Source organism: Argiope bruennichi, chromosome 7 (genome assembly GCF_947563725.1).
Source record: "Argiope bruennichi chromosome 7, qqArgBrue1.1, whole genome shotgun sequence".
NCBI classification, from domain to species: Eukaryota; Metazoa; Arthropoda; class Arachnida; order Araneae; family Araneidae; genus Argiope; species Argiope bruennichi.
In genome coordinates, this window is record NC_079157.1 from 17,652,173 (window position 1) to 17,926,220 (window position 274,048).

A 274,048-nucleotide genomic window follows, 5' to 3' on the forward strand; every position below is an offset into this window, starting at 1 on the left:
GAAAGAAAGAGGGAATCTTAGACATCGAAACTGAGTATTGAAAATCATATAAAAGATTTTAGATACATTCGTTCGCAAACACATTTAAACCTCTGTTATTCACTTCACAATTTTGTGATAGCTTGATTTAAAAGAAATTTTTAAATGGAATTTTTAAACTTTTGAAATTAGAATATCACTTTACTTGTCTATAAGTCCATGAAGAGCTTCAAACAAAATTTTAAGAAATATAATTTTTTAGAAATTCATTTTTTCTAGAAACACTTTAAAATTTTCTAGCCAAAATTATCGAACATTTATAAAAACGGATAAAAGTTACAAAATTTATTACATTTTTGAATTTTTTTCAAATAAATGATGTAAATTAGACATTTTACTAAATTTATTATTATAATCTTTCTTTAGGATTTTATATTAACCCATTTTTCGGCAAAAGGAAGAGAAATTACATAATTAGGTCCTCCAAATCAAATGCGTTACAATCAGTTATAAATGTTAAATCTTTGAAAATATCTTTTTAAGGGGAGGGAACATGGGTTGAAAAATAAAATGTGAAATGTATTCTAAAGCATTTAAATATTCCTACGAGGAATTTTTACGAGTAAATACAATTTATGGATGGACTGACTATGAATAATAAAGTTGCTGTGCCAAATAAATGAAGAATAAAATAATATTAAACATAATCTTTGTACTATTATATTCATCTGAAAGCTGATTAGAATTATCTATACTTATAATAAAGCTCAATGTGTGTGTGTGTGTGTGTGTGTGTTGGCGCTCTACAGGCCAGACTGTTTGACATACAGCTACCAAATTTGGTACATGTATACCTTGGAGGTTGGGAATGTGCACCTGGGGTTTCTTTTTTCGAATTTTTAATTAGAATTTTAATTATTAATTAAAAACTAACTTTCCCGCCAAAAAAATCTTCCATTTTCCCCATCGCCAACTTTTCCGCCAAAAAAATCTTCCATTATCCCCAGCGCCAAACGAGAAAGGCTTCAGTTTTTTTTTCTCCCAACAGTAATGAGGCTAGGGTTAAAATTTTTCGGCGGATTATTTCAATCGGTTCTGTTTATTTCCTTAATTTTTGATGCATTTAAAATTAAACATTGTTAATAAACAATCTTTCAGATTCATTCTGAAGTACTTTTGAATTAAAATAAAACAGAATAAAGGAAATTAAAAATTTCTAATCCGCATAGCGTTACCCCAACTGGCGTAGAAAAAATCACGTATTTGCGTTACGTAACCGGCGAAGAAAATTCACGCATGCGCATTCTGTTCTGATTGTTGTCATGACAACGTTATCAATGGATGATTTAAATTATTTTTGGGTTAGTTGCATGCTTTTGTAAGTAAATTGTATTTATGTTAGTTATATATTTTTTGTATATGCTTATAGTTTTAAGTACATCGTTTTTTAAGTAGTTTTTTTAAAATCTGTTTTCAACCTTTTATTTTAAACGATTCGTTTTATTTTCTTAGTGTTTGATGCATTTAAATTTAAACATTGTAAATTAATCGATCTGCTCATAATGAATCTAAGAAAATTTTGTTGACCAACTCTTGAGATATTACATAAATTTAAAAAGATATTCTTTAGTGCCCATAAAGTTTAAACGCTGAGTGACTCTATTTTCAGTAATCAGATTATAAAAAAATGCTTTGTTTCAGTAAAAAATATTATTATATTAATTGAAGATAAATTCTTTCCACTTTAATTTAAAGCATAAATTCTACGGGTGCTAACAGAAAATGAGAGAGATACATATTACGTTATGACTGAAGGCCTTTATAATATTATGAATGAATTATATGATAATCAAAATTTGAAGTTTTGAAATATTTTGATGAAGAAGCTATTAAAGTAGAAATTGCATAAAATATTTAATTATTAAAATTTTAACGAGCATTAAGATTGGCGAACCGGCTGGTCGTCAAAGGCGGCTAGTACCAAATATGTTAAACCGCCTCTTTTCGGAATATTTTTTTTCTTTTGCCTCTGGCTATTACCTCTACTCCTTTCTAGTTGTAGTATTAGACAGTAACTTTAAGAAAATTGAAAAAAGAATTCAAGAAATTTTAATCCTACCCACCACTTTTTAGTTTAGTACGTGCATCGCAAACTCAAAAAGGAATTCTTTTCTCTAAACTATTTGATATCTATAACATGGTTTTGAACTACGGAGAAAATAACTAATTTTGAAAAGCTTGATAACAGACGATGAAAAATGGATCGTCTGCAACACAGCTGAGTGAAAATGATAAGGAAGAAGTGTGATGAATCTGTTGGGGTAATGTTTTTCCCTTTTCAACAGCAATAGAACGATTTTTAAAAAATATTTTTCATTCTTCAGAATGCATTTGTTCAGTTAAACTTTTTTTTAACAAGTTCATATTCTTGGTATCGAAAAAAATGTTTTGCCAGAAATCATTATTTTTAATTTATTTCGTGCAAATAAGCAGACGATACCGAAATAATATTAGCAAATAAATAATTCATAACCGTTTCCACTTAAAATTGCGTAAATTTATTTATAAATTTTAATTATATTTTTTGTTCTTATTTTTAGTGTGTCTCAAGATATCCGAAATTTCAGTACATTTGTTGAAAGTAGTAGAAAAAGAATGAAATGTTTTCAACAAACCTGCTTGAAGGATTTCAAAACAAACAAATCGACTAAACAGAAGTTTTTGTTTTAAGTTTAGTTGAATTTCAAATTCAGTGTGCGTTTTGAATTGCTTCCAAGAATTCCGTCATTTATTTAGAGGTTATAACTATCAAATGGAAAAATTTAAGAATTCCATGTAGAAACCAAGACATATGGACAAATTTTAATTCGTAGTATTTTATGTTGAGTACTGATAAACATGTTCATTAGATGAAAATTATTGCGGCTTAAATGAAATGAACTATACAATATTAGTAAAATTTTCTTGACTAGGAAGATGCATGTGTTTTCAAAAGTTTTAGATGATTTCAGTTTGGAATAATTATTACTACTATTTTGTGGAATTTTACAGCTTAACATCAAAAATTGCATGTTTAAAAGTCTTACAAAAATAGGCTTTCGTTAAAAAAAATATTTGATTTATAGAATAAGAATATTTGATTTTTAGAATAATCTTTTTTAACAAAATTTGACTATAAAATCCATTATGTCTCTAATTTTGATGATTTTTTAAAAATATATACAGTGGTTCAAACAATTGAGAGTACAGCTTCCTTTTACTTGATAAAGCCGACTTTCAATATAAATAACACATTACTGAGAAGTGCAAACATGTTTTTATTTTTACACATAAAAAATGGTTTAATTTAAAATAAAAACAAAGAATAATCAACAAAAAATGTCTAAATTGAAAAATTTCAGAAGCATTTTGAATAAACATACGCAGATTTTTATCACAAAAAATTGAGAATACAGCAATGAAATTTTTGTAATATCTCGCATAGAAAGAGATTGTCAGTTTTAAGTTGCATGTCTTTTGTCTTTTATAAAGGCTTCTGAATGTCGTGGTACCGATTCGACCTATTTTTGGTGGTATCTGAAGATCTTTTACCCCATTCTTCTTGCAACACTTATTTCAAATGTGTTTTGCTTCTAATTTTGCGTTTTTGAACACTATTTCGAGTGTGACCCACAGATATTTAATGACATTGATGTCGGGGGACTGTGGTAGTGTATGTAACTGCTGTTTACAATGAAAAAAGACGCTACATTTTGGCGTTATGTGCTGTGTGTTTGGGTTTGCTGTCCTGCAGAAAAATGATATTTCTATCTAAACTCAAATTTTTTGCACTTTCCTTTAGATTGCTGTGACCATATGGCTCATCCAACTTGCTTCAGAAATTTCTCAAATCATATGCAGAAGTATAAGGGCTGAAATGTACGAAATGTAATTAGAAAATCTGGATATAAAAGTCGAATTATTAGAAAGAAACCGTTAATCAGCTTGCAAATTTAGAAAAAGCGTTTGAAGTTTGTAAAAACTCATCAACTGAAGACTAATAACTTTTGGGAGAAAGTTATATTTAGTGATGAAAGAAAACTCATTTTTGGCAGTGACAGTGACAGCCGTCTCACTGTATTGACAAAGCCTAATCCTGCTTTGGATCCAATAAATTTACGTCCTACAGTTAAACGTGGTAGTGATACCGTCATGATATGAGGTTGCCTGGCTTTATCCGGGGTAGGAAATTTAGTTCTTATAGAAGGCATTATAAATCATTTGGTTTATTTGGATATACTTCGCAGCAATCTAATGGAAAGTGCTGAAAATTTGAGTTTAGATAAAAATTTCCTTTTCCAGCAGGACAATGTCCCCAAACAGAATGCATGTAACGTCAAAATCTGGCATCTTTTTTCATTGTAAGCAGCAGTTACAAACACCACCATAGTTCCCCGAGTACATCAGTACCATTAAATATCTGTGGGCCACACTCGAAATAGCGGCTCAAAACGCAAAATTAAAAGCAAATCTTATTTAAAATAAGTATTGAAAGAAGAATGGAGTAAAAGATCTTCAGATTGAAAAATAGAAACAAAACTGATTTAAAACAAGTGTTGCAAAAAGAATGGGATAAAATATCTTCAAATACCACCAAAAATTAGACGAATCGGCACCATAACATTTAAAAGCCATTATAAAAGACAAAAGATATGCAATTTAAAACTAACACTTTCTTTCTATACGAGATATTACAAAAATTTCATTGCTGTATTCTCAATTTTTTGTGATTAAAATCTGCTTATGTTTATTCAAAATGCTTTTGAAACTTTTCAGTTTAGACATTTTTCGTTGATTATTCTTTGTTTTTACTCTAAATTGTACCATTTGTTATGTGTAAAAATAAAAACCTGTTTGCACTTCTCGGTAATGTGTTATTTATATTGAAAGTCGAATTTAATAAGTATAATGAAGGTGTACTCTCAATTGTTTGAGCCACTGTAAATGAATTTTTTTAAAAGTGCTTTACTGTCAAAGATAGTAAGATTAACGACGTTTTCAAGCAAGGCAGCGATTTCTGAATGATGACTTATTTAGGAAGGATTTTCAGAATTAATTTCAAGATTTAATAATATTTAAATTGTAAAAGATCTAAACTGAAAGCCAAAAAATAATTAAAAAAATGTCTCCTTTTTTGTGCAGTAATAAAAATGTATTTTTAATTAAATTTTGATTCATTTTTATTTTTGTCTCTCCTTTCTTTTTATTAGGATACTAGTCACTTTGACGACCAACTGGTTCGCCGGAGATACTGATTATACTTAATTTAATTTAAATTGTTTAGAAATAACTTCATATCTGTGGTACCTTGAAATTACTAGACATTAAGATGTGCTACCTTAATTGTCTTACATATGTTCCGCTTATTCTGTACATAAAACTTTCCACCAGAGATCACTTCCACGAGATCATGACATTATCAAAAATGTAAATGCGTGGTTTCACTATCTTATAAATTTTATAGCATTATAATTTCACTTTTTTATCCGTCTTGTAAACTACATATATATTAAACAAAGTCATTCTTTAATTTTCAACGATGGAAAAAAAAATCACGTGATCAAATCGTTGATGAAACAATGAAAACGGTTTGAACTTCATGCTAACGATGCAATTCCTTGAAAATTAGATTTTTAAAAAAATTATACCAAAACTCAGCAACTAATAAATTGGTATCATTAAAAAGGCAATTTTTTAGGTTTTAAAAAGGCTTAAAATTGATTTTTGTGCGTTAATATTTTCGGAAGTTATCACGGAAAAGTAGGACCATTCAGCTTAATTTTTAATTAATTGAAATTTCAGAAAAATCGGTCCAAGGTGCACATTCTTACCTTCCAAAGTATATATGGGCCAAATTTGGTAGTTGTAGGTAAGGTATCTGACCTGTAGAGAACTAATACACACATACACATGCTCATTCGTCTTTATTAGTGGTAGAGATTGATATGAAAACATAAATGTTGGTGTGTGCTCATATTCTTATAAATAATGCAAATATTTTAAAGAATTTCGGTTCATTTTATCATTAAAAATTCTTTTTTTTTTCCTTCTTTATTTTTTCAGTTTTCAAGAAAGTGATCGCAATAATTCAGAGAATGGTGAAAATCATCACATTGGAATTTCTTCTCTATCTCACTTGCATTTCTGCTAGCATTTTAATCTGTCTGCTGAACTGAACTTGCTTTAATAATGTATTCAAGAAGGTTCCAAGACAGCATTAAAAACAAGTAAATGTTCTTAGGCGCGGCAGAAAGGATTATTTCTTCACTTCAGTTACTCACGAAATGAAAGACAGACGATATCGAAATAATCTGCGGTGGCCATCTTATTTGCATTTTTATGATTCATTAAAAAGATATACGCGATCGGGTTTTGTATTCTCGAAGCTACGGAGAAATGTGCGAGTCTTCATTCTTTCAATTCATTAAAATTTCAGAAAGGAATAACCATGTATTATAAACTGAGAAATGTCAAGTTATAACTCGTTTAGATATTACATATTTTCATATTGTAACAAGTTAGTCGAGAATTTTCTTGTTTAATGTGTTTTAGATGGAAATGGGATGCGTTTAATCGATGGGAGTCCCAGATTACTTAGGTAATTATTTAAATTCATTTATAAAAATATAAAACAATGAATTTTTGAAATTCACTGCCTATTGTATCTATGATTTTAATAAAAAGTAAAGTTACAAAAAATTAATATTTTTCAAAAAAAAAAAAAAAAAAGGCGACAGATGTTTATTAATTTTTTTAAAGAAAGTTTAGTCTCTAGTGTCAAACATTGCATCATGATAACTCTTTAGACTTGATTTATCATTATTACTTTAAGATTTACTTTTAAATTATATGCAGCGATAACATGTGCACAAAATAGAATTTATTATCGTCATAATATAAATCCAATAACTGAAACAATATTATTGTTATTATTCATGCATAAAAAATATTTTTTATTGCATAAAAATTATTTTCTGGAAATCAATATGGTATTACTGAGAAACTTGTTTTTCAAATTAAAAATACTGTAAAAAGGGTTTTGGTTCCACAAATTTTGGGATCAAAAGTTATGAGATAAATTTATATATATATATATATATATATATATATATATATATATATATAAAATTTATTTGGGATCAAAAGTTATTGGATAATATTTTTATTAATTTTTAATTATTATGAAATAAGATAAGATAATATTTTAGTTAATTTTTGTTTATTATGACATAAGATTAAACAATTTAATTAATTTCCCATAATTATAAGATAAGAAAATATTTTAATTAATTTTTAATTATTATGAGATAAGATAGTATTTTAATTAATTTTAAATTAAAATTCTATTAAAAATTTAAAAAATACTTTAGTTAATACGAGTATATATCCAAAAAATAATTACGCGCTGCAGCTCTAACTACAATGTTCGGTCATGTAGAGCATTTTAAATACATTGTTTCATTAAGGAAGGTGCAATTTGCTGATAGTAATCTTGTCTGTAGACATTATCATGCTAAAATAAATGATAGCTAGAGGGAGTGGTGTCTCCGAAATTTTCTCACATATTCTTCAATAAAGGTCTCATCCTCTTCCCCCGCATAAAATTGTGGACCTTAAGTAACGCCACGATTATCTTGCATAGAATTGGCGAACAATATTATAAAATATTGATCTTTGGCGCGAATTTACAATATTTTTACTGAATCTGATCTGCTCCATGTTGCTTGGCGATTGTTTTGGCGATTAATTACTGGCGTCCTGCTAATTGTACCCGAAAACAGAATTCGTATTTTTTTTTTTTTTTTTTTTTTTTTTTACGAATGAAAGCAAATTTTGATGAAGAAATACAATTATAGTCATAAAATTACATACGAAATTTGATATATTTAAGTGATTGCATTTTTTAATTATTGCTTTTACATGCATGCTTCTGAAAGAACATCCCTAGTCAAACCCTAGTAAGATTTGGTTACGAATTTAATAGATATCTACACTTGAGATATTAAATCTGTGTATAGAATAATAAGATGCGCCATAATGTGCGAAACTGTAGAATAAAGACAGATCATGCATTTCACAATTAGTCACCTAGATGGCACTGATTATTTTCCCGCCAAAAGCCATTGTTTACTTAAGATTTATTCTATGAACGTAAGTTTGATTTGTTGACTATTGATAAGGATTGTACATTTTTAAATAAATGTTGATTAGATACTGTAGATATATAAATAAACGTTTATAGTAACTATGTACAGTACTCGATTCATTCATAAAAAGCATTTCCTCGAGTGTAATAATTGATTTTTAAGGTGCAACTTTTAAGCAAATTTTTTTAGAGTAAAACATTGGTTTTCTTTTGTAAATATATAAACAAACTTTTATAATAGCTAATAATAATCAAGTTTTATGTAATAAAAAGTATGGGACGATTGTGTCTCATGCTTTTCTGACATAAGACAATACGTATACAGTGATTATACATATTTTTTGGTTTTAAAAAATCAGAAAGGATTTTCAAAGAAAAATCTGTCTCATTTGGATTCTATTTTCTTTATTTTCATATAAAAAGGGTTGAAAAACATTTTTCTTTTAATTTATTTATCAAAAGGTTAAATAAGACATTCCAATAATTAAAATGTATTGGAATGTCTTTGAATAATTGTTAATTTTCTTTATTCATTCGCTTTTTCAAGGGTTTTAATTAATTGTAATGTGACTACTAGGCAAACTATTCCATATTTTTTGTAATTTTTTTTTCCAATATGACCCCTTTCTCTTCTTCAACAATATCCAGAGATTCCCTTTTGAAGTTGGGAAAAACTAGCCACTTATTCAGCATTCTTTTATTAACTGTTTACATAACTTTATCTCAGATATCAGACGGCCGCATGAGACTAAATGAAACACAGTATCTCAGTCGGTATCTGAAAATTTTTGATGAACATTACGTGCTGGTTTAGTAATTTTGACCGCTGTATTTATCTTTCTACTATGTCATCAAGTGTTTGGGGAAATTATTTAGTGAAAATATTTAGTCATTTGGCGATAAGATTGCTATTTCTTGTTATTCCAAATTGTTTAAACAAGTCTGTCATTTTCCCTAAATTGTTTGTGTACAAAAGGTCTGTGATTATCAGCCAACCCAAATATAGGTTTTGATTAGTCCCACCCACTTAAAGAACAGCCAATAAGATCCTGCTATTGATTCGCCAGAGACGAGATAATGCTGTAACAAGCGCTTTCTTAAATTATCAGTAAAAACATTTATTATTGGCGGATAAAAATTATCTTTACTTGAAAGAATTATTCCAATGAATGAATAACAGTTCTTAAGTAACTCAAGCAATTTAATTTGTGTTTAGTATTGATTTTTATTCTGTTTAGGAAAACGGTTTCACATGTTAGTTTTTAAAAATATTCAATTAGCAAAATTTATTTTATTTGAACTTGCTCTTTGGACCCACTTTTTTTTAAAAAAAGAGCTAGCTGATGATATGATATGAAACTATTATTATAAAATTTTGAAGTTGAAAATGTATGGATTTCACTTGATGAAAGAATTTGGATGTCATACGTCTTATAACTCATCTACACAAATAACACTGAACTTTAAAAATCACACATGAATAATGAAGTTATTTTCATAATATATTTTTAAAAAGTTTAAAAATATATTAAAGTTTGAATATATTTTAAATGAAAAAAAAAGGAAGAAAAAAAGTGGCAACATTACTGCCACCGAAAATTTCGAATACGGTTTATTGTCAAATCAAAACACGAATATTTTTAGCTGATACAACAAATAACTTTCAACCAAAAGATAAAACTTAAAATAAAATTAGTTTTTTTATAGCTATAAATCTTGAATTTTACGAAAAAAAATTCAAAAACTCTTCTTTATGATTTAAAATAATTTTGCATAACTCTAACAATTTAAAAAATTCATCCATATTGTTAGCTCATCTTCAACTAGGAAAATGGAGAAACTGTTATTAAATAAGAATAGCATTTTTCATCAAATCTTCATGCAATTAAAGACTACATTTGTTCTTTGTCACTTTGACCTGAATGAAATATTTATTGTTATAAGAATAAGAATATGCAGGCTACAATTCAATCGATTAAAAAAAGCTAAAATAGTTTTATAAAATAGATCAAAATTAAATAATTTACATAAAAAAAAAACTTAATTTTTTTCTTCAAAGATTCATGAAGATTTATTGAAAACGAGTTTGATTAATTAGCTGCTAGGGCCTCATTTAAAATTCCATTAAAGTTCCCGTGAATAATTTTCATTGTGTTGCTTTCTTCAGGGAATATTTATAATGTGAAACTCGTTTCATCAACAAGAATCTAGGGAGAAGATTAATTTACGTCAAGATCTACCAACGCCCTCAGAAGCAATGAAATACAAGTTTAATTAAAGCCAAAATAGAATTTATGAATGATTAAGTGCTTGAATTTGTAAAAGAACAAGAACGATTCCAGGAACAAAGAATGATAACTCATTCCTAATTAACGCTGTTTAAATATGTTATACATTATCCTCTAGATATGCGAATTGTGCGATGCTATCGAATTGCTACATTTGTTGATATTGCCAAACGATTAATTGGCAGCTTTTCCGTTGAATAAAATATGATGCTGTAATCGGTTTAAAAAAAAATTTGTAGCAGCCATCTTTCATTGGTCCGATCATTCATTCATGATTTGAGAACAAGACCACTATTGTTTGCACATTAAAAATAAAAATAACACTAAGGAAAATCTGTTGTTTCTGTCTGATGATTTCCTGTTTAGAAATCTGCAAACCTCAACAAATTTTTCTTAAAATCATGAGCAGATGTTTTATAGGAACTGAATCGGAACATAGCATATGTTTGAAATTGCCCGTATAGTCGTAATAATGTTTTTACAGCCATCTTTCTTGAGAACGGAAGTTAAACAAAAGTCCACTATGCGAACAATTTTCTTTGATGTCGAGTTTTGATATTGAATGCAAGTAATTCAATAGCAATGATTAATCTCAATCTTAAGTGTATCATTTGCTTTTGTTGAAAATGAAGCGCCAAATTAATCCATTTTAATAGAGCTGCAATAAATTTTAGACTTAAACTATAGCTTTTGTTAAGAATATAGATGTCCTTACATATAAATTGATTACGAACACGTAATTTTTACTTAATGAAACATATAAAATATGACCAATGATCTTACTTTAATTAATTGTAAGTGGAATCTCACAAATGTTTTAATTTAATGTATTTAAAGTTACACGAAGGCTATTTTGGAATGATTTTCATATTTCTGGTGGAGGTGAGGACATTGCTTAAGCCAGATTCGCACTTTACAAACTTTCACAAGTATATTTGACGTTTATAGCAGGTTATCTGGTCTCAAAACTGCATCACCCAAACTCGAAAGCAAAATTCAAGAACTAGATTACAGCAACTGCACTTTGTTCAACGAAGCTTGATTTTAAACACATTTTCCTATTGCCAACATTTTTCTTCTATGAAGTACTTTATTTATTTCAGATAAATATGATACAAATTTTTACTACGTATTATATTTATGATTCTAAATCAGATAGACTTTATTGGACACGTGCCAACTCATAAAAACTTCCTTATCTTAAAATTAGAAAATAAGTCAGATGGTGAAATATTTATCATTAATATTATTTTCAGAATACATTTTTGGCATCAGAAGACTTAAAAATCATATTTTTTAAGTCATTCAGAAAAAAAAAATTAAACAGCAAGAATGGTTTTGGCTCTTGCAAATTCTCAAATAAAAATACTACCCTCTCATCCCTCCAGAATAAAAATTATGCATCTTGAGCAAGGCCATAAACGACATCATCATGGCACAGATTTTAATCTTCAGTCCCGCATATGAACATTTTGTGCTTCTTATTATATTGAAGAAAATCGCGTCTTTACTAAGAACATTTTTTTGACTGGTTGAAACCAAAATTTGGCCCAGAACTACAATTTAGTAACAATTTCAAACTCAAATTTCATTTATCTAAGTTATCTAGATTTATTCAATTTCAATATCTATATTTTTGAGTTAGAGAGCTTACGTTCATGCAAATATATAGACGATCAATATGTAAACGAACATTTTGTTGCTATCGTATTCACTTGTATCGGACAGTCATAGCAAACGAACGTCCGGAGCATGGATTTCATTGAAAATTTAATATGTCCTGCAAATTTAGTGTTAAAATCACATACCAAAATTCGTCCGTTTAGCTCCAAGCAATTTTGACTTAATGTGTTCACAGTCAAACATAATTTTAAAAAAGTAATTTTGGGAAGCAGGGCTTTAGTCTGAAATGTAGTGATTCGTTACAATCTGAAGATCGTATTTTTAACGATTACATTACTTTCTCTTTGCATACATATTTCATTCGTAAAAAAGTTTTTTAAAAAAATGCATTTCTGTAGTAGAAATTATTTGAAAAAAATTTTAATTTATATTCTTTTTGAAGTGGAAGGTATGTAGTATTTAAAATTTTCTGCTCAATCCGCCATGTTGAAATCTTGAATTTAAAAAAATTCGTGATTTAATTGATGCCTTAACCGGAGGAAGTTGTCTCCCTAAAACATTCTCGCATACTCTCTAATAAACTTGCCATGCCAGATCATGCCTTTCATGGCATTGGTGTACGATAGTTACGAAATATTAACCTTCGGCGTGAATTTAGCATTTTTATTGGATCTATCGTGTCTTCCCGATTGAAACAGAAGTTTGGCACAAAGCTGCATTTGTAATTACAAGTTTTCATATCAAATTTTACATTAGTAAGTCATTGCGTTTTTAAACTATCGCCTTTCATTATTTCTGAAAATACATATCTACGGGCTGTCGTTTTTGAGTTAAACTTTGTCACAGACAGAAAAACGGACATTTTTCATAATTATGTTTTTTAAACTCAAGAAGGTCTAAAATGCGGAGATTCGTCAAAATCTCGCATTCGAATTTTTTGACGAACTTTATACTATACAACGTATAGTTTCTCTATCCTACGTATACGAGGAAATAAAAATATAGTAATTTAATTCACAAATTTAATGAAAAGAAATTTTAAAGTACAATTATATTAAAATTTTATCTAATTTAATTTTACGAACCTTATAACTTGTCCGAATTAATCTTAGGTTTACATAGCAAATAAGAGACTGCCATTAAATAAATCTCCCGAATCTTTTATTCCTTATCCGATTTTTGAGTGCTCTATAAAATCGCTTTCTTATTTTTCTTCAACTAGCAGACGATTATTTTTTCCTCCTCTTCATCTTTAAAAGCCATTTTGCTGTTTTCTTCAAGAAATAAATCTAATGTTATCTCTAAAACAACGCAAGATTAAAGTGCAGATCTTTTCAGTTCTTGAGAAATTACACGATAAGATAAAGCAGCGGGATTTCAGGAAAAAAACGTGCAGCGAAGTGAGGGTACTTTCATCTTTTCTCTTATTTATTTTATTTTTTTGGAATTTTTATGTATTGCTGCAATATGTATCTTTTAAATTACGTCTGTAAAGAACTTTCCGAAATACGTGAAACATCTTTTCTCGTAGATTCTGAAGTAGGATACTAAAAATAAACTGTAAAAATAAATGTTATTCGGTGGAATTCGGATTGGTAGTATTAAGGTTTCTAATGCTTTTCTTCATTATTTGTGTTACAAATTGAATTATCATTTAATGATTACTAGCCGCCTTCAACAGCCAATAGTTTGTCTACCATGTTAGTGGTATTAATTTAGTCATGCCAATCATCTTTGATGAATTACACCATATTACAACAACAAAAAATTATATTTTGAATTGTACTTCCATAACAGAAATACAGTAGACTCTTGAGTATCCATTCTAATATGGTGGATGGATAGGCCGGATAACAAAAAAAAGCCGAATTGGCCAGAGTTCTAAAAACTTTGGCCTATTTGTTACTCAATTTCTTTGGCCACCAATACCAGAATATAAAGTTTTTATACCAAAATTCATTATTATATTGTGTATTTTCTCACCTCTTATTGAGAACTAAGCCCTCCATTTATCTCACGTATAATGTGAACGCGGTAGCAGCCTGATAAATCATAGAAGCAGTTGCCGGTAATGTGCCGAGTTAAAGAAGGCTCTGTACTGGCAATTTATATATGTTTATATACTGCACTGTAGCCTTCAATAATTTATTAGAGAAAAAGTAAGTAAAAGAATATAAAATGCTTACATTTTAACATAAATTTTGTAATGTATAACTTAAATGCATGAAATATAAACAATGTTACCAATGCAACGCCTTGTCTTCCTAATTTTATCATGATGACAGAAAACTAGGTCGGATAATACGGAAGCCGAATAGTCGCGAACCAAATTTTCGGGAGTATAATATATGGCTTAGTATATAACACTGATTCACTGCGTTTGTAAATGGTTCAAATTAGTTAACGAAATTTATCGAATTGTTGAACCTGGAATCCATGTAATAATCTTGTTCTATATTTCGAAAACATTGGGTGATGGGTACGGTTGAATTAAGCCTTCTATTGACCATTAGGCAATGCATCTTCAGAAGACCCCTTTCCAAATTTCCTCCCACATCAAATATTTTTTTATTAATTTTAATTATTATACAAGCAGTTTTATGAAGAAAATTATGATAATCTTATCAAACATTTGATTAGAGGCCCTTCCGAGAATCCCGTTTCAGTATCTCTCATACAGAAAAGTTTAAAGTCTATATATAAAAAATACAGAAATCGCAATTATTACGTAATTGCAGAATGACAAAAGTCAAATATAAACAAATCGTTATACGAACGTTTTAGAATGCTTCACTGAACGCTTTTACAGCTGTTTTTAATTCAACGTTTCATAAAATAAAGGAACTGCAAATTACAATTAGAAAAACTTCGAAGACAGCATCTAAATTCCATTCCTTTAAAGGAAATATGATGTAAAAGAAGTCAAGAAATGAATGTCAAGCATGAAGTTTGATCAAGGGCAAAAATAGGCTTAACCGTAGCCAGATGAGAAATCGCAATGAATTTACCTGTGAAAATTAATGAACATATCTTCCAAAACTATTATCTCAGAAAAGTGACGTTTGCATTATCTTAAATCTCAAAATGTTATCATTTTTATGATATCAGTTTAATGTCTGTACAATTTTTTCTTTTATTTCTAATGCATTTTAAAAATTTAATTTAAATTAAAAACATGTAGTGAATGCCTAACATAAACCATATATACTTATTATAAATTATATATATCTATCATAAATCATATAATATATCTGTAAACTACAGGCTCCGTCGAGGCTGTGTGTGACGTCATTGCCGCGCCACTCATCATCCGGGTATGCTTCTAAAAAAGCTATTCTCTCTCCTTTCTTTTCGGAACACTCTCGCGCGCACTGCCTCGATGAAGCTCGTAGTAAAAATCAAATAATTAATTTCTTTAGCTAAAATGTGAATAAAATTATTTTTCTAAAACGTCCCAATAATTGGAGTCACAACAAATACAAGCAACCCTAATTACGGCAAACACTATCTAAGAAACCTTTTTAATATTGTGATTAAATTCAAACACATCCATCAAAACATTCAATCGCGTATTTGTTAAAATTAAGATTTAAAAATGATTTCCTTTGGCATTATTTCGAATTAGGATTTTTATTTCCGCCTTTATTTCGCAGGAGCGTGTAGGAGCATTTTTAATTTGCTCCTACATTAATTTGTAACATATTGATTGAATTAAATTCATATTTCCCCGCCATATCAAATAACAAGGAGAAAAAAATATATATTATTTAAAGCATAAAAAGTAACGTGGGCGAACAAACTGGTCGTCCCAAGCGAATAGTTCAAATTTAAAACAATTTTAAACGAAATAATTTTAAGAAACGTACTTTTGTGCCTAATCTGAATATTTTTTTAATTGTAGATGTGTTGTAGAACGGCATATTTTTTTATAAAAAATTAATTTTTAAATAAAATAATTTAAAATTTATAAAAGATAATTATGAATATTCGAATCATGGTTTATCTTATAATCGATAATTGATTTGAATTTGTATAAATTCAAATGCATAGCTTTCGTTATATAAAATGAAAGCATTAAATTAATATAATCAGAAAATATTGCCATATAATTGATCGAAATTCCGGGGTCCTCTAACTTTGCGGACCCGTAGGCAGTTGCCTATTTTGCCTACTTGACAATTGGGATGGGAGAACAGGCAACCATATATCTCTCTCTGTCATCAACTTTCGCCAACTTTTTCCTGTAGTGAATATAAAATGAAGTAATATTTTTGAAATTTGTACCGAAATCGGGATAAGGTACTTTTGCATTATTTTCTTCTACGAAGGATAAATTCGGAATAAAAGAAGAATATTTTCCTTCTGATTCGAGTAAAAATGTATTCCTCCGCCAAACGACTTAGATTCCCAATCCGGAAACCGAAATCAAAGAATGTTTTTGTATCTGAAAATGAACAGTGTATTATTTTTCCAAGAAGGAAAATAAATATATAATAGTTCATTTTGAAAAAAAAACTCCCTCATTTTCTAGTAGCAAAGAACAATAAGTATATATTGCTCATTTATTGCTGTATTAATAAAAAAATTCCAAATCTAGCATTGAATTCAGAATCCGGCTTTCTAAAAACTGGGTTTTTAAAAAAATAAAATCATTTACAACATTGAGTAGATGAACTGTCACTGTTTTCCAATTCTGATATGTTATCTCAATTTCCAATGACATTGCAACAGCACCTTTTCATGGCACTCACAATTATTTATTTATGATATAAAAACGTCTGAAAAGACATAATTTCGAATATCACCGAAAGAGATATAAAAAAAGGCGGGAAAAATTGTATCTACGTTCAACAACTCGTTTTCTGCCGAGTAAACAATTTCTACATTTTATTATCACACTTTATTGCTTTGCTTTGTGTGTGAATCATTCAAAGAATTTCAGAAATGAATAGTGGCAATAAACAAAATAAAGCTGTACATAGTTACAAGTGAAATGGAATTTTTTACGAGTGTTTTTAATGAGATTTTTGCTGAGTCAGAGTTTCCACACATTTGGTGTCATTTAGAGTAAAATATTTTTGTTGATTTTCAGTGGCACTGTGTCAGATAAGAGATCACCGCTTCAAAGCAATTTTTCAGGAAAACAGCCTTACTTCTGACTAGCTGTGGTGGCTTTAAGCAGTTCATTTATTATAAATATCTTCATTTAATAAACGTTATTCACATTTCAATACATTTTTAATATGTAGTTATAATAAACACGTTAAAAATTTATTTTAGTCTAACTTTTTACTTTATCGTACACATAGTATAGAGAAAATATAGTAATCGTCAAAAAATTCGCACTCGAGATTTTGACGAATTTCCATGTTTTAGATCTACCTCAGTTTTTGGAAACTGTCAAAACGTTTTGAGCTAGATGGTTGAAATTTGGTATACGGTTTTTACACAAATTTGCAGATTTTTATCAAATTTTGAGAAAAATATGTCGAGGAAATCTGTCTATCCGGTTGTTCGTATATAAATTAACACAATAATTGCAAAACGAAAAGAGCTGGATGGATAAAATTCGGTGCACACATTTAACATCTATAGTATATAGACTTTTGAGCCAAATCGAACGTTGTTGATTTGGCTGTCGGTTTATACTTTCAGAAACATGTAAAAGCAATAATTAAAAAACGCAGCTACTTAAATATATTATATTAGGTAAAGGTTTTTGTGACTACAAGTGCAGTTTTGAGATAAATTTTTTTTTCAAACGGTTGGGAAAAAATATGCCTAAAATTGAATTTTCGAATACTTTTAGTGGCATGCCATGAATTAATCGCCAAATAACTCGCCAAGAATGAATAGTAAATTCAGCAAAAATGCTAAATTCAAGTGAAAAGTTAATATTTCGTAACTATTGCGAAAATTTATTAGAGTGGAATTCTAGAAAAGTTAATATTTCTCTAGCATAATAAAATTTATTAGAATGTATGCGGGAAAGTTTTTGATAGACCACTCTGGCTAGTTTATCTTCGCAACTGCATAAAAATGAATATGCCACTGTTTACTTAGTATAACACAAGATTGTATAGCTTCTTCATTTGTATTTGCTGTTATTAAGGAGGAGTTTGGCACGTATAAATATTTGTTGGTTATTATGTTTAAGCATTTATAAAAACTAACTGAGTAATCCGACTATATAAAAACATGAATTTGGATGAAAACTCGGGTTTTTATTTATATAGTTATTTGCAGTTTCAAAAAAAAAGTAAGTTTTTGTTTCCAGTGATATCTTTATTTTATGTCTACGTCGATTAGAAACCAAGTCAGAAAACTATTGACATGTTAATGAAGCTTATTTATAAGCATTTAAAAACTTTAAATGCATTTTTTTGAAGAACGTGTTTTTTCATAATTCCACTGCATAAGTATCGTCATGTCTCAAAAAATAGTCAAGATATTTTAATGAAAATTATAATTAGTGCTCCTTATGTTATGCAGAATGTAATGAGCTGTGGATTTGATATTAAATACTCTAGAAGTGGATTTATGATTGTTTAATGTAAATACTGCAGAAAAAAATTCAAAATTTTATAAATAATTTCATGTATTACACATAAAAATTTTATTTTTGAATATAATTCTTAGATAATATGTAGTTACACTGTTACACGTGTAATGTTACAAAGAAAAATGAAAAAATGTAACTATATTTTTTTCAGAACAATCTTAGTTTTGGTAAATAAATGCTGAAATTTACGTCAAAATATGCTTTTCCTTCAAAACTTGCATATATATTTAAATAACTTCACTTTTATTTATCATTTTTATCCTTATATTAAAAAAAACAATATATAAACATTTTTTTTTTTTTGAAAAATTTCCTCCGAACCTAGTCGGACACCCTAATGTAATAAAGCAGATAAAGCCTTGATCAAAAATCCTTGAAAATTATAAGTATTATCTCAATATTTTGTAAATCATAGAAATTGTATTTTTTACAAATTTGTTCATTTGACATTTAGGCTAAACACATCTTGTTCATCGAACTGCTTATGGCTGCTCCGCAGTCAATCAATCATCTAGGCAGCTGCCTTGAGATCGCCATTAGACCTTGATACAGTACAAGGTATCCAAGACATGAACACTTCCATTTCAAACACAATCTTTTTCCAAACTTCATAGAATTAATTTATTTCCCTCAAGTATAACAGAATTCCAGTTATTCGAAATCCAATTACTTGTATCTAATCTGTGGCTTTTAAATCGGTTTTGTGGTTTCTTTTTTATACATAAGTTGCAACTTTTTTACTTTACATTTGTAAAACTTAGTTTCGAATTAAAGTTAAGATTTTGCTATTATGACGCTCTTCTTTCTTCATTTCTGAGATTCGTTCAATAATCCCAACCATCTAAATCTCCGTTTTATTCAGATAATTGGATACTTCTCGAAACCACATCATCATTTCCTCATGTACCACCAGCCCATTGGGAAATTTAATTTGGCACATGACACCTCGTTTACTCCCTTTTAACAGGTTGTGCAGAAAACCCATCCCTCCTAAATGGTGGTTACTTTCACCCCACAGGTTCTTCTCCCTCCCTTGGCAATGCCCGAGCTCACCTGTATGAAGGAGGGGGGGGGCACTTCTTGGGATGATTTGTTAAACCACCCGGGGAGGGAATCTGTTCCTTTTCTTCGAATACAGGTGTCTGTTTAGGGCTTTGTAGGTCCCCTTGTACTAGGGTCGGCTTATGTCCTTTGTGGTTGGGAACGCCCACAGAGACGGAAAGTCCGGACCGAGAAGTAAGCACTGCGAATGAGGAATTTTTTTAGGGGGAGGGATTCTTCTGTGTCCTTTTCTGATGCCGAAAATTCCAGAGTTTAAAATGTTCCAAGAATTAACGTGAAAGCTTTTGGGCTTCTTGCACACACGCTGTTTCGGCCGATGGATAAAATATTAGGTTATCAGAGTCCATTAGTGAAAAGAAAAAGATATAGTCCAATAACCCCTCCCCCTATTAAAACATCAAATTTCGGAAATATTTAGCGTATTGATGAATTTTGCTCCATAAAAAAACTACCAAAAAAATCACCAATCACTACCAAGGAAAATTTATGCAGAAGCTTTCAAAATCCGTTCTGTTGTTGATTCCTTTTTAGTTCTTAAAAGTTCCAAATATCGTGTACAATAGCCATTATTTCTGCATTTAAGACAGCATCATATTCAACTTTTGTTGTTTTGTTTATTATCAAACTAGCCGCCTTTAGAGACGAGCCGTTTCGCCAATCTTAATGCTCGTTAAAATTATAATAATTAAATATTTTATGTAATTCCCATTTTAATTGCTTCTTCTTTAAAATATTTTAAAACTGCAAATTTTGATAGTCATATAATTTACTCATAATATTATAAAGGCCTTCAGCCATAACATATGTATCTCTCTAATTTTCTGTTAGCTCCCGTAGAATTTATGCTTTAAATTAAAGTGGAAAGGATTAATCTGCAATTAATATAATAATATTTTTTACTGAAACAAAGCATTTCTTTTGTAATATGATTATTGAAAACAGTCACTGAGCGTTTAAACTTTATGGGCACTAAAGAATATCTTTCTTAATTTATGTAATATCTCAAGAATTTGTCAGCAAAATTTTCTCAGATTCATCATGAACAGATCGATTCATTAACAATGTTTCATTTTAAATGCATCAAACACTAAGAAAATAAAACGAATCGTTTAAAATAATTGGTCGAAAACAGGTTTAAAAAAACTACTTAAAAAAACGATGTACTTAAAACTATAAGCATATACAAAAAATATATAACTAATATAAATACAATTTAATTACAAAAGCATACAACTAACCTAAAAATAATTTAAATCAAAATCCGTTGAAAATAATTGTCAAAAATCAGAAAACAATGCGCATGTGTGAATTTTCAACGCCAGTGATAGTAACGAAAATGTGTTAATTTTCTACGCCAGTTGGGGTAACGCTATGCAGATTAGAAATTTTTATCTGAAAGATTGATTAATTAACAATGTTTAACTTTAAATGCTTCAAACATTAAGAAAATAAAACGAATCGTTTAAAATAATTGGTCGAAAACAGGTTTAAAAAAGCTACTTAAAAAAACGATGTACTTAAAACTATAAGCATATACAAAAAATATATAACTAATATAAATACAATTTAATTACAAAAGCATACAACTAACCTAAAAATAATTTAAATCAAGTCTGTATCCGTTGAAAATGATTGTCAAAAATCAGAAAACAATGCGCATGTGTGAATTTTCAACGCCAGTGATAGTAACGAAAATGTGTTAATTTTCTACGCCAGTTGGGGTAACGCTATGCAGATTAGAAATTTTTATCTGAAAGATCGATTAATTAACAATGTTTAACTTTAAATGCTTCAAACATTAAGAAAATAAACAGAATCGTTTGAAATAATTGGTTGAAAACATTTAAGCCTAACCTTATTAGCGTGGAGAAAGAAAACTGAAGCCGTACTCATTTGGCAGTGGATAAATGAAAAATTTTTGGTGGGAAAGTTAATTTTTAATTAATAATTAAAATTCTAATAAAAAATTCCACATTCCCGACTTCCAAGTTATACATGTACCAAATTTGGTAGCTGTAGGTCAAACGGTCTGGCCTGTAGAGCGCCAACACACACACACACACACACATTGAGCTTTATTATAAGTATAGATGGGTATTAAGGGGACGGTGGACTGTATTAGGTATTTTTACGAAATATTCATTTAAGGTTAGGAAATTTTTATGCATGTTTATTAAAATATAAATGCATTAAAGATGAAATACAGTATATTTTTACTTATTCAAAATATAATATATACTTATTTAAATAATTATATTTATTTAAAATATAATATACTAGCCGCCTTTGGCGACCAGCCGGTTAGCCAGTCTTAATGTTCGTTAAAATTTTAATAATTAAATATTTTATGCAATTCCTACTTTCATAGCTTCTTCATCAAAATATTTTAAAACTTCAAATTTTGATAGTCATATAATTCTCTCATAATATTATAAACGCCTTCAGTCATAACGTAATATGTATCTCTCTAATTTCCTGTTATTCCCGTAGAATTTATACTATAAATTGAAGTGGAAAGGATTAATCTGCAATTAATATAATAATATTTTTTACTGAAACAAAGCATTTTTTTGTAATTTGATTACTGAAAACAGTCCCTGAGCGTTTAAACTTTATGGGCACCAAAGAATATCTTTCCTAATTTATGTAATATTTCAAGAATTTGCCAACAAAATATTCTCAGATTCATTATGACCAGAACGATTAATTAACAATGTTTCATTTTAAATGCATCAAACACTAAAAAAATAAACAGAATCGTTTGAAATAATCTGTCGAAAACATATTAAACCCTCAAAACCAAGTCCGTATCCGTTGTCAACAATCAGAACACAATGCACATGCGTGAATTTTCAACGCCAATTATGGTAACGCAAATGCGTGAATTTTTCTACGCCAGTTGGGGTAACGCTATGCAGATTAGACATTTTTAATTTCCTTTATTCTGTGTTATTTTAATTCAAAAATACTTCAGAATGAATCTGAAAGATCGATTAATTAACAATGATTAATTTTAAATGCATAAAACATTAAAGAAATAAACAGAATCGTTTGAAATAATCGGCCGAAAAATGTTAACCCTAGCCTCATTACTGTTGAGAGAAAAAAAAAAACAACTGAAGCCTTACTCATTTGGCGATGGGGAAAACGGAAGATTTTTTTGGCGGGAAAGTTGGCGGTGGGGAAAAAGGGAAGATTTTTTTGGTGGAAAAGTTAGTTTTTAATTAATAATTAAAATTCTAATTAAAAATTCAAAAAAGGGCTATCCTATCTTTTAAGTTAGATCAAACTGCACACGGTGTGCAAATTTGATTAAAATCGGTTAAGTAGTTTAGGAGTCCATCGCGGACAAACAACGTGACACGTAATTTATATATATTAAGATTTATACTTATTTGACTTATATATAATCTAATACAAAATATATACATAAGTAAAATTTCTTTAAAAAGACTTTTTAAATAAAATGTATTATTTTTTAAAAAGAATTAAAATATATATAATTTTTTAAAAATTTAATATTTTCTAGGCAATTTCATTTTTTAATTTTTTTTATTATTTGTTCCTTATAACCCAATATTAATGTATTTGGAACAAAACTGTGTATAATTTTGTAATTCATAAACGTTCATTTTTCAAGAAATATTTTTATACACACTTACTGACTTTTCACATGAATTTTATATTTTTCAGAATTACAATTGACTTTTAACTATTCTAAAAATCCGATTTATAAAATGCATGCCATGTTTTCTTTTAAAGTTCAACCGAAATCTATATTAACCAATTCTGCTGCTTAATTTCTTCAAAACTTAAGATACCTGAAACATTTCAAGGGTATATAAATCAAATTACAATATCATTTTGTAAAAAGACATTTAGTTGGGCTTTTTTTTTTTTTTTTTTTTTTTTTTTTCTCTAGACCCTTCAGATATTTATTTTATTGAACACTACATTTTATAACTCTATTTTACCTGAATAATAACATATATTATAGTGATAAAACGATAAGAATAAAATTTCATGTTTTCGTATATTTTTTGCTTATTCCAAATTCCACTGTCCCTTTAAGAGAATCATGGTAAAAAAAAAATTATTTTTTCATTTCTTAAACATAACAATTATTTATACATTTTAGAAAATATGCAGGAAAGATAAATTTTCTTTATTTTTAAGTTGTTGAGTTTTTGGCTATATATTTTTCATTTGTCATATATATTACTAAGAAAATTTTCTGTAAAAATTATGGTATATATATATTTTGAATCAATTAGTACAAATATTTTATTATTTATATATAATGCTAAGGAGTGAAAAAAAACAAGAAAGAACATCGTGCAACGCAGTTGTCTACCAATTTGAATAATATGGTTTACAATACTAAGATTTGAATAATTCATTAAGTAATTTGCGAATTAAATAGATGTAACAAGCCGTCTTTAACGACCAATTTGTTCACCCAGATTATTGACTTTTTAGGCTGTTAAAAGACTTATGGAATGCATTAAAAAATATTTCACTTTGATATGTGATACAGATTTAAAAACATGAATTCAGTTTATTGAAAATTTAAAAGTGAAATTTTATTTCGTGAAATTAAAAAATTTCACGAAATAAAAACGGATATGAGAATACTAATATGGAATTAATGATCAGCAAAAATACGCGATGTTTTGATGTATAAGTTTGAATTCCGTCATACCATTAACAAACATTATTATATAGAGAGAATATTATTAAAATTAATGGGGAAATTCTATGAAAAAGAAACTAATATCATTAAAAATTATTTTTTGAACCTTAAGTTAAGACAAAAATTATTTCTTTTAAGATAACTGTTTTCGAAGATATGAACATTCATTTCGTAGACAAGTCATTACTATTTCTCATTTGGCGACGGTCCAATCTATTTTTGCTCTCGATTAATCTCTTGAATTTTTTATATCTTCTACCTTTTGACTGAATGTACTTTTTGGCGACTTGGCGAACTATAATCAGAACATTTCTAACAATATTTTTGATCTGCATTAATTAACTAAGCGAACCATCAAATTCAATGCAGCTGCAAAATTATTCTATGAAGCAGTCTGAAATTAGTATGACGGTCTGTTTACATTTGATTGTTGCCACTCGATAATAAGTAATACAATCTATTTATATTCCTCATTTATTAGCGTTTTATATATAGTTAAATGAAATTACCATCTACAACAAGTAGATGGTAAATTTTGGTAATTGAATATACGTCTTTCAATTGTGTTTACCAAAGTCGAAACATTATGATGTAAAACAACTTAAAATATAACTTTTTTACATAATATTTAATACTAGTTTTCGTTTGGAGGCTTTCTCTAATACTTTTCACTAAAAACCTTTCCATTATCCATCATCTATAGCTCCGACATGTCTCGGATCGCAAAATTAGCTACTGTTTAAAACCACCATGATACAGAGATAAGCATTTTACAATCATACGGATCACTCACCTGTTGTAGATTTAATCATTTTCTCATCATTTAGCTCTTTTATGTAAACACGTATATGTTACATAATAGAGCTACTTGCATGCATTATTGTTATAATGTATTAAATCGTTGCTATTCACATTACATAAAGCTTTACAGTAACGTTGCAAGGGGGAGAGTATACATGCCCAGTTTACCAGTCTTAAGCCCCTTTTGCATGATCAGTGCTTTTAGGGATATGGTCACAAATCTGCCATCTGACCCATTGTAGAACCACTTTGCCACCACAGCAAACTTTAGATAAAATGAACAAACAGCCCTGGATATCCACAAATGAAGGGAAAGAGGATAAAATACGAAAGGCGCACACGTGTCATGGGAACGGCGCTTTACGGACGCGAAAAGTTGACCATTAAAGCGATTATGCCAGTTTTTAAAGTTAAATGACATAAGGTATGGGAAAATAATATAAATAATCGATTGCCATTTATCCTTGCTAAATCAATGATGATGACAAGAGACAAAAAAATCATATTATACCAAGAGTTATTTATCTTCGATATGCTACTGAAGCTTTATTCCACAGCAGATGAACGCACACTATTTCCTTCGAAATAAATTGGTGAGTTGCTGCATAATAACAGAATACAATTCTCACATTTTGGAAAAGAAACAAAATTAACTTTGCTGATCCACAATTCTGCCACATTCTATCATCAGCAACCACTACTTCTTAAGGAATCATCCGAAGGCCTTATCACTCGCTTCTCTGTAGCACCCTAATAAGTCCAATATAGGACAGGATACCTTCAAAATGTCATGAAACGCTGTTATTTATCATATCTGAGAACATTTGGTGGAAATTTTGAACATCTTCTACCAAATTTCTATTTTCTGTTAACTTGAATCCGATTGTTATATTTACATATATTAAGTCATATTTAAATTCATTCATTTCATATCTTCCTTTTGCTGTTTTTTGTCCTAGTTCGTGAACAGAGCATTTCTAAGCTGTAATTCAATGTGGCTTCGAATTGCTTTTGTATTTGTCTCGCATTTGTTGCACTGAGTCCGAATCAACATGCATATATAAAATTCAATGTTGCAGGCGTTTTCGGTGAAATTTTAAATGTCTTTAACAATATGGACCGACTGAAAAGAAATTTGATGCATTTATATAAAGAGGACATAATAAGTCAGGACATTTATATAATGTATCGGATTGGTATGAGCGAGGATAGAACCTGGGACCTTATGGCTCGCAGCCCAGTAACATGACCACAAGACAAAAGCAATTGCTCCCGTAACGTAACTGTTAACTGGCTTATAAGCTTTCACCACAGACTCTCCCTCCAGTGAGTCGGAGGTGAGACGAACGATATGGCTGTTGAGTGGTGATGTATTTAGTTGTTGAGCCTAATGTGCCTGTACCCATTTGAATGGCGCCAAGAGTTATGGAGAGTGTGTGTGGGTGAGTGGTTGCTGTTGCGCCAAGTGAGTCTGGCGGCTTTGTGTTGCTGCGGCCTTTTTTTGTGTTGCTGCGTCAAGTGAATCTGACGACTTTGGTTTGCTGTGGGTAGATGGCGCCACAACAGCTGTTCGAAGATTGGAGTTTCATCGTCCGAGGTCACCAATGTAGCGGATTGTGATGCGCGAGAATAGAATCTGGGACCTTGTGGTTCGCAGCCGAGTAACAGGACCACAAAACAAAAGCAATTGCTCATGTAGCGTAGCTGTTAACTGGCTTATAAGCTTTCACCACAATAACATCACATAGGACATTTATATAACATCATATAGGACATTTATGTAACATAGGACATTTATATAAAGATACTAAGAATTTCTCCACTTTCAAAAATAATCACAAAAGAACCAATGCATGTAACATTGCTAAATTTTTGTGATTAAAGGGCTGTTTTCTAAAAATTTTTAGTGCTACGGGTAGATAACTAATGCAAAAATAATGATTTGATATTCGATTGTTATCAAAATGATGTTAACGAAGAGGAATGTTCGATATTTGTTTGGTTCCATGAATTCAATGCTAATTTAGGGTTACATAAAAAAAACGAAATGTTTGCAACGACAATAGAAGTTGATGATGTGCTGAAAGTCAGTATCACCGGTGCTGTATTTAGCCGAAATATTGGACAAAATTTAGCGATATTTGAAATACCGTTTTGATATTTTTCGCTCTAACAAGGGTGCTCACATTGAAACTTATTGATGCAAATGGTTTTATTAAAAACTTAATAGACATTCTTAAAATATGTCGAAAAAATCATATGTCAAATTATATTATTTTTACGATATTTTTTTAAAATCTAGGAAGGATTTTGTGACCACTCTATGCTTCAAATCATCGAACAAAACATATAATGCCGTTAAATCTTCACCAATTAAACTTTCAGGATGGTGGCGAATCCCAAGACATGTAAGGTTATTAAGGCTTATTAGAACTGATTTTCATGAATTTTGAAATATACCTAAAGAAATTGCTTAAATATCTTTAACAAAGGGACAGACTGATTAGAATTTTATTCACATGTTTCAATTCATCGAATGATTAAAAATAGGATGGAGATTAATCCTCTCTCTATAAATCTTCAGAATGATGACTACCATCAAGACATGTAGGGGTGTTTACTTAGAACGGTTGAAGCAACTTTGATGAAACCTAATAAATCCGTTTCACGTTGTTACTAAAATCTAAACTAAGAATACTGTTAATTGTAAAAGAGAAAAGGCTCAGTTACACATGCAAATTGCTGGTTCATTTCTTATTTTCTCTCTCTGCTTTCCACCGTAATTCTAGAACAAAACTTTTCCGATCATTTATTGCTTTGAGATTGATTCCGAATGACCTTTATTTATTGCATTAGTGCTGATTCACCCAGCATCGTCTTTGCTTTAGACCCACCTGTTAGCATCCAAAGGGTCATATGGAACTCACAAATCGATACTTAACTCTAGCACATTCGTTGTACCGAATGAAATCGCACAGAACACTGTAGACACTTGTTGGATTCAGAAGGCCAAAATGATGTTATAAAACATTAGTATGTATGTGGGAGGGTATTTTATGAAGTACCAGAATTCATGCTGGAAATATGGAAATTTTCAAAGCTTCAGAAATTAAATCGTTCTGTCATTCTGAATTTTATATCTATTGTGTTTGCGAAATATCTATTAATATGAGAAAAAGTAACTAATGAAAAGTCCCACCTGTTGCCTCTATGCGGGTCACGCACAACGGTTTTGTGTCTATTTGCTGGCCCAAACTCTATCCGAACATGGATCACGCAAACCTATTACACAATACCCGACTCGCAAAACAAAGACGACCTTGAGCGTGTTCTTGCAAGTCACACCGTTTGTCATCCCTTTCAGGTCAGGAACCATAAACAGCAATTATTGCTAATGACGCCAAATCATTCTACTTTGTGAACAACAATAACCCTCGACAACAAGTTCTCCTTCGCGGATTATCTTTGGTAGCGTTTTCATTATTCGTTCGGATCGATGATGACTAATGTGGTCGCTTTGCTGAACTCTCGAGGTTTGAAAATGTAACTGCAGATTTGTCTCTGGGTTGTCAATCTAAAACAAAAATGCAGGATGTTCTTTCTAATCATGGCATAATAGCTAATTCCGAATGCTAATTTATGCTTTGTTCTAAATTCCACGCTATATTACCTTTGACTAATCATTTCATTCTAAGTTCTTTGTTGTTCACCTCTGTTGCTTGTAATTTATTTTATTGTGAATTTTTCCTGCCATTTTCATGTGCCCACCTTTATATGAATTCGATGAAGGTTACAGAAATAAATAGTCTGATGTGCCAGACAATATCGCTAATATAAACTTTTGGCGTTTTATAAATGATAAGGAAAAAAAGGGATTAAAGTATATGACGTTGCAATCACATGACAAGCATAATTGCTCATCTCATTTAATATACATGGTGTCCTCTCTAATCCTGGCCCAATGGCTAATCATTCCTTACTGATTTATACTTTGTTTTGAATCCCATTCTATATTATCTTAAACTATATTCCAAATTCTATTCTATGTTCTTGGTTATTCACCATTGTTGTTCATAATCTATACTATTGCGAATCTTTCCTAATGTTTTTGCCGGCAACCTTGCATAGGGGTAGCGCATTTTCCCCGTGATCTGGGCGTCCCGGGTTCGAATTCCGATTCGGGGATGGTTGTTCTTCATCTGTGTTCTATCTGTGAGGTGTGTGAATGTGCTCCCCTGCTAAAAGGGAATATGCAAGCGAAAGTAGTTAGTTTCATTTTCATATGAGCTAGAAGTCAGACTTCTGCCCTCGGGTGCTCAGGGGTCTTTACCCTCAGAAGCTACTGCACCCCCTTTCCGTGGTAACGTGGACACGACATCATCATCATCCTAATGTTTTTCATGTACTCTGTATCTTCTTTTCCGCCAATTGAGTTCAAAATTTTATCTGTAATACTGGAGATAAGTCTACAAATCACCATTGACATATCTAAATCGCTGAGTTTCCATGTTGCCACATGTACAGATCCAGAAATGCATAAACCTACAGACAGACAGCGCTTTGAAATGCTGGATTCAAACTTTTATTTGGATCTACAAGTTACAATATAAATCTACATACATGCTTAATTTCGTACACCTAACTTTACTTATTGTTTTCCCAGACTCAGAAATGCACATATCTACAGAGGGGCAATGCTAGGTTCAACATTTTATTTGGATCTACAAATTAAAATATAAAATTTTTAAATTTAAACTCATACACCTAACTTGACGTATTGTGTTCACATGAACACAGACGAACTAATAAATAGATTTTACATTTTTTTGTGTGGTAGAAATCGGAAAGTTTGATGAAAAGGCCACATTTTAAATCTCTCTTACTGTAGCTCATTCTGTTTCGAGTAATAGAGATCACGTCCAAATCTAGACCAAATTTAACCGGTATTGATTGTATTATAAATTCTATTAGTGCTTGTAAAACCAACGAGAGTGATCTCTTCAAAACCTTCTCACATAGTCTCATATAAAGTTGTTATCCTAAAGCAGACCTTGCATAACATTGGCGTACAATAGTTACGAAACATTAACTTTTGACTTGAATTTAACATTTTTACTGAAACTATCGTACAGTCCTTGGCGAGTTATTTGGCGATTAATCCCTGGCATGCGGTTAATAAAATACGAAAATCGAATTTGTGTTTTAGACACGTTTTTTCCAAATGACTGAAATAAAAATTGACTCAGAATTACACTTGTAGTCAAACAACAGCATGCCAAATCTGATATATTTAAGTCATTGCAACTTTGAGTTATCAACTTTACATGTTTCTAAAATTCCAGACCGACAGACGATAGATTTCTTGTTGGATTTGGCTCAAAATTTGTCTAGATATAGATGTTAATTCTATATATATCGAATTGTATCTAATTAGATTTATTCATTTTGCAGTTATCATGTTAAATTATATTCGAACAGCCGGACAGATAGACTTCCTCTGCACGGATTTTGCTCAAAATTTGACAGAAATCTACAAATTTGGTATAAACACAGTATACCAAATCTCATCCATCTAGCTCAAATCATTTTTGAGTTATTTTTGTCACAGACAGATATTTTCCAAAAATGTGTTTTTCGAATTGAGGGAGGTCTAAACCGTGGAGATTCGTCAAAATCACGAGTTCGAATTTTTCGACGATTAATATACTTTCTCTATACTACGTATACAAGAAAGTAAAGATGTAAATATAAATGTGATATATTAAGTATTTTTTCGAAAAATCCTTACATGGTTACAGTTAGAGAAAATATTAATATTCGAATAAGATTATATAATAAGTATTTTAACAAAAGATAGGTATTCTCACGCTAACACGTATGTTATTATGTCCTCGAATGGAAAATTTGTTTGGATACAAGTTGTTATAATAGTTTTAGTAAAGTAATTTGAAATAGCTTAGATTGTTTTTTATTTTGTTGTTTAAAAATTTCCTAAATTTGGATGATTTATACCAATGAGATTATTATCTTGGATTAGGAGAATAGCTCATAAAGAAGTTATAATTACTAATAGTCATCATAAATTAGAAAGAGAGTTTTTAAAAAAAAACATCTGAAGGACAATAAAGCATTAAATACAAGTTCAAGAGGAATAAAATCTTAGGCAGGGGTTTTTATATCTTACGGGTGGAAATAAGGATAAAGAAATGATACAGTACATAAAATGTCCTACTTTGATCCATAATTCTATCCTGGTATGAATCTGAGAATCAAAAAATATTTTTATTTGAAGAATTTGGTGATCTAATTCGGAACGTCAGTGATCCAATCTGAGAGCCAGTTTCTTTAATTGGACAAATAACAGTTTTTAACAGTAACAACAATAAATTTTTTTAAAGCTATTTGTGTTTCTTTTTTAAAGAGTTTCCATAAAAAGTTAATTAAATACACTTTCATGTATGCACTGGAGCAGGCACTTCAGGAACTGCTCCAGTCTAGCATTTCAGAAGGTGAAAAAACTAATTACTTTACGTACACTTCACGGGGCCACTCTAATAATAAGACTTTAGGACGTATTGTGTCGTATTTTTGTAGTAAAGTCAAACCTCGATTAACGAGCATGACTCATAAATGATTGATTCACATAACGAGAAAAAAAATGTTAAAAAAAATGACTCGCCTAATCAGCGATGTTTCGCATAACCAAGAGCGAGGAGACAAGGAGACATCACTTCCTGGATAGACCTATGCTCACTTGTTAAGAAAAAACGCTTATATCGCAACATATCTACATGGCAGAAATTTTACCTAGATAGCAATTCCAAGTGTACTATTCCAAAGTCCCTATCCGGACAAAACTTTCCGGTGTTTTTCTGGATCAAAACTGTAACGAAACTGTATCTCTGCCAAAATCATGTGCTTAGAGGAGGATAGCATCAATGATAATGAGTTGATGGAAGAACATAGCAAAAACTATTGATAAACTTATGGAACTGTATTCTGTGTCACAGCAAAAAGCTGCAGAGGAGATTTGGTCAGGAAATAAGAATATAATACAGCAATCTTCCATAGAAATAACGGAAATACTGAAAGCATGGGAAATCATTGCATCGTACGTTGAGAAACATCACCCTAAGAAGTAAGTATAAGCCTTGCAATTCATTTTACGATAATGCTTTGTCTGATTATCTCCAAATTTTGAAGCGTAGCCAAAGACAAATGTCTAACAGACAATTTTTTTGTAAAAAGAAAATTATAATAATAAATTACATCATTATAAATTTGTTTGAAAATTTTTGTTCGGAATGGAACGCGTTGTTCTATTTTACATGGATTCCTATTGAAACTTAAACCAGCTACTCCGATCATCCCAAATGCAACACGGAAAATTCTGAATGACTGGATCGCAGCAACAGCAACACTGGTGGGAGCTGTGGTCGAGTCCTAATGACCATCACCGGTCACGGTACAACCCTTCCCTGGGGAAGTGCGTTGCATCATAGATGGGAAGAGCTGATCCTCACCTTTATCTGCACCCAACGGGGAGGCTAGAACCAACAACCATGCTGGAAGCAATTCATCCTCAATTACGAGGTGCCCTCAAAGTGGATCCCTACGGAAAAAAAAAAAAAAAATTGCATCATGAGTAATATGGGGAGTGAATTATGCTCGTTATCCCTTTGGTCCCCACTGGGACATATATGACCCGCTAATATTTTTTAATCATCCAAAGGGATAAGTAAGTGGGGAATTTATCGAAGTGCATTTTCTAATGGCTTTCTGTGATTGTATTCATATGTTAGTGCAATTTTCTCCCGTATCCACTGTATTTCATACGGTCAAATCAATCTGAATAGGATACATGTGTCCTATTTAAAAAAGATCTCTGAGACACATATGTCCCACCTCCAAAATTGCACCTATCGTTGATTTTTTTTTTTTTTTTTTTTTTTTTATTGTTGCAGGATATTGATATTTATACTTTATTTGACCCATTAGAGTCCTAAATTATCTTAATTTTGGAAAAGAAAAAATTGTTATTGAAAAGATTAAATGAGGATCCACTGTATTTAATATCGCAATATCAATTTCTGTATAATTTGGAATATTTTGCGTAATAAGCATAGACTTTGCTATGAAAATGCATTTACTGAGGAGTGCACGTCTTCCAGCAGTAGCTTGTCTGATATGCAGTACTCTACTCCGATCTATTACTCAGATCAGAGTAGCAACTGTAGCAACCAATACTGTACTGTAGCAAGTATATACTATACTGTAGCGGAGTTCTGTAGCAAGTAGAAGAGTAGCAACCGATTTTCTGCACATTGTTTTGAAAATTAATTGCAAAAAATTTTTACTTTCTATTTTTATTAAAATTATTTATCTATCATAATAAATTTTTTTAAAGTTCAGATTCGAGAACCAGCAGATATCAGATAGCCTTATAATTAGCTGGCAACCTTCGCCTATCTGTTACAGAACTCTCCACTTTGCATAGCCAAATCATAGACATTTTAATACCATATAAAGATTCTTCTAAACTTCAAAGATGGTGTTAAACCCCCCGATGCGAGACTTCACTTTAGCAGGGCGTTACCCTTTTCTGATGAGAAAAAGAGGTAGCTAATGAGACAAAGAGGGTGTCATCGAAGCCACATTTCTTTTCACTCCGAATCTCCCATGGCATCGGACGGTGATAGATCTGTTGTGTCCGTTAATAAGTTTGTCAGGGGAGGATGGACAGAGATGGATGGACTTGTATTCAGTCCATCGTCGAGTGGTAGCAGATGAGATGCATTCAGTGGTGAGTGTTAAGTCATTGGTATTCAAAGCATGCTGTACTGTGCAAAGAAATCAGAGGATTTTGCCCTCTTTTTTTCTCTTTTATTTCGATGAAAAATGCTATTTAATTTTTGTTGGTTGTATTTTGTGGTAAAGCAATTTTGCATTCCTCTTAATACTTCACGTATTAATGCCTTTTTAACAATTACAAAATTTAAATGTAACTCTACCATTAACTGGGACAGCGGTGGATTGGTGGTGAGGTCTCGACTTCGGAATCGGCTAGTTTGAGGTTCGAGACCCGATTCCACCGAAGAGCCCTCGTGTAAGCGGGTCTGGTGCACATTAAATCGTCGGACCAAACGTCCTCCCGCTGGTGTGGTGTGGAGGCTAGGAGAGGGGGTGCCAGCTAAGATGTCATCCTCATCATCTGACCGCGGCTCAAAATTGCGGCTCCATCCCGAAAAAACCCTAGTGTTGCTTTAAAACGGGACATTAATGTAACTAAACTAAACCATTGCCTGCGCCCTTCAAGGTATGCATAGAGAAAATTAAGCACTATTAAAAGTGTACAGTAATTTATGAGCTTAAGGGGAAATGCAAATTATGAAGAACGAAAATTATGCACTATTAAAAGTGTACAGTATTTTATGAGCTTAAGGGGAAATGCAAATTAGGAAGAACGAAAATTATGTGTTAGTTGCTTTTAGGAATTAAGTACAATTTTTTTAGTGAGAGACATGTATTGCAATATTTAACATTTTAGATATAAGCAGTAAAGCTATAAAATATGAATAAAATATTTAATGAGTTAACTTTAAAATCATTTAATGAATCAATTCCATTCACAGCAGTAAAAACAATTATATCACAATCGAAAATATCTAAAGACAACGTTGATAAAAGAATGAATTAATATTTGTAAATCTTTTTTTTTATTATGCAATTAAAAAAATCGACATCATCGTTTAGTTTTGTGTACACAATTAAGTAATGATTATGCATCTTCTAAAGTGGTGAACATAAAATGATGAACAAATGGAAAGAAGCAAAATCGAAACTTTAATAAACTGTATTGAGTATTACATATTTAATTTACTAATAAAAATTCATTTAAAAGTCGAAATTTCAGCGTTTCTGAAATGGTATTATAGTTTTATCACAAAGTTTTGCAAAGGATTATTAATTTTTAAATTAATTTTTTATCATAAAAGTAAGAAAAATCACACATCTTTATTGCATATTTTGAGTATATTGTACACTTTTGATTTCGTATGATTTATGTATATGTTGGTAGGCACTTAATTAAAAAGAATTTTTAATCATCTGTTCATGTGATGATTGTCTTTTAAGTACAGCAGTATGAATCAAATTAGGTTCACTGATTGTTTTTGCATTCTTGTATACAATGTATGTAAAAATAAAATATTTTAATGTTAGGTTCACTGATTGTTTTTGCATTCTTGTATACAATGTATGTAAAAATAAAGTATTTTAATGTTAGGTTCACTAATTGTTTTTGCTTTCTTGTATACAATGTATGTAAAAATAAAGTATTTTAATGTTAGGTTCACTGATTGTTTTTGCATTCTTGCATACAATGTATGTAAAAATAAAGTATTTTAATGTTACGTTCACTGATTGTTTTTGCTTTTTTGTATACAATGTATGTAAAAATAAAGTATTTTAATGTTAGGTTCACTGATTGTTTTTACATTCTTGTATACAATGTATGTAAAAATAAAATATTTTAATGTTAGGTTCACTGATTGTTTTTGCATTCTTGTATACAATGTATGTAAAAATAAAGTATTTTAATGTTAGGTTCACTAATTGTTTTTGCTTTCTTGTATACAATGTATGTAAAAATAAAGTATTTTAATGTTAGGTTCCCTGATTTTTTTTTTTTTTTTTTTTTTTGCTTTCTTGTATACAATGTATGTAAAAATAAAGTATTTTAATGTTAGGTTCACTGATTGTTTTTGCATTCTTGCATACAATGTATGTAAAAATAAAGTATTTTAATGTTAGGTTCACTGATTGTTTTTACATTCTTGTATACAATGTATGTAAAAATAAAATATTTTAATGTTAGGTTCCCTGATTTTTTTTGCTTTCTTGTATACAATGTATGTAAAAATATAGTATTTTAATGTTAGGTTCCCTGATTGTTTTCGCTTTCTTGTATACAATGTATGTAAAAATAAAGTATTTTAATTTTAAAAAGTTCGAAGTCGAGATTTTGTCGAATCGTCACGTTTCAGAACTTTCCTGCCTTTGAGAAAACGCATTTTAGAATGATATCTATTTGTCTGTAAACACGATTTGTCTGTAAACACGAAAAACCTTTGAGATATAAGGATGAAATGTGGTATGTGGTCTTTACATCAAATATGTAGATTTCTATCAAGTTTTGAAAGAAATCCAATCAGAGGAAATCTCTCTTCACGGTTGTCTGAGTAAAATTTAACATGATAACTACCTCTCGAAGAGTGCTTATATTTTGAAAATATAATCTAGAAAATCTGATACAGAGATTTGACATCTAATATGCAGATATGTGTCAAATTTGGAACCCATTCCATCAAGGAACTGACCATCCTTCGATTTGTATTTTCACAAGCTGGTAAAAGCGATAACCCAAAAATGGGAAAACCTAAACATTTCAATTTTGGTATGTGATTTTATAAGTACAATTAATCTGCTGTGCTCGATTTTGATTTGAATCGGTTCGGGAAAAAAAAGAGTACAAAATGCCCATTTGGTGCTCTGGTCATTGTGTATTAACCGCATTCCTCGATTAATCCCGAACAAAAAAACATCAAAAATCGCATGTTATTGGAATCTTTTGTGACTATTCGTCAATGGCATACGATTAATAATAAAAGTTTCCGCGAGACCACTCCCACTGGTGTCATTTTGTTCTGACATAAAAATTAAATTCGAAGTGTTTTTAATGTAGTCTATTGCTTCTTTACATGAAGATACAATAATGTCTTCATGCTCTTTTTTATTATCGCTTAAATTAATTAATTACAGGAAAGAAAAGTATGTTATCCTTCCTGCTTTTTACTTTCTCATTTACAGAATATTTAAAATGAAAGTACAACTTCGACCTTCAGACTTAAACGAATGTTGACACTTCAGGCCTTTCTGAAACCGAAAAACACAATTTTGGAATTATTTATGTCTATTGATGTGTCTATTGCATCTTCACATGAAGATGCAATAATGTCTCCATGCCCTTTTCTAATATCGCTTAAATTAATTAATTACTGGAGGGAAAAAGATGTTGTCTTTCCTGATTTATACTTTCTCATTTACGGAGTAATCAAAATGAAAGTACAACTTCGTCCTTCAGACTGACACTTGACTGCGAATGTTGACACTTCAGGCCTTTTTGAAACCGAAAAACACATTTTTGGAATTATGTATGTCTATTGATGTGTCTATTGCTTCTTTACATGAAGATGCAATAATGGCTTCATACTCTTTTTTATTATCGCTTAAATTAATTAATTACAGGAAGGAAAAGGATGTTGTCCTTCCTGATTTATACTTTCTCATTTACGGAGTACTCAAAATGAAAGCACAACTTCGTCCTTCAGACTGACACTTGACTGCGAATGTTGACACTTCAGGCCTTTTTGAAACCGAAAAACACATTTTTGGAATTATGTATGTCTATTGATGTGTCTATTGCTTCTTTACATGAAGATGCAATAATGGCTTCATACTCTTTTTTATTATCGCTTAAATTAATTAATTACAGGAAGGAAAAGTATGTTATCCTTCCTGCTTTTTACTTTCTCATTTACAGAATATTTAAAATGAAAGTACAACTTCGACCTTCAGACTTAAACGAATGTTGACACTTCAGGCCTTTCTGAAACCGAAAAACACAATTTTGGAATTATTTATGTCTATTGATGTGTCTATTGCATCTTCACATGAAGATGCAATAATGTCTCCATGCCCTTTTCTAATATCGCTTAAATTAATTAATTACTGGAGGGAAAAAGATGTTGTCTTTCCTGATTTATACTTTCTCATTTACGGAGTAATCAAAATGAAAGTACAACTTCGACCTTCAGACTTAAACGAATGTTGACACTTCAGGCCTTTCTGAAACCGAAAAACACAATTTTGGAATTATTTATGTCTATTGATGTGTCTATTGCATCTTCACATGAAGATGCAATAATGTCTCCATGCCCTTTTCTAATATCGCTTAAATTAATTAATTACTGGAGGGAAAAAGATGTTGTCTTTCCTGATTTATACTTTCTCATTTACGGAGTAATCAAAATGAAAGTACAACTTCGTCCTTCAGACTGACACTTGACTGCGAATGTTGACACTTCAGGCCTTTTTGAAACCGAAAAACACATTTTTGGAATTATGTATGTCTATTGATGTGTCTATTGCTTCTTTACATGAAGATGCAATAATGGCTTCATACTCTTTTTTATTATCGCTTAAATTAATTAATTACAGGAAGGAAAAGTATGTTATCCTTCCTGCTTTTTACTTTCTCATTTACAGAATATTTAAAATGAAAGTACAACTTCGACCTTCAGACTTAAACGAATGTTGACACTTCAGGCCTTTCTGAAACCGAAAAACACAATTTTGGAATTATTTATGTCTATTGATGTGTCTATTGCATCTTCACATGAAGATGCAATAATGTCTCCATGCCCTTTTCTAATATCGCTTAAATTAATTAATTACTGGAGGGAAAAAGATGTTGTCTTTCCTGATTTATACTTTCTCATTTACGGAGTAATCAAAATGAAAGTACAACTTCGACCTTCAGACTTAAACGAATGTTGACACTTCAGGCCTTTCTGAAACCGAAAAACACAATTTTGGAATTATTTATGTCTATTGATGTGTCTATTGCATCTTCACATGAAGATGCAATAATGTCTCCATGCCCTTTTCTAATATCGCTTAAATTAATTAATTACTGGAGGGAAAAAGATGTTGTCTTTCCTGATTTATACTTTCTCATTTACGGAGTAATCAAAATGAAAGTACAACTTCGTCCTTCAGACTGACACTTGACTGCGAATGTTGACACTTCAGGCCTTTTTGAAACCGAAAAACACATTTTTGGAATTATGTATGTCTATTGATGTGTCTATTGCTTCTTTACATGAAGATGCAATAATGGCTTCATACTCTTTTTTATTATCGCTTAAATTAATTAATTACAGGAAGGAAAAGGATGTTGTCCTTCCTGATTTATACTTTCTCATTTACGGAGTACTCAAAATGAAAGCACAACTTCGTCCTTCAGACTGACACTTGACTGCGAATGTTGACACTTCAGGCCTTTTTGAAACCGAAAAACACATTTTTGGAATTATGTATGTCTATTGATGTGTCTATTGCTTCTTTACATGAAGATGCAATAATGGCTTCATACTCTTTTTTATTATCGCTTAAATTAATTAATTACAGGAAGGAAAAGGATGTTGTCCTTCCTGATTTATACTTTCTCATTTACGGAGTACTCAAAATGAAAGCACAACTTCGATCTTCAGACTTTAACGAATGTTCATCCTTCAGGCCTTTCTGAAACCGAAACACACATTTTTGGAATTATGAATGTCTATTGATGTGTTTGTTTGTAAACAAGATAATTCAAAAGCGCTTTAAGATAACTAATTCAAAGAGCGTTTGATTAGCGTGTATGTATTGGACTAGATTATTGAACACCTGGTCGTGCCGGCGTCTTGGCATAGGGGTAGCGCGTCTTCCCCCTGATCTGGACTTCCCGGGTTCAGCTCCCGGTTCGGGCGTGGATGTTCTTCTGTATTCTATCGTTGAAGTATGTGAATGTACCCTCCTGTAAAAAGGGACTGTGCAAGCGAATGTGACGCATGAAGTAGCTCAGTCATACTCTTAGCCCTAGGTGGCGCTGCTGACAGAATAAGAGACGCTCACTCAGCTTAAATCGGGGTGAGATCTATCAATTTTGAACGAAATCCATTTAGAAAAAATCTGTCTGTCTGATTATCCGAATACAAGTGAACATAATAACTGCAAACCATAAAGAGCTAGATGAATAAGATTTATTTTCAGTTTTATCATCTAGAATGCAGATATTTATCAAGTTTTTTTCATCAAATCATTTAAAAGGTCAATAGTTTGTTGATCTAAGCTTTCCCATACACATAAATGCGGTAATTGAAAAAACTAACAGCAATTGAAATTGTCTTTAATATTGTAGTCACGTGCCAAATTTTACTTCCACTGAGTCGAGAAAAGACGTCCAAAATGCAAATTTAATTTTCTTTATTATACTGGGACAATAGCTCAAAAACATTTTGAGCCTGATAAATGAAATTTGGTATGCGGTCTTTACACCAAATTTGTAGATTTCTATCAAATATGGAATGAAATCTATTTCCCGCAAATCTGACTGTCTGAATACAAATGAACACGAAAAACTGCAAATCGTAAATAAATAAATATATAAAATTTGTACACAGATTTATCATGGAAGTACAAATTTGGCATGAAAATCACATACTAGATTTCATCTATCTAGCTCAAGGCTTTTTTTTTAATTATCGTGTTCAAACAAACAAACATAATTCGAAAAATGGGCTATTTCAGATTTAAAGAAATCAGAAATAAGATCGAATTTTTCGGTGATTACATGATTCATCTTTGTAAACTTCAAATACGAGAAAATAAAAAAAGGTCGAAATGTGAAAGCACGATGCAAGGTAACATGCGGTCAGTAGTTAGGTAACATGTGCAGGTACTTTTACCAAATACCAATTGTCTCATAATTAAACCTGGAGGTTGAAACATTCGCTATATCGAGCGGAACTTTATCGTGAGAGCTCTCAAGTTCACATTCTTATTTGCGTGGTGAAAATACGTAATGTGATTTTATTTTTAACATTCGTATAGAGATTTCTGTTCATTTTAAATGCTCCGAGGCAACTGAATACTTCTCCGAAATGCCTGAAATTCGAATTTAATAGTAAACCCCCAAAGGCAATGCGATTTTTTCGTTAGTCTAAATTAGGGATTGCAATACCGGACCAAAATTACAATACCGGTATTCGGTATTTTTTAGATCTTAATACCGGGATACCGGTTTTAATACCGGTATTAGAAATTTTAGAAAAAGAAAGAAAACACAGGTGTTTCTTTGTTTTATTTGCCAATTTTATTAGAAAGGGTAAATATCACAAAAAATAATTTTAACTTATAAATTATAACAGTATATAAAGAATCACAAAAAAGTAAGGGAACAACTTATTTATTTAAATCACAAAAAATTGTAAATATCACTATTCAGACTGTGGTACTACTGAAATGTGATTCTTAAAAAACATAATGCATCGATTATACTGTCATTAAGCCTGAAAAGTATTTTTGTGCAAAAAATATTAGCTGTCGAAAACGCTCTTTCGCCATCTACGATAGTTAGTGGTACTGTTAGCAAATGCGCGATATACTTTTTCCAAGTATTTACCTCTAAATCCCTCACCTTCAAATAAATCGATTTCTTATCGGATGGTTTTGGATATAGCTGATTTCTGTATTGTATTTTGGTTTGTTGAAATTTTCTTATTTATCGCTAATTCTAATTTTTGTTCAAGAGACAATTAATTTTCACTATCGACATTATTGTCATCATAATCTTCGATAACTGAACAGAATTCTTTTGAATGTAGATAGGTTTTTGGGTAAAAAATTTTAAGAAAATTTACTATAAACTTGATCAGATTTGAATTGGCTATTTTCTTATCTTCTTTTTCATTTTCATTTTTAAAATCATTATAATTATGTAAATTCCATAAGACATTTTCTATTTCGATATACCTTTCTTCTATGCGATTTTTCAATGTAATATATAATCTTCAGATAGCGATGTGTGCTGTTCTAGTGTGATGTGTGCTGTTGGGAGTAAACGGTTCCAACGTGTTTTAAAATCTAATATTAACATATATTCTGTTTTATTTTCAGTTAGTATGTATTTTAATAATATGTCATCTTTTATAGAGGAACGTTTAAATATCTTAACAATTTTTCGAACTTTATAAATTATAGGAAGCAATTCTTAATGGGTTAATATTTCATCTTCATTAGCAATAACTTCTTCAACAATTACATTGTTATTATCTTCATTGTCAATATTACTCTCACTCTTACTCTCTTCAAAGTTGGAATCCGAAGTGTCTATATCCACAGTATTTGAATTCTTCTGTTCTTTATTTTTTTGGTATAATACATCTATTATTCCTAACTGAATTCCATGAGCTTAGCACAATTGCTGATTTGCACCCATCAACTTTCCAACTTTTTTCATAACTGTTGCTCCATCAGTCATTATGGATACAATTTCTTCTTTCAGGGATAATCCATGTTTCGCTAATTTAGATTTAAGCAATTAATGAAGCCATTAATTAGTTAATTAATTTCGCCCGTTAGGGAGACATAAAAACAAAAACGTATACTATTTTGCTCTGTTGGTGATCCCTGAACATATAATGGAGACAATTTTAAAAATTTCTCGTAAATACCGAAAAACCGGTATTTAAACTTGTGAATACCGGTATTACAAAATTGTACAAATGGCTCAAAATACCGGTATTCGGTATCCCGGTATACCGGTATTGCAATCCCTAGTCTAAATGGCACGGATACGTTCTAAATTCGCAAAGATATTCGATTCTTAGCAGCTCCATAGCTTTCACCGAAAAAAATGAATGTCGAATTTTCTACAGTTACGATTATTTGAAGTTAAATAAAAAGCGATAATCTCCAAAATTAATACAAAAAAAAATGTGTCATATAAAATTATTCAATTTGCCTAAGAATTCTTCATTTATGTTAACAATAGAATATATCAAATAATTTATGAGGAAAAAAAAACCTCTCTCCGATAGAATTATTATAATCACTTACACAGGAATGCTTTCTGATACAATAGAGCTAATTCTTAACCTCTCAATACTGTTTTAACAATCAAGCCATCGAAAACATAACATTTTTATAGTCCTAAATTTAAAATGCATTAGAAAAAATCAAATTTAAGATTAATAAATATGATAAAGACTTTTCTTGAATTTTCCTAAAGAAAAAAAAATTTAGTTCCAAAGAAGAGTGTATTTATTCTTCGTTCCTATGCTTTAAAATACAATGAATAATATGAGAAGTATCATTAAATATTGCCATTGCTATATCAAAATATCATATATTAAAAAATTATACACAGCAAAACTAAACAAAAACATTTTTTGATGCAAGAACTAAACCACTAGCGATATACATTTTCAGACAATATACAACAATAAAATATGTTGTATATTGTAACACATAATAATTTAAGAGGAGATTTCTTAATCTATGCAAATTTTTGTTTACAAAATGCTTTGACAAATTTTATACGGCATTTGGATATAATAGTTACAAAATTACTAAGATATTTTTTTAAATAATTACTGTTATCGAAATTTTGCCTTATTAGGTGTAGTACCGGCTAACTCGCAGTTATTTTTGTTCTAATTTATAAAATGACATTTAAAAAAAATAATTTTTGAAAATTGAAACTAAACTTGAAGTTTGTAATTGAATTGAAAAACGGAACATTTTAAATTGTTTATTTTTCCAAATCTCAATGAAACTTGCATATTAATCTCACTTTTATTCATTGCAATAAACGGCAATTAGAGACAATCAATTTTCTCGAATTTTCCTTTAAAGGAGAGGCTTTGGAGACAACACTGACCGGAAGTTACGGCTAGTTCCTCTTCTGCTGAAAAGTATGGTTTGTCAAAATGATGATTCTTGTTTACCGGAAGTAAGTAACAGGAAAATAACGTTCAATGCTCGAAAAACATTTTCTAATGCTATTTTATTTTCTACATTTAAAGTTGGTTTTATGTTTCAATAAAAAAGATTTGCAATACGAAATTCTTGAGAAAAAGAAATAAAAAAGGAAAATAATTAAAGAATGAATAGAGAAAATGAAAATGATAATTAATAAGCTAAAAACTGCAAGAAAGATTAACATGTAAGAGTTTTAGTTAAATAGTAAGTAACTAATAAATAGTTAGTACGAAATGTTGACAAATAAAGTAAAAATAATTATAATTGAAAATTTTAAGAAATCAAATGTGATAATTTCAAAAAATAAGCGAATAATTTTAATAAACAGAGCAGTAATAATTGTAATTACAATTTATTATATTTTTAATTATATGCTATAATATATACTATTATAATGATTTCAATAAACGAAGTCATATAAATTACAATTCAAATATTTTAATTGAATAATTTCAATAGCAATACTTAGTTAAATAAGTATGTAATATTAATTAACGAGATTTAATTACTGTGAGTGCAAAAATTAACAGCATAATTTCAAAATAATCAGTAAAATTCTCATTTAACGTGTTCTAAATTTTTCAAACAAAGTCAGATATTTTTAATGCACATTAATAAAATTCTAAAATGCAATAAAAACCTCAAAAAATAAATCAGTTACTCTCTCAAAAGACACAAGGTATTAATATATTTAAATCATAGACAAAAACAAGTTTTTACAATTTTTTTTCCTTGTATTGAAATAAATTCAAATTGCAAACGATATTTTTTTTTATCTTAAAAAAAAATTATGAAAAAACAAAATTCAAATTAAAAATGTTTCTTTAGCAAATTCTATTGCATTACAATTTTGTAAAATGAAATACAGTTTATTTCATTATTTTAAAGAGAGAATCACATTTTTAAATTTTGAATGGGATAAAAAAATATTAAAAATTTACTACGGAAATAACAAAATTACAATACAATATTTAAATTTATTTTTTTACAATATTAATTTTTTAAATAGACTATTTTTAAATTTTTAAGAATAATTTGAATTATTATTACTGCTTTCTTTTATCATTTTCGCTGCTTTTTTTTTTTCTCCTAAGAGGAAATCGATTGAATTTGAATGGATTGGATCAAAATGTACGTTTTAATTACAGAATCTTGTTTGTTTGAATATCGTTTTCGTAAAAAAAATCTAAGTAGCTAGCTTATTAAAGGTGTGTTAAGATTGACTAAACGATTATAACTTCTATGTTTTATAGCATCTAATTTGGCATTCTTTGCATCTAATTTATGAGAAATAATCCTTTGGACCTACATGTACTAAATTTTGTACAGGTGTATTTGGATTGTAAAAAATTATATTTTGGGTCCAATTTTAATTTAGAATTTTCATCAGAATTTAATTAAATAATATTAATTTGCATGAAAATTAATTACTAAATTTTGAAAAAAATTTAATCTTATTTTGTCATTGTAACCATTGCAGTCTATGTCATTGTATCAATAGAATCCAGACTGTTTTCATCATTTCATCAAATATCCAATCGCGTGATGACCGTTAAAAAGGTTTTCTGTGATTGTAATAAAATTCTAATTTAACTGTTTCATGAAATTGCTTAATATTTTCCTTTCCTTTTTTAAATGATTAATAAATCTTGTCTTGTAATTAGACTTTCATTTTTTCTGTAATAGACATATAAACTTTTTTAAATATTTACTGCATATCAAATTCATTAAATGAAGAAATATTTATTCTATTCAATAAGTTTCAGAGTGAATTATTTTCTTGCATTTATACCAGATTGATAAATTTTATACTCTGATAACTGAAATTTTCTTTCAAATTTCAGAGTTTTAATTTCGCAATTATCATAGTTTAGATTTTTTTTTTTCGTGTTTCGATTAAAAAAATTGTATAAGAAAAAAACTTTCAATCTTCACCAAATTTAATATTTAAAAAATTCTGCCTTAGTTCCTAGTTCTTATTAAGAAAATTTGTAACATTTTTCTTAATGGCGTTTTTGGATATTTAATTTTATTTTCAGATTATTTTATTTTTCATGACATCATATTATCACATTTTCAGAGCCAAAATGGCCTCTTCCGATTTGAATTGAAATTTTTTTTATTATTTATTTAAAGGAAGGGTCCAATAACTGAGATAAAATACGAAATGATCGATACTATAAACATGCAAACTCATAACATAATATGTAAACACATAATTCAAAAACATGTAAACAAATAAACAACACGAAAAAACAAACAATAAAGTCAATAAGAAAATAAAAAATACATAATAGATCATAAATAAAATGAGAGAAATTTGGTTTGCTGGATTTGAAAATCAATTCAAATGGATTCGAGTTCTGTGACGGTCTTTTACAAGAAGATTCTTCTTCGGCAACGGCAACATCGTGGTGTTTCGGAGTTCCGCGGTGTGACAAAGTTGTCACGAGCACCTCCACATCATAATTTGGAATAGCAATTATTATTTGTAAGTTTAGGAAAAGATTTAAATTAATTGAAAATAGTTTAGACGAGTACAAAAAGCTCTAACGTCATGAAATTTGGTAAAATTGTTAAATTAATATTTTTATGATATAATTATTAATAAAAAATAATATTTTGATTATTTATCGGGGAAAGAGAACTTTAATGGAATTGCGTTGCACGTGACTTTTACTAAAGAGACTGATTGAGCTATTTTGATTAGTTATTTTTGAAAAATTCAAGAAATTTCACGCGTGTAACTCATCGTACCTATCTAAGGTCGAAACAAGAATAATTTTGAGAGATTTTAATCCACCAGGTTGATAATAGGTTAGAAAATTCTTGGTCTTTTTGACAGACGGAAAATTTATATAAATGTTGCCAGTTGCAGTCCTAGGTTTTTTCCTAGAGCTAGGTACAGCCGGATCATATGCTGGCAGTTGAAGAAATTCGTTACGAATCTGGGTTTCCGTCTAGGCAGACGCCAAGGGCTGCTGAGTGGAGAAAGGATTGCAAACAGATCGAATAAAAAGCTTTATTACCGTAATTAAATACACATGCGCGCTCACACACAATTCTATCTATTGGGAAATGTCAGGATAATTATATTAAAAATTAATATTATTAAATATTTATAAATGATCAAATTTCAAAAGAAATTCCATTCTGCAGAAAAAATACCTATTGCAAAGATACTCATGACAAGATTTCGGGAAAATTTCTTCAGTTCTTCACCGATAATGGTCCCTAAAACCCAATATATATATATATATGTATGTAACATTATTTGTTGTGAAGCATGATACAGTTTGAAGACAGTGAAGATACTTTTGATTTCGTGACGTCGTTTTATTTCATTTTGAAGAAGCAGGCATATGTACAAGCGATGAGCACACAGAACGACACAGAAAAAGAATGAGGAAAAAGCTCTTGGACATTTTATCCCTGGTCTTATATAACCTATGATTTTGATAGGGAGAATATTTCTTTACAGTTCTAATATATTACGAGATTTCGATAGGGATTTTTGTTACACACGCAGAGAAGGTAGGGGAAACACAGGGAGATTTTAAAAAAGAATTTGCCTCACAAGCGGTATTTTGCCTCTTCACGCGCAGTGTGGGAAAGTTAGATTTTAGCTGATTCAACAATTTAACAAAACTTCTCTTGAATTAATTAAGTAGAGACAGTGGAAATGGATCACGAAATAAGAGAATATTTTTAGAATGACGTTACTATGGGCTAAATTAAGATAAAATCTTGAAAATTAATTAAATTGAAATTAGTGTTAAAGTATCATTACACATATATATATAAAATATGTGTCTGTGTTGGAATGTTCGTAATGGCGGACGAGTTCGTAAATGGTCCATCTAGCTCAAAGGATGTGGAAATGGTGTGTGGGGGGTGTAAACCTTATTTCTCTATACCTTTCTTAAAATTGAAGATAGAAAAATAAATCCAATCGGCCAAATTAGCGTCTCATTAAGACGAACAATTTCTGCATTTGACGATTTTCGATAATTGCAATATCTTAGAGGTTAGAGTCTGTGAGTGAAAAGTGATTTTCAAACCCTTATATTGATTGTTTCTAACATCAACAATTTATTTTATCAAATAGTAAAGAAATCTACCTTTGCCTACCAGCTTGTTGAGAAAATTTTTTCATTCTCATGTGTGCATGCACGTTTTAGATGATCTAACGGCATTTTTTTTTTTTTTGGGAATTATTTGAAAATCCCAGGAGACAGCGTGTACTTTTTTAACATAGAGCATGGAATCACTTTTTATTTCACAGAAGCACCTTCTGAGAAGCCGCTTCTGCCCAAAACATTAAGAAATTGCAAGTTTTTAGATATAAACATCTGATGAAAATTTTTGATGCCCTATGGCACATTAGAAAGAAAATACTTCATGATGACCCCCAAATTGAATCTGTTTCAGAATTTATCAAAAGAACATCAATTTTCTTCGAAAAATTACCCCAGATTCACAACTAGGTGTTTCAACTGCTTGCATATGATCCCTCTGTGCCCAGCTCTAGAAAAATGCCCAGAGCTGCAATCGACAATTTTTATATAAATTTCCCGTCTGTAAAAGGATTAAGAATTTCCAGCACCATTGCCAATCTGAAGGATCAAAATTTTTCAAAATTATTGACCATTTTGTCACACCATGTAAATCCGAAACATCATGGCGTTGCCGTTATCGTTATTATTTGTTCGAAGATTGAAGGGAAGGGGCAACGTGTAGAAATGAAAATAATCTCCTCTCTACGCCATCCTGCGGACTTGTTTGAACCTCTGAATTTAATATGTGCTTCTGCAAGTTTCTTCGTCATTTTACTTCTTTTGCCAGGTGTTTAACGCAGCTGTTCTAATTAAAGTATCACATCATAATTTTTATTCAGGATGACGTAGATATTTTGCCATTTTTCACTTGACACCTGTCCTTTTTTGCCATAAAATTGTATCATTTATAAACATTCAATTTAATACACTTAATAATAAAGTTTTTCAGTTTGGAAAGCTTATTTAGAAATAAGTTATTCATTTCAGCATAAATTTCAATTGCTATTGCATTCTTTTTTTTTCCCTTCCCGATCTTTTCAGTTGCAAAAAAAAAAAAAAAAAAAGGTTTCTGCTAGGTAAAGTGGACATATAAGGCAACTACAACCGAATAAAAGATTAATAATCGTCAAAATGTTTCAATCTTATTCAGGGGGCAAAACTGAAATAGCTTTTAAATAGCTATGCATTTCGTTTCAATACTTTATAAGGCAATATTTCTGTCGATCAAACTAACCGCAAAAGGAAGATACCCTTCAATAAATTATTAATTATATTTCTTCACTATATTTCTATACGAAGAATATAATCACTTTAGTATGATCAATGCGGAATTCATCAGCTTAAAAGAAAAACAGAAAAGGCATTAACAAAATATTTTATTTTTCCTTTTTCTAACTGTTTTTGCATTTCTTTTATTGAAGGGAGAGATTTTCGTAAACATTTTTCTTTTTAATTTTATTTTTATATTCCTTTTAAATTCTGTTCAACACCATCTGCTTCCTTTCCCTACTTAAATAGAATGCTTTCCCCACAGAATTATACCTTTAATAATCATGTACGCAGTTGTAATAGTGGTAACGGGTTTTCTTCTTCTTCTTCTTCTTCTTCTTTTTTTTTTTTTTTTTTTGTGTGTGTGTGTGTAATGTGTGCTTAATTCTGTGCCTTCCTTTCATCTACACAGATCATATATCTGAATTTATTAAAATTAAAATCCGATATCCTCTAAATTTCAAAACATTATTCTTAAAATCTTGTATCTACTGATTAATGTGGACCAAAATTTTTCACAATTGACTAATTAAATCATAAATTAATAATTCGGAAAAATGTTTGAAAAAAGTTTTGGGTTTTTGTTTATATCAGAACTGTGCAGTCGTTTTCAGGGTACAGGCTACTTTTTAATTTTTTTCAAGGTGTTGCGGTTCACCCAGTGACGTAAATCTACAATATTTATTGTAACTTAATATTAAATACTGAATATGCACTTACTTACATGACTACAAGTATAATAATAATAGCAAGATACAAATAAAATAATAATAGGCACAAATATAATACCAAATGATGCATATAATATCAAACATTTCAAATTACATTAAAAAATAAATCATTTTCATCTGAAGTTAGTACTCGTAGTTATAGTTCGCAGAGGACTTAGGCTACATACTGTCCGTCAACCTTGAATATCTCTGTAATTACTAATTGCTAATCTTGCTCTGGATTCTAAGTGGTCGTCTGTGAGATGGGAACGATATGTTGTATTAATTATATTCCTCATTGAAAATGCAGATTCATACAAATAAGTACAGCCAAAGGACGATATTAAATAATATGCAACTTTTTTTAAGTGAGGATACTTTATTTCGTCCATTAGATTCAAAAAGTTATTCTTATGTTCTGAACTATGTGCTTTTAATATCATTTTAAAGGAGAAAAACTCAAAGAGATAAAGAGAATATAATGTTCCATAAATATGTTTCTTTTAGTATGCGAGACCTTCGCAAAGACGGTCACCCCAAAATGTCTTTGTGGTTCCCCGGTCGATCGCAATCGATTTAATGTCCACCCCTGATTTATATTATGTTAAAAGAATTTTATAATTTTTAAACTATTTTATTTAAAAATTTTTTTGAACCTAATTTTTAGAATCTGCTTTATATGCGATGCTGAAGCCAGCTCAGGTGTCGTCCTCGTCATCTCACAGCGGTTCAAGATTACGAATTCCGTCCCAAATAGCCCTAGTGTTGCTTTAAAACGGGGTATTAATGCAACTAAACTAAACCAACCAACCAACTCTCACACAATTTTAGAAGTAGTTGAAGAATTTAATTTGTCCCCTAATAATAACAGACAATAATAATAAATATTTAATGAAATTTTAATTATCAAGAAACTAGATTCAGTTGATCAAACAATGAATACTACTGTTTTATATTTTGAGTGTTCAGAGAGTTTTTGTGGATTTTTAAATAATATAGTCATAGCATTTTAAACTTGTAGGATGGATACTTTGAAACTTTGCTTTCTTATTATTTTTTAAGAGATGAATAGTTCTATGAATAGTTTTAGTTTGAATCTCATTATATAAAATTTTCTTTTTTCAAAACTCGGAATTATATGGATTTGAGAGCTTCAATGGCGTGAGCTATTGTTCATATGGTGCTTCTCTACTAAGAAGAATATGTCCTAAGTTTTTCCTTTTTTTTTTTTCCTTCGTTACCTTTGCATTTAAACCCCCGGGGGGCAGGCACATCAAAATAAGGATGAGATACTTCCGGCATGGTGGTTGGATCTCGCCACCATGGAGGGTACACAAATAGGTGGGGGATCTGACTCCTCCCAACGATGACGGGACGTACTTCCTTCGGGGAAGGTTGTACCATGGCCGGTGATGGGCCTTAGGACTCAACCACAGTTCCCGCCAGTGTTGCTGTTGCGGCGGTCCGGTCATTCAGCCTTATGGTTTAAATCCGTGTGTCTTCGTGGCGGATCGGTGAGTCAGTTGGTTGACTTAACTTTGCACTTATATTTATAGTTTTTTTTTTTCCCCTTCTAAATTTAACGTTAGCATAGGATTTACCTTGATAATTATTTTCAGGTGCAAGTTTCAAAATTCTTGATGGGATCATTTAGTTGCACTGAAATTGTTTTGCAGCTGATGTAACTCCACCTTTCTAAAATTTCTCGTTTTTCTTTTAATGCGTCAAGAAATGGGCAATCGCAATTCGATTTTTGAATAAAAGTTTTTTTTTTTACTCTTCCAGTTGGTTGATATTCAAGTGAAAAAAAAAAAGTTGATTTCTCTCAGCTGATGAAATAAGAAAAATGGTTATAATTCGTAATAATTAGATGAGTCTAAAAATTGAAAGATGAGTCAAAACAAGTGACAAACGGCATGGAGGATCAGATTTTGAATAAAGGCTTCGCAATTTAATAATTTCGCATTTAATAATTCTTCATTCGCAATAATTCTCGTTTAAATATTCATTTGCTACTAGCATCATGAGACAGCGGGAGTATTCCTTTATATTTACACAACAGATCATATGAATTTAACCTAACTCTTTGATCATTTTTATGTTTCTGTCAGTACCCCTGTCATATTTATTTCATTTGCAATAATAGTTGACTTATTTTTTAATTTGAGCTTTTGTCAATGTGATAGCAACTCGTTGATAAAAGCTAATTTTTTTCTCATGCACGCGTAACTTGCTCGTGCAGGTTAAATTTTATGTTTATTTTCTGAGAGCTAAATTGTTGATAAATATGGTTAAATTTTTTTTTTAAAAAAATCATTAAAAATAGAAATTTAATTTGTTGATTAAAACATTAGTATTCATTATGAAGATAATTTTTTGATTTTCAATATTGTTATATTTATGTTTGTATTTCAAAATTTTAAGTAAATGGCAATGTTGTTACAATTTTTTTTTTTTTTTTTTTTTTTTTTTAGTTTAGCGAAAGTGGCAACGTTGTTGTAATATTCCATAAAATAAAAGATGTCGATTTAAAAAAAAAAAAAAGTTGTTAGCTTCTTGCTTTTGTTAAGAATATCTACATTATTGCGAAGAATCTGGGATTCAAATTAAGTGAGTGACATTAGCAGTCAGATAATATAAAACATAAACTTTATTTTGAGATAAATAACATACGAGTTTTTTCTGATTGTTCAGTAAACGATGTTTCCGACTGTACGTTAAAACCCCTTTAGCACTATTTTTGTAACGAAATAGGATTTGTTTATAATTGGTGTTTTGTACTTACCACTATTTTTTATTATTTATTTTGCATTTATAAGTTTCGATTGTAGTTAGCTGGTTACCACTCAGACACGACAGGTTTAAGCTAGCTAATCTTATTTCCAATCGCAATTTATATATACAAACTAAATAATTAAAAATAGTGGCAAGTATAAAACACCAAATATAAACAAATACCATTTCGTTACAAAAATAATGGTAAGAATGTTTGCATTAAAAGTAGTGGTAAGGATATTGTGCAGCCACATCAACCTGTCGTGTCTGATTGGTAACCAGCTACCTACACTCCCATGGTACGTCCTTGCACGCCGATTCTAAAGCTTCCCTGAACGAACTTTACAAAATCTGGGTATATTAGCTTAATGTGCACCCGTTGAAGTACCTTTTACTCTCTAGCAGCGTGCTGAAACGCATGCGGCAGCTTAAATATCGCTTCTTTAAACGGCGAAGATATTTATGAACGAAAGGAAGAAAGAACCTGGCGTATCACAAGCCGAGAACAGAAACTTTATATTCACGAAATGTCAGCTCCCAGTGGCGGTTATAGCTGCGAAAGACAATGCTAGAGCTTTACCTGTACACGATCATTGAAAGTGATTTAAAGAGCCATTTGTTCTAAGACTCCTCTGCGCTACAAACACCACCAAAAAAAGAAGAAAAGAGCACTCTTCTCGGAGGAAGAAAAAATAAAAAGCGAAAACGAAATTTGCGGCCGAATTCCTGCCCAACAGGTCTATCCCTATGTCCGCTGACCCTAGCCAACAGGTCAGATGATAAAGTGGATGGAGGATGCGAGGGGGGGGGGAGAACGTGAAAAAAAGCAACTAAAAAAATAAAAAGTGGTAGAGTTAGTGATGCGGCTAAACATCGAGCTAGTAGTCTTATCTCTCGCCCTCCCCCCGTCCCCAACGGTGCAATGTTTTTTATTAGTACTTTCTTGCTTTCCCCAGTCATAAACCTATCCGAATAAGCCCTAGGCGGGCCCGGTCTCTTCCCATGATGCCATCTCGCAGGTAGAAACAGCCTTGCCTCTCGCTGAAGTTGAGGTGAAGTTCGGGCTTGCCACAATTGGCGCGCAATCGCCTGAATTGTAACGTTTCGCTGTGCTGTGAGGTGGAACTAGATAATTTCCCGGATGTACTTAGATACTTATTAATATTCGTAATTGATAGATGCAAATTCGGTTCTGAAGCTCTTTCGGGTAGAGCAGGTATTGCAAGGAGAAATATTTAACTTTTTTTGCTTCGTCGTGAGTCTCAAACTCGTCTGAAAAGTTGATGCAGTTTGTATGATCCTAAGCCCCTTAAAGATTTTTAAAAGGATTTGGGAGAAGAGAGCAAAGGAAAAAAAAAAAAAAAAGACATCTTTATCTTTACTCGAAAGAATTTTTTTTTTTTTTGTAATGATGTGTTAAGTTCCAAGGGTAATTTTAAATTTTTCATCGAAAATAGCAATTTCTATCTTTCTATGATTTATTAAGAAATAATAATAATAAATTCCAAATGAAGTCGCATAGTTGTAATTGAAGGCCGCGAAAGCATTCATAATTAAAAACTCCGTCAAATTTGGTAATGCCAAAGAGAGTAAGTAATACATAATTATATCTTGAAAACAAACACATTTACAGTTTAAAATTTCCTTATCTAATATTTTTTTAATGACTCATTTTTTTAAAAAATTCTTATAAATATTAGTAAGTGAAATTTTTCTCCCTTTCACTCGGAGGATCGTATGATATTTTTATAGCCACAATAGAGTCAAAAATAAAAATTTTTTTAAAAACTTTGGTATGGGGAAATATATTTCCTTAATAATATCATAATTTACTTCAAAATTCATGCACCAAATTACATGGAAAATTACCGAAAATTTCAGATTACAAATAATGTAAAATTCAATTCAAATTTTACATTCTTTTGACCATATAAATAATTAGTAGCTGAAAGACCAGCCTTTTTTTTTTTTTTTTGTAAACTTGTAAATAAAATTCTATGCTAAGGCTCATTTAAAGTTATAAACGAAATCAAAGGGAATTGCCAAAGCGGAATCAAACATGAGAACAATGCATGGAAGTATGAAAACCCAATCACTACTTCATCCTATATATGCTTACACTAGACATGTATAGCCCACATGTCAATATTTAGTTATAAAAAAAATGCATGTAAAATCGCATTTTTACAGGAAAGACATCAGGGTCGTTTTTATGCTGTTATATTTTAGGAAGCTTTTGCGGAAAAACAAAAATCTCACTTACTTCTTATTTAAATAAAATTTCCAAAAAAAAAAAAAAAAAAATCGTTTTGAAGTGCGCATTTCCACCCTCTTAAAATCTATCTAAGCCAAATTTCTTAACAACTCATCAAATGGTCTATTGCATAGGACACCAACTCCTACACACTTTTTTCGTAATTATTAGTAGAGAAAGCGATACATGTTATATGCTAAAAGAAGGTAAAAAACAGAAAAATGCGGGGAACACAGATTTGAAATTCTTTGAATTGTGATCTCCTTATCCAGAGGAATTTCATGATTTCTTAGCAGTCAGTAATATTCTCTGACCAGGAAAATCGTTCACTCCGCAGATTTGTATGAATTCACGCAGGTGAAATAACAGGTGATATAAGCTATACTAGCATATTTCAGTATGATTAATTCAATGTGAATCAACTGATCAATATAGTTTACATTAAAGTTAAACTCTAGCAGATATTAGATACTGCGACGGTAATAAAGTAAAACGGCGAATTTATCACTAAATATTGGGTGGGCGAGGTCAAGGCGGGTCAAATAGCGAAAATGCAGGCTTAGTTACAGGCACTGTTGAATACATGAATTCATATATGATGATGAGGTAAGTATTTGATCATAAACTTTCTTGCAACTTAACTGCCTTTACAAGTAAGTCTGAACTGCCACTGCTTATTAAGATAAAGGAATCGCTTTCTATTTTAAAAAATGGAAAGCATTTCTACAGAATTTGGTTTCTAAAATTAAATTTAATCTATTTATTTTTTATTCTTTCAAAGAAAATTTTTAACTTTATGAATAAAAAGAATCGGACTGTATAGAACATTTTTATTCAGAATTGGGCTAAATGGGAGACATAATTTTAACTCGAAGAAAATTATAAATATTAAGATATATTAAAATGATATTTTAATATATATTATAATAGATATATAAAAATTATAATACAATATATAATAGTTGTGGCTTAATATGATCAAGTCGAGAATAAATGAATTTCATAAAATTAACCGAGTGATAAAAATATCCCAAACGGATAAAATTAACTACTAAATTTTTAGCACATCAAGGGGAAAAAAAAACCCACTTATCACGGGGCTGTATACAATGTATATCAAAAATAAAAATAAAAACAAAATGTATTGATTGTTGCTTAATAATAATAATTATTTAACAATTCTTTTATGTGTGTGTGTGTGTGCGTGTGCGTGTGTAATGATATCTCTGAATCTAAATTAAGTCATAATTCATTTTCTAATTTTTATCTTCGTTTAACCTATATTAACTTAATTCTAAAATGTTCTCTTATTTCCTGATCCAATTCTCCTTTTTTTATTTAATTAATGCTACACGAGCTCTGTGAAATTGCTTTAATCAGCGCTTTCACAAGCTCCGAGTGAAGGGTTAAAAATCTGTCAAGTTACGCAAATTCTTTTAAAAGATACCATAATTCTCTTCCCTAAATCTACACTTGTGAAAGAATCCCTATCAGAAATATTTCGTTCTCTTTTCGCTCTTCTGTCGTGCTGTAGATTAACGTATCTCGTCATTTCTTGCCTGTACATAAGTTATGCCTCCCGGGATGCAATTAAATGAAGTTTCAAAAATTCAAAAGTGTCTTCTCTCTTTTGTCAAGAAAAATTCTTCAAAAATATGTGTTTACATTATATATATATATATTATAAATTTGTTTAGCTAGACTTCATGCCGGTTTTCAATTTATAAAGTATTTTAACTCACATCAGCGTTCGTCGGAAAGTTTCCTAGAAAACAGTCATCCCCGTTGGAATCAACGTCGTTTATTTCTTAGTCCTATTCACAAAAAATAAGAGATTTTTCAAAATTTAATTTTGTAGAGGCTATAAAATTTTCAAACTCATTGTTGACTCTTTTTATGAAAACATTCATAACAGTTAAGAGTTACAATTTTTTTTATTTAACAATCAAATCAGTTCTTTTTTAAAATCCATTTTGTTTTGGTATTTCTATCGCTGACAACATTGGTTTATGGCTGTCCAATGGATTTCAGCTCAAGTAGCTAAATCAATACAGATCATTCTAGTCAAGGCAAGAAGGGGAAAAAAAAAAAAAAAAAAGACTTTCATTCCACGGGGGAAAAAAAAAAAAAAACGGATTCACAGATGTTTCCTTACGAATAGTGCAAGCAATTCCACGAAAGTAAACCACTAACGTTACTGAAAATGAAAGTTTGTTAAATTATTCTACTTCAAAACTGATAAAATTTAAATGATGTAAAGACTTCATTAAATGACGTAAAGACCGTATTTATGTACATTTAATTGTGCCATTTTAAGATTAGAGGACTTTGGTAATATAAAGCGACGAGACCATTAACTCTTGTCATATCAAGCAGCTTCCACTGTATATAATTTTTTGACGAATTTTCAAAGAACGTTTCTAATATTTAAAAAACGCATGTGACATTTTAGATCGCTAGAAGTGCAGATTAAATATCGAACGTACAGACACTATCTGTATCCCAGACGACATCAGACCGTAGTATTTCTAAATTAATGGAAGTTCCCGGCTAGTAGAATTTCATTTAAAAAAGAAACTCTGTTTTGTTTGCACAAAATATGAAAAATTTACAAAATTATGCTAACTATACTTTCAAAAAGAAATATTTATGTTTGTGTCTGCGATGTCCATACAAATCTGTCACAGTTACAGCTATGGAATGGGGCACATAAGCAGTCGTAATGGCGACTCAATGCACTTCAAACGCATTTAAAAATTTAATGCTGAAATTTTTTTTAAATTTCAATTTTGTGTTGTTTTGGATGATTTTTTGCACGTATTTCCTTGTAATATCGTTCCTTATGATCGTGCGGAAAAACTCAGTAAGCTACAAAAAAAACACAAAACAATATATATATATATATCGTCTTTTTAAAAGAGTTTTTTTTTCCGGCTAAATGTACTAAATTTTAATGCGTTTTTAAAATCTCTTTTCCCCAAAACTTTTAAAAATTAAAATTAAAATTCCAGCAACTGATATTATAATTCAGTATCTTTTTTTCAAATTTTTGAAACCATTATTCGATCACCTTTCTCTGATTTAAAATAGACATTCAGAATCTCTTTTTTTATTGACTTTCAATTAACTGTTTTGTTGATGAGTTCAAAAATTTTATTCGTTGATTCGCAAATAGGAGTGTAACTTCTTCGCTGATTTGGCAAAGAGACAAATTAAGAAATCAAGAGTCATATATTTTTTTTTAAGTTTAAATTCTAATAGTATCTTTTGCATGGAATTTCCTAATTTCATTGTCTTTCTTTCTTTCTTTCTCTATCCTTTCTTTTAACGCATTTTTGCATTTTTAGTTTCAGTTATTTATTTTTTTTCAATTTTTATCGTTTTCGCTTAGTCGTTTTTTTTTTTTTTTTTTTTTTTTCATCCTTATCCCCAAAACTTTCAAGAATTAAAATTAAAATTCCTGCATCTGATATTATCATTCCGTATCTTTTTCAAATTTTCTTGAAATTTTTATTCGAACATTTTTCTCTGATTTAAAATAAACACTCGGAATCCCCTATTATTGATTTTCAATTAACTGTTTTGTTGATGAGCTCAAAACGTTTATTCGCTGATGCACAGAAGCGTTACTTCTTCGCTGCTTCGTCAAAGAGACAAATTAGAAAATCAAGAACCATAAAAAGCGTTTTAATTAACTTTAAATTCTAGTATCATCGTTTGCACGGAACTTTCTAATTTCGTTTTCTCTCTCTCTCTTTTTTAGCGCGTCTTCAGTTTCAGTTGTTTGTTTCGATTTTTATCGTCTGCAGTTCGTTAATCGGTATCATTATCATAGAGAAAAATGAATATGCAAAATCAATATATTTAAAAAAAAATTTATTTTCATAGCTTTACTCTGCGTTATTATGAATTTGATTTTGCAGGCATTCATCATGTCAAGGGCAGTTCTGTGTGAGTTCTGCTAGTGTATAATAAATATTACAACATATAATCTGAAATCTGAGTAGCAGTCTATTGCTTACGTCACACCAGGGACACTCATATTCGAATGCTCTCCACTTGCCTCTCTTAAAACTCTGGGCTTTAAAAGAAGCCGCACTAGAGCAATGCTGAAAATTTTCAGTATAAGAAATTGTCTCATTCGGGTTAGAATGGCAGATAATTAGAATCAGAAGTTGTTCTGATTAAAAAATTCCATCAAAACAAAAAGAATTTATTTTGGAAACTTATTCTTATAATTTTTTCTCAATTCCTGGTTCCACATATACACATCATACTCCATAAATTTTTGGGAAAGTGAATGTCACAGTTTTGAATAAAATAGATTAATTTTGAAACTGATAATTTTTGTATGAACTCAAACGCTGTCAAACATTAAATTCTATTTTTATTATAGCAAAATTTAATTTTTAACTAATAATTTCTTAGTTCTTTAACAATTCTTTGTACTAAAGATTTCAAATTTAATATTAGTTACTTTTTTTGTAATAGATGTTCAATAAGTTATCAAAATCTTAATTGATTAAAAAATAACCGAAATTTTAATATTTTTCATTAGTAATTTTCAGAATTTCTTTTAGTATATACTTTTTTATTAGTAATCTTCATCTGTTTCTGTCGCTATTTTATCGAATAGAAATAATTTTAATCAGCTGAAAAATTCCAAAATTAACTTTTCAATGACACCAGTTTTATTCCTGGATAGTTTTTTTTTTTTTTTTAATGTAATGAGTTTTTCAAAAACGATTAATGTAATAGATTTTTAATATTCTTTCACCATTCAAATATTCAACAGTCAATTTAATGTGGAACTGGCTTTCGCATAATATTCTTTAATTTTTCAAATCAGTTAACTTAATAATTTTTGTAAACTTTACTCGTAAACAATGGCGATATAATATTATAAAAATGCAGACGATAATTAAGAGATATTTCTTTTTAATATGATAATATTGCCACAATGCTTTAAATTTTCGAATTTTGAACTGTTTTTCTTCTGCAATGTTTTTTTTTTCTTCTTTTGATATTTTCAATCATTATGCTTTGATACATTTTTTATTTATTAATTCGTAGAATTTAATTTATTTTGCTTTAAAATCTCGATTATCAGCTAGAGTTACTCTAAAAATATTTTTTTTTTTTTAAATTTCAAATCACAAATAAAAGAGAAATCTTTAAAGACTTCTCTTTAACAACAAATAAAAAAAAAAGAAATGATTTTTTTTTGATAGAAAAATGTAAAGCCAGACATGTATTAAGTCAAAATTGTATCTGAAGCGTCCTACCGTAGACAATAATGTTTCGTACAGCCCAATTAATTACTATTACTGTATTTTCTAATGGTAATATGATTTTTGTTGTTATAAATCGCTAATTTAGAAATAAAAATTAATTTCTGGTAAGAAATTACATTTTGTTTTAAGCACTTCTTTACCCGATATTTCTACGTTAATTAGAGAGAAGCGAATTCAACAGATAGTCAATTTTGATAATTTAATATCTTTTAAATGAAGAATATTTAACATCCGATAAGAGATTTACGAAATTTTGTTTAAAGAAATTAAAAGGCAGATTTTTGTTAAATACTTATTGCAATATTTCTCGTTAAATGAATCCTCGGATTTATAAATCAGGATCGGAGAGGCATTTTTAAAAAGGGGTTGGGATAAACATAATTTATTATAAAAGTCGAAATTAATTCAAAAATATAATTGTAAAAGTTCATTAATACTAATATGATGAAGAAAGTAATGATTGTAATTCTAAAAGCTATTATTGGCTACAAATGTATTATTTGCTATAAATATAATGTTTTAAATAATTAGAAAATTTCTATTTAATTATTTTAAAAATTGAGGCAGGCCGGATCGAAACTCTAAGCGGGTTATAATTTGCATATCATTAGGATACATTTTTCATTAATAACAATAAATTGAATATTCTGTAAGGAATAAATTTTCTCCTGAATAAAATAAAAATTTCATGAACAAATACTCAATTCTGTATGGTTTAAAAATTAATTTGCCATCAGAAAAAAAAACAAAAATCCTTATTTAGCAAGATAATGTCATATGCCACTTTTTAAATTCTTGTATAATTTATATGAATAAAATAAAGATGACATTTCTAATGGCAATAAAATCCAGATTACTCAATAGTTTTACTTTAAATTTTACTCCAAAATATTATGAACCATAAATATTATGATCTTTCTTTACAGAGACATTTAATTCAGTAATTAATACTTCTTGAATTAAAAATTGTTTCTATTGCGCATGCGTAGTATTGTGCGAGAAAGATAAATATTAAATAAAATTTATTTTACCTTAATTATATTAAAAAGGGTTTTTTTATATATATATAAATGAGATAAATAACTCTGAATATTCCCTTTTCTTAAGGTGACTGCCTACATTGAAAATGGCATTTTTCGACTATCTTGGTCAAATAAATTTCTTCCAAAAATATTTTAATTCAAACATTTTTCTTTTCACATCCGTTTTTCTTTTCATTTTATGTCTTCTAGAAGCCGATATATATCGAATTTAAAAAGTGCAGTGTACTTGAAAATTAACCGGAAGTCACAGTCTGCAACCGGAAGTTGTTGTAGAATGGCATTTTTAACATATTTTTTAGTTTTAAAACGCAAATAATAATTGTATGATGTTGCTAGTGCACGCCCATAACTTTTAAACATCCATTATTTTTTTTCATTTCTTGATGGTAACTGGCAACATTTTCACTCTCTCGAGCATCTGTTTACATTGTAGTTCTCTTTTCGATTCGTATTTTTCTTTGCGATTTTTCAGTGAAATCTATTTTTTTTCTACGTTTTATTTTTATAGTAAATCACATTTAACTTTTAACACATTAATTTTGAACCACTGTCAGATGACGAGGACGACACCTTTCACCCACCGACCACCTGGTATCCCTCTCCCTCTTCACATCGCCACACCAGCGGGAAGACGTTTGGCCTGGATGGATTTAATGTGCACCAGACCCACTTACACAACGGTTCTTCGGTGGAATCGGGTCTCGAATCTGAAACCCTCCAGTTCCGAAGCCGAGATCTTACCATCAGGCCACCGCGGCCTTTCTAAAGCATAGGGGAAAAACCTTTCTTGGGAAATCCATTGGACTTCCGCAACATATTATAAACATCATAAAGTCTGTATATATATGCAACTTTGGGATCAAAAATTGTTAAAGAAATGCTTGCATGGAATGACACAAAACGCTAATGAGAGTTTTGATGGTTTGCTCTGGAATGTAGTCGTAAACAATATTTCGTCGAGCTCCAAACTCTGTCATTTGGGAATCTATATTACTGTCCTTCAGTTTAATGAAGGTGGCAATGGTATAAAGAGTGTATTAAATCAATTGCAAATAGAAGTTGGTAGTCACACTCATAAAAGTCAAGATGGTAGTCACACTCAGTTTAATGAAGGTGGCAATGGTATAAAGAGTATATTAAATCAATTGCAAATAGAAGTTGGTAGTCACACTCATAAAAGTCAAGATGGTAGTCACACTCAGTTTAATGAAGGTGGCAATGGTATAAAGAGTGTGTTAAATCAATTGCAAATCGAAGTTGGTAGTCACACTCAGTTTAATGAAGGTAGCAATAGTATAAAAAGTGTTTAAAATCAATTGCAAATCGAAGTTGGTAGTCACACTCATTAAAGTCAAGATGGTAGTCACACTCAGTTTAATGAAGGTGGCAATGGTATAAAAAGTGTGTTAAATCAATTGCAAATCGAAGTTGGTAGTCACACTCAGTTTAATGAAGGTAGCAATAGTATAAAAAGTGTGTTAAATCAATTGCAAATCGAAGTTGGTAGTCACACTCATTAAAGTCAAGATGGTAGTCACACTCATTAAAGTCAAGATGGTAGTCACACTCAGTTTAATGAAGGTGGCAATGGTATAAAAAGCGTGTTAAATCAATTGCAAATAGAAGTTGGTAGTCACACTCATAAAAGACTGAAGCTTTTTGACTTTGAACGTATTTGTAGTTTAAAAGGCATTCATTACCAGATGCAAAAGTTCACAGAAAAAAAAATGAAAGCTCAGTGAAAGAAAAAATGTGCATTGCATGAAGAAAGAGAAGGTTTAACTTATAAATGTGGAGAATTTTAGACTGTTTTATGAAAAGGAAATGCTTTTTTACATGAACTGTCAACTTTAAACTCATTTTTCTCAAAATAATTTTTTCCAATAGAAGTTGTAAACCATTAATATGATACCTCCAGCATTAAGTAATATTTTTTAATAAAATTTTCATGAAATGTTCTTTATACTATTGTCTATGAAATGAACTAAAAGTTTTGATATACAGTAAATACTTTTTTTATTTACAGTCTTTTTTGTTAGAAAATAGTTGATAATTTAAGAATAACGTCCACATTGCAACATAAAAATCTACATAATATTTTTGCATTTTAATTAATCTCTTAGATTTTAGTTCATTTTGAAAATAACTATTTTATATATGCTATGTGTAAAGAAAACTTTAATTACTGAATTAGAATTTTTTGCAGAGTGTTAACCGTTTTGGTTAAATTTTGCTAAAATTTACATCAAATTTGTCAATTAAAAAAAATGGGACAATAACAGAAATCCTTTGATAAATGTTTTATTTTTATACCCTATTTAACTAGAAAACACTAATTAAAACTTGAAAAAGGGCTTTTTTTTAAAAAAAAAAATTGTCTCGAACGTAGGCAGTCGCTTTAAACTTTGATTCAAAACTTGACTACTTGCTTTTAACGAATGATGGAGACTTAAATTTGGATGACTATTAACTGTGCTGAAAACACTTATTTAAGTTGCCGCTAATAAAGTTTAATTAATTTTTCTGCCATTTTTCCAAAAATAATTTTAACTTAAAGAAAATGCTTAACTTCTTGCAAATTTTAAAAATTGTTAAAAATTACATTGCAGAATCGTAATTTTACCAGAAATTATGAGATGCTAAAATTCTTTAGTGCAAAAGATTTTCTCATTTTAATAAAAAAACGAAATTACAGACAACAGCAGAATTTTTTGCATTATAATCTATACTTATAATAAAGCTCAATGTGTGTGTGTGTGTGTGTGTGTGTGTGTGTGTGTGTGTGTGTGTGTGTGTGTGTGTGTGTGTGTGTGTGTGTGTGTGTGTGTGTGTGTGTGTTGGCGCTCTACAGGCCAGACCGTTTGACATACAGCTACCAAATTTGGTACATGTATACCTTGGAGGTTGGGAATGTGCACCTGGGGTTTCTTTTTTCGAATTTTTAATTAGAATTTTAATTATTAATTAAAAACTAACTTTCCCGCCAAAAAAATCTTCCATTTTCCCCGCCGCCAACTTTTCCGCCAAAAAAATCTTCCATTATCCCCAGCGCCAAACGAGAAAGGCTTCAGTTTTTTTTCTCCCAACAGTAATGAGGCTAGGGTTAAAATTTTTCGGCGGATTATTTCAATCGGTTCTGTTTATTTTCTTAATGTTTTATGCATTTAAAATTAAACATTGTTAATGAATCAATCTTTCAGATTCATTCTGAAGTACTTTTGAATTAAAATGAAACAGAATAAAGGAAATTAAAAATTTCTAATCCGCATAGCGTTACCCCAACTGGCGTAGAAAAAATCACGTATTTGCGTTACGTAACCGGCGAAGAAAATTCACGCATGCGCATTCTGTTCTGATTGTTGCCATGACAACGTTATCAATGGATGATTTAAATTATTTTTGGGTTAGTTGCATGCTTTTGTAAGTAAAATGTATTTATGTTAGTTATATATTTTTTGTATATGCTTATAGTTTTAAGTGCATCGTTTTTTAAGTAGTTTTTTTAAAACCTGTTTTCAACCGTTTATTTTAAACGATTCGTTTTATTTTCTTAGTGTTTGATGCATTTAATTTTAAACATTGTTAATTAATCGATCTGCTCATAATTAATCTAAGAAAATTTTGTTGACCAACTCTTGGGATATTACATAAATTAAAAAAGATATTCTTTAGTGCCCATAAAGTTTAAACGCTAAGTGACTCTATTTTCAGTAATCAGATTATAAAAAAATGCTTTGTTTCAGTAAAAAATATTATTATATTAATTGAAGATAAATTCTTTCCACTTTAATTTAAAGCATAAATTCTACGGGTGCTAACAGAAAATGAGAGAGATACATATTACGTTATGACTGAAGGCCTTTATAATATTATGAATGAATTATATGATAATCAAAATTTGAAGTTTTAAAATATTTTGATGAAGAAGCTATTAAAGTAGAAATTGCATAAAATATTTAATTATTAAAATTTTAACGAACATTAAGATTGGCGAACCGACTGGTCGCCAAAGGCGGCTAGTATTTTATATAAAAAAAGTGTTTTGCATTAAAAATAAAATTGCAGACGATAAGATGGCTCTGTGAATTTCTATATATTTCTAATTGTGTTTTAAACAAAAGAATCTTGTACACTGAAGTTAAATGTATTTAAAAAATATTTATTGTTTATTATTTTTTTCAATTTATTTTTTGATGAAAGATCCCGACGATATTAATATTAAACACATTTTTGTTTCCTCGAACACGACGTTAACACTAAATAGCTTTCTACGACTCATTTCAAATCTGATCATTTTAAAGTTAGCTTATATATTTGTTATAGTATAACTAATTTTTGCTTACACATTATTAAAAAATAAAAAAGGCTTTATTAGAAGTTTTTGCGAGTGACAATTTATTAAATGTACAGTTTTTCATTTATAAAATATATAATTTCATCTTCAGCAATTCTGGATAAACAGTTTATATAAAAATAAACTCAACACTTTGAAATGAAATAAAATCTTCTGCTGAGATAAATAATAACAATTACATTTTTTTCTTCTTTTTTCTTTTTTTTTTATATACTTAGCGTTTTTCTACCTTTCAATAATTTATAAACTTTCTGAAATCAATTTCTTGTCTCACGCGTACTTCTAAAAGATAAAAGCAGCGACTGAAGGCGTCCTAACTGGACATTTTGATATCTTTTCGGTAAGAAGGGCGTTTCCCCGCTTGTTTAAATCGGAAAGAGCATTTAAATTCCCACTCCAGTCAAGATAACTGCATAATTAAATATAATATGGAACAAATCCTACTCGGGATGAAATGATACATTATTACTTTGGATAATTTTCTTCGTAATTCTTTTTACCTTCTCTGGGAGGTTGATGTACGGTAAATAACGTTATTTGCTAAGTTACGATCTTTTAGCTTCAGGTTTGTTCCCCATCGTTTCCATTAATGCGAATACAGCGAATGGGGGAGAGGGGGTGATCAACATAGCCCTTCATAGATGATGTTCGCTCCGCGCAACGTTCATAAATTTATCATCGATTTTGATGGAAACGATGGGTTAACGAACACACACACACACACACACACACACACACACACACACACACACACACACACACACTCTCACACACACACACACACACACACACACACACACACACACACACACACACACTCACACACACACACACACACACACACATATATATATATATATATATATATATATATATATATATATATATATATATATATATATATATATATCAAAGTACGATAATAAAAATGAATTATTAATGGATGTAGAAGGAATTACCTATAATGTTTTTCCAGGTAATTTTACACCAGATCTGGGAGCCAGTGCCTTACGACTATAAAGAAGCGATTACCTCCCACACGATGGTAAATTTTGAATGCATGTAATCACGAGTTATGTGCTATGTGTATTTAAATGAACAAATCTTGTTTTGACTAATCAGTCACTCGAAACTTTTTATTTAATCCGCAAAAGAAATGGGTCAATTCTGTTACATTTTCAAGGGATTCAGTTCAGTTTTGTTCAATTATTTAATAATGTCCAGTTTTAAAGCAACACAGGGATATTTTGGGAAGGACCTTGTAATTTTGAAACGAGATCAAATGGTGAGGACGACATCTGAGATGACAATCCTCTCTCTAAACTTCCTCACCACACTAACTGTAGAACGTTCGGCCCCTACGGATTTAACGAGCATTAGACCCGCTTACACGACTTTTCTTTGGTGGAATAGGGTTTCGAACTTGAAACCACCAGGCCATCGGGCTCACATTCAAGCTATTTAAAAGTTTCTGAAACTTTTTGAGCGTAATAGTATAAATATGTTACTAATTCCCTAGTTTGCTTAATATGATTGGAGGCTTTTGAATATACTTAGTAGAAATGAGATTTAAAGAACAAAGGCCTTCAAATCGAACAGCAAAAACCCGTAGATTCAAATCTAAATTATTTTAAATTGATGGCATAATTACTGATTATAAAAAAAAAAATTTGGAAAAGGTTTCATTTTTAATGATTTAATTCATATTTGGCCGATGTGAAATTAAAATTACAAACTGGATCAATTAAGGAAATCATTATCAGATATCATCGTATTACTGAGAGAAAATCTAGAAAATATTTTTTTTGTCCGTTCCGTTTCCAGCTTACCACAACAAAATGGTTACAAATGTAGAAATATAAACATTAAACGAATTTTTAAAAGCAAAGATTGCAAATTAAAAAATACTTTTTCAGAAATGTTCTTAATTTTTTTGAGTCATTCCCTAACATGTATAGATTAAAATGTAAAATATTGTCTTTCATAACATTTTAGCTAAATACGGTGTGCCATTTTTTGCGCTGGTCATAATACCCGCATGACGCTTATATTAAAAAGCCATTCCCGATACATAAATCATTTTACATATATTTTATTTGTATTATGCTTTGTATTATTTATATTATAGTATATTTTATGAGAACATAAGTTTGATTTGACATTTTGTTTCCTAAGAAACTGTACATATTGAGGCTTTTAGCGTCTTTTTTGCATATCTAAGTATCAAGTGATTTTCGATTTACTTTTATAGGAAAATAAAATGGAACCAAAACAAGCAGAGTATTTTTTTAAAGCTGTTCTATTTTTTGCAGCATACAAGTTAGTATTCTTATTTGTGTCGATATTTGTTCTTCTATTGTTCTAAAATACTTTGACCTTCCACCGAAATTGCATATATCGTTTTGCTAAGAAAAACACAATAAAATTTTTCCACCGTGCAAAGTTGCTAGAAAATATGATTTTCTATTGAAATTTGAATATTTTTATTGATAACACGAAACTACTAGAGTAAATAAAATATTTGTTTTAGGTGATGAAATATAATTTATGTTTGTAAAATTTTTACGATAATTGGAATGTGATACAAAATCTAACGAATGACTTTTAACTAAAAGTATTTTTTTTAATTTTTAATGAAGGAAAATACAAATACAATAAACTAATAAGTTAGTTTAAAGTACATTTTTTTCTTTTGATACGCACTTTTTTAATAGAAAGTATGGAATGAAAATTCGATCTTTTCTTTCGTTAAAAATGGAATAGATATTAAGTTCTATTTCAGATTATTGAAATTATTCTTCTACTTGAAACCGGAAAACGAATTCCAGTTAACAGACCGAACTCAAAAAACTACTCGGCTATTGTTCTAAAATGTTTTGATTTTTCGTCTAAATAGTTAATATCCTTTTTCTAAGAAAAATACAATAAAATTTTTCCGTTGAAAACAAAGTTACTGGAACTGGAGAAATATGATTTTTTTTTATTGAAATTCGAATATTTTTTAGATAAAATACTAGAGTAAACAAAATATTTGTGTCAGGCGATGAAATATAATTTATGTTTGTAAACTTTTTATGATAATTGGAATCGTGATACAAAAAATCTAACGAAAGATTTTTAACTTAGTGTATTTCTTTTTAAAAACTTTTCTGAAATAAAGGAAAATGTGAAATACAATAAACAAATAAATTTAGTTAATTTACAGTAGATTTTTTCCCTGTTAGACCCTGTTTATAGCAACTGTGGAACGAGAATTCGAACCTTTCTATTGTGAAAAATGGACTAGATATACTTGAATCAGAAAAACGCATTTCAGTTAACAGATCAATCTCAAAAAGCTACTCGGTTATTATTCTAAAATGTTTTGACCTTCCACCTAAATTGTATATATAGTTTTGCTAAGAAAAATAAAATAAAATTTTTTCATTGAACAAAATTGCTAGAAAAATATGATTTTCCACTGAAATTCGAATATTTTATAGATGGATATACAAAAGTAAACAAAATATTTGTCCCGGGAGTTGAATTAATTAATGTTTATAAAAGTTTTATGATAATTGGAAAGGTGATACAAAATATTTTTAACTAAAAGTATTTCTTTCTAAAAGAATTTTTTTAATGAAGGAAAATACGAAATACAATAAACAAATAAGTTGGTTTACAATAATTTTTTTTCTTCCCTGATACGCACCCTGTTTATAGCAACTGGGGAATGAAAATTCGGATTTGTCTTTTATAAAAACTAGAATCGATATTCAGTTCTGTAGCAGATAACAGAACAAACTTAAAAAGCTACCTGAAAAGGATATCAGCCAAAAGCATAGATTTAAAAAAACATAAAATGAGTTTAATATTACTTATTTAAATACCATTTTATATTAGCATTAAAACTCGCTTTCAGCTCTTCAGTTGCATTGTAATTGCTAAAATATTAAAAGTAATCATATACCTCATTTTAATGTATTAGATTTATGTATGAAATGTATTTGATATGAAAAAAAAAAGTAGTTGCTCTTTCTTGATTTCAGATTTTTTTAAACAGATTGCAATGGATTTGAGTTATTTTGAAAAACAAATTGCAAAAATTATTCATAGTCAAAATACTTGGAAATTATATTTTCGTTTTCAAACCAAATTTTAAAATAATATTTTATTAATTCTTATTATTGAATAAGTAAATAAATTATGTACATTCATCATATCGTTAAAAGTAATTCACTTTTTAGAACAAATTATTAAATACTATTAATAGAGATGAGGAATTGTCTCAAATATTGCAAAATTTGCAGTTTCATAATGTTTCCTCATTCTATTCTTTATTCCATCCGCTCCTCAAAGGGATATTTAAATCATTACGTCTATAACAGATTCCACTCACAATGCGGATCGCAGCACGGTTCCATCAGAAATTACCCGCTTCCCGCCGCGAAGGAAAAAAAGTATCGTTTGGCGCCAACTATTGGCGACAAATTCTCTTTGTAACATTCTTCTCGGCAACCTCTCTCAGTCCGTTGCCACCTGACAGGGGTAAACCGCGTCGGAGAATCTCGTTAGCAGTTTCCCAACATACTTGAGCGAAACTTCTCGGCGTCGAACGACCGAACGTTAAAAAAGTGAGTTTCGCTCAAACTACCATCTTGGATATTCTCTTTCGCAAGCAAATAAACTTATTCCAAGTGCATTCTTTCAAATTTTTGGTGTGCAGATTTTGTTCTAATTAAAAAGTGCGCTTTGTGAACCTTGGGATTGTACCACGTGACGCTTTCTTGGAGATTTGTTTGTGTTATCGTCGTTAAGCCCGGGAATTTGAGCAACCAGTGGTTTGCGTCTGCGACTGCGTAACATTGAGACGTGATCATGTGCGATCTTTGAATTCCATGGTAAGTGAATTGTTCATGCTTTATACTTTTTATCATTTGAGGCTAAACTGTAACTTTCTTTCGGAGAAAAAAAAAAGTTTTGTCTTCGGAATCATTATGTGTTCAATTTATTTGAAGTTCTTCTTTATAATCAATCACAAATTATCATTTAATTCAGCGAGTACAGGTTAATTATTCAAACAAAATATAATAAAATGGACAAATAAGATTTAAAAAAATGCACATTTTTAAATATATGCTGAAATTAAATATTAATCTTCTAAAGAACTATTTTGTTTGCATCTTTGTAGGGAGTATTTATATTTGATTAAATTGTCATATCGCATGTTTTAAGTTAATTAGTATTAGTGTTATCTAAAAATTAAAAAAAAAAAATTCAGAATTATATATAATATTTGAAAGAGATGAGAAAATGTATGTATTCTGTTTATATATTATATACGAACTATATAATTCTGAAAACAATGATAATATCTTCCAATGATCATTATATTATGAAATGATCAATATGTTTCAGTATTTTAATTAGATTAGGCCAAGCGTAAAACGCTTTAAAAAAAAGGAAATTCCTTTATTTACGTTTGTATATTCACATCGGTCAATTGTTAGCATTTATTATTCTTTTTTCTCTTTGAAAAAATATGAACTAGAGGTAGAAAGTTCTAAAACTCATTCTACAATCGTGATTAATTAAATATTCATCATATTATTAGCGTAATTTAATTAATATGTAAATACCATATGATTTATAAGTTTATTAAAAAATATTATTTGATCCGATTCCTCAAATAGTAAAAAAAAAGTAATTTTTTTTTTTTTTTTTTTTTACATTTTTTGTGCCAATTTTTTTAAGGGTAAACCCCTTCTTATATAGCTTTGTACCAAAAGAAAAGGAAAAATTATCGGAATTTTTTATGGTTTGCGATTAAAACAGATCCTAGATATATTAAATTTTATTTTGAAACTATATGCTTTTGAGTGCAAATTTCTTTCATTTTAAAATAAGGAAGAAAAGAAAAATTAAAATTGTCTTGAAAGAAATGATAAATTTGAAACAATGCTTGATCAAATTCACTACGAATAACAAAATGGAAGTTTTAATGCATCAGGATTTTGTTCGAAAGTAATAAAAGTTATATCAGCTTAACATCACCAGCAGGTGATGCAGCAGACAAAAGTACTCTATCTTTACTGATCGGGACGTCATTATCTTTTATTCTAAGCGGATTTAGTATTTCAGAATGCATATATTTTTTATGTTCTATTTTTCATTTATAAATTGATAAATAAATAGTCTATTTCAACAATCATATGTGCCTTGATCATTTTTATGATTGTAACCTTAAATCGTTTGTTTGCGAGTGGAATTCTTTTAATGCATCAGCATTTTGTTTAAAATTCTTTTAGAATTTAGAATTTCTGTTTAAAATATTATCGTTTACTACGTAATGATTATCATGTTTAAAATATCTGATAAATTTATGTTTAAGATTTTTTGGAGGGATTAAAAAAATTCAGGAATAGAACAAAATGTTGTGAAAGAAATGAAAGTCAAACTCTTGAATTAAAATACAATGAAAGAATAATTTTAATGCTAAATTTTTTAAATGTGATTTATGTGAATTTACATTTGTTTACAGTGCTTACTATACCGTGGTATAAAGCATGGCTACTATGCCAAGTAATTTAAAAAGAAAAGAGAGGGAGGAAAAAAAAAGATGTAAGGTTTCAACTGTCAATATTCCTTTACTTTAAAACATTTTTAAAAATCGAATTAAGAAAGAAAAAAAACTGACTTGGTTGAAATTTTGGAAACAGACCTCTTACCATTACTTAACAAACACACACACGCAAAAAAAAAAAAAAAGATGTTTTTTTATATCCTGGACATCTCCAGAAATTAATGAGTTTTGCTTTCAACATTAAAAGTTTTGATTTCATTCTATTCATTTTGTTTATTTATTTAAAGCATGGGTGGTCTCAGATGAAACGCAAATTTTATTTAGTTTTACCTCGAGTTAATGAAGGCAATTGTTTCTGTTTTCGTTCCTTTATATTAATTTGATGGAAGCGGCAGTTTATATGTTTACATTTTCTCATCGTTCCTACGAATTATAATAATTACTTCTCGGGAATTCTCGATAATTCGCATCGTTCTTTTTTCCGTTCTACAAAACGCATGAACTCTTTGCGAAATTAAATGCTGCGCTAGCGAAACCTTGTAATTTAGAAAATATATAAAATGATCTGTGTTAGGACGGCGTCTTCAAAGCGAGATCCCAAAGAAAAAACTTCATATTTATTTCTAAATAATTTGTTTATTTTTTTATGTCCCTCAAAAAGGCGTTCTTTTTTAATGAGCTCAGAATATTCTCAACAAATTCTTTTATTATGATTATTTTATCCGTTCGTAAGAGAAATAAACAACCCATTTAAGAATATTTTTCTTCTTCAAGGAAAAATGTATATAAATGCTTAAAAATTTTGTTTTGTTCCTATGAGTATAAGAAATTTTGAGATCTGAAAACTTTAATAATGAATTTTAAGAATTTGAATAATGAATTTGAAAAAGAGAAATTGAAGAAAAAAGGTAAATTGGCTTTTAATAGCAAGTTGCTCTTTCGGATAAGCCTTTGAAAATGTTAGAATAAAAGGATTTTTTTTTTGAACGAACGAAAGTATAAACAAATTTTGATCATCAATTTTATTATTTTTTGGTATTTATTTAATTGCTCTTTCTCCTTTCTGTCATAAAACAAGTTGAATATCCACTCGGATGCTTTAAGTCGAAAATTTAAATCATTCAGTTAATATTCAGCCATATAATTCACACCAGATAAAATATTTTTATTTGTTCTGCTGATTTTAGAACGTTGTTAAAAGTGTATTTTTTTGCATTTATATGTTGTGAATGTAACATCTGTAGCCGTTATAATTTATTTTATTTTCTCTTTATTTTCTTATTTATTACAGTTATCTTTATTTTCTCCATTATAAAAATTTTATTTATTGAGAACTTTCGCTCCAGTGAAATTAAGTATTTTATTACTGCTTTAAGGCTTAGATAACAGGGTTAGCTGAAATATAATTTTATTCATAATGTAATTTTGATATAATATTTGAATTATAATTTTTCAGGTTTATTTCAACAATATTATTTAGGAAATGTATTAGTACATACACTGATTTTTAAACATCAGCAAAATGAAATATATATATATATATATATATATATATATATATATATATATATATATATATATATATATATATATATATATATATATATAAATAGTAACGAATTCAATGTATTGCAAGAAGTTGAATTTCACGAATAGTCAGTCTGAAAGGTGAAGACATAGTGAACTTTGAATTTTTTTCGAATTCAATTTTAGTAATAACTTTTTTAATTTTTCGAATATTTTGGAGAGCTAGTATAAATGTGTTTTGCGAGTAATTTGAATTTATAATCCAAAGAGGAGCCTAATAAATGGTATTCAAATGTTAAAGTTATGGTCAATTAAAAGATTAGTTAATGAATGAAATAAAGATAAATGTTTAGGAAATGAAACCATCGAATAGATATGACCCATTTAACAATTTTCTAAAAAAATAAAAGTGCAATAAACAGCGAATTTCTAATATACCTTCTCTATCGTTCTATCTTTAAAAAATTCTTATTTCATAAAAAATATAGAGAGGTTTTTCTTCTACAGATTATTTTAAAAGTATATTTCACCTTGTGAAAGAAACCATCCAAATACTTTACTTTCTTTCTTCAAAGCTTTTGATTGTGTGGTGTTTATTTCATTGGATCACTCATTCTGTCTACGGAAAAACCAAAATAATAACTGATTGTTTTTACTGCGGTGCATATTGCACGTTTTCTCTTCGAATTTTTTTTGCCATTCTAGAAACATGACTACAATCATTGCGTTTTTGAATCATTACCATGAAGTACTAGACTAAGTATTCAATACTCATAATTCTATGCTGCAATTTCTTTTACAAGTATATGTATTAAAACGGAGGTTAAATTTTTAAAAATGTTTCGAGATTGTGATTTTATTAAATGATGTCACGATTACGTCATCTTGTGTTGTCGGGAGAATGATTGTCGTTACGCGATTATTGTTTTTGAGGCCGAGAAACGATTGTTAGTAAGTTTTTCTTTTGTGTTTTCTCGTTTGGCACTACAGAAATTCAAAACAGCGTAGCGACGACGTTCTTTTATTCCGAACCGTTGAAAGGAATTTATGGCCTGTAAAATAGCACTTAGTTAAAAGATGAACCGTTGAGTGATGACTTGTGCGTAACAGTGCGACGCGAAGTTAATTCTCTTTAATTGTCTGCAACCGTGCTTTAAATAGCGTCAGTTTTAATTTTAGTGGCATTCCATCTTTCCTTCTTTGAATTCTTTTTGATTTCCTCATGATTAATTAGTGAGAATGGATTATAAAATTTTAACGTTTTATGTAAAAGCGTTTTAGAATGAACAATTGTGTACAATTTTTATTAGAATAAGTTTTACTCTAATAAAAATTTAAATCTTATTAATTATATTATAATTCTATAAAATTATTAATTTTATTAAATATTATTATTCTATAAAAATTTAAATATTATTAATTAATATTAATAATAAAAATGTAAATATACTAAATTTCTTATATTATTTCAAAATGAAAGATTTCAAAATATGAATTTAAAGTATTTTATCATTTGTAATAAAATTCAAAACTATTGTGAATAAGGTCTTTTTTAATTGAATTAATTGAATTGAATTTTTTAATTGATTCACGAACTCTGCTATGGATGTGAAAAGTTTCGTAACACTTTTTGTCAGATTGCTTCGAAAATCTTCTAAGACATTTTAATAATATTTAAAAATAATTAATATAAAGAAACTCCTATTTTTTTTTTCACGCATTAATGCTCCATGTTGCTGCAAAATGTTATGTGAAAAACTTTAAATGAGTCACGGATGAAAAAGTTTAGGAAATCCTAGTTTTAAATTCTGGTCATTCTTATGATAAATAAATTTTTATTTTGCTAGTAAAGTGTTAAGATTATTCAATTAAGATTTTCCCAATAGATTTAAAAAGTAAAAGTACTATTCAGTGAAAATTTACTAATAAAATTTAGTTAATATCCTTTTTTTTTGTATTTGACTTGTATTTTCGAAAGTTTGTCAAGAGATGTCTAATATTTTTGTTCGTAATGGATTATTAAAGATGGAATCGTTGTTTGATTTTGGAAAACATATATATTCTACATATTTTAATACCACGAATTCTTTTGACCTCAAACAAAATCACATACATCAAATAAATACAATCGTGATTCGGACATTTCAAGATAGCTCCGATTAAAGTATTCGACCTTGATTTCAATCTAGAAGCGCAATAGCTATCGCGGCTGTTTTAATGCGTTTCATAAACCTCATCTCCTAGTCTTCGTCACAGAAATCTTTCAGCATATACATGACGCACAGCATGGTGACACAAGGAGCAAGTTGCATCGAGATTTAATTAATGATTATCTTGTAGTTACTGGGCCATTAATTACTAAAATGGTGAGTCATAACATTATCAATCTATTTTTGAAATGTTTTCTAGCTGGTATTTGTTCTATTGGATTTATTCGTCAAGAACAGGTCATCAGCTCATTGCTCTCTAAATAAGATTTCCTAGTTTGTTCGTTATCGATTTCTACGATAGCGGAGTTAACTACGACTCGTATATATTGACAAAGCTCTCGTAGCTCACACTTTACTCCAAATAAAACGATAAGACATTAGTTGGTACGCTCATCTTGTGTACCGCTTCTTATCTAGGAAACAATTCAACTCGAGAACTTTTGTTATCGGCATAAGGGGAAAATGCCATATTCCTGAAGTATTATATTTGTCTGTATTTTAGATTATATGAATTGTTACCGATAGGAAATTTAGAAATTTCTTGATATTGATAGAATTTGATGATTTTTAAGCGTATTCTTTGACCTTTAAACTGTAAAATATTAGGAAAAAAAAGCTTGTGCATTTAGATCCGATATGGTGTTTAATGTTTATTAATAATATTATGTTCCCCAAAGAACATTTTAGAACAAATTTATTTTAATTGCCGCAATTCTTGAGCACGAAATGTGAAAAATTTGTAAGTGGAAAACATAGCATATTGATTTTAAAAATGGATATTGATAAATAAAATTTTAAATAATTAAATTTCTTGTACAATGTTTTTAACTTTGATATTCCATTGTTTAATAAAACTGTCTTTTTATTTTTAAAAATGATATATCTTGTTTACAAATCGATTTTAAGCCTAAAATTTAATCAAAAATGATCAAATTCAAAATTAAAGTAAATGACGATGAATTTAAGCCATTCAAAACTGCATAACTGATTTGATTCCCGAATGAAAAATACCTACTGTCGCTTGCCATTATTATTATTATAAAAGTTGAAGTATGAATCTTGTTTTTAAAACTTTTTTAGCGCAGAATATGCAGATTCTGTCATTTTATGTTATACTGTAGAATACTTACAATACTGTTTGATTTCGTGTTTCAGTAAAATCTGTAGCGAAATAGCTAGTTATTAAAAGCTAAGAAATATTATTTTGATAAAGCCAACTTTATCTTCATTTCTAATGTCGAGACATTTCTTTTTGCATTATCAATTTTATAAAAAAGATTTAAAAAAATTCTCAATGAAAAATTAAATGAAGCAATAAAAAAAAAACAGTAAAAAGAAAAAACCCCGCCAAAATGTGAAAATTTTTTTAAAATTTATTTGGCCACGTGTAAATTTGTTAGTACATACATGGCCACATCTCTGAAATTTAGAATTTTTTTACAATTGGCAACATTATTGAAATTTGGAAATCCTATAAAATGGATTTTGATGATTTTTAGCCATTGCGAAAAGATATAAACATAGAAAAAAAAAATAGATAACATAGTTTAAATATCAGTAAATGAAATAAACACCGGATTCACTTTCAGCTTTGACGTGGGGAAAATTCGATTCTATCTAATCAGGCGATTTTTTCCGGAGATATTTTTTTGAGTAAGAGCCGTTTTTGATGAAAAGATTATTACTCCTACCGAAAGACAAACAGTTAGATTATTACTTACATCTCCGGTTGTAATCATCGTTTAGAAAAATCAAGTTGTCATCGGGAACATTTGCTTTCGGTTCTTATCAGAAATGAGAGGAGGAAAAATAAAAATCAAATTTTTCACTGGGAACAAAATAAATTCAACTTTCCCATCCCTTGAAATTGAAAATAAAATTTCCTTGTGCATAGAATCTTGGTGATATGACCTTGTCCCCATGCAACTTGCGATTTGGCGTTACTCATGCTTGATATTGGCGGTTATCTTATGAAATTTGCAACTTTTGTTTTTGTCCTGTAATGTATTTGTTTTAACGCATCTTTGTAACGGATTCTTTAAAGATGAAGTTGTTTTTTTAAAGTACTTTTTTTTTTAAGTTTTAAATTGTAATTAAAATATTTGTTATGTACCGTTGGATATTTTGGAAAAAAAAAATTAAAATAAAAAGCAGAAAGGATTACGGTTGCTATGGAAACTCTTTAAAAATACCAGAAATATGAGTGATTCCAGAAAGAAATGCAAAATTCAGATGCTTATTAATTTTTCTATAGGAGAAAAATAGGTAATGACCATAATAAAATTTGTGGATTAATGTGTTTAGATTTCTGATTATTTTATGCCATTGTCAACAGGTCGTTAAACGCGACGAAAATATATATATATATATATATATATATATATATATATATATATATATATATATTAGGCTACATTTCAAGACACATTTTATTTTTTAATTCTAACTTGAGCAAGAAAAGATTACTATAACCAAATACTTTCCAACAGTCTGCTGATCATGAATGATTACAGGATTACAATTTTTTTCTCCGAAATTGTTACGATTTAGTAACTAACTTCACTTTTTTTTAATTATAATTAATTTTAATAATAACTCAATATTTGTTTTAATAATTCATTTTTATTGATTTAGTAAATTATATTTAATAAATCCATGTGACATTTCCGGATTTACCCCCACCTCCCAATAAAATAATTAAGTCTTATCTTCAGTTATTGAAATTAAATATTCTGCGAAATATTTATACAAAATACAGAGACAAAACTGAAATGTACATATTTAGTACCTCTTTGTTTACAATATTTGGCAATAGAGTGCAACCATCTTGAATTTTTTTGTTTGTCATTTTCAGCTATTGATGCAAAGAGTGATACTTGTAAAGGCAACATCGCGTTGCCCATGTGTAAATTTAGCATTTGGTTGCTATAATATAGCGTTTTCAATTTTTTCATATACGTAGTATAGAGAAAGTATAGTAATCGTCCAAAAATTCGAACTTGAGATTTTGACGATTCTCCACGTTTTAGACCTAAGCCAAAAAATTAAACTAACTAAATTCAATAATTAAAACTAAATTCAAGCCAAAAGTTAATATTTTGTAACTATTGTACCCAAATGGCATGTGGTTTCTCAAAAGGCCTTCTATAAAAGGCATTCTCTGGTATGAGAAGTTTATTGGAGAGAATGCGAGAAAGTTTTGGGAAGACCACTCCTGCTAGTTTTAATTTTTTAAATATTCTTTGTCTATGAGAATTATTGATAATTTGGCAACTGGGAACTGACCTCTGGTCATTTGGGAAGACATAGTTAGGTTGAATAGAGTGGAGGTCAATTTATGGTTATTACAATAGTTTTTTCAAAGTCAATTAACCGAGCAATGACAATGCGTGATGAGCATTATTGCCATTGATTAAATCCTGTTTAGCATTTAAATTTCTGATCAACGTGACAATAGATTTTTTTTCAGAATTAATTTATGTGGCGGCAAGTTTGATTGGTTTAAACTACTTAAGAATTCTAGCGGACGTGATTGGTTCTTAGGCTTCTCGTTGAATTGTACCGAATCACGACTGTAACAGACTTCGCTGTCAACTTCTACATAGTTTGTTCGTTACTCCCCCCCCCCTTTTGCCATCTACATTTTTCGGACATAATATGACTGTAATGGAAAAATCGTTGGCATTTTTCGGTGTATTTTTATTGGTTTTTCATTTAAACCTAAATTTTCAACACGCAGTGTGTTTGGGCCTAGGTTGAGTATGCTGTGTAAGAAGTCGATTAAAAAATAATCTGTCCTTTGATATCATATTCATCACTTTATACTGTGTATTAATTGAAAAAAAAGATTTTGATAACAGATATAATATAGGATTTTATTTAGTCAGGCAAACATTATTTCAAAAGAAATTACTAATTAATATCTTCATAAAGTTACTTTCTCATGTCGTCGCGAAATTATTTTGAGGATAAAAATTAATTCCCAAATAGGAAAATGTCACATCGCATTTACTGCGGATCAATTTCCAAAGTGATTGTATGTTCGAAAATGAATTCTTTAAAAAGAAAAAGGTTATTTTTGTTCGAGTTCCTTTTGATTCATTCTTATATTTGTCATGGAGGGAGCCAGAAAAATTCGAAATCATTCTGAACATTTATTCGACAATTTGAATAGCTAATAACAATTTTAACTTTAAAAAAAGGAGAACGATTTGATGTACTAGAAAAAAAATCGATATCAATGTATGCATAAATTTACAAATAGTAGAACAATCTTTATCTTCAGGTTTTGAAGTCCACTAAGTTACTCTAAATAACATTGCGCCCGTCCAGTATGATATCACATTAGAATATATTCTATGGTCAATTAAATATCATATTGACAGCTTATAGAACATTTCAAACATTCAACCACCATGTAATCGTAATATGTGTTTTAAATATCTTTGTAAGATTTAAAAAAAAAAAAAATTCCTCTCGGAAAGCTGGAAGGCAGAGATAGATTCCTTTTCATCTAAGTTAATATTTCATGAATCTAATTTCAGACATTACTAGGGCTTGAAAATCACTTTTTAGCCCCTATCTTCTGAGATATCGCAGTTATCGAAACATTTCAAATACAAAAGTTGTTCGTCTTAGTGAGGCGCTAATTTGGCAAATTTGATTTATTTTTCTATCTTCAATGTTAAGGAAGTTATAGCGAAATGGAAATGTCAACTCCCCTTCCCCATTACCACTCCTTTGGAGTTAGATGGACCGATACGAACTCATCCGAAGTTTCGACATTTCTAACAACATATTCCAAGCCAGCTAAAATCCAAGTTAAATTGCTCTAGTTGTCCTGTTTACCAGATAACATAGGCAAAGCGTTGTATACATATGCAATGTCTATATATATCTATCTATATCTGTATATCTATATCTATAGAATTTATATCTATACATATAAACTTTTGAACTAAGAGTGGTTTTAGATTCTAGATACCATAATCGGAGGAGAAATTTTCCCGAAGTCTTTTCATGAAAATAATTGCAGTAGGTATTCTTCTTATAGGAATCTACCTATTAGTTCATTGAAATTAAGTTATTATGGCCGGCGTCCTGGCATAGGGGTAGCTCTTCCCCGTGATCTGGGCCCCCTGGGTTCGAGTCCCGGTTCGAGCATGGTTGTTCTTCCTCTGCCCTATCTGTGAGATGTGTGAATGTGCCCCCTGTAAAAAAGGGTTGTACAAGCGAATGTGAGGCATGAGTAGCTGAGATGTACTCTTGGCTCTAGTTGGCACTATTAAAACAAGAGATGCTCCCTTGGCTTAAAATCGCTGACTTTGTCAGCGAGCTTGTCCATGGCAAGTGCCATTATAAGCAACAATAAGTTATTATGTTTAAAATATGAAATATCATCTCACAAGGTATGAAAACTAATGTTTAAAACTAATATCTAGTAAAATATAAAAATTAATTCGTAAATTCATTAAGACCATGTTCAGGGTTATTTAACTTGCGCAGTGATACTCGGCGCAGTTTTCATACTACTCTCAGCATTCTATGTCTCTTGCTATGGCAAGTACCTAGAATTGTTCTGCTTAGTCTGTGGCAGATAGAGACTATTTAGTTTACCCTAAATAGTCCCGACACTTTTCCAGTCCATTTGAGTTTTATGAACGATCCCTGTCTGACTAACGATGGATTTTCCCACCATTTAGAATGCGTAAGATTTTTTTCCTTCTTTCTTTTCTCTCCCCTGCTCTATCCCGTGCGTCTGACTTATGACCATAACCCTTTGGAGATGCGATTAAAAGTGATTCATGTCGGATTTCGTGACTGTGGCTTTTAGCCGGAGATTTCTGGACTCCGCTTTTCGTTTGCGGGTTGCTGTTTTTGTTACAATAAAAGTTTATTATTATTGTTATTATTTATTTATTTTTTATGTCCCGAATGGCATCCGACTATTGGTGCCTCTAATCGGCTCTAAGCTATTATGAAACAGGATTTGGAAATTGCCAATAAATCGAGCGGTTTAGAGTTGAGGCGAACGTGTACGGGGTCATCTATTCTCTTTTTTGTTTCATTTTATTTGTTGCAGTCACTCCTGTTTTCTCTTTCTCTGAAAGAGAACTGAAAGATATTCTCGGGTTTTCCTTTTCTTCTTCTTTTGTATTCCTCATGTACATTTTTTTGCTTTGTTTAATTTCGAAAAGTGAACATTTATGTAATTTTCATATGTAAGTTCATGCATATATGTGTGTTCAATCAATAATAAACTAAATTAGTTCATTTACCTTTAAAAAAAAAGAAAAAAATCAGTAAAAAAAGAAGTCGAAAAATTGAAACTTTTTTGTTGACCAATCTCTGCTAATGGCGCATACTTTTCATTTTCCTAATTCGTAGTGAAAATATTCAAATATTTATTCTCTTTTTCATTTTGATTTATCGTTTGCTTTTCATTAAAAAAATTCTAATGAAAATATTTGTTTGCTTGTTTAGATTTTTAAAACGATCTATAATTCATTTGATGTCTTTTAACTTAACATTTTTTTAAATAATTTATACTATTTGCTCTTTTTTTATAATTTTACGCCGATTTTTATTTAATATTTTTTTGTCATTTAATTATTTATTTTTATATTTTTACTCACATAAATTAAATCGAATATGAATGGAAGCACAAATAAAATTATTTTTAATGAATTATATTTCTAAAATCGGAAATACCTTAAAAGTATATTTATTTATTCTTTTTTTTTCTTCTCTTTCGAAATAATGACTACCATTACTTTGATTATTTTTTTTCTTTTAAAACGATTATCTGTATATCTTTTTGTGTTGTGTTATCAAAATGCATTCAATTCGAATGTTTCTCTATAATACGAGTAATCTGGATTTCTCAGATAGCATCCTTTTACTGGATTTATAAAAAGAGAAATATATTTTTCATGAATTTGCTAGAATTAAAAAAAAAATGTATAATCGAAATTAAATATGTTATTAAATTAAATATTATTGCATCCTTAATCTCTTTGGTTATAGTTTAATGTGAAAAATGCAATCAAATTAATTATTGCAAAAAATTTGATAAATTTTTATGATGACACTTGCTTATGAAAGCAATTGCATTTATTGAGTGACGTGAATGTGTGCGTGTGTGTGTATGTATGTATGCAAACATTATTTTTTAAGCAGAGGCTGGAGAGAGAAGACACTTTCAATTTTAAACTTCGCTTTATTTTATCCTGGAAGGCATGATTTATGTACAATCAGAAGTGACAAGGTACATCACACAGAAAGACACAAGAGCGAAAAGATAATGAAATATTTTTCCCCGTGATTATATATTGTGAGATTTTTATTGGGATTTCTTTACACGTGTTGATTTAGGTAAGGGAATTATAGGGATCTTTTAAAAGAATGTGTTAGATCGACAAATTTTTATCCCTTCACTCGGAACCGCTAACGTAAGCATTTTTACATTAATTAAATGAATTTATTGATATAAAATGCTTTTAAATTAATTAATAAAAATATTTATATATTCACGATCGCAAGTAAATATATAAATGTTTTTTATTTAATTAATTAAATAAAAAAAGATGGAATTGGATCAGGAAATAAGAGAATATTTTAGAATGAAGTTAATATGGGATGAATTAAGATAAAACTTTGGAAATTAATTAGGGTTAAATTAAATTTTAAAATATCATTTTATATATATTCACTTGTCATCGTAATTAATTAATAATTAGTTTCCCGAGTATATTATTACCTTTCGCTGCTATAATAGTCCAAAAAGAATGCACAGCAGAGGTGAGCATTTCAGTTCTAACTACAAATATCTCCAAACTAAAACATACGTTTTCTTAAGTACAAATATAATCTTCTTCGTTTTTTTTCCCGCTCTTTTTTCTTATTTTCTTTGCTCGAGCTTCATCGATGCGGTTGCTGCATCTCCCCTCCCTATTTTCCCCCAGTAACAAAAAGCTGCCGTTTTTGAGCGTTTTGCAACATTGATCAAGCCAAAAGCTACGGTTTGTACGCATTTTCGAGCTGTGGCCAAATTCCTCGTGTGTAGCTAAGCCGAGGACAACCGATTCCGTATTTTTTTTTATTTGTTTATTTGCTTGCGTTTTATTTATTGTTGTTCCGTTTGCTTTAATGTTTATTAACTTCCTAGTTGATTGCATTTCCTAGTTTTTCCCCCTTCCCCTTCTACCTGTTTAGGTAATTATGGTTATTTTCGTTCCATTTTGTTAACTCCCTGGATTTTTTTTTAAATTTTATTTTGCGTTTTTAAAAGCTGTCATTATTTGTTATTTCATTATAAATGTTTTACTTATCTAAACGATTTTTCCTGATTTTTAGCTTAAACGTATATCTGTCCGATGGATAATGGGAAAAATGAAATTTTTGTAGAAAAGATGAGAAATGTAAACGGGTGTAAGAATAAATTATATGCTTTCTTTTTTATATCAGATTTTTTAAAAATATCTTTATTAATCCTTTACTGCTTGGATTACATTTTTGTTATTTTATTATTAGTTTTTATTGGCCATTATTGTAAAATAAAATTTATATGACTGATCATAGAAACTTTAATAAAAAGTTGAGAAATGTCAATCAGAATATATATGAGTGTTAACTTTTATGCATTCTTAATTTTTCGCTTATCAAATTATTTAAAAATATTTTGATTAATTCTTACGTAATTTATAAAAAGACCACAAAGTTTCTTCAGTTCATAAAAAGGTAAATAAAATAAGAATTGATTAACATTTTAGAAAGTGTGTGTTTTGGTATTTGTTGGCATCCGAGAAAGTAAATGAATATTTTATTTATAAATAATTATGTTATTTGTTGATTGACACAAACAAAGAGTTGCGTTGATTTTCTTCCACCTTCTCTTTCTACGTTATTTGTTTAAATATCGGTGCCACAATATCGCATTTTTTTCCCCTTCACATTTCTGTTTCTTCTTTTTTTTCTTCTTCTTTTTTTCTTTCTTTATTTTTTTACTAAACATGGCTTATGATTCTGTTTGAAGTCTTGCCTTATTAAATTTTTATTTCATTTTTTATTTTCTTATATATCGGATTATTAAACGCTAATCATTGATAACGAATTCGAAATCAGTTTCATATTCTAATTAACAATGGTAATCAACTCGCATTCTTATTAAAAAGTTTTTAAGTGATTTTATTCTGTATAATTTAACTATTTCATATCAGATAAAAATTTCTTAAAAGATCAACTAAAGTGCAAATAAATAAATGAAATCGATGGATACAAGATAAGAATAAGTTGTTTGTTCCATTTAATTCGTATTAATTTTTAATCTGTGATTGTTGTCTTATGTAAGAATCATTTAACTGATTAAAATATTTTCAGAAACTGCGTGGTATAAAAGTGAAATAATTTACCATAATTCTTAATCTATTCTTATTATAAATTTCCAGGAATGCAAGCAAAGAAATTATTGTTATTCTTTTTAAATTGTTTTCTGAGGAATTTCAAATATTAAAGTAAATATTATGGATATTTTTTAAAAACTGTCCGAAGATATACCAAGAAATACAAACCCTTAAGAGAGATATTTTCTCTCTCTCTCTCTTTCTCTTTTTTTTATTATTTTTATTTCGTATTCATTTAGGAAAATGGTTTATAAATCATGTTGATTTAAGTGAAAATCGCTGTATATGCACTTAAAAATCCATCTTTATTAACAATAAATTGTATGCTTCCTTATTTATTTATTTATTATTTTTTTTCCCTTTTTTTCGTAGGCAGTAGTATAAATAGGACATTAAAGAACTCGATTCTGTGTGTAGTTTATTGACAGAAATTTGTTGAATAACTCCCATTTTTTAAAAATTCGAATCATAATAACAAATTCCTCTATATTATCATGGAATCAATTTATATTGATATGATATATAAAAGAATAGTCTTTGTTGAATTTTGAAATCTGTGCAAATCTTGCTGGCTGAAAAACTACCTTCTTCCAATGTTTCCTTGCGAACTATACACGCTTACTACGAATTCCATAAAACTTATCTGTGAGAAACTTTAATAGCTGTGTAGATAGTTTTAAATTCCTTATTATCAAATATATGATATCTAATTATATTAAAGAAATAAGAACAGATATTCTTACGATCAAAGGAAATCTACTGCAAATTTTCCAATATTTAAAAAGGGCGGAAGAACTACAGCTTATTTCTGTTGAAAATGCTCATTTTAAAAGGTTATCTTTGAATTTCTTCTAACAGCATTATAGAAATTAATATTGGAATGAAAATTGAATTTTTATCAAGCTTTAAAGCCTTTAAAAAAAGAATGTAAAAGTTCACATATAATGAAGTTTAAAACCCTCGAGAAAGACTGACAGATTGATGCTGCGAAAGATTGCTTTTAAACCCACGACTGCCGTTTTCTTTAAAGAGAATGTCAATATTTTTAAAGGTCCACTTCGGAAAGAGGCGTGAATTATTTTTCATTTCGTCTTCCAAATTGACACGAGACACGTGTCGCGCATAAATTAACGAAATTTTCTCAGAGCCCACGCGTTACAGGTGGGTTGGCCGCACTCGACACTTCTCGTGAGAATGATTTCCGGTACGGTTGAAGTGAGGAGGATTTGTGCCGTGGAATCCCTTTATTTTTGGTTGCGTATTTATTTTTGTCTTTCGGTATCGCCAGACCTTCTGTCTGATAGGTGTGTTTAGTTCACGTTTTGTACTAAATGGGTACCGCCTATAAGAGATAGTGTATCAGTGTGTTAAGTTGCAGAAACGAAAAGGGTGGTGTAGCTTTTTTACTTTTTACCCGCGCTTTTTTGAAAATGCTTTTCATCGGGAAGAAGATATTCCCGTTTTTATTTCTTTTGATTTTTTTTTTTTCTGTATTAACAACATTATTTCAAAATAGAGTTTACTCGTAAATAGGGATAGCTCGTAAAATAGTGATTCAAATGCTCGTAATTTTGAAGTTCGGAATATATTTTTATTGATCTTCTTGGACTTTAATAAGTGGCAACTCCAGGTGACAATACGCAGGAACCGCATCACTCCTCTGTATGATGTAAAATGTATTTCTACGCGTTTTAGGACTAGATAGGAGAATTTTTTGATCTTGTGCGCAGAATGTAATTATCCATCGTTGTGATTATTAGTTATTAAAATTAAACTGGATTCTCACATAAATCAGTTACTTATAAGCACACCACAATTATAACTACGGATTGTTTCGCTTTTCCATTTCTGTAAGCTTTAAAAGGAGTTACTGTATCATTGATATTGTATGTTTTTAACAGAGTATTTTGTCTTTGTAAGCAAAATAATAACGAGAAGAATTAAGTTGCCCCATGAATGTTACAAAATAATAATATATGAATTGAATTTTAATTAATTGTTTTCTCTTTTAATACTTAAGTTTACATTTGATGAAGGATTTTTTTTTTTCTTGCACGTAATGCCTGTTCTTGGAATATTTTTTAATTGAAAAGACATCGCGGTACAAAGTGAAATATATTATTTGTGACATTACTTAAATATTAGACTTTAAATCTTACTACATATAAGAAAAGCAAATTTCTAAATTCTAATAAAAATCGTGGCATTTTTCCCCCCTCTTTCTAAACTTCAAAAGTTTATTGTGTACATACAGGAAAATATTGCAGTTTTTTCAGTTTGCAGGTTTAGAGAATCAATTACTGCATATGAAATCGTTTACGATTACATTGGAGGAGGGGTCAACTAAGAATTCTTTGATTTTTTTCCCCTTTTTTTTGTTATCAGAAAATGTGCCGATTTGCTCGGAGACAAAGGAACTTAATGATAGTGACTCAATTAGTTTAAGTAAGTTTTTAATAAACGCATTTTTATTATAACGCTAATTTTCGTAACTAGTACAATCGAGGAATTGGAACTCGAAGTTCATTTCGAAAATTACCTAGAATCTCTTTTAATACTTTTAAAAGTGATTATATTATATATCTGTTTAGCTTTGAAATCTGAATTTACAAAGCTTGTATTCATTTATCTAGTTCTGAATCCCATCAACCCTGCTGGAATGCAGATTTTAATTAGCATTCTTTATTAATACGAAATTCTTAATTTATTTTTATTGTTAAATCTGCAGTTTTAATTGTAAATATTTAAGCCAAGATTTTTAATTCATCTAATTGCCTCGTTCTGTTAACCCTACAACAAACTGCTAAACTTATTAAACTTTATAATTCATTAATTACAGTCCTTTTTATCTATAAGGTTCAATCTCTGACGAATTATCTATTTTAACATTTCGAGCGAATACAAAAGATTTTGATAAGCCAACTTAATTGTTAAAAAGTCGATCTGTGAACCGGTAGCATTTTAATTTCCGCATTCTTTTTGTATTTAAGGCTTCGTCTCTTTCATTCTCTCCTCAATGTCGACTGGCGTTTAACAACTCTTTTCTTCGTTAGCTTCTATTCCTTTGCTTTCGCACCTAATGAGGGCAAAGCAGGTTTTAAGATTGCCAGCCAGCGATAAGAGGATTTGGTGTATGTATGCACAATAAATAGTCCTGCCACTTCCTTGTGTATTGCAGCTGTAAATTCTAGCTGTGTGACAAAAGACTGGTTTCTAAATGTGAAAGGTGAAAAATATTGACGGAGAGAGAATAGTAGAAGGTTTATTTCTTTAAAATCAAACGATTTTTTTTATTAAAAAAATCGTCTTTTTTTTTTTTTCTAACACTCGACGTTATTAAATGAAGGTGTTTCCTTTCTCACATGTTTTCAATAATTGAGGTCGCGTACCAAGTTGGAGAGTAATTAAATTTTTTTGGGGAGGAAAAAGTGGCAAGAGTGAAAAGACACGAATAACTTTTTATGTTGAAGGTTTCAGTGACTCTCTACATGCTACTGCCATTAATTTGACTCAGACAGTTGTTTGTGACGGAATCGTATTACTTTTCTTACGCATGTTGTTTAATTGCATCGCGTTTATTTTATTTCGTTAAAATGATTTGAAATAGCTTGACACTTGACCTGTTTTTAGAAACCATGATCTAAATTTATTTATTTTTAATTTCTTGTAGTTAAATTTTTGGAGTAATTTAAGTGCAATATTTTTTATTAATATGAAAATTAATTAGTCTGCATTCACTCCAATTTTTCGACCCCCCCCCCTCCAATTTGTGACCGCATATTACTCTGTCCCACTTTAATATAGGACGATAAGTTAATGAAGCATTAATTAATCATAAATAAAAAAGAAATCCAAATTACTATTCAGTACATTTTAGTGAGATATTGTAATTAAAGAAGATTTCTTCACTATCTTATTTACAATTTTTAAAAAAAATTTAAGGAAAAATGTACTATGAAAATTTTTATTTTCTCGTATAGAGAAAGTATTGTAAACATCAAAAAATTCGAATTCGAGATTTTGTCAAATCCTCATGGATTTCAAATACGCATTTTTGGCATTATATTTGTCTGTCTATTAACAAAATAACTAAAAAAAAAAAAAACTGAGCTAGATGAATGAAATATAGTGATGTGATGTATGAATGTATAACCACATTTGTAGAATTCTATCAAATTTTGAACAAAATCTATTTAGAAGAAGTCTGTCTGTCTGGATTGTTCGAGTATAATTGAACTCGATAACTTCAAAACGTATCTAAAATCTTAGTATATTCTGAATCTACCATCTAGAATATATTTTCTAGTTTTAATTTTTCAAATTTTGAATCAAATCTATCGGAGAATTGGCCGTCTATCCGTTTTTACTTTAGCGTACATGCATAGCAAGAACTCATAGGCGCAATGACTTAAATCAATGAAATCCTTATGTTACCGTTTGACTACAACTGGGATGTCAAATTTGGTATCAGCTCGGCAGGTCAAAAGGCGTCCAAAAGACATATTCGCATGATAGATTCAGTAAAATTTTCCGTTTAAAATATATTTTATTTCTTATTTTAAACTATATTATCCGCCAAAGATCTATATTTCTTTATTATTTATTCTTCAGCTGTCGTCGCTTTACCCAAGATAACCAATATTTTATGCAGGAGAATGGATATATGACATCTAGTGGAGAAAGTTTCGGAAGAGACTATTTCTGTTTATTTTTGCATAATTTCATTTGGATTTCTTGAATCAAATTTAAATTGCTGTATACAGTGGGATTAGGGCTACTGAAAAATTTGCCTCTTGTTTCTGATGTATGTTTGTATTCTGAATTTTTATTATTTTTTAACAAAAAAATATTATTTCTCAGCAATCGTTTTAAAAACCGTAAATATTTTATTCATTTTATCAGTTTGTAAAATGTTCTATTCTCAATATAGGGACTTGTATTATTTATTTTTTATTTACCCATTTTTTATTACATTATATTATGTATTCCTATCTGTTCACAACTTAAAAAAAAAAAAAAAAAAAAAATACGCGCTATTACAGAGATATTTTCCTCAATCGTGGATGGCAGCTTCACTCGCTACCCACAAAGTGTTAAATCAAATCAACTGTTATAAAATTGACTGTGAACTATGCTTTTCCTTTCACAGTGGAACTTAACAAAGGAAACGATTTGCAAAGCGAAGTGTCGTTAAGGTTTTCTAACCGCTTGTGGCATTGACAGTTCCAGTTTTATGCTGTTCCTTATTCATATGAACTTTGATAATGTGAATTGATCATGCTTTTTAAATTCATCTCCGGACTTTCTGTATTTAAAAAAGGATTGAATGGAGGAATATATTCGGTATAATCTGGAACGTGATATTAATACTTTAGTTATATGAACCTATTCGTGACAAAATTTAATTTTTAAAAGAAATTCAAAGTTTCTTACTAATAAAATTTTATTGACCATATATTATGTACTATATAAGATTTTTAAAAAAATCAAATTTGTCAGCAACATGTCTCAAAGCTAAAACTAATTATTTCTTCCCTATCCCCGTTTAGTATGAATATTTAGTATTTAGTATCAGGTAACGAATATTTAGAAAAAGCTTATAGAAATGAATTTTTCGTTTCAAGTAAATAATTTTTTGAAAGAACTTATAAAAATAAATCAATTTTCGTTTTCAAGTTGAGAATTTTTAAAAGGAGCGTATAAAAAAGGAAACAATTTTCGTTTCAAATAAAGAATTTTTAAAAAGAATGCATAGAAATAGAACAATTTTCGTTTCAAGTAAAAAAAAAATTATTACACCGAATATCAATTATTGGTGTATTCAATTAAACTTCTCCTTAATATATCAGTTCTTAAGTTAAAGTTCTGTTTCGATATATCTAACTAATTATAACCATGCATGCCGTGATGTTTTCCATATTTGTAACTTTTACTGTTGCTAATTTTAATGCATCATTTGTTATAACTGCTGATGGAAGCATTTTAGAAAAGAAGCGGAATTAATTTACTCTATTTATATGCTAATTGCTCGTTGTCTTATGCTGCCCTGTGACGACATGCTTTTTATTTTCTTTCGGCATAATGTATCTGTAGCTATATTTTCTACATATCTGTCAATCTATAATTTGATAAAAATTATTTCTATTTGAATGGTATTCAGGAGTTAAATAAGCAATGTTAGTAACATAATTAAATGTTTTTAATATGCATGTAATGCATACATATAATAATTAATTATCATATTTTTTATTATTGTTATTATTTTGCAAGATGTACTGATTTAGAACGAAAGACCTATTAAGAGAAAATATAGAACAATAATAAAATAATTTCCGTATTACTTCATTGTCAGAAAACTTAATTTGAGAATTCGTTGTTCAAATTTTTGACAAGATGATTATTCTAGTTGTTCATGAGTAAAAGTAAATATATTATTCAATTAATTTTGGATTGTTTTTTCTAGCTTAGTACTGTAAATCCATCTTACCGTGCTTCTGTAGACCACGCCCTTAAATTTTCAGTTACAGCTTAGTTTAATTTGCACTGTTTATTTATAATTCCTTTTAATGTATTCTTATAACCTATTTTTAATAGTTAGAACAACAACCTAATTTTCCTCAAGTGCTGTTCTTAATTTTAATTGCGCTGTCACTAATGCGTATTCACTTTGTCGAATATACTCAAATTATCCTTACGTCCGTTCATTGTTGAAGAAATATAGAGCCCAGGAGCGAATTTAATTGCATCATTTTATTTGTTCTCCATACTTAGACGGAAATTAATTACCATTCTAATTTACTTTTAATAATTGCCATTAGCGGCAACCTGAATTCCAAACTTGGACTGTTTAAAAAGAAACTAGGTAAGAAAGCAAAAGCTCCGAAAACGTCTCTCAACTTTTGCTGTTGCTGAAGTAATGACGATAATAATAATAATAGCAATCCCGCTTCCAAAAACAAAGCAAAACGAAAAAAGCTCGTTGCAAAATCTTCTCGAGAGTAGAATATGCATTATAGTTATTCCATTCTTGCCCTCCACTTTCATCCCCCTCCCTTCAATCCCGTGGTTGCTATGACCCCGCCCACTTTCCCTTGCGAAGAAGAGGTGTTCGAGTTCGAATACTTGTTGCTGTGTTCGGCAGACATTCTTAATCGTCTACGGTTCGTCGAATCAGTACATTTGTTGGAACAAGCGATTCAGACTAGATGGTTTGGAGGGGAGGGAGAAAGAACTTGTATATGTTGGATGAAATGTGGAAATAAAACGTATTATATGAATGTGTACGTGAAAGTATGAGTGGGAGAGAGCTTGCAAATGGAATAAGAACAATAATATACACCGATGATTTCTTTCCATTCCAAGAAAGGCTTGTGTTCGCGCCTTTTGGTTGTTTTGGGATTCTTTTGTTCTATTTGCTATTTTCACTTTTCTTATTTCATCTTTCAGATTTGAAGCAAAAAAAGAAAGATGTTTACTGGAAAGTAATTTTCTTTCCGAATTGTTTATTTGCAATCGAAAAAAAGTGTTGAGTTAGCTCTATCATTATCGTTACTTTATTTCATTCAGTTTACTTTTCGCTTGATAGGCATAAAAGAAAGCGCAAACGATCTTGAACAGAAATAGTAAATATTTAACTTTGGAATCGTAGAATATATAAATATTTTTATTTTCTTTAGCCTTAAAAGATAGGGGAGCCAAGATACATTTCGACAAAATTGATCCTATTTCTTAGAGTTGTTTATGATTTGTGTTTTGTTTAGTTCTTAATTTCTTGGAATGGTGGAAAATAGTTCTTTGAAAAAATTTGTTTTAAGATGCTCTTCTTTTTAAAGTTTTGTGTTCTTTAAAAACCTTTTTATCAGTTGAAAAATATTTATTTTGAATTTTTGGGTAATGATATAGACATGGAATTCCGATCAAATTATATTGAAATAAAAGTGGCATCATCTATTCTGGAAGTAAATATGATCATAAAACAATTTTCATTCATGTTTATAAATTTTTCCCTTATTAAAGGAATTTGAAACGTATTTAGTTGAAGTAAGATTTTTTTTGTATTTAAAATGATTTATTTGTTTCAGTAATAATATTTTATATCCTATAAAAAAACACCTTGCATTATATATATATATAAATTCTTAAAGAACATTTAAATAAGCAAATTAATTTTAATTCGTGATTTTTACTAGTGAACTAGTACTTCCCATTAACTTATTTTTCTAAAGAAAATAATGAGTACTTTCATTGAGCCACTAAGCAAATTAAAATGAAATTAGATCATATTTATTTATACATTATTTTTGATCATCAAGGATTGATTTCGAAGACGAATCCATGATGAAAAATGTAAATAACTATTAATCAATATGTATATGTATATGTATAAATCAATATGTATATGCATAAGATGCTTTGTGGACCCAGAATCAGGCCAAGTTTTGTTAATCGTTATTTGGCAACAGCTGGCATTTTTAGATTGTTTACAGGCTTTCTTCGGCTGTTCGTTCAAGTTGAAATGAAGCTATTAATATTATTTTTTTTTTGGTGTTGCATAATACGAAAAAATGGGCTTAATTCGAACAATTTCAGTTAGAAATCGAAAACGAGAAATTAGGGTAAATGAAAGTATTAAAGAATTATTCTTAAGGAGATCCAATAAGAATGAACAAACTAGATATGCGAAGCGTCGTTGTGTACGGAGCTAAGTTTCCAAATCATAGAGGCATCGGCAGTTAATTTCGTCACTGTATAGCTAACCACTTAGAATCTATATCATTTTTTTCAGTATGATTTAAAATAATATAATAAAAATAATATAATATCGTTAAAATAATTCAATATTATTTTTGTAATAAGCTTCAGTTTATCAAAGTTGATTGACGTGACTAAATTAATCTTATTAATATTCGCCATTTTCGGCGATTATTTCAATGTTATTAATATTTATGTCTGCTGATTTTGCTGAAATACATCTTACCAAAACATTTGTAATTTTTAAATATATTAGAATTATATACATTCGCTTTCTGTCAATTACATAGCTTTCTATCTACTACCAGAAATATTTAATCCTTGAAATTGATCAGTTAATAAATTCAATTAATTAGTAATTTATGTAAAAATTATTATTAGCATTTCGGGCGTTTCGGAATTACTTAAATAAATTTGTATTTATTGGTGAATGTATTTCTTATTACCTGACTGAAACACATAACTACTAAATGGTGAGAAATCGAGCTGAGAATTAACTCCCTAGAAGTAATTAAATTAAAAAAATCCTATATTGTATTAGTTATCTTGAATTTTATTTATCTTGAAATCAACATTTCTTTGTTCCACAACCCGTGTGGTTAGCAAATGATGTATTTTGATCAACTATATATTTATTATTTTTTGCTCATTTTAAGAATACATGAAAACAGTCAATTTAGATTTCTTTTTCAGCTTAGTTCACATTTCCTTTGTTGGTGTTGTTTTTTCAATAAAAGTGTTTTTAGTGGAGTAAACCTTTCGATTTTCATAATTAAAAAATGCTCTCTTAAAATGTTAATAATTTTTTTTATTAATTATTGTAAATGAAAATATACTGAACGGAGATTTTCTTTGATATGAAAAATAATTTATTTGTTAGAAAGATATTTAAATAAACAATTCACGTATTTCTAAAAATATATATGCACCAATCAGTCTTGAGAATGGTATTAATGTTAAAAAAAAAAAAAAAAAAAACACTTGTATTCTTTGCTTTCGGAATATTCGTAAGAATGTTTCACTTTTAGTTTGTTCATTTTCATTTGTAGGAATTTCATTTGTTCATTTCATTTTATTCATTGTTTTCGTAAAATTTAATTTAGTTGATTGTCATTTAATTAGATTTATTGATATTATGCTGTCAAATTTTAAAATGACCGCTCAGTGACAACATATGAAATACTTATGTTGTTTAGAAATAACCTTTGTTTACTCGTTGTGTTTCTAGTCATCAATTTTATTCTTTACAAATAACAACGACTGTATTTCTTTATTCTTTACAAATAACAACGACTATATTTCTTTTTCGTCTTCATTTTGTTGGAAGCACAGAACAATACTGACGTTAAGAACACAGGCACATTATTGCTGCTGTCAAAATACAAGCTGTTCTGTTTCGTATAGTTATCTGCTGAAATATTGCACTTTTGGAACAAGACCATTTTGTACATTTTCGATTAAACAAAAATTGTTTCATTAAAAAAAAATACTTCTAAGTCAATCTATCAAGGATATTTCACACAACTTTTTTTTTCACCGAATAGAATCTTTTTTACCTCCATTTCCGCGGCGCCTTTATTATGACCTTGTTTATTAGGATGTGGATTAAGTTTGTAGAACGAAATTAAATTCCCTTTGTAACTTAAAACCTTAGCAGTAGACCCACGTCCTTCAGTCCTGTGATATGTCCTTGTTGTCCTGGTAGTCTAAATAAAACTTTTTTCCCCACTAAGGCCTTGTCTCTTAACACCTCCTCGGCGAATTTCCGCCGTTGGTGGTTGAGTATGTAAATCTGATCCTAAGCCACTGGTTCTTAGTATCCTCTGTTTTTTTTTTCAATCGTTGCTGGAGGTAAACATATGTGCCTTAGCCGCTGGAGATGTCCCTTTTTTTTTTCTTTTTTTCTTCTTTTTTTTCTCTCTCTCTCTCTTTTGTTTGGTTTTAAAAAAAACATATTTTGTTTGAGATTCAGACGAATCAGGGTCTGTATTTTCATATCAAAACAAGTGTTGTATAGAATTTTGGCGCTAAAAAAAACGAGTCCGTTAGTGTTTTTATGCAAAGGAATTGGTATTCGTTTGTCGAAAAACGAACACTATCGCGATTCATCCTGGCATTCTTAGTTTTGGTACACACACGATTTGGTTCTTGGAAAGTTGCAGCATCAAATTCGTTCTGGTTGACTGAAAGCGATAGTCTGATCTGTTGAATGAAGTTAAACTATGTTTGAGAAAGAAAAAAAAAAAAAAATAATGATGAAATGAAATAAAATAAACATGGGCAATGTGCTGACCACTTAAGATGGCCTGATAAGCTTGTAAGATTTCTTTTTCGTGTTATTTTAAATTCGCATTTCTGAGATATTGGAACCTGCGTCTGACGGATGTGATCAATACAGGTTAGATATTTTAATATTTGTATTACTATGAAATATTTTGTTGATAAAACTGAATTGTTATCCGATCAAAATTCACTTTATGTGTGTGAAATAGTTTTAAGTAGATAGAAATTTACTTAAATGTGTATAGTGTTTTTTTTTAATAATTCAATTATTAAAATGATTGTTGTTTTGTCTGTGAGCCTTCCCATTATCCCTTTGGACCCCATCGGGACATCTTTGTCCCACTGATATTTTTAATTTGATAAGTAAATGGGGAATTTATTGAAGTGCATGTCCCAATGGTTTTCTATGATTATATTCATAGGTTAGCGTAATTTTTAGCTACATCTTAGTAATAACATAGTAATAAACCCGAACAAAAACTGTATTTGTTATGAGTAAAATTGCACTCTGCAAAAACTGTTTTGCAATATATCATATATAGAAATGTCACGAATAATGTTGGATATGTAATTGGTAAGAGTTTTCTTGCAGTGAAATTGTTTTAAAATATTATAAAAACTAGAGACTTAACTTTTCGCTGTATTTTATGTGGTCACTTCATCTCCAGTGGGACACATGTGTTCCATTTAAAAAGACCTCTGGGACACATATGACCCACCTCAAAAATTATACTTATAGTTAATTTTTGTTTTTATTTTAGCAGAATTTAGCAATTTATACTTTATTTCACCCATTAGAGCCCTAATTTATCTTAATTTTGGAAAAGAAAAAAACTGATATGATTGAAATATTTTGATTAATTTCAATAAATTAATTGATTTTTTTATAATGCAGTATTTCGCTGTGTTTAAAAGAAAAAAGTGAAATCGATAGAATTCGTTTTGCTGTTTTTATATGAAATAAATGTAGACAGTTTTGACATGCTGACAGCTAAATATAAAACAAATAAATATATTATCCCATAATCAGCAATCTGCTTGTTAAATTTTTTGAAAAAAAAAAATATGATTTTTATCATTTAAAAAAAATAATTTTAAACAATGATGCATTAAGTAGACGAAAACCATATCGAAGTTCTTTCTCTTTGGATATTTTTCACAATTGAATTCGTCATGCACTTGTTTTGTCTACGTTTCTGATGACGAGTTCATTTATCATACAGATTTATAAAATCTACTGCCTTTATATACTTTTAAAGTCTGCCTTTATATACTCTACTTTTCCGTGCCATTAACAAATTAAATAAGCACTTAAATAAGCACAAGTGCATAAGCAAATCATGCACTTGTTTTGTTTACGTTTCTGATGACGAGTTCATTTATCATACAGATTTATAAAATCTACTGCCTTTATATACTTTTAAAGTCTGCCTTTATATTCTCTACTTTTCCGTGCCATTAACAAATTAAATAAGCACAAGTGCATAAGCAAATCATGCACTTGTTTTGTCTACGTTTCTGATGACGAGTTCATTTATCATACAGATTTATAAAATCTACTGCCTTTATATACTTTTAAAGTCTGCCTTTATATATTCTACTTTTCCGTGCCATTAAAAAATTAAATAAGCACAAATGCATAAGCAAATCATGCACTTGTTTTGTCTACGTTTCTGATGACGAGTTCATTTATCATACAGATTTATAAAATCTACTGCCTTTATATACTTTTAAAGTCTGCCTTTATATTCTCTACTTTTCCGTGCCATTAACAAATTAAATAAGCACAAGTGCATAAGCAAATCATGCACTTGTTTTGTCTACGTTTCTGATGACGAGTTCATTTATCATACAGATTTATAAAATCTACTGCCTTTATATACTTTTAAAGTCTGCCTTTATATACTCTACTTTTCCGTGCCATTAAAAAATTAAATAAGCACAAATGCATAAGCAAATCATGCACTTGTTTTGTCTACGTTTCTGATGACGAGTTCATTTATCATACAGATTTATAAAATCTACTGCCTTTATATACTTTTAAAGTCTGCCTTTATATTCTCTACTTTTCCGTGCCATTAACAAATTAAATAAGCACAAGTGCATAAGCAAATCATGCACTTGTTTTGTCTACGTTTCTGATGACGAGTTCATTTATCATACAGATTTATAAAATCTACTGCCTTTATATACTTTTAAAGTCTGCCTTTATATATTCTACTTTTCCGTGCCATTAAAAAATTAAATAAGCACAAATGCATAAGCAAATCATGCACTTGTTTTGTCTACGTTTCTGATGACGAGTTCATTTATCATACAGATTTATAAAATCTACTGCCTTTATATACTTTTAAAGTCTGCCTTTATATACTCTACTTTTCTACTTTTAAATAAATCGGAACCCAAAGGATTAAGAGTCTCTCTGGTTTTGGTATTGTTTATGATTGAATTGCACTAAGAATTTTTTTAAGTCTTCTAAATATGCATGTGATAATTTGGTATACGCAACGAAGCATTTGGAATTGAAATAATTTTTAAACTTTCCTTCCATTTTGGAATTCCTAATGAACGACTTTTGATGCCTTCTGTTTCACTGTCTTTTTTTTTTTTTTTTTTTTTTTTATTGTAAGAAACTGGGAAAGCCGAGCAAAATTACTTTTGGGCGCCTTTATCCACTGCAGTAACGGGTTTCCGACTGGGGCAGATTAGGCAATTGTCTAGGGATACTGCGCTGAAGTGGCTGCTATATGATCTATTAAAAAATATATTGTTAACCCTCCTTATAAACAAATTTAAAAAAATATAAATTGTATGAATTTTTAAATATTAGAATAATATTGACATTTTTTTCCAAGTATAATTCATTAGCTTTTTTCATTACTTTTTTTAAGTTTTGCATTATTTATAAATACCGAGTGATTATCTAAATAATATTGAATAGAAGCATGAACTTGCACTGTTCATAATAATAAAAACATATACATTTTTAAAAAGTTACTTAACTTAAAATTTAATCTGAAATAAATCATTGACATGTTAAAAATGTTGAAACTGATAACTATATTAACCAATCAGTTCGTTAAAGAGAGGCATCATATTGGGCACTGTCTAAGGTTGTTGAATGCTTAAATCTACCTCTGGTACATTGCCATACAATTATTTCTATCATTTTGCTTGCCGGTAGATTGAGTGACTTTGTAATTCTGAATGGCGACTAATGTTTTTCTGAAAATAATCATCATTTTTAGTTAATCCTTTTTTTTGGTTTCTTTTGGCGCTACAAATCTTCTATCGAGTTGTTTCCCTGGACCCATTAGCGAAGTGTGTGGTTGTCCGCTATTCATCGTTCCCAGGGGTGTCGTCTTTCATGTAACTGGCGTTCCAAACGACAAAGTCTGTGCCCGCATTCCACAGGGAAAGTAGCACTCGAGACATTTTTCGACGAACCATATCGTCCTTAGAGGCCCTCTTGGGGTAATCTTGTTTGCTCTCCGAAATTGGGTTTTCTTCGTTCTGGAGGAATGATTTATTAGATTTAGAAAATTTTCCACCAAATTTGTACCTTTTCTAAATCATTGTTATTTATCCTCGTCTTATTTTTGCTATTATCATTAAGTGTTTGATATATATATATATATATATTTGATGTTTACTTTTGGCCCTCCCCCCCACTTATTTTGAATTTTAATTTGTTCTTGCCGCCCTTGATGACCAGTTTGTTCATCCGAAATATTTGCTTTTCTGGCTGTTAAATAATTGATACGGAATGCATTTATTTAAAATTTCACCTTGTTAATTCATGAGAATAAGAAATATGAATTGTATGGATTATCTATTACAAATTAATCAGCATGGAAATTAAATGTGTATATTAAAACACAAAAGTCCTTCTTCAGAATTAAATGCCAAAAGAAAGCAATCTTTTACCTTAATTTTAGAGGTGGCAAAAGTATGAAAGAGAATAGTTTGTTGGGGAGATGAAATTGATTTGAATTTCATTATAGCGATAAAAGCATTATTACAGATTGTGTATCAAATTAAATTAAACAAAGAACTGTACGAAAACGAAGTAGGTTAATTTTTTGAGATGGAATGTAATAATATATTTGAGAAAAAATATTTTCGATGCATATAGCTGCAAAACATCAAAAACTTGTTTCATTTTTATTTAACATCTTTTAACCAACTTTTTTACTTTAAAAAAAATTGACCGTGACCTTTCTGTTTTTCTTGAAGGGCACATGCGCCAAATGTCATCCAGATCGGTTAAAAAATATATATTTGCAATAAAAAAACAAATAAGCTTTCATCTTTATGTAGAGATGTATATTTTTCAGATTTTTCTTGTCTGAAAACCACATGCGGCTATTTTGTAAACGTCTGAATTTTTAAAGGGATTTCTAAGCTTAAGCATAATTTCAGGTTCGACTCGGATCGGAAATATCTTCGATACGATTGCTTCAGTCCCAACGTGGTCCCTCCCGTTTTTTATGTAAATACAAAATTATTATATAATGAACGAAAAAAAAAAACCCTGTTCAATTTTATTTAAAGTTATAGATGCTAGAGAATTAAATAATAAATTAGCTGTAATATACTCACCAAGATTCTGAAACCTTTTCTTTTTAATAGTGAACGCTTTAATGACTTTTTTGATATTGTTTTAAGTTGCTGACATAAAACAGCATGCGCTTTACAAACAGCTTCCGATTCCTGGATGTATTAAATATCTCCGTACCTGAATGTCTTTTTTTGCTGAATTTGAGAATTTCCCACTTTCGATTAGCACATTCAAGGAAAGCGCCCAGATTTAGAAATAGAATGTACAGATTACTAAATTTAATTCTGTTAATTTGAATGGATTATTCCAGGATTCTCCCAAACAGTTTCTCATATTTCCTTTAACGTGTAGTCTATTATAAAAAATAGATGTAAATTTCTTTTGAAAGTAGATTACTTGGATTTGCTCTTTGGTCTATGGATGCTGTTCAGTTTAAATGCAGAATATAAATTAGAAATTTAAAAATATTGCAAATGAGCGCTTTCTGTGTGATGCATTCAGACAAATTTTTGTTTTAACAAATATGTCTTGAGCATTTTTGTAAAAACAAAAGCTACCCACTCAAACAACTATTTTGTATAGATCATATGTGCAAAACAGTTTCTTTCGGGTGGATTGGAGAACAGATGATTATTACTTTTAGTTGCGATACAGCATTTGTTTTAATAATTGTCATAGGTTTTTTTTGCTTGATATACTTTTTTTTACCTTATTTAATTTTGAAGATACTATTCTCCATCAAAATTCTTTGGAAATTTTGTGTTTCTGAATTTCTAAATGTTGAGCTTACTTTAATAGAATGAATGACCTTGTTGTCTACGAATTTCACATTCGTAATCTTGAAACTTGTTAAAAAAAATTTTTATATTAGCTGGGATGGAAAACAATCATAAATAGCCGAAATTCGATTAATGGAAAAGTTCCTGTAACAAGGCCGAAGACTTTTTTTGGCATGATACCAAAAAGGAAAGACTAATTAAGGGAAAGTTTTCATAGTGGCCTGATGTTTTATTTCAGCTAGTTTTGTGTCTTGTATTTTTGCTGAAGCTAGGATCTGAGAATACAGATATTTTCATCTAGAATTGCCATTTTGTATATTTCTTTTCTAAATCTGTCCATTAACTCTTCGCCGAAATACCATCCACATTTTAAACTTTGACTAACTTTATCCTTAAAATAAATAAAAATTCCTGTCAATTCATTTTTGATTAGTGCAGTATGTACGAAAAAATATAGTATAAATAAACACTGTAAATCTGCCAACCAACAAAATTAAGGTTTCGGCCCATTTCTTTTTAATTAGCCATGCGAAAAAATAATTTTTCTCGAACTTTCAAAGGCGATATTGGCAACGTATTTGAAATGCGTTCCTTGCGTTGAAAAAGTTTGATATAATTCGATTTTATAGGGATAAACTTCGACTTCTTACAAATGTATCTTTAAATACAGCTTTTTCTTTCTTCCACATGTTTTACATTATGTATTGAATGCCTAAGAGATAAAAACACATTTGGTACTCAACAAGTTAATATGGTCCTAGAGAACTGAGCCAAAGAACAAACTTATTCGCCGTTCCAGTATGCAACCTCAGTAGTCTACTAACCGTTTTTTCCATTCATGATTGAATAAGCAATTCCTCTTCACCATGGTATCGATAAACATCTCTCTTCACTTCGCGTCTCTCCCTCGGTGAGTACAGGTATAGCACTCCCAAGAAGAGCTACAAGGAGGGGCCCATTGTTGAGGAAGAGAATTCGCACACCCTATGGGAGGAGGCACCCAAGAGGGTTTCCTGGGCATGACCCTTGCTCCGAGGGGCTGCCTTCCATCACGGAACTCGTCTGCAAATTTATCCCGCTTTGTTGTAGCGTCTTTGAGATATTTTTGCTGAATACCTTTTTTTAAAAATTCAGAGTCGTTCGTGCCGATTGCATAATTCACTACAAGAAGAAGTTTTAAAGTTTTTAAATATATGTGTATGTGTGTAATGATATTTTAAAATTTAATTTAATCCTAATTAATTTCCAAAGTTTTATCTTAAATCAGCTCATATTAACTTCATTCTAAAATATTCTCTTATTTCCGGATCCCATTCCTCTTTTTCTATTTCATTAATTCAACGGAAGCTTTGTAAAAATGCTTAAGTCAGCAGTTCCCACTCTCTGAGTGAAGTGATCAAAATTTGCTAATTTAACACATTCTTATAAAAGATTCCTATAATTAATTCCCTTACCTAAATCGACACGTGTAAAGGAATCCCTATCAGAATCTCACAGTATATAATCATTGGGCCTAGCCGAAGTGAGAGAAGACACTTTTGAAAATTTTAAACTTCGCTTTATTTCATTCCGGAGGCATAATTTATGTACAAGAAACGAGGACGAAACTGATAACCGTTCACAAGTGATATAAGAACAGAAGAGAGTGAAATTTTCCCTTCCGTAGTTTTTACAATGAGATTTTGAAAGGAATTCTGTACACGTGTCGATTTAGGAAAGAGAACTATAGGTATCTTTTAAAAGAATTTGCTTAAGAATGGTATATTTTTACCCCTTCACTCGGGACGATTTCAGCAGTTTTACAGAGCTCACGCAACATTAATTAAATAAAAATGGTGAAATTGGATCAGGAAATAAGATAACATTTTAGAATTAAGTTAATATGCGCTAAATTAAGATGAAAATTAAGAAATTAATTAGGATTTAATTTAGATGTAGAGATATCATTACACACACATTCCATATAATCAAATATAATGATGAAGGCTACATGCCTTTCCATAAATTTGTGGGTATCATAAAAAAGGAATCTTTAGTTTTTGACATATTTACATATACTCGTATTTTTGACATCTTTATCAGAGTATTTGTTCTGTAGAATTTCGGCTATACTCTCTGAAATGCACATGCACCATTTCATATTTTTATCTATTTATTAATATTTATGCGTTGTACATATATATTTTCTAACTTTTTGACTCTTTTAGTTATTGCTTGTGGCATTGCAATTTTTCTTTTACAGTTCTTTGACCAGTATAAAATAAGTTTTATTCCTTCCTTTTACATTGGACTGAAAGAATTGAAGTGATCAAGCAGATTGTTAAATAGTTTAATGTATTGTGTGTTTGTAACATTTCTCAATAATAAAATTATTATACAAAAATTGTCACTAAAAAGTCTGACATCTCCCCTTTTTTTAAATGGTTAATATTTTGTAACAAAGATTTATAGCATTTCTGATTTGTAATATAAACATTTAATTTTGTAAGTTTTTTTAATCTGTAATGTTTGTTTAATTATAATTAATTTTATATTAATGTTGAAGCACGAAATATGAGTGATTAATTATATTAAATTTTATTTTTTGTTTGATATGTTTAATTTCGTATTGGTTAAGAAATTTTATAAAAACTTCCGACTTGGATTAAAATAACAAAAAAAAAAAAAAAAAAAAAAAAAAAAAAAAAAAGAGAGAGAGAGAGAGAGTGGGGGGGAAAAATCTTTTGAAAAAAAAAAAAAAAAGGCAAAGTTAATATTACATATTTTGGAAAAACACATGATCGTCCAAGAATATTTTTTTTACTTTATATTTTTCTAAAATATTTTCGAATTCCTTTTTCATTTAATCTTATTTTAAAATTACTGCTATTTTTAAAAGCGGAGTTGGCTTGTAGAATCCGATATTTTAACCATTAAATTCAATTTTAATAAAGTACGAAACTTTGTTCCTAATTATTTATTTTTATTGGAATGTAAACGAATATTCCATGACTAATTATCTTTTTTACAAAACAGAACGTTTCACACTCCACCTCCGAAGCGTAAAGAATTGCCGTTTCAGTTTAGTAATAATCCTTTATTTTCTAGCGGATGATACAGGCTTAAATGAAACTGGATGGCAAATCGTTTGCCATTAATTGTTTTAATCTATCTTTCTCGTCTGCGAATAATAATAAAATTAGAACGTCTTTTAGAATTTGATAAAATTTATTTTTGATTATGTTTGTTTTTTGCAAACGATTTCTTTTTCTTTTTCATTTATTTGTTTGTTTTTTGCCAACCATTTATTTTTCTTTTTCATTTATTTGTTTGTTTTTTGCCAACGATTTATTTTTCATTTGTAACGTATAAATCGAACTCTAATTACTGGGATGAATTGATATTTGATTCATTCCTGGTAATCGTATATTCCGACTAACTGATTATTTAATGAAATAAAACATTATTTTTAAGAGAGGAAACTAATTTGCTTATAATGACTACTTGAGCAATTTGTATTGATGTATCACTACTTGAACAATTGTTTCACTTGTCTTTATTCGTGTTAGATTTTATTTAGTGAGTTTCTTTTCTTTTTCTCTTTTTTACTTTTTTTTATATTGCGGAAGTTTGAATAATTCAAGTTCTGCTGTATTTGTATTTCGAAGTTTCTGCGTCTTAGGATAATTTTTTTTCTTGTTGCTTTCAATTTTTGGATTTTTTCATTAAAAACTCCATTTATTACTTTAAAAATTGACACATTCTTCTATTACTCAAGTTAATAAGAATGTAAATTTTTGTGACATTTTTTTTATTTTTACAAATAATAAAAATATAATAGATTAAAAGCTTTGAATTTTTTGTTTTTATCATTAAAAACTCCATTTATTACTTTAAAAATTGACACATTCTTATGTTACTCAAGTTAATAAAAATGTAAATTTTTGTGATATTTTTTATTTTTACAAATAATAAAAATATGATAGATTAAAAGCTTTGAATTTTTTGTTTTTATCATTAAAAACTCCATTTATTACTTTAAAAATTGACACATTCTTATGTTACTCAAGTTAATAAGAATGTAAATTTTTGTGATATTTTTTATTTTTACAAATAATAAAAATATGATAGATTAAAAGCTTTGAATTTTTTGTTTTTATCATTAAAAACTCCATTTATTACTTTAAAAATTGGCACATTCTTATGTTACTCAAGTTAATAAGAATGTAAATTTTTGTGATAATTTTTTATTTTTACAAATAATAAAAATATGATAGATTAAAAATATCTTTATGACTTAAGTATTAAAAAACAAATCTGAGGCGTATGCAATTTTCTTGCTACAAAGCTATTAATATTTTTAATATTATAGTTTAAAGATTTTTAAACTGTTTGCTTACGCCTTGTAAAGTTCAATGGAAAAGTTTTCGGCCCGCGAAAACTTTCATAAAAGTTTCTTTTAAGCAGTAATAGAAGGGTCGTTGGGAGGGTATGTTACCTGAAATTCATTTTGATTATAATTGTATCCATTTCGAATTCAAATATCTTTTTATAACATTAATTGGTGCATCAAATATATATGCGATTTTTTTATTTATTCCTGTTAAGTATTTTAAGCGGAAAAATAAAAAGTATATATATAAAAAAAAAAACCCTGTGCGTTTTAGAAAAATATTGCCAACTTTTTTAGAATCAAAATCCATCATTTACTATTCGTTTCATTCTTTCAAATTTTTAAAAAATCTTATATATTTATTTACTTATTTATATACTTGTTTATTTGTATCTAAGTTAATATACTTGTTTATTTGAAAATCTACTAACATTAGCAAATTTCACCGTTAAATTTTATCTTTAAAATTCTTGCTTATCATATTAATCAACCCCATTTCTCTGCACCAGTACCTATCTTCGCGAGCTGAAAGGGACCTACATCTCGAAATCTCTACAAACCTGCAACTCACACCGATTCACTCTGATACATACATACATCCCCACCTGTAAGAAAAGAAAAGGAAAACATTTAAACCCTCTCTCGCCGTCGTAACCGCACCTGTTAACTGCTCCTCCCCGAACGAAATTCCCATATTGGAAAAAGCTAAGCACCTTCGGATCTCGCAACTCAGGCCAAGTTCGATAAAGGGGAACATGCAGTCAATGCATAAGAGAGAGAAGGAAAAAAAAAAAAAAAGACCAAACTAAAATAACAAATTTTAAAAATGAAAACTCGTAACCGAAAGCGATGCTTAAAAAAAAGGGGGAGGAATAGAAGAAGCTATTTTGCCATATCTGAGAATCCTCACTGCTCAATGGTTCCCAGAGTTGTGAGTCCTCTCTCCGCAACCGGGTGATTAGCTGTCAGCCCCCCTCCTCTCTCGACCCTCCTTCCCATCTTGGACCTTCAATGCGATCTCTTGCCTTCGCGGGAACCGGTTTAAGGTAGTTAAGGGGTGATAGCCTCATGTTTTATTTATTTATTGCCTCCCCCCCCCCCCTCTGTCGTTGAATGGGTATTTTAGAGAGGTACTGGTCGGGTGGGATTCGTATATGTAATGTAATGTAAGTATGTGTGTGTATAATATCTCAGCAGTTCGTTATGTCTAGGAGCATGGATTACATCCAAAACATATTTTTTGGAGTTTCGTAGACGTTGGGGTTTAAGATGAGCGCTCAAACAAAACGAATAGTTATGGATAAGAGCTATTATTTTTTTTTTCAGTTATTGATTGGTTCGGTTTTTATTTATTTATTTTTTATTTTATCATTTGGGGTTTTTTCTTGAAAGCTATTGTTGGCAATTGTGCATTATATCAAGAGTTACCGTTTCTAAATCGTTTGCATTTTCTTCCACTCCTTCTTTCTTTCTTTTCTTTTTTATTTATTTATTTTTTTATAAAGAAACAAATATCACCAGAAGTATGTTTTTGTTTCTGTGCCCAAGAGTGTTGATAAATTTTTTCGTTTTGTTTAGATTTGCAGCTGTGTTATGGAATTCTAATTTAAAGTTAGGAAATAGTTACATTTTCCACAATTAAAGAGCTTTGTTTAGAGATCCTACTTAATATATATATATATATATATATATATATATATATATAAATGATATTTTAATTTAATTATATAATTTCTTTTCCTTTGCTTTTATAATGTTTTATTCCTATTAAGGAGTAATAAGGTATTAATTGAATCTAGAACATGCTTCATTTGAATGTTTAGAGCTTAAATACTAATTATTTCTATATTTAGCTTTGTTGTTCAACATTAAATCCGCCATTATCCTTAATTAATATTTATGTTAACTTCTATGGACTATTTTATCAGTGACAACTTCCATTCAATTGTATTTTGTTTTCATGTTCTGTATTGTATTTTGTATTTTGTTTCATGAATTGATAACTTTATGAATAATATTAATTAAGACGATATAAATAAAGTCATTTACTTTATCAAAATGCCTCATCTAATAAAATGCTAAAAGCAAAATATTTGAAACAAAGGCGAGAGTGTGCTATTAAAGTGACTCAACGTTGTGGCTATTCATTCCGATGAATAAAATGTCAAATGATCTGCTTTTGATTAAATTATTCATCTAAAAGAGTAAATATTTTGAAATTATATTTTGCTTTGAATTCTTATATGTATAAATTATAGTCATCCTATTTTTAAAAAATAATTCCAGTTTCTTATCGTAATTTGCTTAAGTATTTTTACGTTTTGTTTATGCCCGTATTATTAATTATTGCTACCAGCGGTAGTTCTGGATTTTTAACATTTTATGCCAACTAAGAATCCTTCTCTATATTTATAATATCTCTGGTTGATTTCTTTAACATTACTCAAATAATGTCATTTTGGGAAAAGGTGATTGATGTTTTTAGGTTTTAAAAGAAGAATCGATTTAATTGATTTTCTTACACAAGATTTTTCTATTCATCGTCTTTACAAAACTAATAATTTTTTTTTCTTTTTCTTTTCTCATTTACGAAATATAAGAAAGATATTGTTAAAAAATTCGAAATCGAGATTTTAAAGAAACATCGTTTTTGGATTGCTTGGAGTTCAAAAAACACATTTTTTTTGTATAATGCGCAATGCTTTGTGCGTTTATCTATGAACACGATAGCTCAAAAACTCTTTGAGCTGGACGGATGACATTTGGTATGCGGAACTTTAGGTCAAATTTGTAGATTTTTTATCACATTTTGTCTGAAACTTATTCATTGGAAGTCTGTCTGTTTGACTGTTCAAATATAAATTAATATTGTACGTATTAAACGAAGGGAGCTAGATGGATAAAATTTGGTACACATATTTAACAACCAAAATATAGTTCATATTGAATTTTGAGTCAAATATATCGAAGGGTTCAGTGTCTTTCGGTCTGTATTTTGGAATTTATGTAATCGTAATAGATCATAAGCGCAGTGAACTCAATCTGTATTTTGGAATTTATGTAATCGTAATAGATCATAAGCGCAGTGAACTCAAAATCAATGAAATTCGCTATGTGATCTTGTGACTACAACTCAAGTTATATATGAAATTTTGGTTGGAAAAAAGTGGAAAGTTACATAGGAAAAGTTTTCTCCTATGTGTTGGAAAAAAGTGTCCAACAAAATATATATTTTGACAGAAGATTTAAAAAAAAAAAAAATAGATTCATACCAAATATCTTTTTTTCGTAATTTTGATCGCCAACGTCATTTTAGGCATTCTCGGCAATGTCAGAGGTACACTATTTTGTTTGGGAGGAGGGGGTAACGATCTTTATCGGAGGGTGAGCGAGAAAGTTTCTAGGTGACTACTCCCTCTGTTTAATCTATGGGATAGTTACAAGAAATGTAAATTAAATTGTATTCAAATATCGCTTTTAAGGCATACCACAGTTACTCATATGCCAGGTGTTGTAATTTAGGCTTCGTGATGAAGCATGTTGTTATGAATCAGTTTTGATCGCATGTAATGTGGCGTGAAAATTTGAAGAATGAGGTACCTGTTCTTATCTTGGATTAGCATTATTCAGTCCGTTTCAAAATATCTCTCATGTTGTTGTTTTAAAACGGAATATCAATCTGACAAATTAAACAGTTCATCTGCCGCATCCTGATTAACTCTTTATTTACTGAATTATGCTGCCATCAATTTTTCAACTTCATTTTTGCACTAGTAGTTAAGCTTTCTTGCAGAATAATCCCAGGGAACCCAAGAAAAATATTTTAATTAATAGAAATATCTTAATTCATTTAATTATTAATTAGCGAAAATTGTAATATTATGAAGATATAAGCCACATTTCAATGGTGTTTTTAAGTAACGTCAGTAAATAAAGGATTAATACCAAAGAAGGGATAATAATAATAATAATAATAACTGTGAGAACAAGAATTTGGAATTGAAATAGATATATATCTTTATTGATAATAAATGAAAAGAGGTAGAATTTAACATTTTTCATGTTTAAAAAATAGCACTTATTATCGGAATACCGATCATTAATATTGAAAATTCGTATTTTTACTGTATCATTTTCCAGAATACACATCAATAATATGAAGGATTCATGTTCGTATTGTATTTATTAACGTATATTCTTCTTATGTCTGATTATTTATATTTTTAAGTGACAAAAAATTATCTTTTGAAAAATGATCAGATGTTTATAATTGAGACGTTGAATATCATATTCCATAAGAAAATGATTTATAAGATAATTTTTGAAGATTATTATGTTTTTTCTTTTTAGTTGAATATAACTTATAACTTTTTATTCTTACCAATTGTTCAGAGTAAAGCGATGGTGGCGGGGGGGGGATTAGGTTGCAGTTTCGCTACCTCCTCAGAAATCTCAACCATTTCTTTAAGAACACAGAAATTACTCTATAGAAATCCTGTTTTTAAAGGTAAATGCCCTTTTCTCTCTTTGTGAAATTCTGAATGTTTCTTAAAATAAGCATGAATAAGCAAGGAATTCGCTGTCAGCTTCGAAATTCAAACCCCCTCCTCTTCACTGTCATGCGAGAAAAGGATACCTTCTCATATCTGCTTTTGCGAGAAAAGATAAATCATAAGAATCGTCTGCAGACCAAAAATATAGACAAGCTCACTAAGAAAAATGCGCGCGAAACAATTCACCCTTCAAGAACTCATAGTTATTTTACCCAAAAGTTCAGTAAGGAACTCCCCCCCCCCACCCGTGTACCCTCTTCTCCTTTTCTTCTTATCCATCTTCTGCTAGAAAAATTTTTTCCCGAGTGGCTGCTTGTTCCCTGTTCTTTTCTTGAAGGGGGGGGGGGATCGAGAGCGACTTAGTGCCGACTCTGTTGAGGGAGGGAAGAATCATCTCATCCCTCCCTCTCCCTGAAGAAGGCGTTCGTAAATAACTAAAAAATTAAGAAAGAAGCAAAGAATAATAATAAAAAAAATAAATAAAATGCCCTCCTCTAAGAAGTCGTGACGCTCAGAATCCGCGGAGGCCTCACTTAGTGCTATATAATACATCTACGTGTTGGCAACACTGGGGTCACGACGATTTTTTTTTCCCATCTGCCTTTGAAAGCTTCAACTTTTATTTATTTATTCATAACGTCGTGAAGGGCAAATTTTTTCACCGATTATGATCGCTGTTTGTTAGGGTGATAACAAGTTTTGGTGAAGAATTTCACAGCATCTTTTTATTTTTGATAAAAAAATAAATAAAAAGAGTTTTCGATGTGGTGTTAAGTTGACTATGATTACCTACATTAAAACGGTGGAATTCAGAATGAGACGGATTGAAGAACGCCTCCTTCATTTTTTTCCCCACTCTGTCGGCATCGCTAGTCAAAAGAAAGGCCGAATTAAAGGTTTTAGCTCATAACGAGTTAAATTGGTCCTCTGGAATTGTGGTTTGGGATTTTGTTAAACTGAGCTGAAAGGTTTACGATAGCACCAATCAAAAGCTAGTTCTTTTGGAATATTCTAAGAATATTAAAGGCAGCGGTTATTCGTGGAGAAACATTCATACTTCTCTTCCAGCATAAATGTCGAAATATTTGAGATTGCAAACTCTGTAATTTGGTTTTTTCTCTCTTCGGTCAAACCAAAAGTCTCGGAATTATTCATTGCTGTTTTTTCCTATCCAAGAAAAGCACTGCCATGTTAATGTATTCTGTGTAATTAACTCTTAATTATTTAAGATAATAGTATTGTTTACGTAACCGCGCTTATTTTATGCTAAAAGTAATAATGTTGAAATAATATTTTAGTGCTAGTGGAAAAAAAAAATAGTTTTCGTTGGAGAATTAGTTAAAAACGTCAGATAGTCAGCTGAATTGTGGCCCCTTATCCCATTCAGTGGTTGCAGATATTTGGATCATTAACGTAAGTGTTAGTTAATAAAACCAATTCGGGTTCAAAATATTTGAAATTTGACGAGTAACAGGTTTAAATGGAATTCCGTTTCATTTATTATTATTAATTAATGCCTTATTTTTCACTTATTTAAAAAATTTTATTTAATTAAATTAAAATTTAATCCCCTATTTAATTCATTCTAAAATTAAAATTTTAAATTAACTGAGTATCTATGTTTTAAATTTGTTTGTTTAATGTGTTTTATTTTGAATGTTGAATTTCGTTTAATTTATTATTATTAATTAGTACCTTATTTTATTTATTTACCTTTTTCATTTATTTAATAAATTTTAAAATTAAAATTTTAAATTAACTGAGTATCTGTATTTAAATCTTTTTTGTTTGATGTATTTTATCTCGAATTTTTTATGTAATAATTTTAACAATGTAATTTTAATTTTAAATTGAAATTTTAAGTTTAAATTTTCCAAGGTTACAGTATATAGAAAATTGCGAACGACAGATCTTTGCCGATTGTATTTGAATATACTTTAGAACTGCAGGAAAAAATCTCTTGAAGCTAAATAATTTTCGCTTTTTGAATAAAATTTTACCATAACAAAACTAGGGGGCTTTTGCTCGCTAACCCCAATGTTGCTCTCGAATCATACATGTCCTAAAGTTAGTGATGTTTTCTAAGATGTAGATTCCCTCCCTTCAGACAACAAAAGTAAATGGGAACAAACTATTAAAAATGTCATGGAAAAAAAAGTCAACACCAAATAAAATAAATAAATAAAAGAAATGTTTCAGCATTAGTTAAAATTCAGAAGAAATCTCATTAAAATTTAAATTTCTCTGGCAGGAATGAAGAATCTAAATATTGATTCAATTTTTCATGTTTTACCGGTAACACAGCAGCTTCACGATCAGTTTTTCTTTTCAAATTGACCCATTCTCACTCGGTCTTTTTTCACAATTTTGTTTCATCTGATATCGCTGGATGCCCAATTATTGTTTAAAACCAATAATGTTGGGTTAACGTGCATATTGCTTGGGTATTCAATATGCTAGGTATTCACTATTGCTAGTTAAGAGCGGGAAAAAAAAATCTGTTACTAGAAAAAGATAAATAAACTGGAAAGAAATTAGTGTTGCCACAAATGGTGCATCTAAAAATAGAATTAGCAAATAATATTATTTTAAACTCATTTGTTATTAATTTGGTTTTCATTAAAGCTTTGCATTTCCTTTTTAGTCACCATTTCCACTTCAAGTGCAATATAAATGCTTAATCAATAATAATTTTCATTAAATATTTCAAACAATGCTGGCAAAACAAACCTCAAATGTCATGAGTCAGGTGACTGGCTATGTACCAATCACAAAGTGATCAAAACGATTACATAATTTTTTATATATATAATAGAGGTAATTATTATTTCTGTTTAAAATGCAATTCTTTTTTAATGAATTAATTTTTTTAGCAATTTAGAAATATTTTAGGGGTTGTTTAACTGAGCTTAATGGTACAGTTCGCAGCTTTCTTTTGCTGCCACTAACAATAAAAGGGTTTAATTTTTTTTGGTAAAGTTTTTTTTCTATTACACATATTTTAATTCTTAAAAAATACGCAGTTTATATCAATTTCTTTTATTATTTTGTACACATATTATATAAAAAAATTATTAATAGAACTCGTAAATATAATATTATGTGAGGTCGAACGATGTCTGTCCGTGAACGAAGCTTCTGAAGATTTTTTAAAAATGGCGGGAGCTTATCTTTGTAATTTGGAAGTGAAGTTTGGTCAAATGTTTTCACCATTGCCAACACTGAAGATAAACTTAGAAAGTATCAGCTATCCAAAATCGCCAATTACGATTTATTTCGATTCGCTAGATACTTACTTATTTGTTCGTCGTTGATAGAATGGAAGTTTTCTTTCTTTCTTTTTTAATTCTGTTTCTTTTTTAATCCTCTCTAAAATCTGAACTTAAGATAAGCGTTCCAGACAGCAAACATCAAGATAAAGAGCGACGCTTTGAAACTAAATAAAAAAATAACTTTTTAGCACCGAAATGTTGGAAGAAGATGGGAGTGCATAAGGTAATTGAAAAGCGACGCGTTCGACCTTGGGTATTAACGGAAAATTCAACTAAGAAGCCGACATGACAGCTTTCTAAAAAAAAGAAAAGAAAAACCAGATTATGATCGTGCACTTTTCATCCAAAAAATAGTCTGTGGAGATTATGTTCGGGTTCGAAAAAGATCCGAGTTTCATTTTCGTGAGCTTTTTGTTTCTGTCCATTTTCATTCCCTTTGTTGTTTCCGAGATGGGTACTCATTTAAGGGAAAAAAGGGGGAGGGTTCGAACTCGGAAAAAAAGTAACTCCAAAGCGGAGAATAAAACTGCTATTAAAAATGTTTTTCCGCGGTCAGGTTGCCGTGGGAAGATGGAACATCCGTACCCGCGGGGCCTCACGCATGTGACCACGTGATACCCACTTAGCCAATGAGCGCGATCTGAAGAGGCTGACGTCATCTGTCTTTCACGTGTGATGAGGGGGAATATGAAAACGATTAGCTCTAACTGTAGTGTTTAACATGTTTGGAAACCGTGAATCATCTTCATGCGAGTACTGGGAACGTCATGAATATTTATAAAAGAGGGAGAAAAGGGGGAGGGGCTTCTCGAAATCAAATTAATAACTAAAAACACGTCGTGAGCTCTTCATATTTATGTTACCCTGGGATTATGATGATTATTATTTGGATTGTTATCCATTGTTTATACATTTCAGAATGTATTTTAATTATTTTTCATGATGAGAAATATCTGGTGCCTGAAATAAAAAATAAATAAAAAGCTCTGGAAAGAAACATTCAGTATCGCTCTTCACTAGCAACAATGAACCTCATTAGTGTTGGGTAAAGAATTCACTGCTTAATTGAAATTTTCGGTTAATGAAATTGAACTATCTAAATTAAGCATTAAGAGGCCTATAGACATCAAAGTTTGAGAGATTTCTTTCCTATCTCTATCACAGCGTCGAAAACAGGATTTTTTTTTTCTTATTAACTTTAGTTTAATCTCTAAAACTCCCTCCTTTAATTGGGGGAGAAGGTTACTTTCAAAAAAACTGTTTTAATGTCTTTTGTTTAAAAAAAAATTAATTTAAGAGCAGTTTTAAGCAAAATTATAAAAAAATTACAAAAAGAATTTTTTAAAAACAACCTTGTACTCTGATTAGGCTGTTATTGATTTGGGATTTGACTGGCGTAGTATGGCTTCCGGGGTTTAGTTTAATATTTTCGCTCCCAACTGAGTGCATTCATTGACTTAAAAAATGAAAATGGCCCCCATGGCATGCATTCTCTCCCTTTATACCGACTCTGTTCCTCATCGCTACACCACTGCTAGTGAATATTTTTTCTGCAGCACGAATTGTGATTGTCATATTTGTCACAAAATGTCATATCATTAGTGATCTCATTTGTTGCATTAAAGTCTGGTATCGTTAGCTATGTGTGATTTTTGATGTATGTCATTTTGATGTAACAAAAGCGATGCTTGGCCTGTTTTAATTTGGCGTAATGCTTAGATGTTGTTGATTGAGTTTCTTAACTTTCTTCAAGTTGGCAAGTTGCGTTGTGATTGTTTGTGGCTGTTTCATCAGAAACTTTTGCTGAAAGTTTCGATTTAAATTATTTTAGAAAAGTGTTGATAGGTTCTGAGAGTTAAAAGAAATAAAACTTACTTTTCTCCTTATTTTCCAGTACGTTTAAATGGAAAAAGATTCGATATATATGTTCTTTCTTGTACAGAAAAAATATATATTCTGTCTGTCTGCTTGTTTATTTATTTGATTTGTGTGTGTGTATATATATATATATATATATATATATATATATAGAGAGAGAGAGAGAGAGAGAGAGAGAGAGATTTATCAACATATTTTGAAAATCATGCTAGGAATTTTATTTTAATTTTATTTCAGTTATCGTCTCTTATATCAAAAGGCCATATGTCAAAAATTTACAACACAATAAAGCATGCGATATTATCATATAATAGCTGGAACCATTGACGACATTTGGCATATTGTGACAATTTAAACGATCATATATTTCATTCAACAATTTAAGAGCAGATATAGATCATCTGTATAAATATTTTGCATTCATAAAATGTTTTTATATATTTGATTAAGACATTTTGACATTACAGTATTAAGACACAACAGTGACTTTATATTCCTCATCTAAAGATATAGAAACGCTGAATTCATATTTTCTGCAAGTTACACAGATTTTAGATTTTCCAGCGTTTATCTATTCCCCCTCCAAAAATTTGAAAGATTTGGCCGAATATATAAATAGTAACTAAGCATTATAAAAAAACTCGTGTCTCATTTTTATTCTTTTGCGCAAATGAAATTGTTATTCTATCGAGCAGTGATAAAGCTTTTATTCAAATCGTTTGATTCTAAAAGCTGCATAATTTATAGTTTGAATTCATCTTTTATTTTATTCGTTTATAGATTTCTGGATAAGGTCAGTGCTCTAAAGATTCCGGAAATATATGTTTAGAAAAACTTGGTATTTGCGGATTATTGAACAAAGCCGAAAATGTCAGAAAGCCAGAACCCAGAAGTTTCACAGTAGCGTGACTCAAATAACTCAATTATTCAAAATATGGCTTAAGCCATTGTATTTTTATCAGAAAAAAAAGTTTGGAATTTGTTCTGGAAGAATGGCACATTCGCGACTCCTTTCACTATCGTCTGCACTGATTCTAGGTTTCCCAATTACTTTTGTTTCCTGAATCGATTTTGGAGCTTTTGAAAAAAACCCAAAAAAACAACATATATACACTTGCATTTTTTTATTCAAAAAATATTTTAAATTTTCTCAATTTTGTAAATGTAAAGGTATTTACTTACTTATACATTATGAAAATTCTTGGAATAATTTTTATATAATTACAATTTAAAAGTAATTTCTCCCAAAATATTTATTATTTCAACTGAATTATTTTGAAAAAAAATTTGGAGCTTGAATTTTTACAATACATATTTAAATTTAAAACCGATAACAATTGTTTAACATATCTATTTTAAATTTTTATTGAATGTCAATTTTTCTGATATGTCAACAGTTTGAGGCGTTGAACTTTTTGTCGAAATATTGAAATCTCATTCATACAAATACATAGTTGTAGTACTTTTATTCCTTGCATTTTATGGAAGATAATTTTCCTTTTGAAAAATGCTTGAATAATTTAATTAATTGATTAGGGTAAGAGTTTAATAGAGTAATATTAAATAATATTAAAATAAAAAAAAAACTAAAGAAAAAAACAATTCAGTAATTTGTTTCTTCAATTAAGTTTATCGTATACTTCTAGCATAAATTAAGTTTAAATGTTAACAAATAATAGGAAAAATGACATGGTGATATATCTAATGTGTCCTAATTAATAAATTAATTAAATTGGCATAAAGGTCTAGAGAGGTGAGATTAAAATTGATCAAACAATTGAAAACCGGATTGTCTTGTCTAATTCGGACATCTTGTCGCTTTACACCGACACTAATGACAATATGAGCTTACACAAACCGGAAGTAAATATTCTAATGAACTGCGTTATCAAGAACTGGAATTATTCACGATGATAGAGTTAATACTTAGTCATATTTTACAGTAAGGAAGTTTGAAATCTTTTTTTTTTTTTTTTTTTTTTTTTTTTTGTAGTGTGCAATTTATTTCTAATTGCTGGGATTAATAATTGCTAAAATTTTCAATTAAATATTTTATGTAATAAGGTCTTAATAGTTTTTTCAGCAAAATATTTTTTTGACCGTCAATATTAATATATAATATATAATCATCCTGTTTTCGAAGCCCTACGCCGTTCTATTCGTTTTACAATACATTCGCCTTATTTTCAGTCAGTTCTCCTGAATATATATTTTCTGAATCTTATGGATATATTTTACTATTTCTAGCCATTTAACAATGTAATATGATTTTTATTTTAAAACATAGTAAAATTTGACTACCAGCTCAGGTGTCGTCCTTATCATCTGACCGCGGTTCAAAATTACGAGGTCCGTTTCAAAAGAGCCTTAAAATAGAACGTTAATATAACTAAACTAAACTAAAAGAAAGAGAAGAACAGAAATGAAAGGGGAGAAAGGTAGTAGGGAGAATTAAACGGAAACAGTATGCTTAAAATTGGAACTGTCCTGAGACTTGTGCTCAGGTTAGTAATTTCTAAAGCAAAACAGTGTTATGTCTACCTATTTTACCATTTTAATCATTGTTCGTGAATGTCGAAATACACCCTTTCCCCACGAAAGCACACACACGCATTAAAAAAAAAGTGGTATAAACCTCATTTTTTTATATTATTTGTCCTCGGATTAGGAAACCTTCCACGCTTTTGCGCATGCGTCAGGATGTATTTATTCAGTAAAAACAACGCTGACAGGAAAAATGAAAGGAGATGTTTACATTTAACAGTAAGGTAAACTCGGATTGTTCGCTGAGTTGGGAGGCGTGAAAAAAAACTGCGGTTAACTTGTAATATTGTTAGAAAAAGTACCAATTTACAATAAAATGCTTTTGAGCAATTTTGACTTAAAATAAGTGATCTAAACGTTAAATTATCATAAGTAAATGGATGATTTCTTTTCTTAAAATTTGGTAATCCCCCTTTTTTGCATTATAATAATTTTTTTATATTAAATTTGTTTTTTGTTGTTGTTGAACTTTTTGAGATTAACTATAGTGGATAATCTCGGAAACACATTTAATGATATCTAAATTATTTTTCGGGCCACTCCTAAGAGGGTTTTTTTTTTTTTTTTTTTTTTTTGCCTCTTGAATTAGCTACATAAGCAATCAAAATGCAATCAATCCATGGTGAAAAACGACACGATATTCATATATATGGGGAAAAAAATTGAAGGAAAAAAATATCTAATGGAGCGGAAGTCAAGGTCGAAGAATTCCTAAAATCCGCTTATCCTTTCACATCTCGCCCCTTACCCAGGTAGAATTGTTGAAAAGTGATGGTCTTAGAATACTGATCGTTTAAATTTCATTTATTATACTATTTGTGGTATAAATCAAGGTATTAAAGGAATTTTTTCTTAGGAGAGATATGAAATTTTGACGTATAACTTAAAAACGGAATTGTTATTATTTTCATTTAGTACGAAGCCAAGACATTTTCTCAACTTCGGTGGGACCGAGCGTCAAAAATAAGGATTATGCTAGATGATACTGGATGCTTGACCTTTTTAGAGACGTCCCAGTCGAAGATATATATATATATATATATATATATATAATATTATATATATATATATATATATATATATATATATATATATATATATATATGTATATATATATATATATATATGTATATATATATATATATATATATATATAATATTATATATATATATATATATATATATATATATATATATAATATTATATATATATATATATATATATATATATATATATATATATATATATATATATATATATATATATATATATATATATATAATATTATTTTATGTGAGCAGAATGCAGTTGTGACCAGCAGTGAAGAGACTTTTTATCTTTTTAACTTCTTTTTAATCCATCGGGAAAGCATAATTATTTACAAGCAGAGACGCGGACAAGACGTCCGCCGCAGCGCAGTACAAAAGCCGAAGTGGGGAAAAAAGGGGCCGAAATAAATTATCCCTCGCCTTATATAACCTTAGATTTTGATATGGAAAATATTTCTTCATTGTGCTAATATATTAATAAGATTGTGATAGGGATTTCTGACACATGTCAATCACATGTAAGGGAAACACAGGGATCTTTTAAGAAAGAATGTGCTTACTGGACATTTTTACCCCTTCACGCCGAGCGTGTGAAAATATCAGCGTTTAGCTGACTAAGCAATTTTATAAAGCTTCTCTTGAATTAATTAAGTAGAGACAGTTGAATTGGATCACGAAATAAGAGAATATTTTTTGAATGATGTTACTAAGCTAAATTAAGATAAAATCTTGGAAATTAATTAAATTGAAATTAAAAGTTTAAAATATCATTACATATATATATATATATATATATATATATATATATATATATATATATATATATATATATATATATATATGCTTTTCCTTTCTCTGTCATGCCTATGATCATTGAAACTGTTTTAATTCTAATTCTGTCAGTTCTATTTTGGCCGTTGTGCGACATGATTGAATGCTACCAAAAAATATGAGGCCTTGATTTCAGCATCGAATAAGCGAAAAGAAAACGAGACATGTTTACGGAAGTGCTTCATATTGTTTTGTTAATGTCGTCTGCCAAATGTGGGCGTCCACGACTGGTGAGAATGATCTTTTTTAATTCTCCATGACCATCACCGCCGTTTAAAAGGAAACTGAACTTCACTGTCCTTTTTATTCTAATACCAATGCGTTCATCTTTTGGAAGCGTGGGTGTTGTTAAATTACGTAACCAAATAAATCGGTTCGTCCACCGTCCGCTGAGTTTTTTTTTAAACCCTCTTAACTGGCCTAATTAGTGGCTGCAATTCATTCAATTACGATCAATTGATAGAGGCAACATGGAATGGCGGTCGGTTGTGTCCACTTAACAAGATAAATAAGAAGATTGTTGCCAGATTTCATTCCGTATTTCCTCTTTATTTTCTAGCGGTTCCCCCCCTTTTCTTTTAATTTGTTTTCTCCAAGCTGTGGAACGTTTTTTGGAGACAAAAACAATGGCTGGTATAATTCTTCCAAAAAAGCTACGGCGATTGCTCACAATTTTCGTACGTGCGTGTGATCCGAAAAAGTTTGCCGATCATCAACAAAATGCCTCGGAAATTTCGCCTCTGTGTGTTGTTACTGTGGAGGAAAAAAAGCTTTCGAGGCTTATTTGCTGACTGATATAATAGAATAATGGTTCCGCCACGTTGGTTTTGATAAGAGATAGATTAAGCAGTTAATATGAAAAGGTAGGTTATTCACTTTGGTTTTTGTATTCTTTGTCTGCTAAGCGGCAGTTTCATGACTGCGTTAGTCCGTTGTTATTTTTGATATGCCACGGCAAACGAAGATAGCAGACGTTTAATAATATTTAATGCTTATTATTCGCATAATAATTGCCTTACATGAATAATTAAGTGGCATTTAAATTTTATAGAGAACTTACACTTCATTACTGAATTTAATTGGTCGAAGTTGCTGGATGCATTATCATTTTATTTTCATTTTTTTCATTAATTCTATAATTGCTTATTTTATTTATTTATATTTATTTTATCCATGTTGTCCTAATTTTGGATCTCATATCCTTTAGTGAGCTCAGAGCTTAAAGCATGAGAACTTGGAAATTTTGTCGCTAATATATTTTATTGCTCTTTTTTTTTTATCAAATAGGATCAATTTTGGTATCATTTTGTTTTTGTATATAAATACAAAAAAAAAAAAAAAAAAAAATGTAATCTTGCAAGCATTTAATGTGAAACGATGTTTTATTGAAAAGATTTATTATCGAAAGTTTAACTAACAGTTATTTTAAGATTATATATATATATATATATTATTACAACATGGTATTAAAAATAATTTAATTTTAAAATTAATCATTTATCAAATAAGGAAGAAAGGTCATACATTTTATAACATTTCTTGAGTATTAATTATACATTTATTATTTTGGTCGATTTGTATGCATGTAGATAGACATTTAGTTAAAAAAAAATTGAGCCGTCGTCTGATGTACTGGTTGTCTACGGATATTAAGTACAGTATTATGAATCAGATTCAGTGAATTATTAGTTAGGATGATCAGAGTTTTCTTATGAATGTTTTAATAAATAAAATGAGTTCGAAATATTTCAGTAAAGACCATTGCGTCTTGAAAATAATAATTTCTTGGTTCCTTTTTATCATTATTTAAATTAAAATCAGATAATCTGTGTTCTGTTAAATCACCAATTATGGATAATTCCATGATATCATTATCTCAAGGCAAGGTATTCTCCTAGTAAGTATTGAGAAATAATTTACAAATTTTAAAAATGGAGAGGGGGACGTCTAACTGTAGTTTTGTGTCGTAAAAACGAAGTATTTTATCATTACATTGTTTATGAATGAATCGAGAACAACATATGAAGGGAAGCGCAACATAAACAGGGTTTATTGAAGAAACGAATGTAAGAATACATTAATTAATTTATGTAATTCTCCTCGTTAAAGACATTTTTCGAAGCGGGTTTTTAAAAAAAAAAAAACATTTTTAGGGATGTTTTATTGTATATGCTTAATATATTCTTTTTCTCCGCTTCTTTCAAAATATAATTTCTGTGACTTTATTATATATCCGTTTGACCCGACGAAAATCGCGAATCTCTAAAAAATGCCAAATGAGCAATTCCTTGTTTAGCACTTAATTAATTTTGGGTATTCCACGCTTCGAAGTTGTGCAATGACCAACCGTTAATTTAGCATAGTCTCTACGATAGGACGTTTGCCGATCATTCGCATAAAGGTCATGAGGTGGAATTGTCGAATCTTTATTTTTTTAAAAGTCACTCTACATCCTTATAATCCTTAACATCACGTGAAAGCTCAATAAAAGACATCTGATGCTTAAAGTAAAGACTGCAATTCTTTATAAGGACCTCTACATTTACTCTGTATCCATTTCGGTGTATTTATATAACATTCCGAAAGCTTCGGTTACCCTGTACTCGTCCGTTATATTGTAAAATTTTGTTTCTGGAACCACAACCGTAACTAAGTGCTTAAAGTATGAGGAGGTATGATGTTTTTTGGCTTTATTTTCAATAAGGTGAATACAAATCAATCGCTCCAACTTTAAAAAAATGTTTTATATTTTCACTTTCTCGTATACGTAGTAAAGAGAAAGTATAGTAATCAACAAAAAAAATTCGAACTCGAAGTTTTGACGAATTTCCGCGTTTTAAACCTCCCTGAGATCGAAAAACATATTTTTGGAAAATGTCCGTCTATCTGTCTGTTTGTGACGAAGATAACTCACGAACTTGTTTAGTTAGACGCTACAAATTTGGTATAGGGTCTTTACACCAAATTTCCAGATTTCTATCAGATTTTGTGTAAAATCTATTCTAAGGAAATCTGTCCGATTGTTCGAATATAAGTAAATATGATATCTACAAAACGAAGAGAGTTAGATATATAAAGTTCGGTACACAGATTTAACATCTGTAGTGTAGAAACCTATCAAATTTTGAGTCAAAACCAAGAACGGGTTGACCGTCTTTCGGTGTGTACTTTCAGAAACATTTAAAAGCAATAATTCAAAAACACAGTGACTTAAATTTAGCAAATTACGTATGAGATTTTTTAATTACAAGTGCAGCTTTGTGTCAGTTTTTTTATTTCGATTGGTTGAAAAAAAACAAACATATAAAATACAAATTTTATTTTTGGATACTATTAACTCATGGCAGAAATTAATCGCCAAATAAACTCGCCAAGGATCGCACAATATGATTCAGTTAAAATACTAAATTCACGCCAAAGGTTAGTGTTTCGTAACTATTGTACGCTAGTGTCATGCAAGGCATTCTCTGAAATGACAAGTTTATTAGAAATTATGCGAGAAAGTTTTGAGAAGATCACTTTCGCTGGTTTACTTATGTTTAATTTATTGTATAAAGCATTTATGTATAGAAATGCACAAAGATAATGTGCAACTAGATTGTTTTATTTTATAATATAACAATGTCGTACACCAAGCATTAGCAAACGTAATATTATTTTCTTAGAAATCTATCGGAAGAATATTAATTAATATAAAATGGAATAATTTATTTAATTGGGACCACATTGATCATGAGATCAAGGTACCAAATGATAATTACAATAAAACCGCGACTCCATTTGCGGTTTAATGACCTCTAATCGACATTCTTATGTCCGTAGCCTCATTTGGAGCCCTAACAATACTTTGCTTTTTGACCTTAGGAGTTACAGGCACGCTTTAAGTTTTGACTGTGGTTTCAATTCCAGATTGTAATTCGGAATTAAGAAATGTTTTTGAGATCTTATCCTCCTTACGTCACTGCCTAGGCTAGTTTGTTACTAACCCTAAAGAGCAGTATCGGCCCAAAATGTGGGTCAAGCTGGCAAAGTGAGGCCTCCTCTCGAATGAGGGCAAGCGTGCTCACCATGTGCTGACCATTCGGTAAGTTTGCTTTTTGGGTGCATTCGGAATGACGCGGCGGTTGTTTGGCTGTTATAATGCTAAAAGCTTGCGTGCTTTTCTGTCCTTTTGTAAGATATTGAAGGATGCTATAAAAAAGATTATTTAGGTTTTAGGCCGTGACTTCCCGAATTCGTAATTCTTTTCTTATTGGCCGGGTGTAGATTTCGGATTGGGTGTTTGTTGGATTATGTGCATTAATATTTACGTATGAAATTGTATAGATTTGTTTAGAAATTGCAAAGTGTGTGGGTAAAGAGGCCAGTGAAAACGGTTTATCCTTTGCTGTGCACCAATATTTTTTTTTTTCGATGGAAATTTGTTTTAAACCCAGAAACATCGCAACATGACAATGTTTGAAGCTTCGTTCGTCTGTTTTATTTTTAATGTTTACGTTTAATTATATAGCACCAATAACTTGCACACAGAATATATGTTTGTGTGTGTATGTGTAATATCTCTAAGTCTAATTTAAATCTTAATTTCCAAATTTTTATTTTAATATAGCCCCTGTTAACTTCAATCTAAAATGGTCTCTTATTTCCTGATCCAATTCTTATGTTTTTTATTTAATTAATTAAACACGCGTTCTATAAAACTGCTCATTTCAGCATTTTCCTGTGCTCCTAATGAAGAGATAAAAATCCTTAATATTTGCAACATTCTTTTAAAGATACTTAAATTTCCCTTTCTTAATACCTGTGTCAGAAGAAATCCTTATCAAAATCTCATATTAAAAATCACTGAGGGAAAAATTTTGGCCTCTTTTGCTTTTCTGTCGCGATGTAGACTGACGTAGCTTTTATTACTTTTTATTTGTACAAATTATGCTTCCCGGGATAAATTAAAGTTTTTAAAAATTTCAAAAGTTTCTTCTTCTCGGCCACGGATCTGCTAAAATATATTTACACACACACATACATACACTATCATTACGACGAGCGAGAATATAAATCCAGCTACCGAAATAATGAAAAACATTGTTGTAAAATATACTTAAAATATTTTAAAAAATGTATTGAAATTAGAGAAAAGATTTTATGGAAGTAAAATTGAAAATGAAATATGCCCCGAAATTTATTGAAGGAGAAATGGTAAAAAATAATTATCTAAAAATTGCCAAATACCTTCTTTTTGTTCTTACTTTAAGTGTAGATATGTAAAATAACAAAGAAGAATGATATCTATAAATAGTTTCGAAGATTAACAGATTTGCTGTCAAAGATAACTTGGGATTCCTGCTTTTCAAAATTCCTTTTACCTTTCGGTCGAAGGTTTATCCCTAAGTTCTTAACATTTTCCGAAGTACACATTTCCTGCTACCTTCTTGCCTTAGAAGGAAAGTTCTGTAGATTCGGTATCATGTTTACACCAGTTTAATAAACTCGAAACTTCCGCGTGTTTCTTTCGGAACAGAAATCGTCTGCAGCATAGATATGATCGGTTTCGGAATGCTGGAGGCTCTTTTCGATCGCAGTCGTATTAATTTAATGGGACACCTTGTCTGGTAGAATGGCAGTTTACGATGGCGTGTTCTTCTGCGATTCGTTTTGTATCTTTAAAAGAAATGATGTATTGAATTCGGCTTTCGGAAGATTTGATGTAGTTTGTTACAGCTCATAAATATGATGTCCTGGAGATGTATGTCGCATTATTGCCGAATGGATATCTGTATGCATTTTGTTATTTGTTGATAATAAAAAGCTTTGCATTTTAAACTGCCACGAAGAAGAGCTTAACTATTTTTGGTGTTATTATTGATCTGTATTGCTTATTGTACTGTAGATTGGTAACATTTTTCAATTTAAAATATTTTTCGATGGTTTACTAATATTGGATTTCTTATTTAACCGGGCAGATACGAAGCATTAAAACCGCGAGAATCCTTTATTTTTGTGAAAAGGCACTGTGATAAGGATTTATTTTTCTCAGCTCCTGGCAAAGACAATCACATCGTACAGTAAGTTTGAAATATTAGTTGTAAGTCAAACGACGTTCAGATTTATGCTTGTTTCTTGTTATCATGTGAGAATATGATGTTTTAGTTAGGGGGTTTTGAAGCTCGAAATCGCATAGGCAATGAATAAAGCATAAATGGAAATTTTCATCATCTTTTAATCACATATATATTTTTTTACCTGCTTTTACCAGTATTACATTATTATTATGTATGCTTCTTTGACTGCAGATGCGTTTTTAAAAGTTTGACGTAGAACTATGACATCATAGCTGTTATTTCATCTCAGAATCGGTCGAGCTCCAAAACTTTGTTTGCCAGCTAGGAAAACTAAAAAGGAATATATATATATATATACACAGAGAGAGAGAGAGAGATGGATACAGAAGCCTCGTGTGTGATTATTTCAAACCAGTTTAAACTGGTTAATGACTTAAATTAATTAAGACAAATAATGACTTAAAAATAATAATGTTCTCACATGATAACTTGAAATTTGCGATTGTAGATTTCATTTTCATTTTTTTAAATTTTCTTTTTTTTTTCTCTCCTTATAAAAATAATTATGCACATAAAACTGGAAATTTTAATACATTTCAATCTTTTGTAAAGAATAGTACTTTTACACGAATACTTTAGAGAACAATATTAAAAAAGTTAACTCGAAGAATTGAGAATCAAAGTGATGTTGATATTTTTAAAACAGTTTAATTTTTTCTGTTTTAAATTTTGGAATCACAGGTCTCATTTTCAGGTTTTTTTTTAACGGTTATGAAAACGATACAATTTTATAGTGCTTCTTTGCCTTTCAAATTCTTCAATATATCGTTGCTAAAATAGTTTAAATCTATATGATCTAGTTACTTATTTTTTTTTTTAAATCCAAACATTTTCTTTACAATTAATTTGTTATTGATTCTTTTCCATTTTTATGTAACTATATCTGAATTTTTAATTTTACTTGTTGTGATGCCCCCCCCCCCTGTCTCTGGGAGTGGATGGAAAAGTAAGAATACTTGACCTAATTTAATGATAGGAATCAAATCATCGGGAATTAAAGTTGAAGAATTATTGAATTGATCAACTTGTTTTTAATGAACTCGGATTCTGTGCTCAGATTAGAAATTAGATACAATTTAAATCCTATTTTTCTGGATGTAATTTCCTCCCCCCCCCATTTTGATATTTATTCTGTAGTTCTCATCGACACTGTAATACAAAGAATTTTAAAGCGCATTGATGTAGCAATTGGTATTTTAATCATGCATAATTATTAATTAATGCAATGGTTTAAGAAGATACTCAAGAGCATCATAAAGTTCCATTGTATTTTAATAGTTTATAATGCCACTGTGTAAAACGTTGTGTGGTTTCCGTAGTTGTTTAGATGAATAAATAGCTCCCGGTATAAAATAGTAAGCCCCCTAGTAATATTTAGTGAAAAGTGAAATTAAGGCAATAACAATAATAGCCATCGAGGGCTTCTCTCAAGACTGGTGTCCGAGGCCTCTGTATCTTTCTTTGCTATCCCACTATGCTCTGTTTTATTAGGAATGTCAAATTCCTAATAAAACAGAGCCTAGTCGTACATATTGAATCATAAGCGGCATTTTATTTGATTGGGTTATAAGTAAAAGAAAAAAATATATTTACTAAGGATTTTTAAGGTAAATGCCAAGGAAATTAACCTTAAAAGAAGAAAGCGATCTCAAATTATGTGAAAGAAAAGGAAAAAAAAAAAAATCTTGTCTGCATCTTCTGAAAAATTCCTGCAAGATGAATAAAACAGGCTCCATGGGAAAAATTTTTCCTCAAGAACTTCTTTTATGTTTTTTACCTGTACATTCCGCCACTATCATCATCTCGAACGAGCTCTCCCGCTGTTCCGAAGAAGAAGCGTTGCTTTGTCCGACTCGCGCAGACGAAATTCCAACCTTTTCAAACAGCAGACGATAGCAGCAGAAGGAAGCAACAAACCAACTCGAGCAGCGCGGCTCGTTGCCCTCTGGTGGTCTACAAGCAAAGGTCAGCGTCCGTATGTGTGGCTGGACACAAATCACGATATCTCGAAAATAACACAGAACAATGCAGCGCGACAACTCTTCGAAGAGGCGCTGTTCTGTTGGAAAGCACACGGGGATTCATTAGCGGCAAAATGGTAATTTGATTGCTTGGATTTGGGAAGCGTTCCATCGTCTTTGTTTGATTGCTCATTGTTATTTTTTTGCCATCTCTTTGTTATCCTCGTTTAGGGACTGTCGTTATATAATATTTGCGATCGCTGGAATGGAAATCTCTTTGTCCATTTGTGAAACAGCTTCTATCTGAAGAGAATTAAACGTTGTTGCCATCATTCGTGTTTAAGTGTCCCAATGTGTAGGTTTCGGATATATAAGATTTTTTAGTTTTCTTCTGGCAAATTTTTCTTGTGTTCTTACAGAATGTAAAACATAAGAATACTTATTTAACTTTTATGCTATAAATACATAGATTTGTACTGAAACTTATGCGATAAAGATTAATATTAGGTGTTACGCAAAAGAACGCTGTTTAGAACTGTAAAATGTATTTTTTAAACTGTATGTTCCATCTCGAAATAGAGTCATGGAAACATTTGCAAAGGTGCGCCTTTCCGATTTTCAAAACTAGTAAGCAAAAATAACTGAGAGAGTCCTTTTGTTTGAAATATTACCTACAGTTTTGCAAGTAATTAGTTCAATTTATATTTTTTCTTAATTAATACACCGTTTTCCTATCCTTCGCCATTACTTTTATAACTTTCTTATTTAGTTTATTACTTACATTTGGAATCTATTCCCTTTCCTCGGCATTAGTTCAGCGATTGGGTTACATAATATTTTTAATTGAAATGGAATCGTGAATTGTTAGTAAGAGAATATATATATATATATATATATATATATATATATATATATATATATATATATATATGTGAAAGAAAAAAAAAAGAATGAGCAATAATATATATTTTTATCATGCATTTGGCATCAATATTTGAAAGGCTACGTCATTTAAGACAAGGAAGAGAGAGAACTGTTATGCATATTAAAATAAAGTTGCAAATTGAGCAATTCTCAAAAATAATTTTTGAATTGACAGTTTAATGATAATAAATCTTTTTGAAGTCGAGGCATTTTCAATATTTTTCTATTCAGTTGGAAAGATCTACACTTGATATATGTCTGAATTTCAATGAGAAATTACTCTCGTACCATGATTTTTTAGTAGAACTTTGGTTCGATTGTATAAAACGAAATATATTAAATTTGAAACAAGAGGAAAATAGATATATAAATGAATAACAATAACATTTTTTTTTCAATTTTTATTGCCTTGTTTTTAATTTTATTATTTTTAGTATCGCTAGAATGGAGATAGAACAAGTAATAAGGTAGTTAACTTTTCAAAGATTACCTAGTTTTAAGAAATTCCATTTTTCAGAAAACAAAAGCAACTTTTATTAATAAGATTTCACTTTTTAACACACTTGCTTCAGATCAATGTCAGTGTATTTGAAATGGAATTCATTAAATTTTAAACCGAAGGTAGAATAAAATCGAGATTAAGAATATTCTAGAAGTATAGGGTTTTAGCCCAATTGCAATTTATATATTTTTAAATTTTCTATGTGTAGTAAATGATTTGTTATTCGCCAAAAACATTAGTAATTGAAATTTAATTTTATGCGCTCATTTATTTAAATGTAAAAGAATGGAGCAACGATGAATTGAAAGTTATCAGTCTTTCATTTATATTCAGTAATTTTTTAGATTTTAAGTTTTATATTAAATTTTTCAATTTTTCAATTAGAAATCAATTGATTAAGCTAAATAATTATCTGAATTAACATAGCCTAAAGTATTTTTATTTAATTGTTTGGTAAATCGGATTTTGCATTAATGGACATTTATATTCTTATTCATAAGATTCCCAATTAAAACAAACATTTATAGTCAATTTGGAATTGAAAAATTATATAATGGTGATGAAAGATTTTGATTATATAATATGTAAAAATAATCTTTTTCTGGAATTTAATCCTTTGGAAGCACATTTATTTGAAAAACTAGTGCTTTTGGTGCATGTTTAATTTTTTACACATATTAACCCTTTCTAGGGCCTGGGAAATATGCTTCCCACCAAATTTATCAATATTTGTATGAAATTATGTAGGTTGGCATAAGTTCTGACAAATTTGTTTAATAAGTCAGAATCTTAGATGCTTCAGTTCTTTATCTCAGACAAAATGATGCGTCTTGATTTGTTACTTAATTATTAATCAACCAAATTAATTAATTAATCAAATTAAGTTTATCTAATAAGCTAAATGAATCCCTTTTCTTATTCTAATTTCAAGCCTAAAAATATTTTAACATAATATGGCTAGAAAAAAATGGTACTTTAAAGGGTTAAAGTAGTAGATATTATACAAGATTTTATTTATTTTATATTATTTATGCTATATAATCTATGATATTGAAATAAGGCAATTAGTAGTACAATAAATTCAAATAAATAAAATCAAATAAATAAATTAGAACAATATATGACGTTCTAATATATCAAAAGTACCTAAGGAGTTAATCATGTAATTTGAATCAATCTTTTTTTCTTTTTAATATGTATTTAAGAAAGGAAAACAGATAAAAATTTTCTTATACTAAATTCTTCTGTTTCTTGTCTTTTAATGTTGTTTACTTAGTTTCTGAACATTTATTTGATAAAGCATTTAAATGCCTTGTAGTTCCAGAATGGAAACAGAAGCAACTTTTCAGTGTAAATTGAAATAACTTTTTCCAGATAGCAACAGGTTTGCAATTTGTACCGAATCCCTTAGCTTTACTTTATCAGGTCCGGTTTAAAGTTCGGATAATTCCAGGAGACTTGAGTTGTAATGAAGGCCTAAGTTGAGGGAGAAAGAAGAAGGGGGGGGGGGGGGATGTTAGTTATCAAACAACCTTTTTTTCTGTTTCTTTACTAATGTAACTCAGCGCTGGGATTCTCATCAGTTGAGCAACTTGGGGATTGTTAATACTGTAAGCGTTTTGACTTAAATGGATTTGATTGCTGTCATAAAATGGCGAATACTTTTATAGCTTTTTAGAATTCAATATTGGCAATTTTTTCAGCATGATGTCATCCCGTACAAAAGCTACTCTCATTTCTTTATCATCATTTTTCTCCCTCTGCGAATTATACCTGTCTCGATTCATTAGAAACACCGTGTTTGTGGTTGTTAATAAAAAATCGTTCTTTTTTTCCCTTGTAGCTCTAAAGGGTTTTAAGAATAGTTTAACAATGAAATCGCTCGGACGTAATTAAAATAATGAGGTTAGCTAGAAACATATTTTAAGTACTATGTAAGAAAAAAGTATGTGCTCTACTGCGTTGCATTTTCAATTTAAAATTTTATTGTTTTTTTTATTATTTTTATTTTAGCAATAGCTTCTGAGTTACAATTTAATGCTACATAGGATACTTTTCGTATGAATTCATGTAAACGGTATAAATTCAATGGTTTTTCGTAACGATTCAATTTATACAAAAAAAAATTTTTTAAACATTGCCAATATTTTTTTTCGTAAATAAATACATTCGGAATTTTGATAATCGTGGAGCATTTCGAATTTGTTTTTAAAAAAATCAAATAGAAATTTCACTAATATTTAAAAGTTTGAAGATTTTTTATTTTACGAAAATTGAACATTACTTTTGAAGCAGCAAAATAGCATTACTGTTGCTAAGCCATTGCCCTACTATTCGTGGATACCATCTACCCTGACAACGCTTATGTATGCAGAATTATTTAACTGGGAATTATGATATACTGCTTAGTCCCCCCCCCCTCCCCATCTATCACCTTGATTCATTCATTTTGTTGAAGATCACTTATTAGTCTCTGGTGTAGAAAGTATATCACTATACTTTCTCTATACCTATAGTATATGTAGTATAAAGAAAGTATAGTAATCGTCAAAAATTTCGAACTCGAGACTTTGACGAAGCTCTACGTTTTAGACCTCCTAGTTCGAAAAATCCATTTTTAGAAAATACCCGTCCGTCCGTCTGTCTGTGACAAAAATATCTCGAAAACTCGTTGAGCTAGATGCTTTAAATTTGATATATGATCGTTATTTGCAATTTCTATCAAATTTTGAGTAAAATCTATTCAGCGGAAGTCCATCTGATGGACTGTTCGGATAAAACTTAAAACTATACTACAAAACGAAGCGAGCTTGATATATAAAATTCGATTGACTGATTTAACATCTGTAGTTTAGAAACTTGCAAATTTTGAGCCAAATCTAATATGGATTGACTGACCAGAACACGATAATTCTGAAATCTAGCGGTTCAAATTTGGTATGGACTTTTGTGACTACAAGTGCAGCCTTGTATCAAATTTTTGTTCCAATCGGTTGAGAGAAACGCGTCCAAAAGACAAATTTGATTTTCGGATGCTATTAACATCATGCAAGGGAATGAACGCCAAATAACTCGTCAGGGATGACACGATAGTTTCAGTAAAAATGATAAATTCACGCCAAAAGTGAATATTTCGTAACTATTGTGCGCCAATGATGTAAGATGTTCTCTGGCATGACAAGTTTATTAGAGAGTACGCGAGAAATTTTTCGGAAGACCACTCCTGCTGGTATTCCAAAGCAATATAACCTTCAAACTTTAATTTTTTTTATTGTTTGATACTACTACAATTTCGTGCGGTTTGTTTTGGAAAGGAAGGTAAATGCCTTCTTTCGATCTGTTCCATGCCATTATTCATAATGCGATGGCGTTATTAAAGGATTAATAATGAAGGTTTCTATTTGTTGTTTACGTTACAGGACAATAAGGAATGCAAAATGTCAATTCGAATTTAAACTGTGTCTGCTGTTACATGGCATAGAGGACAATATGACCGTTACGTAAAGAGGGCGTCGGCACAGCTTCTCGTTTTTATCTCATTAGCTAATTGTTTCTTTCAAGTTCATAAATTGCCCAAGCTGCCATTGTTTTGATTTTCGCGCCATTAGAATATTGGGCTAAACAAAGGCCGTGAACGAATGTAGGTCACAGGATGTGGAGATTTTTTAGTCGAATCGTATTGTTTATTCTATGAGATAATTCGTTTGGAATTTGTTTAGGCTGTTATTTATAATTGTTTTGCCTGGAGCAGGATTTGTATTCATTTTTTGATTGGTTGTGATTAGAAATTGTTGTTATTTTTTAACTTCCTATTTCAAATTTTGTGGATGGTCATTGGGTTCGAAATAGATATTGTCATTCTACTTGGATTCGTGATTTAAAAAACATGAAATAATATTTAAAATTTGAATTCAAAATCGGTTGAGCTATTATAATTTTTTTTATTTTGTATAAATTACGGCGTGTTTTTCATCATTTGTTCATAAAGAATTTTTCCAAATCATTAAAAGTTCTATCACAATCTGTATGACTGAAATTGTTTTTTTGTTTTTTTCCTCACTGGCTTTAATACTTTTCTTTCAAAATTTTTTTCTTATAATTTCCCGCACTCTTAAAAGATTTTTATTGTAATGGATCTGAAGGTGGCATAGTATATATTAAAATGATTTTCTTTATCTTTCTTTCTTTTTTTTTACTGAATATATCATAGGTTTCATTACAAATAACCTCTGACTTATATTTTTACTTTGTCCAAAATACAGTTTTTCATTTCAGAAATTAAATGTGATATATAAATATCTTATAGTGGAATCATATTTTATTATTGCATGCATTGGTGCTATTATCATTATTTTGAGTGTGATAGTGTGCCATTTTTTGGAAATCAGTAGAAAAAAATATACAGAAAATAGCAAATGTAAAAAAAAAAAAAAAAAAAAAAAAAAAAAGCAAAACTAAAAAAATATATGTGAAAAAAAATTTTTACTCAATTTTTTCTCTCTTTTTTTATTATATTGTATATAGTGTTTCAAATAATTGTATCTTTTGCAAAATATAATTAAAATTGATTTCTTTTCTCTTATAGATCTCCTTTCAACAAGTTTGAAGATGCTTCTTAGGAACCTCAGTGGCAGGAAATATTCAGTTTTTGCTCAACTGCTATCAAGTAGGACGCAAGCCTGGTGTACTGCTTTGGAATTCTAATTCATTGCAGTCATGCAGTGCACTGGGCTTGCTTTAGTGCTGCTTGCAGCATTCACGCAGCTCTGCAAGGCTGCACAGCATCACAAAGATTCATATGTTATGAAGGGAAAAAGTAAGCATTTGGTTTTGGACTTCAAACTTCCTCATTTATTTATGTTAAGATTTTCAATTACAAAAATAATATCCCATTGCAGTAGGCTAATAAATGTAATGAACACATAATATTAAAATAAGAAAGATTTTTATTAGTGTTGGAGTAATTTAAATTAAAACTTTTTAATACCTATTTTGACAGAGATAAAATTAAGCTATTATGTGCAAATAGTTTCTGAGAAAATTAAATTTTTTTGTTGAGACTTTATTATTTAATAAAAGTTATTTTGTTGAAATTATGTTCCCTTCATTTAACTAATTTTTTTAAGATAGGGGGTGATAGAAAGTTAAAAGAAAATGCGAGATGAATATAATTAATTTAGTCTTAGTAAAAATTCATATTATTGTCCAGATTAAAAAAAAAAAAAAAAAAAAAAAAAAATTCTAGCAGTATCAACTATTTTTCTTCCCAGATTTTAAATTGTTTGTTTATAATGCAACAAACCACTATATGATATTTTCATATTAATAAGATTTTTCCTAATTATGAGTGTAGTCATTTTATAAATAGTCAAAATCCTAAAATGATCAGCCTTACAATCCCAGTGGCACAGGCATAAAATTCTTTTCTGATATCTTGCCATGGAAATTGATTCTGGTCACTTTTTCTTAAGTAATATTTAAAAAGAAATGCCTCCTAGAAAATGAAATTATACTCTTTGTTATTATTATTTATTTATTTGAAACTGAGTAATGTTTCTTTCTCTAATGGTTTTCACAATTTAGATTTGAAGTTTTATATCAGTAGTTAACTCAAAAGCAAAAGTTTTGAGCGAAAAATGATGAAATGCTACTTATGAAAAACAATTTTTATATTTTCAAAGTATTTGTTTTGATTTTCTTAATTTGATGATGTTAAAATATAAAATAAATTGTTTTATTTATAGTATGCATTGGTACATCCGGGCGCATGTCTGTACCTGCCAATCGAGATCATCATTATCAAAACCTTAGAGACAGATATATCAATTGTACATATGTAGATGGAAATCTGGAGCTTGTTTGGTTACTAGTAAGTTCATTTTTTTCTTCCACTCATTTCATCAGTCATTTGTCATTTTTGTTGGATTTAGAATTATTTTCATTGAACTGTTTTTGAAATACTTATTTATGATATTTTATTTTTTTTACAGGATAGCAACATGGATTTAAGTTTCCTAAAAGAAATCCGAGAAGTGACCGGATATGTTCTCATTTCTCATGTAAATATTCGCCACATCGTGCTTCCTAATCTGATGATCATTCGTGGTCGTAATCTGTTTCAGCTCACTGCTGAGTCAGAGGAATATTCTCTGCTTGTCGCTCGAAACACAATAGAAGTGCTGGAATTGCCAGCTCTGCGTGGTAAGATTTCATTTGTATACCATATATTTTTAAAAACTCTATATAAATAAAATTTTATAAGTGCTATAGAAATACAAACTATTGAATAGATTTTCTTTATCAAATACTCTGAAACTCAATTAGGTTCCTAGTTAAGGTTTCATGGCAATCAATTAAATAATTTTTAATTGATTAAAGATTGTTTTTGCATGTATTGAATGAGAATATTAAAGACATTTCAAATATTTTCATTTAATTACCTTCAAATTAAGAATAAAGTAATTATTACTGATTATTAAATGTGTAGTAAAATATTAAAGCTTATATAGCTTATACCTTTTATATATCCCTGTAAATATTATGATGGATTAAAAAATCGTGTGTGTATGATTTAGAGCATCTTTTTTTACAAAGTGTTATATTGCATACTTTTTTTATTGCAGTGTCTTTAGCTTCTTATTATTTAAGAAACATTATTGTTGGAATTGTACTTTCATACTAATTTTACTAAAAAAATATTTTCCAAATGAATATAGATGCTTGAATCTAGTTTCTTTAATTACATAAATATTCACACTCTATAGAATTTTATCTTCGCTTTAATTTTAAATGTTTAAAAACGAAGCTTTGACAATATATACCAATTAAAATATTTTCCATCATTTTCTACAACTTTTTCTGATTTCCGCCAAATAAGTCTTCAATTCATTATCTTTGAATTTTTTTTGGTCCTCCAGGCCATTTTTTGTTATTAACATCGAAATCAACACTCATAAAACATTAAAATCAAAACCAACACTTTGAAATGATGGAGCGGGTGTGTGATGGGCTGCAGCAACGGATTTCTTCAAATAAATTTAAAAAAAAAAGAATGAATGTTAAAAATGCAATTTGGAGCGTTCCATGATTTAGGTCTTTATACACTGAATAACTCAATAATACTAAATGGCACACTTTCAAAATGATAGTAACAGTAATAGTAAATTGGTAAAGCCCAAAGCTATTGTCGTTTATATAGGTACTTCACATTTTATGAATGGATGTCGCTAATTAAAATACATGCAAGCACCTTATAATAATTTTTTTTTTAAAACTTTGTTCATATAGTAAAAATGAAGATTTGCTCATATAATATTCATAATAATTGTATCATTTAAATTCTTTCTATAGATATACTTGCTGGAGGAGTTGGCTTTATTGACAATGATAATTTGTGTTATATTAATACAATCAACTGGGAGGAAATATTAGCTGGTTATTTGATGAAGCCTATTATTGTTTTTAATTCCACGCTGCCAGAAAGAAGATGTGAGTAAATAATTTTTTAATAAAAAAGTATTATTTTTAAATGCTATGCATTAAAATTTTTATCAAATCTCTTTTAATAAAATTATTCAGTGCATTTTCATTAGTTGCATAATAGATTAATCCTTTAAAAAATTTAAAAGGCTTTGATTTATTTCATATACATGTAAAATATAGGAAATGATTTTTAACTTTCAAACAGACTCTTTCTTACTTGTGTTCTTTTTTATTTATAAAAAGTTTCATGTGGCTCCAAATATACATGATATATAATAAAATAGTTAAAAATTAATCATTAATGAAAAGGAATTATTTTTAGTATTGTTATTTAATTCTTTAAATTATAAGAGATGCTTTACGGATTCTCTCCTCATCCCTTCTAAAGAGATATTTTTTTATAAAACTTGTAATATTTTTAATATTCACTTTCCATACAAATCTATAAAAATGAATTTTGAAAGACATGATAGTATTATATATATAAAACATGACCTTACTATATATATATATATATATATATAATATAATATAATTAGTAAGGTCATGTTTTAAAAATTTCAATTGCATCATTGCTTTGCTTTTCTCTAATCATTTGTTTTATGTATGTGTTTTCAAAGCTTTAATCTTTTGAGTTTAAAAATAATTTATATTAAGAATGTGCTGTTTCAAATGTTAAAGAACAATTTCATATAATTGTGATATAGTTCAAAAACTTTGAAATTTTTATGTCCTGATAAAAATTTTATGTGAAATAATCTTATATTCATGCTTGCATTTTCAATTAGGTCCGCCTTGCCATAAGAGTTGTGTTGCTGGTTGTTGGGGACCAGGTGAGCTTAGCTGCCAAAAATTTTCTAAAATCAACTGCTCACCCCAGTGCCATCAAGGAAGGTGCTTTGGACCAAATCCCAGAGAGTGTTGTCATCTCTTTTGTGCTGGAGGATGTTCGGGGCCAACCCAAAGTGACTGTTTGGTAAGATTATAATCAAGTTTTACGTTCACATTCAATATGGACTGAATGAGAATGAAACAAAATTAAATAAAATAAAAAAGAAACATCATTAAAAATTTTATCTATTATTATTTTCATTTTGTAATTTGTTTTTATTCATTTTTGTTTTAATGAAAATTTTTATTTTCAACTATGAAAGCCCAATCTTTTAAAACCAAATTAATTAAATGTGGGTACCAAGTTTAAAATATAAAATTATTTTTAAAATTTCTACTAACTAATAATTTTTAATTGTGTTATATTGCTTATATCCTGTTGGTTAGCTTAAATACAATATTATTGATAATATCAAACTAATTTTATTTGTACTAAAAAATTGGACCTTTTCAAGTTAAATGACATTTATGATTTGTGCATTTAAATCACTGAAATTATAATATTTAAATCTCTAATCAAGTCAAAGTAGCAACTCATTTGAAAAAAGAAATTCATTTTGCATATTCTTAAGTATATAAATTCTCTTTTATATTGTTATATGTATTTAAGTAATAATATATGTCCCAAACAAAATGTCTCTTTTAATTAGAAAGTTTTTAAAAAATTCATAAATCAATTGTTAACATTAGATGAATGTAATTTTTAATTAATATATATTTGATATAAATATTAGAGGATTAATTTATTTTTCCTTAAAGATTACAAGCATTATGTTTTATATTTGCTAATAATTATGAAATTTAAATAGTATTTTTAAATGTTATAGTTTGTATCTAAGCAATATTAATTTTTATAGGCATGTAAAAATTTTGATGATAATGGAGTTTGCAAGCAAGAATGTCCACCAATGAGAAGATACAATCCTGCTACATATTCTTGGGAAAGCAATCCTGAAGGAAAATATGCATATGGAGCCACTTGTGTAAAGAATTGCCCTGGTATATTATTTCACTCAATGATTTTGTATATAGGGCAATAATATAAATAATTTTTATAATATGTGTCATGATATATTGCTATATTTTCTTATAAGTATTGATCATATTGATAATTTAAATCTTTATTAATCGCTAGATGAATATCATATATATGAACAAAATTATAGTACATAAATATGATATTCATCTTATGTACTGCCGAGTATCCGACCTAATGTGACGGAAGACAGGCTGGGTAACAAAAAAGCCGGATAGGCTAGAGTTCTATGGACTTTTTTTTTTTTTTTACCTACTAATACCAGAAGACAAAGTTTTTATACGAAATGTATTATGTTATATACATTTTCTCACTTCTTATTGAGTACTAAGCCCTCCATTTATCCCAAGTCATGTAGAATGTAAATGTGGCCGTGGCCTGATGAATCACAGAAGCAGTTGCCAGTAGCATGTTGAGCTAATATAGAAAACTCTGTACTAGTATTTTATATATTGCACTACATGTTTCAATAATTTATTGAAGAAAAAGTAGGTTAAAGGATATAAATACATTTTAACACAAATTCAGTAATGCTTAACTTAGATGCTGAAAATATAAACAAAATTTTAAAGTAAATTGTAAAGCTAGTTCTTAAGAAAATTGACTGAAACTGATTTTAGTTTTCATGGGTAAATGATTACACAGATATGAAATGGTAACTCAAAGATAATTTTTATAGTTTTAGTTTATAAAAGTACCTATAATTTTTAGTTTTTGAAAAAGTCCTTAATAGATTACTGCTTCTGCAATGTTTTGCTTCCCTCATTTAATTACGATAAAAGAAAACTAGGCCGGATAGTCGCAATGCGGATACTTGGGAGTTTACTGTATTTGCATCGGAACATTTTTCATTTAGAATGAAATCTTTTCCATTTTATCCAGATTTGTTACACTGTACTATATCAACAATTTATATCTTTTAATTTTCCTTTCATTATTTGGTCACATTCTATGTTTAAAGATGTAAAATGAAGGTATTATATTGTGAAATTAATTTCCTTTAATCCATTATATTCCATAAATTAGTCATTTCATTATCTCAAAAAAGTTAAATTGATATGATATCACAATTAAAATGTTAGCAAATACTATATTAAATTATTATTTTATATTAGAAAGGTTTTGGTTTTTAAGTTACAATTTTGAATATTAAAAAGGCATTTATGCAAGTTTTCTTTTAATTTAGATATAACGTGTTTGTCTGAGTTATTCTTGTTACAATATGATCACATTTTTATATTATTCAAAGTCCAAGGAATAGTAGTATAAAGCAATGGAAATATAAATCTTTGGAAGCCACTTGCATAATTTTCATTGAAACTCAGTCTAGATGGATTAATGAAAAGTATTGCAAGCAACAGAAAAATGTTTAAAATAGGAGTATAGATGTGAAATAGCATTGTGTATATATATATATATATATATATATATTACTTGACCCTAATTCAAACAATTCTTTCTAGAACATCTATTACGTGACAGTGGTGCATGTGTGAGGTCTTGCCCAGATACAAAGAAAGCAATTGATGGTGAATGTGTTTCTTGTGATGGCCCATGTCCTAAAAGTGAGTTGTTATAATTGTTCTTTTAAAAAAAAAACAGAAAATCCCCTTGTTTGTATTTTACATATTCTTAATATTTTTTTGTATCCCTTTGTCATCTTTAGAAAAAACTTTTTAATTAAATCTATTTTTTTCTAGATTGCCAAGGTGTAAGAGTTGTCCACTCTGGGAACATTGATACATTTCGTGGTTGCACTGTCATCGAAGGATCTTTGACAATCTTAGATCAAACGTTCGATGGATTTCAAGATGTTTACCCAAAGTAAGAATTGTGCTTAATTGTGACTGAAACTTTGCTGATTCTTATTTCATGCAGGGATGGATTAAGAATTACGGCTATATAAACAATGTGAACTTCCAGGCCACCTTACTTCTTTAAACTTTCAAAGCCAAATATTTTTTAAATCAATCTTAATATAATCTTTGTCAAAATTTATTAATTAAAACTATTTATATAAACTCATATAACAATTTGCTTAATTCCAGACACTTGCTAAAAAGTGTGATTCAGTATATTATGTATAAATGCTCAACTGAGATCTTAAAGTAATTTTTTATGAAACAGAATTAAAAAAAGACAACTTTTTGAACTCAATGTAAATAATATTTAATAATTTTTGTTCTTAAACATGCATTTTAATTTTATGACAGCAGTTGGATTTGCCACAATCGGAGTATAAAATCATTGATATTATACTCCGATTGTGTTTTTCCAAGATTTTGTGAAAATATATTTTAAATACATCTTTTTTTTGTACTAATGACATTTATTTTACAGCTTTACTTTTGGTTTGAGATATCCAAAAATGCATCCAAATGAACTGGAAGTTTTCTCAACTTTAAAAGAAGTGACTGGCTTTGTGAACATTCAAGCTACACATCCAGATTTTCGAAATTTGTCTTTTTTTAGAAATCTTGAAATTATTGATGGTCGTCAACTGACAGAGTATGTATATATTTTGTTCATTCACTTAAGCCTCTCTCTCTTTTTTAACATTATATATTCAGTCTTTGTTTTTAAGTCGTTATTGTATCATTTTTGTGTAACTCTAATCCATCTCCCCATCTTTATAGGTTTAATGCTGCTTTGTATATAGTCAAAACTTCACTGCAAAGTTTAAATTTGCGCTCTCTAAGGAAAGTACGATCAGGCAGCGTAGCAATTTTAGAAAATTCCGAGCTGTGTTTTGCTAGTGAGATTCAGTGGCCAGTATTAATGAGATCAAGCACTGGAAGTGTTTTACTACAGCGTAATGCAGTGATTGAACATTGCAGTAAGTTTTGAGGGTTTAATGCTTTTATTTTGTATTTTAACAGCTTGAAAATTTTATTCTATTTTGTATATTAAGTTTATGCTTTGAATTTTTATATTTATCATTATTTATATTTATGTTTTATCGAATTTATATTATGAATAAGTGTGAAGAAAATTTGCTTAGTTAATTTAACTATGCATTGATGATAAAAGTATCTGCCATAATGTCTGGGAAAAAATGTTGGTAAAAATTCATGATTTTTTAAAGGAAATTGATATATTGAAAGGTTTTTTTTTAAAATTATAATTTAAATAAGTCATTAGTTTATAAGAAAAAAGTATTTTCTTTTTCTTATTTTTCATAATTTCTTTTCTTAGCATTAGCTACTCTTTGTTGTTATAACTTTACTGTAGTAAATTTTCTGTAAGATGAAAAATTCAAAAAATTATAACTGTTTTTAATTAGCTTTCATTTTAGAATTTTTAAGCTTAATCCTCTGTTAAATTCATTCAGTGTTTTGAAATATCTCAATCGATATTTATTACAGTCTATGAATTTATATATTTCAGTCTTATGCATATTCTAATCAATTAGCTGAATATTTATTTATAATAAATTTTTATTAATTGTCTTATTAGGAAAACAAGGACTAGTATGTGATGAACAATGCTCAAGTGAAGGTTGTTGGAGCTCAGGACCAGATCAATGTCTTTCTTGTAAATCATACAAATTAAAAGATACATGTGTCTCTGGTTGCAATACTACTAGAGGGTATGAATATAATTTTTTTTTCTATGCATCTATTTTTAATATTCTGATATTCTTTAAGTGCAATATTAACTTTTGTATTACAGTATTATATTTTTATAATACCAATATACTTCAAAATATTTTCACTCTAATAAGGATTTTTATAATTAAAAAAATCAATTTTTATATTTTTAATTTTAAATTATCATTTCTTGATCTATAAAAAACGACTTTATCTTTGAAATTAATTTTTTAAGGTCATAGAAGAAATATATGCTTGCATCTAACTAATAAGGATGCAATGTTTAATTTTTAAAATGTTATAATTGCTGTAATTTAATTGTAAAGATGAAGTTATTATAAGTAGATTAAAAATAATTAAATTTAACTGAAATATAAGCATATAATGCTTATTCTATCTGTAAGCAATCTGTTTTAAATTTTATATCTTTTCTCTCTACAGGATTTATGATGCTGGAAATAAAATTTGTGAATATTGTGATGAAGAATGCTTGGGAGAGTGCCTAGGTCCTGTAAGTGTATTTCACTGAATATTGTCGACATACTCAAATGCATTTCTTCTCTAAACATTAATTTGCTATTCTTAATAAATTAACTTGTTTATTTTAACACTTGAATTGTTTTTAATATATAATTTTCTTCACAGGGACCAAGTAATTGTACACAATGTAGAAATGCTCGTGATGGTCCTTATTGTGTTTCTCAATGTCCAGTGAGCAAATATAATGAGAACAGAGAATGCATGCCTTGCCATGAAAATTGTGCAAATGGGTAAGGTTTTTTTAAAAAAAAATTGTTATTTAATTTTTATGTTAAAAAAAGCAGAAAAAAAATCATTGACAGATATATATAATTATCCAAAAGACTTAATAATTATTAAAATTAGAAAATATTTTTAAAATATCAGTTTATTACAAAAATAAAACATATTTTCTCATTTAAAAAACAGTCTTATACACTATTGCTGCTTTATTATTTTTATGACTATACATTCATTGATGTTATTTTTCAGATGTACTGGTCCAAGAAATACAGTTGGACCTGGTGGATGTAAATCATGTGACAAAGCAATTGTCAGTGCATACGATCCAAATATTGTTGTAAGTACTATCTTTAATTATTAGAATGTTTGTGGAATAACTGTGGATGCTAATAATCATAAGTAAAATATGCAGTTTTATGTTTTCTTGTTTAGAGGAGCAATTAGTGATTTATTGAATATTTTTAACTATAACTATATCGGCTTTTTACTATTTAAAATTATAGGAGCAATGTCTAAAAGCTGAAGAACCATGTCCTGATGGTTATTATCAAGAATATAGTGGACCTCATGAAGAAGGCATCATGAAATCTTTAACTGGAAAATCGGTGAGAATTATTTAGTTGTTTTATATTTATGAATTCTGATTTAAATATATATTCATTTTATTTTAATGCAGATTTAAAATTTAAAAGAACTGCACCATTTTTGAAATGTGTAAAATAAATTAGAAATCTTAAATTCGATGAATGTATATGTTTTTTCACTAGGTGTGTCGCAAATGTCATCATCGATGTAAAAACTGCACAGCCTATGGAATTCATATTACTGTATGTGATTGTCTTAAATACAGTGCTGGAGAGCAGTGTGAAGATAGTTGTCCTCGAGATCACTATCCAGATAATACCAACTTCCATTGTGTGAAATGTGCTGAGGAATGTAGGGGATGCACTGGACCTACTAGTACTGAATGTCAAGCATGCAGAAATTACAGGGTATATTTATCATCAAATAGAACTTTGGTATGTTGAATTTCCATAAAAATTTAAACAACTTTTAAATATTTACAATGAAATCATGTATTTGTTATTTTGAGACCAATTATAAAAAAAAGAAAGGCTAATGAAAATAAAATAATGTATATTGTTCAGTTACAAGATATTAATTATAACTTGAAAAAGAATTAGTATTGTGCTGGAAGATGTTAGTTTAGAATTGTATAATTTGATACGTTCATCTAAAAATAGTGTTAATTTCTTATAAACAATTTTAAATTTTCTAAAATCTGCTGTCAAATATTTGTAAAGTAGAGGCAATATTGTTTGAATGCACTTAACATATTTTATGATTTAGATCTGATGTCAAAGTTAAGATTACAGACATTTTATTTTATAATGTATTTTGCATATCAAAGTTTTAATAGATATGTGTAATTGTAAATTTTTAGAACAAAACTTGTGATACAAAATTGTAATTTAAACTTTTATTACATAATTACTATAGACTGTTAAACTGAACAATACCTTGGCTTTTCTGTATTATATACATTTGGCTTCTGATTTAGTGAAGCTAAAAGAATTTTTATCTCCATGATTAACTTCAACATGCAAAATTTATTTCTAAGGAAATATTAATAGGAAAGTGGGTTTAAATGATAAAGTTTTGATTTCTTATCAAAAATTCTCTCCTCATATTCTTTGAAACCTTATTAGTCAGAGCTAAATAGTATCACATAAATGACTGCTTTGAAAATTCGTGTGAAATAAATTTTTGCTTATTCTTATATTTTTGTATATTTTGTATGGACAGTGTTTTCCTTTCCATATAATTATTATTATTCCATTATTTATTCCATTAATTATTATTATATTATTATTTTAAATACCATAAATATTACAATGCCATGACAGTACGGTTCTATTATTTTATTTACATGAAAATAATTTTAATTTTAGTTCAATTGTACTGCTTCATGTCCAGCTGATAAACCTTATAAAGTGTTTGATGATAACATGGAAGACCCATATTGTTCTGATGTAGATCCAATTGCCATTGCATACCATGGGATGTAAGTAAACTTTTTTGAGTAGAAAATAACATTAATTTTGAAATAAAAAAATGTTTTTATATAGAATATAATAATAATAATTTAAAGCCACATAATATATATATATAACATATTAAGTATTTGTTATATGTATGTAAGGATGCCTTTTGACAGAGAAATTTAAAAATTAATGTGTTAAGCCATTTATATAAAAATGACTCTTCATTTTAGATACATGTAACATCTCTTTTAATTAATTATCTCTTATTTAATTAAATTATTATTAATATCACTTATTAATTTAATTTAATAAGTTATTTGAATGTTCCAAATATCTGTGTTTGAATAATTATGATATGTTTCATTCAAAGAAGTTTGTATGCTTTCAAATAAAAAAAATGCATTTTTATAAAATAGGCATGATATTCAATAAAAATTTTAGAATACAATCTAAGAAATAATGTAATTTTCTTTTGTATTCATTACAGTGAAGAGGAACATTTACCTGCAATTTTGGGAGGAATTGTCGGCTGTATTTTATTGCTCACTGTATTTGCTGTTGTTTTTGGTTATCAGTGGATACAAAGAGTGAAAACGAAAGAAAACACCATGATGATGACTATGGTAAGTAAAACAAAAGCAATGCCAAATTATTAATTTTATTTCTGATGGAGGCACAAACTTTTATTAAATTCTGGATATTATTATCAAGCTAATAAAAGGTGTGTAATTACTGGATTTTTTTCTCAAATTTAAGATTTAAAGATTTATGCAATATAAACTCATTCTCCGATAGCTTTTAATTTTACAATTTCAAATAGTTTTTATTTTTTCTGGTCATATACTGTCAAATGACATCAGCAACTAATCTACTCTTATTAATCATCATTTATTGTATGCCCATTTAATGACAACATGTTCAATATACAAATTAATAATGCACTAAATTTATATCATTAAGTATATACATATTTGTTAATCCATCATTTCTTTAATTAATTAGTGTTTATTATCAATTTGATTTTATTTGCTTGTAATTAATAATTTTGATTGGGGAAGATCACTCAAAGAATTTAAATTTTTGGACTGTATAAAGTTTAAAAAAGAGATGCAAGTTTTGGTCTTGCTAATCGTATTGCAAATAAAGAAACATAGAACTGCAGCTGTTCCTGGAACTTAACTCCTTGCTCAAAAGCATAGAAATTATTTTTAAAAATGTTCTAATAAGAGAGTAGTTCTATGAAGTGATGCAATAAAACATAATTTTTTAACTTAGGATATTATACTCTCTACCTGATTTAGAAGATTTGAAAATATGTTTGTATGCATGTGTATTATATTAATGTTCTAGATTATTTCTAACATTGTCAGGTTTTGATTTATTCTCTAATGGAATAGCTATCACCCTTAAACTATTAATTTTTGTGAAATAAATGGAAACATTTTTGAGATAGTAATTTTTCTTGTTTTTATGAAAAAAATTTTTTTGCATATAAAATACTTGTTAAATATATTTTATCTTCTTACACTTATCTTTTTCTGATTTAGTTTGAAATATCTTCTTTATATTATTTGAATAATTACTTTAAATCTAACTGATGATCTGGCTTTTTAACAACAAATTCAAGCACCATATTTCTGTTTAATTAATAATAAAAAAATTATTTTTATGAATTTAATGGGTTTTTTTTCCATTAAATATTTCATCTCTTTTATGTGACGTAATTATATTTCAAATTCTGAAATTGGTTTCAGTAATAAAATAAATTGTTTAAAATAATTAGAATTAAATTTCAGTTCCAAAATTTTTATTATGGATTTTTATTTCAGCGCATGACTGGGTTTGAAGATAACGAGCCCTTGAAACCGACCAATGTCAAGCCAAACTTGGCTAAGCTTAGAATTGTGAAAGAAGCTGAACTGAGAAAAGGAGGCATTCTAGGTTATGGAGCTTTTGGGACCGTGTATAAGGTATGATAGTTTTCATTATTGTTTTCATCTAGTACCATTTTATACACTTTAATAATTTTTTAACTGTGTTTTTTTTTATTATTTAATTGATCTTTGAAAATTCTTAATCATAAAAGCATTTTCTAAACAATCTCCATCGGATTTCACAAATTTCTTTAAATTTTTAAAAGTGTATCTACTTTTTCATAATGGCATATTGGAGAAATAATTATTAAATTTGATTGTTCCATAAATTAATCTATTTTTCTTCTTCTTTTGTTTAGGGTGTTTGGGTGCCTGAAGGTGAAAATGTGAAAATTCCAGTTGCTATCAAAGTTCTTCGTGATGGTACCTGTCCTAATAATAACAAGGAAATCTTAGAGGTAACATGAAATTGAGTGTATTATCTTATTTGCACCTATTTAAAGAAAACAACATTTTAACTTTAATAATAGTGTTTAGATTTTTAAAGCAACTTATGAGATTTGATTCTTAAATATACAGATTCAAAAATGGAATTTTGTTTATTTCTAGTCTGTATTGTTTAATATTGTGTGATTAAAACAACTTGCAGCAACATCAATTTGTTTCACAATAATAAAATGAAATTTTGCAACATAGTTACTGCTGATATTGAAATTTTAATGGAATTAGGAAGCCAAAGCTTAATATTTCTTAATGAATTGCATTAGTTTAGTTAATTAGTTATGAAAAAGAAGTTACAGGCTTAAAACTGGATTCTGTCAAAGATCAGCTATCTAAGCTGATCTTTTCTATATTAAAATGTACTATTTATAATTATATCTCTGTTTGTATTGAAGAGGAATTTAAGAGAGATGGTAACAACATTGGTGTGATCTGATTACATTTTAAAATTGTTTGATCCATTCCCAAAATGATCATGCTTTATTTTAAAGTGATGTATTATTTGTTATTATTATTATTATTAGTCACAAGATTTTATTGATAATTGTAGAAGAAAGGGATTGTAGCTTAAAATATTTCTAATATTCATATTTCAAACTATATTACTATCTGCGAGTTTCACGAGATGAAAGCCTGGCCTAACCATACTGTACCAAAAATTATTGGTTACAAATTATGATTGTTTTAAAAATTTACTTTGTCGAGATAAATTTTAGTCATTTAATTCTTTTTTCTTTTTTTTAGGAGGCATATTTTATGGCTAGTGTGGATCATCCAAATCTTCTAAAATTGTTGGCTGTTTGTATGGCTTCTCAGCTTATGCTTGTCACCCAGTTGATGCCATTAGGTTGCCTACTAGATTATGTACGTTCCAACAAGGATAAAATTGGCTCAAAACCTCTCCTGAGTTGGTGTGCTCAGATAGCTCGGGTAAGTTTGAGTTTTTTACATTCTGTTCCACAATAAAATTATTTTTTAGACACCTAATTTTAGATTTAATTCATCCAATGTTCTTTGTTCTTAAACTAAAATATTTAACATTTTTTTATTATAGAAAATTTATTTTAAAACTTAATTTTACTTACAATCTGTGGAACATAATTTTTTTTTACTGTCTTTTTTATTTATTTACTTATTTATTTATTTATTGCTGTGTCTCACTCACAGATGTTTTTGTGATTATTCAACTTTTTTTTGCGTGCTCAGTTTTCATTATTTGTTATTAAAACAAAATTTATCTTTCTACAGGGTATGGCATATTTGGAAGAGCTACGAATGGTGCATAGGGACTTGGCTTTGAGAAATGTTTTATGTAAGTTTCCTTTTTTGTGTTCTTCTAAAATTAATAGACTTAGAAATAATTTATGGTAATTTTAATATTAATTTTGAATCTTTCTTATTTTTAGTGCAAACTCCAGGTTGCATTAAGATAACTGATTTTGGTCTTGCAAAATTTTTGGATACCAATGAAGAAGAATATAAAGCAGAGGGTGGAAAGGTATTTTGAAATGCTCTTAGTTTCTTTCATTTTTTTTTTTTTTTTTTTTAATAAGCTTTTAGTTCAAACAATGCCTCATAGTTTTGAGTGAATCGTGCCTTTTAACTCTTACGACCACTTTTATTTTTTAAAAAAATCAACTGAATCTCATTTTAATTTATTCATTTAAGGTTACATTCAAATGAAATGAAATTTGAATCTAAATGGATATTTTTCTTTCCAATAGATGCCAATTAAGTGGTTAGCCTTGGAATGCATTCAGCACAGAGTATTCACTCACAAGAGTGATGTCTGGGCGTTTGGTGAGTTTTTGAAAATTATTTTTTTCAGTTTTTGCATCTTTTGTTTACTTACTGGCTGCATCTGTTCAAATTGGTTTACCTCTTCTGATGGAAAAATAATTAAAGATGATAAAATAAGAAAATTAATGCATTATTTGTTTGAATACATTTGAACTTACAATGTTATTTTGTTATGTTTTTAAGAAGTCATCATATTTGAAATTTGTTTTGAATCATGCTACAAAATGTTTTCAAATGGAAGATATTGAATTAAATAAATCATTATTTTTGAAGGGGGGAAAAAGGGATTAAATTGAAAATTCATAAAAATGATTTCTACAATCCAAGTAAAATGTTGAAAAAGAAAACTAAATTGAATTTTATGTAATTTCAAATGTACCAATTGGCTTGGGGGGGGCACTTTGATATTATAAAATTCATGTGTATCTAAAATTAATCAATGGAAAAAGAGATGGAATTTTGACCTTTATGTATGACATTTTTTTTTCATCCAGCCTAATTAAAAATTAAAAACTATATAAGGAGAGTATTTCTTTTTAAAAGCCTTTGAGTATTTACTAGTAGTTTATAGCACTTAAGAATTTGTAGGATTTCAATAAAATTTTCTACGGAGCATAAACTAACTAATATTATTGAAGTTCATTTTAAGGTGATATAAAGATTGTTCTCACGCAAAATTGTTTCAAAAGTTGTTAATGAAGAACTGCCCAAAAGTTTAATATTTTTGTGCAATTTCAAATTAATTAAAATTTAATTAGTTTTGATATTTCATATTACCATACTTTTCCCCTTGTTTCAAAAAGAATATTTGCTTTCATAAAGATAAGACAAGCATTATAGATTTGTATCTATTGTGTATGATCTGTTGTTTTAGGAAGGCACACATATAGACACTCTGTTTTATGTAAACATAAATATATATATTTCTGTGATATTTAAACTTAAAATTTTTTCTTTATAACAGGTGTTACTGTATGGGAGCTGCTGACATATGGTGCCCGGCCATATGAAAACACACCAGCTCGTGAAGTTCCTGATCTTTTAGAAAAGGGTGAACGATTACCACAGCCCTCTATCTGTACCATTGATGTCTATATGCTGATGATAAAATGTAAGTTCTTATTCATTTACAGGAACTTAATAATTTTGATGTATAAATATTTGCATATAATAATTCTTATTATTAATATTGTACTTTTTGTAATAATAATATTGTACATAGTAATGCATATGTAATGTTAGTTATTTGCAATTTTGTACATTTTAGTGTAATATTTAGGACTTTATGCAGTTGAAATGGGATTGAATATAATACAATTTATCTTCGATATCTTAAGTTTCTAAACTACGCTTAGCTTAAGTTTATAGCTTTGCATTGTTTAATTTTATTTAAAAACTGTGTAAAACGTGTTTTTATAAATAAGAAATTATATTTTGTATATTTTATTGCATTTACAGGTTGGATGCTTGATGCTGAGTCTCGTCCTACTTTCAAAGAATTGGCTGATCAGTTTTCTAAAATGGCGAGAGATCCTGGCCGATTTCTAGTCGTCAAGGGCGATAAATTATTGCAATTGCCATCTTATTCTGCTCATGATATTCGAGAACTCATCAAATCTATTGGTATGACAGCAGACGTTCCTGGAGTGGTGATGGATGCAGAGCAATATTTGCATCCAAAACTTGATGATGAGCAGAGAACGGAAACAGATTCCATTGATAAAAGCAAGGTAAAAAGAGAAGCAATATACTATGATTAATTTTTCTTTGTTACTTCTACTTCTTAAACTGTAATACCATGTAGGATCATGGAAAGAAAATTTCAGTATTGCAAAATTTTAGACATACATTTTTCTTTCTGACTTTTAATATTTGCCTGCAAAGACATTAAAAAATAACATTTGGCTTCATAAACAATTATATTTAAACTTTTTGATTAATTATTTTAATGCAGTTTCCTTTTAGTTATTAATTAATATTAAATTTACTTATTTGCTTCCAAATGTAGAATAAAAGAATGTATATTTATTTGCTGTATTAATTTGTTTTTGATACTAAGAGTCATTAGCATATGACTCTGTCTGTACAATGATAGAAAATTTTGAAGAAATTCTTTACTACTATTTCATAAATCACAGGCTGAAGTGATTTAATGACAATTCTTATGGAATTGGTAATTAGTATTTTTTTTTCATTTATCATAATTTTATTTCAGTAGCAGTTTTGATTGCTTTATAATATTATTGTAACATTTTTATGAATAATAGTGCAATGTCTTTTCGTATAAATTTACTAATTTCATGAAATATTTAGCTGTATATTGTATCTATAGTTTAATAGAATTCTCTTCATTTACATTCAGTATATATCTTAAATTGATTGTGTATTTTGCTTTTGAGATTGTTTAAAATTAAAAATTAATTTCAAAATTAATTTTGTAGCCTCCAGAAAACAGAAGCACTCCAAGCACTCCAATTGGCAATCCTCAACTACCGGAACTGATGCCAAATGTGCCTGTATCCAATAATTCAACAATGTGGTACAATGGCCAAGTGGTGAGTGACCAACCACCTCCTGTACCAAGATATTGTCCAGATCCTTTGATGAATGGCATGACAAAAGGTAAGAAATTTTTGTGATGAATAGCATATCAGATTTATATACATATTGCATTCCCCATAATGCATGCCGATCATGATTTTGTTTATTTGCAACTAAAACACATTTTATTTTTCCAGTGGATTTGTATAAATATGATCCTAATGATAAGTACTTAAGCCAGCAACCAGCCTTGCCAGTTGATGAAGAGGATTATTTAATGCCCGCTTCTTGTTCTAGAGGTCCATCTGTTCGATACATGGACCTCATTGGTGATGCAAATCTACCTGGTAAGCATTCACAAAGTATTGTCCAGTCATTTATCATATTTCTTGTTAAGAAATGAAATTAAAAATTATTTGCCATTTTGCTTGAGTTAAATTACTAATTTAACATAATATTTATAGATTGGTATACTGTTACGATTTGAATGTGTTATAAGTTTAGTGAATTTAAATTGAGTGTACACAAACAGAAATTTATTTACAGTAAATATTTACTTACAATACAGCAAAAAAAAAAAAAAGTCAGCTACAAAAACAATGAACTGTCTTATTCATAGAACATGGGGAAAACTGAAGACACTACATGGCAGTTTAACTGATTCTTTGTTATATTCAGTAGTTATGTCATGGTTAGAAATACTGACAACGCATGCCACACTTACTCAATGAAAGAAGATTTAATCTGCGATCGCAGCTGATTTGTTATATATTCTTGGGAAACTCTCCCAAATAATGTACATTTATAAAATTTATAACAATATTGTCTATAAACTGAAATATCATTGATGGGGAAAAGAAAAAAAAAAAAAAAAACATTCAAAATGTTCTACAGACTGGCAGTTACACCTAGAGCTTCCAAAGTTGACATAGTTTCTTCTTGAATAGTAGATGGTCAATATAGGAGAGTTTTTCAAAATTTTAATTAAAAATTGATTAATCAAAATGTTTCAAGTAATGTTAGATTTATATATATATATATATATATATATATAAATCTAACATTACTTGATATATATATATATATATATATATATATATATATATATATATATATATATATATATATCAAGTAATGTTAGATTTATATATATATATATATATATATATATATATATATATATATATATATATATATATATATATATATATATATATATATAAATCTAAATTAAATTCTAATTAATTTCCTAATTTTTATCTTTATTTAACCAATATTAGCTTAATTCTAAAATATTCTCTTATTTTCTGATCCAGTTCCACCTTTTTTATTTAATTAATGCAACACAAGCTCTGTAAAAATGCTTAAATCCCTATTTGCACACACATACACCCATACCAAATGAAGGGATAAAAATCTGTCAAGCTATGCAAATTCTTTTAAAAGATGGTTATAATTCCTTTACCTAAATCAACATATGTAGATAAATCCTTATCAATTTCTGGGGTTATATTATTACACGTTTTAATATTATTGCTGTTTTAGAAGTAAATTTTTATGATAAAATGTAGACAAATCAAGTCTAAGACATTAACGTATTGTGATATTATAATTGAAAAGGGTTTTTATTTCCTTTTCTTTTACCTTTCTTGCTGGATTTAAAAGTTTCTCATTTCTTTGTTTCCTTTCTAACCGGATTATTTCTTTGAAAGTTATATTACGAAGTTTGTTATTAATTAAAATAATTTTTGTGACTTTCACATTAATTTGAGGATGGCAATTATTTTGTGCTGTAATTATGTTTAGTAACCATTCATTGGTATTATGTCAAACAACACTACAAAGAATTGTAAGATGTACTTACTACATGTACATGAAAAATGCTGCATGTTTTAATATCAAATAGCTGTAACTGTGCTTCTGTTGGAAATTAGATTTATCGTACTTATAGAGTTACAGATAATTGGCATTCCAATACATAACTTCAACAAATTATTTTTTAAAGTAGAAAGTTATTTATACTTTAAAAGTATTACTAAGCCTGGGCAATTATGAAACTGTAAAATTGTATGTTTTCCAATTTTTATTAGATTTCTGACTGGGGTTTGAGTATTAAATCATTTCTTATCTAGATTTTAATTTTTTTTAAATTTTATTTTGTATTAATTTTTATAATTTGTTTTCAGAAACGGTTGGTGTGCGGCCAATAAGTCACTATCATTATATTCCTGACTTCATTCCTGTTCGTCCGCGTGGTATGGACAATTTAGAGTATCACATGATGAATGACAGTAGTGCCAATAACCAGCAGCAATTGCCACCTTTTCAAAGGCTACCAAGTAATAGCACTTCAGAAGAGACTGAATATATGACCACGAAACGTGAACTCTTACCATTGACTCATCATCGAAATGAGACAACAGTTTAGTGCATTTATTAGTCTTCAATTAGTGCCTATGTACAGTGGGACCAATTCGTGTTTTGTTTCTATTGAAACGCTATATTGCAGCTATTTTGTACAGTGAATACCATTTTCATAGTGTTTTGAGAAGTGCCTTATAAGAAACTGTTTTCTCGTTTGTAAGAAGGCTGAAATTTACAAGTAACGAACATTCACTGTTTGAATAATGATTGTAAAAATTGTCGCCAACATTGTGTTAATCTATTATTTTGTTATGAGATTTTTTTTTTTTTATTGAAGGCAATGCAACATTCATGTGATAAACAACTGATCATCATATTTTCTGATGCTATTTACTAAAAAATTTTTAAATATTTATTTTTTTACTCTAGCTGCCTCTGTGTAGGCAGTTTTCTATTTTTATAAAACTTGTTAGTTGTATTTTCTAAAAACAAAATTTATTTCTACACATATCTGCTATGTTTTCTTAAAACTTAGCATTTAAATTTTAAAAAAAGGTGTGCCTTAATTTATTTATTTACATTAAAAATATGAATAATAATCTTACTCTAAAACTTAATGGAGAATCTGATTAATTTTTGTGAACTTTTATTAGAGCAAAAAAGCATTTAGTATCCTAACAATTGTTACATATCTTTTAATCATCTTGTTTATTTTCTAAGAGGTGTTTTTCATAGCTTTGTTCATTAGGCAATGTACACATTCATTTGGTTATTTTGCCATACTTCATTACAATTCATCATCTTAATACATTGCATATTTCATCACATTCATTCAGTTTCTTTTATGGACTCAATTTACCTCGCATATGAATGTACATAAATGAACATTTCCAGTGTTAGTGCAAGTTTTAAGTACCTGGGATTTCAGCTCACACTGTCTGAATGGCAAACATTCTGAACGATGGTGACTTCGGAGGTTATGAAAGAAAATGGAAATGTATTCCATGGAAAAATGTGATTTCTGCACTGGTTATACTTCACTCTTTTTCTCATAAAAGATTGAGCGCTTAAAAAAAAACTGTTTTTCTTACCTGAAAATTGTTAAAGAGGTTATTGAGTTGCTGCAGTTTGAGTGCCATATGGCTGTGTTATATTTGCTGTTTAGTCATTGTTTATGTTACAATATTTTTTTTTCTTGTTCAGTGTGTTAATATCTTCACTTTCAGAAGAATAGTATTCTGTCATTTTTTATCCTTCTCAGTTTTTAGTTGTCTATTTATTTAAATAGTTAAAAATTCATTATTTTATATCGAGCAAAATGTATCCGAGTGACATTAATGAGACTGAAACTGTGTTTCAGCTGGAATTTACTTTCTTAAAAAGTATATGCCATTTGATATGATCATCTGCCTTTAATATGAATGTTTGAATTTTTTTAATGAGATATTAATACTTTTGCCTAATTTATTCTGAAAATAAATTAATTTTTATTCATTAAGCAAAAAAAAAAGAAGTTTTTTGTGTTAATTAAGCTCATATTTTAATAAATCCTGAATTTTTTTTCATTAAAATCGTCCTATGTTGCCATAATTTAATTTTTTTTTTGTCATTCTTTGCGAAACTGAAATTTTATTTTATTTACCATTATCATTTAATTAAATATAATGTCTTGTAGCTACAATTAATAATAAATTAATAAAGCTAAAATTAAATAAGGGCTTTTATTCTATATTTCAAATCATTATGAATAAATTTAAATTTCTAATGTTTATGCTCATAGGTATTAATAATAAGTATATTATTTATGCACATAGGTATTAATAATAACTATATTATTAATCATACATATATATATTTATGATAAATGTGTATAATGGCTTTCCTCCAAAAATTATTAATTCGTTACTAATGGCTAAGTAAACATGAAAACTTAATGTCAAGTGAATGTATAATGAAAGTTAGATATCTGCATAATAGTATATATATATTATCAATAATCATCATATATAATTTTTTTATTTTTGATATCTAATAAAATTTACTCATGAAAACCAAAATAAGTTAAATTATTCTTGCCTATTCAGTGTTACGTTTTTTGTAGAACAATTTTTTATTCTTCGATTCATTAGATTTGTATTGTGTGGCAATCTGAAATGTGATAGTTTTACAATCAGGTTTTTCAGTCTTGTGATTTTTCGCTCATCTGTGAGAATGCTGTAAATCCATTGATCTGGAATGGCTCAAAATGTTTTTAAAATGTTATTTGTTAAAATAGTTGTTTTATTGAGTGCAAACTAAGCTTTTATAAATATATATTATATGTATGATTTCGAATCACTTGTTCTTGCTTTTAGTGAATCTGAAATTTACTACACTCGTTTTTGCCATTTTAATATACTTTTTTTTTTGTAAATTTTTGTACATTCCTTTATTGAAGTTGTGTTGGCTCTACAACACTTTCTATTTTTTAAATTTTTTTCCCCTCTCATTGCATTTTGGAGGATATTTTTAGATAAAATTTCTATCTGTTCTTGTAAAAATGTACAAAATCATTATTTTCAGAAAGTGTTTAGATGCAGTATTTTAATGTTGCAATAAATATTTTATAAAAAATTCAAATGATGTTATTAGACTGTTATTTAATTATGGTATTATATTTAACATTACACATACATTGTTGTATAAATCACTGAAAAATATCAATGCATCAAAATTAAACAAATTAAATATTGATGGCTTAATAATCTCTCTCATTCTCTTTTAAAAAATGTATCAATCTCTTTTCTTATCAAATGTAACCGTTTAAATCTCTCTCTCTCTCTCTCTCTCTCTCTTTTTTTTTTTTTTTTTTCATATGCAAAGAGAAAATATTACTATTATCAAATTCTAACCTCAATATTTTGATGAATTTTCACATTTTAGATCTGTTTGAATTTGAAACACACAAGCATTATCAAAATTATTTTAATTGGTCTGTGAATATAATTCAAAGCTACAATGAAGTAATTGGATGAAATTTGGTATTTCAACTTTTATGTCGGAATTATAAATTTTTATTACTTTTCATTGGGGAATTCAATACAAAATTTATCAGTATTTGCCAGAAGCTACAAAATGAATAAGGCATACAGGTTTGATAAACAGCTATAATTCTGATGAATCCTTCTTTTTTAACTTTCTAGAGTGAAGAAAATCATGTAATTAAATATTTAACAATATGAAAAAGGTATGAATTTCTGAGCAACAATGTAGTCTTTTGTTGGAAAGTAGACAAAAGTATTTTTCAGAAAAATTTTCAAAAACTCAGGAAAAATTTGCACATTTATTAAATTGGTAAAAAGATATCTTTAAAAATTTTAGAGCGATTTAAAATTCCTTTTAGTGCAACAATACTTTCGAAAGTTATAGCGAAAAAAGTCGAAATTCAACTTAATTCCTGGTTAATTAAAATTTTAAAAGAAAAAAAAGCTCCAAAATACACATCCTTACCCTTTAAGGCATAAAGGTTATCATTAAAATATCGAAAAAGCGTTTATTTCAATTAGCAAATTTTCATCAAAGAAAGAATCAAAATTTATGAAAATACTTTGGCTTTTTTGGGGGGAAATTCATAAAAAGTTAGAAAAATTAATTTTTTTTTTATATTACCATAACCTTAACAAAAACTTATTATTGAGTAAAATGTTTTTCTTAGAATATCTATAGGTACATAAAGTGTCATGTTTATTCTATCTGTAATAAAAGATATATTTTGCAAGAAAAAAAAATTAATCGAACTGTAACAACTGGAGCTATATATATCACAATTCCAATTGTGATGTATTTGAAAAATAAAATTTCCAGTCACATCATATTATAACTAGGGATTGCAATACCGGGATACCGAATACCGGTATTTTGAGCCATTTGTACAATTTCGTAATACCGGTATTCACAGGTTTAAATACCGGTTTTTCGGTATTTACTAGAATTTTTTAAAATTGCCTCCACTATATGTTCAGGTATCGCGAACATAGCAAAATAGTATGCGTTTTTGTTTTTATGTCTCCATAACGGGCGAAATTAATTAGCTAATTAATTGCTTAAATCTAAATTAGCGAAACATGGATTATCCCTGAACGAAAATATTGTATCCATAACGACTGATGGAGCAACAATTATGAAAAAAGTTGGAAAGTTGATTGGTGCAAATCAGCAGTTGTGCTATGCACATGGAATTCAATTAGGAATAATAGATGTGTTATACCGAAAAAATAAAGAACAGAAGAATCCAAATACTGTGGATATAGAAATTTCGGATTCAAACTTTGAAAAAAGTAAGAGTGAGAGTGATATTGACAATGAAGATAATGACAATGTAATTGTGGAAGAAGATATTGCTAATGAGGATGAAATATTAACCTATCACGAATTGCTTCCTATAATTTATAAAGTTCGAAAAATTGTTAAGGTATTTAAACGTTCCCCTATAAAAAGGATATATTACTAAAATATATACTAACTGAAAATAAAACAGAATATATGTTAATATTAGATTCTAAAACTCGTTGGAACAGTTTACTCTTAATGATAGGACGATTTTTGAAACTGGGAAATCCAATCCAAAAAGCAATCATCGACTTAAACCTGTAAATTAATTTTTCAGATAGTGAATTCGGCTTCATATCCAGAACTATATCAGCTCCACTTCCAATAAAACTGATTATTAAGGCAATATATCGGAGGGATTTTAATTTATTAACACCTAATGCAACAATAAATTTCTTATTGCAGTCACTGAAAGAACAGCACACATCACTATCTGAAGAATTTATATATTACATTGAAAAATCTCATAGAAGAAAGGGATACCGAAATAGAAAATGTCTTATGGTATTTACATAATTCTAATGATTTTAAATATGAAAATGAAAAAGAAGAAAAGAAAAGAACTAATTCAAATCTGATTTAGAGTAAATTTTCTTGAAATTGTTTACCCACAAAACTATCCACATTCGAAAGAATTCGGTTCAATTATCGAAGATTATGATGTCACTACTGTCGATAGTGAAAAGGAATTGTCTCTTGAACAAAAATTATAATTAGCGATAAATAAAATTTCAACGAACCAAAAATACAATACAGAAATCAGTTATATCCAAAACCATCCGACGGGAAATTGATTTATTTGAAGATGAGGGATTTAGAGGTAAATACTTGGATAAAGTATATCGCGCATTGCTAACAGTACCACCAACTACCGTAGATGCCGAAAGAGCGTTTTCGACAACTGGTAATTTTTACACAAAATTACTTTTCAGGCTTAATGACAGTACAATTGATGCATTACGTTTTTTAAGATCACATTTCAAAAATTTGTAATAGTCCTACAGACTGAATAGTGATATTTACACTTTTTTTGTGATTTAAATAAATAAGATGCTTCTTTACTTTTTTGTGATTATATACTGTTATAATTTATAAGTTACAAATTATTTTTGTGATATTTACACTCTCTAACAAAACTGGCAAATAAAACAAAGAAACACCTATGTTTTCTTTCTTTTTCTGAAATTTCTAATACCGGTATTAAAACCGGTATCCCGGTATTAAGATTTAAAAAATACCGAATACCGGTATTGAAATTTTGGTCCGGTATTGCAATCCCTAATTATAACAAAACTTTGTAGAAAGTTTTAGAAAAAGGGAAATTTTAAAAAGTAAGGAATATTTTTAAAGATTTTATCACATATCTGATATCTGTAAAATACTTCCTATATTAAAGGGGAGTAGAAAAGAAAATTAGATCTTTGTATAATAAATGAAACCGTAGAAAGCGAAAGTAACAAAAACTTCTGGAAAATTCTGGAATATAAGAATTTCGAATTTAATTTATTGTTAGTTCAGTAAAATTAAATTCAGTGCTTATTTGTAAAATATTATAAACTATTATTGAATGTAATAAAAAAATTCCAACGATTTTGAGAAATTTAAGAGTTACTTAATAAACGTATATTTTTCAAAGCAAACCTAAAAAGCATGATAATATAAATCCTTCTGTATTCATTCAGTTCATTATCAGCAGATGGAGCCACATCCTTCATTTAGAAATTTCTATTACGCGCTGTACTTTTGTGAAGGTCTAGTAATTTCGAGAACATTCGATACCAGATGGCACCACGAGTAAAGAAATGGAAAGAGCGAGAAATTTCTCGATACTTCAACATAGGGTATAAATACAACTGCGAGCGCAGCGCGAGGCATAGAGAAATCTGAAAAAGTGATTTGATAAAGCGAATTTCAACTGTGATTTCTTGCTTTGAGCAAGGTGTTCTTCTGAATATTCGACATTGTGCTGTATTTAAAAAAAGATTGAAAAGAAGAAATATCTGTTTTGCGAATTCAGAGACTGTATTGAAGATGCCTAGTGGAAAAGCTCCTGCAATTGGAATTGATTTAGGAACGACCTATTCCTGTGTTGGTGTGTTCCAGCATGGATGTGTAGAAATAATTGCCAATGATCAAGGCAACAGAACAACACCCAGCTATGTTGCCTTTACAGATACTGAGAGACTGATTGGTGATGCTGCGAAATCCCAAGTAGCCATGAATCCTGAGAATACCATCTTCGATGCAAAGAGACTTATTGGTAGAAAATATGATGACCCAAAGATCCAGCAAGACTTGAAGCACTGGCCTTTTAAAGTTATCAACCACGGAGGTAAACCTAAAATTCGAGTGGAATTCAAAGGCGAAGCGAAGCTCTTCAACCCAGAAGAAATAAGTGCTATGGTACTAATCAAAATGAAAGAAACTGCAGAAATGTATCTTGGCCAGAAAGTCACAGATGCTGTCATCACAGTTCCTGCTTATTTTAACGACTCTCAGAGACAAGCTACGAAAGATGCTGGCAAAATTGCGGGACTGAATGTTCTCAGAATTATCAACGAACCTACAGCTGCTGCCTTGGCTTATGGACTGGACAAAAACCTACGAGGGGAGAAAAATGTCCTAATCTTTGACCTAGGTGGTGGAACCTTCGATGTTTCTATTTTGACAATTGATGAAGGGTCCTTATTTGAAGTAAGATCTACTGCTGGTAATACTCATCTAGGTGGTGAGGACTTTGACAATAGAATGGTCAACCATTTCGTGGAAGAATTTAAACGTAAACATCGCAAGGACATCAGATCTAATCGAAGAGCTGTTAGAAGATTAAGAACTGCCTGTGAGAGAGCAAAGAGAACCTTGTCGAGCAGCTCAGAAGCGAGTATTGAAATAGATGCCCTCTTCGAAGGAATAGACTTTTATTCTAAGATAACTAGAGCAAGGTTTGAAGAATTGTGCATGGATCTCTTCCGTTCAACATTAGAGCCAGTAGAACGTGCTCTCAAAGATGCCAAGTTAGACAAAAGTAGTATCCATGATGTAGTATTAGTTGGCGGATCCACTCGTATTCCTAAAATTCAGAAGCTGCTTAGTGACTTCTTCAATGGAAAAGAACTGTGCATGTCTATTAATCCAGATGAAGCAGTGGCTTATGGAGCAGCAGTACAAGCTGCAGTCCTAACTGGTAGTACAGATGACAAAATTAAGGATGTACTATTAGTTGATGTAGCACCTTTATCTCTAGGCATTGAGACTGCTGGTGGAGTAATGACAAAAATCATAGAAAGAAATTCAAGAATTCCATGCAAGACTTCTCAGGTATTTACAACCTATTCTGATAACCAGCCTGGTGTAGATATTCAAGTCTACGAGGGTGAAAGAGCCATGACAAAAGATAATCACCTCCTTGGGAGATTCCAGTTGTCCGGAATACCACCTGCACCAAGAGGTGTTCCACAAATTGAAGTCACTTTCGACATGGATGCTAACGGAATTCTCAATGTTTCTGCTCTCGACAAGAGTTCCGGAAAGTCTCAGAGTATTACCATAACCAATGATAAAGGAAGGCTCTCTAAAGAAGAGATCGAAAGAATGCTCAACGAAGCTAAGCAGTATGAGAAAGAAGACCAAGAACAAAGAGAAAAGGTAGCCGCAAGAAACAGTCTTGAGAGCTATGTGTACTCAGTGAAACAAGCTGCTGATTCTGCACCAGAAGACAAATTATCATCTGCAGACAAAGCCAAAGTGAAAGAATCCTGTGAGAATATTATTCGATGGCTAGACAATAACACTTTGGCGGAAAAAGATGAAATAGAACACAAATTGAAAGAAGTGCAATCAGAATTAAGTCCATTAATGACAAAAATACATCAAGCAGCCAGTGCTTTTAATCGTGCAGGAAGTGGATTTAATGCCAACCAGCAAACAACTGCAGGATCTGGCGGTCCTACAATTGAAGAGGTAGATTAGAATATCTATAATTAGGACTTAAAATTTTTGATAAATAAAATTAATGTAAATATGTATATACGATTCTATGTGCATGGTAGAGCTACATGAAAGTCTAGTCTCTGTAAGTATTTTCATTCTTCGATGTAAGCATCTTTATATTTATTATATATATTGTAATTGTTAAAGAAACATTCCAATAAAAATTGAAATTTAAAACTGATTTGTGTCTGTTTATTTCTTAATGGTATGACATTAGTTTCTAATATAAACTTTAATTTTGAACTAAATATTATTATTATTATTATATGAATTGATTTATATTTAAGGATTGATGAATATTGATAATTTTAAATTTAATATCATTTAAACTGTTTTGATTTTTTACTTTTGTTATTATAAAAGAAAACTAAATATTTTGGATTGTTTGACTACAACAGTAGATAAATCCTTTACATATAAAAGAGGAATTAATAATATAGAGAAAAGGAACCTAAAGATAACATGTTCAAAAATTATGAATTTAACAGTAGATAAAATTATACAGGTTTGTCAATTCTGAATACAGAAATAAATATCTAAGAAATTGTATTTATAGTTATTATATGATAGATAATTATTTATTCCTTTATAAAGGATATAATAGTGATTATAAGATCTTAATAAAAACATGTTTAAAAACTACTGGAATGATGGCATAATAACATATTTTTGTTAAATTTTAATTTTAAAAAATTTATAGAATTTGATTTATAATAAATTAGTACACATGACGCTAATGTGAATTACATAAACCAAAAGTTGATTGTATTTATGAAGAAACAAAACTATATTTATAAAAATAATGTTATCCTTAAATTTTAAGAAAGTTTTTTTTATTAAAAAAAATTATTAAATTCTGTTTGAAAAATGATTTTAAAAAGTTTATATATATATTTGCTAGAGCATTTAGAAGCAAAATAACTTTTTAAAAATATATCTCTAAAAAAATGAATTAAAATTTTTGTTTATTACATTTAATATATAAAGCTAGTATTTTTTTAATGATATTTATTATAGTTGTGGTAAACTATAATAAATGTGATTTCTCATTATTGAAATTTAAAAAAAACTACAGAATATATGTATATTAAAAGTCTAACAATCCATTATCTTTTCTAAATAAAACACCTCATGTTCAGCTCTTTGAATTTTTAAAGTCCATGAAGTTTTACCATCCATTTAAATATTAGTAACATTTCAGATATCTTTTTACATCTGATTTTTTTAATGTTTTACATTGATAAAATTTTATCTTTTGTTTTGCACTGCATACTCAACACCAGGGTTTTTTTAATCTTAGATATGATATAAATCAAAAAAAAAAAAAAAAAAAGAAATCCAGAATGTGGTACTGTTGCACACTTTGTATCGTAAATTCATATATTAAAACGATTTGAGAGAGAAAATTATTAATTTCTAAATTCTGCTATTTAAGTATTGTCATAAAATACGAGGAGATAAATGTATATGACAAAAATTAATGTAAAGTTGCTAATGATTCATTTAGGATTCCTCATTCTTGAAAAAAAAAAAGTTCTATTTGAAAATGCAGCTCTGCTATAAACTTGAATATTTTCAAAGTAATAACTGTATTTATTACTTAACTGTGAAAGACTAAAAGTCGCCAACTGTAATACCAGAAACCGAATTGGCATTGCAACCCTAAAAATTTATTGGAGGAAAAAAGGTATTTGTTTAGACTCTTTATATGAAGTTTAGAGGGGAGGGAAAAAATCGTCTTTTTTTTTTTTTTTTTTTAGGAAATTTTATTCGCCAACGAATCGCCAATCCTTCACCGTGATTTAGTAAGTACGTATTAAGGTTTGAATAAGATTTTAAATTATTTTTACCTAACAGATGCCGAAAGTGTTGCAAACTTATCAATCGGTTAGTAACGTGCTCTCAGCTGAAAGCAAAATAAATTACTGTAAACATTGTGGTGTTCCGCGCTTGCCCAGTCACCAGGGAGGAGCGTTCGCTGACGTATCTTACTTTTTTTTCCCCCCCGTCCAATTATCGTTAGGCGAGCACAGAACAGGTGCCAACTTCGGCAGCCGCAAAAAGCAGAGTATTTTCGAGTGGTGTTTGGAAGAGGAAAGAATGAATACTTTTTTCCATAATTCTATCGGCATTTCTACAAAACTTAAAAAAAAGGAGTCGGATTGAATTTTGTTCTACGTATAATGATTTCACCTTTAACAACATCATTATCTAATCCATATTTACTAAAAAGTAATCATTTAAGAAAATACCATACTAACAGGATTTACTAGTGAAATAAACTTCTGGGTGAAATTCTAATAGGCATTCATTTTCATAAATTATTTCAAAGCAATTAGATAATTCACTACTTGATTGAGATCATTTTGATGTAAGTTAAATGTAAGAGAGTGTTTGGTCTTTCTATGAAAAATAAGATTTCATAAATCATTACATTTTTGAAAATGAGCCATAATTTTGTTTTAAAATTTATAATATTGATCAGATTTCTTTAATATCTTTGTTATTAAATATCGAATCTGGAATTGATAAAATTATATGTGTTAAAATTCATCCTGAAAAATGTTGAGAATACATGATTAATTTTTAAATATGATTGAAATTAAATAAAATCTGAAAAGCATGTTAAAATGTTGAATTCCTTCTAGTTTTTGAATTTGTTAAGTTCAATATATACAAGAGATAGAAGGAAATATTCAATACATCAGTTTTTCTAATTTCAGATTATTATTATTTTTCTAGTAATATCAATAAAATATTACTTTTTGCCGAAGTGTCAGATTCTGAAAGGAGAGTTTTAGGAAATTCCTCAGTCAAATACAATAATTTCAGTTTCATAAAAATAAAATTGTTCCTCTTTGATTCATTTAACACTGATTGTGCAATTTTTAATTTAAATACTCAAGTACATGATAAGATTCCAAATTATATAAGAAGACTTGAATATGAGAATTAACAGAAAAGTAAATTAATTTGTGAATTTCTAGATGGGGGGGGGAGCTGTTTTTTCGCACTGAGATATTTTTATGGTCGATGATAAATAAATAGAGCAATTTTATCTCAGATAAACGATGTTTGTTCAATTATTAACTACGAAATATTTTGTGCGATTATATAATTTACATCAACATTCTTCTTTAATGTCTTTCCTTCCGCTTTTACTATCAAGGTTTTTGGGCCTCTAGGTGTACTTTGCGACTTTCAAATGATGCCAGGATTATCAGATAAATAAATCACTAGCATTGACTTAAGTTACATATCAAAGCGACAACTATAAGCCTTCTACATGCGCTAAAAACTGCCCTTGGTTTGGAACCAAGAAACTTTGCATTTATTTATTGTCGCACATTTAACTTTTTTTTCCCGGCATATAATTCGAAAAGGAGTTACCTATTAAAATGGATAAATGAAAATGCAGTGGAAGTAAAAATGACAAATTGAAATGTTTGGAAGCAAATAAGAATTCTGGCAATATTTCAGTCAAAAATAAATGAATTTTAACACATATCAAAAATTCTTTTGGAACTCAGTATTATACTTGTCTGTCCACGACAAGAACACTGCTAGACAATCGTCATGTTTACGGCGGGCGTTATAGAAACAGGTTTCGGTAGGGACGATCCATTTTGAATGGGTAGAATCGGACAGGAGTCTGGGTGTATTCTTTTTCTTGGCGTCAATGTGAAGCGATAAAAGAAAACCTGTTGCTCTTTCGTCTTCTCGCTTTAATCGCAGTTGCACGTATCTTTATATTCGCTTAGCTTACTTCTTTTATATTTTATTAATCTTTTCTTTGGTTAATATTAACTGCATTTCATTATATAATATATATATATTTTTTTTGTCTCTTAAATTTTGACATCCTTTAAAAAAATATTATTCAACTATATAATGGTATGAAGAAAATATTATATTATAGATATCGCATTACTTTTTTTTTCAATAAAATAAAGAAAAATAGTCATTTATTCAGGCTTGTTTTCTCGCATCCCTGTTGTTTCAATAGTTTTCCTTCTTAACTATGATTCCAAGAATCTAAAAATTTATGCACGTTAGTGTGAGTTAGAAGGATTAAAGTATTTAACAGGATTCCTTTCTACTCAGGTGCACTGATTGTGATAATAAAACGGCATTGATGGACTTTGAATAGAAATGTGAAGAATTTTCAACCCCGAAATGATAAAATGCATGCAGGAATTTGGATCCCTTATTGCTTCGAGCTCATGATTACTGATATACATTGAAAGGAAAAGCTCATTTATCACTCTATTATTTGAATTGATAGTTCATGAGAAAATTTTTTCTTTTAAATAATTGTATTTCTTTTTCAAGCCGTGGGCAGTGAATAAAAGGTAATCTGGAATACAAAAACAAATTTTTACCGCGTTTTTCGTTGAATAATGTAAAGCGATGTTGGGCTTATTTAATTGGGTTCCTTTAAGTCCGAGACATCTGGCACGTGCATGAATGAAAACTTGAATTATCTTCAAATTCAGAATACTTTCACATATAAACATTGCGAAATTAATTATGCTGTAGAAAGCTTGTGCATATTGAAAAAAAGTTATAAATCAAAGTTTGATTTTTAAAAATCGAAAAATTGATAGTATGGTAATCGTTAATTTTATGTTTCGGGAAATAGTATATACATCAGAAAAATAAATAAATATAAATTTGGAAAGGTTTCAAGCATATTTAACAATGAACATTTTACTTTATAACAGAATAAAAGCAACCTTTTATAAAAATTATGAAATAATTACGATTAATTATGTTATAGTTTTTATGTTAAATTAGACAGATAACCTCGCGTTTGCTGCGGAGACTTTGATATTAATAACTTATATAAATTTAAAACAAATGAAATGAAGACGATTAATGTTTTGTCATGCATGATTTTACCTCTTCATTATTTTTTTCTTCTTGTGCAATCGTTAGACATACAAATTATTATTCAGTTTTTCTATTTGATTTGTTTTGTTCTTTGTATACATATGACAGGAATATCAGATATTTTCCATATTCCGAGTATGCAAATAATTTTCTGCTTAGTGAATTATTTTTTAAATTTGTTTTCAAGAATTAAATGCAATAATACCAAATATAGCCAATTTGGCGCTAAACTTGCCAATGTGAGAAACTTGAATTAATTTCTATCTCTGCGAAATGAACTCGTTTCTATAACACCCGCCGTAAACATGCACGATTGTCTAGCAGTGTTCTTGTCGTGGACAGACTTTTAGTATACTTCCGCGCAAGAAACAAAAGTTTGTTTTGGGAAGAGAACAGAAATACACATGACTACAGCTCAAGGTAGCGCGTCAATAATTCCCGCCAAAATAACGGTTATGTACACGATGGAAATATTGATAGGGAAAATTGTTTTAAATGTAATTCTACATCGCATTTAATAAAATTCTGTCCCCAAAATGTTGATGCTAGACAACATAAGAATCAGGGAGGATCCCATAACTAAAATCCTGTAAACTCCATGTTTAAATCAAATAAAATTCCACAAGAGTTAATAATCGCTGAGTTGGAATACGTAGATATTATTGTAAACGACGTTCCTATTAAAGCTTTGGTTGATATCGGAAGCGTATTAATGATTATTAATCCTAATTATGTAAAGAAATTAAATTATGTAGGTCGTAGCACAAAAACTATTCCGTTAGTGGCGATTGATATTAGTCATGTTGATAAAAAATCAGAAGCGAAAAGAGTTTTAGCAGCTGCTGATACAAATATTTCTTTTGAATGTATTATACCATCGAGCAGCTATTTAGATCTTAAAAATACTTTTTCCAATAAAAATCCTACAACTGAATGCGTTTCTGAAAATAAATCCGAGGGTGAGTCACTAGCAAAGTTTGCATAATTCCTTCTGTTGATACTGGAGACGAATCGAATAAATTAATCCGTTAGAATAAAAAAAAAGAAAGAAAACATATTTCTTCTCATTCTGCTTGTTGTTTAAAAAATGATAATAATTCAACTTCTCTTCTAAATGAAAATAAAAGTATTACTACTTGTTCGAAAAGAAATCTGACTCTGAATTTTATTTACAAAGTGATGATATATCTTTGAATAAAGATAGATTTGGTGATGTTAATTTAATAACTGATACTTGTTTTGAAAAGAGTTTTTCTGATGTAAATTCTGAATGGTTAGTGAAGGAAGTATGCACAAATGTTTTAAATGTTTATTCTGAAAATGATTTTGATATAGGGTATTTATCTGATAAAAATATGAAAGATCATGTAATTAATTTAATTTCAAATTACTCTCCAAATAAAATCCGTACTACAAATTTGCAAATGTCTATTATTTTAACTGATAACATCTCTGTGACTACACCAGTTCGTAGACTTGCTCCCATAGAAAACAACAAGTTACAAAACAAATTTGAGGAATGACTTGCCCAGAGTATCACTGAAAAAAGCTATTCTAATTATGCGTCTCCAATTGTCATAGTGAAACGTAAAAATCGCGAACTCAGACTGTGTATTGATTTCCGTTCTTTGAACAACAACAAAAATAAAAAAAATAAAAAAATAAAAGATAAATTTCCTCTATCAAATATAGAAAATATTTTTGATAAGTTACAATCAGGCAAAATTTTCTCCACATTAGATCTCAAAAATTTTTACTTTCATACTGATTTGACTCCAGGCTGCAGAAAGTAAACGGCTTTTATTAGCCATGAAGGATTGTTTCAGTTTAAAAAATGTTGTTTCGGACATACGAATGCACCTGCTATGTTTCAACATTACATTCAAGTAATTTTTCAAGAATTAATGCATGGCGGAACTTTAATTGTTTACTTGGATGATATTATCATCCCCTCTCAAACCATTTCTGAAGGTATTCAAAAATTGGAACGCGTCTTACACATAGCCTCTGAATTTGACCTACAGTTAAATCTAAAATAATGTCAGTTTCTGAAAGAAAAAATTAACTTTCTTGGTGAAGTCATCGAAAATGGACAAATTAGGCCATCAACTGAAAAAACTTCAGCAGTACTAAATTTTTCTCAACCACGTAATGAAAAATCCGAAGTTTCTTGGGTTTAACGGGATATTTTCAGAAATATATTAAAGATTATGCTTTAATAGCTAGACCTCTAAGCGATTTACTTCGAAATGATGTAACATTTGAATTCGGTCCCTCTCAAATAAAAGCGTTTGAGACCCTTAAAAGAGCGTTATCGCAAGATCCAGTTTTACATCTGTACCAACCAGGTTCCAAACTGGAGCTACATACAGATGCTTCCAAATTAGGTTACGGTGGAATCCTTCTTCAAGCTGACGACGATGATAATTTACATCCCATAGCTTATATGAGTAAAAAAACAACACCTCAGGAAGAAAATTGATCGAGCTATGAACTAGAAGTTTTAGCTGTAATTAAAGCATTAACAAAATTCCGTACTTACATTTTATGAACAAAAATTAAAATTTTCACTGACTGCTCTGCGTTCAAACAGACTATTACTAAAAAAGAATTAATTCCTAAAATAGCGCGTTGGGTTTTATTCCTCGAAGATTTTGATTATGAGATCGCTTGGGCAGTCAAATGCGTCACGTTGATTCACTTAGTAGATACCCAACAGTCATGACTGCACTTTGTGATGATTTAACAGCAGGAGTGCAAGTGGCAAGATGTCAGATGAGAACATAAAATAATTGAAAGAACTATGTAAAGATAACAACCAAGTTGATTTCGTGGTACAAAATAACATTTTGTATAAATGTCAGGACAACCGTCGTTTGCTTGCAATACCTGAACTAATAAAACACGAAATAATTAAGAACGCGCATTCAAAAGGGCACTTCGCCGTGGAGAAAACTAAAGACATTATCGAACGTGACTATTTTTTTCCCGAATATGCAAAAAAGTATTGAATCGGTAATACAGAACTATGTCGAATGCATCCTAGTCAACCGAAAGCGTGGTAAATCTGAAGGGTTCTTACATCCGATTCCGAAGGAAAAGTTTCCTCTAAGTACTTACCATGCTGACTTTATTAGACCCTTAGTGTCAACCAATAAAAATTAAAATCATATTCTCACTATAATAGATGCATTCTCAAAGTTTGTTTGGTTATATCTTGTTAAAGGTGTCACTGCAAATGATGCAATTACGAAACTGCAATTGCAGGAAGCAGTGTTCGGAAATCCCATTCGCATCATCACGGATAAAGGTTCCGCATTTACCTCCAAGGAATTCACAAATTATTGCGCGAATCAAAATATTAATCACATTCAAATTACCACAGCAATACCTCGAGGAAATGGATAGGTGGAAAGGGTTCATGGAACTCTTATCTCCCTGCTTGCCAAACTTTCCATCAATGATCCCACGAAATGGTACGCTCATGTTCAAGCAGTGCAACGTGTATTTAACTCTACTGCTCCACGAAGTACAAAATTTACTCCTTTCGAACTCATGATAGGTGTGCAAATGAGGCATAAAAATGTCCAGAAAATTCTCGAAATCCTACAGGAAGAATATGAACAATTGGTCATCGACAGCCGCGAGAACATTCGTGAAGAAGCGCGACAGAACATTTTGCGCCTTCCAGAAGAAAATAAAAGAGCGTACAACAAGCACCGAAAGAAAGCTACTCAATATAATCCAGGTGACTTAGTGGCCATACAGAGGACCCAATTCGGCAGTGGTTTGAAGCTTCGCCCGAAAATACATGGTCCCTATCGCATCACAGCGAAGAAGCCACACGAGAGGTATTTAGTGGAGAAAGGGGAAATCCACGAAGGCTTCAACTATACCTCTACAGCAGCAGATTATATGAGAGCCTTGGTTTACAACTGCATAAAGCACCTACTTTTTTTTCTTTTTTTCCTGCTTTGCAAAAATCTAAAATTTTCTTTTTTGAGTTTTTCAGATTCTTTCTCAGATTGACGAGGAAGTCAAGTTCATCAGGACGTCCGATTGTGGTGCACGGAGCGAAATCCTGGCGGCGCTCGCGTCATCACTCAGCAGCCAATAAGAAGCTATCTGATTCCCGCCATTAAAACTGTATTCAGTACTGTAATAGCGATCATCGAAGCGGCCCAGCCGTTCGTCCAGTTCATTAAATACGTTTATGTTAAATTAGTGAGTGATTCTTGTAATAGGAGCCATCTCTAAGCATTAATCTCAACCGGGCTTTACCCTAGGGCCAGTGAGAGATATTTGAATTGACACATAATCCAATTAGTAGAGGTCTGTTTTTCGAGCCAGTTAACACGTCTCTACATATATATATATATATATATATATATTGCTTAAAATGTATACTTTTAATTCCACATTTCATTGATATTAATTGATTTAAAATTTTACATAATAATTTTATATATTGTAACTGATTATGCTATTTAACTTTATATTGCATCTAATTCAAACAAATATAATGGTCAAATCATTATTGTTTATGTATTTATAAAAATCTTAAATAAAAAATATAAGTTCCAATATATAAGAATATATACAATGAGAAAATTAAATAAAAATAATATATATATATATATATATATATATATATATATATATATATATATATATATATATATATATATATATATATATATATATATATATATATATATATGTGTGTGTAATGATATTTTAAACTTTTAATTTCAATTTAATTAATTTCCAAGATTTTATCTTAATTTAGCCCATAGTAACTTCATTCTAAAATATTCTCTTATTTCGTGATCCAATTCCACTTTCTCTACTTAATTAATTCAAGAGGAGCTTTATAAAATTGCTGAATCGGCTAAACACCAATACTTTCACACACTCGGCGTGAAGGGGTAAAAAATGTCCAGTAAGCACATTCTTTTTAAAAGATCACTGTGTTACCTTTACATGTGATTGACATGCGTCAGAAATCCCTATCAGAATCTTATTAATATATTAGCACTATGAAGAAATATTTTCCCTATCAAAATCTAAGGTTATATAAGGCGAGGGATAATTTATTTCGCCCCTTTTCCCCACTTCGGCTTTTGTACTGCGCTGTGGCGGACGTCTTGTCCGCGTTTCTGCTTGTAAATAATTATGCTTTCCCGATGGATTAAAAAGAATTTAAAAAATAAAAAGTATCTTTACTGTCTTCAAAACTGCATCCTGCTTCACAAAAAATAATGTTACACATTAAAGAGTTGACAGAATTCGAAATTGCTTACATATTAAAGAGTCGACAGGATAGTTGCCTATGAAAAACTGTCAAATGAACTGAAAGAATTAAAATTAAATCCGCGTGAAATGAAAATGAATCATGCAATAGCTGTTCTCCAACGATCTTCGTTCCGGCCAGCCGTCTCCTGTGTTTCCGTGGCGAAGCTCTTTCACCGCCGTCTCCTTCGACTGCCTCCGGCCACATCATTTTACGCAAACCGTAGTCCAGGGTCCAGTACTGTTCCCGTTGAATCCCGTGCTTTCCATAACCTGTGACTTCATCCGACACAGCTGCTTAATGCCCTTGTGTTTGTGCTTCATTTCGTCATGGGCGTGCTCCTTATATCTTCAAGGAGTTGGGGCTCCTTGTCATCATAAAAAATTTCTGGCTCCTTACCTGTGCTGAATAATTTCAACCTCTGCCATGTTTCATCCAGTTTCTCAAAATATCGCTTGTGTTTTACATTTTCACCAAAATACAATGATCTCCTTCCGTTTACTCTACAGTGCCAGTCCAGTGCTCAAACTGTCTTTTGTGATTAATTAAAAAGTGATTATTCTTCAAAAAGTGATCAGTTTAAAAAAAAAATCATCCATCAGCTGACTCAACGAGTGAAATTCGAAATTTATATTCTGTACTTTTGATTTGATTTTAAATTGCATTTTTCTATTATAATACAATTGCAAATAATCTTTTTGTATTATTATTCAAAATATCATGAGTTATAGTTTAAAATATTGAGTTTTAAAATTTTTTCTAATTTATTATTTAAAAATTATGCATACAAACCTTGTGTACGAAAAAAGTAACATACCAAGATTCTTATATACTTAATAATTAATGGCACATGATAGTTAGACAAATGTAGTGAATACCTCAGGGGAAATTTTTGCACCTCTGACAGTTATTGAGCTGCCCTCTATTATCACTGTGTCCAAATACTTGTTTTTTACAAAATACAAATATTTTTTATATTACATTTTTTTTTAATTTCAAATCTCATATCGCACACCTAGATCTAAACAGGTATTAACTCAAAAAAGCACTTTTTTCAGAAAAGACGAAAAACTGATTACTGTGTCCCTGTGCACTGCAGGAGTTTTCTGTATTGATTTATGCTTTATATATGCAGCTAGAAGAAAGATATTGTAGGAATCTTGTGTTTTAATCATGTTTTGGGACTGAAAATTAGATTTTTATAGTTATTTCCCTATTGCTTTATAATGTATGTATATTTGTTTCATTATTTTTAGTTGAGCCCTTGTTGGTGAATTTAGTTTTTAGTTGGCTTTCTTTTGAAAAGGCAACATAAATTTAAAATGTAATAGCATTTTGTATTATTTATAATTAGTCCAATTCATAGAGCGGTCTGTGGACCAGCAGTAGGGATATATTGGAAGATAAATTAGCAAGAAAACACTAGAAATACTGAAATCAATCAATATTTGTTATTAATAATACTATAAAAATTAATTAATGACAGTCTCTTATGTCCCATTTAATTATAAAAGTAATACTAAGAAATAAAAGTTTCTTATAAATTTTAACGCAGCATAAAAAATATAGGAACCTGACGTTCTATAAAAAACAATTTTAAATGCACATAAAAAATCACATTTGATTTATATTTAAGTATGACCTTTCTCTGTTAATTCTTAGTATTAGATTTTAATAATGTCATTATTACAGAACGATACTCAGGACTCTGTTAAAACTCAAAAACACTCAGAATTCTGAGGTCAACCAACCATAGCTATAAAACTGTTTTTGTACTTATTTGAAGAAAGTTTTGAGTATCGTTGTGTACTATGGGCATGACAATAATCTATTAAGATAATCTTGATTTTTAACTTTAAGTAGATATTTTTTTATAATCTCTGCAGATATCGGCCAATTATTTATCACTTGAAATAAATTCTCTTGTTGTTTGAGCTCTCAAGTAGTGAGATTCAATCCTTGGAATAGAATTTATAAAATCTATAACGCTCTGTTTAATTTGTGAGTCAATAATTGGACGTGTTTGCCTCTCAAATCGGCTTGAATAACTCCTGATTCCGTTTTCTTGGAAAGTGCTGTTTTTATCGCTTTATAGCTCAAGTCAAGAGTGGATTTGAAAAAGGGCTTGCATACTCTAATTTTGGATCCATTAACTTCAAAATAAAAGGCGGTGTTAACTGCTCTAAAATCTTGTGTGCTTGAGTATCGATATTTAGGTTTTATTTGTTGCTATAGTCTCGTACTACAAATTATCTCTGTCCTTCAAGATTGCCGAGTCCCCAAAATGCATCAAATAGCTGTTGTCCCATTTCATCGATCTTATCTTTGCATTTTAGCCGACTTTTTTCTCCACAGGGCGGTTCAACTTTTCTCTGTGGCACTTGTTTCTTCGATTTCGAGAAAGACTGGTAGGCTTTGCGAGAATCTCTTCACTTTTGCAACTTTCGATTTCCACTTCGCTGGTTTATGTATTCTCTTTCTACTCCTTTCTTCTCTCTCCTCGGGCATTTGGGAATTAGTTCCAGCAACCGTAACATTTTGAGGGTCTACTTGCTCACTATCATCTTCAGTGTCCAACGAACTATTAGATTTCGATGAATTCGAGCTGCTACTGCTAGTGCTGGACGACGTTAACGATGCAATAGAAGGTACGACATTGGATGGGGTCTTACTTTTATGAACCAATCGAAAATTAGGATCTTCATCGGAGTCTTCAATATCACTTTCATCGCTTCGGATTGGTGAAATAAAGTAGTTTGATTCACCAGTCTTTTGTTGTTTAAACGTGCTCGGAATAGAGTTATCAACCACGGATAAAGCGGCATGAGTTTCTGTAGATGAGACTTCATCACTACTTGATGACATCTCCAAGTCATCTTCCAGAGTTGCACGTTGAGTAAATATGATAGGAGTGATATTGCCTTTTCCCCCTTTCTAATACTATATTTATTAAAAACCATCCACGTTTCAGTGTTTGTCTGAAATAGAAAATGTTTATTTCACTAAATTGTAGGATCCTGTGCGTCAAATAAATTTAAAAAGCCATCAATATAACGTTTTCGATCTCATTAGCGATGTTGTAAAATTAGACTTGGTGGAGCTCATCTAAAGATATCTAACTCAAAAATTAATCAGTAAAAAAGGAACAAACTATGTAATTGGTAGAATGAAAATAAAATTATATTCAAATGAAAAGACTCCAATCGCCAAAAAGGTAAATTTAACTCGTTTTTTTAAAGAAATATAAGAGTTTCAAAAATGACTCAACAAAACAGACTCAACTATAAATTCAAAAATGTTTCAACAATACGGCAAGAATTCTAAATAAAAATAAAAACTTTACTCACCCTGCCAGCAATACTGGTTCAACTCAGAATGTTGCATTAATTTACTCAGCACAGACCATCAAAATGGCGAGAACTCAAAAAAATACTGCTTCAAATTTCGACAACACGGGTACAACTCAAAATAACTACAATTTGTTTACGACAGGCAAGTGCGCTCCGCTTGTATACTGATTGCAACTAGAGATGTCCTGTTGCGGTGGAGTGAGAGCGAGGCTGGCTAGTTCAACAAAAGGGGCATTTGTCGCTATCTAGCGTCGAATAGTGAAGATCATTTTTAAATCTCTTTTATTAGTCGGTAGGTATTGAAATAAGAAATTTGATGGTGTGCATAACTCAAAAATTAAGATTTTTGAGTTAGCTCCCTTTAGATCTAGGTGTGCGATATGAGTATTTTGAGTCTTGTGTCTGTTACATTTATTCACAAGTGTTTTGTTTGATATTTTTGAATTTTGCAATTATTATTATCATTTCCAAATGATTTATTTGAAATATATGAACTTCACATTTATTTACAAAGTTTGTAAAGTTTTATATGAAACCATTCAATTTTACAAGTATTATTTTCATTTCCAAGAATTTCATTACATATTTTTGAATCTTATATTTATGGTTTCAGTTCCAATTGTTTAATATGAAATATTTCAATTTTGCAAGTATTATTTTCATATCCAAGTTTTTTACCTGAAGTTTTGAATCTTGTGTTTTTATTTACAGTTAAAATACTTTACTTAAAATAATTATTATACTGATATTTCAGTTGGGTAAAATCATAATAATATTGATATTATAATTTCTTAACATTTAAGAATAATATATCTTTGACAATCCTCTCGAAATTAAATTCAACAGCTGAGTTCAGGCAGAAAAATAGTCAGAATACATGTGTGTACCATATCATTCCATTTTTAATATTTTTTTATTACTGTTGATTATTAAGGTTTTTATATAATATTTTTCATAAATATAATTCTTTTTATATTTCTAATGTAAAATGATGAATGTGAAGGTAAGGGAAACTTTGGTATCACTTTTAATATGCTTTTAAATTTTAGTTTCTTACCTGACCACCACTGTAAGGTAAGGCTGTGTGTCGAGGGCCCCAGCATACTTTCACCTCTTGCGGTGGGGTGAAAAATGTAATGATATTTTAAACTTTTAATTTCAATTTAATTAATTTCCAAGATTTTGTCTTAATTTAGCCCATAGTAACTTCATTCTAAAATATTCTCTTATTTCATGATCCAATTCCACTTTCTCTACTTAATTAATTCAAGAGAAGCTTTATAAAATTGCTGAATCGGCTAAAAGCCAATACTTTCACACACTCGGCGTGAAGGGGTAAAAAATGTCCAGTAAGCACATTCTTTTTAAAAGATCACTGTGTTACCTTTACATGTGATTGACATGCGTCAGAAATCCCTATCAGAATCTTATTAATATATTAGCACTATGAAGAAATATTTTCCCTATCAAAATCTAAGTTTATATAAGGCGAGGGATAATTTATTTCGGCCCTTCTTCCCCACTTCGGCTTTTGTACTGCACTGTGGCGGACGTCTTGTCCGCGTTTCTGCTTGTAAATAATTATGCTTTCCCGATGGATTAAAAAGAATTTAAAAAGTATCTTTACTGTCTTCAAAACTGCATCCTGCTTTACAACAAATAATGTTATATATATATATATATATATATATATATATATATATATATATATATATATATATATATATATATATATATATATTACTCAACATTTAAAATTTAGATATAAAATCAGCCAAATTGCTTCACAACTTCCTTTCTCAGAATTAATGATATTATTAGATAGAAACAATTGGATGTCTAGGGACTTAAAAATAAAATAATATATTTTTCTTCAAAAGTATAATGCGAAGTTAGGTAGTGGTAGTAGATAAAGATAGTATTAGAAGTAAGGTAGACAGTTCATTTTTGATCATTGTACCAATACCTGCCACATTGGATTAGTTTATTCTGGAATTATCCAGTGTTTTGATATTAATATTGTATATTCCTACACTTTAAGCAAACATTTTTGCAGGTTCTAAGAATAGGGTTACTTAAATTATAACCACCCTGTATGATGATTAAATAGGAATATTAGATTTAAAATCAAAATTAACTGACTAGAAAATTCTATATTTAAAACACTACTGTTACTGCAAATATTTAGTTTAAAGAACCATTTTACAATGAATGAAAAAAAATAATAAGCAATTCGCTCTTCAAATTTGCCTTATGATTATGTCAACGTATATATTGATTATACATATTCAGAAATTTTTATTTTAAATTCCAACTAAAAAGACACAGGAAAGGAAAAAAGATTTGAAAGTTTTTCATTTTAATAATAATAATTATATTAAATGCTATTTTTATATTAAATGCTACACATTTAATATAAAAATAGCCCATTTTCATCAAATCATTCTTTACAAAAAAACGTTAGGATAAATATCACATTCGATGTTTTCCTTTCGTATGTGTCAGTAAAGATGTAATTATTTTTTTTTTTACGGAAATTTTTTTAAAAGATGTTAAATTCACAATGATTCTCCTTTCAATTTCTCAGTATAAATTTCTAAGAATTAGAGAAAATAATTCAACATAAAATTCACACTCGTTTAGTTCACTTTTTACATTTATTGTTAAATGCTTCCTGAAACGGGCCTCTGAGGTAAAGCTTCACAGAATACGTCAAAGTTGTAGGCAAGCATAAGTAGAAACATCATCAGATGTGTAAATCAAGTACTTTATTACCTTCATAAATATTATTTCCCTTTTTGATGTGTCAGTAAATGTTTCCTAAATTTGTGTAATATATATATATATATATATACTATTTGCATGAAAATCATATGGTTCTTTTTTCTTTCGTGCGAATTCAAACCAGTCTAAACTGCCACACCAAGTTTGACCCGCGGTGACCTGGTGGGAAGGTCTCTGCTTTGGAAGCGGAGGGTTTCAGGTTCGAGACCCGATTCCACCGAAGAACCGTCGTGCAAACTGATCTCGTGCACGTAAAATCCGTCCAGGCAAAACGCCCTTCTGCTGGTATGGTGTGGAGAGGGGATGCCAGCTCAGGTGTCGTCCTAGTCATCTGACCGCGGTTCAAAATTACTAGGTCCGCCCAAAAATAGCCCCAGTGTTGCTTTAAAACGGGACGTTAATATAACTAAAACTAGTAAAAACTAAAGCCAAGCCAAGTGTAGACTGAGAAAGTCAATAAATGACATCTCAAATCTACGTCATTAGAAAAAGCTACACAAAAAACTTCCCAAACGCATGATTTTGATTTATTTGTATGCTTATTCCACAGCACTTCACAATATTAGTTGACCACCAAGTCATAATACAAGCGGCAGCTAGCCCCCAAAACCAAAATACAGTTGCGAGGGCCATTTGCAAAAATCTAATCCAATCCAAGAGAAATGAAAGTTTCCTGTATTAAAGCCCCGGTGGGTATGAGGGAAATGAAGAAGCCGACAGATTGGCGAAGGAAGCCGTGGAATCAAACATGGAACAATGACACACTAGGTAACCAAAATGCTTCCTAAAATCGTTCTTCAAGCAGAAAATGACGAAAGAATGGCAAAAGGATTGGGAAGACGGAGATACGGGACGATCTACATTCAATATTCTCTCCAAAGTCTCTCTTCAATAAAGTGAATGGAAAAGGGAAGATATTCTTTTCTTTACATTCCATGGGCCGTTCCCCTCATATCTTCCCCGCTTTAATCTGATCCTAAATGCATTCTGCCCTTGCGGAAATCTCGATGCCACTCCAATCCACTATCCAACAGAATGTATCCTGACTTCCCTTTTTCAAATGACCAAGCAACGGTCTGAACTAGAACGAATTTGGTTTCGTTTGGTTTCGTAGTGTTGCCTCTTCCCAAGGATCCAGGATGAAAATAGAGAGAATCATTCGTCATCTCGAAGAAAATCAAGATCTGTTCAGATTTAAAGAACGCTATTTCCAAGAGTAGTATTATACATATATATATTGATTTTCTATTATTTTCGTGTTTGCACATAGCATTTATTTGTATTTGTATTTTTTTTGTCCTATTCTTTTTTTTTTCTTTTCATTTCCGTCCTCATTTCTAGCAGCCTTTTTTGTTAATAATTTTATTAGTATTATTTTTTCTGAGTTTAATAATCATAAACAAACTGAAAGTCTTCTTGATAGATTGCTTCATAAGGCAAAGCCATTTCCCATTTCAATCAGTTTCTTGCTCTCGGCTATTTCTTTTATCCAATATTAAAATCACCTTACCAAATTTTAATCAATAAATGTCAGGCGTCGAACAATTTGGATGAAAGTCACAGCGATGGATAGAACAGGAGCGTCTTTTGCTGTTTCTCCCATTTCATGCTCATTACACTGTTTAAATAATAATCAGTAGGTTATAGCTGCAGGGGTATGAAGCGGTGTTATGCATGCTTCATTAAACTCGTCATCAATAATGATTACAGAAAATCTTCAAAAAAAAAAGTCATATACATAATTCCTTTTTAATATATGCAAATAGATTTCTTTTTTAATTTTACTTCGATCTCGAGCTTCGTTGCAAATAATTGCGATAAATAATAAATCGAGCGATTTGATCGTTGTTTAAAACAAAGTCTCAGATGGCACGCACCCGAGAAATGGATTGAATCCATTCCACTAATCGGAATCAGAACAGCATTAAAGGAGGATCTGCAGCACATCCCTGAAACTATCTGAGGAATTTTTGAGATCTCGTCACGTAACGTCGAAACTCATAGGTTTTTACAAAATTTACGAACTGTGATGGAGCAACTCAAACCTGCGTCAGCTACATCTTCAGAGTCTTGCACTCATGTGTTCATGCGCGACGACGCAATTAAGAACCCCCTGCAAGCATCGCATGAAGGCCCTTACTGTGTACTCAGACATACTGATAAAACCTTCACAATTGAGGAGAACGGCAAGGAATCTACGATCAGCATTGATCGTGTCAAGCACGTGTTCATCGGAAAATTTTCATCAATCATCTGCACCAATCATATCGCCCCCATCAGCTGCAATTCCATCTTGAAAGCAATCAGTACCTTAACCTTCTCCGTTGACTCCTGACTTCTCTCCGAATTCTATGTAACAAAGATCTGGCCGTCGATTAGTACCACAGAAATGAGAACTATCGAGGACCAGATTGCCCCTCGTTAGCTTTCATTCTAGTGCCTGCTGTACTAATAGAGGGGTACTCATAGAGTTCATGGAAGTATTGTGGTGATCCTGCTTTCCCAAGATGACGTCGCAGTTTAAGCTTCGTTCCCGTGCAAGCAAATGAATCATGCGATGCACGAGCCAACTTTCTTTTTTCTGAGATTTATATATGTATTTCATTAACTAGCAAACAACATCTTCTTAACGTTCCCTTTAAATAAAAATGTTATTTTTTTTTAACACCGTCATTGAATTAAATATTATGGACAAAATCCACACACATATATAAGATTTTTTCTTTCGTATGTGTCAGTAAATGCAACTTCAAATTCTCTAACAGAAAAAAAAAAAAAAACTCTTAAGTGTACATCTTGCAGAGATGCGGTTACTCAATACTATGCGTCAGTAAGTATTTTGGTAAATATTTCGGAGAGAAAATTTTTTCTGGCATACATCGCAAACATGCGGGGTTTTCTTGCATGCGTTAGTAAATGTGGTTGATTTAGAAAATGCTTTATTGCTCACATTTTTATTTCGTATGAACCTATAAAAGCAATTTCATATTTCCTCGCAGAGAAAACATTTTGTTGTGCATTTTACAAGCATGGGGATTTTCTTTTTTATGCGTGAATGAATATCTCCTTACAATATTTTGGCCAGAAAACACTTTATTACAAACATCATAAGCACAGAGCCACTCTTTTGAATGGGTCGGTAAATGGAACTGCAAATTTACTTTTGCAGTAAATGCTTTATTACACACAGAGGTTTTTCTTTCGCATCCGTCAGAAAATATTTCTATAAAATGTTTCCACAACAAAAAGTTTTATTGCATACATTTCAAAGGTGCGGTTTCTCTTTTGTATGCTTCAGTAAATGTGCCTTCAAACGTCTTCTTTCAGAAAAAGCTTTATTGCAAATCTCACAAACATACGGTTTCTCTTTCGTATGCGTCCTAAAGTGTGTCTTCAAACTTCCTCGTACAGAAAACGATTTATTGCATATCTCACAAACATACGGTTTCTCTTTCGAATGCGTCCTTAAGTGTGCCTTCAAACTTCCTCGTTCAGTAAACGCTTTACTGCAAACCTCACAAACATACGGTTTCTCTTTCGTATGCGTCCTTAAGTGTGCCTTCAAACTTCCTCGTTGAGAAAACGTTTTACTGCAAACCTCACAAACATACGGTTCCTCTTTCGTATGAGTGCTTAAATGTTTCTTGAAATGTTCGCTTCCAGAAAACGTTTTACTGCAAATCTCACAAACATACGGTTTCTCTTTCGTATGCGACAGTAAATGTATCTTTAAACTATTTTTGTGAGAAAACGCTTTACTGCAAACCTCACAAACATACGATTTCTCTTTCGTATGCGTCCTTAAGTGTACCTTCAAACCTCCTCGTTCAGAAAACGCTTTACTGCAAACCTCACAAACATACGGTTTCTCTTTCGTATGAGTCCTTAAATGTTTCTTCAAATTTCCGCTTCCAGAAAACGTTTTACTGCAAATCTCACAAACATACGGTTTCTCTTTCGTATGCGTCAGTAAATGTTGCTTTAAATTAAATTTTTGAGAAAACGCTTTATTGCAAATCTCACAAACATACGGTTTCTCTTTCGTATGCGACAGTAAATGTATCTTTAAACTATTTTTGTGAGAAAACGCTTTACTGCAAACCTCACAAACATACGGTTTCTCTTTCGTATGCGTCCTTAAGTGTGCCTTCAAACTTCCTCGTTCAGAAAACGCTTTACTGCAAACCTCACAAACATACGGTTTCTCTTTCGTATGAGTCCTTAAATGTTTCTTCAAATTTCCGCTTCCAGAAAACGTTTTACTGCAAATCTCACAAACATATGGTTTCTCTTTCGTATGCGTCCTTAAATGTGTCTTTGAAATTCCTTTGAGATAAACTTTATCACACACATTACAAACAAATGGTTTCTCTTTAATATGCGTTGAGATTGGTGGCATTACATATTCCTGCGTAGAAAAGACTTTAGTAGACATTTTGCAGAATTCTTTCGTAAGCTTGCATATATTCCAAATTTGAGTGCATTGATTAGAAAATATTTTATATTGTATGATCCACAGATAGACGTTTCTTTCACTAGTTTTAGAATATGCCTCGTTAAAGCATACTTTTTAGAAAATCTTTTGGAACAAAAGTTAGATCCGATGAAAAGTTTTTATCATGTTAAAGCATAAGTATCTGTGAAGTTAAGCAGAAGTATCTATTAGATATGCTGATATTGTGCATGATATATATTTTACAAAAATCGATAATAAATATATTTTTTTAATTTTTCAGAAAACTACTTGTTTTCTTTGCATATACAACATAACTTTTCTTCTCAATCACTGAGTGGATCAGATAGTAAGCCTTGTTGAAAAGTGGAGCGTTAACTGCATATATTTAACCCTAAGCAAGCAGGAATTGTCAAACTTCTATGTATTTAATCTTGCTGATTTATAGGCAATATTTTCGCTCTGTTCGTTAGTTCCATAACCTAAAAAAAGAAAGTTTTATTAATCTTTGCACCTGAAGTTAAACGTTCAAAATTAACAAAATTAAAAGATTAGAAACATTAAATAAAAATATTTTGACAATGTATTACAATTTATAATAATATGCATTGTGTATATAACGCAGTATGCAATATATTTTTAACACCCACCGTATCATGTAATTTATTTTTCATAATGTATATTATACATAAAACATATAGTACATTCACGTTTTCGTTATAAATGTTTGTTAAAAAATGTAATTTTGTATAAATGTGTTATATATTTAGCCCCAAGCGATGGCAACACGCATGGGCGTGAACGTGATGGCGCTCGCTTTTCCCCACTAGAGGGAGGGAGTTAAAAGAAGTTCACGCAATACGAAAAATGAACGCTTTATAATGTTGTGATGTTTTAATTTGTGTAAAAGGCAGTCAGCCTTACTTTTTCCGCATTTTAAGTGTTGTACTCGTCCTAAATGTTGTGCCAGTCCCTTTAATTTTTAATTAAACAATATTTAAAAACGATCAAATTCTCGTCATTATAGGCTTTGAGATTAACACTCAAACCCTCATGGGAGCTCTGGTCGGTTGGAATTTGGCCACTTTATTCAATACCCTAGACAACATTTGAAGGATTCCAAATGTCTTCAAAAAGTTAACGAACGGAAATGACACCAAATTATGAACACGGAGCAAGTATTGAGGATATTTGCAAGTGATGATCGAACCGAAAGTAGTATCTTCTACAACGGCAAACTGTGAGTAAAACTCTTTCATTGATGATTTTATTTGAAAAAAAAAATTGATGCTTAACCTAAAATTTTGATGCAATACAAATTTTTAAATTTGATGAAAATTACAAGTGTAAGAAAATTGAAAAATAATTCATGAAATTATTTAATGAAATTCTATAATTGATGTTGTAGAAACAAATGTTCTTGGAAAAAAAATTTGTTGATGTTAATCGCCTATTTGATATTCCTTTGATGCTGAATTTAATTCTTCTGTTTTCTTCCACGGATATTTGATTTTTGAAGACAATTTTGAATTATTAATTTGAAGACTATCTAACAAATTTTGAATTACTATTTGATGTTGTATTAAAAAATTTGTTTAGAAGAAAATTGCGAATTTATAATTTGAAGATTTCATAACAAATTTGTATTAGTATGTGATGTATTAGTAGATGTATTAGTGTGTGTATGTATGTTAGTAAAATTAGTATGTGATGATTAATTAAAAAGTTTTCTATTAGAATATTTAAAATAATATTGCTGCTTATAATGAGGTTGATGCTTATTTGAATTCATTTCTTAAGATTCCTGGAATGAATATTTTTTGAACGAAATTTCGAATTAATACATTGTAGCAAAATATTATTGTTTCATTTTCTTAAAATTTGTTGATAGCGTATTCTGATTGAATTATTTATTTTGAATGTATAGTAATCACAGTTGTTATAAATTTTTGAATAATTCTGTGAAAATTGTCTAAAAACACAGAATAATGGCTACTCTTAACGATCATCCACAAACTGCAAAGTCCTTAAAGACTAGTAGTAGGAATAACATGAAACTTCTGCATCGTTTCATTTTTAGTGAAGATGGTAATAGACAAAATCGATCAAGATGAAGAAAATTTTCGGAATTTCCAACTCCTTTCAATTTAGAGAAAACAAAACGAAAAGTATTCAAAGATTTCTCCCTTAAAGATTTAATCCCGATTTGTAATATTCTCCATTTAGAATTTTTTACGGATTTGGAAAAATGTTGTGACGTTATCCTTACTAATTTATGTGATCTCACGTTGCTGAAAACAGGAGTTTCTGATTTGAGCACTGACAATGACCTTGAAACGGAGCCAAAACAAAATTCCTGACACTACGGAAGAACTACACTATGAACGATTGATTTAGATGGGCTGACTCAGAAGTTTCCCCTTTCCTTGAATACTTCTGAGAGTTATTCCAAAAAAATTAACAATATTTTTTCTGCTTTTAGCTTGAAAGATATTGTCGAGTTAATAAAATCTTTTTCGTCTCGGGATAACTATAGTGTGGAAACTCATTTCTAATGTTGAAGATATTTTTGACTTATACCAAATAAAAAATCCAATTCACAAGTCATATTTGTGAAGAAATGCTGAATTGGTGCAGCTTTAACTCTAATAAGGCCTATTCGCGGAATTAATAATTGGGAAAAAATGAAAAAACACTTGTTAGAAAAATTTTCTCAGAAAATTAATGGTCTTCAATTACATAATCTGATGCTAGCTAGACGGTTGAAACCTACCGAAACTTTGCAGGAATACTTTTTGGCCATGAGAGATTTGGCATATAAAGGCTCTCTTGATGAGTCGCCCTTAATTGATTATGTCATAAATGGCATTCCTAATTCTTCAAACAACAAAATTATTTTATATGGCTGTAAATCAATTTCTAAATTTAAAGAAAAATTGAAAATTTACGAAAAACTCTTATGTTTCAAAAACTTTTAAACAACATGTAGATAGGAAAAATGATGATCACACACATGATGCATGGCTTGGCCACAAACATGTCACGCAGCTACAACCCACTTGTTACTCATGTGGACTTAAAGGTCACAAAAGTACCTCGTGCACAAATAAAGAACGTGGTAAGGAATGTTATGGATGCAAAAACTTCGGCCATATACATGCTAATTGTCCCAAAAATTCTACCAATTCTATGTCAACATCTAATCGCAACACCTCTACCCCTTCGGATAGAACTGTTCACCCAATTTCTCAATTGGACAAATTTCCGCAAATCCTATGCACATTCCTATAACTCTTACCAAAATTCAATTTACTGCTCTTTGTGAAACCGGTTCACAAGCTACCATAATTAACGACAAAACATATCGAAGCATTGGATCCCCACCATTGTATCCTTCATACATAACATTTTCAGGAATTGGCCGAGACAAAGTACACAGCACTGGATTTTTTCAAGATTTTATTACAATTGAAGACACAATACTCCCTGCAAAATTCATATTGTTAGCGATACTTCAATTCCCCTTGATGCCATTATTGTCATGGATTATCTTTTTGCAACAAACAGAGTTTACATTTGGTAAACAGGGCAGGCCTATGTAACAAGCACACGGATGACACGTTAATTGCTACCGCTAATGTATATGAGGATTCAACATCTGCTGTTGATCTTTCTCACATAATTAATCACAAAATTCGTGACATATTTAAAAACGTAATAGATAATTGCAAACCTCACAAAATTAAGGATATGGAACTTAAAATGACTATTTTATTAAATGATGAAATCCCAGTTGCTCAATGTTCACGTAAACTCCCCTTCGCAGAATAGAAAGTTGTAGAAAACCAAATCCAGGAATGGTTGAATGACGGAATCATTAAACATAGTTGCTCTGACTATGCTTCCCCAATTGTTTTATCTGAAAAGAAAAACGGAGATTATAGGCTCTGTATAGACCAGGGATAACGAACCATTGGTACGCGTGCCGTTGATGGCACACGGCACAATATTTTGGGCACGCCGCCGATCAAAACGGTTTGCATTTCAGTTCAAAATAACAAAGTTCACTATGAAGTATTATGAACAAACGCGAGTGTTTCCATTCTATTTTAAAATGAGCACAGTTATTTGTACGGCTGTTAAAAATTCGCTTGCTGAGAAAGAAATTGATTTGAAAAGAATTGTATCAGTAACTGATAGTGCTCCAAATATAGTGGGCAAAAAAAAAAAAAAAAAAAAAAAAAGTTTCATTAGTTTATTTCAAACAGACGTAGGACATTCGATTTTTGAATTCGAAACTTCACTGCCTTATTCAACAAGTCTTGTGTTCGAAGAGTGATTTAACATCTCTTGATAATGTAATGGCGTTTGTCACAAAAATAATCTTTGTTGGATGAAGTCAACTAGGTGTATAATAATTGACTAATGTATAATAATGTTCGCTGATTGAGCCACGGGAACGTATTTCAAGAATTTGTTGACTGCTTGGAAGAAATCAGACTGTTTATGCAAAAAGAGAGGAAAGTTCAACAATATCCACAGTTGTTGGATGTTATGTGGCTCTCAAAATTTGTTTTTTATAGATATATGTCAACATTTCAATGAATTGAACATAAAGCTTCAAGGCACAAATAAAACAATTATCGTCATGATGGATCTCATTCGCACTTTTGAAGCTGGATTGCATGTTTTATGAACAATATTATTTAAAAAAAACTACAAGTATTTCCTAAATTTGAAAAAAAAATATATTAAAGATTTAGATGTACATAAGAAACCAGACGAAGAAAAAGTTATTGAAGAATTTATTTCCGTAATTGATTCGCCAATCAAGGAAATTTCACTTGCTAGGTACAAAATTTAAGATAATGACAGATTGTGATACATTCCAAAAAACAATGAATAAAAAAGATCTACCTCCAAAAATTGCTCGATGGGCGTTGATGCTTGAAGAATTTAATTATGAAGTTTGTCACAGGCCAGGTAAACAGATTAAACATATGGATGCCCTTAGTCGTTATCCTGTTCTTGTGATCTCTCCAAATAATGTCACACAAAAGATCAAAATTGTCCAAGAAAACGATAAATTTATTTCTGAAATGTAAAACATGATGAGCACCCAACCAATTGCCGATTATTTTCTTACACATGACATTTTATACAAATTACACAAAGGTAGCGAACTTTGGGTGGTTCCACAAATGATGTAGACAGAAATAATCAAGAATGCACACTCACAAGGTCATTTTGCGTCTCAAAAAACTGAAGCAATTGTTTCTCGAGACTTTTACATCCCTAACCTTACAAAGCTTACCGAAGAAATTATTTCTGATTGTATACCTTGCATACTCTCCTCTAGAAAAAGCGGTAAACAAGAAGGACTGCTTCATCCTATTCCGAAAGGTGATAAACCCCTTGATTGTTATCATTGTGATTTTTTAGGATCCTTACCATCCCCTAAAAAGTGTTATAAATATATTTTTACTGTTATTGATGCTTTTTCAAAATTTGTATGGATTTATCCAGTTAAATCTCCTTCAACTAAAGATGCTTTGGACAAATGGATATTACAACAGACCACATTTGGAAACCCTTTGAAAATAATTACTGATAAAGGCAGTTCTTTTACTTCAATGGAATTTCAAAATTTTTGTGAAGAACAGTCAAATTGAACATATTCAAATCACTATCGGAGTGCCACGTGGCAACGGACAGGTTGAAAGGTTCCACGGTACATTAATTCCTGTTCTAACCAAATTGTCTATTAATAAACCGGACAAATGGTTTAAATATGTACCACGGTTACAACGAGTTTTAAACAGCACTACAACACGTAGTACAAAATTTACACCTTTTGAACTTTTAATTGTATTCAAATGAAACAAAAAGAGGATATCGAGATCAAAACCCTACTTGAAAAGGAACATTATGAACACATTATTCATGACAAAGAAAAATTACGTGTCGAAGCCAAAGGAAACATCTTGAATATACAGCAGGAAAATAAACATCAATACAATAAAAGACGTAAACCTGCCTGTAAATATAAGCTCAGCGACACGGTGGCTCTACAGCGTACTCAATTTGGTACCGGTCTAAAGTTGCGCCCAAGATATTTTGAACATTACAAAATTATTAAGATCAATCCTAACGATCGATATGATGTCAAGAAGATAGGAGTTCACGAAAGTCCGATCATAACGTCAACTGCTACGGATAAAATGAAGAAATGGTGCTCAGTTTAAGCATTCACCATTAAAAATTTTTTTTAAAAATCTTTTTCCTTTTTCTGCTCTTTTTTTTTTTTTTTTCTTTTTCCATTTCAGCATTGTTGCCTACATATCTTCAACTCAGCCGTGGACGTCTGGCATGCAGAACGGCCGTGTGGGATAGATTTAGCTGCAAGTGATGGCAACACGCACGTGATGGTGCTCGCTTTTCCCCACCAGAGGGAGAGAGTTGGAAAAACTTCACGCAGTACGAAAAATGAACGCTTTATGATGTTGTGATGTTTTAATTTGTGTAAAAGGCAGCCAGCCTTACTTTTTCATTATTTTAAGTGTTGTGCTCATCCTAAATATTGTGTCAGTCCCTTTAATTATTAATTTAAAAAATATTTAAAACGATCAAATTCTTGTCATTATTGGTTCTGAGATTAACACTCAAACCCACATAAATATAGAAAAAAAATTCAATCGAATCTCACATCAAGAAATCAATTCTCATAGAATATTTTACTAACAATTCGCTTTAAATATGTTAAAAGTAGGTTATACATTTAATTGAATTATTTTAAATGTTAAACTATCGAATTTTAAGCTAAAGTAAAGAAATTTGTTGTAGAATTACATTCTGTTGAGATATTCCTGAAAAATAGCTGAGTTTAATGTAGTACGCCTTCTGTATGTGGTCTAGATTATGAAGAATTTATATTTATAAGGAATCAACTATGTTATATAGCGATTGTATGTAAAAACTGACTTCAAGACAATCGTATTTCGCAGCTTTATCCAAATCGAAAATCTATGAAGCAAACAAGGAAACTTGTTACACAGAAGTAATCTAGCTATTAAAACGCAATTAATGAAATAATAATTCACATCACAGCAGCTGAGAACTAAAAACATTGATGAACTAAAAGGGGCGACATTCCAAATTCGTAATTGGTGCTAAAGATTACCCAAATAAGAATTAACTGTCATAAGTAAGACTTTTTGCTTATGTCATTATTTCTATGTTTCCTTTTTACTTCTTTAACACTGTTTTTCCAATACAAACATCCAATTACAAAAATTATTTTATAAATTTCTTGTTTAAACGATCTTGAAATTGATGCACAACTTATGAGTCAACAAATATCAAAAATGCGGGGAGTTTTACCCCCAAAAAAGGTTCCCACAATTTTGGCCATTAAATATTTAGTCACATTTATGAAGCCAACGGCATTGAGATAGCTCCTTTTACATTACTTAAAAAAAATTTTGTTCTCATATATATGAAAATTACGTAATTTATTGCATATATTTTTCTCTAAAACAACTATTTCCATTATTCTTGCTTCTAAAGAATTAAAATTCACATACCTTTATACAAAATTACCATGATTTACATGCTGCGTACGTCAGTCTCCTCGCACCACTTCAGGTAACAACTGTAAAAAAATTTTAGAACATAGTAAGACAACAGGCCCCTGCAAAGGTGCTTACCACCGTAGATAAAGGAATCAAATTGCAGAACTTTTTAATTTTTTTATACATAATATTAAAATTTTTTATACATTATCAATTTTGCCTTTTTAATATTCATAATAATTATTTTTTATTATATGATCCTTATAGTTAAACTAGAAAAGTTAATCTTGCTTTATTAATTCAAATTACGCACATATCAAGATTAAATTAATAAGAATCGTTAGGTTTCAATAACAAATTTAAAAATTAACAAGAATTAATAGAAAAATCCACACGTAATATACTGGTTTACATGGTAAAAATTAGTGAAAAGAAAATCTTCTGCAACATATAGTCCGTCAAAAAAGTATCCAAGTACTTCTTATTGTTCGTAATCTATAAAGGCGAAATTCAAAACCTGTCATTCAACTTGGAATATGCCATCTTTAAAAATATTTAAAATGTTTTTATATTCATCTATATATTTACATTTGCAAACTCTTCAAATTTTCCTATTCCAATCTTCAGTTTTTCGTCTTTTAAATGATTCTGAATAATGAGAAATTCCCAGATATAAATTTTTAAGCATCTTCCATCATAATCGGAAGTATACAAGAAAAAAAAGATTTAGATTGTTCCAATGCATGTAGGCGAAGCAATTAGTTATAAGTATTGTAACATTGTTCTAAGAAAATTTCATGTTTTTTTAAAGGTTCACTGTTAGGAAAGATAATAATGACTAAATACCAATTCGAAAATTATGTTTATATTTGCATATTTATTGCAAAATAATAAATTTCAATATATTTTCGAATCATGTTGTTTAAAATAGTAAAAAATTTGGGAAAGTTTAGCAATTAATATGAATAAAAAATTTTTTATTCAATTATTTTTCCTTGTAAAGGCTGAATAATAAAGACAACTGCTTATTTCCTAAAACATTCCTTTATAACTGAAATATAAATAATATAATGCTACCGATTTGTGCATTCAAGCTCCTACAAAATGATTCTTTAAATTATTCTTCAGAATTTTTTTAATATTTGATCACATTTTACCGGAAAGAATATTAATAAAACCAATAAATTTATTAAAATAATATTTTTTAAAGTCTAGTACAGCATTATCCAAATTCAAAAAGTTGCTTTTGTATTTTTGTTAATATTTTATTCATTCATCCTTTCAACACTATACATTCAACATTTTGTACAGAATTTTGCTTCTGAATGTTTTTCTCCCATCAATTAAAAACATCATAAATCATTTTTTATAACTGTAGCTGGCTTCCATTTGTCCCAAATAAAATTTCACTTTGGCGGGAAAGTTAGTTTTTAATTAATAATTAAAATTCTAATTAAAATTTCAAAAAAAGGGATCCCAGGTGCCCCCCATTCCCGACCTCTAAGGTACACATGTACCAAATTTGGTAGCTGTATGTCAAATGACCTGGCCTGTAGAGCACCAACACACACACATTATTATAAGTATATAGATTAAGAATCAATTGAAAGTTTTTCTATTTGTTTAGAGAAAAATATGATTTGATTAATTTATTGTTATATATATTTCAGCGACAATATGCATTTTACGTAATATTTTTTAAACATTTCAAGTTTAAAAATATTTGGGTATTTGGTGCTATTAAATACTTAGATCTGTTAATGTAATTATAAGAAATATTTATACACATGAAATTGATGATTTGATCTCATCAATGAAAAATAAATTTTTATATTAAGATGCATATATCTCAGTTGTATAATTGAAATGAACTATGTTAAATTCCAATGAAATGACATTTGAATTTATTTTAAGTTATTCATATTATCATTTTACAGAAAAAATTAAAAGATAATATTAAAGAGTTTTGAATACATGTATATTTAGCCTTGATAACTGCATCATTCAAACATTTCATGTTTCATTTGACTATCACATTATTAAATTATTGTTAAATCAGTTATTATTCAATTAATGCTTATGAAACAGTTAACGCTTATCCTGCAATAAGAATGCATTTTAGTTCAAACACAATTTGATGATTCTTTTTACCTTTTTTTTTAAATTTTTGAATTCAGTCTTTTTAAATAAATTTATTAAAATGAGAGTCTAATTAATGCCTAATGAGAACAAAAGTTAATAATTACTATGTAATCTTAATTTGCTTATGATTTAATAATTGGAAATATATATAATTGTTTATTGAAAAATATTTTTGAAAATGTTCTATATTAAAAGAATTCTGAAAAACTAAGAATTTGAAATAACATTTATTTTCCTGATCAAAACATGGTTCCTTTTTCTTTAAAATTTTACTAAACTTTTGTTGTATATGAAATATATATATATATATATATATATATATATATATATATATATATATATATATATATATATATATATATATATATATATATATATATATATATATATGTAACTGAAATGTTATGATTTGAAATGTAAATACAAATTTTTATTAATAAAATAATTTTTAATATTTTTATTTGCTGACAAAATGTGTAAATCATTAAGATTAATATTTAGAATTCTAAAATATTAAGATATAATAAGAATTTGTAATTGTAAAATCAAGCACATCTAAATAACTAGTGTTAGTTGAAGAAAATATAAAGGCCAAAAACCGTAATTTTGTTCATCAAAGTTTAATATAGAAATATAGCCAATAAAAAAATTATATATTAAAATTTAAAACTTAACTTCATTATATATTAGCTGCTTTTGCCAACAAGGCTGGTTTTCAGGATATTGGTTCTATTTAATTTGAATTATGTCCCAAATTTGATACTATAAATCAAACGATCTGGTCTAAAGAGAGTCAATACACATGCATTCATCTTTATTATTATTAGAGTAGAGATTATTCTTTAAAAAAATGGATCAAAAATTATACATTTTGTGCTTCCCCCTTTCCTGACAGTAAAATAATTTATTATGTAAGTTAAAACAGTATATAAATATACACATTAAAAGGAAAAAAAAAAATATTTAGTAAATAAAAATCAAATGATAATTAGTTGCATATTATAAAAGAACCAATAAAAAAGGAATTTTTATGATATTAGAGGTGATTTTTTTTTTTTTTAATTTAAGAATCTAAACAATACCTTATTTAAAGATTTATATTAGCACGTGTTTTGCTACTTGAAATGTAGAAGTAAGATTTCAAAGAAGAATGGCAAAAAAATCACCACTCCTATTCAAATTATGTTAACAACTTCAATTAAGATAAAAATTAGTATTTATGTAGATTTATTTAATTGCTCAATATCCATTGTTTATAAATTTAAATCTGTCGTAGTAATAAGTTTCAGGGTCAAAATTTAAAAACATCCCTCTGGGATTTTAATGTCCAGAAATATATTTACTGTGAACAAATTATTCCCTCCTTTAAAATGCATTATACAAAAATAAGGAAATATTAAAAATTTTATTTTAAAAAGATTCATTCTTTTTAATATTTGCTTATTTCTATATAATGTCATTAAATTTTAGATGTACAACAGTAATTTAATTGGTGTAGCATGAAATAAAAAAGGTGAAATATTACGAGAAAATTTCTGAATACTTTATTAAAATAACAAATATTTTAGAAAATATATTTTCATAAACACATCTATTGAAAACTGTCTTGTAAAACTGTTTATATTTGTGACATAAAATTTTAATAAAATCCCTAAGAAATTAGATTACATATATATATATATATTTACTCATTTATTTATAATTTCTTTCAACACTCAGGATGAGAAACCCTGTTAAAAAATACAAAACATTAAAAATAGTAATTTTTGTATACAGCAAAGGCAATGGTAGTAATAATGATGAGAATAATCTTAATTGCATTGTATACATAAAACACTTTTGATGAGAATTTTCAGAAGTATACAAGAATATATTTATCATACAAGTTTGTGAATTCCATTACTGAGTGATTTTAGAAATTTCAGGGGAAAAAATGTGAACAAATAATTTATTTTTAAATTATCTCATTTCTTATTTCTCAGAGACACAGTAAAAAAGTTAATGGCTCAGTAGCCATAACAGTATATAATAAATTTGTAAATAAAATGTTTTTACTGTTATTTTTAAAATTCTTAATTAAACTCCTTACCAGATCAATTTCAGAAGAAACTGCATGGCATCAAAAATATATAGGAAAATAATAATAACTGAGAGTTGCATATGAAACAAGTTTGAGGTTTTAAAATCCTTGGAAATATAGTTTTATTGCATTTCTCTTAATTTTCTCCATAGATATAGAATGTACATTTCTCAAATAGGTTTGAAAATTGAATTATTTTCCTGTTTTGAAGTACTTATAGATATGAACAATTATTTTCACTTGGCATGAAGTAAGGTCTCTGTCAGATCCAGAATTACCTTATGTCATTTTCAAATTAATACCATTGACAATGTGTTTCCTGAAATAGATATGAGGGTAATTGAAGATGCCTCATGCAAGGAAGGGAGCAATGATATTAGTTTGTCTTTTTTAATATGACATTTTTGAAATGGGCCAACATTTTCAAAAAGAAACCTTTTTTTTCTCTCTTGTATAAGCATTCTTATTTTGGCCAGGCTAGTATATGGGTCTGACATCTTTGCAATAAAAAAATGACAGTACTTTATAAAATGCAATTGGAGCAATATTTTGTGTAAGTATTTAAAATAAATTATTGAATCTATGAATAGAAATCTTTTTAATTAAATCAATGTCAATTTGATGCCAGTTAATTGATACTGATAATCTGATGTTAAATAATTACATATTTTGTTTTTTATTATGTACAAGTTCAGATTTTTTAATGTTGGCTCCAAAGAGATATTTAAAACAGATTGTAAGTGAAACTGGTAATGCAAAATATCACGAGTATATATATTGTAAATAAAGTAAAAGTATGTAAATTAAACACAGCAAATATTTTAATAAATTTGATGCTGAAGTTATGAGTAGAATGGTCGTGAAATATTAAGTTACAGAATTGTGTTAAAATGCTTTTTTATACAAAATAAAATTTCCTATGTATGAAATCTACAATGGATTAATTCCTATCGTAATACAAGCATAAATAGCATTAATATATAAAAATGATCGTGACTAAACATACCAAATATTATTATGACTTGTAATTTAAAAGTCTATAAATACAGTAAATTTATTCAGTAGACAGATTACAACAGAGTTATAGCAACTCCATTTCTCTATTCTAAAATTAAATATGCTTTGATATTTATGCAAAGCAGAATATTTATACAAAGATGTGTATTTTAAAAATTATTGAATTTTAACTACTTTATTCATACCAGAAATCTGATTATTTTATTGAACTTGATACTGTCTAAAAGTTTTACATTTTTCAATTTCTTACCAATATATATATGTACTATTATTTGTTGTGAAGCATGATGCAGTTTGAAGACAGTGAAGATACTTTTAATTTTGTGATGTCGTTTTATTTCATTTTAAAGAAGCAAGCATATGTACAAGCAATGAGCACACAGAACAACACAGAGAGGAATGAGGAAAAAGCTTAGTAGGGGAAACATAGAGAGATTTTAAAAAAGAATTTGCTTGATCAGCGGTATGTTATCTCTTCATGCGTAGTGTGGGAAAGTTAGATTTTAGTTGATTCAACAATTTAACAAAGCTTCTCTTGAATTAATTAAGTAGAGACAGTGGAATTGGATCACGAAATAAGAGAATATTTTAGAATGAAGTTACTATGGGCTAAATTAAGATAAAATCTTGAAAAATAATTAAATTTAAATTAGAGTTAAAATATCATTACATATATATATAACTGATCTTTTTAATAATTTCATTGTATAAGAGAAGTTGGCATTTGAATTAAATCAGTCACACACCAAAAATATGTGCAGTCAAATTTTAACAATGGAGCATGATTTATTATATGTACACACAAATAAATTTTCATTTCATGATATGATGGAAATCAATTAATAATCATTAAATATAAATCTTTATATTAATGAAGTACGATTTGTCTTTAAAAAATCCTCAGATATCATGAAATACATAAGGTATATTATTATATGAATATTTTCTTTCCGAACGTATAAACATTTGCAGTGCTTTTGTTATTCATAACTGTTACAGAAAAACAAGATCCATAATTTTAAACATGCATTACCATTCAATATAAAGGATTATTTAATAAACAATTTTATTTTTTATTTATAACAAATGAAAAAAAGGAGTTCTTAAAAAATTTTACAAGGGAAGAATCCAATAATAAAAGGCCATTAGGCTTCAGTAAGGGGGAAAGAAAAAAAAAAAAAACCTTGGATACATTCCATAATAATATTTTATAAACAAATACAGTTTTAAAATCTTAAGAAATCAAAAGTAAGGTTTTTTACTCACTGAATGCAAGACATACATTCAATTCCCAGTTTGATGTAGAATTTATTTACACAACTGACGATAATCTTTTATATCAATTATCAATGAAATGCTTTTTATAAATCATAGAAATAGTTGTGTATTAAATTTATTATCAACATATGTAAACTTCCTAAAAATATATGGGACAATATTTCAGGTACATAAAGTAGGGACTTTCTACATATAACTCACATGCTTAATGATCTGGGGGAAAAAAATCACATGAAAAATTTCATAAGAAGTTATATTATTAATACAGATCAATATTAGTTAGAACTAACATTTAATCCTATATCTGCTTAAATGACATGGACAGTTACACAAACAGAAATATGTGATGAGTCATACAAGATTCAGACTATTTAAATCGTGTGTACAGCTTGCAATTCTAACATCCATATAATCACAAAATAATTATATTTGTAATTGATTGAGATTTGAATTTGAATTGTTTTCAAATTTCAAAATGAAAATATTTCAAATCACTAATACTAAATTATTAAGGCTTCTTATAATGGATTGTATGCATTTACAAAATATAAATATGAATCGAAAGTACATTCAAAATATTTTCACTTCAAACAACAATCATATTTAAACCTAATCAAAAAATAGGTTCAAAGTAATTTTTCAGATGTCAATAAATAATGGACCCAACTATCTCGCTCTTAAGGTGTAAGGTGATAGGCATAATAAGCTAAAGCTACTATTCTGAAGAATTTCCCCTCACAACTTTTTCCCTTCATTTTCCCTCAGAGCAAGATTTTTGTAGCATCTCCTAGACACTTCTTTATCCAGATGGGCAAACACCATCTACTCTTTTGTGGAAAGTTTTCTGTTTATGCCTGCAAGCAAGATTTTCTTCATTGTGAGCTGTTTTCAGCCAAGATTACTAGTGTCTCAATCGCAACATTTATCCCTATGGGATGAGCGAGTCCATCACAAACCGTACTTTTCACAAATAAGAACGTTTGAGCAAGAGGGACACCTGGGATAAGTGTAGTAGTTTTTTAAATGTTGAGTTGTAGCTCAATACATATACAGCAGTTTTCCTGGTTCAGTTGAATCGTATTTCGTTGAGCATACGGAAAAATGTTGTAATGTATGTAAATGTGTTTATTGTTTTTTTTTTGTTGTTGTTAAAAACAGTTTTGCTATCTAGTGAGTGAGAAAAATGAATCTTAAATTTCTCTTTATTAATGTCTATTTTTTAAATCGCAATTTCTTGTCTCCGTAACTGATGTTTTTGCAGTTTACAAATTTTTTCCTGTGATGCATTTCATAAACAGATCATATAAATTTTTTAGAAATGCATAAGTTACATTATGAATGAAGAGGTAATTTGATATCATTACTCAAGTTTCATAATATGTAACATAAAAAAAAACAATAAATTAAGTAAATGCATGCTAAATTCTTGTAAATTGCACAACTTATAATTTTTAAATAACTTAAAATGATTAACTAACAGAAATTCATATCTGTAGTCATAATTAAATAACTTACTGATTTTAAATAACACACTTTATAAGTAAAAGACATAAAACAAAAACTTAATGATCTAAGTCATCTTTATTTTTTAAAAATAAGCAAAACAACATTAACATAAATTTAGAAAAATGATTTTTTAAGTGCTAACTGTAAAAATAATTTGATATCACAATTAACTACTCAGAAAAATTTAGATATTCTCTTTATTTTCAATTATTTAGTCTTCGGTTTATTTCTAACTTAAATCAAGCTGATTGAACAAAACATAAAAGATAAACAATCATTCATATTACAGTGATGAAATTAATTCATTAGTGTTTAGGAACGAATACAAATTTTGTTGTGGCAATGTATTCTGTAAATAAAAAAGGTTGCAAAGTTAATGAAAGAAGATATTAGCCTAATATAAAAGTTGCAAAAATTACAGATTTTAACTTTATATTTGTTACAAAAAAAATTTGTGGATTACAGTTATTTAATCATTAAATAATCTACTGCGTTGTGTACAAAACATTATTTTTTAAATCTTGTATTAGTGAATTTTTGACAATATACTCAGTTTAATCACAATAATAAAACAGGTAGGAAGCACCTAACCAGGGATGAGGGATGGGAAAATACTCAGGGATATATAGCCAAAAACTGGATATTTTGCCAAAAAAAAAAAAAAAAAAAAAAAAAAAAATAGAAAGCAGATAGAAAATGAAACATCAACAGAGTTTTATAAATATCCTTCAAAAAGTATTTTACACATATAGTGTGTTTATGTTCTTTTGAATTTAAATTTTAAGTTATGCTTTAATTTAAACTTTCATCTGTAAAAGTAGAATTAAAGTGTTTTCCCTTTAAAATTGCAAATGAGTTTTTTATTTAGATTTCAACTATGACATTTACATTAAATTTATGAGAAAAAAAGTAAATTAAAGTTCATGATCCAGATGAATCGCGCCTATCAAAAAACTGCAAAAAAAGGGAGGGCGAGTCTACTAGGGTAAATTACAACGCATTCAGCTACAAAGTAATTTACAGTCCTTGGTGTTGAAATCTTGTCCCAAAAATACTTTTCTTGAAACAAGGGTGTTTGTGGGACCCCAAAAAATCCCCGGAAACTTTTACGGACTTACTACCGGCATTTTAGAGTTTCGAGAAGGGGGGGGGGAAATGAAAAATTACAATTATGAAGTACTAAATGACCTAATTATAAAAGTTCAATGAATTACTTTTTTTTTGCAAAATTAATAGCCATAAATTTTCAAACATATAAACTACTACATTTTATGCAAATATTTTAAATTACCTGAATTAATTCTTTTAAAAAAAATTATCTAATTTCTGCTTCTTTTTTTTTATTTTCTGATGTTTGTGGGCTTGTCTTTCTTTTGTGGTGAACTTCATAATTGCAGGAAGGTTGACTTTTATTTTCCTCATTTACAGTTGAAGAAATTTCCTCGAGAACTGCACATGCAGAGGTAGAAGCAGTTTGCTTTTCTGCTAATGTAGAAGGTTTTTCAGAGACTTTTATAGGTGACTCATCTGAAATACATGTTTTTAAGTCCTCTTGATATGTTTTCCAACTTCTGTTCATATTCAGTAAGAGATCTTTGTGAATTGGATCAGTCATTGGATTTTTTGAGCCATATTTTTCACTTGAGGTTTCTTTAGAAGCCATTAAATCATATTTAATAGTCTGCACTGCATCTAGGGAATCAATCTTAAGAGAGGTTCTATAGTCAGTGACAAGTGTATCCATTAAGTTGAATGCACTTTCCACTAATGGGCTATGGAAGCAGCTAAGGCAGGCTTTGACCAATTTAGCCAATGTAGGATACTTATAATCATTTGTGAAATCATCTTTTAAATTAAAAACTTTAGACCAATATTTATCAATTATACACTTGACTTGATTTCCACTTTCATCAGATGTGTAGAGCATTTCTTTGGTGATATCAATATCACTCTGGTATAACCTTATTTCAGCTTCTACTTTTGACTTTTCATTATCACTAAAAATATGGGACATAAAAGATGATAATTTTTCAAAAGCTAATATTGTACTGGTTTTACCTCTTAGCTCTGGATCTAATGCTGTAAAACTAATTAGATATGAATTTTTAAGGGGTAATTTCTGTTTCATATGCTGAAATTTCAAAGTGAAATTCTCTTGCGTACATAAATAAAAAAATATTTCAATAAGCGAAACGAAAAATTTACACGCGCATCAATAAATGAAACGAAAATTTTACACAGCAGAGAAAAAAAAGTTGCGAAGCGATCAATAACAAATAGCTAATACAGCGAAAAATCCCCCTTCTCTACTTATTGGCGCCACGCCAGGAGAGATAAGACCTTTGAACCCAGAGTCACGTTATCGCACACTGGTTGAACGAAGTCTCTCCCTTTTTTTTTCTGCCGCGCCTACTTGCCGAAAAGAATCCAGAAGAGAATGTCCGAGAACCGGGGGAATGAGTCATAACTCGCAATAAGGAAAGAACAAAAAAGAAGTTTTTTCCCGCTTTTCACGCATTATCACTGCCTTTGGAGAAAGAAAGGAAAAGTTTTCACCACACACACTGACCTTGCGTTTTCTGCTTTGAAAGCAAACAAAATTACCCAGATCAAAATAAATAATTCATTATTATTCCTACTTCCTTTTGAACGACGATCCCCGGAATTTCCGGGTATCGAAGTTCAAAATCCCCGGAATTCCGGGGTTTCCCCGGAGCACAAACACCCCTGTTGAAAGTAGTATAAATGAATATACTTTCAGAAAAATTAACATTTTAAAAACTTAGAACTTAACTTATCAACAATGCTTGGTAATGTGAAGGATGAAGATTTTTTTCAAGCTTATGCTCCTGAAACAAAGTTCATAACTTGTGGCTGGTTTAAAAATTTTTTATATTCGATTATTAAAAAAATTCTGTTTGAATTTATTAAAAAAATACTGTCTGATGATTTGATGTATTAAAAAAAAACGAATTATAAACAATGACCGTGGTAATATTTTTATTAAGATTAAAATAAGACTTAATTGCTTGATTTTTCTTGTTCTTATGTTTTTGCCCAAACCCACTTTTGGCTAAGTTAATTTACTCTTCACTCTCATTTTCATTTCCAAGTAATTTTGTTAACGTTTCGAACTTGTTAAATTTCTCATCTGATTTAAATGTTATTGAAGACAAATGTCGTTCCCAAACACGACTTGACCAAAGGGTATATCATGGATGCATATTTAACACTTGTTACACCCAGCATCTGCAAAGATCTTAGCTGAGTTTCTATTCTACCATACAATTTAATTAGCGGAAGTTTATGTTCATTATTTAATACCAAGCTCAAAAGTTCCCTTACATAGATCTCCATCAAGACATCCTCTCTTCCGAAATGCGCTTTTAACCATTCGATGGCTTAAACATAGTTTACAGCCTACTCAACTACCTCTCTAGCTCTTGAACCTTTAAGGGTTGACTGTATCAAGTACTGATATTTATCTTCATTCGAAATATCAGAATCTGAATCTATTTTTTTAAATAATCCCCAGAAAGATAACCAGTTCTTTAAAGTGCCATCAAATTTTTACAATTTAATCTTGGAGAAATTAAAATTTCTTTTTTCACTAACTGAAGGTGCATCAATTTCGCTGTCAGATCTATTTATGCAGCGTTCTAATTTCATTTTAAGATATATTAATTTATCTTCATGAGATTCGGAACTTTCGACTTCGTCACATATGCTTCTCTCGGTACACGTACGATCCCTCTTGATTAAATCAAATATATCTTTATCAACGTTTTGAATTTTCAAATATTTCTCTGTTAACTGACTCGGGTTACTAACATACAAATCTGAATCATCTGCTTTCGTTTTCAAAAATAATTCCAATTTTTCAGTAAATTTAGTAAAACAGCCAAGTAAGAGCCTCTCAGTTTAATTAATGTTTCTATTTTTAAGGTTAATATACTAACTGAAATGCTAATAAAACTGTCAATAGATACTCAATACAACATACAGTCTTATTTTCAAGAATAAAATGTAATATTCAATTCAATAAATTCTATTCATAAAGAAATACACAATTCATAATTAACAGAATCGAATAAATTTAACCATTCTTGATCATTATTAAATCCTCTAAAATTGTATCAAACTACTCTAATCCAAATTATATCAAATATATTCAGCAACTTTATTAATAGAGCAATTTCTTAAGTAATATCGTTTTTAAAATACTCTCTTCTATTTCATCAATGTTCGCTTACTGTTTAAATCCAAAGAGGATATATATTCTCATTAGATATTCAAAATATTCGTATAATTTTCTTTCAATATATTTCAAATGTTTATTTAATGAGCCAGATAAATATTTAAATAGCAAGAGTTCCAACTAAATCCTTTTTCCAGTTATCGAAACATATATTATGACTCAATGCCAGCGTCCCTGTAAGGACGCCAAATTACGTGGCAATCGAAAACTGAGGAGCAATGATAATAAACAGGGATTAGTCACTTCGCCTGCAATCGCTCTTTTCGCGCTAATATGAAGTCACATCGAACGTACGAATCGACATTAATGCGAGTTGCTATTAAATTAAATCAATCAGTCATCAACACTGAAGAGAACCAATCTAAAAAAACTAAGACATTTAGTTAGTTGAAATAATTTACAGAATTATACACAGGATTTTTATTATAAGCATCTGATACGGAGTTGTAACACCACATATCGCCAAAAAAAGTTCCAAATTTGTTTTTAGAAATTCCAGGAGTTGAGTTGAGAAGTGGAAGTGCTTTTCGTGACTGGGCTCCCACAATCCCGAACCCAGTGCATAGCATTCATCCCCTCCCCCAGATGGTCGGCCCTGCAGGTTAGGTGGTATTTATTTGAAATATATATATATATATATATATATTCTATTTATTGACCAAATAAAACCTTTACCAAATAAAAACGATATAATTTTTTTTCAATAAAAGTAGTTTATACATGATACCATTTGTTATGTAAAAATATGTTATTAGTCAATTCACTAAATATTATAATCATTTAAAAAACAAAATTCCTCTTACCCACTCACTGCGCTATAGAAGTATTTTAAAATAAATATTTTAAATAAAGGAATTTTTTTTGTTCCTTTTTTTTAATGCATTAGCGAGTTAATTTGTTTGCCAAACGGGCAGTAATAGTCAAACCTAACAGTTGGCTCACGTGATTTAGACAACCAATAAATGTTAAGATTCTTAGATCTATGCTTGTGGGACAGACGCTTGTGTTCCAAACAATTCCATGTGATCGACGCCGGTTTTTTTTTCTTCTTTAAGTCCATGCTTTCAATTAAGCAGTTAAAATAAGCGTGTTTTGTGCTTATATTTTTCTTAGAATTTCAAATTGGAAGTAATTTTTTTTTTAATATTGCTATGGCGTTAGCTAGCAAACTGTTAGATTTATTGAATTGCAATATTCGATTTAATACTCTTGAAGGAGAATATGAAGGACTTCTCAGGAAAGTTATTCCTGCAGCTGAACTTGTCGTTGTTGGAAAAGTTATTTTATTACCCGATCGCCGAATGGGTACCTTAAACTTCGGATTTTCCGAATTGTCAAATATCAGAATTATCAGTCAACCTGATAGTCTGAAAGAACGAGATGTTGGAAAAAAGGATATTTTACCAGTTTATCCTAAAACAGGAATTGAAAGAATGTTTGATTTCGACGGAAGCAGTGATATTGAAGATGGTGAAAGTGCCGACAGATATCTCCCTGAATATGAAATGAAATTAGTGCCTCATTTATCAAAGTTCCTTCCGCGAGATATCGAAATTATTGATTCCTTCAACAAAGAATTTAATTTGGCGATCAAACACATAAAGGAACAAGCTGCAATTGGCGTATCTCTTGAAGGTATTAGAATAAACCGATCAGGTATACTTACTTGGCTTTGTATTTCAACTCCATGCTGCAATTTTTTGTTTGATATCTTGGCACTTGGAGAACAAGTATTTCAGAAAGGTCTAAAATCTATTTTAGAAGATGCTAAAATACAGAAAATACTCCATGATTGTCGCTTGGCATCTGATTGTTTATATCACAAATACAATGTTTGTCTTGTTAATGTCTTTGACACACAAGTAGCAGATTTCATTGTGATGATGCAGATGATTGAGAGAGATAAAATTGATAGTCGAGTGAATACTCTGGATGCATGCTTGAGTTATTATTTGGAAGTTCCAAGTGATTATTTGTATGGTCATGCAAATTTTGGTGAGGATAAAGATAGTTTGAATTTTCATGCATTGCGTCCTTTAAGACATGAAATCCAGGATGTCTTGGTTAAGAACGTGATGTATCTTCATTTGTTAAAAAGAGAACTGGAACTAGCTTTGCAGACACCATTGCGAAGAGCTACGGATGTATATTTGAATTCCATACAAAAGCTGAAGGATAAGGAACTTCATATTGTGCCTCACAAACCTGATGAATTGCCTGCAGAAATGCACTTGGAAGGTATTCAGATATTTCGATACCGAGATTTTGAGTATCTCGGTAATACTGTTGCATCTGGTCCTCCATATCGTACAATAAATAATCCCATGATCGCGTACTTGAATTATCATGCCGAATATAAGAATGATCAGAAAAAGGATGAGGAATCGAAGCATGTATATCAAAATGGGGTTGCCATTTCCTCAGAATTGAATTACAAATCAGTTAATCCTTCAAAAGATGATAAATCTACATCTAGGTTCAAATCACTTAGTGTTAATTCTTCTGTGAATTCAAGCGAAAGTGATCATGATTGCTCTAATGATTCTGAAAAGAATCAAAGCAACAAAAATATAATGAAGTCTGAAGTATTATCTTATAGTGACTCTACTATCGTACAAAACCCAATAATGCATGGCATGTTAGAACTTGCTTCCAGAAGGTCTAGAGAAAACCAAGAGGTGGCGAAAGTTACTTGTGATGAATCAAATCAAGTTAGCAAGTATAATTTTCAAACTTTTGCAGAAAATTTTGGAATTGACAGCAAATCAGCAATGAGAGATTCAAATAATACTGATGAATTTTCGCATTTTAAATCAGTTTATGGTTCTGCTTGCAGTATGGACACAGTTAAAACTCAAACATCACAAATTCAGCAACCTTTCGCTACTGGAAAAAAATCCTCAAGTGACTTATTGGAACTTATTTCTAACATGAAATCTTTAAATCCTCAGATAGTGGCTGATACTTCTTCAGATGATGATTTAGCAAATGAGATAGATGATGTTAAAAATGCTGAACTTTTGCAGATTAATAATTTTGCTGTGAAGAATGAAGAAAGCTGTTCAGATTCAGACTTGGAAGAGGTGGCAGCCAGAGTCAGGGCGAAAGGTATTCTGTTTCAGAACTTAAAAACAGAAACTGTTACTAGTGATTATGCATCTGTATCTGATTTGTTCAGTAAAAAGTTTCAAGTTAAACCTAGTGAGGAAACTTCCAAATTCTCTAGAGACAATGTGGAATGTGCTTCAGAAAATGTGACAGTTTATTACTGTGATACAATTGATAAATCATCCAAATTTGCTGTGAAAGTTAATCGTAAAAATAGCCTTCTCTCAGATTTGTACAAGAAGGCTGGTGATGGGAATTTATTGTGGACTGAAGAAAATGCAAAAACTGTTTCTAAGTCACTTTGCAACCAATCAGATAAATGTGCAAACAAGGACAATTTTTGGGCTGCTGTTCTCGGTCATGAGCCATGTAAACCCATTGATGAGAAGTTACGCTTACGGCTTATTCCTGCTGGTATGTCAGGTTATTAAATGCAGGTGAAACTGTATGTTGAAGACAACATAGTGAGAGATATGTATTATTTTTTATCAGAGAGATTTATAAAGCTTGCCAAGATTGATTGGCATTTATATTTCTTGTTTAGTTCTTTTTATGATAAAGTAAATTTGTGATTTTTCATTTTATTGAATTTTTTTATATCCATGACAATTAAGATTTGCTTATGATATTAAAAAAAAACTTTCTTTTGCAATATATATTTTCATATTTTTTATTTTCAAATAGTATAATTATTTTGTCAATTTTATCATTGTCATCTTCTTATTTTTTAGAAGTTTTATTTTTTTTAGCATTTTTGTGTCTTCCAAATGTGTTGTGCATTATTTTGTTATAAAGATCTGCGTGATATATTTTTTTCCCTTCAGAATATATTTCTGAATGTTTTTGCATTTATGTGGCAATGCATATTTACAAGTAATTTCCCTTATTTCTAAATTTTTAGAAAATGAAATGCTGTCAATTTTATTCATTGTAATATGTATGCAAACTGATATGCGGATGGTATTTTTTACATTTTTTGTCAAAGAAATTAATGTTTTGCTTGAGAAATAATTTTTATGTATCGACACTATTTCGCTCTCTTTTTTTTAAATGACAGGCAAGTGATTTTTTTTTCTTCCCTTGGGCCAGGCACTTGAAATTCATTGCTTAATGTAATGATGTGATTGTTTCCTGTTTTCGTGCACTGGAATATAAAGTGTAATTTTGTTTAATTATATCTTTATATTTAGTATCCTAGAGAAACGTAAGAAATTTATTGATTGTGATATGTTCGTAAGTTCTTATTCCATTTTGTAATTGTATTTTTTGATACTGTAAACTGTATTGTTTTTTTTAAAACAAATTCTGTTCCAATTTTTGTGCTGAGTTGAGAAATATTTTTGCAATATTTATAATTTGTCAAATATATTACATACACTTCTTTTATTATATTTGAGATCAATTTTATCTTTGTATATGTTTCAAAACAAAATAATTACTTGTGAGTTGGGCTTTGTAGCATGTTGAACAAATGAGTGTTTTTCTTTCATAGTTTTAATAGTTTCACAATTTTTTTATACATGAAAGTTTGCTTTTTATTATTTATATAGTTTAAATTTTAATAGCTATAAAAATCTGTCAAAAACTGGAAGGTACTTTTTTAAAAAGCCAGCTTTCTATTTTATAAGTTTGAAAAACAAAAATGTCTGATGTCATAATCATAATTTAAATGCATTGATGATATAAAAGCACTGGTTATATACTGTCTATGTTATAATCAGCCTTTAAATATATATTAAACTTTTTCCAATCAGTGTATATTTTTGTTTGGAGTGTTTTTATCCATTGTAAACTATTCTAATTTTTTTTCAAGATTTAAATAATCTTAGTATTAACTGATACTATAATTACTACTGATTAATTTATAAAAGATTGGAGCATTTTTTAGATAATTTTAAAATTATTTTTAATTTTTTTAGCAGGAAATTTTATACACAATATAATGTTGTTTGACAATGGTTTTAAAAATATTTACAATCAATAAATAAACAGACATAAAAAAAATATTTTTTTAAATAACAAAGTAGTACTTAATAAAAATTTGTTATGTTGATTTTACAAAAACTTCATTAGATCATTTTATTGAAGATTGCTTTTAAAAATTGTCAAGCAGTATACAAATAAAATTGTTAAAGTTGAAATAATCATCTGTCTCTTATTACTGATAATTTACACTATAAATTTTTTACTTATTTTGTAGTAGTTTTTTCATCAGTGTATTAAATCAAAGTGAATTTTATCTGTTATTTTGTCTTCTTAATTTTATATCATTTTCATGAGTGATTAAAAGAAATGTTGAGCTTTGAAATTATATTGTCATTTTATATCTTTATAAAATGTCAAGAAATCATTACTGTACCTTACTGGTTCATCTGGATGTTTAACTGCCATATATTTCTCTAGTTATTAAATGTAATTTGAGAAATAATTGAGAGAAACAGTAAAGAACACAAACTAAAATGTTATATTTTTAAGTTATGGGATATATCTTTTGGAAATTAAGTGGAATTCCATTCTTGTATTGAATACTCAAGTATTTATCACTTTTAAAAAAGAATTTTTACAGAGTTTGTTCAGTTATTGTATTTTGCATAACAGGTGTCAAGTGCTTACTCCCTTTGATACATTTTTATTAATAAACTAGAAAATGCATTGTTACTGAGCGTTTTGTTTCTTTTATCATTACATTACATAAATTTAAGAATATCATATTTCATATTAGGAAAATCACAGAATTATAAAATGTAAGTTCGTCATTTCACATTAAAATTTTTTTTAGCCAATATAATTGTCTCGGTAAAATCAAGTGCATTAAAATCTTAAGAATCAATTATTTTTTAATTACAAATTTCTTTTGGTAGTTAGATCTTTAAAAAGATAATTTATCTTAAAAACAATTAGAAATTTAACCCTTTGCACACGGTTGTCTCTTTTGGGGCACTGTTCAGGACAGTGCATCATGTTGACATTTTTAATTTTGCTTGTTAGAAATATATACAAAGTGATAAAAAGATGTAATTTTTCAAGGAAAATCCACTGAAAACTATGAGTATTTTTTATTTTTCAGAGCAATAAACAAGTTCTTTATTTGGTGAATAAGTATGCATCAAATTACTTTTTACAATGTTGTTTGTTTGTTTCTTATGGCACTTGCCACTGACAAGCCCGCTGTTACGAAGACAGCGATTTAAGCCTGAGGGGGAACATCTCTTATTTTTTATAGCAGCGCCAACTAGGGCCAAGAGTACGACTTTGCCACTCACGCATCATTCATTCGCTTGCACAACCCCTTTTTACAGGAGGGCACATTCACACATCTCACAGATAGAACAACCATGCCCAAACCGGGACGCCCAGATCACGGGGAAGACGCGCTACCCCTATGCCAGGACGCCGGCACTTTTTACAATGTAAAGGATTTTAAATAGATGTAGCAGAGTGACCATACCCAAAAAAAAAAGTATAAAAACAATGCAACAAATTCATATTTTAGTTATTTTCTTACCACTGAAATTGATAATGTCTTTCGAAGGCCTAAATTAACCTTATTTCTTCTTAATTCTCTAATCTAGAACAGTGCTTCTTCAAATTGAATTCTTAAAAACATCTCTTTTAAAGATGCCTGCAATTCATAAAACATTTGTAGAGCCAATTTATTATTTAACAATCCCCAATGTTTTAATCTGTGAAATTTTAATTATTTTTTAAAAAATTAATCATATACTGCTGGATTATGCTTCATATTTTTTTTGTAAATTATTCTTAAGAAGTCACGACTTCTTTTAACTCTCATAATTCTTTCAAGTATGGACCATGTTTTTAATAAAATAAATCAATACAACTATCTAAATTTTTACTTGTATAGTATAGCATTTAGAAAATTTTCTAATTAAACAACATTCATTTAGACATTATTTTAAGATTAGATTTTTGAAATCTATAATTTGGGGAAAATGAAGACAATTAAAAGGATATATATGTACCAATAAATAATCAAAATTCTGAATGCTAAAGAAAAAAACAAACAATTTAGACATTAGGTTACTTTTTTCTGACTAACATTAGTTATTGAGCATTTATGGAGATTATCAGAGATGCAAAATGATATTATTAAAAGCATTCATAAATTTCATCACATAATTATTTTCATTTCAAGTTGTCTCTGGAGATTTGCAGAAATTTTAGTCAATAAATTATCTGAAAATCATTCCTGAGATACTAAATATTAAGGTTAAGTTCTAGGGTCAGATTCTAGATTGCATTATCTTTTGTATAATCATGTTCACTGTTTTATTTAATTTTGCATGAAATATGTTTAAATTAATCTGAAATTAAATGCAACATTCCTTTGGCAAGAGAAACCTTCCTCCACAATTACATTTTAATTCTGTTTATATTCCCTGCTACTGCTCATTTACAGAACATAATATATTGGCTTCTATTCCAAAGTTAGTGCAAAAAAACTTCACTCGAAGAATATAAAAGGGGAAATTTGTCCCTTCCCACACTCTTTTTTTTTTTTTTTTTTCGCAAACCTTAAATAAAGAATGAATAATTAACATTTAATAAAAAAATTAAGGAAAGTTGTGGTATAATAAGTTTTTCTTGAAAATAAGAAAATATTTGCTTTTTTTAATATTCAATATCCCAGTTGTGTCAATTGGTATAAGCAAATGCAAGAACAATTTTTATGAATACTTACTGTAAAAATGAGTTCACAAATGAAAGGTTAGTGCTTCTAATAATTTATGCCATAACTATTTTTACAAGCTGCATCATTTTAACATCAATACTATTATATATATATCATTTCTTTGTCAAAACATTTGTCTCATAAAAATCTAATTTGGTTACAACTGCATCTAAAAATTTTGTTAAAGGAGCATCTTTCCAGTTTTTAATAAATTTAAGGGTAGAATAAAATGGGGAAAAAAGTAGCTTACGAACACATAAATTCAAACAATTATAAAATAAAATTGCAGTTTTATATTCCAGCCAAAACTAATTATTTACTTTTACAATTTAAATGATTGTGAATATCTACAATTCATTAGAATTAGCTAGCTTTTTTCAAATCTCAATTGTAGATAAGGGAAGACTATTAAAAATAAAATGCAAAAAAAAAAAAAAAAAAAAAGTGACATAATAAATATTATTTATGTGGAATCCCTTTTAATGCAAATGAGTTATCTTCTAATTTAGATGCTTTTTATGCATGCCTAAAAGATTGAATTTTTCATATGCAGTGTACAGTATATCATTTTAAGACAGTAGATCCAGTTCCAAGTACAATTATTATGCATAAGGTTCACTTTTATATAAGAAAATTGATACTGGTTACATTTGAATTAAAGATAACATTGATATACATTTCTTGTCAATGATATTCCTTAACCAAACTTTAAAGATATTTTTTTCTTTCTTATTCCTTCTTAATTTCAAATAAAAATCTTTAAAAATAAATGTAACTTCTAATCAACTTTTAATTAAAATATTTACTAATTAACAAATATCACATTAGATTAATATGTACACTTAATTTTATTTGTAAAAAAAATTACTTCAATATAGTTTAAATAGTATCCAAAATTGCAAATAAATAAAGGTTTTTTTTTTTTTTTTTTTTTTTTTTTTTTTAAATATGATGCATGTTAGTTTAATCTTTTTCTTTCAAAAGTCTACAAGAATTTTTATATCAAGAATTTAAAAAGTGGATTTTTAAAAAAATATTTAATTAGAAGAGTTTTAAATGAAAATACCAAATAAGCATAGCAAAAAGATTCTAGGAAATAAAACACCAAGAGTTTTGACCCAAAACTGCCATTCCTTCCATCAATATAAAGATAATGCCTTAGTTGACCTGCAATTTTGCTTTCCTATTGCTTCTTTCACTGCATTTATAGCTAGTCCTAATAAAATGCTAGGTAAATTACGAAATTTATTTTGCACTGACCACATAATTTGGATGCCGGATTATTGTACTTATTTTAATTTTTATGGCCATATTTCAGTTTAGTTACAACACCATTGAATTGGCTGGACTTTTATAATTTTTATATCTATACTGCAAATTAAATTCTAAATACCATCATTAAGATTTCTAATTTTATAGGGTTAATGCTTATAATATAATGTTTATAATTTCTTGCTGTTATATTGTATAAGCTCTCTCACTATCTGAATCTATAATGAAGACCAAGCTTCATTATAATAAATTCCACTAAAATTAAACAATCAATTTATTCTCATCAAAATATAACAAATAATATGGATGTGTAAACTATGTTTTAATATAATTTCAATAAATAGGAAGAGGTTCTATAAAAAAAATTACGCATAAAGAGGTAAAAAAAAAAAGTTTTATTACAACAATCAGTACAATTTACAGCAGTTTCATGATTACATCTTTTTCTCTTTCAACATTCTGGATTTCTCTTTCAACATTCTGGAGAAAAAAAAAAAAAGCTGATAAAATGAAACAATAACAAACAAACAAAAAACATTCTACTGAATTTGATAAATGAGAAGTATGCAAATATGCAAAGGATAAATATTTATTTGATATGAGGGAGAAACTTTAATTTTTGTGTAATTTCCAAAAATTTTTTTTAAAACAATAGTGGAACCTTACTTAACAAACATAATTTACGATTCTTACTCATAGTGTGAAACACTTGCTAAGCAAACAATTTTTTTCTATAGGAATCTATATTAAATAGGTCAGGGGTGGCGAACCTTTATGGATCAACATGCCATTTTTTCCAAAGAAAGGTTCAATGAGGTAGAGACGTGCCGTCAAATAATTTTGTCTTGTGATTATTGGGAAAATAATAAAATTAAATACTAAAAACTCAAAACTCTTTCATTACTACACAAAATTACATTTTGCACTGTAAAGTAGTAAATGTTTTAGTTATGTGCAATTCAAATTAAAGGAACATTTGTGACTTCTGTTGTCGCAAATTAGATGACAAATTAGGATTGTAATGTGTTACTTTTAGCAGAATGCATGCTGAATTGGCAGTCACCTGCCAAACGGTTTCTAAGCGAGTCTTTAATGTTATTCATCTCTGTAAATAATGACTCGCAGGCATAAGTAGATGAAAATATGGTTAAAATAGCATGATCCATCTTCTTCAAACAGTTAAATGAGTCTGGAATCGAATTCCATCTTACCAAAATTTTGTTACTGTCATTTTTACTTATATTTCTTGTTAATCTTTCTGTTTCAATCTATTAAAACTTTTCTCCTCTTTCAATAAATTTTTAAACACATATTGAATACAATGGAAATCAATCAGTTGCATTTCAATTTCTAACCAATCGAATGGGGACAAGTTCAGTTTATCAAATGAAGTCGCATCAGGCAAGATACATAATAAATATGAGTATTTCCGATAAATCTTTGAACTGAGAATACCTGGATGAAATTTCCTTGATTGGTGAATCAATTATGGAAATAAATTCTTCCATAACTTTTTCTTCATCTGGTTTCTCATATAAATCTAAATTTAATATATAATATTGATATTTTTTTCAAGTTTGAGAAGTGATATTTTTTCTTCAGTTTGTAGTTTCTTGTAATAATATTGTTTCTTATAACACGCAGTTTAGCGATAAAAGTGCGAATGAGATCCATCATGACGATAATTGTTTTATTTGTGCCTTGAAGCTTTATGTTCAATTCATTGAAATGTTGACATATATCTATAAAAAACAAATTTTGAGAGCCACATAACATCCAACAACTGGATATTGTTGAACTTTCCCCTCTTTTTGCAGAAACAGTCCGATTTCTTTCAAGCAGTCAACATACCTTTGAAGTACGTTCCTGCGGCTCAACCAGCGAACATGGTTATACATTAGTAAGCCATTATACACAGAGTTGACTTCATCCAACAAAGCAAACTTTTGTTTATTTAAAGCCTGCATACATTATCAAAAGATGTTAAGCCATTCATAGCACACAAAGCTTGTTAGTGAATAATGCAGCGAAATTCCAGAATTGAATGTCCTACATCTGTTTGAAATAAACTAATGAAACCGATTTTTTTTTCTTTTCCCCCTCCACCATATTTGGAGCTTTGGAGCACCATCAGTTGTTACTAAAACAATTTTCAAATCTATTTCTTTCTCAGCAGACGATTTTTTAACAACCTAACAATTCATATAAAATATTGAATAAAAATATAAGATATATTATGAAATGTCCAGGAACAATATTATGCATTGAACTTCAGAATGCAAGTGCATGCAAGATTAAAAGAAAACTTTGTCCACCCTGAATATCTGTATAATAGAAAATAATCTGTGTAATATAATCCGCCCACCCTAAATCTGTGTAAGTTGTTCATTCTTTTTCATTTTTAGAAAAAAAAAATCATAAAAAAATATTTATGAAATAAACATCTAACAAAAAAATGAAACCATAAACAATTGATCATTTGCAAGAGAAAAAACAAAGTAATGTAAAAATAATAAGAAAAATATCATGCATCATCTGTAGCAATAATTATGATTCAAAATTAATTTTAATAAATGCATGGAAATTAAATTTATGTCATTGAAAAAGTAATTTTTTTGTACCTTCAGATAATGTAAAAATGGTTTTTGAGCAGTAATATGATCTGAAGTTATTGATAAAAATTGATTGAATTTAGGATAATTTTTAATTACAATTTCAAAAAATCCTTTCATAGTGACCATCTACTACCCAAGAAGTAAACACAAGCCAAATTTAGGTTATTGAGCCCCATTGACTCGGGAAATTTCTTGGCAAGGAGTGAGTCAATGAGTGACTAAGTGGATTTGCTTTATATATATAAACAGCTAATACAGCAGTAATATTTTTAAATTAATAATTTTTTTGAAATTTGTACTTAGCATTATACTTTGACTTTCAAAAATAATTTATGCTAAATTATATTTTGTTTTAAAGGTACATTTGATCCCTTTCCCCCAAATTACAGGCAATGAAGCTGCCCTCATTTTGAGTTTACAATTGCAACAATGATTTATTAAAAAAATAATAATAATAAATCTTTTCATAATTATTTTTAATAAAAAATTAATAATAAATAAACAGTTACCATTGAGTCATTAAAATCATAGAAATCATTTTTTTCAATGTGAAGTATATCTGATACATAAAAAATTAAAATAGAGAAGGGAGAGGACGAGGAAATTAAATTTTAGGCATAGCACAGCTACTTCTCCTCTATTTAGCCACATAATTTTTTTTTCTTCTTTCAGATAAAAAAATTATACAAAACTTACTGAACTAATTTAATAGTTTGGTCCATTTCTTCCTGAATTCTTTTCCGTTTTTCTATAAAGTCATTCAGTATAGTTCCGTATAAACACTTTGTTTGCAGACAAGATCTTGCTTCTGGCTTATCCATATCTTCTAAAGACACTGAAAATTAGACACCTATTAATGGAGTATTACTGGTATATATAGAATAACTCAAAAAAGCACTACAAGTCATTTACTAAAAATTGAAAAGCCCAAGGTAAAAATTATGAGAGTCAATTTTTCTGATTTTCAGATTTCTGTAGTGCCAATTAACTTGTTGAATGTAGTTTCATAACAAGTATTTGTAAATAAGATAGGTGATAAAATTCCACATGCTCAGCCAGATCATTAATGAGGATCCAATTTAAAAAGGTGATTTTGCCACTAAGTTAATGATTCAGAAAAGGTTTGTTTGAAAGATAAAAGAATGTTGGTTTATTCTATCAATTCTTCTTAAGTGACGTAATTCATTCCAGATTTCAGCATTAAATAGTGTACTCGTTTAATGTTTCATAAGGGATGGTGATTTTAATGACTAATGACAAGGTGAAGAGAAATATAAGATGAGAAAGATGTATAGAATGCATGACATAGATACTGACAGAAAGAAAGAGACCACATGAGACTGATTCCAACTATTTATGTAACAGGGTCAAATGTATAATGAGCTGCACCCAAAGAGTGCAGTATCTTGTAAAATTTACAAGATGATTTTTAAAAAGTTTAACATATCACTCTTTGCATACACTGCTGAAGATCTTTTATATTTTAAACTATAGCATATTGCAAGCTTTGTAAAGTATGCAACCTTTTCCCATACCAAAAAGTATTGTGGTTATCTAATTTTAAGACTGCTACTACAGGGGGAGAAAAACAAAGATGCAGACCGAGCCTGCTATCATGGAACAAAATGAGATGTTGAAAATTTTACTTTACTATGTTTTCTTCATCCAAAGAATTTTTCGATTATATTTCAATCGAAGCTATTTTACGACAATCTGCTGATCATTGAAAATGAGGATGCTTTTTTTGATGAAATAATAGAACCAGAGGATTAAGTTGAAACACTTTCCGAAGCAGTTTTCCCATTTTTAAATCTAGCATTTCAAAATGTAATAATATTTTATTCAAAATTTTTGACAGATCATAATTTGTTATATTACCCAAAACTTATGTAAAATATTGGGTAGGCAACTAAGTAATTGCGGATTTTTTTTAGAAAATCAAAGACAATTTTTTCATGGAACTAAATAACTTTATTCTGTAACGTATTGCCCATTTTGATCAATGACCTTTTGCCATCTTTCAGGCAGCATCATAATCCCACGTTCATAAAACTTCTGGTTTTTATAAGCAAAAAACTGAATCAGGTACTATTTGACATCATCATCATTGTTGAAATTTTTACCATTCAAGGAGTTTTGTACAGATCGAAACAAAAAGTAATCAGATGGTGCAAGGTCAGGACTATATGGTGGATGTGGCAAAACATCCCAACCAAGCTCCAATAATTTTAATTTCGTTAGTTGTTCAATGTAGACATCAGAATTTATCTTTCGGTTGGGTGATAAAGAGTTCAAAGTAGACAATTCCTTTGTAATCCCACCAAACTGATAACAAAACCTTCTTTTGATGAATATCAGCTTTTGATGTTGTTTGAGTTGGTTCACCTGGCCTGCTCCACGATCTTTTCCGCTTGATATTGTTGTAAACAACCCATTTTTCATCGCCAGTTATCAGTCGTTTTAAAAATGGATCATTTTCATTACGTTTCTTTAGCAAATCGCAGCTGTCAATGCGTTGCGTTAAATGCGTTTCTTTCAGTTCGTGTGGAACCAATTATCGAGTTTTTGAACATAGCCAAGTTGTTTTAAGTGATTTTCAATGCATGTATGTGATTCATGAAGCTTCTCTGAAATCTCACGTGTTGTACTGTGACGATCCGAATCGATTATTGCTTTGATTAGGTCGTCATCAACTTCAACTGGATGACCCGAGCGTTTTTCATCTTTGAGTGAAAAATCACCAGAACGAAATTTGGCAAACCAATTTTGACACTGCCGTTCTTTTAAGGCTTCGTCACCATAAACAGCACATAAATTTTTATGAGCTTGCGATGCGTTTTTCCCTTTGCGGAAATAAAAAAGCAAAATATGACGAAAATGTTCCTTTTGATTTTCCATTTTTCAACAAACGCCAAACGAAAACTACGCAACCGATCAAAAAACTTTTTTTACTGATTGACAGCTGAATTGCCAACTATCAAATAACAAAATGCGTTTTACATTTGTACTACGTCTACAAACCTAAAAATTCAACTGAAGCCATCTATGAGTGAAATCCGCAATTCCTTAATTGCCAACCCAATAAAAATAATGATGTAAACATTAACTATATGTCCAAGAGACTGGAAACTTATTCTTCCTGTTTCCTGTAAAATGCAGGATTTCATTCTTAAATCTTCAATTATCTATATAAAATGCCAGTTAATATTTTTTCACAGTTATTAATTTTTTTTCTTCATTTTTCGACTGTTTAAAAATTAAGTAATGTTTCAGTACATACAAGTCCATGAAGGCAAAGTAATACTTTGTATGATATTGAACATCTGAAAATTAAAACATTTATCAAATTTTAAATAAAAAAAAAAAAATTTAACTTTAGCAGATTTAGATTCTCAATTAGACTATTTCTATATAGTTAGAAAGATATTTTTTTCTAACAGTTATAAAAGAAAGCAAAATTAATACAGTAATTTAAAGTGTACTTACAACATCTAGAAAAACATGCTTTTCTTAGCCTTTCATTTGTTCTGAAAGCTAAAACATTCCTTCGACGTTCTGCTTTTTTCCGTTCAAAATAAATTTCAGAATCGATTTTCATCATATCTGAAGAGTGCATAGGGGAAATATTTTTTTCCTCTTTCTCTAATGAAAGGTTTGCAAATGTCAGTCTTTCAAGAGCTTTACTAGGCTCTGTTTCCTAAAATAGCATAACATAAAATTTAAATTTAACTTAGTTGCTAATACAAATAATTTAACATGTCCAGTAATAATTTTAAGAGCAACTACAACAAATTTTTAAGGTGTTTCAACTTAACACTTGAATTTGTCAAAAAAAATTCAATCATAAATACCTTCTAATTTCATTGATAATATAGCCCTAACAAAAAGTTAGGGTTATATTATTTATGTTTTTTCCCTCCCAGCTTTTATGTTATGCAGATTTCAAAAGCAGTATTCATGTTTTCTGCATTTTTTTTTTTTTTTTTTTACAGCTGGGGATTAAAAAATTTTTTAATTCTAAAATATAATATTTTGGGATTAAAAAATTTTTTAATTCTAAAATATAATATTTTTTCAAAAAAGACTTATATATGATTAGTAAAATACTTATTATAATAAAATTTGCTTACAAAACATATTTGAAAAAAAAAAATGATATACCTACAAGGAAATTAGATAACAAAAATTATTTGACTTACACAAGCTTATTTTATTTTTCATTCAAAGGAATGTTGTGTTCTTTAAATTCTGAAATTGATTCAATATCACTTTTTAACCCCCTCAACAGATATCTGCCATTATAATCGTATTCCACTTCTTTTGATATCCATGCTTTTTATATCTTAATGGAATAGCATTTTATTTCTCATTCAACACCCCAAGTTTTTTTAAAAAAATAAAAATACTGAATTAGCTTATATCCGAGTCGATGAATATAATTATAATTTTACCTTCTAATAAATGTAGAAAAATATAATTTAAAAATTAAAGGCAATTACCATCTTTAACCAAACCTTTAACAAATTGTTCCATAACCATTCATTTATGGGGGCAAGTTTAGTAAATCTGCATTTGTTATTCATCCATTAAAATCTTCTGAACTGCATTCTTTAAGTCTGGGTTTAAAAATTTCCTTAAAGACAAATCACGCCCTGTCCACTCATCCAGTGTTCGTTTTTAAACCGAATATCCTACTCATGCAAGAAATAGTGTATATTTGTTTAATTACTTTGTAGGCCAGTTAAAACTAGTAAGATTTTAAAAACCCTATGTAAATACTTGATATTTTTATACCAAAACCAAGGTTTCCATATGATTTTTTAAAAAAAATTATTGATTGAATGATAGGAATTGAGGCAAGATCATCATTATGCAGCAAAATATCTTTTAAGCCTCTTTTACTATAAACTAAACATAGCCACAAAATGAGACAGATCATGATCACTAGGGAAAGATAAAAGAGCTTTCAGTGCAAGAATATCTACACAGTATGCAACTGACTCTTCAAGGAAGGATAAAAAACTTAATATATAAAAAGTGAAGAAAAGAATTTATCAAGTCCTGATAAGCCCCTCCCCACCCACATTTTTTTTTTTTTTTTTTTGAAAATTATATTTTTTCTGCTTTACTACTTGTTTGTAGGCTTGTATACAAGATTTTGATGTTTAATTTTTTAGAATCAGGAGAAACAGACACAGATAAACCAGAATAAAAAAGCAGAGATTTAATAAATAAAGTTATTTCTGGGTTCACAATATTTGCTTTGTTTTTGCTATTGTATATTTAGCTATCATTCAAATAATTTTAAAAATTCTAATGACAAAACATGTGTTTGATAATATTTTATCTCAATTCTGGATTGCAAAACATCTAGATAATGTGGAAAACAACAAGAGTCATCCATGTAAGTTGCAAGTTTGATTAACTGAAAAACATGCAACATCTGCAAACCCCTGATTTGTGCTGAGCTCTATAGTAAAATAAAGACTGTCCCTGATAAAAATATTAAAATATAAATCAAATATAAATAAAAAAAATAACATCAAAAATTGAGAATGATGTAAACAGCAACAACAAAACAGTTTAAAGAAAATAAAGTGGTACAATGACTACAGAAAATCAATTCCTTATGAACAAATATTCTGAACAAAGAGTATAAAATTAAAAAAAAAAACACTAAAATTTATTCAAATTAATATCATATTTACAAACAAAAAAAGTTAAATTCTTTCCTCATATGCCTTTTTCTTCAACACTAAGATTCATACAAAATTGAAATTTTCTTCAAAGTAAATTTAAAAAGAAATTTTATTAAATTAACCATCTTTGGCAACTGGCTTGTTCATCTAGTTTACCAACTTTTTAGGATGGAAAATGATTAATATAGAATACATTTTTTTTAAAAAATTTCGCTTTATTATTTGATGCAACAGAAATAGATGAATTCAAATGAATGAATTTACTGCAAATTAAAAAATATATAAACAGTGAAATAAAAGCAGAAGTGAAATTCCTCCAACAATGTTTGGAAAAAGCACACAATTGAATTTTTGAATGGATGAGCTTGAAATCCATCATAACATTTCAAAAAAAGATGTTATCGAATTGAATTAAAAAATATAAAAATTAAGGGGGAGGGGGAAATTATATGAAATTTAAACATCAATCAAGTATTCACCATTTAAAATTGAAATATTATTATGCTTTCTCATTAAATAACTAAGCAGTATGAATAGTTTTAGATATTAATGCATTTTTAAATTTGCCAAGAAAGATATAACTAACAGAACTTAAATTTGATACAAAGAAAATTTAATGCGAGGGAGGAACAATTTCTAAATCGCAAAAATTGATACAAATTTCTACCAGGTAGAATCTTTTACTTCAGAACAAATTTTAAATCATTCTTTCTCATGAAGAAATAAAAAAATTGTACTACATTAAATTACAAAAAAGGAAACCTGCATCCGAACTGAAACTGTTCACAAATCTCACTCTTCTTTATAAGATTTTCTATAAATGCAATTTCAATATTGCCTTTCCAGGAATAGAATAGAATATTTTTAAACCATACAAAAAAGTAGTTGAAAGTCCTTAGTATAAATTGGCTACTTTATATTAGAATGTGTCACAAATATAAAGGACAAATTCTAAGGGATAGAGATCACAGTACAGGTTTAATGAATTAAAAATGCATAATAACACATCACAATTCCTAAAAAATATGAATTTATCTTCCATAAAATTTGTGATTATCTGGTGAATTCTCATCTTTCATTTACTGTTGTAAATCCCTTACAGTAAATCAGGGGTGTTTGTGGGACCCCAAAAAATCCCCTGAAACTTTTACGGACTTACTACCGGCATTTTGGAGTTTCGAGAAGGGGGGGGAGAGAAATGAAAAATTACAATTATGAAATATTGAATGACCTAATTATAAAAGTTCAATGAATTACTTTTTTTGCAAAATTAATAGCCATAAATTTTCAAACATATAAACTACTACATTTTATGCAAATACTTTAAATTACCTGAATTAATTCTTTAAAAAAATTATCTAATTTCTGCTGCTTTTTTTTTATTTTCTGATGTTTGTGGGCTTGTCTTTCTTTTGTGGTGAACTTCATAATTGCAGGAAGATTGACTTTTATTTTCCTCATTTACAGTTGAAGAAATTTCCTCGAGAACTGCACATGCAGAGGTAGAAGCAGTTTGCTTTTCTGCTAATGTAGAAGGTTTTTCAGAGACTTTTATAGGTGACTCATCTGAAATACATGTTTTTAAGTCCTCTTGATATGTTTTCCAACTTCTGTACATATTCAGTAAGAGATCTTTGTGAATTGGATCAGTCATTGGATTTTTTGAGCCAAATTTTTCGCATGAGGTTTCTTTAGAAGCCATTAAATCATATTTAATAGTCTGCACTGCATCTAGGGAATCAATCTTAAGAGAGGTTCTATAGTCAGTGACAAGTGCATCCATTAAGTTGAATGCACTTTCCACTAATGGGCCATGGAAGCAGCTAAGGCAGGCTTTGACCAATTTAGCCAATGTAGGATACTTATAATCATTTGTGAAATCATCTTTTAAATTAAAAACTTTAGACCAATATTTATCAATTGTACACTTGACTTGATTTCCACTTTCATTAGATGTGTAGAGCATTTCTTTGGTGATATCAATATCACTCTGGTATAACCTTATTTCAGCTTCTACTTTTGACTTTTCATTATCACTAAAAATATGGGACATAAAAGATGATAATTTTTCAAAAGCTAATATTGTACTGGTTTTACCTCTTAGCTCCGAATCTAATGCTGTAAAACTAATTAGATATGAATTTTTAAGGGGTAATTTCTGTTTCGTATGCTGAAATTTCAAAGTGAAATTCTCTTGCGTACATAAATAAAAATATATTTCAATAAGAGAAACGAAAATTTTACACAGCGGAGAAAAAAAAGTTGCGAAGCGATCAATGACAAATAGCTAATACGGCGAAAAATCCCCCTTCTCTACTAATTGGCGCCACGCCAGGAGAGATAAGACCTTTGAACCCAGAGTCACGTGATCGCACATCTGGTCGCGAAGTCTCTCCCTTTTTTTTTCTGCCGCGCCTACTTGCCGAAAAGAATCCAGAAGAGAATGTCCGAGAAACGGGGGAATGAGTCATAACTCGCAATAAGGAAAGAACAAAAAAGAAGTCCCCCCCCCTTTTCACGCATTATCACTGCCTTTGGAGAAAGAAAGGAAAAGTTTTCACCACACACGCTGACATTGCGTTTTCTGCTTTCAAAGCAAACAAAATCGCCCAGATCAAAATAAATAATTCATTATTATTCCTACTTCCTTTTGAACGACGATCCCCGGAATTTCCGGGTATCGAAGTTCAAAATCCCCGGAATTCCGGGGTTTCCCCGGAGCACAAACACCCCTGGTAATTCTCCCATGGGGTGCTTGTGATTCCAACTTTTATTTTAAATAATGCTATTAGGATGATGAACCCTTAATATTTTTCTGAAGATTTTTAAATTACTTATGTTCACAGACTAGAAGAAATAATAAGAAAGGCAGCTGGATCGCACAAACACTAGATGATAGGAATTAAAAAGCATTTTCAGGGGGGGGGGGAATACTCCCAAGGCCTGGGAAAAACTACTTCCAATACACATGCTTTTATTGAAAATGAAATAACAGTATTCTTTGCTAATGGATTCTAAAACTTCCTGTGCTTTTGGGCATGGATTAGGATGGGTTTAATTCAACAAAATAGTGACGAGATGAAAGATGTTCACATTTAATAATAAAGTAAATTCCACATCTTTCTGCACCTTACCCCTTAGTGAGAATATTGTTGAAACGTGGTCATCTCATCATGTTAATAAGCACACAGCATTGTGAATAATAGACATCAACCAAGAATATGGGTATTTAATTTGACTACTGAATGGAGATTGAGCTCTAACAATGAAAGAAAATTTGGAGTTTAAATAAACCAAATAACATTTCTGTAACAAGACAATGAGATCTAACATGAAAACAGGTATATTGGATGTAGAGAAAAGTACAGCATCTTTTCTAATTTAGCTTCCAACTCTTGAAGTTTCAATTTTTATGGAAAAAATGTTTGCAAAGTCCATATATTTATATTTTTAAATATTTCACTGCAAAATAAAATATTTCACCATTTGACTCAAATTAAGAAATTGAAAATTAGTGAAAAAGATTTTGTCTCTTATAAGATGCCCAATGAATTTTGTGTGGATAATTTAACATTTATTAAAGAAACTGCTACTTATAGGGGGGGGGAAAAACCGATTTTAAACATTGTCATTTGTGTTTTTTCAAGCATACCTTTTAAAATAATATCAATATTGTACTATTTTACAAAGTATCATGATATTTAAAAAAATGTACAATTTTTTTTTTTTTTTTTTTTTTTTTTTTTGCTGAGCAAGAAATTACAATTTTCCACAGTAAAAGAACAACTGTGATTCCATTAACCTTTCCTTTTCACATTTTAAAAAAAGTCATTAAATCATTATATATATTAACTTATGGGCATACGAGCTGAAAAAAAATCAATTAATAATTACTCTTGAAAATAAATCTACTAACATTATTTTAAAACAAAGTAAAGTTTATATAGCTTAGCAGATATTTAATTTTCTATCAAATGAAAATAGCCAAAAGAAAACTTACTAGATATTTTTCTTGCTTATGACAGGCAGATTCTTCAACTACAGAATTTGCTAAAAAAGCAGTACAAAGTTTGTCTCTGAAAAGAAAACTTAAGCATAAAGCTTCCATGTAATAAATTAAAGATACTAAAAGATGCAAAAGATACAAAATCAATCCAATTAAAATATAAAACATTTTTCAATTAAAATATAAAACATTTTTCAATTAAATAATAAAAAAATAGCATTTAAGAATTGAACCACACATGCAATGCTGAAAGAAATCAGAAGAGGTTTTATTTTACAAACAGAAGTAGCTTTTATTCATGTATATGAAATGGTTATTCTCGAATATTTTAGTACATTGGGAAGCTATGACAGAATCTAAATAATAGCAATACATGCATTGTCTATTCTAAAAGAAACAGATTTATCTTTCAAGAGCCTGAAGAAAAAATTTAAAATAAAATAAAGAACTTACAGTGAAATTCTTTTAAGTGATAACCTAGTAGTTTCCTTCCTGATATTCAGCAAAGCTTTGATTTTCATGAACCTCTTCGTTACTCTTTCAATTTCTTCAAAACTAGAAACAATTTTGGAATGACGACTTGTTGTTCTTTCAATTTCTTCAAAGCTAGGAACGATTTCAGAATGACGACTTGTTGTTGGCAGACAATTCTTTAGGCATTTCAAATCGAAAACATCTTTATTTTCAGAAGATCTAGGTATTTCTTCACATGGAAGCACTGAAAGTAAAAGTAATTTCTATCATTTATTACAATCTAAAAATAATGCACTGAAGAGAATCACTTTAAGACTATTTGTTATGTATCAATATTTAAGGCCTCTACTATAAAAATTAAAAACAATGTAAATTAAAGTCATCCATAATGAACTGCCAACAAATAAAAAAACATTATGTATAAGCAGCCACCTTGACATCTTGTACAAAATGAAACTTGGCATAATTTGGAAATTGGCAAGTAAACTTGAGATCATAAATACCAACATTACTGAAGAATTAATACACAAAAGAACGGAATAGAGATTGAATAATAATAAAAAAAAAAGGTAAAAAGAAGAATTAATAAAAAAAAAACTACAAAGAATGCTGAGATAAACAGAAAAGAATTTAGTTTTCTTAGTAAAATCCTATTAATAATAATAATTGTATTGCTGTTACTGCATTTCAGTAAAAGTAAATATAAAAAGTTAGCTTGAAAATTTTTAGTTCAAGTAATTTTTATTTTAGCATATATTATACCATTAATATCAATATTACTTCATATATATTACGATAATAGTTTTTGTGATATTATGCGAAATATCCGAAATAGCAACAATGATGTCTACAGAAAGAAATATAGAGTTTTAGCCAGAATTTTATACAGCTTAATTAATTCTTAGCTAATCTTAAGCAGTGTTTCACATGAGGCCAATGGGAGGTCACACTTACCTCAGGAACATCACATGATCCCAACAGAGTAATGGCAAATGGTTGCTTCATTAGGACAACTCTTTGCTATTGTCCTATAGCAGTTACATGATTTTCTTGAAGTAGGCATGACCTTCTATTGTGCACAATAGTTAGCCTCATGTGAATGCTGCTTCACTATTGTTCTACCATTTTACAATTATCCAAATAGCTACTTTCCAAAGTAATAAAAATATGTTCATTGCATACTTCAGAAACATTAAAACAAAGACCATTTATATATATGAAAGAATAGCATTTTAAGTAAATAACAGTAGAGTAATTGGATGTCGAAACCAGTTATCAGAAAAATAAACTTGTAAAAAGGTTTAAAGAGGATGCAAGAAACTAAAAACATTGAAGATAAATGAAAGAAAATACCATGTGTTGCTACACATGAAAGATAAAGCAAATGAAGGTAATAAAAGGAATTTGGATTCTAGTGGGTATTTACAGCTCCCAGTTTACTTGGCGATTTTTAAATTTTGCCAAGATTGTCAAAATTCATTATGATAATTATCTTGGTGATATTTCTTGCTCGCTGGCTAACAAATCTGGACCATAAAGTAGAAAAATTTGAATTAAAAATAGAAGTTGCGGAAAAAAAAAAAAAAACATTTGAAGATCGAAAGGCATTTCAAAAATCCTGTTGAAAAGTATCAAATAAAACAATGATTTTCTGTTTGCAACATGAAATACCAAGTCATACATCTGTACCTTATTATAATGTTTACAATTCACAGAGGATTGATAATTTGACAAATTCAAATGCCTTAATTTTTAAAATTCAAGTAGAATTACTGTAATTCTTTTCAACATGATACAAGATCAGCAAAACTGTGCTATACTAAACTTGAATAGTTTTATAATGCTACATTTTTTCCCTTCTTTCTTTCCTGTTCAAATTCTAAAAGTATATTTATTAAGAATAGGATTTGCCTTATAATGATAAAATTAAAAAAAAAAAGTATCAAGGTATTAAAAATTACAACAACATAAAAGTGATCCAATTTTTAAAATCCCTTTTTGTTTTAAAACTCGCTATTAATTTATTGACTTGTTAATAAGTAATGAACTTTTATTTCCACTCAATTTACTGAAATAATCCATCAATACTCAGTAACAGATTAATGAAAATATGGAATGGTTATAAAAATTTCACAAAAAATATCAATTCATATTAAAAAAAATTGACACAAATTTATTCTTAAATGCCAGGCATCTGAACATAAAATGCTAATTTAGAAAATCAATAATACACCTCCAAAAAATTAAATACTATTAAATTTTGTGAAAGAGTACTGTAGAAGTAAAAGAAGGAGTATCTAAAAAATATATGCACACTAAATAAATAATATAACATTATGAAGGGCGATCAGATATCTTTGATATAATTAAATCTTAAATCAACACACAGAAATTTTGAACCTTTTTTGCCATCTTATGAAGAAAAGGAAAATTTAATTTCATGTAAAGATTAAAAATATCAATTTCAACCTCTTGTATCATGCATCACACAAAAATTTGTCAGTTTTTTTCACTTTTTGTTATATTTTATTAACATGTTTTCAATTGCATACTTTTGTATTAACACATAACAAATTTAAGTTGATGAGTGAATTCCTATTAAAAATAGAGAATAATTACTTAAACTCAGAGCAACTAATGTTAGTTATATTTTCTTTTAGTTTTACAATGGTACTGGAAACTATATAAAATATGCAATAGAAATTACTTTGAAGAAATTTAGGAAGATTTTTTCCAACATAAGGGGGAATAAAACAAAATATTTAAAAATAAATATATTTTAATTACTTAACAATAAAATATAAACATTAAGACATTACCAGACATAAGACTTAGGCAGAAAAAAACCCTGAAGTTCATAAAAAAAGAATTTGGTCAAATATAAGCACCGACATGTAAAATATAATCAATAATATAAATTTTTTAAAAAGTGTTGAGAATTTTAAAAATAACGCAAATTAGAACAAAAAATAATCTAATCAATTTCAAGAATGATAAAAATTTTATTCTGAAAAATACTGAAATCTGCATTTCCATAGAAATATGTTACGTCTCCATTGAAGAAAATAAAAGAGGAGAGAATATAATTTGAAAGATCACCGTCACTAATACGAGGCATATAATAATTGACCTGAACAAGAGTTAGTAAATTTATATTGCAAAGCATTAAATTAAAGGAATGTATGCAACATAATAAAATAAACTCATATTTGAAAAATTAAAAACATTTCTTCAAAAATCGGGAAATTTTAATTCCAGTTAAAACTCTTGTTTCAGAATGAAAAATTGTATGCTTAATGTGAAATATTGTTTTTGCAAGGAATGATAAAATACAACTAATGAAATAGAGTTACTTGTTCCTATGGCATAATTTAATTATATAATGAAATATAATGCCATCAATAAGCTCCCTTTTGACAAAAATTCATTAAAGTAAATTTCTGTTATAATAAATTTATTTAATGAATGATTAATTTTTTTAGAATTCCAGTATTATCCTTTAATAATAAACCAGTTAAAAATGGTACAATATTCATAATCAATTCAAGAGCAAGCTGTTTCACTACTCTATACGATCCTAATTTAAAAGAAACTTTTATATAATGGTAGTTAGTGTAATATAGCCATTATGTAATGCAATCAATCCTATTTTGTACAGTGAAGCCTTTAAGTATAGCTTACATTTTCTTTTCTAATAAATTTTATATAATTATTAGTTAATGAAAAAAGAACAGGATTTTTTGAATATTATATGATAAACTTTTAAACTACACTGTTTAACTGCAGTTATAGTATTATTAATTCCTAATCAATTTTAATTAAAAAGCAATCTTCAAAATAAATTACTATTTTTATTTCAATCCGCATTTTTTCTTATAAAAAATACATTTGCCAGTGGCTGAACAATAACAAATCATGAAAATGTGAATAAAATAAATATATCTATGGGAAAGTTACTTAAAATTTAATCATAAAAAATTAATAGCACAATGTTTTTGATTAGTCAATATCTATCATTTTTTTTTAATATTAAAAATTTCAAACTATCAAAAAATTTATGTAAAGCAGAAAATGTTCAAAATCCACATTCTACTGTTTCTGGATGGGAAGAAGGTGTGATGTTTGAAATAAAACCTTCCTTTTATAAATTATTAAGCGGAATATGTGAATTTTGTGTAAGTAGAAGCATAAATTTGTGTTGTTTCTTTCTTTTTTCAATCTATTAGCACCAGAATATTGAGAATGTTTTCAAATTGTTGATGAATTGTAATATTGCTAGGGAAATTTATATATAATTACATAAATTAGACAATATTTATGTACTGAAAAAAAATTTGAAGGAATTTATATCAAGCTACTTTGTTGCATACTTATAAGAATAAAAAATTAGAACCATTATTAATTAATATCTTAGGAAATATAATCCATCACATAAAATAAAAATCTTAAAACATTTACTTTAACATTTTATGATGATCCCTGTTAACAAAAAATGCCCAACAGTATTGCGATATCGGCCGGAGTTAAGGATATCGTAAAACATCGTGGAAATGCCGTACAATATCTTGTGCTAATAGAGGTAGTTTGTTATATATTGTCATAGTGAGCCAGCTAATAATAGTATTTCCAGTAATTAGCAAATCAAAATAATTTTCCTCATCAAGCTTTATTTCGTATGAAAGTTCACGACTCATAAACATCGTATCAATGCTCCTTTGCCCTATGTCCAAATATTTTATTACTATGTAAACATAGCTAGCTAATCAGAATGCTCTATGGTGCAGAATGTTCATTGTGCTGCAAACATAATTTAAAATAAAACTTCTCTTTATTATGATAAGGTATAATTCACCACTGTTAGCTGTCATGATTAAATAAATAGGAAGAGTATAAAGCTGATCTACAAAATGGTTAATGTCCCAATTGAAAGTCACTACAAATCAAAATTTAAAATAAATGCTAATTTTTTTAACATCACATCAAAAGAAAATTTTAACTTACCTGCACGGTTATTTTGATCCATTTCCATTTATATTTCTTACAAAAAAAAATTAAGTACAATTTAATAAATTCAAGTTTGTAAACTAACTAGAAAAATTCCGCGCTTCCAATATTGCTACCAGGTAAGGAAAGGACAATGTCTGTCGGCCCAATCACATCAAGTTCATCTGTGAACGAAGAACAATCTAGAGATTGACTCTTTGTATGTCAATCTTTTTCAGTCCAATCAGAAGATTTCTTTCTTCGTCTATGTGGTTTGTTGCTTACTGTACTGTGATTGGTTAGAAAATTAAGTGTTTATTTGCATTATAGATTTGTTTATTTAATTATTACTTATTTGTTTTATTAAATTATTGTTTATCCAGATAAGAGCGAAATGAGACGAAAATGTTTTTTCCCCTCATACTTTCAATCTTATAACAAGCATTTAAAAAATTATTTCCATGATGTCTATGACATTTTTAGAAATTTTAGCGAAGATAAACAGCAGAAAGGTCAGAATAAGTATTGAAAGCTAAGCTATTGTATTCCTGGCTTTCTAGAAGGTTTTAAGAAAACAATTACAATTATTTATTAAGTAATATTTAATACTAGGTAGTAATTTAAATTTTTTCCATTAAATTTGTGCCTGTCTTAAAGCATTGTTTAATTTATGCATTTTTTTTTACAAACAGTTCACTCTTTTGAACCCTTAACTGGGGAGGTGAAATTTTAGAACTTAATTGGGGAGGTGCGGTCTACGAGACCTCATTTCATTTACATTTAAATTAAATTTTCTAATGAATGTATTAGTATGAAAAATTGCCAATATATTTTGCAGATATTTTTCTTGATATATACGTATGTTTTAGAAATTTTCCAAAATATATTATCATTGAAAAAAGTAAAAGCGTTGGAACATACATTTTCTTCTCAAATTACATGTTATAATAAATAATATTCTTGAAAAAGCATATTACTTTTTACTTTTTAAATCATATTTATTTTTACAGTATATGAAGGTACATAGAAGACAATATAAAGTAAAATTCAACAATTATATATAAAAAAAAATTGACAATAGGTAAAATTGGCTCTATTTTTATCGGCTTGTGTGACTTTCATAGCACGGTTTTCTAGGGCATTTTAAATATACAGGTTAAGAACTAGTATAAAAATCAACCTATAAATTCTGTATATATATCTCTTGGTATATTAATATATTTTATAAATTTTCAAAATATATTATCACTAGAAATATTTAATATGTTTGAACATACATATCAGAATCAGTTGAATGCAAACTTTCATCGAAAAAACTCTTCTTTACAATTATCCTTATCATTAAAATTACTTTATTCTTCATTTAAAAGTGTTTGGAGCACTGCTTCATAACAGGATCAGTAAACTGGATGATATTTCGGGGCCCAAGTTTCAGCGCCATCTGCTAAGCCTTGTTTATCACTGGGACACAAACAGGGAGATGCAGTCTTAGAGACCGCGCTCGAAGAAATAACTGAATTATTTTTTAAAGCATCTGCTGAAATCGGTTGAAAAAGTGCACGTGTATTCAAGGTCATAAAACAGGAAGCTACAGGGTCAATCCATTCAATTAAGCTAAAAATAGAATAGGGGTGACAGAAAATCCATCGCTGGCGGTCTCACAGAACACACGTGCCCAGTTAAGGGTTAATTCTCTTAACCTCCTTTTGACAAACACAAATTGTTTTATGCATTTTTGTTATTTTATCTGAATTAATATTCATATAATTCTTAGTATTTAATTTAGGTATAATTAGCTAATAATTTTAATTAGTGCTAAGAAACAGAATTATTGAATTTTTTAAGAGTTCATAGAATTATATTTTAAAGATTTTTAATTTTAAAATTCTGAAAACAGAAAAAGAATTTCAACATACAAAAAGAGAAAATAATTGCTGTAATTTCTAAATATTCATAATTTTCATGAAATAAGTATTGGACAGTAGAATATAGAAATAGTAGTTCTTGTTTCATACCAATCTTTAAAAGAATTAACTAAAATTTGTTGAAACATCCTGCACTGTGTATCGGATTTATTACTTTTGAAGTTTGCTTCATAATACTGTTAGTGTGTGGATATAATTATTATTAAAATAGATTTTTTAAATAGGGGATCTTTTTTCATGAAATTTAGTTGACAATGCATTCAGATATTGAGTGTTTTGCTTTTTTCTCAGTGATTTGAAATTTTTTTTTAATCTGATATTAGAAACGATGATTGAATATTATATTTCTTTTTAGTATTTTTATATTATATTTTTATTTAGTATTTTTATATTTTATTATTATGAATGTTATTGAAATCTGTTGGTTATATTAAATATAGTGCCTTTCTAAACTGTCTTGCTAAATAATCACTTGAACAAATATCTAAAAAGAAATTGCATACTATACATAAAAGAAAATTGCTGCATTTAGAGATATTTGAAAATAGCATCACAGTATTTATGATTTGTGTAGAATAGTACTTGTGATATTAAATCAGAATAGAAATAAACTTTCCACTTTCTTTTTGTTTTTTATATTAATTCCTTTAAGTAGATTAAGAAAATTAATGTATAAGATTAATTTTTTTAACACTTAAAATGAAGGGTTTGTACTATAACAATTCTTATATTTTAGATAGGTTTCCTATTCTTTCTTTTATTGACTAATTCTCCGCTTAATTTGAAAATATTATAGAATTCATTTTAAGTCATTTCTTATTTGTGATTAAATTGGCTGATGATCTATGTTGCCTTGAAACAAATATTTCATATTGAATAGAATGTCTATACTTATATTCATTTTATAAATAATAAATATGTGTATGTGCAAAAAGATTTGTATTATAAGTTATACTTATGAATTAAAGTGGCCTTTTCAAATATCCCGATAAAGTTCTGGCAAATTTTAAACATGTTTTCAAGTGAATTACTGATAGAAATTCTTCACCATTTTACATTGGTATTGTTTTAAATCATTGGTCCTTCAAATAGAAATAAAGTTCTTCCTTTAGTCAATAGCTTATGTATTAAAATAATTTTTAATAAAATTATAAATATATAATAACTTTTCTTTATATAAAAGATGAGATTGTAATTTCAATAACATTGTCATTTCTCAAAAGAATTGGTGATATTCCTTAAGTCATATATTATAGTATTATAAAACTATTGTATATTAATAATATAGTTTTATTAATTAAATTACAAGTTGTTTAGTGTTATTTTTAAGTGTTTCTGTAACTAACTGAAATGAATAAAAAATGTTGTATTACAAAGGAATTTAAATAAACATTTCATTCAGCAGTTATTTTCAAACATGACTTCATTGCTTGAAATTTGATTTAAAAAAATTACACTTCTTAAATTATTGTACACCTTTAAAAGTTGCCTCCCCCCCGCCCACGAAGTAGATTTAAGTTTTCATTTTGCAAGGAATTTCTCACACTTATATTGTTTCACTGAAATTTCTTTTTCATGTTTGTTAATAATTATAAATCTCAAGATCATCTAAACAATACGCATGTTAAAAATTAACCTTTTTCATCATATATTTTAATAATAATTTTAAAGAATTTGTGTCCTCTTTATTGAATAAAAACATTTGTAGACATTTGAAAACGAAGAAGAGAAAGGAATGGCATTTGAAACCGTCATAATGTGCATTAATTTTATTTTATATATTATTTGATTTGATTTAATTTTAACCAGTAAATTTTAAAATGCATAAAGCATTATTTTGTAATAGTGAGTTTTGAAATGTAAGGAAATTTTATGTAGACATTTTTTAGAAAAATATAAAAATTAATATAAATTAGCTATTTGCAGAGAAGTGTAAATAATGAAAAAAAGTATGTCTAATGATTTTGTGGATTAAGGCACTTTTTCTTTCTTTAGAAATACCATACAAAATCATACAACAGAATTTATAAAAACAAAAACAGCTAAATAAAAAATAAGCTTCGATGAAATAATAAGATTAGATAAATTTTATTTCTACTAGCTGGAATTAAGGGTTGCTATAAAGTAAATATTTTGTGAAACTGGCTTAATGAGTTCCTTAATCAAATAATTTTACATTACTAAACATTTACGACATGAAATTTACACATACCATTCTGAGGTTCATTTCTTGTTAACTGTATATTTCTACTATTTATTATTCTTTATTAATTATTTCTTAAAACAATTGGAAAAGAATCACAACTATTTGCAATATATTCAGTTTGCATCTAAGGCAGTTGGCTGTCTATGCTTTCATTTATATATGCTTTCTTTATATGTTCTCTATGTACAAAATTCTTCTCTGACATTTATTTAAACAAAATTCGTGGTTTTGAAACAGTTGTAAAATGATTCAAATCTCAAAATGGCAAGAATAAGTATTAAAAGAAAAAAAAAAAAAAAACTAGAAAAGATTATTATTCTAAATTCATTTATATATATATATATATATATATATATATATATATATATATATATATATATATATATATATATATATATATATATATATATATATATATATATATATATATATATATATATATATATATTGTTACGAAATTTCCCGGGGTTCGTTTGGATAGTGGGAGTTATATGGTGTGGAGAACACTCAATCAGCAGGCGGCAGTAAAAAATAAAACAACGACGTTTATTTACACGAAGACACACAGGACAGCACAAAGATGACAACTATATACAGCACAACAGACGATTATCTTCAGCCGAGACGTGCAGCATAAAACAGCAGCATACAACAAGTCTCTACTGTAGACAGTAGCGCACAGCTTAGTTCAGCACTAGCTTCACTCCGTCGCTGCTCCGCTTATCTCTGGAACTACTCCTACTCCCGACTACTCCTGGCAGCCGCGGCCGCCTCCTTTTATAGGTCTCAGGGGGGCGGGGCTAGAAGCCTCTCAACCAATCCGGAAAGTTCGAGGCGTATCTCGGTTCTTACTGGACGGTTCGGGAAAATTCTCGATGTTTCGGGTATAATCTATTTTGGCGCCAAAGTCGCCAAATTCGTCGCCGTGTCTCCAAATGGTCGCCAAGCTCCGGGACCTCCGACGCGACACACGGACTCCGTCCAATACAGATGACTATAAAACATTCTTTCCGATGGTGGAACCAACTATGCTGGGAAGCAGCATTACAGATTCGTAACATTATTTATATGTCAAAAAAATAACCCCAATTTTTTTTCTAAATTTTACTTATTTATTTATGCAGTTTTTTTTAATTACTACTCACTCTAGATTAATGAATTTAGAAAGAAGTATGAGAGAAAAAAAAACTCCTGTGATGCAAGTATAAAAAAATCAGAACAATTTACTAATATTGTTTCCAAAGGGACCTCAAACTTCGTATAGTCGATCCTACCTATTACCACAACCTTAATTTGCAGTTTGATCAAAGAAAATAAGCTGATGCTTTCATTTTTATGGTTATTATTTTTTAACAATAGCCCTTATACACATCTATATAACTCTCAACAATGATAGCTGGAATATCTTCCTTTCATGTCAATGTTATGAAAAAGTAATAAAATATTTAAAAAAAAACAGTTAGTTTATCAACGCTTTTTTGAAATACTAGTCGAAAGCAATCAACATTTTCTTCTTTTCTTTTTCTTGATCAAATTAATGAATCTTGTGAATGAACAAAATAAATGAAATCCACACCTTTTGAATCATATAAACAATCAGTGAAAATATTATTATTTTCATTTTTCCAAATCATACAAATATTAACTATTTTCATCTAAATATTACAATGACTCATTTTCACAATAAAGTAATAATAAAGTTGAATTATAAAAAAATGGAATATACTAACCATCAGTGTAGACTTATTTTATAACATTTCGAATTTTTTTTCTTTAAATAGGATTAATATTAATTAGTTTTATCTAATATGTATAGAGACTGAAAGAGAAAGGATACTTTCGTAACCAATTGGTTCGCTAAAATTAATGATTACTAGAAATTGCGATAAGATATTTTATATAATATGTCCATGTATACCTCATTCAAATAATATATCAATATTATTCTGTAGTATAACATACATCCCAAATCTTTCTATTTTGATCATTAATAATGGAGAGAAAAAACTGCGATAAAATATTAATAACAATAATGAAAACGATTTAAGAACAACAAAGTATTATTGAAAAGATAATTTTAAAAATTTTTATTATGATATAAAAATTCTTTTTGTCCTGTAGTATTTTCGCAAATTATTTCAGAAAAACCCAAAAATTTTGTTTAAATTAAAATTTCTAAGGATGAGAAAACGCTCCTAGGGTTTCACTTCTTTAAAATACTTGTCCAAGTTAAGTAACTCTAGGTGAAATGGTCTGGCCTATAGAGTAACAGCACATCACATTCCTATTTGTGATTATATATAAATAGAGAGAGAGAGAGATTAATAGATACAGGTTTATTTGATAGATAAAATGAGTTGTTTTCTCTTCCATACTAGACCCAGGAGGTGGAAAGCTCTGGTTCGCTTTTTTTTTTCTGAGGAATTGTCAAAATCAAATTTGAAAATTCATCACAGAGGTGTCCCCAATTAGAAATCTAATCAGGCCTAGTCCCCATCATTTGCACAGATATGTAAATGTAATCACATAAACATAAATTCAAATTATGTTAATAATTTCAAAGATGAGTTCTCTGAAGTTAGTGGCATCAAAATTTTCATCGACTTGTAAATTATGGTATTTTTGATATGCAAAAAAAAAAAAAAAAAAAAAAAAAATGGAGAATCCGCAGTTGTAGCTATCTTTTTGAATCACATGACGTGGAGTAATCAATTTCCAGTGCTCCTTTCTGTTCAGTAGTTTTTTAATTAATGCACTCCATTCACGAATTAATATGCAGATATCCTCATTTACATTTGGACCTAATGTATCATATAATTCAAGTATTTTTTTCTTTTATATTAGCTATTAAAAGAACCCAATGATTATTTAAATTCACCGGAATTGATAAAAAGTTCATTTTCTGTATATCCTGAGTCACTGGAAAGTTCAAGATATCTTTTTATGGAAGTGTCGGAAACCAGGACTTAACTGTAACCAGTTTTGACTGTAAAGTATTTTCCCCTCTCGCCACCAGGGGCTTGTTGACTTCCTCTCGTTTTGGCGGCAACCAACGAACGCATTTTATTCTCTTCTAACTTGTAAATATATTCTTAATCATGTAACATATAATCAAGTAACTATTAAATAATTTTCTTAAAGATAAGTTCCCCGTATTAATGAGTCATAGTCACTGAACCTGCCACTAATTAGAAATTTGAAATCTTCAGCTGCAACCACATGGAGACAACAACATCAGTATGTTAAAAAAGAGATTCCAGCCAATAAAACAATAAAGGTAAGCGCTTTTACTTGCATATAATTTAGAGATTGTTCGTGTTGAAATATTATTTGGCATCCCTGTCGGCATAATTAGTGTGGTTTATTCTAATTTAGAGCTGAAAAATATATATTAGAGTTTTGAACTGATTTATTATTATTATTGAATTTATATATTATTGAATCTTACTGAATATAAATTTCGAACTGTTCAATTCTAAAAATGGATGATACATGTGGCAGGTTAAGAAAGAAACGGGGAGTATTGAGAACATCTGTTACCAAAATTTGTAAAACTATTGAAACAGAACTAACGAAAACAGATGTAAATGTCGATATATTAGAAGAAATGTTAGAGCAGCTTGCTGTTGAGTCAAGTGAATTAAAGAATCTAGATTCACAAATTGAAGAATTCGTTTCCGAGGACAAATTAAAAAAAGAAGTAGCGGAATACACCCAAAAAGTTATAAGTTGGAAATTTAGAGCGACCAAAAAAATACGTGAACGAACAAAAAATGTTGATTCTTTGAATGTTCCAAGTTCCTGTTATAAAGAATCATCGAACATTAAATTGCCAAAACTTGCGATATCTAAATTCTACGGGCAATCAAGTTTATGGCTTTCATTTTGGAACTCGTTTGAATCAGCCATACATAAAAATGATTCTTTAAGTGAAGTCAATAAATTTAATTACTTAAAAGCACACCTAGGTGGTTCTGCCCTTAGTACCATAGAAGGATTTACGTTAACACAAGAAAATCGCCATAAAATTACTTAAAGAACGCTTCGGAAGATCAGATGTTCTCATTAATACCCATTTGAATAATTTACTGCGTATCTGCCCATTAAAGAACTCAGATGATATTGTATCATTCAGAAAAATGTTTGATAATATACAGACGGAAATCCGATCTCTTGAATCTCTTAATGTTTTGAAAGAAACCTACGAAAACTTACTTTGCCCAATCCTGTTAAAATGCCTTCCCCCCGATCTCGTTTTAGAATATAATAAAAACATGAAATCGGATAAATATGAAATAGATGAATTGCTCGACATCCTGTCTCTTCAGCTGAAAGCAAAAGAACGATCGTTAATGTATGCTTCTCACGTGAGTTCGAAAAAAGAAAAGTATTCATTTCCCCCGTTGCGTTATGACTCATCGAGCGGAGAAATAAATAATCCTAGATGTTCCACTGCAAAGAGATTTAGCAGTTCAGAATTGATTAGTTCTGAAGTAAAACTAAAAACACCGGAATGCTTATTCTGCAATAAATTTCATGATATTGTTGATTGTGAATACGTACGTACTTTAAGTTTGGAAGAACGGAAACGTATACTGTCTAAAAAAGCTGCGTGTTTTATTTGTGCAAAGCAATTTCATGTTGCTAAATTTTGTAGGTCAAAAATAGTTTGTACTCTCTGCGGTAAAAAACCTTTATCCATATTGTGCAATCAAGATAATTCTGTTCCGAAAAATAATACCCATTTTAATGAAAGTAAGGATGAGAATAATCTTTTAAATGAAAATTTCGCGTTGTTGAATGATTTATGTTCCAGGGAGGTTTATCTGCAGACTTTAATTGTTAGCATCGAAAATAATGATTTAAAACACTATGTTAGATCGATCATTGACCTCTGGAGCCAGAGGTCGTATGTCAGCAAATACATAGCGGATGTAATGAAATTGATGTGTCTTGGGGAACAAACGGTGACTCATGGACTTTTCGGAGGACTGAAAAGGCGGGAAAACCACAAGATGTATTCCATTAAATTGCGTAATACAGAAAATAATTTCTGTTGTAATGTAGAAGTAATGGATCAGAATAAAATTTGCACTTCTCTTCCCAAATTAGATCCTAAAAATATCGAAGAACAATTGGGTATATTTGTTAGTGATATTTGCTTAGATGAAAATCTTTGTTTGTATGAAAACGATCCCAAAGATATTCACATTATTATTAGGGGCAGATACGGCAGCCAGATTATTTACAGGAGAAATGAAAAACCTTTCGCCTGATCTAATTGCGATGAACACTAAGTTAGGGTGGACAGTTATTGGAAGATCAGGAATTAATAAAAATGATAGTTCCAGCACGCTAATGTCTCTACTTGTCAACGACGTAAATATATCCGATCTTTGGAGGCTTGATACATTGAATATCAATGACCCTGCAGAAACTCAAAGTAGAAAAGAACTAGAAGAAGCGGCCAAGAAACATTTTGAACGCAGTGTAACACGAGATAACGAGGGGCGCTACGTTGTCAGTCTACCGTGGATACATGATCATCCACCTCTTCCTGATGGCAGAAAGATAGCTGAACGAAGACTTAACAGTTGTATTAAAGCCTTAGAACGTGCCGAAAAGCTGGCCGATTATGATGATGTTTTTCAGGATTGGCAGAGTGAGGGTATTATTGAAGAAGGTGATCCTATGCAAGAAATCAAAGGACAGCATTTCTTACCTCACCATCCTGTCTTCAAGGAGAATTCTACGACCAAAGTTCGACCCGTTTTTGATGGTTCAGCTAAAGAAAAGAATACACCTTCTATTAATGACTGCCTCGAAAAGGGACCAAATCTTGTAGAACTCATTCCATCAGTCATAAATCGCTTTCGTATTGGAAAATATGGTGTGATATCTAACATCAAGAAGGCCTTTCTGCAAATTGGATTACAAGAACGACATAGACCATATATCAGATTTTTATGGAAGGATAGAAGAAAAGACGGAAATATCAAGACCCTGCAGCACAAAAGAGTTGTGTTCGGAATCTCCTCCAGTCCTTTCCTTCTAGGAGCTACATTAGAACTTCATTTAAAAAACGCTCCAGATCATCTCGAGGAAACAGCCCAGCAACTTTTGAGGTCCTTCTACGTTGATAATTGTGTTTTCAGCTTCAATAGAAAAGAAGAACTCGCTAGATTTATTTCGGAATCGCAAGCACTATTATCTACTGCCAAGTTTGAACTTCGAGGGTGGGAGCATTCTCCTATTGAAGACAAAACTGAAGAAAAGCAAGAAGACCGAAAGGTACCAGTTCTTGGGCTTCTGTGGAATTTACCAAAGGACACTATATCTCTAGATTTGAAAAGTTTGATTAAAGAAGATAAAGGACCTATTACAAAAAGAAAAATCCTGTCAACCGTTCATCGAATCTTTGATCCGATAGGATTTTCTTGTCCAGTGACTCTAGAGCCAAATCTTTGTTGCAGGAATGCTGGAAATTGGGGTTGTCCTGGGATTCTGAACTCCCTCTGCTGATAACTGAAAGATTTGAACGCTGGAAGATTAAGTTAACGAAATTGAATGATCTTGAAATACCAAGAAGTGTACGTGAGGACTTTGCAGAAGATTCCAAATTTTCCATCCATGTTTTTTGTGACGCAAGTCAGAGTGCCTACGCTACATGTATCTTCTTGAGAGCTGAATCTGCTGATAGCACGTCGTGCCAGTTAATACAAGCTAGAAATAGAGTTGCTCCTTTGAAAAAGATCTCTATTCCACGCCTAGAACTTTTGTCCTGCACTATTAGAGCTAGATTGGCAAAAGCAACCATATCGGAACTTGGACTTGAGAACATACCAATCTTCTACTGGTCTGACTCTATGAATGCTTTGTATTGGATCAAAAGAAATGAGAAATGGGCTACTTTCGTTTACAACAGGGTACTGGAAATCCGTAAACTCACTAATCCTGAAGACTGGAGGCACATAAGTGGAACATTAAACCCAGCTGACCTTCATCACGAGGTTCCAATGCAGAGGAACTTGTGAAATCTCTTTGGTGGAAGGGTCCAAATTGGCTGTGAATGCCTATAGAAGATTGGCCTGTTTCGGAAACTATGCCAGATTTCGACGTTGTAAACTCCAAAAAAAGAAAATCTATTGTGTCTGTCACTAACACCACGACAGAGCAATTAGAGTACTTTTCTAAGGTATATTCTTTCCGAAAAATGACCAGAATCACGGCTTGGATTTTCCGTTTTTTATAAAAATGCTAAAACCCAGAAAAAAGAAAGAAAATGCGGTACTCTAGATTTTGAGGAAGTAGAGGCTGCAGAAAAGTTCATTTTAAAACAAGTTCAAAGTCAATGTTTTTTGGGGAACGAAACACTGAACTTACAGACATTCCTGGATTCAGATGGTTTATTAAGAGTAAAGACCAAAATTTCTCAAAGAAGTGATCTACCGACATTTAGATTTCCAATTTTGCTGCCTTCAAAGCATGATGTTAGCGGAAAACGTATTTTTGAAAAGCATGTTGAACTTAGTCATGCTGGGATACAGATTTTGATGTCGAGTTTAAGAGAGAATTATTGGATCTTAAAAAGCAGAAAGACAATATGTCAAGTAATAAGGACTTGTGTAATATGCCAACGTTTTTCCTCTCGGCCATTAGAAGTAGCAAGTGCTCCACTACCCGAAGATCGCGTCAGAGATGCTTATGTTTTTGAAGTAGTAGGAGTTGACTTGTGCGGACCACTATATTTGAAAAACAAAAGCAAAGGTTGGGCTGTACTTTTTACATGCGCAGTTTATCGCGCAGTCCACATCGAGCCTGTAACTAGTTTATCAACACATAGTTTTATTCTAGCTTTACGAAGATTTATTTCTAGAAGAGGAAGACCAGCTACAGTTTATTCAGATAATGGAACCAACTTAGTGGGTACTTCTAATGAGCTGAAATCTGTTGATTGGGGGAAAATACAAGAATATGCCTCAGTAAAGAAAATCCTATGGAAATTCAACCCCCCATCAGCCCCATGGTGGGACGGATTTTGGGAAATGCTTATAGGTATGTTGAAATTTATCTTAAGAAAAATTCTTGGAAAGGCCTCCTTACAATTTGAAGAATTTTACACTGTACTATGTGATGCTGAGGGCATTATAAATTCAAGACCTTTGACATACTTAAGTGAAGACAATGAGGACCTTGTAGCATTAACACCTGCTATGTTTTTGCAAGATGTAAAAGAAATAGGAGTTCCAGATATAGATCAAATAGATGCTAAGAAAATGAATAGAAGATTCTTCTACAAGCAAAAATTATGTCAAGATCTCAGAAAGCGTTTCAGAATCGAATATCTTAGACATCTTAGAGAATTTTCAAAAAATCGTAATGAATCTAAAATTAAAGAAGGAGACATTGTTCTCATCGGTGATAGTAACGTCAAGCGAATAAATTGGCCTTTGGGAAGAGTCATCAAATCATATCTTGGAAAAGACAAGAAAGTTCGTCTCGTGGAAGTCCATACCAAATCTGGGTCTTTCCTACGTCCAATTCAGAGACTTTTTCCTCTTGAGATCAGCCAAAGTAAAAAATCTGCTATCCCATGTCTCCCAAAGAGTGATTCTCCATTCACAACGATGATTCCTGATGGTACACCTACCTCTAGTGACTCTCATGCTGTTCCAGATGTGAGACAACCAAGAAGATCCCGTTATGGCCGGCTTTTAAAGCCCAATGTTCTCCTAGACTCATTTGTTTGAGTTTCTAAAGTCCTTTACGAAATTCAAAGGTGGGAGAGGGTCGGAAACCAGGACTTAACTGTAACCAGTTTTGACTGTAAAGAACTTTCCCCTCTCGCCACCAGGGGCTTGTTGACTTCCTCTCGTTTTGGCGGCAACCAACGAATGCGCTTTATTCTCTTCTAACTTGTAAATATATTCTTAATCATGTAACATATAATCAAGTAACTATTAAATAATTTTCTTAAAGATAAGTTCCCCGTATTAATGAGTCATAGTCACTGAACCTGCCACTAATTAGAAATTTGAAATCTTCAGCTGCAACCACATGGAGACAACAACATCAGTATGTTAAAAAAGAGATTCCAGCCAATAAAACAATAAAGGTAAGCGCTTTTACTTGCATATAATTTAGAGATTGTTCGTGTTGGAATAGGAAGAGTAAAGTTGAATGAATTGAGTCTATTGCTTTACACAATTCTGAATCTTTAGTTAATTAAAAAAAAAAAGCATCAATGATTCCATCATATAAGCATCCTATCTTAAAAGATGGAGAGAGAGATTGCAAATATTTTTCTTCTTCTGCTGTTACATTTAAGTTAAGCGATTTCAGCATATAAATGGAAATGTTTACATCATTTATTTTAATAATTGTTTCACATGGGTTCTTCGTAATTTTGTTTAGTTTTAAAAAAACGTTATTAGTTTTTTTGCTTGAAGTATCATCCGTTTTTTTTATTGAAACATCACCCGTTAAAGTGTTAAAATAAGTATCACTATCTTCTTCCAAAATTGGATGATTCTTACTACTAATTGGAAAATTTTCTACAGAATTAGACATTTCATTTTCAGTTTTATTTTCCCTACTGTCTTCATTCGATATTCGTTTTTTCTTATCGCTAATGATCAAATCATTGATATTTTCCCTTTTTTTAGAAGTTTGAGTTAGATTTTTTTTTTTTTTTTTTTTTTTTTTTTGCTTTTTGTAAACTCTTTTTTATTTCTCTTTTGGGAAGTTCTGTAAAATTTTATCTGGGTCGTCATTTTCTTATTCGATGGCACTGAATAATGAGGCATTGGGGAGCATTTCTTGTGGCTGCTTTTTATTTTTTAGGTTCCACGGCATTTTTATACTTTTTGCGGCTCAATTATACTTAATCTTTTATCTTTAAAATTTGTATAGCTTATAAAAACTGGTTTTTTATGGGAAATATCAGAAGTAAAATCCGTTTGAATATTGTAATACGTGGCTAATACTTTTGTATCGTCTTTAATTTTGTCAAGAACTTCACTTCCAGACTCATGAATAATTTGTTCTTGTAATGTATGTGCTAAATCATACAAAATTCTATTTTTGGAATTTTTTTATTCTGTTTATATGATTCCTAAGCACAGAGTTGTATTTACTTTAAACTTAAAAATTTTCCATTATTAGGCTTTCTTATTATATCATGGTTTGCTCGAAGTGGAAGATTATTACATTCTAAATATAGAATTATATCTATAATTCTTTGAATAGTAATTTAAGTCTTTCCTTATTTATATTAATTTGATTTGCTTTATCAGTATTCGAACATAAATTTAGTTGTTTCTGTAATTCTTTCTAAGCAATAAATGAATTAAATGACAAATAGAACGCTCATGATCTTTAATTATAGTTGATAACTTTTTCCAACTGTTATAGATACCTATAAATCATGTAGAATTTTCACTTCCTCTAGAAAATAATGTACAGCAAAAAACAAAATACCGAGTCTTGTGTTTTTGAATAAATCAACCAGCTGCGACGCTTTCATCATTTGGAACTTTTATCAAAAAAATAGTAAGTAATGCAAAATGACCTGCTTTCAGCATTCTTAGCAAAAACTCTTTTGTGATTGTACGGGTCTGTTTTTAACACAAAACATTTTAAATTGATCAATTATAATGCTTGTTCACAAACCTGAATTACTTATATGCACTTGATCAGATTTGTTATTGTCATTTTTTTATGATTCAACCATATTTGTAGGGTTCTTAACATAGGGTTCTTAAAGAGTTTCACCGTTTCTACACTTTCATTGCAAAATTGTGTAGTTTGTGCGGAATGTTCTTCGCTAGTTGAAGCTTGAATTGTAACTTCTGAAGTCGAAGCAATTGCATAACCAGTATTACTTCGTAGACGAGAAAACAGATATATTCGTGCCTTTTTGAAATTTTGCACAAAAGTGAAAAAGAAGAACAGCTAATTTTATTTTTGGAAACTGAGTCTTGACACCCAGAGGGATACTTCCTTGGCATGGACATGACTAGATCTAATAATATAAAACATTTTATAATATGAATTATCAAAGTAATATATGCGATACAACCTGGTAGGTGAGGTAAATGACCGTACTTTATAATATGTTGCACACTTGCACTAAACTGTCATATATCTGTAAACTTCGTACATTTCAAAACCCGTCGATTGTTCCAGTTTAATTTCTACCTCTCTTCTTTCCATCCCGCTTTGGAGGGAAGATTAATGTGAAAAGTGGCTACTGTGCTGCTACAGCATCGTAGGAGGTCTGTTTTATCTATGACGGTAGTGGCTTTTTCTCAGTCAACTCCCCTGTACCTTAAGGCGGAAGGGGTCGGGGAGGCACTCACTTAATAGGTTTGCGTAATTATTGTGTTTCCAAAGGGCTTTGGTGTCTATATTCCTGTATTGTTAGCTCAAAATAGGAAAGATTTTATGGCTATTTACTAAAAGAAATGTTTTCCGCTGCTTTCTTAAAGATGAATAATATGTAAGAATACCGACACGTTCTTTATTTTTCCGATAAATGCCAGACTCTCTTTTCAGGCTTTGTAAGGATATAATAGCAAACTATTGGATTATCACTGCATCAAATTACAAACCAGTTTTTTCATGAAATGTATTGCGAATCTTGTTATTGCGGAAGGAAGTCATCATTTTACTCTGTAAAAGGGCTATCGGAAGTTTGATGCTCAGTAGAAACTATCGGTTTCAAATAACATAAGAAGACCCAAAAAACTTCAAACTGCTGCAGTTTATATATAGAGAGAGAGACTAATTAGTAATACATACCAACTAAAAAGGGGGAAAAAATAGAATTAAAATTAAACCAAATAAATACAGTTTTTTTTTTTTTGTTGTTGTTGTTGTTGTTTGTTTGTTTGTTTGTTTGTTCGATTCCGAAATAATTTTCTAACTTCATTTCCGAAATAATTTAAATTTAGATTTAATTTCATAATGCTTATATTTTTGATTATATAATGATTACATTTAAGAAAAAAATTTCTAAATTCATTATTCAAGTGCTATTCTGAAAATTTTTATTTAGTCGTGACTTGTTACTTTATATTTTACGTATTTTGAATCTATTTTTGAAGATATAGAAGTAATTTTTGCATTATGAACAAAAGAAAGCATGAAATCACTAAAGAAGATATTAAAGCAATTTTGCTTGCTTCTAATGTAAATAATGATAATTTCTGAAGAGAAACTGATGACTGACCAAAACAAAGATACTTTAGCTTATCTTCCGTGTATCTCCATAAAGAATATGAATTGAAACTATCGAGAATTATTTTGGAAAAAATTGGATTATACTGGATTGGAATAAATTTTTGGAAATATTATATGAAACTTTAGCCCCAAAACTTATCTTAATAATATTATAGAAAACCTCAGATTACCTTTTCAGAAATTCAATATGCAAAAATCAAAAAGCATAACGATTTATACTAAAAAAGTAATGCTTATGATGAACTAAAGTAAATTTTAAAATAAGAAGTAAGTTATAAAATAAGAAGATTAAGTAGATTAAGAGATTAGTAAAAATAAGTTGCAAGTTAAAGATGTTTTTTGAATATACTATATTTGTCTCAAATTCCTTTCTGATGATTTAGTTCAAAATAAGAATGAATAACTTTTTAGAAATATAATGTGTAAACTTCTTTAAAAATTTAATTAAAATACGAAGAAAAAAATCTCTTAGTATTCCTTCAGAAAATTCCAAATCGTGTTTTATCATGAAAAATTCAACTCTAAAAGAATCAATAAACATAATGGTTTATACTGAAGATGCAATACTGAAGATAATTAGAGTAAAATTTTAAGCCGAATGTCGTAAGAAATATTATTTTCGAAATGAATAAAATGTTTCAAAAAGTGTTGCTTGTTATTGGTTGCTTAGTAGGTTCCGTTATTTCGGTATGAAATGAAGATTTAAAACATTATCATATCTATTATTGAATCGCATTTGACAAATAACAAAATTCTTATATGGTATTATATGATCTGTTATTTAAATTTGGCAAATTAATTTTTATTAATAATTTAAAAGCTTAGTGAAAATTAGATGAAAAATAATGTTTTTAAAATGGGTATTAATGTCAGTTTTCATTTCAACGCATTAAAACCAAACAAAAACGTTTGAAAGCATCATATGAAACTTATTCACTAAGTTATAATGTAAAATTTAAAATTTGTTGTATTGAAAGAAAGAAATCAATGAGCGAAATGCTTCATGCTAAACAAGTTAAATACGCTTGAGTAAAACTCTTAGGCTGAAAGAAAATGCAAGCTCGTTGTTGAAAAACCGCAATGCATTTCATTGCTCAAAGTAGATTTATTATTTCTAATGACGGGTTTCTTCTATATAAAATCACTCTAAGTATGTACAATTGAATATACGAAATGCGAAAATTACTGTACAAAAGTATCCCAAAGAATAAGTATAACTTTCGAGTATACTCTCTAATAAAGGCATCACCTCCCTCCGCAAATAAAATCATGGGCATTAGACAGCACTGTCAACGCCACAAATGCACAGATTTTTATTTTTAGACAATGGCATATGAGTTTTGTGCTTCACAGTACGGTGAATAAAACCAAATATGTATTGCGAATGGCCTTTTTTCAACCAACTGAAATCAAAAGTTAACGCAGAATGCATTTTTAATATCACGATCATATGTTAAATTTCATTTATCTAAGTCGTTGTGTTTTTATATTATCGCGTACAGACCAACTAACATTCAACTCTTTGACGGATTTAATTCAAAATTCGATAAGTATCTAATTTAAATGTTAAATTTTTATACCGATTTTATTCGTATAGCTATTTACTGTCTATCATATTCGTTTATATTCGAATAACCAAATAGACAGACTACACATCAATGGATTTCATTCATCAGTGGATTTGACAGAAATCTTCAAATTTGTTGAAAGAACATGCAACCAAACTTCAATTTGTCTTGCTATAGACGCTTCTGAGTTATTGTGTTCATAGACTTATGAACAGACAGTTCCCAAACTGTGCTTTATGGACTCAGGAAATTAATTAAAACTGAGATATTGAGATTAGTTAAAATGTCGAGTTGGATTTTCGACGATTACAATACTTTCTCTTTGCATACTTCGTTATACTAGTAAGTAAAAATGGGCTTGACTTCATAAATCACTTAATTCTTTAATGAATTATAATAAAATTTATTATAAACAGATAACTATTATGAGAAATTTTTATATTCTTTCTGAACTTCGAACTGAAATAAACAATATCAGCTTTCAATAACTCGAATGGCATATTCTATAATCTAGAATATCTTCTGATAAAGAAACATTAATTTGAAATAAAAACAAAATTCAGTTCAGTTTTAGAGGGAGGTACAAAAGTGCATAATAAGTCGCAATAAATTTATACTTTTGATATAATACTAAAAAAAAAAAAAAAAAAAAAAAAAAATCTAAAAATAAAATTTAACAAACATAGAAACAGATATAGAAAGACATACAAATATAAAAATGTCACTTTTTTTGTTTTAAACTGCGAAAATGTGTCTATATTTCTTTGATAATATCAGTTTGAATAAATAACGGAGACAACTCAATCATACTATTCCACAAACAGTTCTCAACTATTTTAAAGAAAAAAAAAAATGGTCTCTTTCAGCTTGCATTACAGATTCGGTATGGATCTCCGTTAGATTTCAATCCGGAAGAAAACTAAATAAAAAACAATCAAAGAATCTTTAAATTAAATATTCAATCACCATTTATAACCTATTGAATTCAGAATGTTTCTATTAATTTAGAGAAATAAAATGTCTTAATATTATTCTCATCAATTTAAGTGATCTGACATTTTTAAAATGGAGGTACTGGCCTCCAGCAATGACATTTTTGATTTAAAGAGGGGGGGGGGGTCCGTACATTATTGCATCCTTGAATCAAGCAGAAAAGAAGAATTATGCTATAGCATCAGAATTCGATATTTGAGGTAAATATTATTCAAAATTAATCCTTTTCATTAAATAAACAAAAGACTGATAGATATTCTTTTAGCTTAAAAGAAACTAACCGCCTTCGGTGACCAGTTGTTCACCCTTCATATTATAAGTAATAATTTAGCTCTTCAACTACAGAAACAGATAATCAGCTGACTAAGACGAAATTTTAGTGATAATTTTACACTGTGATACCTAATCCGTAGAAAATAAAAGATAAGAAAATTAATAAAGGAAGTAACAGGAAACCCATATTGAAAGGGAGAGGAATTAAATTGGAGTAGATGACCATGAAATTGAGTTAGGATTTCAGGATTACTTTTATACTATATAAAGTAGGATAATCATCTAAGTTCTTCTACATGGAAAGCAAAGGGGAAAACGTGTATCAGTAAGCAGTATTTATATTTTTATCTGTCGAAAGCTATACCTTCTCATTGTGAATTCTATTTAATAATAAAAATTAAAAAAAAAACAGTAGTAGATTTTTTGAGTCCCAATTTTCAGAATGCATTAAAAATAGATTCATATTAATATACATATTTAATAACTTTAAAAAATAGAATTAAAGGAACTTCTTATGGTAGGCATTTCAATTGTGTGTTTCTCATAATTTTTGCTTTGTTAAATATTAAAGCGAAATATTGATTAGTAATTTTACAAAATCATATTAATTTTATTATTAATAATTATCTAGAATAATTAATATTCATTAACTAATAAATATGAATAATTATTTCATATTCAAATTCCTTTTCTTAGTACTCAATGTTAAAATGCATTTATAATCAACTAAGAATTAAGGCATTTATTCTATTTTTTTGAAAATATCAATTTATATGTGAAATAAAAATACATTTCAAATCCATATAATACAAATTAAATAAACTCAATTTAAAAATAGAAAAATTAAAAAAAAAAGTTAATGACATTTTTTGAATTAGTTTAAAAGAATGAAATAATAGCATTTCAATTTTCTATTGTAAATATATCAAGACTGAATATACACATAAATGCATTAATAATTATGCTACTATTTAAAATTTTTTAAAGGAGTTATTTGGGAAGGGGGATTACAGATCTCAATACCATATGAAAATCAATTTTACACTAAGATACCTGCGAATAATTTATTGGCATATCCATTCAAGAAGATCTATCATAGCTGTGATGCATGCAAATAATTGTATCACAGATAAACAGATCATCTAGTTTGCCACTGCTGCCATCTGGATTTTCTTCCTTAGCAAATCTTCCACTTTCTTATCCAATACTTTCAAGTTGAATATTATCAAACATCAAAAATTAATACAATATTGCAGTATTGATGATGATATATTTAGAAAACAGAGATATAATCACAGAAAAAACACAGACATAATTTTATTATAGAAACCAAATGAAAAATAAATAATTGACCCAAAATCTAGTATTGTAGCTTAAAATCTAAAGACAGAATATGACTTTTTTATAAAATCATTGTCAATCAGGTAACTATTATATATTATATTTTGTTGAATTACAAAGAAATTTGCATAATATCAAATAAATTTAATATGAATGATTGAAGGTAAACAAACTAAATATTGATCTTTAGATTGAATAATATTATGTAGAAATAAAGCTACAGGGCAATGAAAAGTACATAAATGCTGTTAAAGTAAATGCAAACATAACATCACAACTTAACAATACAAGAAAAATTTTTTAAAAAATTATTATAAAATGACCTGACTAAAATGCATTACACTCGATGAAGCAAGAGGAAATAACGCATCGTAAAAATTGCCATAAATAAAAACAGCTAAAAATAAAATTTAAAATTAAATTATAAATACTGATTTTTATTTCTCACAATGCTATGCAAAAATAAAAATAGAATTCATTAAAAAGTAAGACAATTATTGTTAAAATTAATCTAAAAACAGAAGAGATCCGTATAAAATTTGAGTCAGAGCCATTTTAAAGATTCAAAGATAACTCAATTAGCAAATTGAGTTATTGATTTGACTGATTCTAAAATCTCTTTTCTGAACTTGTGTAAAGTAAGTAGGGATGAACTAGATGTTTCCTATAATGCATACTGTGAGTTTCTAGCAAGTTTCTTTGAACCTATACGATATAATAATCCTTATAGAAAATTTTGCAACATTAAATTGGCTATTAAAAAGCACACTAACCATGTAAAATTATACACAAAAAATAACTGTAAAATTACTTATAAATCTGAATCTTATTTACCAAATGTATGTGATAAATATGTAAAAATAGTCACTGATATACATATTTTGTCAATCTTTCTTCCTGTAAACCATTTCAAATATTAATATTAAAATTTTCAAGATTTGTATTCACATTTTTATTATAAGACAAATAACTATATATAAAATATAACTATAGTGTAAAACTGCATAATATATAAAAAAATATTAATTTATTTACAAATTATTGAATAAACTTCATATATAAATTAAGTATTTGGATATTAACTGCATGCTGTTGATGATTATAGTCAAGATTAAATTATGAAAGAATTTATGAGCAATGATCCTTGGCAATTAATTGTTAGCATGTGGTTAATATATAAATACCTAATACAACTGAAAACTGGTTTTCTTCAAACATATAATTTTTTGTATTTTATTTATTATTGAAATTCCTAATTATTTAATAAATGAAAGAAAATCATATATACAATTATTTGAGCCTCATTGCAAAATATTGAGAGAATATCCATTCAGAATTAGATATAAAAATTTTCCTCACCACTAATGACACTTGCTCCAATAATTCTCCAACATTATCTAAATATAGGGAAGAAAATACATGTTCAGATTATTCAGTTGATTTTAAAATGTAAAATTCACAATAAAAAATTGACTTCCATATAAAATGATACTTCCTAAGAAAGAATTACACAAAAACTTGATTAGTTTTTCATTGCTTCTTGCACCATTATTTCCCTCAAACAAAATTTCTACCTTCCTTTTAATTCGGTCTACCTATTTTGTGTTCAGTAAGTAAAAAAATGTTTGGTTAATTTAGCAAAGTACAAACATGGTTAATTGCTTTAAAAAAATTAACCATAAAAGTAAATTCAATAGAATAAAGAATTTTAAGCAAAAGAAAAAAATGTCAAGGCTGGCAAATTTGGATATCTGCAAAGTCTAAAGAATGTGAATGATACTTATACACAGTTAGAGTATTAGTTATTAAATGAAAACACATAGTGATTGGTGAAAATAGTAAGCATGGAAGGTGGAATATATAAGACAATATTTTGGAAGGCTCCGAAAGTTAATTCAGCCTTGATTAGAAAGAGTCATGCGCGTCCATAATTAGTAAACAAAAGATACAGTGGCTCAAAAAATTGAGAGTACACCTTACTTTTACTTGATAAATCCGACTTTCAATATAAATAATACACTACCTGGAAGTGCAAACATGTTTTTATTTTTACACATAACAAATGGTTCAATTTAGAGTAAAAATAAAGAAAAATCAACCAAAAACTTCTAAATTGAAAAGTTTCAGAAGCATTTTAAATAAACATACGAAGAATTTTGCCTCAAAAAATTGAGAATACACCAATGAAACTCTTGTAATATCACGCATAGAAAGAACTTGTCAGTATTTAGTTGCATGTCTTTTGGCTTTTATAATTGCCTCTAAACATCATGCCACCGATTCGACTAATTTTTGGTAGAATCTGAAGATATTTTACCACCATTCTTCTTACACCACTTGTTTTAAATGAGTTTTGTTTCTAATTTTGTCTTTTTGGACCACTGCTTCGAGTGTGGCCCACAGTATTCAATGGTATTGATGTCGGGGTACTGTGGTGGTGTGTGTACTGCTGATTACAATATAAACGACACCATATTTTGACGTTACGTGCATTCTGTTTGGGGTCGTTGTCCTACTGGAAAATGAAATTTCCATCTAAACCCAAATTTTTGCTACTATCCGTTAGATTGCTGCGAAGTATATCCAAATAAACCATATCGTTCATAATGCCATCTATACAAATTAAATTTCCTACCCCGGATGTAGCCATGCAACCTCAAATCATGACGGAGTCACCATCATGTTTAACTGGAGGACGTAAATTTTTTTAATCCAAAGCAATATTAGGCTTTCTCCATACTGAACGATGGCTGTCACTGCCAAAAATGTTGAGATTTCTTTCATTACTAAATAAAACTTTATTCCAAAGGTTATTGATCTGCAATTGATGAGTTTTTGGAAACTTCAAATGCTTTTTCTGAATTTGCAAGCTGATGCACGGTTTCTCTCGAACAATACTTTTTATCCAATGCTAACAGTGACTTTTATATCCAGCTTGTCTAATGGCATTTCGCACAGTTTCAGCAGTTACACTTCTGGATATGAAAAGTTTCTGCAAAAAGTTAGATGAACCATATGGTCTCAGCAATCTAAAGGAAAGTGTTAAAAATTTGGGGTTAGATGGAAATTCCATTTTCCAGCAGGAAACGACCAAAAACAGAATGCTGGTAACCAGAGGTGGCCGTAGAGATTTGCCGACGGGGGGGGGCAAGACAAATACGACAGGGGGGCAAGCACAATATCTCTAATTTGGCTTCAAAATAACTCATAATAATTAATTTTACATTTAATTAAAGAAAATCAAGTATTATTTAATTCTTTTTTATTCAAATGCTGATCCTTTTTTTCATTGTCAAAACTTTATAAAAGTATTTGTAAAAAAACAGGACTCAGTTTCTTCCCAGACTCTTGAGATTTAATTTCTCTGCTATCTAATTTTTGAAAAAATATAATCATATTCCATTCTAGATTGTAGTATATAGATAGAAACACAGATTGTACTAATATGAAGTGTCATGCTAAGTGAACAAATGTATACTCTTACTATTTTATATCAGAAGCTATATAAAATGAATGTTGAAACAAGAAGTTTTAGAAATCCAGAATAATAAATAAAAATTATTCGATGTTTTCTCCCAAAACCGATTTTTCTGCTTGGTCCCCTACCTAAAATATTTGTTAAGTGAGGATTGCAACAACCAGCAAGAATTAAGATGTGTTTCGAATCCGAGGAAAATAACTGCGTGTACTCAACAAAAATTTACTGCATTCGGACACGAACAATATAGAATGCAGAAAAGATACAACATGTTGTTTTTTAAGAAGACTGGAGAAAATATTTTGTAAATATATGTACAAACTTACTATTTTATGTAAGATATGAAAAATGGACTGCTTAAACGTTAGACCCCCCTTGTATATATTTTTCTATATATATATTTAGGCTTTAAATGCATTTAAAGCCTAGCATACCAATGCATTTTATTTGAAAAAAAAATTAGATCTTGAGCATGAATTCACCTATCTTCATTTTTATTTATGCACTTACTGACTATTCTATGTACTATTAAGTACTTTCTTAATTCGAAGTTATTACAAGCTAATATTCCTACCAAAAGGCGAGTTTTATGCCCCTAATTGCATGCATAGGCTTTTTTTAACCTCTTCATATACAATGGCGAGTCTAACTAGCGTATGGAATTATTTAATTTTTAATTTTAAATCTGCAATTAAGTGAAAGTATTAAGAAATTTAAAACGCTAAAATCACTTGAATCATTACCTCATATGCCTTTATATTTTTCTGGGGATTAAGATAACGATAATTGTCCCAAATAAGATCTGCCATCTAATCAGGAAATTAAGTAAATTCATATATTAAGGGGTTAATGTGTTATTTACGAATATTCTAAGAATAACTATTTTAATCATCTTTTTATCAAGACATCTTTATTCAAAGTCTATTAAAAATTTAGGAGCATCTGAAATTATATACTTTTTGCCGATAATAGTAAGTGAAAGAAAAATATATATAAATGATACGTTCTCCGATTACATAGTCATAATATTGAATGCAGAGTGTTAAGCATTTAGGTAATAATTTATTTTTAACAAATTAGTGCATACTTGGATACATTTTTTAGTGTAGCTAAAAAGCTGCCATACCAAAAATTTTTTTTGTCGTCAATTGCAGTCGGTAATATTTCTTTAGCGTAATAATTGTAACATGATAAATTAGATTGCAAAAGAAAACAGATATTTTATTGTTAAATGGATTTAATTTACAACTATACAATTTACTTATTCCAGTGATTTATGATGAATTCACATAATTTGGATACAGCAAAATAGCTCTTCTTAGCATGAATACTCACAAGAGTGTTAAAAGAAAACACTTTTTTTTAAAAAATTTAGTTTAACCATTAACTAGATTTTAGTCAGGAAATTCTCCTAGTGAAATGAATAAAATAAATTTATCAATTCGTTGCCGAGGAAGTAACAATTATATGAATAAGACGATGATTAATTTTAGAACTTGAATTTGAATTATGAATTATGAAAAACAACTATCGTCCTATTCATGAATAATATAAAAGCTTCAATTTCTCTAATAATTTCACTGGCAGGTAATCGAAGTGCCCGATGAAAACATTTTTTTTTCATAATCTATGATAAAATCTTAGCCGTAGGATAAAGATTAGTCGGAAAAAATGTAACGTCGTGTTCATTTGTCAGATCATTGACTATTCAGCTAAACATAGTATAAATTATATGCAGAATGAACATTATGACATTTAAATAAAATGACTGTCAATTTGGACTCGTCAACATCCCTTCGCATTGAATTCTTAGTCAACCGATCAAAATTTTTTGACAAAATGCGACATGTCTTATGTTTTATACACATGTCATCTTGTTGGTTATATTGCCAAAAGTAGTGCAAATTATAAGCTTAATGACGGACATTTGAATGAGATGTCTGAAAATCTGCGAACTCAACGTCTTCGACATCCATTGCATTCAGTTCTTAGTTCGGTTTATCAAAAATTGACCTCAAAATATGGCATATTATTGGCCAACCTCCTTATCGATTATTGACCTACCCCCACTTGATTTTGCCAAATATAGCCAAACCACTTTAATATTTCGATTGTTTACAATATATTAACTTTAAGGTGAATTTTTAATAATCATATTCGATAATGCTCAACTCTCTACAACCATTATGAAATGGTGAACACTTTTGCCGACGAAACTCTGAATTTCTCGCCGACGGGGGGGCAAGAGGCTGCCGACAGGGGGGTAATTGCCCCCCTTGCCCCCCTGCTACCGCCGCCTCTGCTGGTAACGTCAAAATATGGTGCCTTTTTCATTGTAAACAGCAGTTACACGCACCACCACAGTACCCCGACATCAATGCTATTGAATATTAGTGGGCCATACTCGAAAAAGTGGTTCAAAAACATAAAAATAGAAACAAAACTGATTTAAAACAAGTGTTGCAAAAAGAATGGGATAAAATATCTTCAAATACCATCAAAAATTGGTCGAATCGGTACCATGACATTTAGAGGCCATTATAAGAGCCAAAAGACATGCAACTTAATAGTGATACTTTGTTTCTATGCGTGATATTGCAAATATTTCATTGGTGTATTCTCAATTGTTTGAGGCAAAATTCTGCGTATGTTTATTTAAAATGGTTCAGAAACTTTTCAATTTAGAAGTTTTTGATTGATTTTTCTTTCTTTTTACTCTAAATTAAACCATTTGTTATGTGTAAAAATTTAAACATGTTTGCACTTTCCGGTAATGTGTTATTTATATTGAAAATCGGATTTATCAAGTAAAAGTAAAGGCCTTATCACATGGGAAAATACCGTTTACACTTTCGTGGACAACTTTCCGTTTTTACCCGCAGGCAACCGGTCAAGCAAGTTTTCTGTCATCGTGAGCTTTTTTGAACCAGCTTGAAAATGTAGACGATAGCGACGGAAAGATTGTTTGCAAACGAAATTCAACCAATCGTGCACGGCTTTGGTACTGACGTAGTTGCCAAGAATGGCGCGATTGTCGCCAATATGAAACTAATTTGTAAACACATTTCCAAAATGTTCTATGGTCGTGTGATAAAAAATGGGTTTTGATCGACTTTATTCATCAAAAGCCGGCTATTTGGAATTCACTGAAAATTCATTATTAAAGACATTGTTACACGAAGAAATTCGTCAATAATTATCAGAAGACGAAGAGATATTGACACCTGTAGATAGTCATTAAAACCAACAAAATGTATTTTCAGAATTAAAAAAAATTATTAATGTTTATGTGAACTATCTTCTTTTTGTGAACTGTATTTGAGCAGATTAAATCTTTAATTTTTTTTAAATAATGGTATAATTTTTTAATTTCTAAAATATGTAATTAACATCTTCCATACAGTTGAAAAATTATTTAATCCTTTGCTGTTGTGAAAGTTAATAAGGATCAATTCATTTTCTTACCGCTGAAATATTGTTCAGCACATTATATAGTACATTTAAGGGAACTGCAGAATATGAATGATTCTGTTATTGTTTAATGCTTTAATTAATAAATAATAGTGAAGTTTTTATTTTTAAAATGAATTGCACATCCAACTCACAAAATCGCTTTTTTAGCATATTTCTGTGTTCAATTTGATTTTCACAATTTAATCTATGAAATACAGATACATTATGCAATTATTAGATTTTTTTTTGTACGTAAACCTGTCATTATTACTGAAAAATTAACAAAACTGATGGACCAGCAATATATTCCAGGATATAATGTATGGAATGTATGAACAGGAATCCCACTAACGAAATGTGTAAACTACAGATATTCACCAAACAGAAAAAGCGAATAAAGAGCAATAAATTAGCCATAAAGTACACCTGTGTTTTAGGTTTACCATACAGCAAATCCCCACGTGACGTCACTACACACATTTTTCCGTGCGCGTTTGTCCACGAAAGTGTAGACGGTATTTGGCCGTGTGATAAGGCCTTAAGGTGTACTCTCAATTTTTTTGAGCCACTGTACGTAATAAATTTTCACTTCTGAATAAAAAATAATATAACAATTTCTTGCTACATATATACTATCACGAATTTGCTATCATGAGTAAACAAGAAAATAAATCGTATGCAACCCTAAATAAACATTACAAGGAAGGTTTTTTTTTTTTTTTTTTTTTTTTTCCCATACTCATCTATTATCCTGAATGTATAAACATTGTTCAGAAAGCATATTATATGCCTTTATTAAAACTTAGTAGAAAGATTACAGAGGAATTTAAAAAGAAACAGAATATTCTTATATGATAACCAGAATTTATTATATTGAGAGCAAAGGCTAGCATGCGGTTCTCGAAGTGTAAACATCTATATCTATATCTATACTTATAATAAAGCTCAATGTGTGTGTGTGTGTGTGTGTTGGCACTCTACAGGCCAGGTCATTTGACATACAGCTGCCAAATTTGGTACATGTATACCTTAGAGGTCGGGAATGTGCACCTGGGGTCCCTTTTTTTGAAATTTTAATTAGAATTTTAATTATTAATTAAAAACTAACTTTCCCGCCAAAAAAATCTTCCATTTTCCCCACCGCCAACTTTTCCGCCAAAAAAATCTTCCATTTTCCCCAACGCCAAATGAGAAAGGCTTCAATTTTTTTTTCTCCCAACAGTAATGAGGCTAGGGTTAAAATTTTTCGGCGGATTATTTCAATCGATTCTGTTTATTTTCTTAATGTTTGATGCATTTAAAATTAAACATTGTTAATTAATCGATCTTTCAGATTCATTCTGAAGTACTTTTGAATTAAAATGAAACAGAATAAAGGAAATTAAAAATTTCTAATCCACATAGCGTTACCCCAACTGGCGTAGAAAAAATCACGTATTTGCATTATGTAACTGGGGAAGAAAATTCACGCATGCGCATTCTGTTCTGATTGTTGCCATGACAACCGTTATCAATGGATGATTTAAATTATTTTTGAGTTAGTCGCATGCTTTTGTAAGTAAATTGTATTTATGTTAGTTATATATTTTTTGTATATGCTTATAGTTTTAAGTACATCGTTTTTTAAGTAGTTTTTTTAAAACTTGTTTTCAACCATTTATTTTAAACGATTCGTTTAATTTTCTTAGTGTTTGATGCATTTAAATTTAAACATTGTTAATTAATCGATCTGCTCATAATGAATCTAAGAAAATTTTGTTGACAAACTCTTGAGTTATTACATAAATTAAAAAAGATATTCTTTAGTGCCCATAAAGTTTAAACGCTGAATGACTCTATTTTCAGTAATCAGATAATTAAAAAAAAATGCTTTGTTTCAGGAAAAAATATTATTATATTAATTGAAGATTAATTCTTTCCACTTTAATTTAAAGCATAAATTCTACGGGTGCTAACAGAAAATGAGAGATACATATTACGTTATGACTGAAGGCCTTTATAATATTATGAATGAATTATATGATACACAAAATTTGAAGTTTAAAAATATTTTGATGAAGAAGCTATTAAAGTAGAAATTGTATAAAATATTTAATTATTAAAATTTTAACGAACATTAAGATTGGCGAACCGGCTGGTTGCCAAAGGCGGCTAGTAAGCAATAAATGGAGGAATAGGCAGACTCATATTAACCTTTAAGAGTCCAATCACAGCGAAGCTCACATCAGCCTCATGCTTTTGTAAGATTCGCTGTGATTGTACTCATTTTAGGTTGACATGGTCTGGCCGATCTCTAGAAAGTGTGTATTTCGGTAATAATGGATGCTGTAGTTTGAATCGGGTAGAGTTAACCGGAGGACGTATTGGAGGATCAAGCTAGGTTCCAATTAGTGCCTGTAGACGGCGCCAGCAGTCTACAGCCATCTATAGGCGCTAACAAGAACTATCCCAATTGCAGGATAAGCTATAATAGGGGTTATAAGATTTGGCAAATAAGCACATTTGTGGCGAATTATGCAATCTTTTTCATTACCTTTTACGCGATTTTGTTTTTTATTTTATTCCGCCAAAACTTGGAATCGTCAAACTGATTCGTTTCTTTTACTCTTTCTGAAACTTTACTCGTTTTTTTTACGCTCTTTCAAAAATTCATCTGATAACTTTTTTATTTTAATTTGATTTTGATGTAAATAAATTCTTTATTATTATTAAAATGTATTTATTTATTAAGAATATTTTAAGTCATTTGTTAAAAATTATTATTTATTAAATAACTTATTGAAAATGTAAATGTATTTATTTATTATTTTTTTCATTTATTTTATTATTGTATAATTATTTTTCATTTGAAAGAAAACGTCTCCAACAGTCGATAATAATAGAAATATTTTCATGCGAAATTTGAATAAATAAATGCCTTTATGTTATTGCGATTCGAAATAACATTTGGCTGCAAGGACTCTCCATATAATATATATATAAATTTTTTACTAAATGCAAATTTTTTTTCTAATAAAGGAGAACGTGCGCGTGTGTATACAGAGAAGAATAAATATGTAGGAAAGGAGGGTAGGAAAGTGTAATGTTTGGTAGAGCAATTTTTTAATTTTTATTATTTAAAAACAGCAAAAAAGTTTGAAGTTTTTCTGCAATAACTTTCGAAAATGTTTCGAAATTAAAATAAAAGATTTTAATTCATCTTTAAAGTAAAAGTATATTTAGACATATATCTTTTTAATTATAAAATCTTATGATATTCCTTCTTTATTTTAACAAATTTTTAAATTTTGATTTTCAGCAATATTGTAAATGAAAGACAAATCATTTTCATTTTTCAATCAAAGCTGAACGATTTTTCTTTGTTAAAAAATATGAGATAAAATTATTCATACTTTTAATATAATAAAATTTATAGGCTGGCATGCTTTCAATAAATTGCATCTTTCGAGGCAGGTTGTTGGACTTAGAGCTTTCAAATTTGGTTGGCAATTAGCGATTTCTTAGATAGCAATATTAAGAAATCTTGTTTCAAAAATTAAATTAAAATTTCAATAAAAAATTAACAAAATTCCAGCATTTTCTTTATAACTTCGAAATATATCACTGACCATAAACATTTTAAATTTTAAAAAAATTAATTTTTCAGTTATCTTTTTTTTTTAATTCCATTCAATATTTTTCTTTTTTGATCTTAGTATTTTTCAAAATACTTTTAAACATATTTTTCAAAAATATTTTTCATTGGTTTAGTAAACTATACTTCTATATGAGCACATTGCAATGATATTCAATACAATTTTATGCGCATATTATTGTCATTTTAATTTTTTAAAGATAATATAAAACTAAACAAATCTACAATCTTGGCTTTCTATAATATTTTGGATGAAGATTCAAATCTACTTTATTATCTTCATTTCTGTTATTTATTTTTTATTTATTTTATTTCATTTATTTTAGGTTAACATAAAATTAAAAATTAGGTATAACTGGATTATCATCTTTTTTTCTTTTCTTTTTTTTCCCTAATAAAATACAGTTGATTTTTTTTTATTTGACCAACTTTTTATGGCTTTTTTCTATCATTTAATAAAAAGCAATTTTAAAAATTAACAACAATTCTATTAGTTTTAATATATTTACTTCTTAGCTCAATCATTAAATAAGTCCTCTATCAACTGCAAGATAATTCTTTTCGAAGGTTATGTTAATTATTTATATATTATAGTTTGCTTAAACAGTAATTCACATAAAAAAACTAAGAATTAAAGAGGAATTAAACTAAAATTAAGTATTAAAAAAATAATTCTCAAAAAAATTCTCATAAACAGTATTTTTTATAATAATTTACAATTATATGTAACTTGTTATTTTTTTGCAATCCATGCATTAATTTAACCAAATTAAATTTATTGCAAATACTTTAATTGACATAATTAAAGTAATACTAAATGAATGATGGACAGACCAGCTGGTCACCGAAAGCAGCTGGTACATCCCTAATTATTTCGATTTCGTTTCCAAAGTATACATCTAACAATAATCATCCTTATAATGTAAATGTGTTTTCAATGTGAAACAAAACCGTCTACTTATATCATTGGGGAACGCGGTGTTTATTTATTAAATAGTTAGCTAACATTAGAGCTCATGTTTCTTCTTCGGCTCTAGCCATATCATACATGGAATACCTGCTTAGTTATGCACCGACTCCTCTTAAAATCGAAAATTAATATTTATTGACTAATTCTCTATTTAGCATTTATTTTCAGCTGCCGGGTATGTGCTTATATTGTTATATTAATGTTGAATGTGTAACATGGACCATTAATTGTTCTATAAATTTCTATATATCTTTTCTAATCCACTACTATTCTTTGAATAATCTACATTTATTCTCTGAAAATGTAATGAACTTGTTTGTAGATTATTTGATGAAAATAAGCTGGAATGTATAAACCTCTTCAATCCCATAATGGGATTTATGATATTTGATTTTATCAAGTAAATTCTTCCAATCAGACTTCAAATCTTAAGAAATAAAAAATTCAATTAATTTGCATCAAAAACTATTGTTATGACTTTTTCAAACGCAATAGAAGGATATTGGAAAACCTATCAGGAAAAATGATAGAAAAAAACCATGAAGGAGCCCGAAGTGGAGCAGTTCTCTTAGTTTTCGGAAAGGGGACATCCTACAATGGCAAATTTTCAGGCCCTGTGTCTTAATTTTGTTCATTTAAATCCTATTACTCCTTCCAATGATTAATACATTAATCTTATCCGGTATCAATAACATCATGTAATTGATCTTGACCATTTGTTATCTGCTAGGAGAGAACAGATTAAGGAAAAAAATGTCTTACGGCAGATCATTTTTTGACGGCAGATCAAAAAGATCCTTATATTTTCTACAGACTACTTATATTCTCTTTTCAAATTTATCACAGAAATTATACAAAAAATAAATATTAAGGTGATTCGAACCTTTAATTCGAAATATCGTAGTATAATAATATTTTAGGTATCATTTTAATCTATCTTTATATTGTTCTTTTTCCTTAATTACAACAGCAATAAAGTAAATAAAAATGGTGTTTAATATCGACAATATCAAACACATTCTTGAGTATAAGACCAAGAATTAAGCAGGATCGGTCTTTAGTCGATTGCTTCCAGTTGGGCGACGTTCATAAGGTCTCTTTCATATTTCCTGCATACAGGGTTAATTTTTCTTCCGCCTTGTCATGGACCTTAACAAACATAAAAGAATCCTAGTAGTCTTTTTACGAAGGGTGTTGTATGTTCGCAACATAAAATTTACAGGTACTTTGTCTATTTAGTAGGGGAAAAAAGGGGGACACGAGAAGGGTATTGGGACCAGACATTTCCGTACGAGTTAAACGTCCAATAAATCATTATTAGCTCATTGAAAAAACGGGCTAGGGAGTGATTAGTCTTTGCTAAAACGCATAAGCCTGCTGGCAAGAATGTTTAGTGAGAAAATGTATTGGTATTTTAACTAAATTTTGATATTTAAACATAAGGAAAAAGCTTCTGTCTGTTTGTACATGTGCTGACTTTACAAACCAGCCTTTTTGACAAATCAAATTTGGCAAATATTTAGTTTGGTGGGTAAAAATGTGCTTTTCAGAGTGATTAAAATTTTTTTAATTAATTAAAAATTAAGCGAAATATTGGTCTTTATTCGGGATAACTTTTTAAAAGTTTACAGTAGAAAAATAGTTTTTATAGCATTATAAAATTAAAAAAAATATATATATCCTTTTAATGATACCAAATTTGTTTATCATACAATTTTTCTTACAATATTTAATACATTTTTTGAAATATATTTTAAACGTGTTTTGCAACAATATATATTTCACTGTTGAAAAAAAAAGCTCAAAGCCGTTTTCAATGTTACTACTAATTTTGTATCAGCTTTTTTTTTTTTTTTTTTTTCTGTTTCCATCATTTTTACCAGTTTTTTGTCTATCATTGTTTCTATCTTTTTTCAGAATTTACAATTTAGAAGAATTCGGAAAGTTAAAACTCTTCAGCAACGGAAATTATTAACTTCTAGTCCACTTAACATGCTATTTACTTATGGATCTGTGGCGAAACTTTTCATGAGCAGAAAATAAAAATTTCAAGGCATTTCTTCTTTAAAAAATAATTAGCATTTTATGCATTGGATTCTGGTTCATTATATAAGTGGTGTTTTCTATAAAATTTGAATAAAAGATTTTTTAAATAAAAGCCTTTTAATTAGGAAATGTGAATTTATGAAATTATTATTCTGCACTGAATTTATTCAAAAACAAGATATTTGTTCTTAATTCGAATTCTCCTGTAATCCTGAAAGGTTATTTTTAAGAATTTTATTTTAACTTTTCCGAGCTTTTCCGAAAAACAAAAATAAGTTTTTTTTTAAATTTTTTTAATTTTTAAAACTTTTTTCCATTATGGTAGATATGGATATTCTATCAACATTTTTATTTATTAATCACCATTTTAACAAGACGCATTTCAAATTTATATATTCATCTATTGATTCTCTTGACAGTTTCAGTTTCTTTAGCATTTGTAGAAAGAAAGTTTTCCAACTTAAAATTAATTACGATCATTAAATCATTAATTATAAAACATACTTACGATCATTAAATCATTAATTATAAAACATACTTACGATCATTAAATCATTAATTATAAAACATACTTACGATCATTAAATCATTAATTATAAAACATACTTACGATCATTAAATCATTAATTATAAAACAAACTTGCGATCATTAATTCAGCAAGGACGCTTAAATTGTTGGGCAGTTATATCGATTGGATCTGAAATCAGCTGGATTTCGGATTTATATAAAAAGTTCGCAAAAGGAAATAAAAACTAGAAAAATTGCTCCCTAATAATAAACGACAATAATGATCTATGAATTTTCAATTATTTTTTTATGTAAGTCCTAAAAATTATTTATTTCTGACAATGTTCTAGCATTTCAATTTTCTTTTTGTACCAAATAAAGAATTTTCATAAATCTTTGTTAAGTCACTGAAATAAATAGTATAGTGACCTATTTACTTATTACAAATAGTATACAAATTTTTGTCCATTTGTTGGCTAGCTTATGTGCATTCATGAATTAAAAATTAAAGCATATGTTTTAAAGTATATATAAATTTACGAGTATGTTTGGTTTATTAATCCGTGTGAAAAACACGCTTTAATCATTTTCTATTTAGCTTTAATTTCTATTTGTGATTTCAATTCTATTGCTGAGTTATATCTATAGCAACATTTTATTTAATACTAGTCACTAAATAACTGGCTAGCCAACGTTAATGGCGGCTAAAATTTTCAATTAAATACTTTACTTAACTAGGTCTTAATAGCTTCTTAAGCAAATTATTTATAAGCTTCAAATTTTGATAGATAGTCTATAATAAATATTATATTAGAAGACTTCTATGATTCTATTCATTTTACTATGCATTTTCCTTATTTTCTGCCAACGCCACTAACTATCGTGGATGCACTTTGATATTTTTAGTCTTGTAACAATACAATCTAATTTCTAACCTAGAGTAAAACAAAAATTGGCATTTTTCTTCATATTAAAAATATTTTTAATGTATTTTTTTTTTTTTTTTTTTTTTTTTTTGCAGAATTAGATAATTACATTGCTTACTTTCCTCAGATCAGCTTTGCCAGTCATAATTTTTTTAAAGGACAGAATAATAATTCGCACAGTAAAACGAAAACTGAACATTTTTTTGCAAATTTAATTATAACTTTGGTGTTCATCAAGAATTCTTATGCTTTTGTATAATTATTCTTGATACGCTTAATATTTGCTCAGAATTCTTAAGATTTTTGCTGGAAAATGTGTCTAAAATATTTTTAGAAAATTGATTAAATATGAAAAAAATATTTATACTGCAAAAAATTACAATCATTGAAAAAAAAATTTCTGAATATATAAAAATAACATTTATACTGTAATATTTTCTAAAGTTATCGAGGGGAAAAAATATCAAGAACTTGATTAATTTTTAGTTAATTAAAATTCTAAATGAAATTTTAAAAAATTGCTCCGAAGTGCACATTTTATCCGTCCAACGTAGCAAGTGCGTACTAAGTTTGGTAGCTATATGTCTTACGGTTTGATTAATAGAGCGTCAACACCCAGATATACAGACGCGCAAACACATATTCATCTTTATTATTAGTAGAGATAGCTCTACTAATAATACGCTTTATTATTAGTAGATAATGCATTTCATGTTTGTAAAGATGAAGTTTTGTTATGGAATTTTTATTCACCCTCTCAAGTGACACAGTTCAAAATTGCACTACACGTTTGTATTCTCTATGACTATACATAATTTTGCTAGAAATTAACTTGTCAATTTACTTAATTTTTAATTTCACATGAGTAGTGTCATCCGGTACTGAATATGAGAAAAAAAAAACAATTTATTTTTAAATTACATAATGTATATAATCTGCACTAATTATAAAGATAAATTTGTGAGTGTTTGTATTGGTACTGTACAGGGAAAATCGTTTGATCTATAACAACCAAATTTTGCACATATATTCAGTGCGGAAATTTGAAATTTCGGTGGGATTTTTTGAATTTTCAGTTAATTAAAATTTGTGAAATTTTGGTGTTTTTGCAATAATTTCTGAAAATATTATAGCAGAAAAACAATTTGCACAGCATCTTAAAATTCAAAACATTATCTTTTTAATGATGAAAAATTTTTTGCCATATAATTTATTTTTTATTTTTTAAAAGTTTTCAAGTTTATTTTACAGCATTGTATTTTATTACTGAAGAGAAACTGAAACCATTTACATTGTTGCTCCTAATACCTCATCTTAGCCTTTTCCCACTGATATGACCAAGATATGAAGGTTTGGTTTATTTTCCCATGTTGAGTTGACTTAAATATGAGGCATGCTTTTAATAATTTTTCTATGTATATTTTGTTATATTATATAAAAAAAAGTTCGCCCTTTTGTGATCAAAACTGAGTGAATTATGACAATTTGAATGTCACTGTTTTATAATAAAAAACGCGGAACTCCATTGACTGCCTCGAAGATACAAAATCAGTGCCCTGAGTTTCCCCAAGATTGATCAATCTAAAATAATTACATTTTTGATTGTCCTAAAATAAGGATATTCAAGGCTTTATAACTCGGTCAGATTTGCCGCAAAGTTGGAAACGTTAGATGGTCAAGATTATTTTACTGAATAGGATTCCTAGGATTGAAGGATCGTATAAAATTTAGACTTCATAATCGTTTACAGAAGTACTTTTTTAATTGAAATAAAATAAAATATTACGTCATTTAAATCTTTTAGAAAGCAAAATTAAAAATAAAATTTTATGACGAGGCCAAAGAAAATATTATTGAATTATGTTTTTATTTAATTCATAAAATATGTAAATATTCTGTAATACAAATTAGATATTAATTCTGAACTCATACATTTTTTAAAGACGTGTTTGGTTTTTAAAAAATGTATTTATTGAAGTTTTATCAATTCCGGCTTCAATTTCAAGTTTACATTTTACGGGAGCTCATAGAAAATTAGAGAAAGGCATCGAAGAACGAACAGAATAAGGAAAGGCTTCTATAATAGTATCGGTGATATGTTTATAAAAATTTGAAGCTTAAAAACATTTTGCTTGAGAATCTATTAAGAGAGCAAGTTACATAAAATATTTAATTGAAAAGCAAATGTTAATTCTAGGCAAACCAGCTAGTTGCCAAAGGGGAATAGTAACAATAATTTAAAAATTAAAAAAAATCAATTAATTTTTTTAAAATCTGCTTTTAATTTACTAATTAGAATATCTTTTAAAAAATCTTTTTTTTACAAAAGTTATTTTATATAACTGGTAAAAATTGTTTGGAAATAAGTATTATAGAAAATAGTTTCTGATTGGGCCTCGCGTTTTCTAAGACCAACCCTGTAACAAAGGTACTAGAAAGTATTATTATAAAATATTCTTTAAAATATTTTCAAATATTTAATTAAAATATGAAAAGAAATTACACAGAAATAAAATTGATATCACTGAATAATTAATATTTTGAATTTTAAAATGGCATAAGAATGACTTCTATGCAACAATACGCTCCGAAGTTATTGAGACGAAGGGTTAAAACGTCAATAAATTTTTAAAGAAAAAAACCTATTTGCAATTTTAAAAACTTTTCTTAGTGAACATTTATTATTCAAATTACGAACCAACTTTCGGTCGAACGGTCTAGCCTTCAGAAATCTCGAATATGTTTTTGCCTTATAAATGTTCTAACTTAATTCAGAGACAACATCCAATCTATAAATTTAATCATGTTAAAATTTTTGTAAATAATGCAACATCCTTTTCAGAAAAATTAGACATATCAACCGAATGAAAAATTGAGCCCAATAAAAAAAAATAATAAAAGAATAAATAAAAATCGTTATTTTAACTTGAATTTATTTTTGCAAACGATTGCCTTTATTTGAGAAGCTACTTTTAAGCGATTTCTTTCTTTGATGAATACAATACCAAACAAGAAAGAGGAAAATATAAAACTCATGTTATTAAAATTTTTTGGTTAAAAATCTTGATCACTAAGCAGATTAATAAAAATAATAAAAATTTTGCTATATGCTGCCTTCCAAATAGCTCTTCTCGGTCCTTTTTAATGAATATTAAATCAAAAGAATAACGTTAGAGTAAGATGCTGATACCCGTTCGTAATTTCAGTCTTACCGAAGAATAATATAATTATTAATGTGTTTATCTATATGTTAACATGAGTTACAAGACATACTGGCGCCCCAAAGCTTAACATTTAGCAAACGTGATTTAGAGGATAAAAATGTGTACTTTTAGGCAATTTATCAAAATTTACAACTATAATTTTAATTAATCTCTCTCTCTCTATATATATATATTTATACATACTATATATTGAAATAAAACTCATTCGACATGGTTGTATAAAAAATGGTTTTGTTCATTATTGCTATCAAAACATTAACTATATTAAAATGCAGCTCAAAACAGCGAACTCAAAAACTGACTAAAATACATCGATAAAAAAGTATTAAATAAGAAATAAATCGTAATAATAATTCCAATATTCTTTATCAAGTGTTTGTAATATTTATATGCTACAAGGGAAAAATAGATTCAGTTTAATCAACTTTACTTAAAAATCATCCGTTCAAAATGGATATTCACAGACCAATGCGAATGTCAAATACTTTGTTATATCATTTGCGTAAACAAATAACTATCTGTTTAATTATTCCTTAATTTGTCTTTTTTTTAATTCAATAAAAATTTATTCATTTGCCTTTATAAAATGAAGGCATTTGTTTGAAGGAAATTAGATCATGAGTTCACTGAATTTTCCCATCTCCAGGCATGGGTTAAAGTGTAATTATCAAGTTTCGCGTGGGAAAAATGTTGATTATCCCATAAAAAAAGAATCATTATCCATCAATCACTCACATTATAAGAATGAGAAATATGCATTCCCTACAGCTTTTCTAACTTTTTACCAAGTTTTCTCTAAAAGCTAATTAAATTCCGTTAATCCTACAATTTTAGCACATATGATACTAGATAAGAGCGCATCTGCTTACCACCACCCGGTGGTTTTGTTGCCGTAAGCAAATTGGGGTAGCTTTTCAAAAGCAGCAGAGATAGATAAGTAGATGGAAGTGGAAAAATCAATTACAGAACTGTCATAAGTATCTATCTTTCTTTCTTTATGCTCATAAAAGCATCGGTTACTGCGCTATCTAAGAAATACTTTTCTGCAAATAAGCTTTCTTTGAGAAACTACATTTAAGCAATTTTATTTTGATGATTAAAATGCGAAAGAAAAAAGAGAAAAATATCAAAATAATGTTTATTAAAATTAATTGATAAAAAAAAAACCCTTCACTTTTAAATAGAATAGTAGATGAATAAAAATTTTACAAGATGCTGCATTCCGGTGGATATCAAATCAAAGAATAACATTAGGTCAAAATACAGATATGCAATTGTAATTTCAATCTTACTGAAGAAATATATTGTTGTTCATATATTTATCTATACTTTAACATGAATTATAAGACAGACTGCCGACTCCAGAAACTGAAAATCTATCAAACATGCTTTAAAAGATGAAAGCGTGTGCTTTGATGCAATGCATCAAAATTTCCAGTTATAATTTTAACTAAACAAAATGTTGATGTTTTCCTCTTATAATTCCCAAATATATTATTGTACAAAAATGATACTAACACCATTTTCCAAACTTAATATCAAAATCCTTTTATTGATATCAATTTCATTATCATACAATTGTCTTTTTAATATAAATAAACTAAAAAAATATTTTAGAATGTATTTCTACAATAATTTTTATTATTGTAATAAAATTCATTTCATTCCCAAGACTATCAAAATTTAACTAATCAAGTAAAGATGAATATATTCTTTTGTCATTAATTTAAACTTGTTTTTTCTGTCACTCAACATTACGCGTTTGTTTGTATGCAATAAAGTGACTACAAAAAAAAAAAAAAAAAAGTATGGCAGCAATAATATTATTTGATAACAATAATCTTTGAAAAAAAAATGGAATATTATGTTTGCAGTAGTAGCTGAAAAATCTACAAACGAGGTAAACAATTCCTTATGACATCTTGAAACAACACAATTTCTCGTACCCTTCAAGATATTTTATTTGTTCAATAAAAATGCTTAAGTAAATTAACACAGCCATATTCGAAATTTTGTTAAAATACCATTTTATCATTCAGATTTAGTATTTAAAACTTCAAAAAATACATTTGGAAATCATGAAATTTTCTTCTGAAGCATTAACCAAGGTTTCTTTTATTCGCAAAATAATTATTTTTCTTCAAAAGTAAAATTTTCTTTTAGTGCGAGTTGATTAGTGATGGCATTCAGGTATCTAATTTTAAGGATAAATATCCACAATGGTTATTTATTTTTCAATTAATTGTATTCATATAAAAAAACTGTATGCTCTTATATGCTAATGTTATAAAGAGGCAGAAAAAGTATAAAGATAAAAGAGAGAAAGGGAGGGAAGCATATCATTTTTTTTATTTCATAAAATTTTTAAAAAATTAATAAAAAAACAAAGAATAACACATCATACATTTAACATACTTAATTTAAATTCTTTTTAGTTACAATGAATAATAATGAGGTAGACGATTTTTTAAAAAGTAATTTTAACTAAATAAAAAAGAAAATTTTTTTTTTTAAAATGATATTGGAAACAAAAGTGAAAGATACTGTTTACAGTTTTTTTCCTTCCAATTTTCAGGCTGTGGTTTAAGCATTAATAAGAATCATGTTTTAGAGGTAGAATTTGAATTTTGAGAGGAGTTGCACTGATTATCAGCTTTGATACAATATCTTGAGAATATATTATATCATATATTCCAATTGTAAATGATTGTGCTTTCTCTTTGTTCATTAAGTTTATTTTTTTTCCCTGTCAAGTTCTCTTTATCTCTTTAGAAGTCCCCAATTATATGATACATATCCAAGTTCAACTGCTCTTTCATATGCTAAAAGATTTCTTTTTTCTTCTTTTGTGAATACAATGGCCCAGGAAGTTCTTTCAGTTGCATTTAAAATGTACAAAACTACTTTGATTTTTAAAATACTGGTTTCATACAAACTCCTTCATCAAAACACTGATCAGAACATATTTTGTGATCCTTCTGATATTATTCATTCTCTGTCCATCCTTTTTTCTGTAATGAATAAAATTTGTCTTCAGTTGATTGCCATCTATTTTCTTTTATTGATCCAATTGATATATGTAAGTTAAACCACTCAGACAGTTTTAACCTACTTGTGTCAGTAATTTAAAATTTTTACTGAAGGTGAATTGAATCAATACTAAATTATTTTTGGAAATTAGCCTTTCTTTATGTTTTAGTAATGGGGACAATGGAAGTTGATTTAAAGTCTCCGACTAAAGTCATATTCTCCAAATTATTAAATTCCTATTGAACAAATGAATTTGCAGATAATTTGATTCAGAGATTATGATTATTTTTATTATTGATTCTAAATTGTAAATAATTTTTTTCAATTTAACATAAACAAATAAAATAAAATGGGAAAATTCATTATTCCATCGTAATTATTCATTACTTTAAAACAAAAAAAATTATTTTCCCATTTTATTTTCCTAAAACATTTTTTTTCTTTCTATATCCTCATAGAAATTGTCTTTTTTAATAATTTAGTCAAAACCTTAATTCTAAAAGATAAAGTAGGTATATAAACTATATAAGTTTTAAGGATTTTTATCATCCTTTATAATTTTTTTTTACACAATATCTCAGAACTATTCATTACTTGGTATTTATCCACTCATTTGAATAAGTTAAAACAATATTAGTATAGCATTTTTTAAGGTGGAGTAAATGTTTATTTTGTTAATGGTTTGGTTAACTAATATACATTTGTATATTACAATAATGAATGCTTGTGAAGCAAATCATTTTTATTTCATGAATTATTATTGAAAATCAAAATGAGAAGAAATTAAGCTTCAAAAAACTAAGAAAAAGAAAAATTTCTTGAGAAAATATAAGTGTTGAATAAAATATGACTTAAATATTATGCAAAAATTAACAAATGATATTTTACAATTTAATTGAAAATTCTATTGACTAATTTAGAATACACTAATATTTTTATATTAAATTAAAAAATAATTTTTATTTTTTGAAATTAAAAATTACATTCCAAATTTTCTTTAAAAGTTTTAACTTCTGTGCATTATTATAAAAGTAGAAAATTCAACATTTAGAACAAATTTATCCAAGATATTAGAATTTTTAATACAAATTTTCTTTTAAAATATTATTACACCAATCGTATAATTAGAAATAATTGATTCTATTACCTTTTCAAATTTAGTTTGGCTACTTTCAATCAAAATTCTGATTTTTAGCATTAAAAGAAGAATTAAATTGCTGTATGCATAAATAAATGTATTAAGCATTTATGAAAAAAATTAATAAATTAGAATAAGAAATATATGTATTGAAAAAGTACTTTTTAAAATCATGTAATATTAATCAGCTTTTGCATATAATTTTTAATTCAATATAAATCTTATTTTAACAAAACAAAAATTAGTTTTTATTAAATAGAAAATATTGAATATTTTGATGATTCCTTTGAGGATTTTTGGTTATCATACTTTCTTAAAGGAGAATAAGCCATATTTTATCAAAAACTTAACTAAAATAATATATATATATATCTTTACAAGTATGAATTATTCAATTTGAAAACAAATTTTAAAGAGTTCATCATGCACATTATCAACATTAAAAAAAAGAATGGACAAAACTGCAAGAAAGAGATTACAGATTTTTATTATTGCAATTTTTAGACCACAAAATATAAATGCTTTATTGCTACTATAAATACTAGCAAATAACAAAATCAAAGCATGCCTGCAGTTATAAAAAATGTTTTAAATGTTCTATAACACATTAAAAGCATCATTTAAAATTTTTTTAGCTAATTAAAAAAAAAACATTTAGCTTTGTACAACAACAAACAAACAAAATATGGGCATTAAAA

General features: G+C 29.1%; 6 protein-coding genes and 1 long non-coding RNA gene across 11 annotated transcripts; 3 read left to right on the forward strand and 4 right to left on the reverse strand.

Annotated features, from left to right (window-relative positions):
* Positions 1-70,118: 70,118 nt before the first annotated feature.
* LOC129974995 (epidermal growth factor receptor-like) lies at positions 70,119-157,125 on the forward strand. 4 transcript variants are annotated; one of them, XM_056087845.1, is made up of 30 exons: positions 70,119-70,475; positions 134,261-134,491; positions 135,420-135,544; positions 135,666-135,876; positions 137,026-137,163; positions 137,946-138,133; positions 138,906-139,047; positions 140,548-140,649; positions 140,785-140,908; positions 141,425-141,592; positions 141,721-141,920; positions 142,541-142,673; positions 143,116-143,185; positions 143,320-143,444; positions 143,686-143,773; positions 143,940-144,041; positions 144,204-144,455; positions 145,389-145,501; positions 145,969-146,104; positions 147,311-147,451; positions 147,715-147,813; positions 148,601-148,786; positions 149,105-149,168; positions 149,263-149,354; positions 149,581-149,656; positions 150,621-150,767; positions 151,115-151,386; positions 152,098-152,278; positions 152,395-152,544; positions 154,384-157,125. In XM_056087845.1, exons 2-30 carry the CDS (start codon positions 134,392-134,394, stop codon positions 154,623-154,625), a joined length of 4,167 nt encoding a protein of 1,388 aa, XP_055943820.1. In that variant the 5' UTR covers positions 70,119-70,475; positions 134,261-134,391; the 3' UTR covers positions 154,626-157,125. The 4 variants fall into 4 exon arrangements, with proteins under 4 accessions (XP_055943820.1, XP_055943821.1, XP_055943822.1 ...); XM_056087846.1 differs by lacking the exon at positions 70,119-70,475 and adding an exon at positions 75,938-76,050; XM_056087847.1 differs by lacking the exon at positions 70,119-70,475 and adding an exon at positions 96,426-96,444.
* A 3,835-nt stretch (positions 157,126-160,960) lies between these two features.
* Positions 160,961-162,898, forward strand: LOC129976015 (heat shock protein 70 B2-like). Its single transcript, XM_056089348.1, has one exon. It carries the CDS (start codon positions 160,961-160,963, stop codon positions 162,896-162,898), a length of 1,938 nt encoding a protein of 645 aa, XP_055945323.1.
* Positions 162,899-175,466: 12,568 nt separating this feature from the next.
* LOC129975299 (zinc finger CCHC domain-containing protein 10-like) lies at positions 175,467-175,970 on the reverse strand. Its single transcript, XM_056088353.1, has one exon. The coding sequence runs from the start codon at positions 175,968-175,970 to the stop codon at positions 175,467-175,469; it is 504 nt and encodes a 167-aa protein (XP_055944328.1).
* A 5,388-nt stretch (positions 175,971-181,358) lies between these two features.
* On the reverse strand, positions 181,359-183,371 carry LOC129975300 (zinc finger protein 84-like; the record flags this gene model as incomplete). The annotated part of the gene is made up of 3 exons (XM_056088355.1): positions 181,359-182,837; positions 183,090-183,321; positions 183,355-183,371. Coding segments are annotated over 3 exons (582 nt in total), but the record flags the coding sequence as incomplete, so codon positions are not given.
* Positions 183,372-183,403: 32 nt separating this feature from the next.
* LOC129976092 (uncharacterized) lies at positions 183,404-204,012 on the reverse strand. 2 transcript variants are annotated; one of them, XR_008785086.1, is made up of 4 exons: positions 203,788-204,012; positions 191,276-191,343; positions 188,610-188,786; positions 183,404-184,174 (listed from the first exon to the last, which is right to left on the reverse strand). It is a non-coding gene; the product is annotated as an uncharacterized LOC129976092 (long non-coding RNA). The 2 variants fall into 2 exon arrangements; XR_008785085.1 differs by lacking the exon at positions 188,610-188,786.
* An 8,979-nt stretch (positions 204,013-212,991) lies between these two features.
* Positions 212,992-230,588, reverse strand: LOC129976465 (uncharacterized). Its single transcript, XM_056090061.1, has 6 exons — positions 230,413-230,588; positions 225,391-225,655; positions 224,932-225,007; positions 218,719-218,929; positions 215,929-216,067; positions 212,992-213,097 (listed from the first exon to the last, which is right to left on the reverse strand). Exons 1-6 carry the CDS (start codon positions 230,438-230,440, stop codon positions 213,052-213,054), a joined length of 765 nt encoding a protein of 254 aa, XP_055946036.1. The 5' UTR covers positions 230,441-230,588; the 3' UTR covers positions 212,992-213,051.
* Positions 230,589-239,811: 9,223 nt separating this feature from the next.
* On the forward strand, positions 239,812-241,559 carry LOC129975301 (uncharacterized). The gene is made up of 2 exons (XM_056088356.1): positions 239,812-240,930; positions 240,999-241,559. Exons 1-2 carry the CDS (start codon positions 239,812-239,814, stop codon positions 241,557-241,559), a joined length of 1,680 nt encoding a protein of 559 aa, XP_055944331.1.
* Positions 241,560-274,048: the final 32,489 nt, after the last annotated feature.

Coding starts and splice junctions, on each gene's coding strand:
- LOC129974995 (XM_056087845.1), top strand. CDS start 134,392: ATGCAGTGCACTGGGCTTGCTTTAGTGCTGCTTGCAGCATTCACGCAG. Junction 135,877..137,025: donor GGAATTGCCAGCTCTGCGTG/GTAAGATTTCAT, acceptor TTCTTTCTATAG/ATATACTTGCTGGAGGAGTT. Junction 137,164..137,945: donor CACGCTGCCAGAAAGAAGAT/GTGAGTAAATAA, acceptor ATTTTCAATTAG/GTCCGCCTTGCCATAAGAGT.
- LOC129976015 (XM_056089348.1), top strand. CDS start 160,961: ATGCCTAGTGGAAAAGCTCCTGCAATTGGAATTGATTTAGGAACGACC.
- LOC129975299 (XM_056088353.1), bottom strand. CDS start 175,970: ATGTCATCAAGTAGTGATGAAGTCTCATCTACAGAAACTCATGCCGCT.
- LOC129976465 (XM_056090061.1), bottom strand. CDS start 230,440: ATGGAAATGGATCAAAATAACCGTGCAG. Junction 216,068..218,718: donor AGCATGTTTTTCTAGATGTT/GTAAGTACACTT, acceptor TCTAATTTTCAG/TGTCTTTAGAAGATATGGAT. Junction 213,098..215,928: donor CAAACTATTAAATTAGTTCA/GTAAGTTTTGTA, acceptor TTTTTTCTCCAG/AATGTTGAAAGAGAAATCCA.
- LOC129975301 (XM_056088356.1), top strand. CDS start 239,812: ATGAACACTAAGTTAGGGTGGACAGTTATTGGAAGATCAGGAATTAAT. Junction 240,931..240,998: donor AAAGAAAAATCCTGTCAACC/GTTCATCGAATC, acceptor TCTTTGTTGCAG/GAATGCTGGAAATTGGGGTT.